At 48.5% G+C, this 282,189-nt stretch overlaps 2 protein-coding genes and 1 long non-coding RNA gene across 5 annotated transcripts; 2 read left to right on the forward strand and 1 right to left on the reverse strand.

Moving 5' to 3' along the window:
* The first annotated feature begins 469 nt into the window (after positions 1-469).
* LOC100346950 (calpain-13) lies at positions 470-138,186 on the forward strand. 3 transcript variants are annotated; one of them, XM_089326590.1, is made up of 26 exons: positions 470-860; positions 52,234-52,327; positions 55,647-55,736; positions 56,028-56,294; positions 78,837-79,068; positions 90,904-90,976; positions 91,802-91,917; positions 97,778-97,914; positions 102,890-103,064; positions 103,731-103,805; positions 108,533-108,618; positions 112,275-112,349; positions 113,701-113,846; positions 115,549-115,691; positions 119,571-119,582; positions 124,230-124,432; positions 125,471-125,507; positions 125,864-125,920; positions 128,950-129,007; positions 129,104-129,162; positions 130,179-130,247; positions 131,595-131,670; positions 133,666-133,794; positions 134,665-134,720; positions 135,280-135,337; positions 137,649-138,186. In XM_089326590.1, exons 2-25 carry the CDS (start codon positions 52,293-52,295, stop codon positions 135,304-135,306), a joined length of 2,433 nt encoding a protein of 810 aa, XP_089182716.1. In that variant the 5' UTR covers positions 470-860; positions 52,234-52,292; the 3' UTR covers positions 135,307-135,337; positions 137,649-138,186. The 3 variants fall into 3 exon arrangements, 1 of the variants encoding a protein (XP_089182716.1); XR_016229505.1 differs by lacking the exons at positions 470-860; positions 52,234-52,327; positions 55,647-55,736; ... (8 more) ...; positions 135,280-135,337; positions 137,649-138,186 and adding an exon at positions 71,290-71,396 and having other exon boundaries at positions 119,571-124,432; positions 125,864-125,922; XR_016229506.1 differs by lacking the exons at positions 470-860; positions 52,234-52,327; positions 55,647-55,736; ... (8 more) ...; positions 135,280-135,337; positions 137,649-138,186 and adding an exon at positions 74,607-74,954 and having other exon boundaries at positions 119,571-124,432; positions 125,864-125,922.
* On the reverse strand, positions 126,536-131,657 carry LOC149128156 (uncharacterized). Its single transcript, XR_016229507.1, has 3 exons — positions 131,565-131,657; positions 130,909-130,997; positions 126,536-126,869 (listed from the first exon to the last, which is right to left on the reverse strand). It is a non-coding gene; the product is annotated as an uncharacterized LOC149128156 (long non-coding RNA).
* Positions 138,187-177,981: 39,795 nt separating the features above from the next.
* On the forward strand, positions 177,982-241,207 carry LOC100344894 (calpain-13). Its single transcript, XM_070069722.2, has 24 exons — positions 177,982-178,188; positions 190,491-190,537; positions 194,669-194,900; positions 199,364-199,436; positions 200,443-200,558; positions 206,689-206,825; positions 209,183-209,357; positions 209,951-210,025; positions 214,339-214,424; positions 218,079-218,153; positions 219,575-219,720; positions 221,423-221,565; positions 225,421-225,432; positions 227,581-227,783; positions 228,822-228,858; positions 229,217-229,273; positions 232,299-232,356; positions 232,453-232,511; positions 233,529-233,597; positions 234,642-234,717; positions 236,580-236,708; positions 237,577-237,632; positions 238,191-238,248; positions 240,665-241,207. The coding sequence occupies exons 3-23, from the start codon at positions 194,703-194,705 to the stop codon at positions 238,215-238,217; spliced, it is 2,007 nt and encodes a 668-aa protein (XP_069925823.2). The 5' UTR covers positions 177,982-178,188; positions 190,491-190,537; positions 194,669-194,702; the 3' UTR covers positions 238,218-238,248; positions 240,665-241,207.
* Positions 241,208-282,189: the final 40,982 nt, after the last annotated feature.

Consider the following 282,189-nt stretch of genomic DNA (forward strand, 5'->3'; position numbering starts at 1 on the left):
GCAAATACTTGTGAAAGTAATCATGTCAGAGACCACATAAATAATCCTACAAGCATACATTGATGAAAATGCCATTGGAACGTAATATTACATTTATTTGCATAGCTTATAGTGTATAGACGCCATGGAAGATGGCAAAAATGGCCTACTTCTCCACCACTGCCACATCCTGATGCCAGCTTTGTAAACCACTCCACTATGACACTGCATCTAAACAGGGAACCTGTTCTGGCTCCACGGTGAGGAGCTGGGCTCCCTGGTCCTGATCCAGGATGGCCTTGAGCAAGTTTCTCTACCAGGATGGCCTAGCCATCTGATGACCTGCAGCTGAGGGCAATCCCATGTGCAGGCAGAGTCAGGGTAGCCAAGCCCGGATCAGCTGAGCCCAGACCCAGGCACTCATGCAATGCATGCTCTGGGGGCCACTGTAGCTTTGAGGGTCTGGGGGACCATCGCTAACATGGTGATGGATGTCTGGGGAAGAGACCTGCCTTGGATAACTTCCTTCGTCCCCACTCTGGGAAGGAAAGTAGGACAGGGGCTACTCCTGGATCCCGTAAATGAGGACCCTGGGGTTTCTAGAGGTCAAGTGGTTGGCCGTTTACCCATAGCTGCCTGTTCCATGCTTCAGGTGGGCAGCCTCTCTGACCCATTTAGCCAACAGTATTAACCTGGAGGCTGAATCCATTGTTCTTTAGATCAAAGAGGCAGCCTTTAGAGGCTGAAGGCACTGAGGGAGAGAAATCTCAGAAGTCTCTGGGCTGGAATGGCCACAGCTTCACATCGGGCTCTGCAGGCGCCCTTCCACTGCCTCACCCTGGAGTCCCTCCTTCTTGCCTCGCGTCAGACCACGCTGAGAGGTAGGGATCCAGCCACTTCTCTCTCTCACATCTCTGAGTGGGCGCCACTCACATACAGTCTTGAAAATACTTCAGGAAAGCGCCTGCCAGGTAGGAAAGCCACTGAGAAGTGATGCCAAAATGATCAAAAGGAGGTTTTTTTGATCTTGCAACATCTTAAAAAAATCAGTCTAGGTCCCTCTTACCTCCCTCCCACCCCAAAGCAGCAACTCGCGCAAGGTCCTTTACAGCCTGAATCTGTTTGCACTGTCAGTGTGACCACTGCTCTCTGCTTTACTTTCTGTTTTCAAAGTCAGACTTGTCTCTCTCTTCCCAGCATATTTTGAATTTTTGCCCCTCTTCACACACCTCCATCTGTTCAAAATCTCCTCCCTTCCCGTTTTTTCTTCTCCTGCTGAGCTCTTATTCTTTCCCATAAAATCCCACTGCTTGAAGAACGCCTTAAAGACTGGCCTGCTTTGTGTGGGTGTTCAGGCGTTCATTGTGTCTGCCTGAGGCTCGGAGGTGTCCAGGGGCCCTGCTGCCAATGCTGAGGCAGCCTGATTCATGGGGCGCCCTTGTGGAAGTCGTGGGAAAATAAACAGTGGACTGTGTCTTACTTTGGATGATGCCCAAGCTAAGTGTGAAACATAATGAGTGCCAAAGAAGTGAGCTTTCTGAGTTCAGAGGGAGAGACAGGATTGTTCCCTTTTAGAAACAGGAGGATCTGAAAAACGAAAAGCAGACCAGACGGAGTCCCTCTAAGTAGATCTTAAACACCTGCTCCCGGGGAGACTTCACGGGTTCTCCCAGGTAGGATTAACTCCAGCGTCCTGCAGCCTGCAAAGGTACTGACCAGTCGCATTGACGGGAAATGCCTCTTTTTTTTCTTTTCATGACTCACATTTATTAGCGTTAGGCAACAATAATTTAAAAGACAGAAAGGGCTCCACATTACAGGAATTTTTATAATTGATCGTTTATACAACAAATGATGGGAACAGCACTGCGCAACACCATCAGCCACCAATCACCCGGCTCCCAGCTCACCTTCACCTCCCGAACATCTCGGCTGCTTTTCCCCTAACAGGAGGCCAGATTCAAGACAGCTGTCACCCACGTTCATGGGAAATGCCTCTTTGAACTGAGCTCGTGAGCGGCAGATGCCCTGCTTTCTTGTCTTTGCGTTTCTACATCTCCCCACCAATCTCCTCACCCCAGACTCCGAGTGCTTATGGTAGAGCCTGGCACATCTTACAAGTTCAATGATGGATCACAGCATAAGGGAAGACTAAAGCAAGATATTGGGCATTAGACTTCCCAATAAGTGAGGGTGCCACTATTAAATTTTTGTTGAATTCCATGAAAAATCTGGGAGAAATGATATATGCCCTAGAGTCAGATGATTCCAGGAACGTCGTTTAATCCCATTGGTCCTTAGTTTACTAATCTGTAGAAACGGAAATACTATACTATGTCATCCTGTTTTTTTTTTTTTTTTTGACAGGCAGAGTGGACAGTGAGAGAGAGAGAGAAATGTCTTCCTTTTGCTGTTAGTTCACCCTCCAATGGCCGCCGCAGCCGGCGCGCTACGGCCGGCACACCACGCTGATCCGAAGGCAGGAGCCAGGTACTTATCCTGGTCTCCCATGGGGTGCAGGGCCCAAGCACTTGGGCCATCCTCCACTGCACTCCCTGGCCACAGCAGAGAGCTGGCCTGGAAGAGGGGCAACCGGGACTAGAACCCGGTGTGCTGGTGCTGCAAGGTGGAGGATTAGCCTATTGAGCCGCGGCGCCGGACCATCCTGTTTTTTTTTTTTGTTTTGTTTTTTGTTTTTAAGATTTATTTATTTATTTGAGAGGCAGAGTTACAGACAGGGCGGGACAGAGAGAGAGGTCTTCCATCTGCTGGTTCACTCCCCAGATGGCTGCAACAGCCATAGCTGGACCAATCTGAAGCCAGGAGCCCTGAGTTTCTTCCAGGTCTCCACATGGGTGCAGGGGCCAAGTACTTGGGCCATCTCTCACTGCTTTCCCAGGCCATTAGCAGGGAGCTGGATCAGAAGTGGAGCAGTTGGGACTCTAACTAGAACCCATATGGGATGCTGGATAGTGGAGGGTTAACCTACTACACCACAGCACTGACCCTGTCTCCTATATTACATTTTAAAAGAGTTTGTTTTCCCAGAATCTATGGCAAATGGGACATACAAATTGGAAAAGCTTTTCCCATAGAATTATGAGCTAGTGCCTATCCCCAACCTGAGAAATTCTATCTGGTCTATATCCAAGAAAAAGAGAATTGGGTTGGGATGGATGAGTACAGGGTGTTCTGGGGGAACTCAGAAGCTGTGGATGATGCAAATCATGGAGTTGACCCCAGAAGAAGGAAACATGGGGAGGTTCCAGCGGGCTCTGCTATCCATAGAGACCTGTGAACACTACTAGGAGGTCACAAGGATGTCACCATGGGTGACTTAGTGACCCTGGCTGCTGCTTTGGGATTCCTTGGCCCACATTTGTGGAGAACACCAGGACGATGGGAGAGTGTGCTCAGGACAGTGCCTGGGGCAGGGCTGGGGAGGAAGACATTACACAGGTGCTTTTATTCTGTACCACCTCATGGGAAAAAGAATCCAAGATGGAGGAATTACTGACTGCTGTGAAGCGGGATGCTAGCAGGTCCCCTCACCTGGTTTGCAGGAGAATTGCTATTTGGTGGCTCCAGCAACCGAAAGCAAGGCCCAGAAGAGATGTTCCATCTCTGGGTCCAACACTAAGTTAGCCACGATCTTCAACAAGTAAAAGAAATATAGACTAGGGCTGTAAATAATGATCAAATCAGTAGATGTCCATTTCATTCATATATGGTAATTTTAAATACTCCATATATTAACTACCACAAATCAGCTAAAAGTGCAATGTGTATGTTTTGGGATCTGACTTATTTCACTAAAATAATGATTTCCATTTATATCTATTTTGTTGCAAAGGTCAGGACTTCATTCTTTTAAATTAATGAATAATTCCATCATGTATATACCAGCATTTTCTTTATCCAGCCATCAGCTGATGAACAGTAAGGCTGATTGCCTATTGTAACTATTGTGAATTGAGCTGCTAGAAACATGGGGGTACAGGTAACTCTTTCATATGCTTACTTCATTTCTTTTGGGTACATTACCAAAAGTGGGCTATCTGGGAAATATGTAAGATCTGTTTTTAGTTTCCTGAGGAATCTCCAAACTGTCTTCCATAATGGTTATATCAGTTTTATGTTCCCACCAACAGTGTACTAAGGTGCCTTTTTCTCTACATCTGCAAAACTTTCTATTTTTTGACTTTTGGATGATAGCCATTGTAACTGGGGTGAGGTGAGATCTCATTGTGTTTTTTATTTGCATTTCCCTGATGGTTAGTGATTCTGAGCATTTTTTCATGTGTGTGTTGGACATTTGTATTTCACCCTTTGAAAAATGCCTGTTCATGTCCTTTGTCATATCCAATCTTAGCTGGATTGTTTAGCTGTTGAATTTTTTGAGTCGTTATATATTCTTCATATTAACTCTTTATCTGATGCATAGTTTGCAAATATATTCTCCCATTCTGTCAGTTGCCTCTTCATTTTGTTGAGCATTTCCTTTGCTGTGGAGAAGATTCTTAGCTTGATGCAGTTCTATTTGTCTATTTTTGTTTTAATTGCCTGTGCTTCTGGGGTCTTATCCAAGAAGTCTTTGCCTATGCCAATGCCTTGCAGAGTTTCCTGTATATTTTCCTCTGTTAATTTGATTTTCAGGTCTTAGGTTTGAGCAGTTGTAGGTTGAGCAGTTGTAGGTTGATTATTGTGTAGGGTGTAAGGTAGGGGGTCTTCATATTTCTTCATGTGGAGATCCAATTTTCCCAACATGTTTGAAGAGGCTGTCCTTTATCCAAGGAGGGATTTTAACTCATTTGTCGAAGATTAGTTGGTTGTAGATTTGTGGATTAACTTCTGGAATTTCTATCTTATTCCATTGGTCCACATGTTTTTTGGAGGACAGTCACTAGGTTGTTTTGTGCCCGCAGCATAGTATGTTCTGAAGTCTGTTATGATGTTTTAAGCTTTGTTTCTATTGTTTAAGATTACTTTTGGTTATTCAGGGTCTTTTGTGTTTCCATATGAATTTTAGGATTTTTTTTCAAAATTTGGGAAAAATGCCTTTATTTTGGGATTGCATTGAATCTGTAAATTGCTTTTGGGTAGTATGGCCACTTTTATTATATTATATTCTTCCAGTACAAAAACATAGGAGATTTACCTTTATTTGGTATCTTCTATTTCTTTCATTAATCTTTTATAATTTTTATTGTAGAGCTCTTTCACATACTTAGTTAAATGTATCCCAAGGTGTTCAATTTTTTTTGTGGCTATTGTGAATGGGATTCATCTTGCAAGTTCTTCCTCATCTAGAGCATTATTGGTATATAAGAATGCTATTTGTGTGTGTGTGTGTGTGTAAGAATTTTATATCCTACAACTTTGTCAAATTTTCTTTGTAGTTCCAATAATTTCTTAACTGAGTCTTTTTGTACTGCTATTTAAAGAATAATGTCATCTATCTATAAACAGGGATAATTTGAGTTCTTCCTTTCTAATTTGTATCCCTTTGATAACTTTTTCTTGCCTAATGGCTCTGGCTAACTGGGCATCCTTATCTGGTTCTGAAACTTAGTGGAAATAATTCGGCTTTTGCCCATTCACAAAGATGCTGGCTGTGGTTTTGCCACATATTACCTTGATTGTGGTAAGGTATGTTCCTTCTATACCCTTTTTCTTCAGGTTTTTAACCATGAAATGATTTTATATTTTGTTGAATGCTTTCTTAGCGTCTATGGAGATAATCAAATGGTATTTTATCCTTCATTTTGTTGATGTGATTGTCATGTTTATTAATTTGCATATGTTGACCTATCCCTGCATCCCTGGGATAAGTCCCACTTGGTCTTGTGGATGATCTTTTTAAAGTGTTGTATTCAATTTCCTAGTATTTTCTTTAGGATTTTTGCATCTATGTTCATCAGGGATACTGGTCTATAGTTCTCTTTATTATGGCATCTTTCTCTGCTTTGGGAATAAGGATAATGCTGACTTCATATAATGAGTTTGAAAGAGATCCTAGTTTTCAATAGTTTAAGAAGTATTTGGGTTATTTCTTCTCTAAAAGTTTGGTAGAATTTAGCAATGAAGCCATCTGGTACTGGACTTCTCTTTTGGGAGGCTCATTATTATGGACTCAATCTCAGCCTTGGTAATAGGTCTATTCAGACTTTCTATGTCTTCATGCCTCAATTTTGGTTAACTCTATGTGTCCAGATATCCATTTCTTCTAGATTTTCCTTTCTGTTCGGTATACACGCGTTTGCTATAGTCACAGCTTTCTGTAGAATCGATCCCTTAATCAGTACATAATGACAATCTTTGTCTCTTTTAGTAGTTTTTGGCTTATTATCTTTCTCTGTTATGTATAGCATGTTTTTAAGTATCATTTGTCAGTCTGGCCAGGTGGTGACAAGTTCTCTGAATTTCTGTTTTGAAAGGTCTTTATTTCACCTTCACTTATAAATGAGAGCTTTTCTGGGTCCAGTATTCTGGGTTGAAACTTTTTTTCTTTTAGGTCTGGAAATACACCTCTCCATTCTGATGAGAAATCTGCTGTCAATATAATTGGAGTTCTTTTAAAAGTAATCTGACATTTCTCTCTTGCACATTTTTGGATCTTTATGTTTTACTTTTGAAACTTTGACATTAATGTGCCATGGTGAAGATCTTTTCTGATCATGTCTAATAGGAGTTCTATGTGCTTCCTGTATTTTGGTATCTACATCTTTTTCCAAATTGGGGAAATTTTCAGCTATTATTTCACTGACTAAGTCTTCTAAGTCATTTTGTTTCTCTTTTCCTTCAGGAACTCCTAAAGCAAATAAATTTTTTGTTTGATTTATCCCATAAATATCAAATACTGTTTTCAGGTTTTCATTTTTTTTCTTTTTATTGTCTATTTCCAAAGATTTGTCTTTTAGCTCAGATATTCTTTATTATGCCTCACTCAGTCTGCTAAGGCTTTCCACTGTATTTTTATTAAAAATACTGAATTCACCATTTCTATTATTGCAGTTTGATTTTTTTTTCGGGATTTTTATTTGAGAGGTAGAATTAGAGACAGAGGGAGAGACATAGAGAAAGATCTTTCATCTGTTGGTTCACTCCCCATATGGCCACAGTGGCCGGGGCTGGGCCAATCTGAAGCCAGGAGCCAGGAGCTTCTTCTGAGTCTCCCACATGGGTGCAGGGGCCCAAGCAACTAGGCCATCTTCCATTGCTTTCTCAGGTCACAGAGAGATGGATAGGAAGAGGAGCAGCTGGGACACAAATCAGTGTCCATAGAGGATGCCGGTGCTGCATGCAGAAGTTAGCCTACTATGCAACAGCGCCCAACCATTGATGGTTCTTTAATATCTCTTTGAGTAGATTTTCTTGTCCATGTCATGTATGAATTTTTTTAACACATTTAATTGCTTCTCTATGTTTTTGGGTAATCTTAGAATCATTCTTCTTAATTCCTTTTCAGGAATTTTGTCAATCTCGTCTTCACAATCTAATATCAGAGTATTACTGTGTTCCTTTTGGAAAATGATATTGTTTTCCTTGTTCATGTTTCTTGTGTTTCTACATTTATTTTTACTCATCTGGGTAAACACTTGTTGGTATCTCCTCTGAAGGTTTCATTTGAAATGTCTTTATGGCTTGTTTGAATGCCTGTACCTTTAGCAGATATCCAGAGATGTGTGCTGGGTGTGGCCAGGGCAGTCTGTCCAGTGTTTGTGGGTGGGGCAAGGGTCCAATGGCACACTCAAGTTGGGTGTGGTAGATCTCCTCTACTGTGAACATAGGGGACGGGATGCTCATGCTGGCTGGTGCATCCAGTCTCATCCCCTTGGCTGCCATGGTGACCCAACTCCCTATGCTAAGCTCACAGTGCCTACACACCCCACCCACTCAGGTGCATGTACCACACAAAGGATCTCTGTGCTCCACAGTGTGAGTGCTGAGCCATACATGATATCTTTCCCCAGCCCCCATGGAGTTCTAAGCTTCTGAAGTCAGACCCAGTGATTGCTCAAAGACCCAACCACATCCCATGCCCTTCTTAGTTTTCTGGCCTATTGAACAGTCATAGGGTGGGTCCAGGGCTCCCACAGTTCCTCTCTACCCTACAAGCCTCCCCATCCCTGGAGAAAGCTGCCCTGTCCCCTGACACATATCAGTCGGTGCTCTGCCTTTGCAAGCTGAGTCGGTGCTTTGACAGGGGAAGGGGAGAGGAGCGGAGAAGTTACTTGCTGGATACCCTGCCCCTGCCAACTCTCCAAGCCACACTTAAATCAGTGGGGACCACAGATTTCTCCCTCAGACCACATCTACCAGTGGTACACAGGCTGCAGGAGCCTCTTCCTGTCTTATTCTGGGAAGATGGTGCTTCCTCCACCCCACTGGTCACTGGGTGCCTTGGTAGGGGGGAAGGGAGGAAGCAATGTGCACTTCTTTCATAGAGTTAAGAGGGTGCCCTGCCCCCCACCGGCTCTTCAGGATGAACTCAAAGTCTGGGGGGGCCACGAGGGTTCTCCCACAGATAAGATCACCAGTGTTATGGTATATAGGGTAAAGCCACCACCTGTAGCGTCAGCATCTCCAGTAGGCACCCGTTCAAGTCCTAGCTTCTACATTTCCAAATCAGCTCCCTGTTAATGAACCTGGGAAAGCAGCAGCAGATGACCCAAGCCCCTGTACCCATGTGGAAAACCTGGAAGAAGCTCCTGGCTTTGGATTTGTCCAGCTCCAGCTGTTGCAGCCATTTGGGGGTGGTGGTGGTGAATCAGTGGATGGAAGATTGTGTGTGTGTGTGTGTGTGTATGTGTGTGTGTCACTCTACCTCTCAACTAAATAAATCTTAAAAAAAAGTGAGGCATGGGATCTCTGGCCACCATTTGAGAGTAGGGCAGGAGTGATGCCTGGGTTGGGTACAGTTACGGGGCGAGGGGCACTCTGACCACAGTCAGTAGGGAGAGGGACAGTGATGCTGGCTGGACTGCTCACAGAGAACCACCTGATTTACTGTCTAGAGTGAGCTCGTGGTATCTGTACACCCACTGACGCACGCATGTGGCATACTCCATAGTGTGAGCCCTGGGGCCTCTGAGGGATCTGGTCCCAGCACTCAGGGAGTTGTGGGTTTCTGCAGTCAGACCAGGCAGGTGCCCAGGAACCCAGTAACAACCCATAGCCTCTCTGCTCCATAGCCTCTGCACAGAACTCCCACAGTCACAGGATGCAGGGATCCATTCCTTGCTCTGGGAGCTGCCCCATCCTTGGCATGAGGTGCCTACCATTCCCAGAGTCAGAGCAGAGCACAGGAAATTGAGTCCGGAGTTTTAGTGGGAGGAGAGCTAGGAAGAAACGTGTCCTCTCTTCATGGATGCCCTGCCCCTGCTGGTTCCCCGGTCTGGACTCAAATCCAGCAGGGGCTGTATAATTCTCTCTCAGTGAAAACTGTCAGTGACGTGGGCCTCAACAGCCTCCTCTCGCCTTGCCCTGGGAATACAGCAATTCCTAGCTGGGCTCTGGTCTCGGGAGTCTCTGGACATGTGCAGCTGGCTACTGCTGTCCTCTGTCCTTGCTACACCACAGAGTCTCTGTTCTGTGTTTCCATTCTCCACTGACAGTTTGTCTCAATCAGTCCCCTGTGAACGAGGACCTTCCTTGGCTCTCCAGCGTCTTTCTGTGGCTGAAATCGGTGCATCTTCCCACTAGTCAGCCATCTTGGCTCTTCCCCAAAAGTTTTTTCATAATACACATTTTCCATGAATGTTTTGAAGAACACCACCCCACCACCACATAAAGCTTGCCACACATTGCCACACATACACATAAAGCTTGCTGTATCTTTCTGTTCTTACCCAGTGAAATCCATGGTATTTCCTCCAAGTCTTCTGGTAGTTTTCCAATGATACTTTATTATGGTCACATAATATGGAGTGTAAACGAACCACAGTCTATCCAGTTTGGGGCCACTGTAAACACTGGGAGCCAATTTAGTAATAGCATATATCTATATGTGTGTTTCTATTTCTTTAGAAACTGTTCCTTTATTTATGTGGGATATAGTTAAAGGTAGGATTGCTAGGTCAAAGTATATATGCATATTCCACTTTGACTATGACCTTGTCTAAATAAGATTGAAGTCGGCGAACTGAAAAGTCTTCCATAGCCTTGGCGACTCATGACAAGAGCCTAGGTTGATTACTGACACCATAAACAAGAGTGTCAATTTGTTAAATCAACAACAGGAGTCACTGTGCACTTACTCCTCATGTAGGATCTCTGTCCTTATTGTGTTGTACGATGTGAATTAATGCTATAACTAATACTCAAACAGTACTTTACACTTTGTTTCTGTGTGGGTGCAAACTGTTGAAATCTTTACTTAATATATACTAAATTTATCTTCTGTATATAAAGATAATTGAAAATGAATCTTGATGTGAATGGAAGGGGAGAGGGAGGGGGAGATGGGAGGATTGTGGGTGGGAGGGAAGTTATGGGGGGGGGAAGCCATTGTAATCCAAAAGTTGTACTTTGGAAATTTATATTTATTAAATAAAAGTTAAAAAAGTTTAAAAAAGAAAAAAGCATATGTGCATAAACTTTGAATATCCATAGGTATTACTTGCTTTCTTCCAACATAGCTGTAACTTCATGATTATCCCAACCAGCAATGTCTGAGAGCACACTTTGGTCCCTACATTCCTGCCAATAATAGATATAATAGTTCTTTTTGATTTTTCCCACTCTGGTGGGCACAAAAAGATCCCTCATTGTTATTTTAATTTGGATTTCTATGACTGTCAGTGACTTGAGCATATTTTGTGTCATTTGCATAAGCCCTCTGCAAAATGTACTTTGATATAATTTTCTCTATTGTGAGTTATTTTTTCATCAATTTATAATTTATCTTTGTAGCACAAAAATTAACCCCTTAACTACTATCTGGATTATAAACTTTTTCTTATAAATCTATTCATCTACTACTTCTATTACATGCATTTTTTTTGCAAAAATACATAAACTGAATTTTTGTTGAGATACAATTCACATATCATAAAATTCCCCATTTTAATTTTGTGCTATTCATTAGTTTTTAGAATATTCACAAGGTTGTGCAATCTTCACCACTAATTCCGGAAAACACACTCATCACCCTAAGGAAACCCTGATACCCCCTTTCCCCAGCCCCAGAAAACTACACATCTGCTTTGTGTCTGTGCATCTGCCTATTCTTGATCTTTCATAGGAATGGAATCATGTACTATGTGACCTTTGGTTTCTGCTGCATTCATGTGGCATAATGCTTTCATGATTCTTTCATGTTGTGTTATGCATCAAAATTTTATTCCTATTAATAGCTGAATCATCTTCCGTTGACTAGAAGCACCATATATTGTTGATTCATTCATTAGTTGATGAGCATCCAGGTGCTTCTACTTTTTGATCTGTTGTGAATTTTGCTGCTGTAAACATTTGTTTACAGCTTTCTGTATAAGCATAAATTATGTTCTTATATACCAAGGAGTAACATTGCTGGATCATGCATAAGTCTATGTTTAACTTTTGATAAACTGCCAAATTAGCCATTTTCCAAGCTGATGCATGATTTTACGTTTCTAAGAGCAGTGAATGAGAGCTCCAGTTTCTTCATGCTTGTCATTGTTCATCTTTTTAACAGTATAGTTGCCATTTTTTAAAAGATTTTTTAAAAATCTATTTGAAAGTCAGAGTTACGGAGGGAGGAGGAAAGAGACAGAGATGAGAGATACCAATCTTCCATCAGCTGTTTCACTCCCCAAATGGCTACAACAACCAGGGCTGGGCCAGGCTCAAGCCAGAAGCCAGGAACTTCTTCCCTGTCTCCCATGTGAATGCAGGGGGCCCAAGCACTTGGGCCATCTTCCGTTGCTTTCCCAGGCTCATTAACAGGGAGCTGGATTGGAAGTGGATCAGTTGGGACTTGAACCATCACCTATATGGGAGGCTGACCTCACAGGCAGAGGCTTAACCTGCTCCACCACAATACCAGCCCCACCATATTTTTATTAGACATTGTCTAATGGGCTTTCTTACAATGAGTTTGCTGTCAGAACATAAGCATTGTTAAAATCATTAAGTAATTCGGGACATGCTCAAGCTGACTTACCTCAAACCATAGAGTTAGAAACATACCAGGGGATTCCAATTCAATTCCATCAAGGTGGCATGTACCAATGCCATCTCACTAGTCCCGGTGATCAATTTCTGTTCACAACTGATCATAATGATAGGACTAAGAACCAAAGGGATCACATAAACAAGAATAGTGTCTGCAAATACTAGCTGATAGAATAAAAAAGGGAGAGAATGATCCAACATGGGAAGTGAGATACACAGCAGACCCATAGAATGGCAGAAGTCCTAAACAGCACTCTGGCCTCAGAATCAGTCCTTAAGGCATGCGGATCTGGCTGAAAAGCCCATGAGAGTATTTCAGGCATGGAAAGCCAAGACACTCTGGAAAAAAAAAAACTAAATGAAAGATCTCCGCGAGTGAGATCCCAGTGGAAAGAACAGGTCATCAAAGAAGGAGGTACCTTACTCTGAAGGGAGGAGAGAACTTCCACTTTGACCATGGCCTTGTCTAAATATGATCAGAGTCAGTGAACTCAGGGGGCTTCCATAGCCTTGGCAGCTCATGACAAGAGCCTAGGGTGATTACTGATGTCATAAACAAGAGTGTCAATTTGTTAGGTCAACAACAGGAGCCACTGTGCACTTACTCCTCATGCAGGATCTTTGTCCTTAGTGTGCTGTACATTAAGATTTAATGCTATAACGAGTACTCAAACAGTATTTTTCACTTTATGTTTCTGTGTGGGAGCAAACTATTGAAATCTTTACTTAATGTATGCTAAACTGATCTTCTGTACATAAAGAGAATCGAAAATGAATCATGATGTGAATGGAAGGGGAGAGGGAGTGGGAAAGGGGAGGGTTGCGGGTGGGAGGGACGTTATGGGGGGGGAAGCCATTGTAATCCATAAGCTGTACTTTGGAAATTTATATTCATTAAATAAAAGTTTAAAAAAATCATTAAGTAAAAGCCAAAATGAGAAAGGAAAAGACTCGCATCAAGATCATTGTCATTGAGCATGTATGTTTGGATATGTTCACCAGTACTAGCCATCTGAGCTGTGGCAACAACGAAAGAACCATTATAAGAATTGAGGAGACTGCTGGTATGGGAGAGGGTTGTTGCAAGCATGCAGGGGTCTCGGATAAACTGAAAACCAATTATTATTGAGATACCACCATTAACATCTCCCTATGGAAATTTGAGACAAGCAAGTATTATCTGACTATCATTGATTCCCCAGGACACAGAGACTATCAAAAACATGAACACAGGCATACCTCAGACTGAGCATGCTGTCCTGACTGTTGCTGTCAGTGTTGGTGAATTCAAAGCTGCTCTTTCCAAGAACGGGCAGATCATGAGCTCGCACTTGTGGCTTACACCGTTGGTGTAAAACAACTAATTGTTGGTGTTAACAAAATGGATACCACTGAGCCACCCTACAACCAGAAGAGATGTGGAGGAAATTGTTAATGATGTTAGCACTTAATTTAGAACATTGGCAACAACCCTAACACAGTAGCATTTGTGCTGATTTCTGGTTGGAATGATGACAACACGCTGGAGCTAAGGACTAATATGCCTTGGTTCAAGAGTTTGAAAGCCACCTGCAAAGATGGCAATGTTGGCAGAACCACATTGCTTGAAACTCTGGATTGCCCCCCTCTCACTAACCTGTCCAGTTGATTAAATTAGTTGCATTGGTGCTGTCCCTGTGGGCCAAGTGGAGACTGGTGTTCTCATACCTTGCATGGTGGGAATCTTTTTGGCTCTAGTCAATGTGACAAGTGAAGGCTGTTGAAATACAAAATGAAACTTTAAATGAAGCGCTCCCTGGAGACAACGTGGGCTTCAATGTCAGGAATATATCCCTTGATGCTTGTGGCAGCATTGTTGGAGACAGCAGCAACAACCCTCCAATAGAAGTGTGTGTGTTGAGAGCTCTTCTGACACTTCTCCTCTGTGTTCTGCTGCAGTTTATGATAAGAGACACTTGCTCTGGGTGTGATCAAAGCAGTTAACAAGAAACTCGCTGGTGCTGGCAAGGTCACCAAGTCTGCCCAGAAAGTTCAGAAGGCTAAAGGAATATTATCTCTAACACCCTCTACCCAGTCTTAATCAGTGGTGGAAGAACGGGCTAAGAACTCTTTGTCTCAGTTGGTCATTTAGATTTAATAGTAAAAGAGGTTTGGGGCCCGTCATCGTGGCATAGCAGGTAAGGCACTGCCTGGGACATCAGCATCCCTTGTGAACATTCGTTTGTTTCCTGACTGCTCTGCTTCCAGTCCAGCTCTTTGATAATGGCCTTAGAAAAGGAACAAAGGATGATCCCAGTATTTGGGATCTTGCCACCCATGTGGGAGACCCAGATGAAGCTTCTGGCTCCTGACTTTGTCCTGGCCTGTTGGAACCATCTAGGGAGTAAATCAGTGGATAGAAGAGCTCTCTCTCTGTTTTGTAACTCTGACTTCCAAAATAAATAAATCTTTAAAAACAGTAAAATATGGGTTAATGATAATAATGAATCATAAAACCCCAGAAAGAATGTTTAGTGGACTGTGTATGCGTGTGTGTGTATTTCAGAAAAAAAAAAAAACAGAAAGATTGAGATTAAAATTATTAGTTACTAAAATCAGTACTTTTTAATGGAAACAACTTGACCTAAAATCTGTCACAGAATTTTGAGACCCATTACAATAAAGTTTAATGAGAATAAACAAACAAGTGACCAAATGATCACTGGGTGTGCCCTGGTATCACATTGTGGTTTTGATTCACATTTCCCTAATGACTAATCATGTTGAGTGTACTTATTGGCCATTTGTATATCTTCATAAAAGATAGCTGTTCAAATCTTTCATCCATGTTAAAATAGTTATTAGTCTTTATTATTGGGTTGTAATAGTACTTTGTTTTATGGATACTAGACTCATCACATGTATGGATGCAAATGTTTCCTCTCTGAATTTTATACTTTCCTTCCTGTGAGTCTCATTTGAAGCACCAAAGTTTATCATTTTTCTTTTTTTTTGACAGGCAGAGTGGACAGTGAGAGAGAGAGACAGAGAGAAAGGTCTTCCTTTTGCCATTGGTTCACCCTCCAATGGCCACCGCGGCCGGTACACCGCGCTGATCCAAAGCCAGGAGCCAGGTGCTTCTCCTGGTCTCCCGTGGGGTGCAGGGGCCAAGAACCAGGGCCATCCTCCACTGCACTCCTGGGCCACAGCAGAGAGCTGTCCTGGAAGAGGGGCAACCGGGACAGAATCCGGCACCTCGACTGGGACTAGAACCCGGTGTACTGGCGTGCAGGCGGAAGATTAGCCTATTGAGCCACGGCGCCAGCCAAAGTTCATCATTTTGATGAAGTATAGTATAGCTATTTTTTGGTTGGCTGTGCTTTTGGTATCATAGTTAAGAAAGTATTTCATCCAGGATCCTGAAGATGTGTATCTGCATTTTTTTCTAAGGAACTTAGAGTTCCAGCTTTTACATTCAGATCTGTGATCCACTGTGAGTAAACTTTTGTGTTCCTGGTATTAGGTGGGATTGCAGCTTCATTCCTTTGCATATGGATGTCCAGTTGGATCATTGGTTGTAACAACATTCTGCTCACACTTTGTTTTCTTGGCACCCTGATTGAAAATCAGTTGACTAAAAACTTCTGGGTTTCTTTCTGGACTGTCAATTATATCCCATGGACCAGAAGTGGTCAAAGCGGGCATCTTGATCTTGTTGCTGATTTCATGATAAAGATTTCAAGCTTTCAATTGTTTTAGATACAGATTCTTATAGATGCCATTTATAAGACTGAGGAGGTTTGCTTCTGTTACCAATTTGTTGCTGGCCTTTATCATTAAAGGATATTGAATTTTTTAAGTGCTTTTTCTGAATCTCTGGAGCTAATCATGTGGATTTTGTCCTTCATTCTATTAATATGACATAATGCATGATTTGATTTTTGTATGTTAAATGACGCTTGCATTCTTAGAGATAGATACCATTAGGTCATGTGTGTTATCTTTTTTCTGTGGTGCTGAATTCAGTTTGATAGCATTTTTGTTGGGAATTTTTGTTTCTACATTCAAAAGGGATACTGGCCTGTCATTTTACTGTGCTGTCTTTCTCCAATTTTGTGTTTGGAACTCATTGGTTTGAATCCCACCCTTGTAGCCAGTTTTCATGCTAGGGGTCTGATGATAATTAACCAGCTCCCCTAGAAGCAACTTCTCTTCCCTTGCCGGTTCACACAAAAGATGAGTCAAAATTTCTTTTGACAATGTTCTTACAAGATGGGAAGCAGGAGGAAGCAGGTGGCATGGGCCAGATACAGTCAAGGGGTCAGATGACCAAGTGACTGAGACAGTCTCCATCTGAGAACCATTTTCAGAGTTTGGGCAAGTCTTCCTTCTTTCCTATACCTGCGCTCAGTCTTGGTGCATGACCAAGAGGTTTCTTTCTTAAAGAGTTTAAGCTATTCGTGTAAGGGTCAGATTTAGTGTAGGTATTATAAAAGTTGCATCTGTGTTGAGGTGGCCTTGTGTCCTGGAAATCCCTGGGCCATGTTGCATCATATGCTTAGTAATATATAGTATCAGTCCTGCAAGATATTTGAGTAGGTCCTATGATCATTTTTAATCTTACAACCACCATATTTCTCTTATAGACAGCTATGTCAGTATTGTCCTCACATAGATCTCAGAATTAAGTGGCCTCTCCTCTTCTATTTTTGGAAAAGTTACAGGATTAATTAAAGAGATAAAGGGTTAATGCTGATTCTTTAACATTTTCTTATTTCACCAATCAAACCTTTTGACCTGGATTTTTCTTTGTGGGAAGGTTTTTAATTGCTAATTCAGTGTCTTTTTACAGTCTATTTGGAGTTTCTATTTCTCTTTGAGTCAGCTTCCATTGTGTGTATATTTCTAGAAATGTTACTTAAACAAAGTTATTTAATTTGTTGTCTGCTGTGGTTTGAATGTGGCTTCTTCTTCAAGGGTTCACGAGTTGGAAGGTTTGTCCTCCTGGTGGTGGTATTGGGAAGTAGAATGGAAACTTTAAGAGGTGTGGCTAATGGGGGATCTGTAGGTCATTGGGGATTAGGGTAGTCATGTGACCTTGGGTTAGTTTGTGTGAGAGAGTCGTTATGAGATGACAAGCCGGCCAGGCCCAAGTCTCTGTGAATCTGTCTGATCTCTCACTTCTGTCTTCATATGTGATCTCTCTCTTTTGTTGTATGCTCCTGCCATGAAGCCGATGGCCATGAGGTGATGCAGCTGGGGAGACGTGTCCTGAGACTATACCATGCTGTTAGAGTTTCAGCCTCCAAAACCATGAACTAAAATAAATTCCTTTTCAAATTGCTCATTCTTAGGAATTTTACTATAGAAATAGATGATATTGGCCTATAATTGTTAATATTCCTTGATTATCCTGTTTGTTTCTCTAAGGTTATATCCCCTTTTCACTCCTCATTTTATTTGTTTCTTTTTATTTTGATCTGTCTGGCTAAAGGGTAATCTATTTTGTTGACTTTTTCCCTGAAGAACCAATTTCTTATTTAATTGATTTTTTTCTGTGTTTTTAAACTGTCTCCATTATTTCTATTCCCATCTTTATTGGTTATTTCCTTCCTTCTGCTCAATTTTCATAGTTTATTCTTCAATTTTTAGTTTCTTAAGGTGTAATTTTAGGTATTGCTTTGAGGTCTTTATTTTTTAATATAGTACTTCATGGTTATACATTTTTTCTATAAGCACTTCTTTTACTGTATCCAATACATTTTAGAAACCTGTTTTCATTTTCATTTTTTCCTTAAAGTATTTCCCTTATTTCTTCTTTGATCTGTTGGTCATATGAATGTGTTGTTTAATTTCCACATATTTGTTTATTTCCTTTGCTTACTGATTTTTATTTCATTCCATTGTGGATGGAAAACATACTTGGGATGATTTAAATCTTTTCGAGTGTGTTGAGACTTGTCCTATGGCCTTACAAATTGTCAATTCTGAAGAATGTTCCACATGCCCTTGATAACAATGTGTACTCTCTTTTGGGTGGAATGTTCTATAGATGCCTACTGGGTTAAGTTGGCGTAGTGTTTAAGTATTCCATTTCCTTGTTGATATTCTATCTGGTTCCTTTGATTATTGAAAGTAGGGTACTGAAGATTCCAACTATTATTAAAATCTCTGATTTTTCCTTTTAATTAATCATGTAATAGGACTACTTTTTAAAATCTGTTCTACCCATATCTGACTTTTGAATGGAGTTTACTAATTCATATTTAATGTTTCATCTATTTGCATTTATTATAATTACAAATGAGATATGATTTACATCTACCTTATGGTTTCCACTTTGTGCATATATTCATCTTTTAAAATAACTTTTATTTCATTATTGTTTCCTTTTATGTTAAATAGATATTTTCTTATGTAATTTTTAGTTCCCTTGCTGATTTTTTTACCAGTTATATTTTTAGTTATTTTCAATATAGTTGCCCTGCTGGCTGCAGATGCTAGTTTGCGGTGTGCCTAGAGGTTGTTGAGTTTTGTGACTACTAGATGAGAGAAAAGGAGATAGAAACAGAATAAGTGAACATGCTGTAACACTTGCGGTTCTTAAAAAATTTGGTCTCCTTTCTTGTATAAATGTACCCTGGATTTCTGCAAGCCTTTGCTTAATTTCCAGAGTTTTGAAAAAGTTAATTCTAACAACTTTGTTGGTTTTCTTGGAAAGTCCTACTGATTTGCACGGATATCTTTTTTAATGCATAAGTTAATTTAAATGTGTATTTTTATATAAAGTGAACTTGTATATAGTCAAACATATCTACACTTGTTTTATTCATCTTGGTTATGTACTTTTCATTAATAAAATCCCCCTTGCCTTAGACACTAACCTTCAAGTATGAGAAATAGAGATATAATTACATATATTAATGATATATTTGTGTATATATAAGTATATAATACATTTATAATAAATGCAAAGGGAGGCATGTATGTATATATACATTTATAATAAATGCAAAGGGAGGCATGTATGTATATATACATATACATATACATGTATGCATACATTTGATTTATTGATGCAATGGTACCTATTTATGTAATTGATATATATTAAAATACTGGTATAATGGATTATTTTGATTCTAGTGTAAAATATGCTCAATCATAATATATTATTATTTAGATTGTATTCAGATTCTATTTGCTTTATTTCATTTAGGATTTTATGCCCATGTGAATAAATGATACTGACATGTGGTTTTCTTTCTTTGTTTTCATCAGTATGGCTATTAGATTTATAAGGGGAGTTTTCTGTTTCTTTATATCCTCTGGAATAGTAAAGTAGCACTGTACTATCTGATCCTAAGAAGTCAAACAACTCAGCTTTGAGGCCTGGTGGTATTTTAATGCTATCTCACTAATTGGGTTTTTGGTTTCTTCTCTAATAATTGATCCAATCAAGATTCCCATTCTTCTGAAACCTATTTTTTGTACGATGTGATTTATTTGGAATTACTGCATTACCACTAGGTTTTAAACATTATTACTATGTGTAAGGATGGCCTGTTTCTCCTTTTTAATTTTTTTTAAAGCTTTATTTATTTATTTGAAAGAGGCAGAGAGAAAGAGAGAGGTCTTCCATCTGCTGGTTTACTTCCTGTGACTGCAATGGCAGGAACTGTGCCAATCTGAAGCCAGGAGCCAGGAGCTTCTTCCAGGTCTCCCACGTGGGTGCAGGGGCCCAAGCACTTGGGCCATCTTCTGCTGCTTTCCCAGCAGAGAGCTGAATCAGAAGTGGAGAAGCTGTAATTCAAACCAGCACCCTTATGGCATGCTGGCACTGCTGGCAGTAGCTTTACCCACTACGCCAAGCACCGGCCCCATCTCCTTTTTAATCTTGTCTTTATGCACTCTTTCATTGCCCTTAATTAGGCTTGTAAGAGGTTTGGCTGTTCAACTCATTTTCTCAAAGGATCAGACTTCTAATTTATTTATCCTATTTTTTAAATTTCTATTTCACTGATTCCAAAGAGAACGTTAAAAGAGATTACTTACTAGCTAGCTACCAATGAAAAATATAAAACCTCATGCAAAAATAATATGAGACACAATAAAAGCAGTACTTAATTATTAAAGAAAGGAAATGAAAAATAAAGGAAGCAAGTGCTCATTTTAAACTAGGAAAAAAGCAGTAAAATAAGCCAAACAATCAGGCAAAATGAATCAACAAAGAGAAAAGTTGAAATGAAAGATATTTCAAAAACCAAGTCTTCTTTGAATATGTCTTTTCTTCCCAACTACAAGGTGAAGACCGAGTTCTTAGCCTAGGGTGTGGCACCAGCAGCCATCCATGTCTTTGTCCCTATCGGCCTTTTACCCGTCAGCTGATACTCTGACTCTCTACATGACCCCCAAACTGTAATTGCCTGTAATTCCCCAAATATACTGTCTTCCTTGCCAGCATTTTATTGCACATACTGCTGCTACTCTTGAGAATGAATCCTGGCTTTTCCCACCTGGAAAACTCCTTTGTTTTTTAACAGATTTCTTTATTTGTTCATTCAAAAGGCAGAGTGAAAGAGAGAGACAGGGAGGGAGAGAGGGATCAATCTGCTGATTGACTGATTGACTTCCCAAGTGTCTGCAAGAGTACTGGCTGAGCCAGGCCAAAGCCTTGAGTCTGGAATTCCATCCAGGACTCCCACATGTCTGGCAGGTGCCCAAGTACTTGGGCGATCCTCTACTGTTTTCCAAGGCACATTAACAGGAAGTTGGATCAGAAGTGGAGCAGCTGGGACTTGAGATGGCATTCAATGTGGGATGGCTACATCACAGGTGCCATCTTACCCCACTGCACCCCAGTCTTGGTCCCACTCTTTTTAATCTTTCAAAACCAATATTTATTTAAGATTGATTTTTTTTTTATTTGAAGGAGAGAATGAGAGAGATACAGACAGACATATTTATGTACCTCTGTAGGGAGTTTCTCTAACTTCTCCACCAGATAAAAGCAATTTTGCTTCCTCAGGATTATGTCTATACCTCCGTGTTCGTTCTTAGTCACTTTTTTCACCGAACTTGTGTCTGTCTCTCATAGAAGACTGTGCGCACTTTGAGGACATGAACTATATCTCGCTTTTCCCTATAATGGCCCCAGATCAGTGCCTGGGATGTATTAGGGGATCAAAATGTCTTCAGGTAATGAGTGACCACAGCCCAGAGCTGTACTGTCCCCAGTTACTCCAAGCCCCTTTTTTTTTGCTAGAATTCTCCCTTAGAAAACAAGCATTGAAAATAACTTTTTTTTTTTTTTTTTGACAGGCAGAGTGGACAGTGAGAGAGACAGAGAGAAAGGTCTTCCTTTGTCGTTGGTTCACCCTCCAGTGGCCGCCGCGGCTGGCGCATTGCAGCCGACGCACCACGCTGATCCGATGGCAGGAGCCAGGTGCTTCTCCTGGTCTCCCATGGGGTGCAGGGCCCAAGTACTTGGGCCATCCTCCACTGCACTCCCTGGCCACAGCAGAGAGCTGGCCTGGAAGAGGGGCAACCGGGACAGAATCCGGTGCCCCGAACCCAGTGTGCTGGCACCGCTAGGTAGAGGATTAGCGCCGGCCTTATCCATTTATTTGATATGGAAGGAGCAGAAGACATTTTGCCGAAGAGTATGACAGGCCAAAAATCCTGAAAAGAGAACCAACGGCAAAAGGAAGACTTTTCTCTCTGTCTCTCTCTCACTGTCCACTCTGCCTGTCAAAAATAAATAAATAAATAAATAAATGGATAAACTCATTGTTCTCAACAGCCACCTTCTTTTTAAAAAGATTTATTTATTTATTTGAAAGGCAGAGGCAGAGAGAGAGAGAGAGAGAGAGGTCTTCCATCCACTGGTTCACGCAGGTGCAGGGGCCCAAGCACTTGAGCCATCTTCTGCTGCTGTCCCAGGCACATTAGCAGGGAGCTGGATTAGAAGTGTGGCAACTGGGACTCAAACCAGTACTCATATGCGATACTGGCACGGCAGGCCAGGGCTTTAACTCTCTGAGCCATAGTGGCCCCAAACAACCTTCTTATCAATGAATTATTAAGCAGCTGCCTCTTTTCCTGCTTTTTGTTGGCGTTCAGACCACATTTCCCCTGTCAAAATCCTTGCTCTTCTTACGTTCTCCCTTGATTCTAGGATATCTTTTTCTTGAGTAGATACTCTGAATTACTTTTTAAAAAAAATTTTATTAAAGACTCATTTTTTATTTATTTGAAAGGCACAATTACAGAGAGGCAGAGAGAGAGAGAGAGAGAGAGAGAGATCTTCCATCTGCTGGTTCACTTCCCAAATGGCCACAACAGCCAAGGTTGGGCCAGGCTGAAGCCAGGAGCCTGGACTTCTTCTGGGTCTCCCACATGGCTGCAGGGGCCCAAGCACTTGGGCCATCTGCTGCTCTCCTAGGCATATTACAGGAGCTGTATCAGAAGCAGAGCAGCCTCATCCTGGACTGGCGCCCACATGGAATGCTGTCATAGCTTAACCTGCTCTCTCCATGTGTTCTGGATTCGTACCCCTCTGCATGACTTTCATTCGTGAGGCTCGGTGTCTCCATTCTTTTTCTAAATGACCTCATGCGCTTCCTTGGTTTCAGTGTGTGCTGCTGGATTGAAGACTCCAGTTCCTAGCCCCTACACTGAGCTTGCCTCATGAATTCCAAGTTGACACTTGAAACTACCAGTTCACCAGATGTCCCACAGGGACCTCAAGTGCAACTGCATGCTGCTGCTTCAGTGCCTTCTCCTTTCTGTGTCCTCTTGCTTCAGGAGTGGATGGGGCTGGCGTCACGGCTCAATAGGCTAATCCTCTACCTTGTGGCGCTGGCACACCAGGTTCTTGTCCCCGTCGGGGCGCTGGATTCTGTCCCAGTTGCCCCTCTTCCAGGCCAGCTCTCTGCTGTGGCCCGGGAGTGCAGTGGAGGATGGCCCAGGTGCTTGGGCCCTGAACCCCATGGAAGACCAGGATAAGCACCTGGCTCCTGCCTTCAGATCAGCGTGGTGCACTGGCTGCAGCGCGCTGGCCGTGGTGGCCACTGGAGGGTGAACCAATGGCAAAGGAAGACCTTTCTCTCTGTCTCTCTCTCTCTCACTGTCCACTCTGCCTGTCAAAAAATAAAAATAAAAAAATTAAAAAAATAAAAGAGTGGATGGGAGGCTGATATTATGGTGTAGCAGGTTAAGCCACAGCTTGCAACACCAGTGTCCTATATCAGAGTGCCAGTTTCAGTCCTGGTTGCTCCATTTCTATTCCCACTCCCTGCTAAAACCCCTTGGAAGACAGTGGAAGATGAACCAAGTACTTGGGCCCCTGCCACCCATGTGGGAGTCTCAGATGAGCTCCTGCCTTTGGCCTGGCCCACCCTCAACCATTGGAGTCCTTTGGGGAGTTAACCAGGACACGGGATATTTCTCTCTCTGTGTGTGTGTTTCTTTCTCTGCCACTCTTCCTTTCAAATTCGTAAGATAAAATTTAAAAATAAAAACAGTAAATATTTCCCAAGCCACTCCACCTGTAAGTGGTATCATCTTCATCTGTCTCTTGCCCACTGCCCATGTTGCCAGATCTTATTTGTGCCTCTGAAATGCCTTTCAAATCTCTCCCTTTGTCTTCCCATGGATTTGGCCCTACTTTCATTCTCCTCTTTTTCTTAGATTTTTGTGATAACATGCTAATAGCTTTCTCAGCATTCAGAGTGTTTCCATCTTATATTTTCTTTACTTGGCATTAGTTCTTGTTTTAGCTCTAAAATAAATCTGGTAATGTTTCCCCAATTAAAAAAAAAAAAAAACTTGGTAACTCTACTACTTAAAAGATAAAATTCAGATTTCCTAACATGGCATTTAAGACCATCCACACTGTGTGGAGTTTATATCGTTTAAGTTCATGTCTCATTTCTTCACTCTTGCACCCCCTTCTGCAGGCACACGGGCATCTCCATTTTGTAAGCCTCTTACTGGTGTTTATGTTGAGCCGTCTGATCTCTGTCTATTACTGCTGTGTCCATGGTGACCACAGATGTGTCTGGCAGGGAACAGGTGACAAACACTTTTCCATTCTTCCTTGTTTTTGCTGTTTTCTTTACTTGGAGATGTTCCTTCCTAATTTTCTTGTCGGGAGTGTCTCTTCACTCATCTCTGAAGACCTAGCCCAAATATCCCTTTCTCTATGAAGACTGACCTATACATATCCTCCCCCAACTTGAATGATTTCCCATCTCTGTACACCTAAAATATTGCCTTCAAAATGTCAGTATGTCAGTTTAACATCTTCTTACTGTGGTATAATTATTTGAATGTCTTATTTCACTAGATTTGAATTCCTAGGGAGGAGGGGAATGAGTCTTCTTCATGTGCAGTTTTTCTTTCTTTTTTTAAGATTTTATTTATTTGAAAGTCAGAGCCATACAGAGAAAGAAGGAGAGGCAGAGAGAGAGACAGAGAGGTCTTCCATCAGCTGATTCACCTCCCAATTGGCTGCAATGGCCAGAGCTGCACTGATCCGAAGCCAGAAACCAGGAACTTCTTCCACATCTCCCATGCTGGTGCAGGGGACCAAGGACTTAGGACATCTTCTACTACTTTCCCAGGATATAGCAGAGAGCTGGATTGCAAGTGGAGCAGCCGGGACCCCAAGTGGTGCCCATATGGGATGCCGGCACTGCAGGTGGTAGGTTTACCTGCTATACCACTGTGCTGGCCCCCTTCATGTGTAGTTTCAAACACTGAACCTCACAGGGCATAGCTAAGTTCTCAATAGCCTAGCTGGAAGAAATTAGGGTCATACTTCTGGCTTTGGATGGTGTAAAATCTGTCTCTAGTTCAGATGGAGCACCTCTTCTACCATGGAAGTCTATTTGGAAGTCACCTGTCATTTGAATCACAGAAGCCTGGTATGTGGGAAAGGAAGGGGAACTAGGTGTCGCAGTTGAAGTGACTCATCCAAGACAATGCAGCAGGGAAAGGAGACAAGGCTAGGGCAAGGTCAGCTGACTCTTTTAGGCCAGCATCTTGTCCATTACCCTCCCTACCCCACCCCATTCTCTGCATCACCTTCAGTTATTTCCGTAGAGGGGAACAGTGGAGAGAAAAATATTAGGGAGTGGGAGGAAATCCCTAAGTCAAGGGGTAATACCATAAGTGTGTGTGTATGTCTGTGTGTGTGTGTGTGTGTCTATGTCTGGATCTTTCTTTGTGATTTTACTTAGGACCCTAGGCTGCACTGAACTCCTGGAGTTAGCAGTGAAGTCCATGACCTTGAAAGAAGCTGTGAGAAGAGAACTCACTGCTCCTGGCTGTTCCCAAGCAATTCACCTTCTAGAAAATGCCAAATACCTACCCAACCAGGGCTCTGGCATACTCGGCCATAGCAGAGTCCAGGGAGCCTTAAATGTCACTGTCAGCAGGAACCTAGATCCCTAAACATGATAGAGAAGAATTAGCCTGAGTCTTCATCTCATTTCATTTCCTTGGTAGACAATATCCCAGAGACAGCTTCTGGCCCCTGTCCTCCACTGGCCCACTGTGGCCCAGACGAGGGAGCAAAGAATAATTCAAAGGGATGTCAACTCTAAGCCATCCTCCAATATCAAATTAAAAACAAAACAAAACTGCTTTACCCTCAATGGACGTGGTTTTATTGTAATTGCTTGGAATTTGAATAGCGTGCCGTAACCATCCTCATAAATTGGACTTCTTTAGATTTATTAAGCTATTTATTGAATGGTGGGTAATAAACATTCAGGATTAACAGCTCTGCAACTGCTCTGTGCCTGTTACATACAGAGTTGCTAAACTCCCATAAAATAATTATGAATCAGTTACCATGCTGACAAACCATAATTGTCAAAAGTTCAGTGCAGACTCGGGGCCTTATTTAAAAGTTTGTTCTGGTTTGCAGCTCTGAATCTCATCTGCCTGACTGCAGGCTCTCTCTTTCCTCTCATTCTGCTTTCTCCCCATCCCTGCTCCCTTCTCCCCTCCCACCCTTCCTTCCCCTTTCCTTTATTTGTAAGACACAGAGGTGGTATGGTCTGCAGGGAAGATCAGGGGTGTGGGTCTGAGACATGCGAGCTCTCCATGGCCTCTGCCGTCCACGGCTTAGGAACACCGGGTGAGTCCCTTCCCTTAGTCTTCACCCTTAGCCACCAGTCTGGAGGGATGTACAGCAACAAGGAGACTTTAATTGAAAGATTTATTTATTTGAAGGGGAGAGTCACACACTCACACACACACACAGAGAGAGAGAGTTTTTTTCAATATCTTTCATCTACTGTTTTACCACCCAAATGATCACAGTGGCTGGAGCTGGTACAAGCCAGAGGCAGGAGATTGGAACTCCACCCAGATCTTCCTTGTGGGTGTCAGGGTCCCAAGCACTTGGGCCATCCTTTGCTGTCTTCCCAGGCACATTAGCAGAGAGCTGGATCTGAAGTGGAGTGGCTGGGACTTGAACCAGTGTGTTGCTATGAAATGCCAGCATTGCAGGTAGCAGCTTAGCTTGCTCTGTCACGATGCCAGTCTCACCAGGAGGCTGCTGACCACTTTGGGCCTCCTTCTCCTGGCCTGCTGGTGCTGCAAGCTGGGTAGACACCAGACCAGCACTCTCATACCCCTCCCCCTACCGAACTGCTCAGCAGGGCTGCCTGGGCCCACCGCCTGCCAACTTGATCACCATGATATCTTATTACCTGGGACCCTGGTATGATTTGGATTTTAATTCAAATGAGATGAATATATTTCTTAACTGTATAAACTGTCCATAACACAAAAATTACCATTTGAACTACTGGAAGTGTGCATTTCAGTGGTGGTAAGTGCATCCAACGTGTTTGGCTGCCATCACCATCATTCATCTTACAAAACATTTTCATCTTACAAAACTGAACCTCTCCGCTCACTAAGTATTCACTCCCTACTTCTTCCTCTCCCTAGTTCCTGGAAAACATCCTTTTGTTTCTGTATCTGTAATTTGGGATACACAGGATATGTAGTATTCCAGTAGTCCTTGAAGTATCTTTCCTAAGTGGAATCATATGGTATGATTTCATATGACTTACATATTTCACTTAGGATGATGTCCTTGAGATTCATCCATGCTAGAACCTGGTCAGGTTTTTCTTCCAATTTTCTGTTGTACACAGAGCCCACATTTTATGCATGCAGTTTTCCATAAGACAGACTTATGCTGCCTCTGCCTTTGGCTGTTGTGAATAATGCTGCTGCAAACATGGCTGTGCACATATCTGCTCTACTCCCTGCTTTAATTCTAATATACTTGTAAGTGGAATTGTTGCATCATAAGATCATTCTCTATTTAATTTTTCAAGGAACTGCCATACTGTTGTCCATAGTGGTGAAAATATTTATATCTTTTCATTAGTTTTAAGGGTGATATATACGCTTTATGGACATTTTGGAAAATATAGAAAAGTCTGTAGGAAACAAATAAGTCATAATACCACCATTTATATTCTGAAATATTCTGGTGCTTGCATCATAGTGTAGTGGGTAAAGCCACTGCCTGCAGTGTCAGCATCCCATATGAGCGCCGGTTAGAGTCCTGGCTGCTCCACTTCTGATCCAGCTCTCTGCTATGGCCTGGGAAGCAGTGGAAGATGGCCCAAGTCCTTGGGCCCCTGCATCCACATGGGAAGACCTGGAGAAGCTCCTGGCTCCTGGGTCCTGGCTTCAGATTGTTCCAGCTGCAGCCATTGCAGCCATTTGGGGAATGAACCAGCAGATGGAAGATTCTCTCTCTCTCTCTCTGCCTCTCTGCTTCTCTGTAGCTCTACCTTTCAAATAAATAAATCTCTAAAAAATTTTTAAAAATGAAATATTCTGTACGATCTTCTTTCTTGTAACAACTACATTTAGTTTTACCTGATTTTTTTTCAAACAATTATTGAGATAGTTTTATTTGTACAATATTTACTTTTTATTTAACTCTGCATTATATACTGAAAACATTTCTCACTATTGTTAAATATTGTGTGCTTGTGAATTGATACACAGTATTCTAGTATATAAATGAGCTATCATTATAGGTTTCAATGTAATTAGCCTGGTCAATAAGTCTCTTTTAAAATTTATACTTACTTAGAATGATCTTTAATTTACAGAAAAGTCAGATGTTAATTATTAATATAAAACTAATCAAATATCTGAATTTCAATTTTTTTAGATTTCCTAAAACTCCGAGCATCTCTCTTGCACCCCTGTCCCTGATCTCTTGAATTAAAAAATACATCATTATTTTCAATTTTAAGAAATACAGAGGAAAACCTAAAAGCAAAGGAAAATAACTTCCAATCTTTTTCTAAGATAATTATAGATTTTGTTTTGTGAATCCTAGTTGGTTGTTATTTGCTTTTTTAATTTTTGCTTAATTGATGTAAAAGTATGTATACATTTGTCTAATTATTATCCAACGGTGTGTGCGTTTGCCATCCTTCAACTGCATGGCTTCCGACTTTGAGCCAGGGGCAAGTATCATCATTCAGGATCGCGGTTCGCGGAAGCAACGTGCTTCCCGCCGTCTGCGGGCGAATGCCCTTTCTGAAATGTCCTCCCTGTCCCTTCTCTGCCCTACCACTTCTGCTCTGAAATCACTGTCCCGTGTCTCCCCTCCTCTTAGAAGCTTTCCCTAGCTGATCTTTTGACAACAACTCACCACCTAATCTCTTCCTAACCTAGGGAGCAGTTAAACATGCACACACACAGAGACACAGAGCAGAAACAGGAGAACATTGCAGAGTGCATTCTACAAATGACCCTGAATGTGAGTCCTGAAATAACAACCTTCCTTCAGTTCGTGTTCTCCACAGCCAAGTTCTCATGGAAGGAACCTCTGCTTATACAGGAGGGCCGTCCTGCAACCACCTGGCATCATCACAGAGGGACACGGGAGGATGTGGAGACGAAGGGAGCCGTGCAGGTTACCAGTGCTAGTTACATGTTCTTTCCCCAGGACCCAACATGATTAAAACACACATTTTAGGGGCTGGCGCTATGGCTCACTTGGTTAATCCTCTGCCTGTGGCGCCCACATCCAATATGGGCGCCGGGTTCTAGTCCCGGTTGCTTCTCTTCCAGTCCAGCTCTCTGCTGTGGCCCGGGAGGGCAGTGGAGGATAGCCCAAGTGCTTGGGCCCTGCACCCATATGGGAGACCAGAAAGAAGCACCTGGCTCCTGGCTTTGGATCAGCGTAGCTCTGGCCATAGCAGCCATTTAGGGGGTGAACCAATGGAATGAAGACCTTTCTCTCTGTCCCCCTCTCTCACTAACTCTATCTGTCAAATAAAAAAGGAAAAAGAAAAAAAAGAGAAAAAACCCATACATTTTAAGAGTCGTTTCAGAAATGGAGTGTTGCCCTTTGGAGAATGTGAACACTAGATCTCTATCATAACGTCAGCAATCACTTCCCAAGCTGCATCCAAATTCAATGCTGCAGCATCTTATAAAATCTCTTCAAATAAAAACTTTCCTTCAAAATGTTTTGCACAAATACAACCCAGGCCTCGGAGTTACCAAGTTTAGACTGGGCCCTTTTAAAAAAAAATCTGCTATTAATGTTGCTACAATCAGCAGGTGGCGAACTCGGAGCGTGCGTAGCCGGGCAGGCTGGGCAGCAGCGTCCAGCGCCGGCTCTCTGGGTGGTAGGCGTCAGCGAACGGCAGCTTCAAGAGACCCTTGAGGTCACAACCGCCGACGACCACTATCACTTCAGCTAGGTCCATGAATCTGGGGCGAGGGTAAGTCCAGTGCCTGCTGGCCCATGCCCACCTCGCGGCCCTGCCTCACCCTGCACGCCACCACGCTGCTCCCGCCCCAGCCCACACTGGACTCTGACACTTGCAGCCTTCCTGCAGCCGGGCAGGGCTTACTGGTTCTCACTGCATTCTTCTGAGCGCCAAGTTACAGAAAGAGCCTTCATAGAGCCCACTCTTACCCAGGACAATCGCCTGACCAAATCCTCGCAGTGATGACCCCCTTGACAGGTGTGCCTGACGCCAGCCTGCACTTCATCGCCATAATCAACCGCTGGCGCTGCTCGCTCCCTCCCACGGCCAGCTCCTACAGCCATCGCCATGGAATCAGAGCAGCAAGGCCCTCTGGCCTCTTACTAACGTCCTCACAACCCCTGCTAGCCACTGGTTTCCTAATGCCTCGGACCGCCACCGAGCGTCTTCTGCGTCCAGGTCCTGCGCTCGGCGTGACACACAGTGCCGAGACATGGCGTCCCTGTCTTCTGCCCCAGGGGGTGCCACGCCATATTCAGGGCCGCCTCTTTCATTTGCCCCATGCGCCCACCTACTGTTGTCCCTCTCTGGTCTGTGAGCTGCAGTTGTGATGGGAGGGCAAAGCGTTTCTCCATGGCTCCCGAGTGCACACAGCATCAGGATTATGGACGGATGGGTGGGCAAGAAGAATGCGCTCCCCAAGTCTCCCCCCGCCACCCCGGGCCGCTGACTCCTCGAGGGCAGAATTCCCAGCACCAAGAGGTGCGACCATGTGAACGGAAGGGTGATGGAGTGCATGGCTGAAATAACGCCAACGGCGAAGGGCAGGGAGGGCAAGGGGCAGCGGCCCTACCTGCGCGGCCGGGCCCGCAGCGAGCCAGTCTCTCTGCCCAGGATGAAGCAGGTGCGGGCCTCGAGCAGCAGAGGGCGGCACTCGCCGTAGGCCTGGAGCTTCTCTTCAGCCTCCACCTTCTCCACGAAGTAGTCGCACGTGCTCCAGCAGGCGCCGCAGCTGCCCATGGCACGCCTGCACGTCGTGGCGCACCCAGCGCACCTCCTCGCTTGTCACGCCCAGCACGGGGTCCGCCAGCAGCGACGCCACCTCATCGGGCGCCAGCTCCAGGAAGTTGGCGTGGTGCGCCACCTTGGCGAAGGTCTGGCGCAGCACGCAGAGGCAGCGCTCGGCCAGCGGCGCGAGCGAGAAGGTGGCGGCCACGCGGCGCAGCACCAGGCTGGGAAAGTAAGCGCTGCCCGCGCTGAGCGCGGCGTGGTGGCACGGGAAGTCGCGGCCGCCGGCACGCAGCACCACGACGGTGAGGGTGCCGCTCCGACGGAACGTGTCGAGGGCCTGCAGCACGTGCTGAGCGTAGCAGGACGCCAGGCACGGGGCCGCGCAGCCAGACGCCGACTCCTCCGGCCCGCGAGGCCCCCGCATCCTTCTGGGGAGAGCGCACAAACAGGGACCCGAAGTCCGCCGTCCTGGGGGCTGGGGAGGGTCTTGAGCCCCGGCCCGCGGCGCCCCGTGTCCACACGCATGCACGTGAGCTGCACTTCCCTCACCTGCTTTTGTCGTGCCGGCCTGCCCGCCCGCTCCAGGGCCTAGCCTCCGCGATGCCTGCCCCCCCCCCCCCCCCTTCTCCTTCACCTGACCAAAGAAAGCGGCCGCAGGGTTCAGTTCTTCGCTAAGGTTTTTCCTATCTGTATCTGTGGGAGGCAGATGGCACATGCTCAAACAGGGAGATTTGAGATGAGTCTCATACAGGAACTACTTACAAAAGCATGGGCAGTATTGCGGGCCTTGAGCAGGGAGGGGGTCGGGCAGTGCTGCGGGGCTGCCCACAGCGCCGGTGTTCGCAGGACGATCTGAAGTGGGACGAGAGGTCGGGGGATTTGGGCTACCTTGCAGAGGCTGTGTGTGTGTGTGTGTGTGTGTGTGTGTGTGTGAGAGAGAGAGAGAGAGAAAGAAAGAAAGAAAGAGACGCTGTACCCTTCCCCTCCCCGCATCGTGCCTCCCGCAGATGTCTCGCAGGTGCTTTCTGATTGCTACTGACCCCACCCTCAACAGCACGGGTTCCTGCTAGGGTAGGTGCTCAGCACCTGCGCAGGGTTGAGTGAGCGTGTTAGGCAAGTGTTTAAATGAGAAGCTTTTCTGTGCTAGGCAGTGAGCAAGGCAGTCATGGGTCCTGCCTTCCTGGAGCTCACAGCTTGGCAGGGGCCCCGTGGGGGAAGTACAGAATTTTAGAGGAGCTCCTAGAGGGGGCAGTAAACCCAGTTGGAGGAGAGGCAGGGCAGGCGTCCCTGGGGGAGGGATCGGATTAGCCAAGCACAGCGTGGTGGTGGTGGGGGGGGGGGGGGAGATGCCTGGAGCAGAGAGCAGCCTGTGCCAAGGCCCCGAGGGAGGAGCCCGAGCTGAGCGGCAGGCTGAGGGCAGCTGGCCTTTCCCTAGCACATTCTCCAGTTTTCCTCAAGGAGGCCCCGCACAGAAACGGAGCGCGGACCTGGGCAGCTCACACCTCGCGCGCCCCCGTCACTGAGCCCACAGGGGTGTGGCGAGTGTGTGACTGTCAAGTGAGATGGATGACCAGTGCTAGGTGCACAGTACACACCCAGAGATTGCTCCCTTCGGTCGCTGGTGTTCAAGTGAGAGGGAGCACACGCGGTGTGCTAGTAGCTTTTGTGTATGTGAATTCGTTTGACCCTCACAACCGGGAGGAATTTTCTTTGCCCCTCCTGCCCCCCCACCCCATTTTTTAAAGAGTTTGTCATGAGGAGTTGCACACAGAGGGAGCCTGCCCTTCCGGGCTTTGCAGCGGGGATCAAGGTGCGGTGTGGGTGGATGCACCTTGTTGGTCACGGTTTCACTGGGGCAGCCTCCTCGCACCCCTCCTGATGGGAGGTGGCTTACTCCAGGGGGCTCAGCTCTGCTCCTCGCCCCTCCCTCTTTCTGATCCCAGCTGCTCTGCTGCCCCTGGAGGCCAGATCCTGCCGGGTGGGCTACCCTAGGCAGCAGCACAAGCAGTGAGACCCCGGTGGACTCAGGAGTTCAGGTGGAGGGGCTGCACTCAGCCCACCAGGCTCCAGGCTCTGCAGGCCTGGCTGCCTCTTGCTGGGGGATGGGGGTGGGGTGGTGTCCCCAGGAGCATCCAGCCAGAGGCCAGCCAGGTGAGGTCAGCAGGGTCATCAGTGCATGCTGGCCGCTCCCCTCCTCTGTCCTTTGCTGGTCCTAGGGACAGCTTCTGTGAGCTGAGACCAGGAGGGCAGGTGTCAGTCAGTGAAGGGGAGGACCCTCCCCACCAAGATCTCCTGCAGGGAGGGAGGGAGTGTGCTCCCAGGAAGTGTGACAGTGCTTTCTCAAGCATTCTGCTGGCTATCCCAGGCACTGTGGACACAGCAGCACCAGGCCTGTGTTCCACCGCGGGGATGCCCAGTGTGGGGGGATGTATGGCAGGTAAGGACTCAACGTAGGGCTCAATCCACAGCCTCCCGTTATGGCTAAGTCTAGGCACCTGCAGCCTAGCGTCAGGATGCAGGCCCAGCCTGTAGAAGTTAACCAGACCATCCCGCCCCCTTGTCTTAGACACACACAGCCAGGACAGCCCTGCCCCAGATGTACCTGGTACTTACCTGGCCACGCCCTCTCCTAGGCGCTCTGCAGCCGCTGCTCTCCCAGGGACTCCCGTCTGTGGTGGCCACACACACCCACTGGCTGCCCAGGCTCTAATGTGCCCAGACTCCTGCTGCAGCTTAGCTGAGGGAGGACAAAGGGCTGGACGCCAGGGAGGTGGGGAGGACGCCTGGCTTTTGTTCCACTCTTGGGTCAGTCCCAGGAGGGAGTAAGGGAGGGAGGCGGTGGGAGTGAAAAAAAAATTGTTGCTACAATCTTCATTTTCCCATAGAATTCTGAAACCCAGAGAAATCCCCTCTATCCTGTAGTCCTTACGCAATTTTATTATCTCAGGAACAGGAAAAGCAATCACAGCTTTAAATTTTGCTGGTCCCGGAAGGATCAGGATCAAACTGTTGGCAGGGCCTGCTATGATGAATCTGGTAGCCAGACTTGGAGGCATGAATTTAAACAGTGAAGGCAACATCAACAACAAAATGCATCTCTCTCTTTTTTAAAAGATTTATTTATGTATTTGAAAAGCAGAGTTACAGAGAAAGAGAAGGAAAGACAGAGAGATCTCCCATCTGCTGATTCACAGCCAAATGGCTGCAACAGCTCAGGCAATGCCAGGAGCTAGGAGTCTCTTCCAGGCCTCCCACATGTGTGCAGGGATCCAGGGACTTGGACCTCTTCCACTGCTTTCCCAGGCATATTAGCAGGGAGCTGAATTGGAAGTGGAGCAGCCAGGACTCGAACAGACGCCCATTATGGGATGCTGTGGCTTAACTTACTGCACCACAGTGCTGGCCCCCAAAATGCATCTCTGCCAACCAAATAAATATCTGTCAGAAATATCTAATATCTGGTGTTTGGGGGCTGCCATTGTGGCACAGAGGGTTAAGCTGTGGCTTGGGATGTCCACATCCTGTATCAGAGTGCTGAGTTGAGTCCCAGCTGTTCCACTTTTGATCCAGCTTCCTGCTAAGGTTTGTGGGAAGGCACAGATGATGACCCAAGTACAGTTTTTGTAAGTCTATTTTGTCTGATATGTTTAGCTGCTTGCTTTTGGTTTCCATTTGCAGAGAATACTTTTCCATCCATTCAACTTTGTCTGCATGTGTCTTTTCTGGAGAAATGTTTCTTGCAGGCAGCATACCATTGGGTCTGCCTTTTTTTAAACTCATTCACTCAGTCTTTAACTTTTTTTTTAAGATTTTATTTGTTTATTTGAGAGGTAGAGTTATAGAGACAGAGAGAAAGGTCTTCCATCTGCTGGTTCACTCTCTAAATGGCTGCAATGTCTGGAGCTGGACCAATCCAAAGCCAGGAGCCAGGAGCTTCTTCCAGGTCGCCCATGTGAGTGCAGGAGCCCAAGCACTTGGGCCATCTTCCTCTGCCTTCCCAGACCATTAGCAGGGAGCAGGATCAGAAGAAGATCAGCCGGCACATGAACCAGTGCCTGTATGGGATGCCGGAGCCAGAGGCAGAGGCTTAGCCTAGTACTCCACAGTCAGTACCAGTCTTTATCTTTTAATTGGGGAATTTACTCGTTAACATTCAAGGCTGTTATTGGAAGTAGACTCAGTCCTGCCATTTTATTGATTTTGTTCTGCTGTCTTAAGTATCTTTTGTCCTTTTGTTCCACAGTGCTGTTCATCTTTGAGGTTGGGTGATTTCCTATAGTGACGAGCTTTCATTCTTCTCTGTTTCTCTTTGGTGCACCTGCTCTTCCAGGGGTTTATGCTTTCTTGTGTTTGCATGGTGGTGGTTATCTTTATTTTGCTTCTTTACATAAGGCTCCCTTCAGCATTTTTTGTGAGGCTTCTCTGGTATTGCTTCTTCCAGTTTTTGATGATGTATCCCAGAGGGCAATGTGCCCTGTGCAGGAAAAGCTGAGTGTCTTGACCCACTGTAAGGCCAGAGTTTGAATTAACTCCTGGATCCTGGAATCCAGGGACTTCTAAGTTGCATACATGGTTTCCTTCAGATTTCTCTGAGCTGCTTCAGGGCGTGTGTCTAGAGTAGGAGAGAAGTGGGGGAAAATCTGATGGGGAAGCCCAAATTCATAAAAACAGATTTTAAAACTCAATACAGCAGTACTATTGAAACCATGGTTACATAAACACATAACACAAAAATTGACCACTCTAATGTAGTTTTTATCCATAACAGGTGTGAAGTGAGATTTTGTGATTATGATTTACATTTCTCTAATGAATTATGATAAGCATCTTACTTTTGTGTGCTTATTTGCTATTTGCATACCTTCTTTGCAGAATAGCCAATTCAGGTCTTTTGCCCATTTTTAAAACAGGAACTCATTTTAATAAAATGTTGTTTATTTACTTGAGCTTCCAATTAAGTCTCACTGGTTAAAAAATGTGAAGAAGTATATTTAAAACTGATTAATAATATATTTCACCCAGCATCTTCTGTGCTGGGGCCCTTCAGCAGGGCTGAGCCAGCTATGAGAGTTCAGTTCTGCTTTACCCACACGTGCCTCCCCTGACAGTAAACACCTATGATTCCACGTTGCTGCCAATCATCAGGGCTGATGTAGTGATGTGGTGATTTGCCAGCTAAGTCACTGTGTTTGACGGTATGTCCACAGAAAAGAATTTCAAGACACTTTCCTGGAGAAAAAGGTATTTGAGGGGAAAAAATGCAATTCCAATCCAGGGGTCCTTGCTGCTTTGTGGGTTACAAGATGCAATGTGCAAGTTACAGAAGGAAAGGATAGGAAAGGAGGGTGACCTGATCTTGTCTCCATGATTGGGCCTGGCCAGACCTCATCTCTGGCAGCCAGGTGTCCTTGAACCTCTTCTTACTGATAAAGAACTCAAATGCTGAATGGAAAGAACTGCAGATAAACCTTGGTGCAAAAGGGGAAATGAACCTTTTCTTGCATTTGACCCATCACTTGCCTGCCTTAAGCTCCTCTCCTGTCTCTTTTGCTAATATCTTCTGTCATAGAGTCAAACCAGTTTAGCTTGATGCCTTAGTTAATGGCACTTGGGAGCTTATTCATGTCCCTGAATGATGCTTGTCTTTGAAAATCAAGGAGGAATAGAGAAACATGTCCAATCCCACTTTCATGTTGACATTCTCACCTGAATTCTTCTCTCCTGGTCTGGAGCATCCTCTTTCCCCAAGCCAGGGAAGCCTCCTGGACACCTGCTCTGCCCAGATTATGCCAAGCACAGTGGCTGGTTCTCAGGTCATTGGCCAATTGCTGAGATTACAATGTTCTCCTAATGATGCAGTTTGTCTATGAGTTTCCCAGTATCAGGGTACAGGCTTGTCAAAAATTAGTGGCATGGATGACTTTGCTTCCTCCAAGAGGGTCAACATTGCAAACCCTTTGCCCAACAAACCCTCTGTGACTTTCTTGGTTGCTGTGGCAAAGCAGCTGAGGCCAAGGGGCTTGAACAATAGGGCCTGCTCCCTCTGACTGTGCTGGGGCAGTAGCTATTCCAGCCTCTCCCAGAGCTTCTGGGAGGAAGCCTGTGGCTGTGTTAACTCCGGTCTACACCTGGCATTCTCCCCTGTGTGTATCTGCCTCCATAGCTAAAGAAGCTGTTCCTTATGACACTCGTCATAGCAGACTAAGGCCTACCCCAGAGGCCTCATCTTAACCTCCACAAAAACCTTATTTCCAGCTAAGGTCCCCTTCGGAGGTTCTGTGAGTTAGATATCTAGCACTGGGGGAAGGCGGGATGCACTCGAGCCTGCCACACTTGCCAGCAGCAGGGACAGGATCTTGGATCTCTGGATTCGGACAGGTCAAGTGCTAGCACTTCAGTAACCTATCTGGGTTCCAACTCTTACCCCGTAAAACATGAAGGGATAGGACAAGGTGAACTCAAGACCCTTCTGGTCTGCAGTCTCTGAGATTTAAAACTGTTCTTTTACATCAAAATATACCCATTTGGTGCCCATTCCCTGTGGTCCTTGCTCTCCACTAAAAATTCTCTCAACAATGGGGTAAACATGTGAAAAACAATAGAACTGAAAGAGCAGGGGCTGTCTGAGGTAGGGGGAGGTTATGAAGACAGATGAGGCTTACTAGGGTCCATGAAACCCCCTTCTCCACTACCCTGGACCTCCACGTGCTATTTACAGTTTCTGATCCCCTAAGACATCCACATGCAGCCGTCTCAGCCCTTTAGCCCCAGCCCTGTGCCTGAGCCACAGTCTCCTCTCTTTATCTCACCAGGGAAGCCACTTATGCAGAACAACCAATGTTGTCCCTGATGATAAAATTATCCTGCAAGGGCTGGGAAATCCACCCCACACAGCAGGCAGCCCTCCACTTGACAGTGCACTGGAAGCCAAGTTCTGCATGGTGATTAGCCCAAATGTCTGGTTTCCAGCTCCACACACAGATGTTCTAAACCTGGCTGAGTGAGATGCACACCCAGCTTCCCAGCCCCCTGAAGGCAGCCATCGTCTGTGGGAGACACCAGCCAGAGGTCTCCTGTGCGTGTCACTCCAGCTGGGAGTGCATTCCCTGCCCCCTTTCTTCCTTACCTCATTCCCTGCTCATTGTAGGAAAGCTCAAAACTACAGAAACATGTAAAGAAGACATTTTTAAAAATCAGCCACAATCTTCCCATACAGAGGAAATTATAGGCATTTTTTTTCTAGAATTTTCCAAACCATTGTATCTAGCATAGCTGAACTCCTGCTGTGTATATTATTTTGGGTCCCTCCTCTCCTTTTCTTTTTCCTGTTTTGCATTTAATATCCTCATGGTGTTTCACCAAGGCTTGGCTGTTGATCAGCCTGCCAGTGCGTGCTGTTGGGGATGCTGGCCACTCTCCTGGTAAAGCAGAAACCTACCAGTGGAGGACTTTCACTCCTGTGGGTATTAGAGGGCAGGTGGGGGCATCTCACTTACTAGTACAACCCTCGTCTCGAATTCTAAACCTTTCTGCCAACCCACTACTTGAAGGAATATTGGCCAAGGCACTTCTTGGTACTTACAGGGAGAGAAGTGACAAACCTGAGATTCTAATCCAGGGCCTACCATCCTCAGGACTCTGTTAGCATCCCATTACCAGGACAAGTAGCGGCAATTATAGAGATGTGGCTCAGTTCTTCCCTAAGAATCCTTTAGGGCCAATGGAGAAGAAGAGCCCAAATGGGCATAGTGCAGCTCAGAGGGCAACTTGCATTCACACCAGCCTCCAGCCTCCTGCATAGAATGGTGTTGAATTTGCATATAAGCTACACACATCCTCCTGGGTATGTTAAATCATCTCTAGGTTATTTACAACACCTAACACAATATAAATGCTATGTAAATAGTTGTTAAACTGTATTGTTGAGGGAATAATTGGAAAAATTCTGTACATGTTCAGTACTGATGCAACTATCATAGGTCTAACTACATAGTACACAATTGAGATATAAATTGAACAAGACTCTGACAAGTGCTAAGGAGAGACTGAGGACCTTTGAATTGGGAGGAGGCTGCAGCAGGGTGTACCCACACATCACTGCTGCCTCTTAGATGAAGCATGGTGCTCCACATGTGGCAAATTCAGGTTTTGCTCCATGGAAACTTCTAGAGATTTTTCTCCAAAAATTCTCAATCCACAGTTGATTGAATCCTCATACACAGAACTCATGGATACTTAGTCAACTCCTGTAACCTGTGTGGGGTACATAGAAAATGAAGGTCTCATCTTCTGTAACTTCTTCATGCTGAGCAGGGTGTCCCATTGGCCCTACCTATGACAGTCTGTCTATAAGGAGTCTGGGGGTGTCCCCAGGTCCTGGCTGCAGGGCTCTAACAGGTGTTGGGTCCTCAGGGCAGAGAAATGTCTGATGTGGCCTCATCTGGAGGAATTTAATGTTGAAGGGGTTAATATCCATGTAACATTACCATTTGGAAATGGATTTGCTGTATTCTGGAGGAGACAAACTGAATTTAAAGTTTAAAAGAGGAGGCCCAAAGTTAGGGCAAGGAGGAGAGAGATTAAGGGCATTACTGTGGGCCGAAGAGAAAATAGAAACTGAGTTTTCCACTCGGGGGTTTGAGAACCTAAGCTTATGGTCTCTGATTTCTTCCTAATCTTAGCCAACCTAATCTCACGCTGTGCTTCATTTCCACAAACCTTCTACAGCATTCTCATTTTTCCCCAGTAAGTTGTCTTATCCTTTCCTTTCTATGACAGAATGATCCAATCTTTCTACTTTATGACAAAAATCTCATATAGATACCTTTCTTCATCCATATAAAAGTCTCCTGTTTATAACTTTCTATTTTTCTATGCTATCTATTAGGTCTTTTAATTTACATTTTTTACATTTTGAAATAATATTTTAGATATCTCTAAATCAAGAGGAAAAGATTTTAGTAAAAGAAAAAATACACAGAATACAATGAATGCTGTATTTTTATCTGAATTTTTTTATTTTCCTAGCCAGCAAATGCAGACTCACTATATGTTAACGATTCTGAACATATTTTTACTTTTTATAAAAACAAATTTAAAACAGCTTATCTATCAAAGATATATTATGTGAACCAACAGGCACAACTTTGGCAGGAGATTCATGACATAACATAGAATTCTATTAAATAAAAATAAATTCTATTATTTTTTCATTCAGCTAAGAGAGTACTGAGGCCATGCTCCATTACCGCCATGGCTTTCCTTTGATTGGTCAGGGTGGTCATGCTCTTCAAGAGTTTGCATTGGCCAAGTGGGGCTTCAGTCAATCTGGGGGCTACATCTGTGCCCTGGGCCTGGGATTCCCTGAAGCAAGACCCTGTGAGATGATACTGATCGTCAGGGTGTTATTCCCTGGAGAAGCGAGTGACTTCATGACTCCAGTGATTGGAATCTTGTAGGGCCAGCTGTCCCATTCCCTCAGTCCAGTGGGCTGCTTTTGTGCTATCAAAAGGCAGAGCAAGGATACCTTAGGCAGAGAGAGGGAGAGAGGGAGGGAGGGAGAGAGGGAAGGAGAGGGGCTAGGAGACTAGACTAGGGCTTGACAGTGTGTAGCTTCCAAGTCCCTGTTGAGGGGTTCAGATTCAAACCCCCTATTCCTTGTTACTCCTCAGACCTGCAGGAGTAGGGGGGCTGCCAATTCTGTCTACTACCTATTGTTAAAGGGATGAAGTGCAGTGTTTTGAGATTGGAGGAGAGGGGGCTTCAAACATTCTCTTTAAGGAAATCTCTGGCTTAGCTGAAGAGGTTTTCTGCATCAGGAGAGGATTTGACCCAGTTGGTGTTTGCACAGCTTTATCTTGCGACTGCATCTCCATTCCACAGCACAGTAAAGCATCCCCTGTACTTCTAATGAAAGCTAGAAATGCCAGTAGCTTCTGCCATTAAGGACTTCCAGTCATGAAGCAGGAATAAAATCATTGATTTAGCCCTAGTGTGGCATCAGACATAGCGCTAACGTGGTGTGCATACCTTGAAGCATGGGGATATGTATCTGCAAGATTCTGTTTTTAAGGAGGTCACAAGTTCCCCTTTGGGCAGCTGTAAGGACATCTACAGCTCTTCCACTTTGGAGAACTGCTTTAACAAGGTCAGCTCTCTGGCCAGAACTGGCAGCACCCAGTGAGCGCTGTGCACTTGGCTGACTACCTGAAAATGAACTGATGGGCTTCCTGGAGTTCATGATGGTTATTTTCAGACACATGAGCCAGCCTTGGGTGACAATGTCCAGATTTTTGAAACTTATGCCATTAGTCATTTTATTTCCTCTCCCAATTTTGAGTCACTGTTCCAAGTCCTATTTTTGCTTCTCAGGTATAAAGAGGTCAGAAGGCTTCCTTAGCACCTCACCGTGGGTGCTGAATATAGATTCTAGCATTAGGTGTGAGAATATCAAGTATCATAACTAGTTAGCATCTGTCTTTTGAAATGGGGCCTCTCTCTAGAGCTTGTGGTTTTAGCAGGGTCTTTTGTAACAGTTCCTATCACACAGGTTATTACACAGAACACTTCCTTCATAAACCCTTGGCTTTATCTAATTTGTTCAGGGTTGACACCAGTGACTCCATCTTGATTTTTATTCCCTCCTCGTGACTCAAGATCTTTGTTGATCAGTCATCCTCTCCCTAGGTTCTGTTTGTCCCCTGTGGCCAGGGTGGCTTTGACCTGATTGTTGATCCAGTCCCAAGTTGGAAAGGAAACATCTGATTCATCTGATTACCGGGAGTCATTGTCAAAAACATTTTCAGCCACATTTGAGCAACAAAGAGGTTTTGGTAGGAGCGGCCCTTAGGCCGACTTCACCTGGAATGCATTGTTAAATTTATTTTTATCTGTTGTGTAGGTGTGAGTCATCCTCCCAAAGTGCCAGGCCAGCATGAGCTTCCTGGGAATGGGACTTTTGTAGACTTCTGACAGGTGATAGACACAAAGGCCCAAAGGAAATGTATAATGAAACCAGTAAGAATATACCAAACAAGTTTGTGTCTTAAAATGAACAGACTTACATTTTTTAAAGATTTATTTATTTATTTGAAAGTCAGAGCTACACAGACAGAGAAGGAGGGGCAGAGAGAGAGAGAGAGAGAGAGATCGATCTTTCATCCACTGGTTCACTCCCCAATTGGCCACAATGGCTGGAGCTGCACCCATCTGAAGACAGGAGCCTGGAGCTTCTTTGGAGTCTTCTTGTGGGGCCCAAGGACTTGGTCCATCTTCTAAAGCTTTCCCAGGCCATAGCAGAGAACTGGATTGGAAGTGGAGCAGCCAGGATTTGAACTGGCACCCATATGAGATGCCGACAACACCATAGTGCAGATTTTAAAAGCGAGTGTATTTTAATTTGTTGATAGTGCTATGTGCAGTTATAAAATATATATTACATATAATATTAAAATACATATGTAATAATATATAATAAAAAACTCAAAGTTAAGAAGTCAGTCCAAGGGCCTGCACTGTGCTACAGTAGGCTAAGCACCTCTATTCATGAAATTATCTTGATAGCTAATGTGGCGGTGCGCAGTCAGCAGTCCCAGCAAGAGACCCAGGTGTATCTCTGCTGGTTCTGGCCTCAGGGCGCCCATCATTTTCATTCTCCAAGCTCCCTAGCCTGCTGTCTCCTTTTCTTCTGGGATTTGCTTATCTACCCTGTTGGAGTTCCTTCAGGGCGGGCTAGAGATGGAGACAGGTCTCCTCAGGACACCCCTTTCTTGCTACTCTACCAGTGACCACACACTTCCTTTGTTGTTGGTTTCCTTGCCTATCACCTTGGGGAGCAGAGAGGAGACATTCCGGGAATGCACAGGAAGAAGCTGCACCTACCTAACCTGGCTCTCCAGAGAGCCTCACAAATGAAACTGTCCCACCATAGCCCCCGGTGGATTTGGGGAGACACTGCCACAAGTGCCTGCTAGGACCTGCTTACCAACCCTTTGTCCTAAGCATCCCACCTCTTCTTACCCAAAGTTCATTCACCTCTGGTGTTGGGCATTTGGACATTTCTGGGCCAGGAGAACAATAACAACAAGATCATTTCCCCATCTGCCCCATGTCCTTTCTTTGTCTTGAAGCTATTCTACACCAACTCAACACTTTCGACCTGCACCTGTCCTCACCCTATCCCATTCTGTACTTTTCAGGAAGAGGGAAGGATGTATTTCTTAAGATATTGTATTTATTTGAAAGTCAGAGTGGAAGGGAGATGGAAAGGGTTAGAGGGAGGGATAGGGAGAGGAAGTTGGGGGAGGGAGGAGAGATCTTTTCTCTCCTTGTTCACTCCCCAAATGGCCAAAATGGCCATGGCTGAGCCAGACTGAAATCAGGAGTCAGGAACCCCATATGGGTCTCCCTTGTGGGTGGCAGGCACCCACATACTTGAGCCAACTTCCACCACTTTCCTAGGCACATTGGAATGGAGCTTGGTTAGAAGGAGAGCAGCCAGGACTTGATCCAGCACTCTGTTATGGAAATGCCAGTGTCTCGAGTGTGGCTTAGCCCGCTGTGCCAGAACTCCAGGCCTAATGAGAGATAATCACAAGGTTCTCTGAGTTACCTAGATCATGGTCACCAGGAGCACAGCTCACTCTAAGTCCCTTTGAAGAACCTTAAAAATCAAACCAAGATGGAGTGACTTAAGCTAACACTATTAAAAACAAGAAGTCACCTTTGCCCCCAATAAAATTAAAGTTTAAAAATTATAGCCCTAAACTTTCCCCCCCAGAGCTAAAATTAGGTGCAGCTATAAAAATAAGGGACCCTATGCTTAGCTAGCTCTGACACTTGCGCCTGGCTGTGCTAAGACCTAACCCAGTTTGTATACCTCCTAATACTCAGATAACGGTATGGGAAGTGGGACGCTGCTCTCCCTCCAGGGGAACGAAGGGAGCGAGACGTTGTCCCTCTCATGGTGAACAAGAGGACACTGACAGGGAAAGGAACTGCTGAAGAAGTAAACAACAAAATGGTGACGAGGTGCATGCCTCCCATGTGATCCCGTAGCTGACTGGGTAGAGGACGCATGCCTTTCACATGATCAGCTCACGGATTGGACTGCTGTGTGCATGGACACTAAAGTGCATTTGATTGGTTGCTGTGGGTATATAAACCGTGTGGCTCTGCTGGGGGTGCTCTCTGGACTCCCGATTTCAGGAGGCCCGTCTGCACAGACGCCGAATAAATCCTCTTGCTTTTGCATCAGCTGGTCTGGACTCTGAGTCTTTGGGGTGTGCCTCTCGACGTGTTAGCATCCTCACTCAGAGGGTCTAACACCTTTCACCCCATCAACATGCATTGGTCTATCTAAAACTTCTTGCCTCAGATTCCCGAGAACTTAGGTGCTAGAGAATGCAATCTAAGGAGGAGCCAGCCCCAAATATCCCACCCTGTGCTGCTGCTGCTGCTGCTTGAACGCATCTCCTGGTTTTCTTAAATGTCTACCCATCAGATACTGGTCTAATTTTCCTGAATAACAGGCATGGTCTACTGAGCACTCCCTGCGTCCCTAACTCAGGAGGAAACAATGTGCCTGTCCTTGCTTTTTTCCATTCTTCAGACAGCTGATGGGCCAGAGGCTGTTGTTATTTCCATTTTGGTACAGAAGAAATAGGCTTAGAGTTAGGCGGCTTGTCCAAATGTCTCCCATAACGAGGTGGTGGGGCCAGGACAGCTTGACTGGCAAATACAAGTGCTTGTATAGCCTCTCTTGAAGATTACATTCAATCTGTCACCCATTGTGCTGAATCTAAGGGCATGAAAGGACTTGTGCCACGAGTGTCCACAGGTGCATCTGCTGGAGGTCAGGTGCCTTGTCCTTCCTGCTTCCTGCAGTGCCTTCTCGGGCCTTCCAATTTTGTTCCAGAGTCTCCCCTGAGGTCTCCCTCTAACTTGCAGGTTATTTCCCTTGGTAAAGTAATTGTTCCAGCTCAAGAGAAATCGGTGATCTTTCTCTCCAGGACTCAAGTAATCTGCTTGATTTTGCAGCGTCACTAGAGCCCATGCAGAGTTATTCAGCACAGCTATGGGCCAGGGATCTGCTAGGAGCTCAGCCTATGAGCACTTATGGTTTATGGCCTGGAAGTGGCTCATGAACCAGTTGGAAAAGGATCAAGTATATGCTAGCCTCAGTGGGAGATTGCATAGTTCAAAGCTCCAGAGAGGATAAGAACCCAGGCTTTGAAGTCAGATTGGACTGGGTTCAGATCTTGGTTGGCCAGTTACCGGTTGTGTGATAATGAGCAAGTTACCTAACCTCTCAAAGCCACAATCACTTGTGGGTAATAGAGGGGAACATGACAGCTCTTTTGTAGGGTTATGAGGAGGAAGCTAAATGATGTGTGTCATATGAAATGCTGACCCATGGCCTAGACATAATACTTCATTAAGAAGTAATAATAGTAGTGGCAATTGCTAAGATTTACAGAACATTTGCTTCTGGTAAGCAATAAGAGTAGCAGAGATTTTGAACAGGACCCTGAAAGGGGTTAGGGTTCCCTTGGGCAGAGCAGGGCAGTGAAAAAGTCTAGTTGAAGGAGTAGCATAACTGAAGTCCTAGAAGCACTGACGTATGTAACGCATCTGTGGATGGTTGAGTTCTTCCATGGTGAGGGCTTGAGCACGCTGTATGGGGGAGATGAGGTCTGAAGGAGAGGTGCTGGCTGGATGGCTTCAGTAAGCACTCGGAGTTCACGTCTCTCCTTCCCAGGGTCCCACCCACTGGGTCCCACCCACCCATGGTTTGCACATGCTTGTACCCCAGAGGTTCTTGTGCTGGAAGCTCAGTCCCCAGCTTGCCAGTGCCAAAAGGTAGTGGATGCTGTAAGAGGTGGGGCTTCATGGACAGGAAGTAGATCACTGGAGGACCCACCCTCATAGGGGATTCATGTCTACCTTGTGGCAATGGATTAGGTATCACAGGACCGGACTGGTAACCCTGAGAGTGGGTTGTTAAAAGGGGAGTTTGGTGTTCTTGGCTCACTCTTTGGCTGCTTTTCTTTTTGAAAATGTGCTCCTTCAGCTCACACCTGCTTATGGCTCCACTGTTATGCAGCTGAGGGGTCCTCGCCAGATGCTGCTGCTCTTGGTACTTTGTAGCCACCAGAACTATGAGCCACACAGACTTCTTTGTAAAGTTCTCAGCCTCGAGCATTTTGCTATAACCACACACAATGGATGAAACCAAGAGGTAACACTGTGTTTTATATATACTATAAAGTATACTAGTATTTTTATACTATAAAAATACTCTGAAAAGGAGAGAAAAGATTTCATATACTGTGGGACTATAAGCTGGGGTAGTCTTTTGGGAGACTATTTTAGCAGTAGGAAACAAAATCCCTTACAACATACATAACCCTTGACCCAGGGATTTCATCTTAAGGAATTTGTCACAGGACATTCATTGGAACCATTTGGAAAGATTCAGGTATAAGAATTTGTGGTGGACACATGCAACCTACCTAAATTGAACCAGAAGACATAGAAAACCTAAACAGACCCATAACTGAGACAGAAATCGAAACAGTGATAAAGGCCCTCCCAACAAAGAAAAACCCAGGACCAGATGGATTCACTGCTGAGTTCTACCAGACATTTAAAGAAGAACTAACTCCAATTCTTCTCAAACTATTCAGAACAATCGAAAAAGAAGGAATCCTCCCAAATTCTTTTTATGAAGCCAGCATCACCTTAATACCTAAGCTGGAAAAAGATGCAGCATTGAAAGAGAATTACAGACCAATATCCCTGATGAACATACATGCAAAAATCCTCAATAAAATTCTGGCCAATAGAATGCAACAACACATCAGAAAGATCATCCACCCAGAGCAAGTGGGATTTATTCCTGGTATGCAGGGATGGTTCAATGTTCACAAAACAATCAAGGTGATACACCACATTAACAGACTGCAGAAGAAAAACCATATGATTATCTCAATAGACGCAGAGAAAGCATTTGATAAAATACAACACCCTTTCATGATGAAAACTCTAAGCAAACTGGGTATGGAAGGACCATTCCTCAATACAATCAAAGCAATTTATGAAAACCCCACGGCCAACATCCTATTGAATGGGGAAAAGCTGGAAGCATTTCCACTGAGATCTGGTACCAGACAGGGATGCCCACTCTCACCACTGCTATTCAATATAGTTCTGGAAGTTTTAGCCAGAGCTATTAGGCAAGAAAAAGAAATGAAAGGGATACAAATTGGGAAGGAAGAACTCAAACTGTCCCTCTTTGCAGATGATATGATTCTTTACTTAGGGGATCCAAAGAACTCTACTAAGAGACTATTGGAACTCATAGAAGAGTTTGGAAAAGTAGCAGGATGTAAAATCAATGCACAAAAATCAATAGCCTTTGTATACACAGGCAATGCCACGGCTGAGGAAGAACTTCTAAGATCAATCCCATTCACAATAGCTACAAAAACAATCAAATACCTTGGAATAAACTTAACCAAGGACGTTAAAGATCTCTACGATGAAAACCTCAAAGAAAGAAATAGAAGAGGATACCAAAAAATGGAAAAATCTTCCATGCTCATAGATTGGAAGAATCAATACCATTGAAATGTCCATTCTCCCAAAAGCAATTTACAGATTCAATGCAATATCAATCAAAATACCGAAGACCTTCTTCTCAGATCTGGAAAAAATGATGCTGAAATTCATATGGAGACACAGGAGACCTCGAATAGCTAAAGCAATCTTGTACAACAAACACAAAGCCGGAGGCATCACAATACCAGATTTCAGGACATACCACAGGGCAGTTGTTATCAAAACAGCATGGTGCTGGTACAGAAACAGATGGATAGGCCAATGGGACAGAATAGAACCACCAGAAATCAGTCCAATCATCTACAGCCAACTTATATTTAATCAAGGATCTAAAACCAATCCCTGGAGCAAGGAAAGTCTATTCAATAAATGGTGCTGGGAAAACTGGATTTCCACATGCAGAATCATGAAGCAAGACCCCTACCTTTCACCTTACACAAAAATTCACTCAACATGGATTAAAAACTTAAATCTATGACCTGACACCATCAAATTATTAGAGAGCATTGGAGAAACTCTGCAAGATATAGGTAACGGCAAAGATGTCCTAGAAAAGACCCTGGAGGCACAGGCAGTCAAAGCCAAAATTAACTATTGGGATTGCATCAAATTGAGAAGCTTCTGTACTGCAAAGGAAACAGTCAGGAAAGTGAAGAGGCACCCGACAGAATGGGAAAAAATATTTGCAAACTATGCAACATATAAAGGGTTAATAACCAGAATCTACAAAGAAATCAAGAAACTCCACAACAACAAAACAAACAACCCACTTAAGAGATGGGCCAAGGACCTCAATAGACATTTTTCAAAAGAGGAAATCCAAATGGCCAACAGACACATGAAAAAATGTTCAAGATCACTAGCAATCAGGGAAATGCAAATCAAAACCACTATGAGGTTTCACTTCACCCCAGTTAGAATGGCTCACATTCAGAAATCTACCAACAATAGATGCTGGCGAGGATATGGGGAACAAGGGACACTAACCTATTGTTGGTGGGAATGCAAACTGGTTAAGCCACTATGGAAGTCAGTTTGGAGATTCCTCAGAAACCTGAATATAACCCTACCATACAACCCAGCCATCCCACTCCTTGGAATTTACCCAAAGGAAATTAAATTGGCAAACAAAAAAGCTGTCTGCACATTAATGCTTATTGCAGCTCAATTCACAATAGCTAAGACCTGGAACCAACCTAAATTCCCATCAACAGTAGACTAGATAAAGAAATTATGGGACATGTACTGTATGGAATACTATACAGCAGTCAAAAACAATGAAACCCGGTCATTTGCAACAAGATGGAGGAATCTGGGAAACATCATGCTGAGTGAATTAAGCCAGTCCCAAAGGGACAAATATCATATGTTCTCCCTGATTGGCGAGAACTAACTGAGCACCAAAAGGGAAACCTGTTGAAGTGAAATGAACACTATGAGAAACAGTGACTTGGTAAGCTCTTGTCCTGACTGTTGATGTACAATGTAATACTTTATCCATTATAGTATTTTTTTTGTTTTATTCTAGTACTATTGGTTGAACTCTGTAATTAATACACAATTATTCTTAGGTGTTTAAATTTTAACTGAAAAGTGATACCTGTTAAATATAAGAGTGGGAATAAGAGAGGGAAGAGATGTACAATTTGGAACATGCTCAGTTGGACTTGCCCCAAATGGTGGAGTTAGAAATGTGCCAGGGGATTCCAATAGAATCCCATCAAGGTGGCCTGTACCAATGCCATCTCACTAGTCCAAGTGATCAATTTCTGTTCACAATTGATCACACTGATAGGTCTAAGAGTCAAAGGGATCACACAAACAAGAATAGTGTCTGCTGGCCGGCGCCACAGCTCACTAGACTAATCCTTTGCCTTACGGCGCCGGCACACTGGGTTCTAGTCCTGGTCAGGGCGCCGGATTCTGTCCCAGTTGCCCCTCTTCCAGGCCAGCTCTCTGCTGTGGCCAGGGAGTGCAGTGGAGGATGGCCCAAGTGCTTGGGCCCTGCACCCCATGGGAGACCAGGATAAGTACCTGGCTCCTGCCATTGGATCAGCGTGGTGCGCCAGCCGCAGCGTGCCAGCCACAGCGGCCATTGGAGGGTGAACCAATGGCAAAGGAAGACCTTTCTCTCTGTCTCTCTCACTCACTGTCCACTCTGCCTGAAAAAAATAAAAACAAAAGTAATAAAAACTAGTGTCTGCTAATATTAACTTATAGAAAAAAAATAAGGGAGAGAACGATTCAACATGGGAAGCGGGATACACAGCAGACTCATAGAATGGCAGATGTCCTAAATAGCACTCTGGCCTCAGAATCAGCCCTTAAGGCATTCGGATCTGGCTGAAGAGCCCATGAGAGTATTTTAGGCATGGAAAGCCAAGACACTCTGGAAAAAAAAAATACCTAAATGAAAGATCTCTGCGATTGAGATCCCAGTGGAAAGAACAGGGCCATCAAGGAAGGAGGTACCTTTCTCTGAAGGGAGGAGCGAACTTCCATTTTGACTATGACCCTGTCGAAATAAGATTGAAGTCAGCGAACCCAAAAGGCTTCCATAGCCTTGGCAACTCCTGACTAGAGCCTAGGGAGATTACTGATGCCATAAACAAGAGTGTCAAATTGTTACGTCAACAACAGGAGTCACTGTGTACTTACTTCTCATGTGGGATCTGTCCTTAATGTGTTGTCCAATGTGAAGTAATGCTATAACTAGTACTGAAACAGTATTTTACACTTTGTGTTTCTGTGTGGGTGCAAACTGATGAAATCTTTACTTAATATATATGAAACCGATCTTCTCTATATAAAGATAATTGAAAATGAATCTCGATGTGAATGGAATGGGAGAGGGAGCAGGAGATAGGAGGGGTGCGAGTGGGAGGGAAATAATGGGGGGGCATTGTAATCCATAAACTGTACTTTGGAAATTTATATTTACTAAATAAAAAAAAAGAATTTGTGGTGGCCAAAAGTTAGAAATAATCTGAATGTCAAAAAATGCTGGATTGGTTAAACAACATTATACACAAGCACATTAAGAATCATAGTGTTGGGGCCGGCGCCGTGGCTCAATAGGCTAATCCTCCACCTTGCGGCGCCGGCACACCGGGTTCTAGTCCCGGTCGGGGCGCCGGATTCTGTCCCGGTTGCCCCTCTTCCAGGCCAGCTCTCTGCTATGGCCAGGGAGTGCAGTGGAGGATGGCCCAGGTGCTTGGGCCCTGCACCCCATGGGAGACCAGGAAAAGCACCTGGCTCCTGGCTCCTGCCATCGGATCAGCGCGGTGCGCCGGCTGCAGCGGCGGCCATTGGAGGGTGAACCAACGGCAAAGGAAGACCTTTCTCTCTCTGTCTCTCTCTCTCACTGTCCACTCTGCCTGTCAAAAAAAAAAAAAAAAAAGAATCATAGTGTTGAAGGCTACAATGATGTGGAAAAATGTTTATGATGTCCTCGTAAGTGAAAAAGGTAGGGTACAAAACAATATCTAGTATAAATCTCCATTTTATTCAAGTAAGGAAGGTAGTGGTGTTCATGTGTATGAAAGAGGGAGATAGAGACAGAGATGGAGAGAGAAATAGGGTGACTCTACCAAAACAGTGAGTTGTTCAGAGATTTGAGGCGCCTACCCTCCCACCCCTGCCTTCAGAGGTGTGTGAGCAATTCACCTGGGAAGAGGGCCCAAGATGCAGTTTTGAAGTGGAAAAACTAGAGCTGGAGATAATAGAGATGGGACAGCCCAGAGACCAGCACCTTGGGCAAGACAGAGCCTTCTTGGAGAAGGTAAAGGCTACTCTAACAGTGATGTCCAGAGCGACACAGAAGATGCCCTGTGCCTTACCCAGAAGGTGCCCTAGGGCTTCCCAGAAATCCTGGGGAGACTGTAGAGAAAAGTTCCAAGAGAGATAGGAATGGAAGTCCTCAGTTGACTTCTCACAGCTGGAATATTGGAGTTACATGTGGATATTTCTGAGAAGAAATAACAAATGAAAACAGCAGTTGTCATCTCTGGGTATAAAATTATAGTTGTTGCTTTCAAAGGAGTTTTAAAATATTCAATGTTTCTGTTTTAAGTGTTTTATAATCAGGAACATCAGTCATTTTAAACCTGGCACTGTGGTGTAACGGGTAATGCTGCTGCCAGCAACACCAGCATCCCGTGTGGGTGCTGGTTCCTGTCCCAGATGCTCCACTTCTGATCCAGCTTGGGCTCCTGCAACCCATATGAGAGACTCAGATGAGGCTCCTGGCTCATGGCTCTGGCCTGGCCCAGCCCTGCAATTGCAGCCATTTGAAGAGGGAACCAGCAGATGGAAGATCTCTCTCTCTCTCTTTCCTCACCCCCTTTGTAACTCCCATTTTCAAAGAATCAAGTAAATAAATCTTTTTTTGTTGGTGTCCTGCAGGCCAGAAGAAGAAATTGGAGAGCAGATGAACCTGAGCCTGACTTGGAAGGCTTATCCCGTCCATATTGCGCTCCGTCACACGAGCTCAAGTTACGGGAGCCTCCAATGCACTCAGACTTTTTTGGCAACCACAAACATCACCTCACTTTGTGGACTTTGCTGTTCCCACCCACAGGGGAATGCAACAGTACATAAACTCTGTGAGATGATTTGTTTAACTATGTAGCCAGCACCTTGTTTGCCTGTTTACCCTGCTGCCACCATGCCAGTTCACATTTTACATGGATGTTTGGTTTCATCCCCTAAGGCTTATGAAGATTAGCCACTTTGAGGACTGTTGACCTTGGGAGGACCACGGAGGACAGGATGCAAAGGGCTGTCCAAGGACCCCCTGGACACAGGTTATATTCTGTTTCTTAACCTGGGTGCCAGTAATTAGAGCTTCACACTGGGAATGCTCAACCAGGCTCTCCATGGGTTTTGTACTTTCTCACCATCCTACCGTGCCAGTACTGCCTCTGCAGCCTCCAGCCTGGCTCCCAGCACCCTCCACTTCTCAGGACTCCTTATTAAAGGTATTGTGTCCCCAGTTTAGGGCCTCAAAGAGCCTTCCATTCCCTTCACAAGAGGAGTTTCCTTGATATTTGGGCTTATTTTTCATGTGTGTCTTCATAGAGCCTGCACCACTGGCTGGCTGTGTCCCCTTGGTTCCTGCCCTACATTCTTTGCCTGGCATGGGTAGTGGCCCAGGAATGGTTAGTAAGGGAATGCTGGGGAGGAGATAGGGCTGGGAGAGGAAGATGAGGAGGCGAGGAAGGGAAGAGAGGGAGGAGGAGGAGTCCGGTCTCAGATCTGCGTGTTTTTGAGGAATGGCTAGAGGCTGGCAAGGCAGGCACTCAGGAGGCATTTACATGAATGAGTGAAGGGGCTCCCAAGGAAGTTGGCCTTCTGAAAATGGCAGACTCACACGGCCAGTAAGAAGGCTTCAAGAACTGCAGCCCTCGTTCATAAGGGGCGGCTGGGGACCTGGATTCTAATATGTGTGCGGTTTTCTTGTGACACATCAGAGCAACGTCACCGTCCTTCCTGTAGGACCCTGAGCAGCAGGGATGGCCTGGGCACCGGCTGAGGGAGGGTGGGGGACAGCCACAGCCCAGTGCTGATGACAATGGTACCTACAACCAGTCAGTGCCCAAGGAGCAACCGCAGCAGCGAAAGCTCAAGTGGCCGTGTAGACACAGGTAGTAGGTGTGGAGGCTTCAGCAGGCCTCAGCCACACAGCTGCCAGTGGATCAATGAAAGAGACAGAGCCTCAGTGGCAAGGAAAGCCACGTGCTGCATCTTGGAGTGGTGGGATGTGAGGGGCTTGGCACGCTCCTGTGACTGCCATGAGATTAACATGAGGTGTGTCCTGGGCTGGAATTCTCTGAAAAACGCAAATCACAGAGAATTGGCTCCTAAAGAGCACACAGGAGGGAGAGCATGAAAGGGCCAAGGTTTCCTCAAAGTAAACGGCCCCCCTGGAGCTGCACAGAGCCCTCTCTACAGACCCCCATTGCTTTTTTGAAAAAGTTTGAGATTTAATGCTATAACTAGTACTCAAACAGTATTTTTCACTTTATGTTTCTGTGTGGGAGCAAACTGTTGAAATCTTTACTTAATGTATGCTAAACTGATCTTCTGTATATAAAGAGAAATGAAAATGAATCTTGATGTGAATGGAAGGGGAGAGGGAGTGGGAAAGGGGAGGGTTGCGGGTGGGAGGGACGTTATGGGCGGAAGCCATTGTAATCCATAAGCTGTACTTTGGAAATTTATATTCATTAAATAAAAGTTAAAAAAAATGAAAAAAAAGTTTTTTTTTTTTATTTACTTGAAGGGCAGAGTTACAGAGAAAGAGAGAAACACAGAAAGTGAGAAATCTTCTATTTGCTGGTTCACCCTCCAAATGAGCTCAATGGCCTGGCTGGACCAGGCTGAAGCCAGGAGCCTGGAACACCATCCAGATCTCCCATGCAGGTGACATGGGCTCAAGTACTTGGCTGGGCCATCTTCCGCTGCTTACTCAGGTGCACTAACAGAGAGTTGGATTGGAAGTGGAGCAAGCGGGATTGGAACCAGCACACTTATTGGATGCCAGTGTTGAAGGTGGCAACTTAACTCACTACAATACCAGCCCCAGTACCAGCCCCGTAAGCCATTATTCTGCACAGTTGTCACCGAAGTGACTCATTTGGGTACCAAACATTCCAATGGGAGATGGTTTCCTTTGAACCTAGTGCTCCCAACGGCTGCTCTAAACAGATAACTTGTCTGCTCTTAGGGGGAAAAAAATCTGCATTAGGAAATGGAAATCCTCCAGATGGTTTTCCTCAAGGCTCCATGTCTAGGTAGGCTCATGGGGGAATGACATTCTACAGAACTCCCCAACCATGTTTTTTGTTCCAAAACTGACTTTCAAAGGCACTATTAGTAAAATAGTTTTGTGCATGTTGTGCAAGTATTTGCTTATTTATTCACTAGCTATATTTATATAATGGTGTCTATGTATTGTTTCCGGTATTTATAGTTGAAAGTTCTAATAGGGTATTCCCAGGGGTCCTCCTTAATAAATATGAGGGAGGGGCCAGTACTGTGGCATAGTGGGCTAAGCCTCTGCCTGCGGTGCCAGCATCCCATATGGCCGCTTGTTTATGTCCCACCTGCTCCACTTCCAATCCATCTCTTTGCTAATGGCCTGAGAAAGCAGTGAAAGATGGCCCAAATGCTTGGGCCCCCATACCCACTTGGGAGACCAATAGCAATCTCCTGGCTCCTGGCTTTAGTCTCGGTCATTGTAGCCATTTAGGGAGTGAACCAGCAGATGGAAGACCTTTGTCTCTCCCTTTGTGTGTAGCTCTGCCTCTCAAATAAATAAATAAAATATTTTCAAAAATATGTGAGAGAGATGGGCAAGCAATGTGATCCTCACTTCACAGAAAAGGAAACCAGGACTCAGAGGGAAGGGAGTCATCCAGGTCATAGAATCAAAACTCACAGAACCGGGGTGAAAACGCACTTCTAGTCAGGCAGGCGGCTCCCTCCTCGTCCACTGTGCAGTCTCCCAGGCTGGTCTCAGCCACACTGTGCAGGGGCACGTGTTCTTCTGTCCCTGCTACTATTCATCTCTTCTACCCAGCACAGTTGGGGATGGATGAGCCCTAAGTGCTTCTACCAGTTCCACATTTCTACTTGCTTTGCTGCCTTTATCCCTGCATCCTTCAGCATAGGGGAAACCAGGTTGGCAGGAAGCGTTTGCTTCCTGTGCTTTATCTCCTTCTGGATCTTCCAGCTGGGAGGCTGTAGAAACCGTCCCCAGATCTTAATATGTCCAAGGAGTAAGGGATTCTGCAACTAGGAGCTGACATTTTGGCACAGTGTATTAAAATGCTGCTTGCCATGCCGTCATCCCATATTGGTGGGCTGGTTCAAGTACTAACTGCTAGTGCACCTGGGAAAGCAGCAGAAGATGGTCTAAGGACCTGGGCTTCTGCCATCCATGGAGGAGACCCAGATGGAGTTCCAGGCTCCTGGCTCTGACCTGCCCCAGCCCCAGCAGTTGTGGCCATTTTGGTGGTGAACCAGCAGATGGAGGATCTCTCTCTCTCCCCTCTGCTCCCCCATCACTCTACCTTTAAAATAAATCCATCATTAAAATGGATACTCTGCTCTCTTCTCTAGGAAGAAGATGCTGGCTCAGGAGAAAGCACCTGATTCATGTGCTAGAGTGGGCACACTCCATGAGAGGCACAGGGCTCAGCGCTTTCCTGGGTGAGGATGGCACATGGAGGCAGGCTGCTACCCTGAGTCTTTTCTCAGCACATCCTGTGTGCTGAGGGAAAACACCAAATCCCTGAAGCGGGAGGAAAGTGAAGAAATGGAAAGATCTAGAACCATTGAAAACCACAAACAAGGCAGCTGAGAAATCAGCAGTTCAAAGTCACAGGGAATGAAGGGGGAATCAAGGGTTATGGGGAGGCTCTGGGGATCTTGCTAATTAAAAAAAAATCAGTATCCTCTCTCTCTCCCTCTGAGAGTTGCTGGTGTCACTGTTTAACTAAGGTGGAGCATTAGCAACCTGGTGTGCCCATATAAGGAAGAGCCAAAGAGGCAGACACTAGCAGCTGCCAGCCCTGCCGGTCTGCTGGCCGTTCTTCCCCCGAGACTGCCGCCCTCACCTGCCGGACCTCTCTCTCTGCCCGTCCTCTCTGCCACTCTCCATCCCGCGGAAGTGCTGCAGCTCAGCCTGTGGGCCTGCTCCGTCCCGAGCCAGCTCCCTGCAGGAAGGCTGCTGTCGGCACCCAGCAGACACACGTGTCTGGGAGTCAGGTACGGACTGAGTGGTGGTCTCCAGGAGCTCGGGGTCAGGACAGTCCTCCAAATGGTGCTGGCCTCCACGTTGCCCCAGAGAGCTTCTTTAGCTCACAGCAGCTGAGGCCCCACCCCCAGAGGGATATGGAAACTGGGGATGTGGAGGTAGATGGTTCAAGGATGGGCTCTATGAAAAACCAAGAGATGAGTTAGTTTTCTAAGAGAAACTCCTGTAAACTATGCAGTTGTGGTAGCCAGGATGTCAGTCATTGAGCTGCCTTTGCTATCTGCTAAAGTGACAACCTGGAGGGCTATGTTGACCGTAAGGGACACCCTGATGGTGGCCATCCTGTGCTCTTGGTTCACTGATGTATGGCCTCTGACATATAGTAGGTGTTTAAGAAATATTTGGTCAAAGGAGTAATGAGTCCCACCCTTTGTTTTCTAATTATTTAGCTTAACAGTTATATGAGAGACATTGAAAAAATGTGAATTAATCACAAAAGGCAGGTCGCTGTCACTTCAGAGGGTCAGGTGGTCCCTACACCCCACCAGCTGTGTCACTGCCTCATTCCTGTGTTTCTGCAGCTGTTGAACCTGCGTGACCTCTGAGATAGGATGCTGTTCTCAGGGAGACAGTTCTAGCTGGATAGCTCGACCCCAAACTAACCAGATTAGAGCAAAGGCAGTGTTTCCCCTCTGCAGTTCCAGCTGGGCTGCCCTGTTTGTCCTGGGTCACACATAGAACACTGCTAATCCCCAAGTGGTGTTCGCTGGGTCTTTAGTCAGCAGATTCTCTGGAGTTCTCCCACCCTGTACCCAGCTTGATGGAACCTCTGTTTTTCTTTGCAGGGGTATGGGACGGGGCAGGTAGCAGCTACAGAAAGCCTTATGTATTTGTATCCTTGCATTGATTGATGAGTATACAGTAATCTACTTATTGTATAATAGGTAAGAGTTACATGTAGCATCAGCTCATTACTCCCAGTTTGTAGATGGAAAGCTGACTTACTGCCAAGTTCATGCCAAATGCAAATGACAGAGCTAGGGTTCTGTTGTGCCTGGTAGTCTGTCTTGTCCCTTGGTTACTTAATTATATTCAAGGATCCACTTGGAAGAATGCCTTAGAAGAAAAGCTGCTAACAAATACAGAAATTAGTGACTCACCTGCCACCCTGAGGGCATGCTTGATGTCAAGCTCTGTGTTAGCAGTGTGGCTTCAGGCATGTTTCTGTGCATCCCTTGGTCCTAGATTCCTCTTCACTAAATGTGATAGTAACAGTATCTGCCTCATCCAGCTATTGAAAAGTTATACAAAAGTATTAGCATTGACTTGCACAAGAAAAGTGCCCAAGAAATTTTAGTTATTGCTGTTGATATTCTTTTAGTCTGGGTTCTCTATAAAACAAAACCCGAGGCAGAGAAGAAGTGCTAGTACACTCACTGATCTGGGTGGGTACAAAACCAAGGCAGTGAGAGAAAAGCACAGAGAATGGGAGCTGTACAAGGTGATGGTCACTCCACAAAAAGACAAGGCCAGCCACCTGGGCCAAAGCAGGGCTCTGGCGGACTAGCTTAACAGCAACATTGTGTCTGTGTCCTTCAATAAGAGGGTGGAGAGGGAATTTATAAACCAGCTCCTCATGTCTCCTATCTCTTCTTGTTCAAGGTTTGACCCCTGGTGAGTTGGCTCTACCACCCTGCTTCCTAGTTTGTGTTATCTGACCTCTTTCGCAATCACCAGTAATTCCGGATCCTAACCCTTGTGGCTTGGCACAAATCTGAGTCCAGATGTGGTCACATCCTTGGCTGGGGGAACCGAGAGTCCCAGAGAAAGGTGTGGCTAAGGGAACTCGAGACAGTGCCTAGATATGTTCAATAAAGACCAAAGTATCATTGTTAATATTCTCTGGACATGGTGCAAAACTCTATTGTTTCCTGGAATCACCTCTTTCCCATGAGAAAGCCAGGAAGAGGTCTTCAAGTGGGCTGGTCCATGCCACCACTGCTCAATCTTTGGAAGAAGTCAGGGTGAGCACATCTCAACCCCTCAAAGCTTAGCCTGGTGAGAAAGCCTAAGACCACACAGATGTTAGAACAGAATCCAGAGAAGACTGTTAATTTCTTACCACCCCTGGAACTCAATTTATTTTCCTTCTTTTTAAGATTTATTTTATTTATTTGAAAGGCAGAGTTGCAGACAGACAGACAGACACACACACACACACAGAGAGAAAGAGAGAGAGAGAGAGAGAGAGATCTTCCATCTGCTGATTCATTCTGTGAATGGCCACAATGGCCGGGGCTGGGCCCAGCCAAAGCCAGGAGCCAAAAGCTTCATTCAGGTCTCCCATGTGGGTGCAGGGGCCCATGCACTTGGGCCATCTTCCACTGCTTTCCCAGGCCATTAGCAGGGAGCTGGATCAGAAACAGAACATCTGAGAATTAAACCAGTGCCCATATGGGATACCGGCATTGCAGGCAGCGGCTTAACCCATTACACTACAATGCCAGCCCCGGGACTCTGTTTCTTGAACAAGTATTTCTAAATCAGGATACCCAGAACATAAATTCTGGGCGTTGTTGCTGGGAACTCATTGATATAAAGTTTCTTTGATCAAATATTTGAACAAATGTTGCCTCCTCCTTTTCCCTCCTTGGAGACTCATGATTCAGATTTGTACATAAAGGCCCTGAGAAGACCAAAACAAAGGAATCGGCTGACCTGAGAGCACCAGCACTTTCCAGAACCACTGGTTGGAAGCACTGATTGGGGTCCTAGTGGCTCTGGGCTGTCTCTCTCTGTCTTGATCCAGAGTTCTCAGGGGACCTTCCTCGATTATGCACTACTTTTTGCTTTGTACAAATCTTTCTGAAAAGGAACAAGATATATATTGTGATATGGTGGGAGGCTGCAGGGTGCATGGAAAGCTCACTAATCTGCAAAGTCAACAACCAGGAAAGCTCAGCCAAGCCTTGCTTCCTTGTCTTCATAATGAAAACAGAGGAATAAGGCACCCCAGGGGAACTCCCAGCCCCTTGTAACCTGGAATGTTCAGATAAAAGGGAGCAAAGAGTGCCCCTTACCCTCCTTACCTCGTCCTGAGGCTGTGGTTCAGACAATGGGTTGCTTCTACATTATTGGACCAAAAGAGGGCCAGGCCTCTGGGGTCAACATCCTTGTCCACCAAATAAGCCCTCAGGGACCTTTGGAACTGAGAGTGTCCATGACCTTGAAAGGAACAGCCCTTCCACCAGCACTGGGCCCTTGGCTGAAGGCTGGGTCAGCCCTGCCGTGCCCACCTCCTCTGCCTGTGGTTCAGGACCTGCCAGGAACTCCCACTCAGCTCAAGGACTAAGCTAGATCCCATCATGCCTATGCACCAAAGACGCACAGAGCCGTTGTCTCCATCATTAATGAGCGCATGTCTGCCTACAGGAGCTGCAGTATCTTCCCCCCAAGGGCACAAGGCAGGAGAGGTCATGGGCTCCCAAGCCATTGGACTGGGGGCCCCAGTCCTCTTAGTCAACCACTCTGTCTTCTCCCCAGTCTTATCTGTAGCCAGGAGCTGCTGCCAACCTGCTGAGCTTCCTCACTAAGCTTCATCTCCCGTAGCCCCAGCTTCCTCTCGGGAACTGAAGAGGCTTTCAGATGGCATTGCCTGTGGGACACATGCAGGCCAGAGGCTTTCTGAATAGGCTGGTTGCTGTGACTGGTGGCCTGGCCTGGGCACCTCGCTATAGCCCAGGGACTGTCTCCCCCTGCACTGCCTTGGAACCCTTGCCTGCTCCCTCAGCCAGGTCACGTTCCCCAAGTGGGCTTAGGACTTGCCATGGCTCACTGACCGCCTCACCTGTTCTGGAATGCAGTCCAGGTAGGGGGAAGGTCGAGGGTTCTCCTGACCACATGCCCGTCTCTCCTCACCCTGCTCTTCTCCACTCCCCTTCTGATTCTCACGCTGCCGCCCCGCCCACACCGGCACGCACATTGACACAATTGTGCTTGAAGTTCATGCTCTCTTGTGCTGCTCTTTCACATAGGTACTACAGAAAAGTTCTTGGTTGTTTGTGTTCTATTTGAGATGCAGAGAGATGGTTGGGGGAGGGGAGGAAGAGAGAAATGGATTGATCCCATCTGCTGCTTCACTCCCCAGATGCCTTCAATGTCTGCCATGCCGGGCTGAAGCAATGAACCAGGAACTTGATGGGGTTCTCCCATGTGGGTGGTAGGGACCCAACTTCTTGGGCCATCACTGCTACCTCCCAGGGTGTGCACTTAGCAGTAAACTGGAATCTGGAATAGAGCCAGGATTGAACCAGGCATTCCAGTATGTGGAAATGGGATATGGGCATCCCATTAGGCAGCTTAACACAGGCCCAGTGCCTGCCCCTAACTCTTATATTTGAAGACTTTCCCCTCCCATGTACACACACTGTCCCGGTTCCCAGAGATGTGACCTTACGTGTTCCATAGAAGCTTTCTTTCAAAAAAAATCTCAGAACAAGAAAGTTGATCTGGGCCTCCCTGGGAGCCACTGTCATGTATCCCTGAGCTCCTGGGGGGGATGGCTCCTTTAGCTGGGCTGCTGGCACTACTGGCTCTCTCTCCTCACCCCTGGCACCCCCAGGCCACAGTGGGAGAAGCCATCGGCAAAACTAGAATCAGACTCCCAGTCCAGGGTTGGACCCTGTCGCTCCCCGTCTTTGTGGAGGAACGACACAGGACCCTGCGCTGTTCTTTCGTCTGCTCGGCCCTCCCCGGGTTTGCTGCTGGTTCTTCCCGGGTTGGCTGCCATCCTTCCACCTCCCTGGAAGGGCGGTTCCCCCTGGCCACTTTCCCCACTTCCGCGGGGGAGCGGCACACCGCCGGCCGGCTCTCTCGGGGGCTGCACGGGTGTTCCTTCAGATAGATGTTCCCCCTTAGATGTTCCTGGTGCATGTTGTCTCTCTCCTCCTTTATAGTCCTCTTCCACCAATCCCAACTCGGCTGCCCACACGCCGAGTATGCTGCTCTCCTCCAATCAGGAGCAGGATCAGCTCCTGGAGGTCATCACTCAAGTTGGCAAGAGGCAGCTGCGTAGAAGCTGTTTTCTCCTCTCCCAGCGCCATATTGTGGGAGAGCAGATGCATAGAATAAGTCTTAATTCCAGTAACTTAGTCTAGTCCAGGTTGCTCCCCACAGATCCCCCTTTCTTTTTATTTTTGGCGTTGATATGTGCCTGTCTTCGGTGCCCCGCGGCACACACTCTGCTCTGCTTGCTAGAGTTGCCCACAGGTGCTTACAAGCCCTATCAATCAGGCAAACCGAATCCGGGTCCTCTCTTCGCCATGTTGTGAGGAGGTTTTTAGGCGCTGATGCATGCCTGTATTCGGTGCCCTGCAGCGCACGCTCTGCTCTGCTAGAACTGCCTGCAGGTGCTTACAAGCCCTATCAGGCAAACTGAATCCAAGCCTTCTCATTGCCGTATTGTGGGGAGACTTATTGGTGTTGATAACATGCCTGTCTTTGGTGACCTGCAGCCGCCTACAGGTGCTTATCGTCTTACTAATAAGGCAGACCGAATCCAAGCCTTCTCATTGCGGTATTGTGGGGAGACTTATTGATGTTAATTCGTGCCTGTCTTCGGTGACCTGCGGCGCATAAGCTGCTAGCTGCCCGCAGGTACTCACCACCTCCCTAATTATGCAGACCGAATCCAAGCTCTCTCATTGCCATGTTGAGGGGAGGCCTTATTTTTCTCTATTTCTCTACCTCCGGGCATTCCTATCTTTCCTATTTTACTTCTATCTGCCAGCATTCCTATTTCTCTCATTTTACTTCTAAACTTCTGTTTCTCTTATCCCTGCGGCTTCCCGGCGCCCGCCCCGAGGCTGCTTCTCGGTGGCTTGTCGCCCCGCGGCGGCTTCCCGGCTCTGCGCCGCTTCAGCCCGCACTTCTCTCATCTGCGCGGCTTCCCGGCGCCTGCCCTGCGGCGGGCTCCCGGCTCTGCGCGGCTCGGCTTCGCGCGCACACTCCGCGGTCTCCATGCCCTTCGCATCCGCACCACGGCCTTGCGCTAGCCCCACGTTCCCTATCTACTCACACCCCGTGCTCTCTCTGCACACGGCGGCTTCCGCAAGTCACACAGCGTAGCTTACGTTTCCGCCACCACCGGTATTCAGTCCAAGTTCCCCGGACTAACCTGGCGAATTCCAACCTGGCGGCCCACGTCTCTGCCTCAGGTTCCAGATTTTCACCTTTTGCTCCCCGGGCTGACTTGAAGAATTCCAAGCTGGCTTACGTCTCCGCCTCGGCCTGCACTCGCGGCTTCATCCTCCCTAACATTTTTCTCTACCTGGTATGTTTCCCTAAGTTTTCTTCCAACAATATTCCTCCCTCATTTCTCCTGGCCTCTCCCCACAGTCCGTATCCAAGTCTAAGTTTCTTATAGGTTTCACTTTCACTTTCAACCTGCAGTCCGTATCTGAGTCTAAGTTTCTTCTTGCTTTCACTTTAAATCCTAACTTCTTTCCCACAGTCCGTATCCGAGTCTATGCCTAGGCTTTCGATAGCTTCTTCCGGCACCTTTTCTGTCCGGCTTTTCCCTAGGCTCTTTGCTAGTCTCTCTCTCCGGTATTTTCCACTTCTTCCCGTTTCTTCCCTCCTAAGTTTCCTATCCAAGTCACGGCACCATTATGTCGCTCCCCCTCTTCATGGAGAAATGACACTAAACCCTGCCTAGGCTTCATATCCGAGTCACGGCACCATTATGTCGCTCCCCCTCTTCATGGAGGAGCGACCCTGAACCCTGCCTAGGCTTCATATCCGAGTCACAGCACCATTATGTCGCTCCCCGTCTTCGTGGAGGAACGACACAGGACCCTGCGCTGTTCTTTCGTCTGCTCGGCCCTCCCCGGGTTTGCTGCTGGTTCTTCCTGGGTTGGCTGCCATCCTTCCACCTCCGTGGAAGGGCGGTTCCCCCTGGCCACTTTCCCCACTTCCGCGGGGGAGCGGCACACCGCCGGCCGGCTCTCTCGGGGGCTGCACGGGTGTTCCTTCAGATAGATGTTCCCCCTTAGATGTTCCTGGTGCATGTTGTCTCTCTCCTCCTTTATAGTCCTCTTCCACCAATCCCAACTCGGCTGCCCACACGCCGAGTATGCTGCTCTCCTCCAATCAGGAGCAGGATCAGCTCCTGGAGGTCATCACTCAAGTTGGCAAGAGGCAGCTGCGTAGAAGCTGTTTTCTCCTCTCCCAGCGCCATATTGTGGGAGAGCAGATGCATAGAATAAGTCTTAATTCCAGTAACTTAGTCTAGTCCAGGTTGCTCCCCATAGACCCGTTGCCAATGTGACCTCCACCCAGCCTGAGATGCCCAGAGTGGCCAGATTGGGATTCCTGAGGTCACAGTCAGAGGCCCAGAGGCCCTGCCATACCTGTCTCTCCCCTGTGCCATGGCCAGAGGCAGTGCTTTGGGGTGGGGATCTTTTGAGAGCTCCACCTGGAAGTCACAGCGATTGTGTTCTGTCTTCCTGCTGTGCGTTGGTAGCCACATCTGAGGGTAGGCACGCGTGGTGATTGTGGCCCATGGGTGCTGGAAGCACATGAGAATGGGTGTCCTCCCTGGCTCTCATCTCTGTATCTTGGCCTCTCCTCCATCCTCTGCCTCAGTGTCTGTCTCCCCTGACTGCTGTCCCTGGCCTGCGCTCTCTGTCTCTCAGCCTCTCTGGTTGAGACTCCCTGTCATCCTGCCTTTCTCTGTGTGGTCCCTCTGTCTTTATCCCAGCCATTGTCTATTTTTCTTTATCTCCCATACAATGAAACCTGAGACAGTAGGCTAAGAGCAAATCCTTTAAAGAACAAATGGATTATCTAAATGAATCCTCAGCTGCAAATAACCTTTTTAAAAAAGAAAGAAAAATGTATGGAAAAAGGACGCCAGGGCCTGTTCTCTCTGGTGAATGCCTTTGGGAAGTGAGAAGCTTGGAGCCTGGGTCCTGCCTGTGGTCTCTGTCTGAATGAGGAACCTGTGTGACACAACAATTTAACTTGATCATGGCAGGCCCCGACCTCCTAAACCTAATCCGATTCCAAGAAAACATGAATCTGCTAAGTGGGAAGCACATCCCTTCTTCATGGGTGAAAAAATAAATCTATGCCCAGAAATATTAACTGTTGGTGTTCCTGAGACACATATAGTTCTAGAACCCAGAAATGTTACTCTGCCGTGTCCAAAGGCTACAACGGACAGTCTGCTCGGGAGCTGTAGAACCTGGGAGGAGTGCTCTGTGCTGGGTGTAGGCTGCAGCAGAAGGTAGACTCAAGACTTGTAGAACCCAGAAAGAGTGTTCTACTGGCTGTGGAGTCCACTGGAGATGTGTGGGGCCCAGAGTGTTCTACCATGTCCATGGACTACAATGGATGGTCTCCCAGAGAGCTTTCTGTGCCTTTAGCATCATCGAGTGATACATCTCACAGACCTTTGAGGAAGCGTAAGGAGAATCCACCTAAATGTCATTAAAAGGAATAAAACGGTCAGTGGGTTCCTGTGTTACTATCTGCCCAACAGTAGCTTTTAGGGTGGGTAAGTCCCTTAGTCTGAGTTCAACACATGAAGCAGTACAGTGGGTAAGTCCAGCCTCTTGTTGTTCCAGGTGGAGAGACGGAGGCTGGAGGCAGGAGCGACTTGTCCACAGCTCAGACACTTTAGTGGAGCAGCACAGATCCCTGCTGCCAGGCAGGTGTTCTCTGTCACCACCCGGGGTGTCCAGGGAGCTCTGAGTCCCCTTAGGCCACGAGTCCCAGAAGGAAGAGGGGAGGGTAGGGTATCCTGACTGTGGAGCCCAGTGGGTAGAGGGTGGGGTGTCCTGACTGTGGAGCCCAGTGGGTAGATGGTGGGGTGTCCTGACTGTGGAGCCCAGTGGGTAGAGGGTGGGGTGTCCTGACTGTGGAGCCCCAGAGGGTAGATGGTGGGGTGTCCTGACTGTGGAGCCCCAGTGGGTAGAGGGTGGGGTGTCTTGACTGTGGAGCCCCAGTGGGTAGATGGTGGGGTGTCCTGACTGTGGAGCCCAGTGGGTAGAGGGTGGGGTACCCTGACTGTGGAGCCCAGTGGGTAGAGGGTGGGGTGTCCTGACTGTGGAGCCCAGTGGGTAGAGGGTGGGGTGCCCTGACTGTGGAGCCCAGTGGGTAGAGGGTGGGGTGTCCTGACTGTGGAGCCCAGTGGGTAGAGGGTGGGGTGCCCTGACTGTGGAGCCCAGTGGGTAGAGGGTGGGGTGTCCTGACTGTGGAGCCCAGTGGGTAGATGGTGGGGTGTCCTGACTGTGGAGCCCAGTGGGTAGAGGGTGGGGTGTCCTGACTGTGGAGCCCCAGTGGGTAGACGGTGAGGTGTCCTGACTGTGGAGCCCAGTGGGTAGAGGGTGGGGTGTCCTGACTGTGGAGCCCAGTGGGTAGAGGGTGGGGTGTCCTGACTGTGGACCCCAGTGGGTAGAGGCGGGGTGTCCTGACTGTGGACCCCAGTGCGTAGAGGCGGGGTGTCCTGACTGTGGACCCCAGTGCGTAGCGTCTGGGTCTCTGCTGCCAAGCTGCCTCTCTCGGGGCAGTTGGCCTCCAGCTGAATCCAGCCACCAGCAGGAGGTGGACGGCTGTGTCCTGAGTGCTTATTTCCTTGGCACCTGCTCTAGGCCTGGGGAGCTTCACAGCTTTCTATAGAAAGTCAGAAACCACGAGAGGGGCTTCTCTCTCTTCTCCCTCTCCTGTGGCCCTTTGTGGCTTCTTTCAGAGGGTGAGGAGCACTCATTCACCCTCCACCTTCTCAGCTTGATTAAGCAGGAAGCAGGTGCCCCTCGGCGGCGAGGATAGTGACATCGCCCTGCTTTCAGGCCAGACCACCAGCCCTGAAGCTGGGGGTAGGACAGCAGTCTACTCCAAACACAGCCCAAGCTTCTCCTGTTTGCTCACGAGCCTCAGTTTCCCCTTCTGCAAGCTGAGCTGTGCATACTCTTCCCCTGAGGGTGGCCTTTCTCAGGGCCGTGAACCTCCTAAAGAGCTTTCAGGCCACAAAGCCTGATTCAGAAGCAGAGACGGTTGCTAAATTCCACCTGTGAAATCTGACACTTCTGTCTGTTCTTACACTCAGACCCTCTCACACAGCTGGGCTTTGGAATTAGCCCTGTGGGAGCCTGCGTGGCGGCATAGCGGATAGAGCCACTGCCTGCAACCCCAGCATCCCGTATTGGTGCTGGTTCGAGTCCTGGCTGCTCCACTTCCAATCCAGCTCCCTGCTAATGCCCTGGAAAAAGCAGTGGAAGATGGCCCAAGTATGTAGGCCCATGCACCCATGTGGGAGACCCAGAAGAAGCTTCTGGCTTCAGCCTGGCCCAGCCTTGACCATTGCAACCATCAGTCTCTCCCTCCACCCCTTCTCTCTGTAGCTCTGACTTTCAAATAAATAAATATGAAATAGGCCTTTCATATTCTCCCAGCTTGGGTTAATTTGTACGTGCACAAAATGCTCTGTCTCTTGCCTCTCTCTCTGCCTACTGCTCCCCTCCTTCTCTCCCATCCATTTCTCCCTCTCTCTTTCTCTTCCCTCTCATCTCTCTCCCCAAAGCACTGAGGTGAAAGTGGTTTTGCTCAAGTTTCTTTACACAAAAGAGCAGTTAAGTGCCTTATTCGCTCCACTCGAGTGGACAAATGCCTCTCCACGTGTTGAGCAGTGTAATTAAACATGCATGCGCGAGAGGGCCAGGGCCTCTTCCCCACCCCCCTTCCCCGCTCCTTGTTGGAAGAGAGAGTGGCAGGCCCAGGCTTCAGGCTCTGATAGTTTTCATTCGAGCTGTGGAATCGTAATGGGTGTTGCAGGAACACTGTGGTGGGAAATGGATCGCTTCTCGTGCAGGGTGTGGGCACCGCTTCAAATGAGTATTTGTTAAGGGGAAGCCATCCCTTGTCGTGTTCTGCTACATTACATCAGATTTATGTCCATTGTTTGGAAAAGCACCAGCCAGGAGAGAGCTGTGTGCATCAGTTCTGGGTGGGGAACGATTGAACGCGGCTTCCTGTCTCTTAGCTGATTGAAAGCAAAATGCAAACAAAATCTCCTATTGTTGCAGGCTGGGCTGAGCACATCCTGCAGGTAGGGCCATCAGGGCAGCCCCTGTACCTGTCTGTGTGGGGTTCATGGAAACTGCTGTTTTGGATCCTGTGCCCAGCAGGAAGTGTCTCAGTGGTCTGGTGGTTGAAAATGTGAGGCTGAAAAAGACCAACCGTCGAGGGAGAGCACAGCAGGTCCAAGGTGCCCAGGCCTGCTGCATTCAGGGGCTGTACGGGGCCACTCTTGACAACCAACCTCCCCTACATGGCTATTTCCACGGAATGGTGCTCTTGTCCAACTTTCCTCAGTAATTCGTGCCCTCAGCAGCTCCTTTGTCTATGTTGTCCAATGGGGCAGCCACTTGCTGCTTGTGGATATTTGCATTGAGATGCAAACAAATGAAAACGGGATAAAAAATTGGATTTCAACTTCTTAGTCACAAGGAGCATGTTGAGAATCAGTAGTCACCTGTGGCCAGTGGCTACTGAAGCGGACGGTGTAGATTTGGATGTTTCTAGGCTCACAGAAAGGTCTTGAATCAAAATCTCTCTCACTCTCTCTTTGGTAAAAGTACAGGCTAAAGTCTGGTTTTCTTCACAGGAGCAAAACCTTGAGGGTCAGATAAATAGGGAGACATAGGGTTACAGAGCCCATTTTGGGACCAGAGATGGTTAAATCCCAGCTATTTCTGACCAAGATTATTCTGGAAAAGCTGCAAGGGTGGGGTCTGATGTAGACCCCTTAGTCTGCCTTCCAGTTAGCATCTCTATGGTGCCAATTCTGCTTCCCAGAAGGGCTTTTCCACCCTCCTTGTACTCCTCAGTGGACAGCCCCCCGCCAGTATGGCACATTTGGCCAGTTAGAAAAAGTCACCACCTCCAGGTGGATAGGAATGCACACCAGGAGAGCCTGCTGGTGAGCGGGGGTGCTTGCCACTGCAGCCAGGTACTGACACTCAAACAGCCATCTCCAGACACCGCGGATGGTGTCAATGTGTCCCTAGAATTGAACACAGAAGACCCCCTGGGGGTCAATCGACAGCAGCTTTGTACAGCAACGTCTCACTGCCAAGGAGACTGTTTGGATCGGGAGGAATCTTAGTTTGCCTCCTTTTCAACAGGAAGTCAAGTAAGGCATACTTACAAAATGGGATTTACCCAGGCAGACCCACTCCTGGGACGTGCACACTTCACTTTCAGATGGGAAGGCAGATTTCCAGTTTCCTCTGTAAAATTCCATCTTCTTTTTTTTTTTTTTTTAAGATTTATTTATTTATTTGAAAGTCAGAGTTACACACACACACACACACACACAGAGGTCTTTCATCCGCTGGTTCACTCCTCAACTGGCCGCAATGGCCAGAGCTGCACCAATCCAAAGCCAGGAGCCAGGAGCCAGGAGCTTCTTCTGAGTCTCCCATGCGGGTGCAGGGGCCCAAGGACCTGGGCCATCTTCCACTGCTTTCTAGGCCACAGCAGAGAGCTGGATCAGAAGTGGAGCAGCCAGGTCTCGAACTGGCGCCCATATGGGATGCCAGCACCTCAGGCCAGGGCATTAACCTGCTGTGCCACACTGCTGGCCCCCATCTTCTTGGTTTTGAGGTCATTTAGAATCTTAATTGTACCATCTGTTGGTTAATGGTTATTCCTGTATTTTTATTATTCAAAATGCTGAAAGACTTGAAAAGGATCTTCATTTTCATTTCAACAACTTCTTCTACAACTGCGATGAAATGTTGAACAGAGCAGGACAAGGAGATCTCTGTGACTGTTACAGTGCAATTGTTCCAGGATAAATCAGAATCATTAATCTATCATCTCTGGGTCAAGTAGAAAATTCTATTCACTGCACTGTCACTTACTATGCTACAGTGCTACAGTGCGCTGCTGTACTACATGTTATACAACTCACCCTGTTTTACCGTCTTACAGGTAGAGGACATAGGAGCTAAATTTAAAAAAAAAAAAGAGAAAAGGAAATGTCTGTATGTATCAGTATTGCTGCAAAGATAGTTTTGTAAAACTTTTTTAAAGCAAATGTTTTACATATTTTTGTCTTTCTCCAAAGTAGGGACTCTATTTAGGGGTGTGAGTAGGGAGGAGAAATGGAGGGAAATTAAATACTTGGCTTTAATGAGATTATTACCTGTTTTTAGAAATATCAGCATTATTTCCCAACAAACACTTAAAAATATCTCTTTGCAATTCCATCACAGAATTTGGCTATGAATACCAGGCTTCTTAAAAATATTATTTAGAACTATAAAAAATTTAAATCAGTGTTTTAGAAAAATGTGAATCACAAATAAATGTTCTATTTTTTAGAAAGTCTCACAATGTTTCTTCTATTAAGTTCCTATAACAATTAACACATGAGAGTAGGTGTTTAGCCCCGCTATTAAGATGCCCTCATCCCATATTGGAGTACCTGGCTTCGTGCCTGGCTCCAGTTCCTGTCTCCAGCTTCCTGCTAATATAATCCTGGGAAGTAGTAGTGATAGCTCAAGTAATTGTGTTCCTGGCTGCTACATGGGACACCTGGATTGTGTTCTTGGCTCCCACCTTTGGCCAACACACTCATCCATTGTGGGCACTTGAGGAGTAAGCCAGCAGACACGGATGCTTGCTCTTTAACAAATAAATAAGTATCTGAAAATAAAGATGAACATTTGGCTCAGCTTCTAAAAGTTAAGCTGATAATTGTTTGTAATACATTTCTATCTGTGTGAAGTGGAGGATATCTGTTCATCAGTAGACACTGTAAAAACAAAGAGGATACACCTGAGTGGGAGAAGATAGTGGTAACACAACCAACAAAAGACAAATGTCCAGGGTAGGGGAAGAATTCCTACAAATCAATAAATAAAAGACAACACAGTGGACAAATGGGTGTAAGATATAAGTATTCATTTCACCAGACAGGGAACGGTGAATGGGGAAGAAACATATTGAAAGATACTCAATCTTCACAGTAATCAGGGAAACAAATTAATACCACAGGGAGTTGCCCTTTCCACTCTCTAGACGGATACAAATAAGAAGCTTGCCAATACCAAGGGTGAATGAGGATTTATTGCAATGGGAGCTCTTACAGCGCTGGTGAGGTTGAAAACTGGCACAAGGACAGGAGATAGCTAGTTGTACAGAAGAGGAAGTGAGTGAAATCTAGCTACTTATTAACCTGATGGGGTTAAAAAAAAAAGAGTTGTTGATGCATAAGTTGATGCATAACTTTAGTTGTAACTGACATACAATAACTGAACATAACCTGTATACCTTGGTGAGGTGTTTTTTTTTTTTTGTTTTTTTTTTTTTTTTTTTTTGGGACAGGCAGAGTTAGACAGTGAGAGAGAGAGACAGAGAGAAAGGTCTTCCTTTTTTTCCATTGGTTCACCCCCCAAATGGCCGCTATAGCTGGTGCACTGCGCTGGTCCGAAGTCAGGAGCCAGGTGCTTCCTCCTGGTCTCCCATGTGGGTGCAGGGTTCAAGGACTTGGGACATCCTCCCCTGCATTCCCGGGCAACAGCAGAGAGCCGGACTGGAAGAGGAGCAACCGGGACAGAACCGGTGCCCCATGCCTTGGTTTTTACACATGTGAAACATCACTATACTCAATATATATTTCTATCACCCCCAAAGGTTTCCTTATAACTCTTTTTAATGCATTGCTCCCTACATCCACATTTGTGAGTAACCACAGAATTTCTGTCATGGTACATTAATTTGCATTTCTAGGATTTTATATAAATGGACAATATGCTGTGTACTGTTTTGATTGGTTTCTCTCGGTATTTTTGTTTTTTGAGATTTATTCATGTTGTGTCTATCAATAATTCATTCCTTTTTATTACTGAGTAGTGCTTTATTTTATGGTTATATTATGTCACAATGTGTATATTCATTCACCTTGTGACAGAGTTTGGGTTGTTTCCAGTTTTTGCTGTTGAGTGGAAGCCTGTGTTGAGCTTTTATCTACACAGCTTTGCATGAACATAGCACTTTCATTTCTCTTGGGTGAATTCTTGGGACTGGAATGGCTGGATCATATGGTATGTGGATGTTTACCTTTTTAGGAAATGTTTAAGACATTTTTAAAGAGAAGTTTAGGAAAACTTATTGCCACTGTTTACTGATATGTCTGTACCATTTTGTGTATCCACCACAATGTTGTGAAGGTTCTGGCTGCTTTATTTTCTCACAATTACTCTCCTCTTTCCAATTTTAGGCTTTCTAAAGTCTATGGTGACTTTTCAGTATGCTATTAATTTCTGTATCACTGGTGACTTATGGTTTGGGACATGTTTTCATGTTGATCATTGCCTGTACTTCCATGTTCTTCAGTAAAGTATCCATTCAGATCTTTTGATTGTTTTCATGGATTATTTTTCACTCATTATTTATCTCTTCTTTACATATTCTGAATACAAGTCCTTTTTTCTGATATATATGCCATGAACATTTTCTCCTGATCCAGATTTTCTTGTTTTCTTAATGATATCTCTTTAACCTTGCTAATGCCTAAGTTAACGTCCCTCTGCTTTTTTTTTTCCTAGTAAGGCTTGTAAATTTTTCTGTGCTTTTTTGTAAAGATTTGTGTTTTTGTTTATTTGCGAGGCAAAGTTGGAGAGAGGGAGAGACATAGAGAGAGATCTTCCATCCTCTGGTTCACTCCCCAAATGGTCCCAATGACCAGGGCTGGGCCAGGCCAAAGCCAGGAACCAGGAGCTTCTTCTAGGTCTCCCTTGTGGGTGCCATAGGCCCAAGGACTTGGGCCATCTTCTGTTGCTTTCCTTGCCTATTAGCAGGGAGCTGGATCGGAAGTGGAGCAGCCACGTCTGTAATTGGTTCCTTTGTGGGGTGCGGGTGTCTCAAGCAGAGGCTTAACCTGCTATGCCAGAATGCCGTCCTCCAAGTTTTTATGTCTTATCAAATACATTTCCACTTGTCTCAATTGTGCAAATGTTTTCTCCAATGTTGTCTTTTGAAATGTAATTTTAAGATTTACCTTTAGGTCTATGGGCCTTTGCACTTGTGTGTATGGTGTGACGTGTAGTCCAGGTTTGTTTACTCTTTTCCATATGGCTAGCCTGTTGATACACTTTTATTGGAAGACTTTTATTTCCCCATGGAGCTGCCTTGGAACCTTTGTATTAGTTCACATAATTGACCATACACGTGTCTGGATTCTGCACACTGCTCCATCAATCTACCTGCCAATTGTTTGCCCTTATTATAGATTTATAACATGTATTAAGGCCCAATTAATTAAGTCTTCCAGTATTTTTATTCTCTTGAAAATTTGGACTATTTTAGGTCCTTTTCATTCAGATGTTTATTATAGCATCAGCTTGTTGATTTCTAATAAAAAGAATATGCTGGAGTTTTGGTTAGTATCATGTTGTGGAAATGCTATGGGTAAATAAATCAGGGGGACTTGTCATCTGCTCATTACTGAATCTTTTAATCAACGACTCTGATATTTCTCTCCATTTATTTAGGTTTCCTTCAGTTTCTTTCATCAAAGATTTGTTGTTTTTTATGTAGAGATCTTTTGTTAGATATGTTCCTATGTCTTTTTTTTCTAAGTGCTACTATTTTCCTGTTGTTTCCTACTGTTTACTGCTATGATTGGAAATACAAGCTGTTTTTGGTATTAACCTTGTATCTGTGACCTTGCTAAGTTTAATTATTATTTGTAGTAGTTGTTTTGAGGATCTCCCACCATCAAGCTGTTAAAGTAGGGGCCACTTTTTCTCCTTTATGATCTTTTGGCCTTTTCTCTTTATTGCATGGGCTAGGACCTTCAGTACTATGGTTAATGTAGTGATAAGGGTGTCACCACCTTCATTCTGACAACAAAGAGAAGAAAATACACTCTTCTATTATTAAGCATGATGTTACCTGTAGGTTTTTCACAGGTTCCCGGCGTCCATTTAAGAGCGTTACCTACTGTTTCTAGTTTTCTCTGAGTTTTTTTGTTTGTTAGTTTTTGTTTTTTAAATCATCAATATATGTCTTTGTAGCCCTTCAATGCAGTGATATGAAAACCAGTCTTCCATTCCTGGGACAAACTTAACTTAGTCATGATAAAATATTTATTTGTTTTCTTACATTATTGCAAAGAGTTCATTTGCTAAAATTTTGTCAAGGGTCTTTGCATCCCTTTGCCTTCATTGGAGAATATTGGTCTGTAATTTTTTTTCAGGGGGTGTATTTCTTTATGAGGTTTTGTTAGTATGGTGCTGAACTGATAAAATAAACTCAGCAGTGTCTGTTTCTCTTCTACTCTATTTTCTGAAGAATGTTATGTGAGATTTGTGTTACTTTGTTTTTGAAAGTATCATACATTTCACCAGTGAGATTTTGTGGGCCTGGGGGTTTCTTTTTGAGAAAACCTTTGATTAGCAAATTGAGATTCTTTGCTGGGTATGGGATCATTCAGAGTTTCTGTTTTTTCTTATACCAACTTTGGTCAGCACATTTATATAGCTCATCAATTTTTTAGCATTGGATTGTATGTGGTATTTTCCTGTTAGTTTTTAATGTCTTCAGGATGCATGATGACAACCATTTTATCAATGATGATAGTGATATTTGCTCTCTCTCTTTAGATCTTTTTGGCTTGACTGGGAGAGTGTGTCAATTTGTTGACAGATTTTTACTTTTCCTGTTTCCTCCATGGTCTATTTTATTAAGTTGTGCCCTTGTATTTCTTATTTGCTTATTATTTTGAGTTTTTTTTAAACCTGACTTATGACATCATCATTCATTCATGAGTTATTTGGGGTTTTCTTAAATATCCTATTGCTATGAAATCCAGCCTGCGCATTTCGTATAGAAGAACAACTGGGAGGAAGGGGGAAGGTGAGGTAATAATGCCCTTACCCTGTGCCCAGGCAGGTGTGATTTAGATTCAGCTGTGCCTATGTTTTCACAACTCTTCATTTTCAGGGTGGGGTAGAGGGAAGAAATGCAAGGAGTTATAGGACAAGATTAGAACCAGAAAAGTAACTAATAATGGGTGTTTTTGCCTAAGGCTTCATAGCTTACATCTCCTGTCTATTTTCTCATTGGGTTTTTGCATCAAGCATCCTTGGTGAAAGAAGAAACTTAGGTGCTCTGTGCTCAGAAAATTCCCTGGGGATCAGAGAGCTATGAAGGGGCAGAATGAGGACTAGAGGCCAGGGATCCTGAAGTCATTTATCTTCTGTGAATCTTTTCTATGTATGACCATTCTCCAACAAAAGGGCTTGCCAGTCCTGTGTGTGAAACCCTGGAAGTGAACTTCAGTTTCTTCACTGAGGACTTCTTCGAGCTTCTTGTGAATCCCCGTAGAGATTGATCAGTATGAAATGTTTCCCAAAACAATTTGGCCACATAAGCTGCTGGTTATGATGCACATCAGAAAGCTACTGCTCCACAGGACACACCCAGGAAGAGCTGCTATGTGACATTCATTCTGACAACACCTGCCAGCAGTGCATTGAGTATCTGTTATGTGCCTGGTTTGGCGCCAGGTACTGGCAGACCAAAAATACTGTGGAGCCCCATTAGCAGGATGTTTGCCTGCAATGACATGAACAGTTCAAAGAGAAAGGGAGAGCCTGGTAGGTGGGAGGTGTGTGTGTATGTGTGTGTGTGTGTGTTGGGGCAGGGTTTGGGGGAGGAGTTGTTGAACAAGCTTCCCCTGCCTACCTTCCCTTTTTTCCACCAAGGTTCGTCTCTCAGTTGATGATGCTGTGGCACAGTGGGTTAAGCCACCGCCTACATTGCCAGCATCCCATGTAAGCACCAGTTCTAGTCCCGGCCGCTGCACTTCCAACCCAGCTCCCTGCTAATGCATCTGGGAGAGCAGCAACAGGTGGCCCAAATGGAAGATGAAAGTAGATGGAAGAAGATGCGTCTGTCTCTCCCTCTACCTCTGCCCACCCCCAACTCTTCCTTTAAATAAATACATCTTTAAAAAAAGATAAAGATGCTCCCCTCAGAGGTGCCCACCTCCTCCAGCATTAGATGTATTCCTGTGACTGGTCCCCACAGCCTTTCTGTTCTCCCTAGGCCTGGGCAGGCCAGTCAAGAGTGGCGAGCAGCAGCAGAGCTGAGGACACAGGTCTGCCCGCCCACTGTGGCCCTGCCCTCTGCCAGCCTCTCTGAGCCTAGCCTGTCCAGGGTATGAGCACATCCTCCTCTTGGGGCTGTTGGGTCTCTGCACATTCTCTCCACACCCAAAATAATTGCATCACATGGATAACTGGTATTAATTGACCGCTGTCCATTTACCTGTCCATGTGATAGGCATCTTACAAGTGTGGCTTCCTCTGCACCTCATAGCACCCCTATGATGTGTGTACCACTACTATCATCTCCACTTCACCAATGAGGAAAGTAAATATTAGAATGGGAGTTCCAGGGGCGGGCACTGTGGTGCAGCGGGTTAAAGCCCTGGCCTGAAGCGCTTGCATCCCATGTGGGCGTCGATTCTAGTTCCGGCTGCTCATGTTCCCATCCAGCTCTCTACTATGGCCTGGGAAAGCAGTAGAAGGTGGCCCAAGTCCTTGGGCCCCTGCATCCATGTGGGAGACCCAGAAGAAGCTCCTGGCTTCAGATCAACCCAGCTCCGACACTTGCGGCCACCTAGGGAATAAACCAGTCGATGGAAGACCTCTCTCTCTGTCTCTAGCTCTCTCTGTAAGTCTTTGAAATAAATAAAATAAATCTTTTTTTTTTAAAAAAGAATGGGAGTTCCTGAAGTCCAGCCAGGTCACTACCCCACCATGAGCAGTGGGGTTCTGCAGGTGGGCTGGGAACCAGTCAATTTTTTTTAAAGATTTATTTATTTATTTATTTGAAAGTCAAAATTTTTTAAAGATTTATTTTTTAATTTGAAAGTCCAACTTACACAAAGAGAGAAGGAGAGAATCCGCTGCCTCACTCCCCAACTGGCTGCAACAGCCAGAGCTGCTCTGATCCGAAGCCAGGATCCAGAAGCTTCTTGGGTTTCCCATGCAGGGTCATACGGGTACAGAGGCCCAAGGACTTGGGCCATCTTCTACTGCTTTCCCAGGCCATAGCAGGCAGTGGCTTTACCTGCTATGCCACAGCCCTGGCCCCCATGTGAACCAGTTTTATGATGCTGATGGAGATGTGAAGCAAGTCTTTAGATGTTCATTTTCTCCATACAAGTAAGGGCTGCTTGCTAGAATCCCCGATTGTGTTATTAAGGGTAACCAGTTTAATTTTCATGAACTAAAATTAGCTCACCACATGAGTTGATCTTATGTGCTAACATTTCACAGAGAGGTGGGAAGTTTGGCAAAGCTGTCCCTGAGCACACACGGAGAGCTGGTAAACCTACAATTTTCACAACTCTTCATTACCAGGTGTTACTGCCTTTGCCTTGAGTTGTCAATTTCTGTCACTGTTTTCTTGCTCTTGAATGATGTCTGGCTGTTATTTCAGCTTTCATCACTGTTTATTTAATTTGTTGTGGACTTAACCCTATTGCGAATGGTGAGGCATATTGGATATTTCGACTTGCTATTTTACAAAAACTATGTTGAAGAAATGTATATATCATGTTAAGTAAAAACCCAATGAAATTGTGTATATTTAACCATTTTTTACCTTAGGTTAAACCATACAAAACTGACTATATTTAACCAAAATTACCTACAAATATGACAGTTACACATTGTTCCATCTACTAGTTCAAATATAAATTATTCATATCCTGTTTGCAAGACAATTGTATGTACAATTCCCCCCAAATTACATTTCATTGGTAATATTCTAATCTGTGAAATCTAAACAATTTGCCACATACAGTCATTTAGCTGTAAGAAAACTGCTAAGTTATTGTAAGTTTGCTTACAATCCTGATTGTAAGCTGATATTCTTTTCCTAAAAATCACTTGCTTAGGTTTGCATCACATTCTTGAACACATGATTCCTTTTCCCATGTGAGATGGGGAGGGGTGAGACACACAGACGCTGGGGTCTTTTGTGCCACCTAAGCAGACTGACGAAGAAGCTGTAAAAGCAGCACCTTGGGGTCTGAGGAGGTTTTCAAGCCCCACAACTGGTAAGCGTGGATTCTGCATCGAGACCCAGGCCAGCTCACAGGTGCAGGATCTGATATATATATTGGCAGACAGTATCATCCTTATGGTGGCCTGAATGAAAAACCTCAGACTTACTCGACTTCTTTTTAGGGAAATTGGGGCATGCACATTCATTGAACGCCGACTGTATGTGTGTTCTTTTAGGTCAAACATCATGGAACACTACAACTAGCCCTGCAAGGGTGGGCTGATCAGTCCACACAGGTAGAGATGTAGCTGTCCAAGCTCTAGGATTAGCTCAGTATTGTAGACTTGATGGACATGGAAAGAAAACTTCAAAACCACGTGACCATTCTCCACTATGTCTTGTTTTTTACTCCTTCCCCCCTCCTTGCCATATTCAGTTTACCAACTAATCCTCTTGGTTCCACCTGAAGTGTCTCTCCCCTCTGCCATGTTCACTCTCCACTCTCTATCATTGTCTGTCCCATGGACAAGAGCAGCAGCCTCCTCACTTCTATCTCTTCTCATCCTCTCCACCTGGCTCCCAACTTGCTCCCTACATCACCACTGGACATCAGATCTGATCCATCTGATCAGACCCTACCTCTTCAGACCCTGCTTGCAGGATGTAAAACCCTTCAGAATCTGACTCTAACCCGTATTGCTGGCCATCTCTTCCAAAGTCCCTGCCATTAGCTCCCCCTGCCCCCTTCCCCACAAAACCAACAAAGCCTCCAGTGACTCTACATTCTGTCCAGTGCTCCAAGACATTTCCAGCCCAACGGCTAGACCTCCGTACACTGACCACTCGGGGTGCCCGTAGGCACTTTGGAAAGATGTCAATCCATCCTGTGCCTGGCAATTTCCTCTTCCTGGAAGGCACAATTCAAAGGTCACTGCCAGTGAGAGAGTCATTCAGAGTGCCATGCAATTCACAGCTCCTCCTCTTTACTCCACCGGACTTTGTACACATTTTCAGTTGAACTCTTCCTGTTGGATGATATATATAGTTGTTGAAATGTCTTCTATCTTTCCCACTTGATAATGAGCCTCTAGGGGATAAAGATCATGTTGTATTTATATTTGGATTGCCAGTATTCCAGAGAACGCCTGGCACAGGTCAATGCTCAACCAGTGTCCATTAAATGTATCAATGGCCTGGTAGGCTCTCAGGTACATCGGAGCACACAGTGAAGCTGTTCAGTACAGCCGACTGAATGCAGATCTGGAGTAAGAATGTTGAATTCTACCTGAGGCTTGCCTACCCACTGGCCACGTCACCAGGAACAGCGTGGATCTGGGTCTCAGTCCTCCCACTTGTAAATGGAGGGAGGGTAGTGGACATCTGAGTACCCTTATAGACTCAGGGCTGATGATCCAAATGACTTGACAGCTCACTCCAGAAAATATCCCTTCTCTCACCAGAAAGAAACCATCTCCGAAGTTTCACAAGGGAGCCATGGCACAAAACTCCAGGCTTGTGGCGGAGTATTCCTTCATCAAGTTCAAGGACCAGGACTTCAGCTCCTTGCGGGATCATTGCTTAAGCAGGCGCCAGCTCTTTGAGGATGAGACATTCCCCGCCACGGCTTCTTCCATAGGCCATAAGTTGCTCCAGGGAAAGAACCTGTCCCGACTGAAGTGGAAGCGGCCACACGTGAGTGAACCCCCAAGAACACACCCAGCTCTGGGACCCTTGGAGCACCTGCCTTGGTGCCTCCCACTAAAGGGAGGAAGGACTCAGAATGAAACTGGCCTGGTCCCTCTGCTACAGTGGTCAGTGCTTGCCCCACCTCTCTTTTATATTCACATGTTTAATCTTGTAGAAGCTTGATCACCTATAAAAGAATTTCAGACATCAGCCATCAAATTAAGGAGATATAGCAGGGCAACGTTCAACCCAGCCTCATTCCCACCCCAGCAGATGTCCACTACTAGTTCTGTCTAGAAGCAAGGGGAGCCTGATTATTTTTTTAGAACAATCTCAATTCTAGGGTGTGAAGCTCCATGGGATATTTCTCAGCTGACTCATCATGGCTATAATCTCCTCAGGATTACAGTTGAGGCAAAAGATTAAGAACCACTGTGAGGGTTCTGAAACCCATTGCTGCTGTTGGTGCTTCTGCAAACTGATGGCAGAACCCAGACCAAGGGAAAACAGGATAATATCCAGTAAGTTAATGAATCTAATATCAGCAGTCATCACTAAACACTGACCAACCCACAAGCACTCTACTGAGATCTTTCAATATGGCCAGAGGAGGTTAAACAGGAAAGGAACTTTCTGGCTGTGGATACGTAGTGGATATCTTCTCCAGGGAAAAGTTGACGGCATCCAGCTGTATGGGAGACAGCCTCTTCCCTGCATCTAGACAGATTTGTAGCTTAGGGGAAGGGAAGCGTTCATGGGGATGAGGTTAGGCTTGAGGAGCTGCTTAAAGGAAGATGTAGGTATTTCAGCCTCCTAGGGTCTTTCTCATTATCCATCCTCAGTAAATCTCCACCAAGGACTTCATTCTTCTGACCTTCACCTCTCAAGGAGAGCTGAGGCAGGAACTCTATTTAAAGAAATTCTGAAGGGTCATTTTTTTCTTTGTTATTTTCAGAAGCTGAGATTCTTTTGGCGAGTATTCTTTTTTTTCACCTCACAAGGTGCTGAGCAATAGATGTGAGACTTTACAAGAATAGTGTTGAGGAATTTATAACATTTCTATTTAGAAAGAGCTGAGAGTTCCTTCTTATCTGATTCTAGCAACATCTCAACTTGTGATGTCTTTGGGGGACAAGGAGACACTGAGGCAAACAGAATCAAAATGATTCACACAGATTCATGCAAGGAACTCAGATAGAGGCAGCCATGGTCACAGGTGTTTTCTCATTACTGACCTTGTCCACAAGTTTACCTGAATTCTGCCAGGGACTCGTTTCTCAGGGTAGACTCCTGACCACACATGCTGTTCTTTTCCTCACGTGGTACTTGAGTGCGTAACAGGGACTCTGCTAGGATTTGGATGAATAAATACATGAGTGAGTGAACAAATGAATGAATGACTCTGAGCCTTTAAATGTGACGTTCCCTTGGGTCTCTTATCACAGCTGGCAACATGCATATTTTAGTAGAACTTTTGAGGACTTTCCGTGTGTCCTCTCTTCCTTTATCTCCTCTGTTTGCTCCCAATTTTATAGGAAGGTGAGTTGAGGCTCAGCCAGGTGATGAGACTTGCCCAGGTGACATGGTTAGGGAAGGGAAGGGTCCAGGATTGAAATTCAGACTCCTGACTCCACATACTGTATTCTTACTCACATGGACATGAATGCATAATAGGGACTCAGCTAGGATTTGGGTGAATGAGTGAAAGAACACTTGAATGAATGACTCCGAGTTGTGAGATGCAACTTTCCAGCTTGTGTGTGCATTAGAGAAAATTTGGGTTGCCCTCTTTTCTAGGTAGGATGGCAGAGGAATAAACAAATGTGTTCAACCCTTCAACATTGTGATGACCTTGACAGCCATAGTTGTAACTGTGGTCACAAACAGCATGAAACAGGAACTAGAGCCGGCCTTGTCCAATCCTTGTCGTGATGGCCAACACTCACAGAGCCTCCAATAGGGCAGGCTTGCTTTTAGAATCTCTGATTTATTGAATCTTTGTGGCAACTCTATGATGCGGTACTTTTACTAACCTCATTTTGCAGATGAGAAGCAGAACCAGAGAGCAGAGCACTGCCTAAAGTCACATAATTAGACAGTGGCAGAACTGGGGTTTGAACCTGGAGTGTGGCTCCAAGACCTTAACTCCAATACCACACTATATATTGCCCATACCCTTCCCGTAAGGCCTCATTGTAAGCTTATGTCAGGGACTGGAATCCTGCTTGCCACTAATATTTTATGCACCAATAAAATACCCAACATCATGTGGGTAACCAGGAATCATTTTGCTCTCTATAAAGTATTTCTCTGTATATTCTGGATTTCTAATTTTTAGGTAAAACAGAACAAGTATTAAAATGGCATCTCTACCTTACATGATTATTTTAAGGTATAAATGAGAATACTACTTAGGACAGTGTCTAGCACATAGTTAGCACTTACTAAACACTAGATGTTGTACTGTGATTAAATTGGGATAATGTCCTCAGAGGCTGTTCCCTGGGATTTTTGGGCTTCAAGAAGCATCTCAGCTTCAGCCAATTTCAAGAAACTCTCAAGAATAAATGTGGGCCAGCACCATGGCTCACTAGGCTAATCCTCCGCCTTGCAGCGCCCGCACACCGGGTTCTAGTCCCAGTCGGGGCACTGGATTCTGTCCTGGTTGCCCCTCTTCCAGGCCAGCTCTCTGCTATGGCCCAGGAGTGCAGTGGAGGATGGCCCAAGTGCTTGGGCCCTGCACCCCATGGGAGACCATGATAAGCACCTGGCTCCTGCCATCGGATCAGCGTGGTGCACCGGCCGCAGTGTGTTGGCCACGGCGGCCATTGGAGGGTGAACCAACGGCAAAGGAAGACCTTTCTCTCTGTCGCTCTCTCACACTGTCCACTCTGCCTGTCCAAAAACAAACAAACAAACAAACAAAAACAAATGTGAGTCACAGCATACCATTTGAGGGAAAAATGGGGTGCTAGCAGGGAGTTTGGAAAATAACCCTCTTGTCATATTCTGCTTCCTATCACTGCTTTCTAGAAAATGCCCCCCTATTTACCTTTTTTTCTTAGTGCCTGTCCAGAGTTTAGTTGGCATTGCTTAAATTTCAACTATATAAGGGCTTCCTGTGCTGTGTCTGCATTCTAGGTTTTTCTAGACAGTAGGGGAACTCTGTAGGTCTAGTCAACTACTAAACCATCAAGGACATCATTGTGCCCTTCTGTATTGATGAAAACTTCTTTCTTCACTGTTCATTGCTACAGCCTCTAGTCACCTGTGACTGTCACACACTTGAAATGCACCTGATAAAACTTAGAGATTGAAGTTTTAATTTGAATAATCACATATGGCTTACAGCTACTATATAGGGCAGAGCAGAATGGTAGATGGAGATCTTCACAACAATCACCAAAGTATGTCATATTGAGGGGCTGAAGTTTCACTTTGGTTCCCATTCTGCAGTGAAAAGCATTTCATTCCTCAGCTGCAGAATGGGCTTGAGGCTGGCATTGTGGCACAGTGGGGTAAGCCACCACCTATGACACCAACCTCCCATGTGGATGCAGGTTTAGAGTCCCGGCTGCTCTACTCCCTGCTAATGCGCCTGGGAAAGCAAAGTAATATGGGCCAAGTGTTTGGGCCTCTGCACCTAAATGGGAAACCCAGAGGAAGCTCCTGGCTTCAGTCTGGTCCAGCGCAGTTCCAGCCATTGTGATCGGATGGAAGTTTCCTCTGTCTCTCCCTCTCCCTCTCTGTAACTCTTCCTTTTAAATAAATAATAAATCTTTTTTTTAAAAAAGGATATACCCATTAAAAGTAAATACATAAGTAAAAATAATAATGAAAAGAATGGGCTCGTGGCCAAAGCACATTGCCTAATGCATGCTCCCAGCTCAGCATATACGCCCCTGTGATGCCTGTGGCCACCCCAGAGCAAAACATCTCCTACACAGACAACAACGGTCATCTTCATACAGCCAGAGCAGTGTCTGAAAGGATCATCTAGGAACCATACTTCCTTCAGAGAAGGAATAGGTAGAAATATGAGTGTAGATGATGAAGATAGACCACAGGACAATAACAGAAGTGACAGTGACCACACCAATAGCATTGCCATCAAGCCAAAGGACTTTGATGCCAACACATTAAAGCCCACTAGTGAAAATGGAAAAGGGAGTGAGGTTGCCCCTTGTCCCTGCCTAAACCGTGGCCATCTTCTGAAAGGGCGGAATGCCAAGGCAGATGCTAAACACACCGTTCCTCAGCCACAAGCAGCAGTCTGCAGGTGTGTACAAGACTTTGAGGGGAATGCAGGGATAGGCGAATGCTGTCACATTGTAAACAACACTCCAGGATGACTGGGGGAGAGCAGCTGGCCTGCTGCCACTCCACAGAGGATATGCTTTTTGTGGTTGTTTAATTTTAAAAATCTTACTAGAGAGAGAGGGAGAAGTCTCCTACTCATGAGTTCACTTCCCAGATGCCTACAAGAGCTCATGCCAAAGCCAAGAGTGGGAGCTCGATCAGGTTTTCCACCTGGATGACAGGGACTCAGCCACTGGAGCACTGCCTGATGCCTCCCCAGGTGCACATTAGCAGGGAGCTGGAGTCAGGGGTAGAGCCATACTCAAACCCAGTCACTCCCAACACGCAACACAGGCGTCCAAGCAGCAGCATCTTAACCACTGCACCCAATTCCTACCCCCAGAGAGAGCATTTCCTTTTCTTTTTTAAAGATTTATTTGTTTATTTGAAAATCAGAGTTACAGAGAGACAGAGAGAGAGACAGAGATCTTCCATCCACTGGTTCCCTCTCAAAATGGCCGCAACAGCCAGGGCAAAGCCAGACCAAAACCAGGAGCCAGGAGCTTCTTTTGGGTCTCTTAAAGGGGTGCAGGGGTCTAAGCGCTCGGGCCATCCTCTGCTGCTTTTCCAGGTGCATCAGCAGGAAGCTGGATCATAAATGGAGCAGCCAGGATTCAAACTGGTGCCCATATGGATGCTAGCACCACAGGCAGCAGCCTTACTCACTACACCACAATGTCAGCCCCCAGAGAGAGGATAATTATTTTCTAAGAACTCAGGAGTTCTGCATCACATAAACATTTTTTTTCCTCATGAAATTCTAAGACTCCATTATCAGAATCAAGTTACCAAAAGTATTTAGTTTGACTATTGCTGTTGGCTTTGACATTACTCAGAGTTCTCCAGAAAAACAGAATCAATAACACATACTCTACTGAGAAATATCTCATTCATATATATAAGGTATATTTATATATTTATAATACAAATTTATATTTACATATAAAACAAACATGTTTATTATTAATAAATAGGTCAACATGCATAGTGATTGTATATACCTATCCTATTACATATCCTAAAACATAGATGTATATATATGTATATCACACACACACACACACACACACACACACACACCCCATTGGGAGTATAGGGATTCATTATGAGGGATTGGCTCATAGAGTTATGAAGGCTGAGAAGTCTCACAGCCCCCAGTCTGCAATGCCTAGGCTCACAAAGCCAGTGGTGTCTGAGTTGGAGACCTGAGAACCAGGAGAGCCGACCACATGGTTCAAGTCCACAGGCAGCAGTCTGGGCTCTCAGTCCAAGCGGGCAGGCAGACAAGAGGCCACTGCTCCTTTCCCCATCTCTTGTTCCGTGTCGGCCCTCACAGTGGGGAAGCTGCCAAGCTGAGTCCTCCAATCCAAACACCAGTCTGGGAGCCCTCTCACAGACGTACCCAGCAGTGCCACTCAGCCAAACAGACCTCCCGTCATCCAGCTGGGTTGGCACACCAAATTAACCCCGCAGCTTCCATCAGTAGCTATGGTGGTGCTAGTGCTCAAAGGCCCAGGCCTTCTCACAGCAGCAGAAACAGTTAAAGCTGAGAAGCTTTTCACTGGCTGTGTGGCCAGAGGCTGAGGGCAGACTCTGGGATCCCACGCCTGCTTCCTGTGTGACCTGGAACGAATCACTCGATGTCTGTGAACCTGCTGCCTCTCTCAGGCTGGGCTCAGAACCACCCGAGGCCCCGGGGTCCATCCTGGACTCTGACTGGCCTGCCAAGTGGAAGCTCTGGGAGGTGAGGCCAGGCTGTCTCCACGTCTGCTGATGCTGAGTCACCGCTAGGGTGGAGGCTGTGCCGCTTGCATGTGGTTCTGCCTGAGTCAGATCTAGGCCCTTATCACACTGACATCACTGCCCTGCAGGGCCTGGCCCTCCTGAGACTTGGGACCTGCCCGGAGAGAGCATCGCTGTCTGTCCACCACTGTGGCCTTTGCTCAGCAAGTCAGCCTGGCAGGCTCAGATGTCCTGGGGGTGATTTCCAGCCCTTCCTGGCTCCCACCTCTGGATTATCTGTGACAACTCTGGAGCCTGGATGGGGAAGGAACAGGCAGCCTGGAGGCCAGGAGACAGGTGCTGGTTTTGTGCCCAGCCTGGTACACAGTATTCCTGTGTTACTCCAGGTACTTGAGGTTGACTATTGCTTTGAGGTTTGAAATACTCAGCATCTAATGTTTATCACATTAGAAAATATGTTCTTAATTAGGTAAAATTTTTATTTTTTTAAAGATTCATTTATTTGAAAGAGTTACAGAGAGGGAGAGACGGAGAAGAGAGAGATATCTTCCCTCTGCTGGTACACTCCCTAGAGGGCCACAGTGGCTGGGGCTGAGCCAGACCAAAGCCAGGAGCTTCATCTGGGCCTCCCATGTGGGTGCAGGAGCCTACATATCTGTTCCATCTTCCACTGCTTTTCCTAGGCCATTAGCAGGCAGCTGGGTTGGAAGTGGAGCAGCCAGGACATAAACCAGAGCCCATATGGAATACTGGCATCACAGGCGGTAGTAGCTTTACCTGCTACAACATAATGCCAGACCCTAAAATTTATATTTTTTAACTTTTATTTTTATCATCTTGGAAAATCACAAAAAGCTGTTGAGTATTTATCAGATGCCTTCATAGCATCTTATTGAAAGGATATAAATTTCCCCCCTTTGGTTCATGTAAATACAACTTCCTGTCATTTGATACCTTGATATGAAACCATACATGTGTTCTTCATTTCTAGAGCAAATCTTATTGGTCAAAATCAGTGTGGAGTGTGTGTGTGTGTGTGTGTGTGTGTGTGTGTTTTCTCTCAGCTTTGGCCTCAAGGCTGTGCTGGCTTCTTTAATGGTAGCAAGATCTTTTTTAACACTGAAACTGTAGGGACCAACATTGTGGCATAGTAGGTTAAGTTACCACCTGTGATGCCAGCATCCCTTGAGTGGTGGTTGGAGACCTGGCTGCTCTGCTTCCAATCTAGCTCCCTGCTAATGCACCTGGGCAAGCAGCAGCAGATGACCCAAGTTCATGGACCCCTGCCAGCCATGTGACAGACCTGGATGGAGTTCCAGGCTCCTGGCTTCGGCCTGGCACAGCCCTAACCATTGTAGTCATTTGGGAAGTGAACCAGCAGATAGAAGATCAATCTCTCTTTCTCCCTGTCTCTTTCCCTCTCACTCTCCCTCACTCTCTGTAACTCTACCTTTTGAATAAAATCTTAAAAAGAAAAAAAAATACTGGAACTATAAATGCTATAGGAATTGTCTCTCCCCTGAAAGACTGAGATAACTCAGCAGGACAATTGCAGAATTCCTAGAAATCTGCCACTGGTGTATTAGGAGAAACTTGGTAACTTTAAAAAACCAGGGGCAGTATTTGGCATAGGTTGGGAAGCCACTTTGGACGGCCACATTCCCCGTAAGAGTGCCAGGGTCCCAGTCCTGGCTCTGCTCCTGATTCTTAATAAAGCACATTCCGGGAGGCAGCAGGTGATGGTTGGGAATTCTAACATTCACAGGGTGGACTTACCTTCGGCCTGGTCCAACCCTGGCTGTTGTGGGAATTTAAAGAGTGAACCAGTGGATGGGAAATCTCTGTATCTGTCTCTTTGCCTTTCAAAATAAATAATTTTAAAATAATAATAATAATGAAATATTACCCCAAGGTGACTGGTTTTTTTTTTCAGGTCATTTAGTAATTTGAGACATTTTCAGCCATTTTAAATTTTGTCAGAAAGTCATCAGTATTTTTAAAATAACTAGCATAGAACTTTAAATCATTTTTATATTTCTTTCTTAAAAATATTTGTTTGGGGCTGGCACTGTGGCGTAGTGGGTAAAGCCACCACCTGCAGCACCGGCATCTCATATGAGCAGTGATTCAAGTCCCAGCTGCTCCGCTTCTGATCCAGCTCTCTGCTGTGGCCTGGGAAAACAGTAGAAGATGGCCCAGGTCCTTGGATCCCTGAACTTGCGTGGGAGACCTGGAAGAAGCTCCTGACTCCTGGCTCCGGATCGGCACAGCTCTGGCCCTTGTGGCCTTCTGGAGGGTGAACCAGTGGAATAGAAGACCTCTCTCTCTGTCTCTACCTCTGCCTTCTCTATAACTCTACCTTTCAAATAAATAAGTAAATCTTTTTTTAAAAAGTATTTGTTTATAAGTGAGACAGAGAGAGATTTCCTATCTGCTGATTCACTCCCCAAGTGCCCACAAGGGCTGGGGCTGGGGAAGGCCAAAGCCAGGAGCTGGGAATTCAACCCAGGTCTCCCACGTGGGCAGTGTTACAGAATATCCCTAAAATTTGTGAAAGGAATTGTTGAACCCCCACAGCTGGGTCTGCTCGCTCAATGCGTAGTAAGCCAATTACTGATGCCAGAGTGGGAAAAGAAAGCAGAGCACAGATCCAGGCAGCTCTTGCTGAATTCCTGGGCTCCCTGGAGAGTCAGAAGTAAGAATTCTTACAGGTTGAAGGCAGGACTGAGAGGAGCACATTCAGCTCATGTCTGGGTGTCGGGTGGTCGGTGGTACTTGTGGCCCTCCTTCGGTCGGTCAGCGATAGTGTGTTCTCAAGGGGACTCTGGTGATGGTAAAGTGGGCTCTGGTCAGTCTACGGGCTGCATCAGGCAGTGGTGACTATTTGCTCAGGGCCTGGAATTCTTGAAAAAGAAGCCCCTGAGACAAGACAGAGCATCCAGATGTTATCCCTAGGGGAGAGCTCTGTGCCCTCCTCTGTCCAGGACCCCGGAACTTACAGAGCTGGCTGCACCGCACCCTCAGTGCAGAGAGCTTAGTCTAGTAGGCAGCTGATTTGCATTCACAAAAGCTGGGCAATGAAACGATGCTAGAGGAGGGAGGCCAGGACCCTGCGAGGGTACTAGGACCTGGTGCTGTCCCCATCTGCATCCAGGGCAGTGGGCAGGGGCTCGGTTTCAGGATCCCAGCAACCTGAGCCATCCCCTGCTGCCTCCCAGCGTCTTCACAGCAGGAGGCCTGGATCAGGAGCTGTACAGAGAACCAAATCCAGGGACTCCAATGTAGGAAACCAATGTCTGAACCGCTAGGCTAAAGGCTCACCACATTTTTAGTTTTCTGAAGCCTCGTGTTAATTTCTGATTTTGTGTGGGTTCCTCTGCCATATTTGGCAAAAGTTGGGTCTACGTAGACACCCTCCCCTGAGCAGAGTAATTTATTTATGTTATTTTCTGGCCTTTTTTCTGGTTGAGTTTAAAATTCGCGAATTGTACTTTTCGTTGCTTCCTTCCTCCTGTTTCATGAGGCTGTGTTGTTGGTGGTGTTTTCTTTCCCATATCTAAGAGTTGGCTGCCTAATTCATGTTTATATTCTATCATGTTTCATAATGACTGTGCCCTAGACTCTGGCTTGGCCTGTGGGGGCAGCCTTTTTCATTCTGCAGGTATTACAAAAGAACAGCATCAATATTTATTGAGCAAGGACTCTGTCAGCTGCTGAGCTAAGCACTGCACTTCCTGCTCCTCATTCCAGGTGGCAGGTCTGGTTCTCCTCCACTGCAGGGCATAGTCGTGGCATCCAGCAGCTGGCCCTTGCCATGGTGGCTCTATCACATGTTTCTCCCACCTGGGTGCACCTGTTCTGTGTTCATGCTCATTTTACATGGAAGGATACTGAGGCTTAGCCAAGCAGAGCACAGAGCTCCAGGCTCAAGGTCATGCAGGGAGAACTGTCATGGCAGAATCCACACTGGTTTGTCTGCCGGGGCTCTCCAAGCGTGCCCACCATGAGGAAGGGCTGCAGCTCCGTGGCAGAGGAATGGAGTGAAACAGTCCTCACTCCTGGTCCCACCCTGGGGCCCCAGCCAGTGAAAGTCCCGTGAGAGGAGGGCTCTGGGTGTCCCTGCTCATGGCAGCAGCCTCCTTTAAAAGATCCAACTCCTTTTCCAGTATGGAAAAAGTGAGATGGAGTGGGGAGTGGGGTGGCACACTTGAGACACTGAGGTGCCAGCATCCCGTATCAGAGTGCTGGGGTTCGAGTGCCATCTCTGTCCCTGCTGCTGCTCCCAGCTTCCACTCGTGAGTCTGAGAAGGCCAACATGGAGTTCTGGGCTCCTGGCATTGGCCTGACAGCCCTGACTATTGGGGAGTGAGCCAGCAGATGGGAGATATTCTCTCTCTCTCTATCTCTCTCTCTCTCTTTTTCTCTCTGCTTTTAAAATAAAAAGAAACAAAACTTCATTTCAAAAGCTCTTAGGGTGCCCCCAAGGTGTTTTAAAACTGGCTCCGTGGCCCCAGCACACTGCCAGACTCACTCAGGCCGGGCCTTCTTCCCTGCTGGCTTGTGTTAGAAGAGACGCGGTTCTGTCCAGCCTTGGCTCTGGCCGGGCGACCCCCACCCTGCAGGCCTGGGCCTGAGCGTGTCCCGCCTGGCATCCGATGGGCTGGTGTCTGTTGGGAAAGCAGGGAAGCAGTGCAGGGGGAGGATGCCCTCAGCTGGGTGAGGTGTATACTTCTGTTTGTCCCGGAGTCTGCACCTCCACCAGGAGACTGGCAGCTCAGGCAGGGCTGGCAGGTGCTCCTGGACACATGACTCTGTATACTGATCACTGTGGAGCCAAAGAATCCATTTACAGCCCTGCCCCGTACCCTGGGAACTTGCTTGTCAATATGAGAAGAAATGACACAGCCAAAATTACCAAGCTGTGCGCCTTGTACCACAGAACTGCAGGCAGAGCTGCACTGAGAGGTAGCTGAGACGAACACCGAGGGCTCCTTGTGCACACAAACCTCGAGGCCTGGCTGTGGCTGGGACGGGAGACAGACCCTGGTACAGTGTGCCTTGAATGTGCATGTGGGCCCCCTGCAGGAACTCTCAGGTCAGCTCAGAGTCCCCCGAATTCTGCCAGACACTGCTGCTCTCTGGAATCCTCCACTCCGCCTCACCCCGCCCTTTCTGTGGCTGGCAGGTGCTTTGTGTGTTGGAGGTCAGGGAAGAATTGGACACTGAGTAAACAGCACTTGGGACAAGGGCCCGGGCACCTTCCGGTCTCAGTCTGAGTTAGCTGCATCTGAGCAGTGGGCAAAGAACTGAGCAATCGCCTGTCCCATATGGCATAAGGCTGGATTTGAACCTGGAGTCTAGAATGCCTAAGCTTTGGTATAAGCTGGTCTGGTACTGTATTATGTTTAGAAATGTCTCCTCTAATACAGATATCCCATTCTGTTTTGTCCATTTGCAACCTCTTAATAAGACGCTGGTTTGCAGAGGACCATTTGCTACAAGAATCTTGAATCCTCATTTATGTTATCCTCACGCAGTGTGTGGGCATCATTGCCTCTGATTCCTGCCTTCCTGGTAGCAGGAAAAGCTGAAGAACAAAGGGAAGGTTCAAACTCTGATTTTCAGTACTCACCTAAGAATTAACCTCAGTCCCTCAAAGACAAAGGGAATGATGTCTTAGGAACCCCCCTGGGACGTAGAGGACGAAGGATGCTATAGTGTTTCTTCCTCTTTCCTAAGCATTTGTCAGCGGGCCCCCCTCACTTCATCCTGGAAGGTGTGAGCAGATTTGACATCCAACAAGGAGAAGCAGGTAAGAAATCAGAATTTTCCTGGGAAGCCACTGTGTCTTGGACCAAGTAGATAGATGCCCATCTGTACACCAGCCCATAATCCCCCATTGGGCTTCTCCTGCCTGGAGAGATGATCTCTCCGTGGGCGTCTTTGTGGCATGAAATGTCATGGCAAGGATTGACTACATGGAAATTGTGTGGGAGGGAAGGGCTCACATGACATCCAAAGAGGAACTCAAGACCACACAGTCCTCAGCGGGGAAGAGGAGAGAAATCCGATGAGGGCTATAGGGTTCCCAGCATGCACAGGGGCTGAGCAATTTGAGCAAAGAAAAATAGAAATCTGGTTACACCACCAGCCGTTTGCCTATCTTGCTCAGAACTGACCCACTGAATCCTTTCCCCAGTGCTATTTCAAAGGGTAGAAAACTATTACAATCTGAATATCCATAATCCAAAAATCCAAAATTCAAAACGCTCTTAAATCCAAACTTTTTGGGGGCTGGCGTGATGCCACCATGGAAAATTCCACACCTGACGTGACGGATTGCAGTAAGATGCAGCTGCACTACAGATGCTGTGTAACATTGCCTTCAGGCTGTGTCTAAGGTACCTCGGGAAGAAAAGGGTGTTTCATGTTTAGACATGAGGCCCATCCCCAGGATATTTTCTTTGGGATATGCAAATGTCCCAACATCCAAAAGCTAGACATTGCTGCTTCCAGGCATTGCAGATACGGGATTGAGAAGGAGCTGTGCAGACCCTGGAGACAGGGACCTGTGAAATCCTGGGGAGGGGCTTCCAGGTGTGGCCAGTCAGCTTCCCGTGGCTCTACCCTTTTCCAGGAGACTGCTGGTTCCTGGCAGCGCTGGGCTCCTTGACCCAGAACCCACAGTGTCTGCAGAAGATCATGCTACACCAGAGCTTTTCTCACCAGTATGCGGGGATTTTCTGCTTCCAGGTACGTGTACCGCTTCCTGCACGACCAGGTTCTCTGTGAGCACAGGGAAGTGGCAAGAGGCAGGGTGAGTCTCATGGCCTGGCAGCTGGAGAGAGGAGTGGGGGAAGTCCCGTCTCTACAAGGGACTGGAGTTTATGGTCTGACAGCGCATGGGCAAGAGGAGAGTCGCAATGTTTTCGTGCAAATAAAGAGAAATGGCAGAAACAATTAGCAAGAGGAAAGAGCTGTTGGTCAAGAACCCTGCAGCCAGCACTGAACATTTGTCTCCAAGTCTATTTCTGTGCCATAGTGTGTTCTGTCGATTACAGGGGCTTTCTATGAAGCTGCAACACCTCACTGGCTGAGTTCCCCTTCGTTATTCATTACTCTTTCCTCAAAAAGATCTTCTTAATTCTTGCACATTTATTCTTTCATGAGCATTAAAAAACCCTTTTGTCTAATTAAAAAGAAGCACCATTATGATGCAGAATAGAAGAGCCTTAAATGTATGTATTAATTTGGAAAAAATTACTGTTTTATTATTTTAATTATTCCTTTCCAGAAACATGGTATATCTTTATATGTATTCAGAAGTAGTTTTATGCCCTTCTATAAAATGTTATAGTTATGTTTTCATATTGGTGCTGTGCCGTTCTTTGTAAATTTATTCTCAAATATTTTATGATTTTGTACCGAATGTGAATGAGGTTTTATGCCTCTCATTTCTAGCTTGATGTTGCTGGAAAATAGAAAAGCTACTACTTATGTATTTAACTCTATCCAGCTACCTTACCATTTTTTTAATTAGTTTTCCTTTTTTTCTTTACTTGATAATATCTGTAAGTAAAGATAATTCTGTCTCTCATTTTAATATTTGTAAAATCTATTTTGTTCCTTTGTCACATGGGAAAGAACCTCAGTATTCTGTTTTTTTTTTTAAAGATTTATTATTTATGTGAAAGACAGTTATGAGAGAGGGAAAGCCAGAGTGAGAGATCTTCCATCTACTGATTCACTCCCCAGAGGCAGCTGCAGCCGGAGCTGGGCCAGGCTGAAGCCAGGAGCCAGGTGCTTCTTCTTCCAGGTTTCCCACATAGGTGGCAGGGTCCCAAGCATGTGGGCCACCTTCTGCTGCTTTTCCCAGGCCATAGCAGGAAGCTGGAATAGAAGAGGAGCAACGAGCACTTGAACCCGTGCCCATGTGGGATGCCGGTCAAGAGGGAAACCCTGCCTTCTCTGGCTTTTAGGAACATACTTTCTTGACATTCTGTTCTTTCCATACACTGTTGGATTCAATGTGCTGGGAGTGCTGTTAGCATTTTTACCTATATCATGCATGAAATTGGTTTCTAAGTGATGTTACATTTATCATGTTTGAATTACACTAATTTTAAAAAATGAACTGATTATGCATGACTTTTTAAATATGAAGTAATTTGAATAACAGTTGCTAATCCCTGATGATCTGTTTTGTGAAAGTAAGATTGACCATTGTTGAAGGCCTACCTACTCTTCAAATGTGATTTCTTTAACTCTCTCAGTGTATTCAGCTATGGGTCTGCCTGAGCCTCGTATTTCTACTTGAATGAGCTCTGGACATTTATGCTTTACAAGAAAAAAACTCCACTGTTTCTTCTGTGTTTCCAAATGTACTGCCATAGAGTTCCACGTACGATTTTCAGAGGGTTCATTCCATCTTGTAATCTATGGCTAAGCCTGCCTTCTCAGTCACAGTGCTAGATGTTCATTTTTCCACTTTTTTTAATCCAACCAATTGATATTACTAATTTTTTTAGCAAATTAACTTTGGTTTTCACTTTTCTTATTTTTTTGAAATTTTTTCTAAATAATTAATTTTATTTTTATTCTCTTATGTTCTCCTGGTTAATTTTATTGTTTGTTTCTTTCCTTAAATTGCACATTTAATATTCTTAGTTTTTTCTCAGTAATATAAGGCTTGTAATTTATCTCTGAGATCTTACCTGTAGCCGTTGGTTTCGATATAAATGACTTCCTTTTATCAATGTTAAGATGTTGTGTTTTAGTTTCATTTTTTTTCTTTCACATGGTGGTTGTTTCTTTTATGTTTATTTCATTCTCAAGTGATTAAGTTTGCAGAGAGTAATATTCCAGTTGCTGGGTTTTCATTTTATTAAAGTATGGTCAGAGAATATAACTTATACAATGTCTGTCTCCGTTTGGGGAAATTATTAAGTTATTTGTATTTGTGGCCGCGTCCAGGACAGCTCCTGTGAGTGGCTCCTGGATGCACAAGAGATGCGGACCATCCACTTGTTCGTCAGTTTCGTGTAGGGAATCAACACGTGTTCTGGCTTGCAGCTGGCATCACCTGCGCTGTCTGTTTTGTCTCAGCCTCATTTGCCTGCTTGCTGTACCAAGTTCTGAAACAGACAAAGCTGCCCCTCATGGCTTTTCTCTGGAGATCCCTGATGCTTCCAGACCTTCCGGCCAGCCTCTGCCTGTGCTCTTCTTTGCTGGTCAGGGGGTTATGATCTTGCCATCTTCTTGTCGGCGTTGTAAAGCTTGCGTAGGGTCCCCACCTGCTGCGCTTACCTTGCTTTTGGCCACGAGTTCATGTTCTCCTGCTGTCATCTTGGCACCTTGCCCTCATACTTCCCTTCCATCCTTGGCTGAGCCTTTCCCGTCGCTGTCATTTTCCCAGTGTGATCAGTGTGTTTCTTATACATAAGTATGTAAGAAGAAACTGAAAAGTCACTAGCCGCCACTGTTTCTTCCCTTTCCTCCTTGTCTTAACACTTTTCCTCTAACGTCTCCTCCATGGAGAGAAGCAAGACCTTCAATCACCTCCTCAGATGACAGGAAGTCTCACTGGCTTGCCCTCGAGAACAGGTCACACTCAGGCGTGCAATTCTGGGATCCCGTTCCTTTTCCTCGGAAGTCTGTAAACGTTGCCCCACTGTCTTGTAGTATCTAACAGTGCAGAAGAGAGATCCAGAGTTACTCTGTTCTCCTGACTTTCAGCATGGGCTTCCTGGCTGTGTGTCTGTAAGAGATACCCTCTCTCTCTCACTCTCTCTCTCTCTCTCTCTCTCTCTCTCTCTCTCTCTCTCTGTGTGTGTGTGTGTGTGTGTGTGTGTGTGTCTTTATGTAGTTCAGGAGATTCTCTAGACTCTGTCTGGATATATGTCTTCTAAAAACTCATCTCATGGGGCCGGTGCTCTGGTGTAGCCCGGTAAAGCTGCTGCCTGCAGTGCTGGCATCCCATATGGGTGCCAGTTTGAGTCCAGCTGCTAATGGCCTGGCAAAAGCAGCAACAGGTGCCCCAAGTGCTTAGGCCGCTGCACCCACATGGAAGACCCAGAAGAAGCTCCTGGCTCTTGGCTTCAATCTGACCCAGCCCTGGCTGTTGCGGCCATTTGGGGAGTGAACCAATGGATAGAAGACCTCTCTCTCTCTCTCTCTCTTTCTCTCTCTCTCTCTCTCTCTCACTCTGCCTTTCAAATAAATAAATAAATCTTTTTTTACAAAAAGAAAGAAAAAGCAAAGAATCTCATCTCACTGGAATTCAGCATTTTCAATCTGAAGACCTGCCTCCTGTTCAGCCAGGTTTCCGTGCCTTTATCCTGGGCTCCCACTTTCATCATGTTCTCACTTCCTGTGTGCCAACATGTGCATCCTGATCTTCCAACAGGTGCCCGGGTGCTGCTGCTGCTGGTCTGAGGACCACACTGCAGGAGCAGCTGAAAGGCTCCAGAGCTGAGCTGTGTCCGAGTCTGTCCCGGGGCTGCCAGCATAGTGGAAGTTAGGGAGGTGGTTGGACAACCTAAGGCCCAGGTGGGACACACTGTCCTCTTCCGCACGTGGTCCTGCAGAAGCGGCTGTGGTGCTGACCTCTGCGACCTCTTCTTGTCCCTGTGTGCTCTGGCCCTGTTTCCAGAAAGGACCCAGTTCCTAGTGCACCTCAAAAGCTCTGTCAAAAATGCTTCTGACAGCCTTATCAGACCCTTGGGTAAAAGATGGCACCAGCATGGTTCTTGGGAGTCTATAGGCATTGTCCAAATGCCAGTCCTCCTCACCCAGAGCCAGGAACCAGGACACATAGGTCAGTAGTTTCATTCTTGGCCACAGTCAGGTCAACTGCACCTTATCTGGAATGGAACTCTTACCTGTGCTCCCTTTGTGTAGACAGAGCAAGCCTGGTCCCCGTTATCAGGGAGGAGAAGAGAGGGGAGGAAACCTTTAGAGGAAAACCCACCGGAAGTGCTCTTTCAAGCCAGGACTCTCTCCCTCTTCCTCTCTCTGTCGCTGTCCCTGTCCCTATCCTCCTCCCTCCCCCACTTTTTTTTTTTTTTTAAATTTCCTTGTGTATACTCTACTAGAATGGCAAAGCACTTTCTACATAAAACATTATCATTTTCCCATTACTTCAAAGCAACCCAATAAATAACTTTACAGTGAAAGGGCCTGAATGAACTCATTCTTGATGGCCAACTGTGCACCAGATAGCATCCTGGGCGCTGAACATCCCAGCTGTTAAAGACACGGGCCCCCTTCTCAACACTGGACTCTCACCCTCACAATCTCAGCCGACTCTGCTGTGGCCCTTGGGCCAGCTCCTACTCTTACAACCAACTGACAGATGCAGAAGCTGAGTCACAGAGAATCAAGCGTCTTGCTCAGCATCTGTTGTTTGGGTGATAAGAGGCAACACCAGAATCCAGCACAGTCCCATCAACGACACCGTCTACTGTATGTTGCTTCAGAATTCAGCAGGAAGTCCAGATGGTTCTTCCAGGACCCCACTTTGTAGGAGCTGTGTCCAGGCTTCCGGGTGATCTCCCTCCCAATGCCGTCCCTGTGACCTCAACCTCCCCTGCCTCCGCACCTGCCCAGAGAATGTTGAGTCCACGGCTCTACTGCGAGCTCCTTCAGAGCAATGGCTCACTAGTGAGGGTGAGATCATCTCCGTGGCTGTCTCCGCTGACAACGCCAGCTCTTCTCTGGAAGTGTGTCCTCAGCCGGACACACAGCCTGGCCTCTGGGGCGTGTGACTGTGTGAAGGTCATGTGCATGAGAGGCCACATCCACCCAGGACTCTGCAGCCCACCTGGCGCAGACTTGCCTTTCTCTTTTCTGATGCCCAGTCCTGAAGCCAGCGCAGGGGAGGCCAATGAAGGGGCACAAGAGGCTGCTTTGTCATGCATTGCCCTCCCGGGCAGTGCCTACCAGGTGACCCACCCCGAGCTGCACTCTAAGGTTGAAAGCAGTCTGCTCCGGTGAGGGGCACCTGCTTCTTCGGTGCTCTTAGTGGTGGCAACGCCATCCAGTCTCGTGTCTCAGCTGTGACAACAGGGCCAGCAGGCGGAAGGTGGCCGCAGGGAGGCTGTCACTCTTACTCTTCCCAAGCTGGCAGCATCATTTTGCCTCCAGCTCCCCACCCCCAAGCCCGCCTGGGGGTGTCTTCCCTAGATGCTTGCTACATGCTTATACTCCGCCTCCTTCCCCAAGTCTCCAGCTATGCATGGCCATCCTGCTCCTCCCCACCCCCTGTGGTTGGCTCGCACTCCCCGTCTGCCCTATGTGTACATCTCGGTGCTCTCGGAGGACATGCCCACGTTAGGCCACAGCGAGTAGCGAAGCCCAACTAGAACCCAAGTCTCTTCTGCCCTGTCTGTACTTTCCTCGGCTACCTTGGCCCAGGGCTCACTCTCTCCCTCTGCCAGAGACCCAGGCATGCCTCTCTTTCTGCCCAGCAGCCTGGATGGCATCTTGTTCTGGGTGAAGCTGGTGTGGTTTTCTTCCAGATGGAGTTGAGGGTGCATCCGTGGTGTTGGGGTGCAGGAGTTGGGGTGCGGGAGCTGCCCCACCTCCACTGAGGCATCTGCCTATCTCTCTCCAGTTCTGGCAGTGTGGCTGCTGGGTGGAAGTGGTGGTGGATGACCGCCTGCCTGTTGTGGACAAGGCCTGCCTCTTCGTGCGTCCTCGCCAAGGCAACCAAGAGTTCTGGCCCTGCCTGCTGGAGAAAGCCTATGCCAAGTAAGTATGGCACCCTCAGCCCAGGCTTCCCACGCCAGCCCTGCTGGCCAGCATCTCAACCTGCCAGGCACTCTCGGCCAGTTGGCCCTGCAGCTCCCCACGGCTCTCCCGAATGTAAGCAGTGCCCCCTCGTGGCATCAAAGCCTTTGCCACCTGGCTGAGCATCCTCTGTGAACAGTTACCACCTCGAGGGTCAGCACTGGGGCCACTGAGAGAGGCCAGAGGCACTGAAGAAAGGGGCAGCACTGCAGTGACCAGATAGAGATGCAGAGACAATGTTATTGCCAGGCTGGCGTATGACTGCAAATGCAATTCAGTTATTTCCTCGTAGTCAAGGTGTATGTGAATACAAAATCCTCCGGGGTTCAAGTCCACTGTATAAAATAGTATAGAGTTGCAATATAACACACATGTCGCCTCTCTCATACTCTACATCATCCCTACATTACTTAAGGGTACCTAATAGAATGGAAATGCTATGAGTAGTTGTTACTCTGTATTGTTCAGGAAACAATCACAAGGAAAAAAATGTCCATGCATGTTCCATATAGAGGGAGTTTAAGAAGCCGTTTTTGATCTGCTGTCAGTTGAAACGGCAGATGCAGAGCCAGCAGATAGGAAGGCGCACCGTGCAGTCTCCTGTTCACGTCGCATGGCAGGGCAGAGCGGTAACCAGTCCCGGCTTTCTGACTCAGACAGAGTGAGGCTGAGGCTGAGTCTGCAGGGAGCACTGGCATGGAGTGAGGCCTGGAAGGGCGGGCACAGTCTCAGCAGAGGCAGAGACGTGTAGCAAGAGGAAGCCTCGGGAATGGGACTGATTCACGCGAAGCCACAGAGTGAGACAAGTCATGCTAGGGCGTGGATTCAGCCGCTACCTGCTGCTGCTGGCGAGCTCCAGGGTTTATAGCATCCCAGGCCACACCTATTGCCTAGACTTCTGAGATTCCTTGTGTTCAACAGATGTCCACTGAGTGCTTACTCACACGCAGCATTGAGCATAGCATTGGGGCAGACACTCCCAGGGGTATGTGTGCACGCATGTATGTGCATGTGTGTACATGTATGTACGTATGTGCACATGAGGGGGGTGGGATAGATGCTGTCATAAAGACCCACGCAGGTGATGAAGAGATGCTGAGCCTTTCCATAGTCAGCAGAGTGCAGATTAAAAGAGGACCGAGGCATCCCGCTTCCCCCAGCAGGACCCCCACCGAGCCAGGGGCCTCATGGCCTCTCCCCAAAGCCCCGAAGCCCTGTGTCTCTGGATTCTGCTGCCCCCTGGCCCAGCCTGTGCTCATTATGGGATTGCCGTACCAGACAGCGAGTCAGACTGGGCAAGCTCAGGTCAGAGCCCCGTGGTTCCAGTAGGCTGTGGCCAGGGCCATGAGGCTAGCGAGCCAGTGGCCTGTGGAAGGGAATGTCTCCCTCAGAGTGGGGCTGGGTGGCAGGCAGGCACTGTGAAGGACCCATCAGGGCAGAGAGATCATGGCCAAGCACCACACAGAGTCACATCCTTGGAGAGAGAGAGTCAGAAGTTGCACAGGTCACTGTTTCCAGCCCCTGCTTTCCCATAAGGAGAAAGCTGAGCCCCCAGACAGTGACAGGGCGCAGGCGTGGGCAGTCAGCCTGAATCCACCAAGCCTCCACTCACTGCCTGGGAACAACACTGACCACGGCTGCAGCCCTGGCGAGGGTGGCCCTGTGCCCCATGGGGTTTTGACGGCACCGCTGGCCACTGTGGTCCCTGTCCCGGAAGTCATAATTTCAAGAGTAAGGGGCCCGAGACTTTCCCTGGGTTCTTTCCTTTGAGGCAACTTGAGTGTCAAGTTCACGCCCACTTCCAGTGTCAGGAAGAGCTGGCCATTGGCTTTGAGAATGAGGCCCTGAGAACAGCCAAGGTCACTGAACCCATGCATGTGTGTGGGGAGGTTAATTGACTCCTAAGCAGCAGACACAGACACGGCCGTTAGCTTTGCAGTGTGGGTTCAGCCTGCATCACTCAGGGCCCTGCTTTTCACTTCTGGAGAGGGGACAGCTTGGTGGTTCACTGGAAAATGAGAAAGCCTCTGGAATAAAAGGATGACGTTGACCCCATTTTGTTAACAACTGACCTAAAGCACTCATTCAGCTTGAAAAGAAATGGAAAAGTAGACATGGCATCCGCATGCCCCAGCCTCAAGGAATCCAGTGAGGGATAAAACCATCCAGCTCTCTGGAAGCTGTCCCCCATCTATCCCAAGAGGGAGTTGCACCACGCAGGGGAGACTCCAATGCAACTCGGGACAGCCCGGCAGAGCCGCACGGGCCTCCAGCTGCCCAGAACCTTACCTTCTTCTGTGAAAGACCCAAGACTCTGGGGCTCAGGGAGGTGAGCCGACTCACCCAGGGTCACGCAGTATTTGATGCCAAGCTGGTCAGGTGCTTTCCCACCATTCCTTGATCAATCTGCCCTACTGAGAAGGGCTTCTTGGTTTGCTTCCTTTGGAACTTGGTGTCTGGCACATGGGGAGACGTGGAGGTCCCATCTGTCCCCCTGCAGGTTTGTACTTTTGCCCCACTGGTGTGGGCAGCACTTGCATGAACACCTGGACCCTACCTGCTCAGTTGTCCTCCTGCTTGGGGAGCGTGGACATGAATTGGCCGAGTCTGTTGAATGTGGGGGGAGAAAAACTTGCATGGGGATTTTTTTAAACCCCCTCCCCCAAGGTTGGAACATTGAGAGGAGAATGGGGATGATGGCCCGGTTGGCTGCACATCCACCTGCCCGGATAATCTGCAGAGCGCAACTGCAGTACTGCATCCTGCTGGCCACCCCTGCCGTGGATCCCAGCACTGCCCCCTGCTGGCCACCCCTGCCCTAGATCCCAGCACTGCCCCCTGCTGGCCACCCCTGCCGTGGATCCCAGCACTGCCCCCTGCTGGCCGCCCCTGCCCTGGAATCCAGCACTGCCCCCTGCTGGCCACCTCTGCCCTGGATCTCTGCACTCCTCCCTCTTCTTCATCATGGCTGGGCCCACACTCCCCACATATCAGGCAGAAGCAGGGGACGAGGACCAGACTCTATCAGAGTTCCCCGCTTCAGGTGCTGTGCTTGCTGTCAGCCAATGGAGCTAAGAGTAGTCACCCGGCTCCCAAAGCACCAGCAGGACAGAGAACTTGTGTTTATACAGCGGAGAGAGTGAGAGCTCCTTGTCCACAGGCCAGCTACTGCCACGATGGGTGTTATGGGAACTGTGGATAGACAGAAGGCGCCAAAGGACATGGGCAGGAAGCCGGTGGGCCATGAGGGGTGGAGGTCATTCCCATTGACTGTGGTCACTGCAGAATTATGTGTGTACAAGACCCTGCAGGAGGCTCAGACCCTAAGGCAGTGTCTATGATGTGGCAACCGGGGATGGTGCCCATGGCTGCCTTTCTAGAGCTGCTCTGGCTGCTGCCAGATAGGGCCTCTGGGTGTGTCCCCAGGAAGGGACTGTCACAGTGAGCAGCAGGTTGTACTGGTAGGCTCTGGAGTGGTTCCAGAACCCCAGTCCTTGTGAACTTCCAGTACCCTCAGCAAAGCTCTCAGGTTTCCAATTTCAGAAACACACACATGGAGAGAGAGAGATTTCCCAAGTACTGGTTCACTCTCCAAATGCACACGTACATGTGTATGTGTGTGAGTGATGGAGCTGAACTGTGGCTGAAGCCAGGGCTGAGAACTCAGCCATAATCTCCCACATGGGTGGCAGGAACCCAATTCCTTGAATCCTCACCCCTGCCCCGGGTGTATATAGCAGGAAGCTGGGTATGGATCCCTGTACTCTGATGTGAAACTCGTGCACCTTAACTGCTAGGCTAAATGCCTACTGCAGCACCATGCATTGAGGACCAGGAACCAGAATCCAGGAGCATCAAGGAAGTGGAGCAGTGAGACCCAGCAGGCCATAAGCGTGGCCAACCAGAGGCTCTGCCATCGGCTGAGTCAGTGCTCCTGCAATCAGAGCCTAGTGCCAGCCATAACCTGAGTCAGAAGGAAGGAGAGACAGGACGCTAAGGTCTGCAATCAGCCCTAAAACAAGTTGGTAGAAATCTGTCATGTGGTACTTGCTGTGGCCATGTCCCTTTGTCCTGTGCAACCTTGGATTTCTTTAATAAAACACTTCTTAGGGCTGCTGCTGTGGTGTAGCAGGCAAAGCTACCGCTCGTGACACACCGGCATCCCATGTGGGTTCTGGTTCATGTCCCAGCTGCTCCTGTTCTAATCCAGCTGCCTGTTAGTGGCCTGGGAAAAGCAGAGGAAGATGGCTCACATGTGTGAGCCCCTGCTACCCACGTGGGAGCTCCTGGCTTTAGTCTGACTCTGCCCTGGCTGTGGCGGCCATCTGGGGAGCGAATCAGCAGATGGAAGATCTCTCTGTCTCTCCCTCTCTGTGTGTAATTTTTACCTTCAAACAAATACGTGAATCTGAAAAATAAAAATCAAAAGGCGGCAGGGCTGGTGACTGGGAGTCCTTGGAGGGCAGAACATACACCCTGCCTGGTGTCTGGCACACAGTCAGAGATTAACACTGCCACCAATCAGAGCAGATGCTCACTGTAATAGCATCCAGTATTGGTGTGCATGATGCTGAGCAAACCCCATGAGGCCGAGCAGCTCACCCAGGTCCCACGGCTAAGCCTGTGGCGAGGCTGGGGCTCGACCCCTGGCCTGTGACTCCAGCACCTGTACTGCCCACCTCCACACAACGCTGTGCTCGTGGGACTGTCTAGTTCTGGAAGGCCAAGGAAGCGAGGCAGGGAGGAAAGTTCTGGTCCCCGCATGGGCAGCAGACTGCTGGAGTCCCAGATGGATGAGCGGAAGGGGTGGCTGTGCTCCTAGTGGATCGGTAGTTCCTCGCCCAGGAAACGTGCAGTCAGTGCAGCCTCCTCCCTCCCCGGAGACGGTCAAAGCGGCAAAAGTAGCCCCCTGTGTAATCCGACTTCCCCCTCCCAGGCTATGTGGATCCTATTCCCACCTGCACTACGGCTACCTCCCTGATGCCCTGGTGGACCTCACGGGAGGAGTAGTCACCAACGTCAACCTGCACTCTTCCCCTTCTGACTTGGTGAGGGCAGTGAAGATGGCCGCCAGGACTGGCTCCCTGATGACCTGTGCCACGCCGAAGGGGGTGAGTCGGCTGCAAAGCCGGGACTTGCTGCTTCCTTGCAACCAGGAGCGGTAGATTCCCAGGTGACTGTTGGGGAGAGGGGTTGTGTGGCCATCTACTGGGGAAGGTGGCTCCTTTGGATTTTGTCTCGAGTTTCCGTGGAGCCCTGGGCTCTCTGATTCTCACTGGCCCCAATGGGAGGGCAAAGAGGCACACCTCTGCGTTATCTGAGTCTGTCTGAGTCACCTGGCTCCCTGTGCATGGGGACCGTTCTCACACTCTTTAAGCACGTGGTCCTTGATTCACATGTTCCTGACCCCAAATGCCACTGGAAACCCAGGATGCACTCAGAACCCAGTTACAGCACAAGGAGGGAGATTCCTGGCCCTTGTAAATGGCCCAGCAGGCACACTCTGTGCAGTGTCTCCCTGATTGCCAGTGGTTGGCCTGGCAAGCAGCACAGGGTCTCAGGTCTCTGTGGGGTCCCTTCAGCCATGGGTGGTCTCCTGGGGCTGGACTTACCTGGAACCTCCACACCCAATGGCCTTCCTACTCCACCTCTCGAGAAGAGAATTCTAGGCACCGGCACCTTCCCCAGTGAGCTGGGGGGACCCAACTGGCTCTGCCCCTCTCTGAATTGAGTGCTTCCACATCTGTGAGAAGCTTACCTTGCTTTCTCCCCTGCAGCCAACAGATGAGGCCCTGGTGATGGAGAATGGGCTGGTGGATCAGCATGCCTACACGGTGACCGGGGCTGAGCAGGTAAGGCCGGCCACAGGCCTGGTGTCTCTGCACTGGACTCGGCTCAGTGTTCTTCTCCCTCTACCCGGGAGCTGGCACAAAGGCCCCCAGCAAAGCTGCCAAGAGCCTTTATCACGTGCAGTCCCGTGGTACCCACCACAGCCAGCCTCGGGTCCCCTGTCTGTCCAGAGTTCCTGGCACCCACGCCCCACCCGCCCGAGGAACATACCTGAGACACTGTCCTTGAGCTGACTCAGGTCAGGATGTCAGCGTGGCTGCAAGATTCAACCCCAGAGAGGAGGAGCTGACTGCCCCACTGGTAGACTCTGGAGGGGAGTTTGCCCTGAAAGGGGTTTCTTTGTAATGTACAAGCAGAACCACTATGGTGAAGCCCACTCCAAATAACAGGCGCTTAAACAAGATAGAGGTCACCGCTCCCTCGGGGACACAGGAGATCCAGGGCTCCTGGGTGGCTCTGCCTTCCTCAGCTCAGAGCTGCCATCTGGGAGTCCAAAACCAGCTCCTCCCAAACCCCTTCTCTCCCAAGTGAGGGAGGAAGAGGCCAGGGCACCCTCGTTTATCCGTGTCGGGGGCACGGACCATTTCCACTCACTGCCCACGAGTCTGGCCGTAGTCCCATGGCCCCACAAAGGCCAGGGGTGTTCTAGCTGGACCACCATGTGCCTAGATAAACCTCTGTCTCTGTGCAAAAGAAGGAGGACATTGCTGAAGGGCACCCTTGCCCCTGAAAGGGAGAACTGACTTGGAACGGACATAAGTCTAAGGAGGTCGGTGCGTGGAGTCGGGCCTGGAAGACCCTGCTGAAGTCCAGCCTCCTCCATCCACTAATGCAGAGGCTGAGGCCTGCCCGGAGAGATGTCTCTCACTGGGATCCAGAGACAGCACCTGTGACACGGCTGGTGCAGCCGCTGCAGCTCCTCACTGCTCATCTCAACGTCCCTATGAGGCTTTCCTGCTAACGCTGCCCATCTCTATTCTTCTAGCACTCTTTACATCTAATGATAATTTGTAAGCCGAGAGAGGCAGGGTCTAACCCCCAGGACACATTTCCCACAGGAGTATGGAGCAAGGAATGCAGAGTGTCAGGTTCTATCTGTCGCTTTCCCATGCTTGCACCACCTCCCTCTGCATCAGTCTCTCTCCCCTGGCCAATGACCTGAGGCCAGTTGCTCCATTGGTGGAGAATGTCCCAATTCATAAAATGGGACAATATCTCCTGTCTCCCTAGTGCCCTCTCTGGGGAGGGGACTACTGTCTCCCAGTAGGCATCTAATCTATACTTGTTGGATCAATGGATGGGAGCACTGGCATGAATGAATGGGTGCATTGCCCTTGGCTGTGAAGGGGACCCTGCTGACCGACCATCCCAGAATGTATGTGAGGAGCTCAAATGTTGTTTCCTGCCAGCGAGGAAGAGCTTCCTCTGAAACACACAGCCCAGAAGAGACCCTGGTCGTGACGTCACCTGACTCCCTGCTTCTGAACTGTGTGCCATTCCCTCTGCCCCTCCAAGGACCTCCCTGAGGTCTCCTTGGTGTCAGCCAGTGCCATCATCACCACTGGCCACATATGGACACGCCTGTCCTGCAGCTCCCCTGTCTCAGACATGGCCACATCTGAGGACAGAGAATAGACTTTATGTCATGTGCCAGTTTTGCTCAGTTGTCAGAGAGCCTGGATTACCAGGTTCACCAGGCTATGGCTCTGCCCCCAGACTGGGGAAAGAGAGCTGTGATCAATGGGAAACACCTGTGTTGGGCTGGGACCAAGGGAGTCATGGTCCCCACACTGTCTACTTGCCACCCTTGGAGAAAACACTTTATAAACATTGAGACAGCCTTTCTGTCTCCTCTGAATACAGGGGAGATGGGGCTTGTGTAGCCAGACGTCTCACTGGAGTGTGAGTGCCTGCAGGGGGTGGCTAGAGGTGGGCAGGGGTGGCTGTGACTGCCGGGCCACAGAGCAGCAATGAAAATGCCCCAGCTGGTGGGGGCCGCTGCTGATCTCATTCACAGCCCATATGCTTCGCGACACGCAGTGACTTGCTTTTAGGACACCCTGAGCGATCTGATGAGCACACCTCTGCTGTGACAAGAGGTGATCAAGACCGCATGTCCCACGTGTTCCATTCCCAGCAGCTGCTGTTCCCCAGCGTGTGCTCTGAGGATGGACAGGCTGGCTGTGTCCTCTGTAGAAACAGGTTTTCTAGGACACTGGACAAGTGTAGATTGCATAGCCCCTTCTTGGAAATTCATGCAGTGTGTTAGCTTCTAAAAGGTTCTGAGAGAGTCTGCATTAACCACACAGGTACTGCTTGGATTTCTCTCTAGGAATAATTGTTAGTGGTCAGCGGAAACTATATTCAAGAGAATATATCTGAGGAACTGCTAGTCTAGGTTTAGATAACTTGGGCTGCCTCTTGGCCTTTTCTGAGAGCTGCCTGGGGATAAGAGTATGGTCAGTAGCCAAGGAAGAAGCACATGAGCCAGCCCATTCTCATCCACAGCAAAGGCCTTGGCCTTGAGGGTGACCCCGGTGCTCCCTGGCCAAGGCCCACATGCTTCTCAGTAGGGTACCATCATGAAGGCATGACATAGTCCTATAAGGGCTGAGAGCGAGGTGGTCGGAGAGCTGACCCACCAGTGCTGAGATTAAATGAGCCTGTGAATGTATCGTGCTTTTTAATCTGCTCATCCTTCCTCCAGGCGGGTCGCAGCCAGGAAGATAAATGAAGCTGGCATTCTTTCTTATGCACCTAACTCAGTCAGCAACTCCCCTGGGCGAGGGGGTGAGTGTTATCTGCATGCCTCATTGAGCCCTGGCCTCAGCCCTTTGAGTCTCTGGCTGATTTTCTTCCCCATGCTAACTGAGCCCCCTCACCATCACTGTGCACAGAGGGTGGCTGTAAAACTCTTTGGGCCACCGGGGGGCAACTGTTTCTCATGTCCCTGTCCCAGGGCTCCATCAGATGCTGGTAGTTAATAATTAACTCTGTGCAAGGCTCAGAGTGCCTGGAGGGGCACAGAGAGGGGTGAGAAGCCTGGGTTTGTGCCACTTAGAGCCAGAGCACCTTCCACTGCAGTGCCAGCCAGAGACAGGGAGCAGAGAAGGACCGCAATGGGCAAGCTCCCGAGCGCTTAAGTTACTGTGTTGCTCCTTTATGGTGATGACCTAGAGTTCGTCCAAGAGCCTAGCCAAGTGGCTCCAGTGTCACATTCAAGGTCAAGGTCACAGGCATACCCACAAATGGATCTTCACCCATATGCAATTCCAGCATTAAGAGCCCAGAGTTGGGGAACAGACAACTGGAATCACAGCTCTGCCCCTGCCACTTGCCCTGTGTCCTTGGGAAAGTGCCTAAGCTCTGATGCACATTGCAAGCTCTGTAAGGGAGGAACAAAGGCCTAACACACTAGTGGGTGGCTGGCTTGGAGCCCCGCTTCCCCACAGGGGTTCTCTTCCAGGTTTATTGTGGTTTTCTGTCTCCCCTGCCTTAGAATCAGCAGGCAAGCTCGGCCCTTCTCTCTCCCCTGCAGGTCTCTGTCGCTCAGACAACATTGACACAAAGCAGTATCACGGCTGTGACTCAGTGGCATTTTAATGCCCTTCCCCGGCTAAGGGCTGCTGGCTCCTGGGATGTGGGCTCAAGGGCCTGCCCTCATTTGCTTGTAGCTTTCTCGTGTGTGGGTAGAATGGAACAAAGGGGCAACCCTGGCCTCTGCAGTGAGTGATGATGAGCTTCCCAGGGGCAGGTAGCAGGGAGAAAAGTTTAGGTCATCGTGGGCCACCTGCTCACAGACAGAGACATCTGGTTAGTGCTGGGATGCAGGATGAGGAGGGCTAGCCTTGGGCTATGGCTCTCAGGCTATCCCACTCTTAATCATATCAGCCTCTTCTACCTTCCCATCTCACTTCAGTGCCATGGAAATGGTGCCATAGCTCCTAATGGGCTGGGAGCCAGGAAATAGGCTGTGTCTATGGAATAGAGATGCTGCCTGTGACAGGGCTTGGCAAGCCCTGGGAACCCATAAAGGTCTCTCCTCTGCAGCCTGAAGCCACATCGCTGCCATTTATCTGCTATTGCCTCTCAGCTCGCCCAGGGTCCTGGGTGTAGTCATAGGGGTGCTGAATTGGCACCTGCCCTTGTGAAGGGCCAACAGAGACAGGGGCAAGTTTCTCCCCTCTCTCATCCCAACACCACGCAGGCATCAGAGACATGGTGATTTGTTTGCTTCCATTTTTCTTGCTCTGGCTGCAGCCAGCTGAGGTCTGAGGTTAAATTCATCCTTGCTTGGCCGGTGCCGCAGCTCACTAGGCTAATCATCTGCCTTGCAGTGCCAGCACACCATGTTCTAGTCCCGGTTGGGGCGCCGGAATCTGTCCCGGTTGTCCCTCTTCCAGGCCAGCTCTCTGCTATAACCCTGGAGTGCAGTGGAGGATGGCCCAAGTGCTTGGGCCCTGCACCCCATGGGAGACCAGGAGAAGCACCTGGCTCCTGCCATCGGATCAGCGCGGTGTGCCGGCCGCAGCGCACCAGCCGCGGCGGCCATTGGAGGGTGAACCAACGGCAAAGGAAGACCTTTCTCTCTGTCTCTCTCTCTCTCTCACTGTCCACTCTGCTGTCAAAAAAAAATTCATCCTTGCTGGTAAAAAGCAGCTGTGCTCAGCTTCCCCTGCTCTGACTTGCACTGGAGAGCCCTGACCGCTTGCTTCTCTGTTCTTTGCAGATCCAGTACAGGGGAAGACAGGAAGGACTCATTCGCCTGTGGAACCCCTGGGGCAAGACGGAGTGGAAAGGGCGCTGGAGTGATGGGTATGGCTTCTGGAAACTTCTCCCCATTCTTCCCTGAGAGGCCAGTGTGGAGGGGGCACCCTGCCCACGTGGGCACATCTCTCTTGCTGACTGTGGGTTTTACCACAGACCTGTCTGGTTCACACCTGGTGTGGCTGTCACTCTAACTCAAGCTCCCATGGTGCGATTCACTGAGTACATATTAAACACCTATTGTGTTCTCTGTATTAAGTGCTCTGAGTTGGGGGGACGAGTGCTGTGGGATATATACAGTTGACAAGAGCCAGTGTCTCTCCTCCAGTTGGCCATGGTCTGGAGCTATGAACCCACATACCTAGAATTAGCACAGAGGGCTGGAGGCAGGGCAGGAGCCAAGCCCCCATTTGGCCAGAGAGATGGAGAAAAAGAACGTCATCTTTTGATGGGATCCCATGGGATTCTGGTTTGGAGGAGGCTGCATCATCAAGATGGAGAAGGCTTCCTATGTAGGGGGAGGTGGGGAAACGGAGGCAGGGGTCTGGACGACCTTCTGCTCAGTGGACTCCAATCCTCAGTCCTGCCTGCTGACCTGGACTGCCGCTGTCCTGGGTGCTGGAATAGCGCCTTGCTCACTGTGGGAGTGGATGCTCTCAGTGCCCTGAAGTAGGCCCCAGCGGGGGCCAGCAGAGTGGTCTCAGCATTCCCCCAAGAGCCAGGCTGGCCCTTCACCATTGCCATGGGGGTTGACTCCTGGTCCCCCAGCTGCTTGCTGACCGAGAAGGAGAAGTGGTCCCGGGAAAGACAGAGGCGCAGCACCAGGCTACTTGTTCTTCCCAGCATTCCCTGGGGCCCAGCCCCATGGTGTGGCTCTGCAGGTCTGTGTAGACCAATAGAAAGAGCCATGGTTCAGTGGCCACCAGCAGCATTGCCGGGAGGGGAACGTGATTGGAAAGGAAATGAAATGCATCCAAAACAATAGGAGGACTGGGCCCAGCAGGAGAGAAAATCAATACAGTGAGGACAGTGAGTTCCAGAAGGAGACGCAGAGCCAACCAGGGCTCCAGGCCCAGGTCCAGGCTGCCCAGACTCTGGCTGGCCTGATGCTCTCAGATAAGCTGTGCAGTGGTCGCTGATTCCAGGTGAGCCTGAGCAGCTGGTGTGTGCCTGGCACATGTGGGCGCTCTGCACGTGTGAGATGAACGCAGGACTGGGTTGAGGGAGAAAGAAGCGAAGGGAAGCAAAGCAGAGTGATGTGTACAGTAGCCCTGGATGTGACCTCAGGTGCCCCTGAAGAGTAGATCCAGGCTCTTGCCCATCCCTGCCCCGAGAAGGGGAATGAACTTGTAAACTCCAAACTAAGGCAGCTTGGTCACCCCTCTTCCCTCTGATACTTCTATTCCTCCCCCTTCCCTAGGGAAATCATAACAGCCTCTATCCTTGTCCAGTTCTCATTCCCATTCCTTACCCCAAGCTGCCCAGTACAGCCTGAGGTTGAATTCCTGATGTGGGGTTGGCTGGGGGGTGGGAATGGAGAGAGGGCGAAAGGCAGTGACATTCCCTGGGGGAGGTGTGGAGGAGGCACAAACCCACCTGAGCTGATGGTTCACTCATGTCTCCAACTAAGCATCAAGTCCTCTGTGAACCTAGCAGAGGCACTAGGGAGTGGGCAAGGAGAACCCTGGGTGCCCCTGGGTGGGAAGGGATGTGCAGGCCAGGGCACAGCCAGGCCAGCCTGATGAAGAGGAAGGTAAGAGAAGGAGTATGGGGAGCTGGGCTTGGGGTGCCTGATGCCTGCATGGGAACTTGGATTTGTACCCTACAGGAGTGGGCATTGACGGGGGGCTTCTGAGCGAGGGAGACATGTGTGCAGGCCAGGGCTTGGACGATGGATGCAGGAGCGGCAGCAGCACCAAGTCTGTAGGTCACTGCCTGGTTGAGTGGCGAGGGCCACCCACTTCCACCAGAAGCCAGGCTGGAAGGCAGCCACGGGGCCAGCAAATCACTGTCTGCACTGTCTGCAGGTGGGCGATTTCTTCCCTGCTTTGTAGGAGCGGAGATGGATGGAGCGCCCGGATGGTCTTGTGCCAGCCGTAATTGAAATTTCACTCACACACACTTAAAGGCAAACTTGCATGAATCAATAGCATATTGATTTACACTACATTTATTTTCCCTTACACACTGCAGAAAATGTAATTATCCCTTAATTATGAAATTGCCATTTTACAATAACACATCTGACTGCCTCAGCCTGCAGCCGGAAGCCGGAGTGGTGGCCCCTGCCTTGTCATCCTGGTGGGGAGGTGGCCTGGGTTCTCCATGCAAGCCCTTTCAGGAGCAGGAGCTCATTAAATTTTTTATGCCGCTGGGCTGTTGCCCGTGAGCATGACTCCACTCTGAAAAGCGGGCAGACAGAGGGGCAGCTCCTCCCTTCTGCCTGTTGTGGGTCTCCTCGTCTGCAGACCTTAGGACTAGCTTCTGGAATAGCGGGAGTATTCAGAAAGTGTCTAGAAAATGCACATTATTACACAGTTCTTTTACTTCATGTTTCCCATGACCTTTTAGAATTATCCCTCATACCTCATTCCAGCATTAAGCAGAGAAGAAGGCAAACAAAAGCTCACTTGCCTGCTGTCAAACGCACGTGTTAAACACCTGCGATGGGATGGTGGCCAAGAGAGCCCACTGACCTCATGGCACTAGGAGCTCAGTGGGGGACAGCATCAAAGAAACCAGCAGCAGGGTGCATTTTGCCAAGATAGGAGTGGTGCAGTGGGCTATGGGAGCTCAAAGGCACCGTACCAATCCTGTGTAGGGAGGATGTAGGTGGCACAGGGCCAAGAAAGTCATCCTAGGGGAAGTGTCCTCTAAGAGGAAAGATGAGGAAGAGACAATGGGCTCCACAGCTGAGAGAAGGAACGTTCCAGGTGGAGGAAGCATCATGGTGAAAGCCGAGATGGTGGGAAAGGAGGGATTTCTAAGGAAATGAATTCAGCCATTATCACTGGAGTACAGAATCCAGGGTGGGAAGAGGAGAGGAAGTGGGAGATGGTCCAGGGAGACCTGGAAGGTAGGAAGAAACCAAGGCTCTCCTTCAGGGGCTTGAATGTACCCTGAGAGTGGGGGAATGACATCCCATGACTAAACTTTAGAAAGATCCTGTTGCTGTCGGTGCAAGGAATGGATAAGAAAGTGGCCAAGACTGAGTTCAGGGAGGCCAGTCAGAAGTCCAGCAGGGAGATGAGCGTAGTCTGAACTAGGGTAACCCCAGGAGGGCTGGAAATTAGTGGATGACTTTGAGAGCAGTTGAGGAGGTGGAATCAACCAGTGACTAACGTGTGGTGACTGTCTGGACGTGGGAGACAGGAGTGAGAGTTACCCCCTGCTACTCCCACTCAGGCAGTAGGAGGAGGAAGTGGATGGGTGTGGTCTGAGACATGTGTCTTGAAGTATCTACAGAGAAGTGGGGCAGACTGTAGAGCCATCCAGAGTTCACCGGTGAGGATCAGGCTGGGGACAGGTGTTTGGAAGTCATCAGCATACAGGGAACGACTAACTCCTGTCCCCAGGTAGATGACACTCTCCACCTGCTCCCCGGGACTAGTGGTGACCTGTGCAAAGAAGCCCTGCTGCGCAACACCTGGATGAGATCAAATGCTCTGTGTAGGTCACACTAATGATTGTCTCTCTATGCTCAGGTCTCAAGAGTGGCAGGAGATCCATAATCAGTGGAAAAGCCAGCTATATGAAGACAAGGAAGATGGCGAGTTTTGGTATTTACCCTTCTTTACTACATAAAAATCCCTGCTTTAGAAGGATGGACAGTACCTGCAAAGACACAATTTTGGATGGAGATTTCCATGTCCTTTCCTTGTGTGTGAAGGTTATTTTGGGTATGAAACACTGTACTTCCAGGACATTTTAATGGTCAAAAGGAATATTGGTACCAAAGGTTTCCTAGCAACTAGGAGGCATGGTTGTCACACCTCTGTCTACTGTGCCAACATGTTACCACCGTGGCACTCCCCAGTCTCCCTGGTGTGATATGCCAAACAGCAGCAGGAGGCCACTGCCCAGCTCTGGCTCTGAGTACAGGGGTAGACATCAGCATCACCACCCAGAAGTCAGGCAGGGATGGATGGTCTAAAACCACATTCTTGGCCAGTGGCTCATTTCTACTTAGAGGATAAGATAGACATGTATTTTAATAAATCTTTTTTAAAGATTTATTCATTTATTTGAAAAGCAGAGTTACAGAGAAACAGAGTCGGAGAGGGAGAGGGAGAGGGAGAGCGAGAGGTCTTCCATCTGTTCATTCATTCCCCAGATGGCCACAATGGCCGGAGCTGCGTTAACCCAATGCCAGGAGCCAGGAGCTGCTTCTGGGTCTCCCACATGGATGCAGGGGTCCAAGGACTTGGGCCATCTTCCACTGTTTTCCCAGGCCATAACAGAGAACTGTATTGCAAATGGAGTAGCCAGAACTCAAACCAGTGCCCATATGGGATACCGGCACTGCAGGCAGAAGCTTAGCCTGCCATGCCACAGTGCTGGTCCCAAGTTGGACATTTCTTAGAGGACTTGTTTGGTTTATTTATTGTGAATATATGAAAAGGAGCCCAGATCTGAGTAATTAAGACTCAGAGGGACAAATGTGAGTTAGAAGGAAAGATATTCTCAGTATCCCTGGTGTAACCACAGAATGAGGTGGGGTTTTCAGTGTGGAATGAGCTTTATTCTGAGAAAGACCTCAACAGTGACTTTGGCAAGAGGCTCTAGAGAAAGGCAATGCTTGCAGCAGCATGTGAGGCCTGTAGCAAAGAGAACCTGGCAGTCGCTGTGGCCTGGAGAGGGCTGGCAATTGGCTCAAGGGGTTGAGGAGATGGTAGTGCCAAGAGACGTGCAGAATTGAGGGTTTGACCCTGCCCTTGTCCTGCCAGCCACTGAACAGAAGGGTTCTTGGAGGGGAGTGAGCCTGCGTCAGACTCAGGGCTTCAGGTAGGACAGAGGTAAGTCAATGGCTACTTCAGCTGGCACAGAAAAGGTACAGTAAAGGGGTGGAATCCACCCCTGGGACACACCAGTGATCATTTGCTGATACTAATGTGTATCTGTTTTTAACAGGATGTCATGTCAAGATTTCCAGGAGAACTTCACCTGCTTATATGTATGCAGCCAATTTCCAATCACCCTGGACCAAGGAAATATGTCCCATGAAAGATGGTCTCAAATGATATTTAAGAATCAAGTGATTCTAGGAAACACTGCAGGTATTCCTGGTGTTGGTGGTCATTCTGCTAGCATGGAAGCTGTCAGCCCTGGCCTTGGCCTGGCTTCAGCTCTCTTTGGGCCTTGATTCTGAATAGACCATCACCCTGGAGCTGAAAGGAGGGGGATTTTACAGCCCCTGCTTCTCCAAGGAAAGTGACTGCTGATGGGGAGTGGGTAGCAGAAGCTCCAGTGAGCATCCTCTGGCCCATCATGGTCTGCCTCTGTCCATATCACCTCTCCTGGGAGAGGAGCAGGCTCTCTACTTATCGGTGAATGTTCAGGCAGTGGACAGAGCTGAGGAAAGAACACAGGACAGAAGTGAGAATCTAGATTAAACCATTATCATTGCCATGTGTTAGCTTTGAGATCCTGGGGTACATTTGACCTCTGGGTCCTCAGCACCCCAGCTGTTAGCAGTGGAACTAGAAATCCCCATGAGCCCTCTTGAACCCACACGCACCACCCGCCCACCAGCGAGAGGATGTGTGAGTCCCTGTGCCCTGTTTTGGTTGGTGAGCTCACAGAGGTAGGTCCCTTTGAGTCTATCCCTCGGCTCCTCTGAGATGAATCTTATTGCTCTTGAGTCTGGGAGGGTCACATTCCCTCACTCTATATCCTGCTCGCTGTTTGTGACATTGATACGTGAAACAGCTCCCTGTAGAGACAAATATGAGTGTGCCTATCTACCCTTGATAAAAGAAGCTGTAAATATATTTGTGTGTGTGTGCGTGTGTATGTGCATGCCTGCATAGGTGTGTGTGTTGGCACTGAGACACACGCATTCTCTTTAATGGCTGCCTTGTGACAATGGTTTGCTTGAATGATTCCATAGTCAGGGTGACCTTTTCCACCTCCAGCTGTAGTGCTCACTGTGCTGCTCACAACCTCATCACCAGGCGGTCATTCTTAGGTGGCTAAGTTACTAATTCACCTGCCTGAGCTGCACCTGTCTGCCTGTGAGACCCAAGTCCCCTTCCATGGATGTACTGCATGTCATCAAACTAACCAAAGTTACATATTGTGGCCATTTTTAGCAATAGCTGACAAGGGAGAGAAGAAAGGAAGCCTTGATCAAGTACCTGTTAGGTGCAGTTTAACGCCTCCCCTTACTCGAGGGGAGCAGGAAGCCCATGGCCATGTCCTCGGCAGCTTCCCATTCCCCTGTCAGAGCTTTCCAGGTTGAGACCTGGACCCTCTGATGTGTGTTTTCTCATCTCTGTCTTATCTTCATTCCTCCATGCATTTGAATCTAATGGTGTCCACAATGGTTCTCTCTCTTGCTCTGGCAGCCATGAGCATGCTTGGGCAGAAGAGAACCCTAGCCTGCCACCTGCTATTTGATCTTCCCCTGTCTCTATTGGTGCTTGAGTGATTGATGCCATTTCAAGGCTCTGGTGGTTACCCCTAATGCCTTAACACCCAAGGGCTCTCTCATTCCCCTTATTATTAGAAAAATAGGCCTTGGCTTTACAGGTTGAGAAATGTTTTTGCCAAGCTGGGACTATACTCTACCACCCTGTATTTGAGGCTTAGAAAATAAACCTGTACCCCAACAAGTAACTGTAAAGACCAGACCCAGGCCTTAGGTCTCCAAATCCAGAGCTTATAATCCAACCCCACAGGAATCTTGAACTTGGTGATCGACCCAACTGGGAGCCCCAGGAGTGGAGCTGAGATCAGTAACATCTCTTTCCCATATAGGAGGACCTCAGAGGGACACTCGCTATCTGTTTTCTGTGCAAGAGGACATGGGAGGCAGCAATGTCGTCGTGTCCCTCACTGTCAGGCCACAAAGTTTGAAGGCAGAAGATGACCAGTTTCCTCTACACTTCCAGGTCTTCAAGGTAAGGCAGCCTGCCTGCCTCAGGGCTTTCACTGGGGACATTTCTCCCAGCTGGGGAGAGCCTCCTGCCAGGCTGGGAGATTTGAATGCATCACATCATGGAAATTAAGCTCACAGTGGCCATCATATTCATCTGGTCTAACTCTACATTTGCAAGATAACCTAGGAGCTGAGGGAGATTAGATGTTCCTGTGTTGATGATGGGACTCACACCTTCCTGGGCCACTTGCATCACTTCCTGTTTTGCAGAAGCTAATACCTGTTGCTCAGAAAGGAGTCTGGTCCAAGCCCGGTTACTGAAGCACTGCAGATTCCTGGGCCCACCGTAGGCCTCGTGAAGCAGAATCTCCAAGGACAGAGCGTGAAAATCTGCACTCTCAAGAGTTCCCTGGGGCTGGTTATGCTCAGTAAAGTTTGAGAATCATTGACTTCTCTAATCATTGATTAGCAAATCCTGGACATAAATGAAAAGGGTGCATTTTTCTCTTATGTGTCGACCAAAATGCAGCCATAGCTGGGATGTGACCTGTGAGCAGCTGTTCGGCCATTTGCCCAAGTCCAGGTCTTTCTCTCTTTGTGGACCCCCAACCAACTTCTTAGCTGCAGAGGTGCTGTCTGCCCCTCAGCACGCCAGCACATACAGCGTGTGAGTAGAAGACATAGGAATCTGCTTTGTACAACATCATTTAAAAGGGGAACAAGCTGCAAAAGGAAATTTGATGCCTCTGCTTCCTCCTTCTGCCCCAAACAATTCAGCACACCCAAAGGAAGGGGAATTGGTTCTCAAGTCATTCTCTGCACTAATGTGGGTCATTGAAAAGCTGCCACCACTAAATGCTAGGATTTCCTCTGTAAGTAAGGCCCAGGGAGGAGATGACATAGAGTTCATAGCAGAGCTGGGGGTGGAGCCCAGATGTCCACCATGCCTTTGTCCAGCACTCCAGTTGCCGTTGTTAGTGCCAGGGATGCCTGAGTCCCATCACCAGACCAGACTACTGATGACAGCATCTGGGAATGACTTCAATCCTGCTCACTGGGAGTAAGGCAGAATTTGGGTCCCAGCTCATTTAGGGGCAGGCAGGATCCCTGGGTACTCTACTCCTGGCTGAACAGTTGGTTGCACTGATGAGAAGGCCTCACAGCAATAGTGCACTTCAAAGTTACTAGCATGATCACATTCATGGTCTCAAAACCCGGGTAGCCACACTGTTGGAGATGCAGAAGCTAAAGTTCAGGGAGTGAGAATGAGCTAGCCAAAGTGCTACTCGGAGCTAATGGGGAGGTTTGATCCCAAGACCTGTGATCCCAGGTCCAGGGCTCTACGCTGGTCTTAGGCCCTTGCTTTTCTCTTGATGCCCAGGGCCCCAAGGGAAACCAAGATCCTGTCTCAGGAAAAGGGAGAGAGTGGCACTGGGTGGTAAGAATTCAGTGGAACTTGTTGGGGTTCAGCACAGTACCTTTAGGGTGTCCCAAACCTACTGAGGCTATCAAAGGACATCTCCCAAGAATGTTTTCTAGACTTTAAAAAAAAAGATATTATTTGAGAGTCAAAGTTACACAGAGAGAAGGAGAGTTGGGGAGGGGCAGGGAGAGAGAATGGTCTCCCATCCACTGGTTCTCTCCCCAAATGGCCACAACAGCAGAGCTGTCTTAAACTCAGGAGCCAGGAGATTCTTCCAGGTCTCCCATGCAGGTGCAGGTGCCCAAGAACTTGGCCATCCTCCACTTCTTTCCTAGGCACATTAGCAGGGAGCTGTATTGGAAGTAGGGCATCTGGGACTTGAACTGGCACCCATACAGGATGCGGGTGTGGTAGGCAGAGGCTTACCCTCTATGCCACAGTGCCAGGCCTGGACATTTTCATCACACTCTGGCACCAGAACACCCTTCCACAGTGGGGGAACTGGAGAGAACCAGGGTCCATCCTCTACTGCGGTAGCCAAGGAGACCAGGAATTCCCTTTACCAGACTTTGGATGCCAAAGGTGTAGACTTGTGACCCAGGTTGGTCCAGTTACGTGCTCCCCCATCGCCACCATGACCTACCTGCCCCCAACCCACCCACACTCTGCCACGCAGAGCTTTTCCTCTTGAAGAATTAAATGGAAGAGATGGGAACAGACTAGAATTCTGAGCCTCACAGCAGCAAAGTAGGGCAGTCCCTACGGTGGTGTCCATCCATGTAGCCAGCTCACCTGGTGCCTGCCCACCTTCCAAGCTGTGCTGTTCAGATTCCCATGGACATGAGAAGCTACACTCTTCCAAGAAATGCTTTCTGGCCCATGCCAGCTCGGTTGTTTATGGTGTTCTCAGTCAAGAATCCCTCCTGATTCAGATGCCTGCTAAGAGGATCCTCATCCCCATGTCCCTCACCTCTCAGCTCTGTGCAGATAAAAGTTTGGACCAAAAGCAAGGATTTGGGAAGGGCAGGGAAGACATTGAGGCACTTGGTCCTCCCACCCAGGATGGAATAAGCCAGGGCTCCAGGTAAACCCAGTAACAATAGGTCAGCTGAGTCTCCCATTTCTGACATGAGTCAGAAGCCCAGAGAGGGTCCCAGGATGGCTCTGATGCACAGTCCCTGGGTCTGCTATTTACGTGATCATCTGTGAGTCCAGGTCTCTGAGCTGGACAACACAACATGTTTTGTTGGAAGACTTTACAGTTCAAGAGCCCTAGCCAGGAGGTAATCACACTCACTTTTAAGATGCTAGCAAGACCTCTTCTCGACTTTTCAGCTAGATTTGCATTATTTCTCACTTGCCCAGCTTGCAACACCAGGATTTCAGATCTTGACTTAAATAACAAAGACAGCTCCAGAAACACTTGGGTTGCAGCAGGCCCTGTACGTAGCAGCAGCCAAGCTCTCAGGAGTCCCTCGAGGTCTCAGGGTGTTTGTGGCACAGGGCAGATGCAGTGAAAAGAGCACTGTAGCCCTGGCATGAGCCTGTGGCTCCCTGCTTACTATGGGGCCTCTGCTCTGCCTTACACCAACATGCCGAACATATGTGGTATAAGAACACGGAGGGAGAAGACAGGAGGTGGAAAGGGACAGGGATGGACAAGCCATGTAATCCTCACCCCAAATCTCCTCCCCTATTCTGGGATTTCCAGACTCCTCTTTCGTCCCCCCTGGCCTCCAGAGAAGAATGTGCAAACCAAGTCAGTCCACATGGGTGGGCCCCAGGATCAACAGTGGAAAAGAACCAAATCCCAGTGTCATGGCAGTAGGACTGAGTGACAAAATTACATGGCTTGATGTGTGTTCCAGTGACAAAGTCACATGGCTTGTTGTGTGTCCCCAACTCCACTGAGCTTCACTTTCCATTTCCATATCCATAGACCTGGATCCTAGGGTCTGCTGGCAGGATTTTTGTGAATGGCATGTCCTATACAAGTGCTTCACAAAATGCAGAGTGGCTTGGAATCAGTGCTTCCTTTGACTACACAGAAAGACTGGCATTTGGCCATTTCCCCATAGACATGCATGCGTTCCTGGCTGCTGGGCATCCTAGAACAAATACCCATATCTTACATTAGTCTGATGGGAAGACGTTGCCTTCTCACTGGAGCTCCCAAAGTTGGGGAGTTTACACTGGGTCCAAGTTCTGTCTTGTCTGCAGGCCCCGTGAGTGCTATCAGCGTTGTTAGGAGCGGTAGGCATGCCTCAGATATTTCCCCTCCTGGTCTCCAACTTGCTGCTGCCTGCAGCTGAATCGGCTTCCTTTCTTACAACTCTGCACAGCGGGTCAGTAATCATCCTCATTCCATCCAGGAGTATCAGGGAACAGGCTGACACAGGAGGAGAAGAGATCCAGGGCCACTTGACTTTCTGTTTCAGTGCAGGTCCCTGAACCTGTCTTTCTTCCTCTCGTCCACAGGTGGACTCTCAGGTATGGCTCGCCGGCACCCTCCCTGGGCTTCCCATGCCTTGGCTGCTGTCCGTTGGTAAAGTGCTCTTCCTGTTCCGGCACCCAGGGCCTTCATGCAATCAGTGGCTGCAAATGCAGCCTTGCTTTGTCTCACATCAGATATTTAGGATCCCCAGACAGGTCAGCTCGGTGGGAAAACACTGAGCTGCCCTGGTCTGAAGGTTGGATCCCCTGAGCTGCTCCCTAGTTTAGCATTCAAGAGGGGCTGGACCCATTTGCAAGCATTTGCCACTGGTAGAGGGGTGAGCTTGATGCATCCAATCCCATCTCACCAAAGACGAGAGCAGCACAAAGTGGGTGCCTCAGGAGCATCCTTTGCCCCCTGCATTAGTCAGCCCCACAAAGCCGCCACCCACAGAATGCGTGTGCTCCAAAGGCAGCCTCAGGGAATGTCCTCCAACTCCACTCACAAGCAAATCTCCCCCTCCGAAATGGGTGACCTGGCTCAGTGTCAGTGAAGAGCGACTTAGAACTATTAGGAAGGACCAGAAGGTCAGACAGATTCGGCAAAGTCCGTGCTCACAGCACTCAGCTCTGTCCGTGTAGAGGAGCCGTGTGGTGCCCTCACTGCCAAGTGGGCAGGTGTAGTGGAGGCACATCTGCCTGGCTACTGAAGACAGGTGTGGGGAGCAGGATGTGGCCACAGTCAGCTGAGCATGGCTGCGGCATTTCCAGCCCTTCCCGACAGAGGTCAGAGCAGGGAGTCTCAGTGCAGGGGACAGTCGGAAGTTCAGGCAGAGAGCTGATAACAAGGAGGCCTGCCTGGGAGCTGTGTCCCAGCTGCAGGCAGGGCTTAGGATCCTGCTCTAGCCCTGGGTGCCCCAGCCCAAGAAGGGAAATATCTGGAAGGGTTTTGAGGGGAGCAGTCAGGTGTGTGGAGTGGTCAGCACCCCATTCCCAGCTCTGGAGGACAGTGTGGAGACTTGGACCAGGAAGGCACATGCCCATCCCTAGAACAACATAAACAGGTCTGTGCACAACTAGTCCTGTGTTAACTTGATGTGTGGGGGAGTGTCGCTCCCCCTCTTCATGGAGGAACGACACAGGACCCTGCGCTGTTCTTTCGTCTGCTCGGCCCTCCCCGGGTTTGCTGCTGGTTCTTCCCGGGTTGGCTACTATCCCTTCCACCTCCGTGGAAGGGCAGTTCCCCCTGGCCGCATTCCCCACTTCCGCAGGGGAGCGGCACACCGCCGGCCGGCTCTTTCGGGGGCTGCACGGGTTCCCTTAGATGTTCCCCATAGATGTTCCTGGTGCATGCCGTCTCTCTTCTCCTTTATAGTCCTCCTCTGCCAATCCCAACTCGGCTGCCCACACGCCGAGCACGCTGCTCTCCAATCAGGAGCAAGTCCTACAGTTTATTGGCTGAACTGGAGGCAGCTGTGTAGAAGCCTCTTTCTTCTCTCCCAGCGCCATATTGTGGGAGAGCAGATGCATAGAATAAGTCTTAATTCCAGTAACTCAGTCTAGTCCGGATTGCTCCCCACAGATCCCCCTTTCTTTTTATTTTTGGCGTTGATACGCGCCTGTCTTCGGTGTCCCGCAGCACACACTCTGCTCTACTTGCTAGAGTTGCCACAGGTTCTTACAATCAGGCAAACCGAATCCGGGTCCTCTCTTCGCCATGTTGTGAGGAGGTTTTTAGGCGCTGATGCGTGCCTGTGTTCGGTGCCCTGCAGCGCATGCTCTGGTCGAGCCTGCAGGGGCTTACAAGCCCTGTCAGGCAAACCGAATCCAAGCCTTCTCATTGCCATATTGTGGGGGAGACTTATTAGTGTTGGTTCTTGCCTATCTTCGGTGACCTGCAGCTCATACTCTGGTCGAGCTGCCTGCTGGTGCTTATCGCCTAATCAGGCAGACCGAATCCAAGCCTCCTAATTGTATTGTGGGGAGGCCTTACTGATGTTAATTCGTGCCTGTCTTCGGTGACCTGCGGCGCATAAGCTGCTAGCCGCCGCAGGTGCTCATCGCCTCACTTATCGGGCAGACCGAATCCAAGCTTTCTAATTGCCATGTTGTGGGGAGGCCTTTCTATTTCTCTATTTCTCTATCTCCGGGCATTCCTATTTCTCCCATTTTACTTCTATCTTCCAGCATTCCTATTTCTCTTTTACTTCTAAACTTCTGTTTCTCTTATCCCCGCAGCTTCCCGGCGCCCGCCCCGAGACTGCTTCTCGGCGGCTTCCCGGCTCTGAGCCGCTTCAGCCCGCGCTTCTCCGATCTGCGCGGCTTCCCGGCTTTGCGCGGCTTCCCGGCGCCTCGCCCCGCGGCAGCTTCATGGCTCTGCGCGGCTTCCTGGCGCCTCGCCCCGCCGGCGGGTTCCCGGCTCTGCGCGCACGCTCCGCAGTCTCCACGCACTTCGCGCCCGCACCACGGCCTCGCGCCAATGCCCCGTGCTCTCTCTGCACGCGGCGGCTTCCGCGAATGTTTCCGCCACCACCGGCATTCAGTCCAAGTTCCCCGGACTAACCTGGCGAATCCTGGCGGCCCACGTCTCTGCCTCTGGTTCCAGATCTTCGCCTCTTGCTCCCCAGGGTGACTTGAAGAATTCCGAGATGGCTTGGCCTGCACTCGCGGCTTCATCCTCCCTAACATTTTTCTCTACCCGGTGTGTTTCCCTAAGTTTTCTTCCAACAATATTCCTCCCTCATTTCTCCTGGCCTCTCCCCACAGTCCGTATCCAAGTCTAAGTTTCTTATAGGTTTCACTTTCACTTTCAACCTGCAGTCCGTATCTGAGTCTAAGTTTCTTCTTGCTTTCACTTTAAATCCTAACTTCTTTCCCACAGTCCGTATCCGAGTCCAAGCCTCCTCCAGGTTTCACTTTCGCTTTCAATCCTAACTTCTTTCCCACAGTCCGTATCCAAGTCTATGCCTAGGCTTTCAATAGCTTCTTCCGGCACCTTTCTCGTCTGGCTTTCCCCTAGGCTCTTCGCTAGTCTCTCTCTCCGGTATTTTCCTGCTTCTTGCCGTTTCTTCCCTCCTAGGTTTCCTATCCGTCCTAAGTTTCCTATCCGAGTCACGGCACCATTATGTCGCTCCCCCTCTTCGTGGAGGAACGACACAGGACCCTGCGCTGTTCTTTCGTCTGCTCGGCCCTCCCCGGGTTTGCTGCTGGTTCTTCCCGGGTTGGCTACTATCCCTTCCACCTCCGTGGAAGGGCAGTTCCCCCTGGCCGCATTCCCCACTTCCGCAGGGGAGCGGCACACCGCCGGCCGGCTCTTTCGGGGGCTGCACGGGTTCCCTTAGATGTTCCCCATAGATGTTCCTGGTGCATGCCGTCTCTCTTCTCCTTTATAGTCCTCCTCTGCCAATCCCAACTCGGCTGCCCACACGCCGAGCACGCTGCTCTCCAATCAGGAGCAAGTCCTACAGTTTATTGGCTGAACTGGAGGCAGCTGTGTAGAAGCCTCTTTCTTCTCTCCCAGCGCCATATTGTGGGAGAGCAGATGCATAGAATAAGTCTTAATTCCAGTAACTCAGTCTAGTCCGGATTGCTCCCCACAGGGGAGGGGTCCCCTGAGCCCTGGACCAAGGCCTCCCCTCTCTCCCCACACTCTATTTCTCACTGTCACTGGGGACCCTGGACAGGGCTGTGAGTGTCCAGTGGTGGGAGGAGGGCAGTAAGCAGGGCCATCTTCGCCTTCTGGATGGTGGGCTGTGCGCTGCCTCCCCGCACCCTCATGCACGATCAACCCAGGGACTCCTGGCATGGCTCACCCTCTGGGAAGGGCTCATGGGTGCCAACACTGCTTTTTTCAGGAGGGTCCAAGTGAGTCAGGTTCCTGAACCCGCTGGGGACTGTAGGTTCCATCAGCAGGATGGCCTTGGAGGAGCTACTGAACCCCCTGCTGTGCACCTGGGGGACTGGCTCCTGGCTCACCTGGGAGATGGCCCTGTCCCTGCCGTGTACACAGCAGCTCTCTCCTTCCCCCTTCAAGCAGAGCTCGTAAATAATCATTTCATGCTGTGTAACCATTCTAGATGGATTCTTCAGGCTAGACTATAGTAGGGAAAATTTGTTTAGTAAGGGATTTTTATTATGTAATATGACTGTGACATCTGGTAATGGGAACTGCATTATATTTATTGTTTTATCTCTAAGAAAAATATTGAAATAAAAAGAAAGTCATCAGGGCCTATTATTTTCCAATGAGAAGGAATCTCAGGGCCCCACTGCAGGTGAACCAGAGGAAGTGAAAAGAATCCTACTGTGCCACGCTATCACAGGCTGGGGTGTTTTGTGACAGGTTCAGAAGAGAAGGGAAAGACCCAAGGGGAAAAGAAAGAACCTCGGTACTAGACAAGGCCACCAGTTTTCCTGGAAGTCATCTCTCTCTCTAAGCTGAGAAAGGAAACCCAGAAGCCAATATGATCTCAGGCTCACACAGATGAAACTGTGTGTTCTACTTCTCTGCATTCATTGTCGAGGGGCCACCCAAACAGAGCAGCCTCAACTGTGCTGTGTGAGAGTTCAGACAAAGATGGCCTCCATTGTCAGTGTCTTTGGTGCTGTTCTGGTGAACAGAGAAGGATCTAGAAGGTGGAAGAGGGAGGGATCCTTTCCTGGTGGCTGGAGAGCGTTTTCTCACGATGATCCCGTGTCTTCCAGTTCCGGGAGTTCCGGGAGAGATTGCCGCCCACCTTTTTTTCCCCATTCAGAAACGCTGTCCAGGGTGTAGACTGTGAAACCAAGTGTAACCTGACAAGGTTCCTCCATCTGAACCCTGGGACCTACATCGTGGTCCCCTCCACACATCGAGAAGAAGCCGAGTTCCTGCTCCGAATCTTCCTGAAAGTGCCGGATGGTGACAGGTACAGGGCTTGCGGCATCCTGCATGTTTGCTTCTGCTTTGTTGTCTGAGGTTCATAGTGCCGGGCTGCGCTGTGCCCTCTGTGTCGCGCTAGTGTGTGCTGTGTCCAAGGGGGACACGGTGAGGGCCTCGCTATTGAGAGCCTATTGAGAGACACTGTAAAGGGGGGTGACAAGGCCTAGGAACGAATGACCCCACCACCAGTAGGGGGCGCTGCTACTGGATGCAATACTTCCTGCAGAGGCAGCAGATTGGAGGGGACTGCTTCCAGCGAGAGGGGGAGAACACTGCTCCTTGGATGAAACAGCACTTGAACTACTCCCCACAGGACAGTGAAAGTTAATGGCTTAAAGGGGAGGGCCACGCAGGTGTAAGAAAAAGCCCAAACAGGATGGAAGGGGGTGAGCATGGGGCTTTTTGAAGAGTTGAGTGGTGGCAGCCACGCGTATGGGACAGTGGTTTGTGGCACGTGTGTCAAGTTGTCTAGAGTTGGGGGTATTTCAGGGAGACATATCAGGGAGACACTGAAAGGTGGGCTTTAAAGATGGATGACCCCAGTCATGAAGGGTCCTGAATGCAAAGTCATTGTGTCAAAAGTGGGATCGAGAAGAACTCGCTCTGCTGGGCACCTCGTCCCCTCCTGGGGCTGAGGAAGACACCACCACGGCCATGCTGGGCATTATAATAGCATGGGTGAGGCCTGCAGGCAGCACACTGCCAGTTGGTGGTGGAACGTAAGACACAGCTTCTCTGCCCTGGTGGCATTGGAGGTTACTGTGCCGAGTGTATCTGGTTGTGAAAGACACCATTCACCAGTGACTGGAAGACCAGACCACAGTCACTCCCAAGGCTGCACACAAGGCCACAGTGCTTGACTGCCTGTGAACTGCCATAGCGGTCCACGTCCCAGCCAGCAGTGCTAAAGACTCCACTCAAGTCCTTGGCAGAGATACCTAGTGTCCTTGGCTGCTCTCCATAGGCAGGTGTCCTTTGGATAGTGAGCTGGCCATTTCCATCACATATTCCCCTGTTTTTCCAGGAAGTTCGGCAGTGATTTCAACCTCAAGGCACTGAAGGTAGGTGTGCAGCAAAGTTTGGCTAGTGAGTGTCACTGCCCACATCCCATCTCCAGGAGATCCTGTCTCCTTCACTGCCTTACCCGTGACCGTGAAAACAGAGACACCATAATGGGCAAAAGAGGGCTTGAAGGGGAAGAGACTAGACAGGAGAGGGGTTAGGGGAGGAGACCAGGCCCCCAGGGCCAGGCTGGACACAATAGCCTTCCTTCTACAACCTTCCATTGATTTTTCATGCCCCTAAGGGGTTCTCCACTTGTCTGACCTCTATCTCTGATCTAGGTAGAGTGGTTGTGTCCTTGTTGGTGGCCTCTTTCCCCACAAGCTTAATGTTGACTGTTTTCCCTTTGGTCCAGGAAAGTCTACCAGAGGATGCCTCCCCAGAAGTTGTTTTCCACAGATACACTCAGCAGGTACAGTGTCTAGTGCTGAGGGCCTTTTGGAGGATTGGGGAGGGAGGGAGGGAGCTGAGGAAGGAAGACTTCTCCCAGGCCCTCATCAGAATTCAGGGAGGAAAAGCAAGGTGACAGATCATTCTATAAGCCCCTCTCTCTCCCTGGATTGGCTCCAGAACGTCTCTAACTGCCAAGCTCCGTAGAGAAGTGGCGTCCTCATTGGGATGGCATCCATATGGAACTTAGAGCTTGGGAAGGGAGGGGATAATTATAGGAGGTATATATGAAGTGTGTTGCCTTTTGAATCTTTAAACAAGCAGCTGGCGCTGTCCCTTGAAATCCTTCCTTCTCCCACTTGGCCACCTCTATACCAACCTGGCATCGCTCTTCCTCGGTGCTGGCCAGCTGCAGAGAGCACCAATGGCATGCTTCCTGCCAAGCCACCTATGTGCACACGGGATTTGCCTAATGGTTTAATAAACTGTTATAAAGAACTCCCTGACTTGTCAGGTTAAAAGCAGGTGCCAAGGGCTCTGCATGATGGGCCTTTACCGTCGTTAATCATGTTGGCATGGGAAGTGGAAAGCGATACAGATGACCACGTGCACCTGCTACCTTGGTGCAGCCAGAGGCCAAGGACAAGAATGCATTTTCATTCCCAGTGCTAAATGGGTAGTGGTAACCTGGAGGCAGCCTGGCCCCAGCAAGGAGGCAAAAGGAGAAATGAAAAGTGTGACCAGACATAGAAGGGGCCAGTGCAAAGTACAATAACTTTGGACCCCTGGGATCCAGACCTATTTTGAAAGATGGAGTCCAGGCATGGACTCAGGCACTTTGATGCACAGCAAGGCAAGACAGGATGACTGTCTCCAGCCCATGAGCTTTGGAAGGCAGAGATGACATCATATGCTTTGCTTGTCCCCAACTCCGAACACTGTCCTTTGCCAGAAGAGGTGCTCAATCATTTCTGTGGAATTGAATTAAGACAGATTGGCTCTCCCAGAGCGGGTGCCCAAGCCAAGGTTAGCTTCCCAGCGACAGTCAGCAGGGCCTCATTAGAATGCCTGAGTCCTTGTTTCCTTCAGGGCAGGTGGGAAATTCTCACACGTGGTCCATGCACCTGCACCTCTAAAATAAGCTACCATTTGTCATGTGATGACATGGTAAAGATTCCCTAATCACAGCTCTTCTACCCAGTAGCCAAACACCTCCTCACAGATGGTGACTGGGAGCCCCCGTGGGGCCTTTGTAGGAATGAGAAGATGCAGGTGCAGCACTGTGCCAAGGGACACACCTGGAAGTAGATGCCAGCCCTCCTTTTTAGCCCATGGTGGGGACGGTCTTGAACTGGTCCTACTTGGCTTCATTCTGCATAACCTGTAGGCTATCCTCAGAGGCTGTGTCCTCCACAGCAAGGTTAAAGCAAAAATATTCATCCATGCATTCACAATGTCCTCTCCCCTAATCTCTTATATGAGTTTAACTTATGAACTAATACTACAGTGTGTTCTTACCACTCCTCCTACTTCTTCTATTAGCCATAGTGTGGTGTAACACTCCAATCAGGTTCTGCCTGTGGGCAAGGAAGCACACACTGGGATTCTTGGACAGGCTAGGTCCTTTCTTCTACCCATCATTTAATTGCAAAGCACTAAGGACACTGAGAGTACTATGCCAAGCACTTGTTAAAAGATTTACTTATTTATTTGACAGGGGAAGAGGAGAGAAGAGGTGGGGGGAGAGAGGAAGAGAATGACTTCCATTTGCTGGTTAATGCCCCAGATGGCTACAGTGAAGCCTGGGTCTCCCCGTGGGTGTCAGGGGCCTAAACATCTGCTGCTGCTTTCCCAGGCACATGAGCAGGGAGCTGGATCAGAAAAGGAGCAGCTAGGATGACTACTGGCACTTCAACATGGGATGCCAACCTTGCAAGCTGCAGCTTAACCTCCTGTGCCACAACGTTAAGCTTTGGGAATACCCAAGCACTGGCTCTTGGGTGTCATACATTTTGGTGGTACAGGCAAACGTGCAGTTCTTTGGGAATTATTCAAGCAGCTATCATCTCCATTCTCTATCTCCATTTCAACTCATCACCCCTCATTTCCTCCAATACTGTGGTTGGTTACTACGTGTAGGGTCCAGGTCAGAGTGATCCTGAGGGATCTGGCTTAGAGCTGAAGGCCCCCCAAAGGAAAGATGATGGGGCTGCTTTGAGTCCAGTTGGAAGTGGCGAGGGCAACCCTAAGAGTGGGAAGGGACAGTGCGTCTGTCGCCTTTGAGGTGCTGGCTCTCATGAAAACTCCCAGGAGGCACCTTACCCTCCCTCACCCACTCTACAAGACCACCAATGCCAGCTCCCTAGGCAAAGGCTTCCCCAGGTGACAGTGTCACATCCTCCTCTCAGCTCTTGCCAGGAGGTGAGAAAGGGCCACAGGAGGATGTAGCACAACCTTGCCTCTAGAACATCATTGAAGACGCTGCCCATCGAGCTGTTCACAGCCCCCAACAAAAATTCGAGTGCAGCTAACTCCTGCAGAGCTCAGGCCAGGAGAGGTTTCTCTCTCCCGCAGCCTCAGTTGCTTCCTGAGTTTAATCCAAGGAAAACCATGCCAGCTCCCTCTTTGCTTCAGCTGCTGGGAAGACCAGTAATGTGCTCAGGTGCAGCCGCCTCCCACAGCCTAGAGGTCTGGTATTTTTCACTCCGTGCCCACCGAGGTACACACCGTAGTTGTATGTTCTCAGTGTGTTTCTGGAGGCAGAGGGGAAGCACACAACAGCCCTTATCCAGAGGGGCTCCCAGCACCTGGGACAGCGAGGAGGAAGCACCCACTGCTTGCAGTCCAGGGGTGAATGGAGAGAGAAAAGCAAGGTGCCAAATGTTGGGGGTGGCCAGCACCACAGGTGTTCAGGGGAAGGTTTTGAAACAAAGCCTGCCGGGCCCGAGGTGGGTGGGAAGTGAGTGTTTAGAGAGTGCTCTACTGTCAGGCAGGTGTGCCTGCTGGGTCCCAGCTGTGCTGATGCCCATTGTCCTCTCTTGATTGCACCAGGGGATAGACATGGACGCTACCAGGCTGCAGAGCCTTCTCAACCAGGAGCTCCTGTCAGGTATGGTCATCCCAAGGACCTTCTGCTCCCAGCCTGACCCCACCGTCCCCCTGCCCCCTCAGACCAGCATTTCCAGCCTTCCTGTTCTCTCTCCAGGACCTGCGGGGGACACATTCTCCTTGGATGAGTGCCGCAGCATTGTGGCTCTGATGGATGTATCCTTTGCCATTCAGAGCCTATGCATTCTAAGAGCTTCCCCAGGGGCCCAATTAGGGCTCACCCAGGAGCTGGGGTTTTGTGGATTCTCTGCTAGCTCCTTAACCCTCTGGACCAACCACAGCCCCTGCACCCATTTATGCTAATACACTGCATTGGCAGGTGCAGGAAGTGGCTACAAGCGGCAGGACCAAGCACCAAGGTCCAGGCTACTGACTCTGGTCCCAAGCTGTGCTCTCCAATGAGCTGTTCTGCCCCTGCCCTCCCCGTCTCCCAGGCAGGAGAGACGGGCTCTGCACATGGCTCTCTCCACACCCTGCTGGCCTGTGTGCTGTCTCCTGGGAGAGACAGATCACCCAGCTAGCACACTGTTAACAAGGCTTGATTGGCAACACAAGGGCGGCCACTGTAGAACAAGAGGCTTCTAGATATAATGATAAATCAGGCCCTGTCTCCGCTGGTTGTGGTGGGAGTGCTCGGAGACACACAGCAGTCTCCTGGCCTGGGCAGCCAAAAACCTGGGGCCGGACCCAAGCAAAGCAAATGGGTCTTTGCCAGCCTCCCTTCCTGTTTCTCAGAGCTCTTCATCGATTGTCGTTGAACCCATCTTACGGGGTGGCCAGGGCTGGCTTTACCCTGGAGAGTGTTCCCTGCACACACCTCTCACTGCAGCTTCCGGAGTGACAACCCCCATGCTCCCTGGCCGGGGACCCCACCCCGACCGGTGAAGGCCGTCTCCTGGGCTCCTGTCTTCCCCAGATGCCAGCGACGTTGGCTTCCCTTTCTCAAGGCTTCCTTTTCCCTCCAGCTGTTAATCTTTCTCTAGAAAACCTGTCTAACCCATTTGCTCCCAGAATCAGAGGGAGCTCGCTGGCATGGGGCCATGCCCTGGTGATGCCACACGCAGGGGGTTATTGCTGATGGATGGAATGCTTGGGCTTCAGCCTCCTTGGCAGTACCAGAGGCCCCTCTGCTCTTTGCACGCTGGACCGGTTAACCCTTAACTCCCCATCAGCTGAAAGTGAACGGGCGACTCGACCAAGAGGAGTTTGCGAGACTGTGGCGGCGCCTTGTCCACTACCAGGTGCGAGCAGGTTCTCCATGACTGACAGTCTTGTTCCTTCCAGTTCAGCAAACGTTTTCTGGGGTCACAGACCTGCACTGGGATTAAGTGGTGCTAACAGAGGGACTCTCGCCCCTGCCCTCGCAGAGAGCTCCCATTTTGTTTGAGGAGGTATGCTGGCAGCAGGAGAGGGCGCAGGCACTGCCCGATGAATTGGCAGGATGATGGGGGAGAGCCAGGTCACTGGGGACTCTGTCTGGGCCTGCCGGTCAGCTGTGCCTTCCTCATGTATCCCATGATCCTCTATGGCATCCCCATCCCATTCCCTCCAGCCCCGCTGCTAGAGGGCCCATACTTCTCGGGACGAGGTCCAAGTTCACTGAAGTAGCATCTGCCACCCTCTGGCTTGGGCCTCACTTCTGGGCCCAGGCAAAGCCCCATTTAACCTGATCTACCCTGCCCTTCAGCTGGTGTCTGCAAGACGGCCTGTGCTGCCCTTGCCCTCTGCCCACCCTTCCCCGCTCTCCCCCGACTATGAACCTGGCAGGTCCCACCCTCCCCCACCGCAAGAGTCCAGCCTCAAAACACACACACACACACACACACACACACACCTGTCCTGTTAGGGTCACCATCCCTCACTCCCCCCCACAATCAGGCTAAGCCACAGGTGTCATCTTACTGTGCTGTGCAAACAAAGAATTCATCTCATGATAAAAGCACTGCCTGTTCATCACGGAAAGCGGAAGACAAATGGATGGGCAAAAATACCTGTGAAACAGAAAATATAATCTTACCAGACAGAAAGAAAATGTTAGCATCTAGGAATTTTTCCCTGTAATTTGTATACCCATGCAAGTGTATAATCCTTGCGATAAGGACCAAAGTAGGCATCGTCATTTGCCCTGTGCTTCTGATTAGGAAACTGGGGTCTCGAAAGGGCTGCAGTGTGCCCAAGGCTGCACAGCTGTGGGCAGTGGAGCTGGGGTTTCCATCAGCGCAGTTTTGTTATAAAGTCTGCTGTTTATCGTGACACCGTGTGAACTTTTCAGAGAGCCCCACACCTCCCTCGAAGTTAGCAAATTGCCCTTGGTGTCAGGGGCCATGTCAGGGTTGGAGAGGGGGAGTGGATTGGGGAGCAGCTGGGGAGCCGAGGAGCTGCAGTCCCGGGCATGGCCAGGTGTAGCCACTCCTGCCTTCCCCAGCCAGCTGCTCTGCTGCCCCGCCTGCCTCTGAGCTGGCTCCACCCCAGTCTTGGTGAGCAGCCTCCCCCACCCCTAGGGGGGATGGAGAGATTTCTGGGAACTGCCCCAGTGCTGGACACCTCTCGGTGCTCACATGAGCTTCTTGCTTCGTTTTCCGTTTTAGTGTGTTTTCCAGAAACTCCAACAGAGCTCTGGATTTCTCCTGAGCTCAGACCTGTGGAAGGCCATAGAGAATACAGGTAAGACGGGGCCCTTTCAGCTGTGAGACAGGGGGCATGGGGGTGGCGTGTGTGATGTGCACGCTGGTAGCTGCTGTAGGCAAGGCGGGCGTAGTCATTCTGGGAAGTCAGAGAGGTGATCCTGTCACTCTCCCCCTCCCCCGTTCACTCGGCCTCGGTGGGCCTCTGTGACTTGGGCATCACCCCTCCTGCCCCACCCGAGTCTTCATGAGCCAGTCACTTTCCCCAGCGACCTTTCTCCCAGTACAGCTCTGACCGTGAGAAAAGAGCCCTGGGTGATTGATACCCTACCAGGAATGAATGGAGCTGGCCTTGCAGAAGCTCACATCTCAGGACCTGGGCCATGGGGGTTAAATACCCAGAAGCAGGTTTATGATCTCTCTTCCCTCTCTTCACTGAGGGCTTAGGCTAAATTAAACCACATGGCATCTGTCTGCTTCAAGGAGGGGAAGCTTCCAGGCCTGGGATGATGACAATAAAGCCAGAGGGTGCACAGGTGCTTCATAGTTCACCAAGAACTCCTCATCACGTCATCCCGCCTGATTGTCAGAAACCTGGGCAGGGCAGGGACCACCACCTGTAAAACCATGGCCCCCAGGTTAGCACTGGGAGACAGTCTCCATAATTCTCTCTCCGGTGACACCTGGCCAGGACGTGGGCTAGGAGGACAGGGCAGCTGGTGCCCACGTAAGCACCGACCCGCCCTCCAATCTGTCATAACCGGGGAGACTGTGCTCGAAGCTGAGCGTGCTGCGGTATCCTCTGCAGGGCTTGTTAAAACACACGTGGCTGAGCCTCGCGCAGCGTTTCTGAGGCACAAGCCTGGAGGGACTGAGCAGCTGCTTTCCCAACAAGCTCCCCGGTGATGCTCCTGCCTCTGTCCTGGGAACCATACGTTGAGAACCGCTGAAGAGTCAGAGCAAAGTCTGTAGCAGAGACCTCGCTAATGGCTCCAGAATAATAAAAAGGAGAAAAAGAGAAGTTCAAGTTGAGCTGAAAAGGCATCAGGGCCAGGCAGGTCATGGTCTCGTAAGAGGGGTGACCTCTGAAGGTGGCCAGTGGGAGAGTGTGCGTGCTCTGCCTACAGGCATCCAAGTTCACGTCTTTCTGAGTCTGCTGGCAAGACCAGTCCTGCCTCCAGCAGGCTCATCCCCTGGTGGGTAGTGTGACTTCCAGGGTCACCTGAGCTGCAGGCCCCACCACTGGCCAGTCTTCTGGAAGTGCGAGGTAGCCGGGCCAGAGTGAGCCAGGTGCTGATCTCCTGCCCACCAGAGGGAGCATCGTCTGAGCCTTGGCTCCACTCCGAGGCCCAGCCCTTCTCTGGCGGAGCAGCGCAGGACTGAATCTCCCTCCTCCCGGGCCCTCTTCCACCCCTCCCAGCAGCTTCCCTCATACAGACCTGGAGACTGCCATGGTTGGGGGTAGGGGGAGGCCAGGCAGAGGCAGGGCTGGAAGCGAGCCCCACCACCCTGACAACTTGCAAACAGCATGGGAATGATCTGAGTGCTCTGAGGGCTGCTGTGTCCCCAGAAGAGGGGTTGGTTGGAGGGCGGGTCGGTGCTTACATGGGCACCAGCTGCCCTGTCTTCCTAGCCCGCATCCCGGCCAGGTATCACTGGAGGGAGAAGTATGGAGACTGTCTCCCAGTGCTAACCTGGGGGCCATGGTGGTTTCAGACAATCAGGCGGGATGACGTGATGAGGAGTTCTTGGTGAACTATGAAGCACCTGTGCACCCTCTGGCTTTATTATCATCATCCCAGGCCTAGAAGCTTCTCCTCCTTGAAGCAGACATGCCGTGTGCTTTAATTTAGCCCTAAGCCCTAAGTCTGGTCTCAGGCCGACTCCAGAACTGTGTCCCTGGGGCCTGGCAGCCACCGGGGAGAAGAGACACTGAGCAGGAGAGGGGAGAGAGGCTGCTGGGTACCCAAACCTCACGAGGCAGAGGGCCACCCCCAAGGCTCCCCCGACTCACCAGCTCACCCTGGGGCCCCAGACTTCCTCACAGGGGTCTCCATCAGCGGGGAGCTGCTGCATCTCATGACTCTGCGGTACAGTGACAGCTCTGGCAGCATCAGCTTCCCCAGCCTGGTCTGCTTTCTGATGCGCCTGGAAACCATGTCAAGTAAGTGTCCCTGACACCCTGGGTGTCCAAAGAATACAGCAGAGGGCCAGGGGAGGGCACCCCATCCCAGCCCTGGACAGGGCCTCAGGAGAGGGTGGGCTTGGTCCAGTGTCAGCAGTGGCGTTCCCAGCCTGGCGACTGTCCCCGTGGGCCCCCGGCACCTTCCTCTTGCCGGGGCCTCTCTTTCCTCTCTCAGAGGTCGGTGTGGCTCCCTGTGTGCCCTTGGCGGGTTGTGTTTCTAGCCTCACTTGCTCTCTCCTTGGGCAGGGAAGGCTCTGGCCTCTGCTGAGGAACCTCCCACACAAGTGACCAGGTGGGGGTGGCAGGTCTTCCGCAGGCTCAGCGCTCACCCCCATGGTGGAGGCAGAGGGTTGACATCTTCGAGCAGCCTGAGCTCCTGTGTTAAATGAAAGCTGCTGTGAAGCCCAGGCCATGGTGCAGCTCAACATGGAGCTGTTGGGACTGAGCAGAAGGGGGAGGGGCTCAAAGTGCTTGCAAGTCCTTTTTCTTCTGATCCCTCCCAGCTGGGAGGCGCCTCTGCAAACCTAAGCTGTGGGTGGGCACTTGGGCCCCAGCCTTGCTCTCAGCGAGTCCTCAGTGGACAAGGGAGCTCCCCACGCTGCACTCGGGCCAGCATACACAGAGCTGAAGGTGTGGTCACGCAGCAGCAAGGGCCAGAGCAGCCCTGGGGGGAGGAGAAGAGTCCCAGCTGCCCCACGTGCAGAGGGAACAGGAGGGAGGAGAGGGCAGGAGCCAGCGGCGCGCTGCAGAGCAGGGCTGCTGCACGTAAGGTCACATGGCCACAGTCTCCACCTGAGCCCTGCCCGACTCCCTCCTCGTTCAGCTGACGCCTCTCCTGCTTTGTCCTAGAGACTTTCCGTAACCTCTCCAAGGATAGAAAAGGACTGTACCTGACAGAAATGGAGGTGAGCTATCTCCCCAGCCCCAGGGATGGACCGCAGGCCCCCGGGGCCACCTCTGTGGATCGGACTCCTGGGGTAGTTTTCTCCCTGAGGATAAGGGATCATCCATGAGCAGCAGCCAGGCTGCTGGCCCCCGGCCTCCAATTACTGCCTTTATATATTGCCAGCTGCCAGGCTGCTGGAGGATCTTGGCAGAGTGATTTTATTTTTTTTCCAATAGCTTAATAAAGCAGAGGATTATGTGGGTGTCATAAATCCAAGGGGAAACTCAGGAACGGCCACAGAGCTCACTGTACATTAAACTGACTCCCATTGAATTGTAGAACCTCCCAACTGGCCAGCTGGTCAACCTCCAATGTACCTATCAGTACCTGGCTTCTCAGAGAGGAGCAGAAGATATATGTGACAGGGGTGCTGAGACCTCCTGCTTGGGTTGAAATTAGCTAGAAAGGGGTGAGGAGACTATACTGAGATCTCCCAAGGGAGGAGGGTGGCATTCCCTACTCTGGGCTACGCTAACAAGATGAAGGACTTGGTTGTAACGACAATGCTTATTTCCCAGTGGCTGAACCTGGTCATGTACAATTGAGGCGAGGAGGAGAGAAGACCGCATGGTCCAGGTAAGACATGGTAGTGTTGGAATCCTCTCCTCCTCCTAGGGACCATGGCCCTTCTCCTCCCTCACTGGGAAGGCTGAAACCTTATCTGTGTGAGCCAGCACTCAGCTGCTCAGGGCTCTTGAATTTCAAGGCCAGTGCTGCAAATGTCTGTGTCGTGAAGACCAGGGGGCATTCATGGAAGGAAGCAGCCTGAAAGTAATGAGTGGGGGTTTAGAAGTCTTACCTGAAGCTCCAAAGACAAAGGGGCATCACTCATGCCAGGCCAGGCAGGAGAGGCAGTGCAGGTAGAACGGTGTGCAGCAGTAGAGACAGATCATGTGGAGGGGAGCTCCAGGTCTGGTCCCACCTCCACCACTGCCTCACCGTACAGTGGACCGACCACATCCATCTGTAGTAGTCTGTGTTCATACCTCTTGTATGTGTGTACTGAAGAATTAGCACGCTCTCTCATTTTCTCCACATTGGTTTGCCTGGGATACACCCTACAATTACGTAGTCCACACTGCTCCCCTGCAGTAGTAGAAGCCCCAACAGACTCTTCTAGGCTCCTCTGTGACTGGGGAGCCCAGTAGTGCATGCTCTCCCCTGTTGGACATCTCCAGATGTTGAAGGTTCCTTGTGGGACAACACCTGCTTCCGGAGAACACTCTACCCATGCCTCTAGCTCCACCCTCAGGACCACCGTAGAATCACAGGCCAGATGTGCCAGGCCTTCAGATACTGAGGATGTCTGCTGCCTCCCCAAAAGCCTTCCTTCCCCAGTTGTCCCTGTTGGTTATCACTTGGGACCTGCTGGTGACCTTATGTCTGCAACAGTGTCTCTGTGATGTGTACCCTCTCCACACAGCAGACCTGCGATCTATAACCTCTGAAAAGCGAATGTATTTCTAAACATTTATTGGCCTTCCAAGCATGTATTTTTTTTTTTAAGATTCATTAACCTATTTGTTAGAGTGACAGGGATGGGGGGACAGAGAGATAAAGAGATCGTCCATCTGTGGGTTCACTCCCCCAATGCCCACAGCAGCCAAGGCTGAGCTGGCACACCTTTCCATCTTCCACGCGGATGGCAGGGACCCAAGCACTTGGACCATGATCCACTGCTTTTCCAGGCACTTTTTCAGGGAGCGGGATTTGGAAGCAGAGCCACCAGGACTCACACCAGCACTCCCGAAGTAATACATGGGCGTCGCAAGCTGTGCCGCTGTGCTGGTCCCCCAGTCATGTGCTTGGAATCTGGAGACAGACACCGTCTCCATGAGGAGATAATATTTTAGTGTAGACACTTCCTGATAGATTCGTGGTGCTTCCTGTTAGTAAACATCACAGAGATCATGGTTAATTCAAGTCCATTCTGTTTTCTTAGATTCCTCTTTTAGTCTTTCTTTGCTACAGGATATTTAACCACCTCCAAGTTTTTGTGCCTATTAAAATCTGCATGATTTGTAGAATCAAGAATGACTCCTCAATTATATCTTTAAGCTAAGTTGGCACACAGGTCCCGAAAGTGTGAACTTTTGCAATGGCTGGACTCTCTCTCATCAGCTCTTTCTCTATATGGGAGGCCAGTCCCTTGTTGATGAATTTTTCCACCTTTTCTGTTTTGAAGGCTGCATAAGGAGGAAGTAGAAGATACAAGCTATGGGTGTTTTGGTTCCCTCCCAGTGCTGCCCCCCGTACCCTCCTTAATCACCAGGCTCTGGCTCTATCCTATTAAAGCACAGGCTTTCCTTCTGGGCTCATGGTCGCTCAGCAGAATTGGAAGCAGGGGGGTGAGGAACTTCCACCTCCCCATCCGCAAGCTCACCTTCCCCTATAACCAGGCCCCCTTGCCCGTGGTGTCAGAGAGCAGGTCCCCCCTCCTCACCTTCACCTATAACCAGGCCCCCTTGCCTGTGGTGTCAGAGAGCAGGTCCCCCCTCCTCACCTTCACCTATAACCAGGCCCCCTTGCCTGTGGTGTCAGAGAGCAGGCCCCCCTCCTCACTTTCATCTATAACCAGGCCCCCTTGCCTGTGGTGTCAGAGAGCAGGCCCCCCTCCTCACCTTCATCTATAACCAGGCCCCCTTGCCTGTGGTGTCAGAGAGCAGGTCCCCCCCTCCCTCTCCCTCTCTCCCTCCCTCTCCCCCCTCTCCCCCACCTCCTTCCCCCTCCTTCTTTCCCTCTCATCCCCCTTCCTCCCCCCTCCCCCCCACTCACATTTGCACTGGTTATCAGTCTGAGTTTCCTATACCCCCTCATAGCCCTGAAATCAATTCTGGCAGCCAGGGTGTAAATTTAAAACTCCAAATGCAATCTTTCCATTTCACAGGTTAAAACCCTTCAATGTCTCCCCATTGCTAGGTATGAAAAATCTGGAGTCTTCCGTGTGGACCGCAAGATTGAGCAGCATCTCCCACCTGCCTGCCCGTTGGCCTGCACCTGCGCCCCTCCGCCGTGCTCCCCTCCCACCACAGAAGTCTGTCTTTATTTCCATCTGTTTTCCATGCTTTGCCCAGCCTCGGGTCCTTGACCCTACTCTGCTCTGAATCATACCATGTAAACATTAATATACTCTTCTTGCCCCACATTAAAAACTATGATGATTCATTTTTAAAAAGATATTATTGCATAACCCCAAATCACAAGTAGTTACTCCTTTGTTCTCCTAGAAGTTTTATGGTTTAGCTCTTCTCCCTAGGTCTGTGATTTATTTTGAGGTGACTTTTGTTCATGGTATAAAGCAGGGGTCTGACATCATGGTTTTGCATTCAGATAATCAGCTGTTACAGCACCACTTGTTGAAAAAAATTATTTTCCCCCATTGTATTGCCTTGGCATTCGTTTAAAAAAATAAAAGCGTCCTAATGTAAGGATTTTGTCTGTCCTTATTCTGGTACACATGCATTGTTTTCTCTGGTTTTCTAGTAACTTTCAGATTCCTTTATTTTTCCAGTTTATTTTGGCTTTCTGGGTTCTAAGCATTCACATACATGTATCATTTTTTAGGATCAACTAGTCACTTACTGCAAAAAACTGTGTTGGCGGGGCTGAGATTTTGATAGAGATCACATTAAATTTATAAAGTAACCTAGGAAACATTGATGGCTTCACACCGTGATAGTCCTTTGATCCATGAACATGGGATGTTTCTCCACTTTTTTTTTTTTAAAGCTCTAGTTTTTGATAATGTTTCTGATTTTCAGTGTAGAATCTTGTACTTCATTCTTGAATTTACTCTCAAGGATTATATTATTTTTATGCTATTATAAATGGAATTATTTCCTTAATTTCATTTCCTGATTATTCATTGCTAGTGTTTAAAAATAAAATAGATTTTTGTCTATTGATCTGATATACTGTAACATTACTAAGCTCATTGATTAGTTCAAATATTGTACTGGATTCCTTAGAATTTCATATATACAAACTCATGTCATATGTAAATGGATATAATTTTATTTCATATTTTCCAATTTGAATTCCTTTTACTCTTTCTCTGCCCTTATTATCCTAAGTATGATGTCAACTGAGAGTTTTTCCTAGATAGCATTTATCAGATTGAGGACATTCTCTTCTATTTGTAGTTGGCAGAGTTAACACACTTCAAATTACTGTTTGATGTCTGTATCCCCGACTAGACTGTGAGCTTATGAGTCCCTTTCTTGTTGATATCTCCTTAGTAAAAAATCAAAGTTCCTTCATAGAGAAATTATTCCATAAAACATTTCCCAAATGACTGAATTAAATTATTTATTCAGCTTTGTATCTTCTTCTGTTTTGTTCTCATCCTAACTTTTACAAATATTATTTTATACCCAAGTCTCCCCAGTATTTTAGCTGTTTCTCTATTTTCTTCCCTCTTGGGGTACTGGGAAGCAGATGGCTAAGATTATCTTGTTACTCTCTGTAACCTGTCAGAATCTCTGTTCTCTGATGAAGACCACTATCTGACCTGTTCAGCCTCATATTTGTGAGACCTGCTTTGCTGTGCTTGGTGCACATGTAAGCTCTGCTGGTTCACAGTCAGACTACTTTCTTCCAGGATTTCCATCCCTCTCAGCCAGCAGAGAGGCTTGCACTGTTGGCCAGCACTCAATGCAAAGAATTCCCTCTCCTCATTTTTGGTCCTTTGCCCAAGAAAATGTCACTGGAACAAACTAAGGCTTGTCTTAGGAGCTAAGGGAGTCGTGTTACTGGGGTTATTGGAACCGTATCACTAGTCTACTTTGCTTCTGGGTCATTCCCTACAAACTAGGAAGAAAGGTCTTTGACCAGCCCTTGGACTCGCTGGGCAAGTTGGGGTATGCGTCCATTGTGAGAAGACTTCTCTCTGGGTCTCATCCTCAACCCATCTTCTCCTCTCTGACTTGGTAGCTTGGGAAATGGGTAGGTGCAACTAGGCTGAACAACCCATCCTCTCCTCCCATTGAATTCCATTGCTTCCTGAACAAAGCACCATTGCCACTTTGAAGGCAATACTGATGTTAAAACATCAAGATCATAATTTTTAAAATGCTAATACTCAGTGCATTGGTATGTGCTCCTCAGACATTTGAAGCTGTGCTGGTCTGTATTGAGTAGAGTCTAGAGGTTTAATGTACTGCCAGTTCCATACTGTTGAGAGGTGGGCTGATGTCATCCACGACCACGGTTACGTACTGTTCATGCAGCAGTGGAGCACCTTACTCCAGCAGAATTCATGGTTTAACAACTTCCCACGACACAGAAATAAAGTCTCTTGAGGAAAGGACCACCTTCTAACCTACATGAAGGTAAAATGTGGGCCACAGTGGCCTTGATCTTGCTGATCACCAACAGTAGATTTTTCTAGAGTGCACCTGCCTCTGTCCCAATACATCCATCTCTCCCACTCTTTGGACCAGAGAAATTCTTTGAGACTCTTGAGTCAAATTTGGGTTGAAGACTGACACCAAGGGGCAGACAAGACTGTCAGAAGTTTGAGTCAAACTGCTGTGCAGGTTGAGGGCTGGAGTCTGGATTTTCCACTGGCAGTGTGAAAACCCCCAACCCCATTAGCAAACACAGAGCTGGTGGTTACAGGTGAGGCCAGGGTGTCCAGCCTTCTGGGGCTGGTGATGGAACAGAAGGGTAATCAACTGAGAGAATGACACTTACACTCTAAGGACGTAAATCAGGAAGGGAACAGCTGGAAACCAGGAAAGTCATGGCCCAACAGTAGAGGCAGGAGAGGAATGTGAGGAGCAGGCTGTTCCGAGGGGTGATAGCTGGGAAAATGGAACCAATCATTTATCAGTTTGCTTAATGATAGGAAAAATACTGCTCATAAGGGTTTTCAAATTCTGATGCAGAGTGTTGGAAAAATTATTAAGATAATGAAAGACTATGCAGGCAAAAAAATGAGGTAATTTTTAACTGTGGAAGAACAAAGAATTATGAAAGAAAGGCAGTGTGATCTTACACTATTTCTTCACTCAGCGAACAGTACATACATAATTGTAACAAAATAAAAATTAATATTGATTTAACAAAAATGTGATACAAGTACATTAGGAGAATGGAGCAAGAAAAGATACAGATAGGAAACTAGGTGAAGAGCACCCTAGCCCCATCTTCCATCATAAAAATCAATAGGCATTGAAAATCGACATGTCAAATATTAGCTGTGTAAGCATCTTATTTAGAAAAAAATGGAGGCAGCACATCAGAAGACAGTTTGGGGAGAGAAATTTAGAGCAGGAATGGGAGAGAGGAGTTCTATTTTACCTTCATGCCTTGTAATACTATCTGAGTTTTTCAATTATGTACATTAGACCAACATTTTAGGAAGTAATAAGTAAACTAGCAAATAGCCAGAGACAAGATTTTATGACTCAGGAGGGAGGGAAGGAGGGAGAGAGGAAACAAGAGCCAGGGCTGCTTTTGTACACCAGGGACAGGGAAGTCAGCTGATTATAGTTACAGAAAGGTGGCATCTGTATGAGAGACGTCACCCTAACCCAGCCCCATGCACCTGAGAAAAGCCACGCCAGGGTGGAAGTCCACAGGCAGCGCCTTGCAGCCTGGCTCAGGCAGAGGAGCCATTGCTGTTACAGCTGCCCCTGGCCTGGCCCCTGACCCTGGCCTGGGGTAAGGGAGGAGTGCCTGCTCCCGACTTTCCCTCCATGCTGCTGCTGGCCCTCAAGGTGCACAATTGCCTGTGGCTTGGGCTCGGGCTGGAGCCAGGGCAGAGCCGCTGGGGAGATGTCCTCCAAGGAATCCTGAGGAAGGGGGTGGGGACGTTCCCACTTCCTGGGGGACCTCTGGGGTGGTGGCGCCGGTCAGCCTTGCAGTAGGAGTGCAGAAGTCTGTGCTCGCTGTGCTGCAGGATTGTCCAGAGCGGCCTCGATGGTCCCTCAAAGGAAGGAAGTAAGTTTCTCACTCACCCTGTGCTTTCTGCACGGGAATGTCCTGTCTGTCTCCAGGACGCACCCACAGTGAGCTCTGGAGAAGCTGGCTCCTACTCCAGGGGTGTCCGTGGTCCCCGGTGGCTGTGAGGCCGCTAAACCAGCCCCATAAAGCAGTGACCTTCCAGGGCTGTGGGCCTCGCCTTTGGCCAGGTCCAGCTCTGGCAAGCCCAAGGCCGCCTGGCAGGTCACCTGAGCACTTCGGGACAACAGCCTGGACTCCCTAGACAATGACACAGGAAATAGCCCTCTGTGTGTGAGAAAGAAGGGGAGAAGCTCCAGTCATCCCCCCCATCAGTTATATGCATTTCTTGGGAGAGCCAGAATGAGCCAGTTTGCCCCTGGGGAGCTGTGGGTGACACATGACTGGGGCCGTTAGCAGATAATCACACTCTCATCAGCAAGTAACACAGCAGTCTTAGCACCCACCCCCTGGTGGACATGTGGTGCACCCTTGCCCTGGAAAGGATGCCATCCTGTCATTTGCAACAGCAGAGGTGGACCTGGGGACATCGTGCTGAGTGGAGTGAACCGAGCTCAAAAAGACCGGTACTGCATGATGTCACTCATCTGTGGCAACTAAAACAGCTGATCTCATAGCAGCTGAGAGTAGAATGGGGGTCAGCAGAGGCTGGGCAGCCGGGGGAGGGGGAGGAGTGGGTGAAGACGGTCAGCGGCACTAAGTTACCGAGAGACAGGGGCAGGAACTGCTGCTGTGCTGTCACACAGTGGGCGACTGTTGCGAACAACAGTGCGTTATGTGGTTCAAAAAGCTAGAAGAAAAGATACTGAATGTTTTTGCAACAAGGAAATGATAAATGTTTGCGACATGAGATATGCTTGCCCTGATTTGAACATTATACAATGTCTGTATGCACTGAAACATCTGTGATATCCCATAAATATGTATAATTGTTATGTCAATTACCTTTTTTTATTTAAAAAAAGAAATCACTCTCCCCAGTGTCTGAATCCTGATTGTTTCACAGCCAAGTGGCTAAACAAGACATGTTTTCCATGGAGGCCTCCCCGTGACAAGAGAGGTCTGAGTGTGGCTCAGCAATACAGCGGGGGAGGGGAAGGCAGCCAGCAAGGCAGGTGGCGCTCGGCCCCCGTCAGCCACGCAGTGGTCAGCAGGCTCTGGAGGTCATGGCCCCGGCGGGCAGAAGAGGTTCCTGAGAATGAGCAGGTCAGACCCGACTCAGGAGACTTCACAATTTTGGAGGTGATTTCTGGAAGCATCTGCCAAGTGGGGGAATCCTTGCAAATGTGTGGGCCAAAAGGGCAGGACCATGGGTAGCTTCCTGTGTGCCACATTCTGAGCAGAGGGCGTCAGGGGGTGTCGCGGGGCGCACAGCCACACCAGGAACAAGGTCAGTGTTCTGAAGTGGATCGTCTGGTGTGTGCACAGCAAGCACGGCCATCCAACCGGCAGCCACTGGGGCGGCAGCCAAGTGTGCGTCATCCCATCCTCGCAGAGCCGAGTCCCTCTTGTTTGGCTTTGAAATGGCCAGAGGGTCAGACTCCCAGCAAAGCCTGGACCAGGCCGCTTTGTCTCCCGGTCCCCTGCTTGGCGAGCCAGGATACGTGACCACGCTCCTTCTGGGGCCTGGGCTACCAGCAGGCAAGAAAGGGCTCAGGTCAGTGGCAAGCGGCCCAGGGATTGGGCCAGGCCCCGTCTGTGCCGGTTGAATCTGCATCCATGGGGCAGAGCAGTTCCCTGCTTCCCAGAGCCTCCCTCGTGAAGTGCATCTGGGACTCTCTCCTGCCCAGGGGAGAGCCCAGGCCCCCAGCCCCTGCCACACTGCAGAGCTCTGGAATGGAGTACGAGGGGTGCAGGGGGCCTAATGGCAGTAGCCAGCCCAGAGGAAAGAGCAAAGTGGAGGGACAGGAGGAAAGGCCAGCAGATGGCGCTAGAGTGGGAAGAGGAAGAAAACAGAGACAGACCAGAGGAATGTGGCCTGGAATGAAGTTGACAGAAAGGGAGAGATGGAGAACAAAAGATCAAAAGAGAAGGAAGCAGAAGAGCCTCAGTGGGTGCTGCTGGGAGTGTTGGCGACGGCACCCAGGCTGTGAAATCCATGCCCCATGGAAATGCTGACTTGTCCAGCTCCTCTAACCTCAACCCTCTGGGCCTGCAGCTCTCAATTTTATTGTGCACCTGAAATGAAATGATTTAAGACATCCTCAGGGGCTGGCGCTGTGGCGTGATGGATCAAGCTGCTGCCTGCAGTGCCGGCATCCCATAAGGGTGTCAGTTCCTGTCCCAGCTGCTCCGCTTCTGATCCAGCTTCCTGCTAATGACTTGGGAAAAGCTTCAGAGGATGGCCCAAGTATTTGGGCCTCTACCATCCACGTGGGAGACCTGGGTGAAGCTCCTGGCCCTTGGCTTTGGACTGGTCTAGCCCTGGCCATTGCAGCCTTTTGCAGAATGAACGAGTGGATGGAAGATCTCTCTCTCTCTCCCCCCGCCTCTCTCACTCTGACTTTCAAATAAAATAAATCTTTTTCAAAAAATCTTCACGAGTTCTAGTTCAGAAAGCCAGTCTGGGAATTTGCCTTCCTACAAGCTCCCAGAACAGGCGTGTGCCTCAGTGAAATTCTGGGGATCACTGCTCCTGCATCCCCGTGGAAAAGGGCAGTTTGGGCTGAAGCATCCAGGATAACTTGGAAAGACACAATGAAGTCCAGGGTAAGGCCTGCCCCTTGGAGGCCTCGCCACACCCCAAATCCCTTCCTTCCTTGCAGCTCCCGAAGAACCAATGTCCTGGCTGGTTTTCCCCTCTAAACAAGCTACTAAACAAGTTAATTGAGCAATAATCCTAGAAGAATCCATCACTCTGATAAGGTTGATTAACCAAGCCCCGAGTGCTGAACATCCCAGCAGAAGGGTCGATGCCGAGCTCGGCCGCGGGACACAGCTGTCAGAGAAGATGGGTGTACGGGGGCTAGTGGCCCAGCTTTGTACCAGTGCAGCATGGAGGAGGGCAAGGGGGCCTGTTTTGGGACCACATTGCCTGGGGCATCTCTAACAAGATTCTGCACTGTTCTTTCTGAGAGCACCAAGTTCCCGCAGAGGGTATCTAGAGCTCTGAGCCACTCTGGACGGTGGGCGGAGGGCCTACCCAGGATGACACATCTTTCTCTTCTGCACTACGGCTCTTTCGTTACACACCACTCCATTTCCTAAAAGGATTTACTTTCTTCAGCCCCTGGACAAGCTTCCCTTGGACCAAGGAGAATGCGATAAAACACTGCCCCCTGGTGGTCACCACTGTTGCAGCTTCAGATCATTCACCTTTCAAAGGTTTGGCCAGTGTGGAGCCTCTTGTCAGCCCAGCCCGAGTTCCTACCGTTGGAGCCCTCCTGTCTGTGTGACTGACTCCTCACCTCACTTCTGCCAGTGTTTGAATAAAGAATGCAAGCACTCTGGACCAAGAGGAAGCAAACAGTCCCCCGGCTGTGGTCCCCACACACCATGTCGTGTCATCCTAGGTGATTAAGAGTTTCCAGCTGTGTTCAGCCACAGCGTCTCCACCAATGCAGAGAGAATGGACTGAGCACGTGTAGTATAATGATAGGACTGGACAGAGCCCTGAGCAAGGACCCTGGCTTCTACGCTTCAAGTCCTGTTTCTGCCTCCAGCCGGCTGTGTGTCCTCAGGGGAAGTGACTTCTGCGGCTGGGCTGCCATCTCTAAAAATGAAAGGCCTGGACTGATGCATCTCTCAGATCACAAAGTTGGGAAGCCAGGTCCTAACAGATTCTGATCTAATCTCAGCCAACATGGGGGTGGGCAGCAATGAGGAGCCAGAAAGAGCCCCCAGCAATGCAGCAACTGGAAACCCACACTCCTGGGGCCGCTGGCTAACAGAGCTCTCTTCCCGCAGCCTGGGAGGTGCTGCTTCTCTCTGAAGTTTCTGACAAATGTAATGTATTGGCGAGAGCCAACACTGACATGGCCCGAGGGAGGACACAGTGCATGGTGCAAATCACAGTGGTGCGACACTGCCACCCAGTGGCCATCTCCACTAATCACAGCCCAGCCCTGCCCCAACACTGCAGACCAGAAGCCTACAGCAAGTCCGGTCCTCCTGTGGTTAAACTGGCAACACCAAATCAACCCCGAGTGTGATCGCAGCCCTGCCGCTGCTTCTCCGTCTCACCCTGGTCAGCTGCTTCCATTGTCACTGGGCCTGAGCCACTCTCTCCTCCTCTAACTCCAGACATGACTTCCATGGTCAGAGGTTCTAGGCCCGCATGGAAGCAGGAGATCCCTACGACATAGAGGGTTCAGCACAGGGGCCAGGGGTGCCACCCACAGGGTCGTCCATCCCTGTCCACACAGCCAGGAAGCAGGACCCCAGGGTTCAGCCACTGACCACAGCCATTCTATGCCAAGGTCTGCATCCAACCCAACGGTGGCCAAGGTGGGGGAGGAGAAAGAGAGGCAGGCAGACAGAAGCCTGCTTTGCTAGTTTCTTGTTGAGGGCAGTGTGGTCAGCAGGTTTTGCCATTTTGGGTACCAGGCTCTTACCTACGCGTGGGGTCCATAGTGTTCACGTGGATCTGAAGAACAGTGCAGATGGGTTCCCTTAACTAAGCTTACTCTCTATGCAAAGCATGGACAGGGGATGTGAACTGAGGCTCCAGAACCTTCCCCAGGGCCCAGGGACTGAGCTCGGTGAAGGACAGAGTCGAGTGTGTGTCGAGTGTGTTGGGACTTTCCTGAGCCCCCCGGTATTCTTCTCCTGGGAGAGCTGGGCTCCCGCCTCTTGGCCATGTTCCCGATCACCAGCGTTTGTTGTTTACTCACTCATCTCACAGTGCCGCTTTCAGCACTGCAAGATTCCTGCAGAAACCTTGGTGCCTTCCCACTTGCAAACTGCAGAGACGCCCGAGGCAACCGTGTGGATTTCCTCCACTCTCACCCCTCCGAGCCTTCCCCAAGCCATTGCTCAAGAAGAGTCACGGGTAAGACCCAGATCCCTTGAGGAGCCAAGTCATTCGTTCACACTGGGATGCGATTTCTGGGGTTGCCATGGTTTCAGGTGGTGCATGGTGATTTCCCTTGTCACTGAATAATGTATGCAAACAGACTCGTCCAGAGGTGGGGAAAAGGAGAACAGCCAATTTTAAACATGATGTATTAAGATCTAGTAGAGAAACAAGTAATCACACTAGCCAGTTAAACATGGACAGTGCAATAGAGGGACAGGCATTTAGGTTGGCTGTTAACCTGCAGGCCAGGACACATGCATTCCACAGTGGAGGACCAGGGTTCAATTCCCAGCTCCAGTTCCAGCTCCCGACTCCAGCTTCCTGCTAATGTGGATCCTTGGAGGTAATGGTGATGGCTCAAGTAACAGGGCTCCTGCCACCCATAAGAGACCTAGACTGAGTTTCTGGCTCCTGGCTTCAGTGCTCTCACTGTTGTAGGCTGTCTGGGGACTGAACCAGCTAATGGTGGTGTTCATGCTCACTGCCTCTCTCTCCTGCCTCCCTCCATCACTCTCTCCTGCCTCCCTCAATCACTCTCTCCCGCCTCCCTCCCTCTCCCTCTCCCTCTCCCTCTCCCTAAAATAACCCTTTAAAAAGCAGGAAGTGTCCCATAAGGAATTATAAACTGGTAAGATGTGTTTACGTTCTAAAAGGAGCAAGAGAGGACTCCACAGACTACAGGAATAGTACACACAGCACGCAGCTGTCACCACAGTAGCTGAGGGTGCTACCCCAGGGAAGTACTGAGAACTTAACAAGATATAGATCTTGTTGGAACAAGTATAGCTGCAGGCCATTGGATAGTGGAGCAGCCCATGGAGGTGCCATGGATTGGAGCTCGGGCCCAAGGGGCCCCTTGCTTGGTGCCAGTGACACCCATTGGAGAGGGCAACCTACATGCTCCTCTGTCTCATCATAGGGAGAGAAAGGGAACTAGGGAGCCAGGGGAGGGGCTCTTTCTTGGGTTGACCTTTAGCACCCTCTACTGTTGAGTGCTAATCTTGCACTGGTGGGCACAGACGCTGTGTTTGCACAGGGTTCAGGTCCAGTATTATGAAATGATGCACAGAAGACCTGAGTAGTAACAAGAGCATGGGCTCCATGCCAGCTCGGTGCCAGGCTGTACATTGTGTTCCTCTCGCATCCCATAATCTCATCTATTATCCTTTGAACTGGATGAAGACACTTGACATTAGAAGTAACGTGAGAAGACAGGAAACCACTGTGTGGCTGAGCTGGTCTGTGGGTGGCTCCTGGGGCCTGGTGTGGGCTTCCACAGCAGGCTCATGCTGCTTTGCTCAGCAGAGGACTGAGGACGGTAAGATTTCATTCTCTCCCTCTCCAGCCCCACATCACTGCTTTTAATTACTAATTTAATTTTTATTAAAACAAAGGGAACAGATTTCATGTGGTTCATAGACAGAATTCTAAGAAATAATGATACTTCCTTCCCTCTCTGCATCCCTCCTGCTTGCTACCTTGCTTTTGAATTTTTGCAATAACATTGTATTTTTATTTATTTATTTTTTGATAGGCAGAGTGGACAGTGAGAGAGAGAGAGACAGAGAAAAGGTCTTCCTTTACTGTTGGTTCACCCCTCAATGGCGGCTGCAGCCAGCACACTGCACTGATCCGAAGGCAGGAGCCAGGTGTTTCTCCTGGTCTCCCATGTGGGAGCAGAGCCCAAGCACTTCGGCCATCCTCCACTGCACTCCCGGGCCACAGCAGAGAGCTGGACTGGAAGAGGGGCAACCGGGACAGAATCTTGCACCCTGACCAGGACTAGAACCTGGTGTGCCGGCGCCGCAGGCAGAGGATTAGCCTATTGAGCCGCAGCGCCGGCTGCAATAACATTTTAAATTTACTTCATAGGCTTAACTCAGTAAGTAAAGGGTTCAACAAGTAAAAAGTAAGAAGACCACTATTCAGCAGGAGTATAGACAAGGACTATAAACAGCAATCAAACCCCAAAATGTGAATTTCACTCATATGAATTAAATTTTTTGTACTGTATATGTTGACTGTCACAAATTAGAGAAAACGTGATATTTGTCATTGTGGGTCTGACGTATTTCACAAAGCATAATGGTCTCCAGATGCATCCAGCTTCTTGAAAAAGACAGGATTTTCCTTTTTATGGCTGTGTCGTGTCCTGTTGTGTGTATATAGCACAATTTGTTTTACCCAGTCGTCACTTGGTAGACATCCAGGCAGACTCCATAAACTAGCTGTTGTGAATTGAGCTGCCATAAACACAGGGGATGGGTGACTGTTTCCTTTGAGTATATTCCCAGGAGTGGGATGGCTGGATCATATGATAGATCTATCGTTAGGTCTCTGAGGAATCTCCGTATTGTCTCCCATAATGATTGTACCAATTCACATTCCCACCAACAGCGTATTAAGGTACCTTTTTCCCCACATCCTCACCAGCATTTGTTTCTTTTTGACTTTTGGATGATAGCCATTCTAACTGGGGTGAGGTGACTTCTCATCATCGTTTTGCTGATATCTAGTGATCCTGAGCATTTTTCCTACGTGTGTTGGCCATTTGTATTTCATCCTTCAAAAAATGTATGTTTATGTCCTCTGCCTGTTTCTTAACTGGATTGTTTATTTTGTTGTTAAGTCTCTTGAGTGTCTAATATCTTCTGCATATTAATACTTTATCAGATGCTTAGTTAACAAATGTTTTTCCAATGCTGTCAGTTACCTCTTTGTTGAATGTCTCCTTTGCTGTGCAGAAGCTTCTTAGCTTGATGTAATCCCATTTGTCCATTTTTGCTTTTATTGCCTGTACATTTGGGGTCTCATTCAAGAAGTCTTTGCCTATGTCAATGTCTTTTAAAATAGTAATTTAAAAGCTTTAGATCCTTGATTTTTGTAAAGGGGTTAAGGTAGGGGTCTTGTTTCATACTTCATGCAGAGATCCAATTTTCCCATTTGTTGAAGAGACTATCCTTTCTCCAGGGAGTAGTGATTTTAACTCCTTAGTTGCTTGTAGATGTGTGTATTAGTTCCTAGGATGTGTACTCTGTTCCATTGGTCCACATGTCTATTTTTGTGCCAGTATCAGGTTCTTTTGATTATAACAGTCCTATAGCATGTCTTGAAATCTGACATTGTGATGTCTCCTGCTTTGTTTTTATTGTTTAAGATCACTTTGGCTATTTGGAATTTTTTGTGTTTCCATGTGAATTTAGGGTCATTCTGTTCTAGATATGAGAAGAATTTTCTTGGTATTTTGATTGGGAGCACATTTAATCTATAAATCCCTTCGGGTAGCGTGGACATTTTGGTGATGCTAATTCTTCTCATTCACAAATGCGGAAGATTTTCCCATTTTTTGTGTCTTGCATTTCTTTCCTTAATGTTTTCTAATTTTCATTGTAGAAATTTCTCACATTCGTCATTAAATTTATCGAAGATATTTAATATTTTTGTAGCTATTTTGAATGGAACTGTCTTTATAAGTTCTCTCTCAACCATTGAATTGTTGTTCCTTTATGAATTATGGTAGTTGCCTAGTTGAGATTTTGGTTTCTCTGTATATAGGATCATGTCATCTCCAAATAGGGATTTTTTACTTCCTCCTTTCCAATTTATATCTCTTTGATTTTGATTTTTTCTTGCCCAATGACTCTGCTTAAACTTCCAGAACTATATTGAATAATAATCATGAGAGTAGGTATTCTTGTCTAGTCCAGGATTCAGTGGAAATGCCTCCAGCTGTTTCCCTACAATATGATGGTGGCTGTGAGTTTGTCATATATTGCCTTGACTGTGTTGTGTTGAGGTATGTTCCTTCTGTGCCCAGTTTTTAAAGGTTTTTTTTACATGATTTATGTTGTGTTTTATCAAATACTTTTTTTTGACAGGCAGAGTGGACATTGAGAGAGAGAGAGACAAAGAGAAAGGTCTTCCTTTTCCATTGGCTCACCTTTCAATGGCTGCTGCAGTTGGCATGCTGCAGCCAGCACACCACACTAATCCGAAGCCAGGAGCCAGATGGTTCTCCTGGTCTCCCATGCGGGTGCAGGGCCCGAGGACTTGGGCCATCCTCCACTGTACTCCCGGGCCACAGCAGAGAGCTGGACTGGAAGAGGAGCAACCGGGACAGAATCCAGTGCCTCGACTGGGACTAGAACCCAGTGTGCCGGCACCACAGGCAGAGAATTAGCCTATTGAGCCATTGTCTTCAAATACTTTCTGTGCATCTATTGAGATTATCATATGATCTCTATTCTTCATTTTGTTAATATGATGTATCACATTTATTGATTTGTGTGTGTTGAACCATCCCCACATTCCTAGGATAAATTCTAGTTGGTTTGGATGAGTGATCTTTTTTATGTGTTGTTGAATTCTATTAGCTAGTATTTTGTTAAGGATTTTTACTCCTTTGTTTATCAGGAATATTGACCTATAGTTATCTTTTTTGTTGTATCTTTTACTGGTTTTGGAATTAAGGTAATGCTGACCTTATAGAAAGAATTTAGGAGGGTTTTCTCTCTTTCAATTTTTTTTGAATAGTTTAAGAAGAATTGGAATCAGTGCTTCATAAAAGTTTGGTAGAATTCAGCCGTGAAAAACAGGAAGTTCTGGTTGTTTTTCTTTGATGGGAAGCTCTTTATTACTGATTCAATCTCAGCCTTGGTTATTGCTCTATTCAGGTTTTCTGTGTCTTCATTCCTCAATTTTGGTAAATTGTATGTGTCCAGAAATCTATCCAATTCTTCTAGATTTTCCAATTTTATGGCAGATAGCTGTTTGTAATACTTCATGATGATTCTTTTTATTTCTGGGTATCAGATGTAACGTCTCCTTTTTCATCTCTGATTTTATTAACTTGAGTCTAGTCCCTTATTTGTTAGTTGGGCCAAGGGTTTATCAATTTTATTTATTTTTTTTTAAAACTAGCTCTGCATTTCACTGATTTTCAATGTTTTTGCTACTTCATTTTTGTTTATTTCTACTTTGAATTGTATTCTTTCTTTCCTCATACTGATTTTGGCTTTGGTTTGTTCTTTTTCTAGGTCCTTAATAGGCATTTCCAATTTCTTTATGTAGGCACTGATTGCTATAAGCTTTCTTCTTAACACTGCTTCGGCTGCATCCCATAAGTGTTGGTGTGTTGTGTTGTCATTTTCATTCATTTCAAGAATTTTTTGTTTTCCCCTGTGATTTATTTTATGCCCCACTGTTCCTTCAGCAACGTGTTCTGTCTCCAGGGGTTTGCATATTTGTAGAGTTTCTTATGTTGTTCATTTCAGCTTCATTCCATTGTGGTCAGAAACATACATGGTATGTCTTTATTTTCTTTAATTTGCCAAGACTTGTTTTATGGCCTAGTACATGGCCTGTGCTACAGAATATTTCATACACTGGTGAAAAGAAAGCACTTTCTGCAGCTGTGGGGGAGATGTTCTGTAGATATCTGTTAGCTCCATTTGGTCAATAATGCAGATTAGTTCTGTTGTTTCTTTGTCTATTTTTTCATCTGCATGATCTCTCCATGGTTGAAACTGGTATATACAGTTTTATTTTATTGGAGCATAAGTCTCCATTAACATTTGTTTTAAATAGCTGGGTGCCCTAGCATTGATTCATATACATTTATTATAATCACATCTTCTTATTGAATTGATCCTTACTAATTATATAATTGCCTTATTTGTCTTTTTAAGCAGTTTTGTCTTAAAGTCTACTTTGTCTAACATGAGAATAGCTACACCTGCTCAATTTTATTTCCATTTTCCATTTTTTATTTTTAAGGAATCTCTGTTTTCATCCTTTCCCTTTCAGTCTGTGTTTATTAGTGAGGTATGCTTCTTATAATCAGAATATAGATGGATTTTGTTCTTTTTTAACTTTTATTTAGTAAATATAAATTTCCAAAGTACAGTTTATGGATTACAATGGCTTTCCCATCCCCATAATTTCCCTCCCACTCGCACCCCTCCCATCTCCCACTCCTACTCCCTCTCCCATTCCATTCACATCAAGATTCATTTTCTTTTCTTTTTTTTTATCTTTTATTTAATGAATATAAATTTCCAAAGTACGACTCATGGGTTACAATGGCTTCCCCCCCCATACCGTCCCTCCCACCCACAACCCTCCCCTTTCCCACTCCCTCTCCCCTTCCATTCACATCAAGATTCATTTTCGATTATCTTAATATACAGAAGATCAGCTTAGTATACCTTAAGTAAGTATTTCAACAGTTTGCTCCCACACAGAAACATAAAGTGAAAAATAATAGATGATTTTTTTTAAATGATGATGAAATCAGATCAGACCTATTGTCATGTTTAATCCCAGTGAGAGTCAAGTTGGGAATTGATAATTTCTTTCTTTCTTTCTTTTTTTTTTTTTTACAGAAGATCAGTTTAGTGTACATTAAGTAAAGATTTCAGTCGTTTGCACCCCCATAGAAACACAAAGTGAAATATACTGTTTGAGTACTCGTTATAGCATTAAGCCTCAGTGTACAGCACGTTAAGGACAGAGATCTTACATGAGGAGTAAGTGCACAGTGACTCCTGTTGTTGACTTTACCAATTGACACTCCTGTTTATGGCATCAGTAATCTCCCTATGCACCAGTTATGAGTTTCCAAGGCTATGGAAGCCCCTTGAGTTCTCCGACTCTTATCTTGTTTAGACAAGGTCATAGTCAAAGTGGAGGTTCTCTCCTCCCTTCAGAGAAAGGCACCTCCCTCTTTGAAGACCTGTTCTTTCCACTGGGATCTCACTCACAGAGATCTTTTTGCCAGAGTGTCTTGGCTTTCCATGCCTGAAATACTCTCATGGGCTTTTCAGCCAGATCCGAGTGCCTTTAGGGCTGATTCTGAGGCCAGATTGCTATTTAGGACATCCGCCATTCTATGAGTCTGCTAAGTATCTCACTTCCCATGTTGGATCACTCTCCCCTTTATTTATTCTATCAGTTGGTGTTAGCAGATACTAGACTTCTTTATGTGCTCCCTTTGACTCTTAGAATGCAAACTGGTCAAGCCACTATGGAAATCAGTCTGGAGATTCCTCAGAAACCTGAATATAACCCTACCATTCGACCCAGCCATCCCACTCCTTGGAATTTACCCAAAGGAGTTTAAATTGATAAACAAAAAAGCGGTCTGCACCCTAATGTTTATTGCAGCACAATTCACAATAGCCAAGACCTGGATCCAACCTAAATGCCCATCAACGGTAGACTGGATAAAGAAATTATGGGATATGTATTCTTTAGAGTACTATACCGCAGTAAGAAACAACGAAATCCAGTCATTTGCAACAAAATGGAGGAATCTGGAACACATCATGCTGAGTGAAGTAAGCCAGTCCCAAAGGGACAAATACCATATGTTCTCCCTGATCGGTGACAACTGACTGAGCACCAAAAAGGAAACCTCCTGAAGTGAAATGGACACTATGAGAAATGGTGACTTGATCAGCATAGCCCTGACTGCTAATGGACAACTTAATACATTATCCCTCATAGTATTTTTTTTTGTCTGTTCTACTTAATATGACTGGTTTAATTCTGTAATTATCACACAGTTATTCTTAAGTGTTGAAAATTAACTAAATTTGTGATCCCTGTTAAACATAAGAGTGGGAATAAGAGAGGGAAGAGATGTATAATTTGGGGCATGCTCGGGCTGACTTGCCCCAATTGGTAGAGTTGGAAACATACCAGGGGATTCCAATTCAATCCCATCAAGGTGGCATGTGCCAATGCCATCTCACTACTCCAAGTGATCAATTTCAGTTCACAATTGATCATAATGAAAGGACTAAGAGTCAAAGATTCATTTTCAATTATCTTTATACACAGAAGTTCGATTTAGTATATATTAAGTAAAGATTTCATCAGTTTGCACCCACACAGAAACACAAAGTGTAAAATACTGTTTCAGTACTAGTTACAGCATTATTTCACATTGGACAACACATTAAGGACAGATCCCACATGAGAAGTAAGTACACAGTGACTCCTGTTGTTGACATAACAATTTGACACTCTTGTTTATGGCATCAGTAATCACCCTAGGCTCTTGTCATGAGTCGCCAAGGCTGTGGAAGCCTTTTGGGTTCGCCAATTTTGTTCTTATTCCGACAGGGACATAGTCAAAGTGGAAGTTCGCTCCTCCCTTCAGAGAAAGGTACCTCCTTCTTTGATGGCCCCATTCTTTCCACTGAGATCTCACTCACAGAGATTTTTCATTTAGGTCTTCTTTTTTTTCCAGAGTGTCTTGGCTTTCCATGCCTGAAATATTCTGATGGGCTCTTCAGCCAGATCCGAATGCCTTAAGGGCTGATTCTGAGGCCAGAGTGCTATTTAGGACATCTGCCATTCTATGAGTCTGCTGTGTATCCCGCTTCCCATGTTGGATCGTTCTCTCCCTTTTTTATTCTATCAGTTAGTATTAGCAGACACTATTCTGGTTTGTGTGATTCCTTTGACTCTTAGACCTATCAGTGTGATGAATTGTGAACTGAAATTGATCACTTGGACTAGTGAGATGGCATTGGTACATGCCATCTTCATGGGATTGTATTGGAATCCCCTGGCATGGGTTTTGTTCTTTAATCTATCCATTAAGCCAGTCTACATCTTTTGAGGATTGAGTCTATTTATATTCAAGGTTGTTATTGATAAGTAATAACTTGGTCCTGCCATTTTCCATGAATATTCCTATTGTTTGTTTTGGATCTCCTTTGTTCTCTTACTACGGGGTTCTCTGCCTTCGTATTCTTTCATCATGCTGATTATGTTTCTCTGTTTCTGTATGTAGTAGCACATCCTTAAGTATCATTTGTAAGGCTGGCTGAGTGATGACAAAGTCTTCAATTTTTTTCCTCACCTTGGAAGGTTTTTATTTCACTTTCATTTTTAAAAGACAGCTTTCCTGGGTAAAGTATTCTGAGTTGACAGCTTTTTCTTTTAGTATTTGGGATACAGTTTTCCATTCTCTCCTGGACTATGGGGTTTTTGTTGAGAAATCTGCTATCAGTCTAATGGAGATCCTTTAAAGGTATCTGGCATTTCTCTCTTTCACATTTTACAATATTCTCTTAACGTTCTACTTTTGAAAGATTTCTACAATGTGTCATGGTGAATACTTTTCTGCTCATGCCTATTTGGGGTTCTATGTGTTCCCTGTATTTGGATGTCCATATCTTTCTACAAATTGGGGGAATTTTCTGCTGTTATTTCCCTGAATACATTTTCTAAGCCATTCTACTTTCCATACCTTCAGGAACTGCTAGGACACAAATATTTGGTCACATTAGTGTATTAGATGGATCATGACACCATTTTCAGTTTCTTCTAAGTTTTTCTTTTTTTTTTTTTTTTGTCTGAGATACTTCAAAAACTTTTCTTCTAGATAGTGTATTATTTTTTCTGCCTCACTGAATCTGTTAAGGCTTTCCACTTTCTTATTTGACATATTGAATTCATTTCCAATATCTTGGTTTAATTTTTATTCAATATTTCTATCTCCCTGCAGAATTTCTCATCCATGTCATGTGCAGATTTCCTTATTTCATGGAACTGCTTCTTTGTGTTTTTGAGTAATCTTAGAATCACTCTTTTGAACTTCTTTTCAGGCATTTCATCCACCTCCCATTATTTCATTTCATAGCCCAATACTAATGCATTATTGTGTTCCTTTCAGGGACTCATATTGTCTTCCTTGTTCATTTGCTTGTGTTTCTACCTTGATTTTTACACATCTGGGAGCTCATTTGTGCATGTCACCTCTGAAGGCTGTGTTCTTGGAATTGTGCCTCTGTAGCTGGGACGAATGCCTATGGCTCACAGCAGATATTCAGGGTTGTGTGCTGGTAGGGCCAGGGATCTTTGGCCTGCATTTGTGGCTGGAGCACGAGTCCAGAATGACACCCAAGTTGGGTATGGCAGGTCTTCTCTATCATCAGTGGTGTGTGGGGGGGGCATGTTGATGTTGGCTAGTGTGTTCACAGCCTCAGCCCTTCTCTGTGCCAAGGTGAACCAGGGACTTACTGCCCTGAGTGAGCTCACAGTGCCTGTGCACACTGCCCATTCAGGTGCATGAACTGAACATAGCCCCTGTGCCCCATAGCATGAGCACTGCACCCTCTTCAGGGTCCCTCTGTAGCACACAGGGAATTCTGACTGGGCAAGGACCCAGAAACCAAGTTATACCCATGCCTTTCTCAGTCCCAAGGCTTATGCAGAATTCACAGTCCCAGGATTCTCACAGCCACAGGGTCCTGGGGATCCCTTCTCTGCCCTGTGACCTTCCCTGTCCCTGGACCAAGCCCCCTGACAGAAGTAGGTTGGAGCTCCACCTCGGCAAACTGAGTCTGGCAAATGGCTGGGGGCAGGGGAGGGAAGAAAGGTGGCCTCCCTTCATGGAGCTAAATGGATGCCCTGTCACCCGCCAGCTCCCAGCGCTGGACTCAAAGCCAGTGGGGGCTGCAGCATCCTCCCTTGGACAGAATCCCAGTGGTGCAGGCTGGGCACCGCCCTCCCACTTGCCTTGGGAAGGTGGGTTTCCTGGCCAGCTGCAGGAATCACTGGTAGCATGCTGCTGGCTGCTGAATTTCTGTCCACTGCCTGCCCTTCTCCATGGAGTCTCTGCTGTTCTGTAGATTGTCTGCTGAAAATGTCTCTCCAACGGTGCCCTGAGGAGCTGCTCCTTTTGTTTTGCTGGTATCTACCAGTGACTAAAATCGGTGTGTCTTCTCCCTCCTCCTCAGGCATCTTGGACCACCTGTCTGGATTCGTCCTCCTCTGTTAAGCTATACAACCCTTCCCAGCCTTTGTTCTTAGACTCTCCAGCCTGGAGAGACAGTGAGGCAGATGCCCCGTGGGCATCTAGGGTAGTGATTCCCAAACCAAAGTCTCCGTGGAAGCCTTGTTAAATCATTTCCTGGGCCTGCTTCTGGAGATTCCAGTTTAGTACATTTGGGGATGGAGCACCCTGGAGTCTGCATGTTAGCACCACCCTCAGAAGTCTCTGATAGACTCCATCAGAGGAGCATCCATTCCCACTGAGCTGGCAGTGGACGGTGAGGAGCTGCCCACCTTTGGTGGGGTGCAGGAGTGAGGCTTCAGGCTAACTCCTTTCAGCTCCAGCTCCGCATGGGGAGGTCAGTCCTGACACCTGGCTTCCCAAACACAAATCTAGTAGGTGCATGGATCTGCTTTATAGCTGATGAGGTTGTGGTGGGTCCAGTAGAGGCTTGCTAGGGCTCTACATGTCCAACTGGAAGATTGGAGATCTGGGCCTTGAGACCCATGGCCTCTTGTCTCAAGGCCTTTTTTAAAGATTTTTTTTATTTATTTGAAAGGCAGAGTTACAGATAGGCAAAGGCAGAGGGAGAGGGAGAGAGAGAGAGGAGGAGAGAGAGAGAGAGGTCTTTGATATGCTGGTTCACCCCCCAGATGGCCGCAGTGGCCAGTGCTGCACCGACCCAAAGCCAGGAGCCAGGAGCTTCTTCCATGTCTCCCATGTGGGTGCAGGGGCCCAAGGACTTGGGCCATCTTCCATTGCTTTCCCAGGCCATAGCAGAGAGCTGGATGGGAAGAGGAGCAGCCTGGACTTGAACCAGTGCCCATTCAGGATGCTGGCACTACAGGCATTGGCGTTAGCCACTATGCCACAGCGCCGGCCCCATCTCACAGCCTCTTTAGGCACTTTCTGGACAGGTGATATTTCAGAGCCAGAGCATGCCAGAGGTCTTCCCATCTGGCTTAGGAGCAAGAGCCACCAGTTTTTTTTTTTTTTTTTTTTTAAGCTTTTATTTAATGTATATAATTTTCCAAAGTACGACTTATGGATTACAATGGCTTCCCCCCCATACCGTCCCTCCCACCCACAACCCTCCCCTTTCCCACTCCCTCTCCCCTTCCATTCACATCAAGATTCATTTTCGATTATCTTAATATACAGAAGATCAGCTTAGTATACATTAAGTATGGATTTCAACAGTTTGCTCCCACACAGAAACATAAAGTGTAAAATAATAGATGATTTTTTTTAAATGATGATGAAATCAGAGCAGACCTATTGTCATGTTTAATCCCAGTGAGAGTCAAGTTGGGAATTGATAATTTCTTTTTTTCTTTTTTTTTTTTTTTACAGAAGATCAGTTTAGCATGCATTAAGTAAAGATTTCAACAGTTTGCACCCCCATAGAAACACAAAGTGAAATATATTGTTTGAGTACTCGTTATAGCATTAAATCTCAATGCACAGCACATTAAGGATAGAGATCCTACATGAGGAGTAAGTGCACAGTGACTCCTGTTGTTGACTTTACCAATTGACACTCCTGTCTATGGCATCAGTAATCTCCCTATGCTCCAGTCATGAGTTTCCAAGGCTATGGAAGCCCTCTGAGTTCTCCGACTCTTATCTTGTTTAGACAAGACAAGGTCATAGTCAAAGTGGAGGTTCTCTCCTCCCTTCAGAGAAAGCTACCTCCTTCTTTGATGACCTGTTCTTTCCACTGGGATCTCACTCGCAGAGATCTTTTGCCAGAGTGTCTTGGCTTTCCATGCCTGAAATACTCTCATGAGCTCTTCAGCCAGCTCTGAATGCCTTTAGGGCTGATTCTGAGGCCAGAGTGCTATTTAGGACATCTGCCATTCTATGAGTCTGCTGAGTATCTCACTTCCCATGTTGGATCACTCTCCCCTTTATTTACTCCATCAGTTAGCATTAGGAGGTACTAGACTTGTCTATGTGCTCCCTTAGACTCCCAGTCCCTTCACCATGACCAACTGTGAACTGAAACTGATCACCTGGAACAGTGAGATGGCATTGGTACATGCCACCTCGATGGGATTGAATTGGAATCCCCTGGTATGCTTCCAACTCCACCACTTGGGGCAAGTCAGCCTGAGCATGTCCCAAATTATACATCTCTTCCCTCTCCCATTCCCACCACCATGTTCAACAGGGATCACATTTCAGTTAATTTTCAACACTTAAGAATAACTGTGCATCAATTACAGATCTAAACCAGTCATATTAAGTAGAACAGATAAAAAAACTACTAAGAGGGATAATGTATTAAGTTGTTCATTAACATTCAGGGCCATGCTGATCAAGCCACCATTTCCCATAGTGTCCACCTCACTCCAACAGGTTTCCCTCTTGGTGTTCAGTCAGTCGTCACCGATCAGGGAGAACATATGGTATTTGAGCACCTGTTGTGTGACGATGATTATGCTTTGTTAGCTCAGTCTTTAAACCCCTGTGTAAGGATTAGCCCCACAACCAAAGCACCAGATGAAGAGATCGAGGCTCTGGCCCAAGGCTGTGCAGACATAAGGAGTGGAGTGTGGGTTGACCATGTGCTTTGCCCTGGCACAGGTGAACTTGGGAGAGAGGAACAGCCTGACCCAAGCAGGCTACCTGCTCAGGGAGAATCAGACCAGTCCCAAGAGGGGCTGAGCATTTCCTGCCCTGGGAAGCTGACTGAGGCAGGGAGATCTCGCTCAATGCTGCCTGCCAGGATGGTCAGAGCTAGGCAGGAGATGCCGGAAGTGTCCCAGCACAGAGAAGAGGGTGCTGATCCCAGGCCCCAGCCCTACGCAGACACCTGGGGGTGACAGTGAGCGAGGCTGGGGGAACATGGTGACCCAGATCCATGGGGTCATAGTCATCATCACCCTATCAAGATTATGATATCTGATCAACTTCAATGTAAAATAGCCTCAGGAATGAGGAAATTTGGAAATGTCTCAAACGCCAGCCTGTTTAACCCCGTCCACTTTCCCACGTCATGCTGCTCAACCAGGGCATTGTGCAAGAAAGCTGGTGGGTGCCAGACTCATGAGTGCGAAGCAGAAGTTAGACACATCTGTGGTCCCCACAAGAGTACAAGGCCCCCAGGGGGATGCTCTGCCTTGCTCAGGCGTGTCTCCAGAGACCAGCTTGTGCAGGTCATATCGCAGGCTATCAGGGGGAAGCCCTATGGCCCGTTGCAGATTCAGGCAGAGGCAAGCTCAGATCCTTGCCACCTCCTGCTGTGTGAGCTTGACCTTCACCTCTGGGCCAAGCTGCCATTCTCTGTAAAATGCACATTTAAATATGTTGCATCTTGGTGCAGACATTCGGCCGAGCAGTAAAGGCACCTGTGAGAACACCTGTATTCGATAGCTCAATGCCTGAGTCCCTGCTCCACTTCCAATTCCAGCTTCCTGCAAACATGCGCCCTAGGAGGCAGCTGGGGATGGCAAAGTCACTGAGTCCCTGCCACCCAGGTGGAGGTTCACATGGAGTTCCTGGATCCAGGGTTTCCCCGACACAGCCTTGGCTATTGTGGGCATTTGGGAATGAACCAGCAGATGAGAGTGTGCTCGCTCGCTCTCTCTCTCTCTCTCTCTTGCTCGCTCTCTCTCTTGCTCTCTCTCACTCTCTCTAGTAAATTTGTTAATTAACTAATTGACATGCAGAAGTTTTAAAACACTGACTCTTGTCAGAACCCACAGAATGAGCAACACCCAGAGTGAACCACAGTATAAACCATGCATTTTGAGGGATGGTGATGTGCCCATGAAAATTCATCGACTGCAGCAGAGGCCCCACTCTGTCAGGGGAGGGGGGTGGTGGAAGGGGCTGTGGAAACAGGGTGGAGTATAAGGGAACACTCTGCATATGCACCTCAATGTTGCTATGCTATGTGCCTGGGGAACATCTTCCCTCTCTGTGTCTGTCTCCCCAGACCTGATTCCCGCCTCCTCCTTTCACGGAATACTTTGCTGAGCCAACTTTAAGCTAGATGATCTCCAAGACTCTTCCCCTTGGGATATGATTTCTAAACAAAGGAGTTTAAATAAACTGGAAGAAATATAAAAGGAACACACTGTTACAGTACAAAGTTGAGCACAGAAGTGTGTCCTCATCCTGGCTCCCAGCACTGGTGCGTCCCTCCCGAGCCTTGCCTTTGGAATCTGTATATCTGTAGGTTCTGGGAACGTAAGTGCCTCTTTGCAAAGTGCTTGGTTATCTTTAAAGACCTCACCCCAGTATCTGTTCAGGGCCAGTCGATCTCCATTCTCAAGCAAAGGAAGGTCCATATGAAGCCAGGAGCCACACAGGAGCTTCCTCCTTGGCAGCTCTCCCTGTGCCCACCTCCATGCTAGGCCCCGCCCCTAACCCCCCCTGTAGGAGGATGCATTTGAGGAAGTGGAACAGGTGTGAGCCCTGGCTCTGCTGTGCACTTGCTGTGTGACCCGGGACGTTCCCTAACACAGCTGAATTTTCTCCTCTTTCTACATCGGCCCGACAGGGTTGTTGTAAGGAGTAAGCAAAATAGCACAAGTGGTGTCTCTGGCCACACAGATGTGTAAGAAGTCACCAGGAATCTCACCCATGAATGAAAAAACCATGTGAAATATTGGGTCCATGCCTAGGTCAGAATCCTCCAGGCACTGTCCTCTCCTGCTGGTTGCCTCTCAAAGCGGCCACCAGGTGGCAGCCACGGGCCGCGCAACTAGAGCCTTGGCCGTCACCCTGGAATGCTGGGGCTGCCAGGACCCGCAGGGACAGCGAACCACAGGGCTAGGTGAACAGGAAGCACTTAACACAACCACCTTATTTTAATCCTGAGGACCTTGTAGGAAGCTGTAGAGGAAGACAGGTGGGCTGGGGTGGGGAGAGGAACCCCTGTGGGATTGAGCAACAGTCAAGCCCAGTCCCTGTCTTCGGTCAGTGGGGCTCCTGCCCTGTTCCGGGGCCTCTTGAGCCCTCAGGACACAGAGGAGCACATGCAGCCCGTGCAGGGAGGGGCCAGATTGCCTTCCCACAGAGCCCAGGCTCCTGGGAGTGGCCCATCAGCCCCAGCCCCAGCTCTGCGTGAGGCTCAGCCTGGGTTCTCGGGAAGGGCACTGGGGACCCTGGGGGGAGCATGCAGCCCATGTCTCATGCTCTCCTTCAGCCTTATCCGGCCAGGCGTCTTCTGATCCCCAAGTAATCTCTGCCACCGGCAGCCTCAGTGATTTGTGGAATCCTTGGTTTTTCCCCCTCTTGCTCGGCTCCTGAGCAATTGCATCTGCTGCTCGGTGGCTTCTATTCCCATCATCCCAAATGTCCCCGGGGAGCCTCTATGGCTGCATGTCAGACGTGTGTCCCTGCTGGGGCCGCTCAGGCCTGTGGGACCGGGACAGAGCCTGGCCAAGCCCCAAGCTGGGCCCACTGCTCCTCTCTCCTCTTTTTCTCCGTCCTGTGAGTTTGGCTAACTGGCAGGCCAGGGAGGAGCCTTGGGTCTGGGGGGGGGGAACGCTGGCCAGAGCAGGGGATCCCCCAGCCTCTGCCCTTCCACACGGATTGCCTCTCACCTGTGCACAGTGACAACCTCCGTCTCCTCCTGTGTTAAATGGGGTAACAGGGATCCTATGTCACGGGGGTGCTGAGGGTTTACCAAGCCAGACAGGCAAGGGGTTTACAGCAGCCCCGGTGCATCACGGGCAATTAGGGTTCACTGGCTGTGGGTGGCCGGGAGTCTCCACCTGCGCCTCCAAGCCTCGGCGACTGCTTCTGCCCCCTCTGTCCCACCCCTGGAGGGTGGGCCCAGGAGGGAGAGCAGTTCCTCCCAGAGCCTTGAGAGACACGTGGGGGGTGGGGGACAGCTCCTCAGCAGGGTGTGCCCCTGCAGGCAATGCACCTTCTGGGGGCTCCCTGCTCATCCCCACTCCTGGCCAGGGAGGAAGGTGTCCCGAGACTGTAGCTGTCGGAAGGGGTGCTGTGTCGAAGGCAGAATGAGGCATGGCCACCACTGCGTGTGTGACTCCGTCTCTCCAGAGATGTGAGAGTAGAGGCCAGGGAGGAAGGCGCTCAGGAGCAGGTCTGCCCCAACCCCCAGCCAGGACAGAGAGGGCCCCACGGTGTGTCCAGGAAGGAGGGCTATCAGGTTAGCAAGGATCCACACGTTCCAAAATGTTCTGTGTGGGCAAAGGCGTAGGAATCAGGCACTGGTGTGCGTTGTGGGGGAAAGATAGCCCCTGTGGAGGGCACATTGGCAACATCTGTAACACAAGTGCCTGCATGTCAGGTCCATAAGTTCTGTGAGTGAAGGACTTCATGCTACAGGTTATCTCTGCAGAAGGGGAGCGACCTTGCAGCTCTGGTTGTAAGCAGTTTCAGGGCAGGAGACAGCCTGGATGTCGGTCACAGAGGATGGTTACACAAATAGTAGCCCATGCAGGGAGACCCTCCACAGGCATTAGAATGAGAAACTCCTGATCCTGATCAGAAAATGTCTCCAAAACCTATATAGCTACTTCAACAAGTTCATGGGATGAATGGAATTGAAAGTTTATCTTGGTGTAAAATTGTTGAAATGATACATACAAGAGGTCTTCAAATAATTCACAAAAACTATATGATGTTGGTGGTGGAGCCAAGATGGGGAAATAGTGAGGGCGTGCACCGATAGTCCGGGAAAAGATAGTTTAATAAAAGTGGAGTTACTGTAGCCTCAGGAAAAGCTCAGGAAAAAATTGCAGAGGAAACTCTTCTGGATCTAGTGGATGTGACACAGAGGACCTACGGGGAGAGCAAGGTCACCCTCCACGTGGAAGTGGAGCTACGGGAGCTGAGCGCCGCAGAAGCCGAGCCGCAGAGTCTGCGTGCCAGCGCTGGAAGGGGAGGTGAGATTAAAACCCTGGTAACCCGAGACATTGGCGGGGAAAGGCAGAAAGAGCCTACAGGGAACAAGGCCTGAAGCCCCACTGGGGAAAGTTCACCAGGCTGACTGGAGGAGAGAAAATAAAACAAATAAATAAGGGGAACTGGCATGGACATTAGCCTCTCTCCACTCACCTTACAAAGCTGAGCAAGACAAAGAGCAGGCGCCATTTTACAAATGTAAAGCGGCTCCCACCATTAGCCAAGCAGAAAAACCTGACTCTGGTGGGGAGAAATAACAGGAGGTTAAAACCTAGTGAAAGTGTGGAGCTAATGAACTGAGACTGTGAAAATCTGAGGAGAGGCGAGAGAACTCACCGAGTACACAAACTTGGTAACCGAGGCAACCTGGTGAGAGACTGCAGAGAAATTTGAGACCACACTGAGGGCTGCATAAACTCTTGTGTGGTCCCAGGGGTAAGCAGACGAATACCCACAAGGGCCAGATTTCATACATCAACTACCCTCAATTCCACTCAGCTGTGTGGAATTACTTCCCAACTGAGTAAAAAAAAAAAAAAATAGAGAGAGTGAGCAAGCGAGAGACCAATCTGGGTGAGTCACCTTTGGCACACCCTTAACCCTGAAGAACCAAACAGAGCTCTCGGGCCACATCCATCACAGCCTCTAAGGATCCATCAAAAGAAGACAGTCCGCTTAATCCAGAGTCACAGTATAACAAGAAAAAACACCACACCGAAGAAACCAAAGAATATCTCCAATATGCCCAACAACCGAGAAACTGAGATGCAGAAACTGAGGTAACAAGAACAAGGAAGACACTATGACGCCCCCAAACGAAATAGACACCCCAACTCAAGATTATGAAGATGATGAGATAGAAGAAATGCAAGAAGCGGATCTCAAAAAATTGATAAGAACATTAAAAAGTTCTCAAAAACAAATTCTTGAACTACAGAAATCCTTAATGGACAAGATAGAAAATCTCTCACACAAAAATGAAATATTAAGGAGGAATCAAAATGAAATGAAACAACTAGTAGAACAGGAAACTGTGATAGTGACGAGAAATCATAATGAAATGAAGAATTCAATAGATCAAATGGCAAACACATTAGAGAGCCTTGAAAACAGAATGGGTGAAGCAGAAGAGAGAATATCGGATTTAGAAGACAGAGAACAGGAAAATATACAGTCAAACCAAAGAAAAGAAGAGGAAATTAGAAATCTAAAAAACATTGTTGGGAATCTTCAGGATACTATTAAAAAAACCAACATTCGGGTTCTAGGAGTTCCTGAAGGCATGGAGAGGGAGAAAGGATTAGAACGCCTTTTTAGTGAGATACTAGCAGAAAATTTCCCAGGTTTGGAGAAGGACAGAGACATCCTAGTACAGGAAGCTCATAGAACCCCTAATAAACATGACCAAAAGAGAGCCTCACCACGACACGTTGTAATTAAACTCACTACAGTGAAACACAAAGAAAAGATCCTAAAATGTGCAAGAGAGAAATGTCAGATTACTCTCAGAGGATCTCCAATCAGACTCACAGCTGACTTCTCATCAGAAACCCTACAAGCTAGGAGGGAATGGCAAGATATAGCCCAGGTACTAAGAGAGAAAAACTGCCATCCCAGAATATTATATCCTGCAAAGCTTTCATTTGTGAATGAAGGTGAAATAAAGAGCTTTCACAACAAACAGAAAGAATTTGTCGCCACTCGTCCAGCCCTGCAAAAGATGCTTAAAGATGTGTTGCACACAGAAACACAGAAATACGGTCATCAATATGAAAGAAGGTAAACGAAGGAAACCTCACAGCAAAAAATCACAGGAAGTTCAAAGCATATATTACAAAATATCTTTGGCAAATGGCAGGGCAAAGTTACTACTTATCAATAGTCACATTGAACGTTAATGGCCTGAACTGTCCAGTTAAAAGACACCGACTGGCTGATTGGGTTAAGGAACAAATCCCATCTATTTGCTGCTTACAAGAAACACATCTTTCCAACAAAGATGCATACAGACTGAAAGTGAAAGGCTGGAAAAAAGATGTACCATGCCAACAGAAATGAAAAAAGAGCGGGCGTAACCATCTTAATATCGGACAACATAAACTTTACCACAAAAACTGTTAGGAGAGACAAAGAGGGGCACTATATAATGATTAAGGGATCAATTCAACAGGAAGATATAATGATTATCAATGTATATGCACCTAATTACAGGGCACTGGTTTATTTAAAAGATTTGTTAAGGGACTTAAAGGGAGACTTAGACCCCAATACAATAGTACTGGGGGACTTCAATACTCCACTCTCAGAAATAGACAGATCAACAGGACAGAAGATCAACAAGGAGACAGTAGATTTAAGCAATACTATAGCCCAAATGGATCTAACAGATATCTACAGAACTTTTCATCCTACAGATAAAGCATTTACATTCGTCTCAGCAGTACCTGGAACCTTCTCTAGGATTGACCACATACTAGGCCATAAAGCAAGTCTCAGCAAATTCAAAAGAATTAGAAGCATATGATGCAGCTTCTCAGACCATAAAGGAATGAAGTTGGAAATTAACAACTCAGGAATCCCTAGAGCATATGCAAACACATGGAGATTGAACAACATGCACCTGAATGAACAATGGGTCATAGAAGAAATTAAAAGAGAAATCAAAAATGTTCTGGAAGTAAATGAGGATAACAGCACAACATACCAAAACTTATGGGATACAGCAAAAGCAGTGTTAAGAGGAAAGTTTATATCAATAGGTGTCTACAACAAGAAATTGGAAAGGCACCAAATAGATGAGCTTTCAATGCATCTCAAGGATCTAGAAAATCTGCAGCAAACCAGACCCAAATCTAGTAGGAGAAGAGAAATAATTAAAATCAGAGAAGAAATCAACAGGATTGAATAAAAAAAATTATAAAAAATCAGCCAAATGAGGAGCTGGTTTTTTGAAAAAATAAACAAAATGACACCCCATTGGCCCAACTAACTAAAAAAAAGAAAATATGGGGAGCAACTGAGACTAGACTAAGTTACTGGAATTAAGACTTATTCTATGCATCTGCTCTCCCACAATATTGCACTGAGAGAGGGAGCAAACAACCTCTATGCAGCTGCCTCTCGCCAATTTGACTGATAAGCTGCAGGAGCTGATCCTGCTCCTGACTGGAGGAGAGCAGTGTGCTCGGCGTGTGGGCAGCAGAGTTGGGATTGGTGGAAGAGGACTATAAAGGAGGAGAGAAACAACATGCACCAGGAACATCTGAAGGAACATCTGAGGAACCCCTGAGAGCCGGCCGGCGCTGTGCCGCTCCTCCGCGGAAGCGGGGAAAGCGGCGGGGGTGCTGCCCCTCCACGGAGGGGAAGAGCCGAGCAGAAAGAACAGCGCAGGGTCCAGTGTGGTTCCTCCGCGAATGGGGGAATGACAGAAAAGACCCAAATCAATAAAATCAGAGGTGAAAAAGGAAATGTAACAACAGACACCACAGAAATAAAAAGAATCATCAGAAATTACTACAAGGACTTGTATGCCAGCAAACAGGGAAACCTATCAGAAATGGATAGATTCCTGGACACATGCAACCTACCTAAATTGAACCAGGAAGACATCGAAAACCTAAACAGACCCATAACTGAGACAGAAATTGAAACAGTAATAAAGGCCCTCCCAACAAAGAAAAGCCCAGGACCAGATGGATTCACTGCTGAATTCTACCAGACATTTAAAGAAGAACTAACTCCAATTCTTCTCAAGCTATTCAGAACAATCAAAAAAGAGGGAATCCTCCCAAATTCTTTCTATGAAGCCAGTATCACTTTAATTCCTAAGCCGGAAAAAGATGCAGCATTGAAAGAGAATTACAGACCAATATCCCTGATGAACATAGACGCAAAAATCCTCAATAAAATTCTGGCCAATAGAATGCAACAACACATCAGAAAGATCATCCACCCGGACCAAGTGGGATTTATCCCTGGTATGCAGGGATGGTTCAACATTCGCAAATCAATTAATGTGATACACCACATTAACAGACTGCAGAAGAAAAACCATATGATTATCTCAATAGATGCCGAGAAAGCATTTGATAAAATACAACACCCTTTCATGATGAAAACTCTAAGCAAACTGGGTATGGAAGGAACATTCCTCAATACAATCAAAGCAATTTATGAAAACCCCACGGCCAACACCCTATTGAATGGGGAAAAGTTGGAAGCATTTCCACTGAGATCTGGTACCAGACAGGGATGCCCACTCTCACCACTGCTATTCAATATAGTTCTCGAGGTTTTAGCCAGAGCTATTAGGCAAGAAAAAGAAATGAAAGGGATACAAATTGGGAAGGAAGAACTCAAACTATCCCTCTTTGCAGATGATATGATTCTTTACTTAGGGGATCCAAAGAACTCCACTAAGAGACTATTGGAACTCATAGAAGAGTTTGGAAAAGTAGCAGGATATAAAATCAATGCACAAAAATCAACAGCCTTTGTATACACAGGCAATGCCACGGCTGAGGAAGAACTTCTAAGATCAATCCCATTCACAATAGCTACAAAAACAATCAAATATCTTGGAATAAACCACACCAAGGACGTTAAAGATCTCTACGATGAAAATTACAAAATCTTAAAGAAAGAAATAGAAGAGGATACCAAAAAATGGAAAAATCTTCCATGCTCATGGATTGGAAGAATTAATATCATCAAAATGTCCATTCTCCCAAAAGCAATTTATAGATTCCATGCAATACCAATCAAGATACCAAAGACCTTCTTCTCAGATCTGGAAAAAATGATGCTGAAATTCATATGGAGACACAGGAGACTTCAAATAGTTAAAGCAATCTTGTACAACAAAAACAAAGCTGGAGGCATCACAAGACCAGATTTCAGCACATACTACAGGGCAGTTGTTATCAAAACAGCATGGTACTGGTATAGAAACACATGGATAGACCAATGGAACAGAATAGAAACACCAGAAATCAATCCAAACATCTACAGCCAACTTATGTTTGATCAAGGATCTAAAACCAATCCCTGGAGCAAGGAAAGTCTATTCAATAAATGGTGCTGGGAAAACTGGATTTCCACATGCAGAATCATGAAGCAAGACCCCTACCTTTCACCTTACATAAAAATTCACTCAACATGGATTAAAGACTTAAATCTACGACCTGACACCATCAAATTATTAGAGAGCATTGGAAAAACCCTGCAAGATATAGGTACTGGCAAAGAGTTCTTGGAAAACACCCCAGAAGCACAGGCAGTCAAAGCCAAAATTAACTATTGGGATTGCATCAAATTGAGAAGTTTCTGTGGGAGACCCAGAAGAAGCTCCTGGCTCCTGACTTCGGATCAGCGCAGCTCTGACCATTGTGGCCATCTGGGGAGTGAACTATTGGATGAAAGGCCTCTCTTTCTCTCTCTCTCTCTCTCTCTCTTTCTCCCTCTCCCTCTCCCTCTCCTTTTCCCTTGCCTTCTCCCTCACCCCCTCTCTCCCTGCCTCTGCCTCTGCCTTTCTGTAACTCTGCCTTTCAAATACATAAATAAATATTTTTAAAAAAACCTATATAATGAAAAAACTATGCATGCAAATCAAAAAAATGCACCAAAATAAATGTATAACTTAATTTCATTTCCAGGAAATTTTTGAAGTACCCTCATGTGTTGCTAATTGAAAAAAGGGTAAGGTGACAGAAGAGTGTGGGAGGCATGCTGTTGTTTGTGTAAAAATAAGTGGGGAGGATACGAAGGGATTTTCTTGTAATTGTGCAAAAGATTTCTAGAAGGATGACATAACTAGTAGCACTGGCATCCTGCATAGAGAACGGTGTGTTAGGAGAATGGAGAGGAGAGGCATTCAGATAGTTTACTGTGCAGCCTTTTGAATTTTGAGTCATTTGATAGCACAAGCTACTCAAAACTTAAATTTAAAAATCTTTAAGAGCAACAATTAAAAAGAAAACTGTTCCATGAAATGATTTTTCCTCCTCATAGCATGATTGATATTCTCAATGAATCAAAAACGTCAGGACAAAAAAGAAAAATCCATTTTAAAGATTAGTTAAAATTGCTTCACAAAATAAGCTTGCAGACTTTTCAACTTCGAGTCATCGGGACTTCTGCCTCCTGCTCAGGGCACAGAAAGCCACCAAGAGCATGGACCCTGGGGGGGGAAAGACAAGCCAAATAATCTCCAGGATGACAACTTGTCTTGAACTTACCAGAGAACTGGGACTGCCAGCAACCAGCTAAGGCGAAATCTGAGAAAAACAGGCATCTCCAAAGAGAGACTGAGCACAAGCACTTTCTTACATGCTACGTTCCATACAAGCTGGACAGATTCCAGACCAGATTTTTAACTAATCACTACGGGCCACATATGGGGTCCACATGGTTGTACGGGAGCTGCAGACTGATCGAAATGCACCTACAGTCTCCTCTCCGTGCACCATGCTGGGTGCTCACAAGACAAATTGAGCGATGTTGGGTGCCTGAACAAATCTGTCCCCTCAGGTCTGGCCCAGGGAGCAAAGCTGCGGGAAAAGCACAAAGTTCTAGAAAGATCCTTCTCCCTGTATCCTCTATGGAAAAAGATGTAAATTCCTGGAAAAGAGGAATTACAGCCCAGGTTTATAAGGGGCGGCTGGGGACCCGGATTCTAATATGTGTGCGGTTTTCTTGTGACAATCACAGCAAGATCACCGTCCCTCCTGTAAGACCCTGAGCAGCAGGGGTGGCCTGGGCACAGGCTGAGGGAGGGTCGGGGACAGCCACAGCCCAGTGCTGATGACAATGGTACCTACACCCAGTCAGTGCCCAAGGCTCAACAAGTGGCCGTGTAGACAAGGTGGTTGGCATGGAGGCTTCGGCAGGTCTCAGCCACACAGCTGGCAGCGGATCAGTGAAGGACACAGAGCCTCAGTGGCAGGGGAAGCTACATGCTGCATCTGGGAGTGGTGGGATGTGAGGGGCATGGCCCGTTCCCGTGACTGCCATGCCATTAACGTGAGGTGTGTCCAGCTTTATGACCCTGGGCCTGATTTCTCTGGAAAACGCAAATCACTGAGAGTTGACCCCTAAAGTACACAGGAGGAAGAGCATGAAAAGTCCAAGGTTTCCTCCAATAAACGGCCCCCCTGGAGCTGAGCAGAGCCCTCTCTACAGACCCCCATTGCTTTTTACAAGTTTTTCTTTTTTTCTTTTTAATTTACTTGAAGGACAGAGTTAAAGAGAAAGAGAGGGGGACAGAAAGTGAGAAATCTTCTATTTGCTGGTCACCCTCCAAATGACTGCAATGGCCTGGCTGGACTAGGCTGAAGCCAGGAGCCTGGAACTCCATCCAGATCTCCCATGCAGGTGGCATGTGTTCAGGAACTTGATTGGGCCATCTTCGGCTGCTTCCTCAGCTGCATTAGCCGAGAGTTGAGTTGGAAATGCAGCCCTGGTTCATAAGGGGTGGCTGGGGACCCGGATTCTAATATGTGTACAGTTTTCTTGTGACACATCAGAGCAAGGTCACCGTCCTTCCTGTAGGACCCTGAGCAGCAGGGGTGGCCTGAGCACCGGCTGAGGGAGGGTTGTGGACAGCCACAGCCCAGTGCTGATGACAATGTTACCTACACCCAGTCAGTGCCCAAGGCGCAGCAAGTGGCCATGTAGACACAGGTGGTAGGCATGGAGGCTTCAGCAGGCCTCAGCCACACAGCTGGCAGCGGATCAGTGAAGGACACAGAGCCTCAGTGCAGGGGAAGCTGTGTGCTGCATCTGGGAGTGTTTGGATGTGAGGGCCATGGCCTGTTCCCGTGACTGCCATGCCATTAATGTGAGGTGTGTCCGGCTTTATGACCCTGGGCCTGATTCTCTGGAAAACGCAAATCACTGAGAGTTGACCCCTAAAGTGCACAGGAGGGAGAGCATGAACAGGCCAAGCTTTCCTCCAATAAACGGCCCCCTGGAGCTGCGCAGAGCCCTCTCTAAAGACCCCCTTTGCTTTTTTTTTTTTTTTTTTTGACAGAGTGGACAGTGAGAGAGAGAGACAGAGAGAAAGGTCTTCCTTTGCCGTTGGTTCACCCTCCAATGGCCGCCGCAGCTAGCGCACTGTGGCCATCGCACCGTGCTGATCCTTAGGCAGGAGCCAGGTGCTTCTCCTGGTCTCCCATGCGTTGCAGGGCCCAAGCACTTGGGCCATCCTTCACTGCGCTCCCTGGCCACAGCAAAGAGCTGGACTGTAAGAGGGGCAACCGGGACAGAATCTGGTGCCCTGACCGGGACTAGAACCCAGTGTGCCAGCACCCCAAGGCGGATGATTAGCCGAGTGAGCCACGGCGCCGGCCTCCCCATTGCATTTTTTTTTTTTTTGACAGGCAGAGTGGACAGTAAGAGAGAGAGACACAGAGAAAGGTCCCACTGTTTTTTACAAAAGTTTTTCTTTTTTTTTTTTTAAATTTACTTGAAGGGCAGAGTTAAAGAGAAAGAGAGGGGGACAGAAAGTGAGAACTCTTCCATTTGCTGGTCACCCTTCAAATGACCGCAATGGCCTGGCTGGACCAGGCTGAAGCCAGGAGCCTGGAACTCCATCCAGATCTCCCATGCAGGTGGCTCGGGCTCAAGTACTTAGTTGGGCCATCTTCAGCTGCTTCCTCAGATGCATTAGCAAAGAGTTGAGTTGGAACTGCTGCCCTGGTTCATAAGGGGCAGCTGGGGACCTAGATTCTAATATGTGTGCGGTTTTCTTCTGACACATCAGAGCAAGGTCACCGTCCTTCCTGTAGGACCCTGAGCAGCAGGGGTGGCCTGGGCACAGGCTGAGGGAGGGTCGGGGACAGCCAAAGCCCAGTGCCGAAGACAATGGTACCTACACCCAGTCAGTGCCCAAGGCTCAACAAGTGGCCGTGTAGACAAGGTGGTTGGCATGGAGGCTTCGGCAGGTCTCAGCCACACAGCTGGCAGCGGATCAGTGAAGGACACAGAGCCTCAGTGCAGGGGAAGCTATGTGCTGCATCTGGGAGTGTTTGGATGTGAGGGCCATGGCCCGTTCCCGTGACTGCCATGCCATTAACGTGAGGTGTGTCCAGCTTTATGACCCTGAGCCTGAATTCTCTGGAAAACACAAATCACTGAGAGTTGACCCCTAAAGTGCACAGGAGGTAGAGCATGAAAAGTCCAAGGTTTCCTCCAATAAACGGCCCCCCTGGAGCTGAGCAGAGCCCTCTCTACAGACCCCCATTGCTTTTTACAAGTTTTTCTTTTTTTCTTTTTAATTTACTTGAAGGGCAGAGTTAAAGAGAAAGAGAGGGGGACAGAAAGTGAGAAATCTTCTATTTGCTGGTTACCCTCCAAATGACCGCAATGGCCTGGCTGGACCAGGCTGAAACCAGGAGCCTGGAACTCCATCCAGATCTCCAATGCAGGTGGCACGGGCTCAAGTACCTGGTTGGGCCATCTTCGGCTGCTTCCTCAGCTGCATTAAGAGAGTGGAGTTGGAATTGCAGCCCTGGTTCATAAGGGGCTGCTGGGGATCCAGATTCTAATATGTGTGCGGTTTTCTCAGAGCAACATCACCCTCCTTCCTGTAGGACCCTGAGCAGCAGGGGTGGCCTGGGCACCGGCTGAGGGAGAGTCGAGGACAGCCACAGCCCAGTGCTGATGACAATGGTACCTACACCCAGTCAGTGCCCAAGGAGCAACTGAGGCATACAAGGCTCAAGTGGCCGTGTAGACACAGGTGGTAGGCATGGATGCTTCGGCAGGCCTCAGCCACACAGCTGGCAGCGGATCAGTGAAGGACACAGAGCCTCAGTGGCAGGGGAAGCTGTGTGCTGCATCTGGGAGTGGTGGGATGTGAGGGGCATGGCCCGTTCCCGTGACTGCCATGCCATTAACGTGAGGTGTGTCCAGCTTTATGACCCTGGGCCTGATTTCTCTGGAAAATGCAAATCACTGAGAGTTGACCCCTAAAGTGCACAGGAGGGAGAGCATGAACAGGCCAAGGTTTCCTCCAATAAACGGCCCCCTGGAGCTGCGCAGAGCCCTCTCTACAGACCCCCATTGCTTTTTACAAGTTTTTATTTCTTTCTTTTTAATTTACTTGAAGGGTTGAGTTAAAGAGAAGGAGAGGGGGACAGAAAGTGAGAAATGTTCTGTTTGCTAGTCACCCTGCAAATGACCACAATGGCCTGGCTGGACCAGGCTGAAGCCAGGAGCCTGGAACTCCATCCAGATCTCCCATGCAGGTGGCTTGGGCTCAAGTACTTGGTTGGGCCATCTTCGGCTGCTTCCTCAGCTGCATTAGCCGAGAGTTGAGTTGGAAATGCAGCCCTGGTTCATAAGGGGTGGCTGGGGACCCGGATTCTAATATGTGTACGGTTTTCTTGTGACACATCAGAGCAAGGTCACCGTCCTTCCTGTAGGACCCTGAGCAGCAGGGGTGGCCTCGGCACTGGCTGAGGGAGGGTCAAGGACAGCCACAGCCCAGTGGTGATGACAATGGTACCTACACCCAGTCAGTGCGCAAGGCTCAACATGTAGCCATGTAGACAAGGTGGTTGCCATGGAGGCTTCAGCAGGCCTCAGCCACACAGCTCCCAGCGGATCAGTGAAGGACACAGAGCCTCAGTGGAGGGGAAGCTGTGTGCTGCATCTGGGAGTGTTTGGATGTGAGGGCCATGGCCTGTTCCCGTGACTGCCATGCCATTAACGTGAGGTGTGTCCGGCTTTATGACCCTGGGCCTGTTTCTCTGGAAAACGCAAATCACTGAGAGTTGACCCCTAAAGTGCACAGGAGGGAGAGCATGAAAAGTCCAAGGTTTCCTCCAATAAACGGCCCCCCTGGAGCTGAGCAGAGCCCTCTCTACAGACCCCCATTGCTTTATTATTATTGTTATTATTATTTTCACAGGCAGAGTGGACAGTGAGAGAGAGAGAAAGAGAGAAAGGTCTTCCTTTGCTGTTGGTTCACCATCCAATGGCCGCCACGGATGCCGCGCTGAAGCCAGCACACCACGGTGATCCAAAGGCAGGAGCCAGGTATTTCTCCAGGTCTCCCATGGGGTGCAGGGCCCAACACTTGGGCCATCCTCCACTGCACTCCCCGGCCACAGCAGAGAGCTGGCCGGGAAGAGGGGCAACCGGGAAAGAATCTGGCGCCCCGACTGGGACTAGAACCCGGTGTGCTGGCGCCACTAGGCGGAGGATTAGGCTATTGAGCTGCGGCGCCGGCCCCCCATTGCTTTTTACAAAAGTTTTTTTTAATTACCTGAAGGGCAGAGTTAAAGAGAAAGAGTGGGGGACAGAAAGTGAGAAATCTTCTACTTGCTGGTCACCCTCCAAATGACCACAATGGCCTGGCTGGACCAGGCTGAAGCCAGGAGCCTGGAACTCCATCCAGATCTCCCATGCAGGTGGCTCGGGCTCAAGTACTTGGTTGGGCCATCTTCGGCTGCTTCCTCAGGTGCATTAGCAGAGAGTTTGGTTGGAAGTGATGCAACCAGAATGCAACCAGCACCGTTATTGGATGCCACTGTTGAAAGCGAAAGCTTTACTCACTACAGCACCAGCCCTATAAGCCATTATTCTGCACAGTTGTCCCCCACGTGAGCAATTTGGGTACCAAATTCTCCAATGGGTAGATGGTTTCTTTTGAACTCACTGCTCCCAATGACTGCTCTAAACAGATATCTTGTCTGCTATTAGGGGAGAAAAATCTGCATTAGGAAGTGGAAATCCTTCAGATGGTTTTCCTCGAGGCCCCATGTCTAGGTAGGCTCATGGGGGAATGGCATTCTACAGAACTCCCCAACCATGTTTTTTGTTCCAAAACTGACTTTCAAAGGCACTATTAGTAAAATAATTTTGTGCATGTTGCGCAAGTATTTGCTTATTTATTCATTAGCTATATTTATATAATGGGGTCTATGTATTGTTTCCGGTATTTTTAGTTGAAAGTTCTAATAGGGTATTCCCAGGGGTCCCCCTTAATGAACATGAGGGAGGGGCCAGTACTGTGGCATAGTGGGCTAAGCCTCTTCCTGTGGTGCCAGCATCCCATATGGCTGCTTGTTTATGTCCCACCTGCTCCACTTCCAATCCAGCTCTTTGCTAATGGCCTGAGAAAGCAGTGAAAGATGGCCAAGGTGCTTGGTTCCCCGTACCCATATGGGAGACCCATAGCAATCTCCTGGCTCCTGGCTTTAGTCCCAGTCCTTGTGGCCATTTAGGGAGTGAACCAGCAGATGGAAGACCTTTGTCTCTCCCTTTGTCTGTAGCTATGCCTCTCAAATAAATAAAATCTTTTTCCAATTATGTGAGAGAGATGAGCAAGCAGTGTGATCCTCACTTCACAGATAAGGAAACCAGGACTCAGAGGGAAGGGACTTGTCCAGGTCATAGAATCAAAACTCATAGACCTCAGGTGAAAACACGCTTCTAGTCAGGCAGGCGGCTCCCCCCGGCCCAGCGTGCCATCTCCCAGGCTGGTCACAACCACACTGTGCAGGGGCACACGTTCATCTGTCCTTGTTACTATTCATCTCTTCTACCCCAGCACAGTGTGGGGATGGATGCGTCCTAAATATTCCCACCAGTTCAACATTTCTCCTTGCTTTGCTGCCTTTACCCTGCTTCCTTCAGCATAGGGGAAACCAGGTTGGCAGGAAGCATTTGCTGCCTGTTTATCTCTTTCTTCTGGATCTGCCAGCTGAGAGGCTGTACAAACTTTCCCTAGATCTTACTATGTCCAAGGAGTAAGGGATTCTGCAACTAGGAGCTGACATTTTGGCACAGTGGGTTAAACAGCTGCATGCCAAGCTGTCAGCCCATATTGGTGGGCTGGTTCAAGTACTAACTTCTCTGCTTCCAATCCAGCTTCCTGCTAGTGCACCTGGAAAAGCAGCAGAAGATGGTCTAAGGACCTGGGCTTCTGCCATCCATGGAGGAGACCCAGATGGTGTTCCAGGCTCCTGGCTCTGACCTGCCCCAGCCCCAGCAGTTGTGGCCATTTTGGGGGTGAACCAGCAGATGGAGGATCTCTCTCTCTCCCCTCTGCTCCCCCCATCACTCTACCTTTAAAATAAATCGATCATTAAAATGGATACTCTGCTCTCTTCTCTAGGAAGAAGATGCTGGCTCAGGAGAAAGCACCTGATTCATGTGCTAGAGTGGGCACACTCGATGAGAGGCACAGGGCTCAGAGCTTTCCTGGGTGAGGATGGCACATGGAGGCAGGCTGCTACCCTGAGTCTTTTCTCAGCACATCCTGTGTGCTGAGGGAAAACACCAAATCCCTGAAGCGGGAGGAAAGTGAAGAAATGGAAAGATCTGGAACCATTGAAAACCACAAACAAGGCAGCCAAGAAATCAGCAGTTCAAGGTCACAGGGGGTGAAGGGGGAATCAGGGGTTATGGGGAGGCTCTGGGGATCTTGCTAATAAAAAAAATCAGTACCTCTCTCTCTCCCTCTGAGAGTTGCTGGCATCACTGTTTAACTAAGGTGGAGCATTAGCACCTGGTGTGCCCATATAAGGAAGAGCCGAAGAGGCAGACACCAGCAGCTGCCAGCCCTGCCGGTCTGCTGGCCGTTCTTCCCCTGAGACTGCCGCCCTCACCTGCCGGACCTCTCTCTCTGCCTGTCCTCTCTGCCACTCTCCATCCCGCGGAAGTGCTGCAGCTCAGCCTGTGGGCCTGCTCCGTCCCGAGCCAGCTCCCTGCAGGAAGGCTGCTGTCGGCACCCAGCAGACACACGTGTCTGGGAGTCAGGTACGGACTGAGTGGTGGTCTCCAGGAGCTCGGGGTCAGGACAGTCCTCCAAATGGTGCTGGCCTCCAAGTTGCTCCTGAGAGCTTCTTTAGCTCACAGCAGCTGAGGCCCCACCCTCAGTGGGATGTGGAAACTGGGGATGTGGAGGCAGATGGTCCAAGGATGGGCTCTAGGAAAAACCAAGAGATGAGTTAGTTTTCTAAGAGAAGCTCCTGTAAACTATGCAGTTGTGGTAGCCTGGATGTCAGTCATTGAGCTGCCTTTGCTATCTGCTCAAAGTGACAACCTGGAGGGCTATGTTGACCGTAAGGGACACCCTGATGGTGGCCATCCTGTGCTCTTGGTTCACTGATGTATGGCCTCTGACATATAGTAGGTGTTTAAGAAATATTTGGTCAAAGGAATAATGAGTCCAGCCCGTTGTTTTCTAATTATTTAGCTTAACAGTTATATGAGAGACATTGAAAAATGTGAGTTTATCACAAAAGGCAGGTCGCTGTCACTTCAGAGGGTCAGGTGGTCCCTACACCCCACCAGCTGTGTCACTGTCTCATTCCTGTGTTTCTGCAGCTGTTGAACCTGCGTGACCTCTGAGATAGGATGCTGTTCTCAGGGAGACAGTTCTAGCTGGATAGCTCGACCCCAAACTAACCAGATTAGAGCAAAGGCAGTGTTTCCCCTCTGTAGTTCCAGCTGGGCTGCCCTGTTTGTCCTGGGTCACACACAGAACACTGCTAACCCCCAAGTGGGGTTTGCTGGGTCTTTAGTCAGCAGATTCTCTGGAGCTCTCCCACCCTGTACCCAGCTTGACGGAACCTCTGTTTTACTTTGCAGGGGTATGGGACGGGGGCAGGTAGCAGCTGCAGAAAGCCTTATGTATTTGTATCCTTGCATTGATTGATGAGTATACAGTAATCTACTTATTGTATAATAGGTAAGAGTTACATGTAGCATCAGCTCATTACCCCCAGTTTGTAGATGGAAAGCTGACTTACTGCCAAGTTCATGCCAGATGCAAATGACAGAGCTAGGGTTCTGTTGTGCCTGGTAGTCTGTCTTGTCCCTTGGTTACTTAATTATATTCAAGGATCCACTTGGAAGAATGCCTTAGCAGAAAAGCTGCTAACAAATACAGAAATTAGTGACTCACCTGCCACCCTGAGGGCATGCTTGATGTCAAGCTCTGTGTTAGCAGTGTGGCTTCAGGCATGTTTCTGAGCATCCCTTGGTCCTAGATTGTTAATATCATTGTTAATATCATTGTTAATATTCTCTGGACATGGTGCAAAACTCTATTGTTTCCTGGAATCACCTCTTTCCCATGAGAAAGCCAGGAAGAGGTCTTCAAGTGGGCTGGTCCATGCCACCACTGCTCACTCTTGGGAAGAAGTCAGGGTGAGCACATCTCAACCCCTCAAAGCTTAGCCTGGTGAGAAAGCCTAAGAACACACAGATGTTAGAACAGAATCCAGAGAAGACTGTTAATTTCTTACCACCCCTGGAACTCAATTTATTTTCCTTCTTTTTAAGATTTATTTTATTTATTTGAAAGGCAGAGTTGCAGACAGACAGACAGACACACACACACAGAGAGAGAGAAAGAGAGAGAGAGAGAGAGAGATCTTCCATCTTCTGATTCACTCTGTGAATGGCCACAATGGCCAGGGCTGGGCCCAGCCAGGAGCCAAAAGTTTCATTCAGGTCTCCCATGTGGGTGCAGGGGCCCATGCACTTGGGCCATCTTCCACTGCTTTCCCAGGCCATTAGCAGAGAGCTGGATCAGAAATAGAACATCCGAGAATTAAACCAGTGCCCATATGGGATACCGGCATTGCAGGCAGCGGCTTAACCCATTACACTACAATGCCAGCCCCGGGACTCTGTTTCTTGAACAAGTATTTCTAAATCAGGACACCCAGAACATGAATTCTCGGCGTTGTTGCTGGGAACTCATTGATATAAAGTTTCTTTGATCAAATATTTGAACAGATGTTGCCTCCTCCTTTTCCCTCCTTGGAGACTCATGATTCAGATTTGTACATAAAGGCCCTGAGAAGACCAAAACAAAGGCATCGGCTGACCTGAGAGCACCAGCACTTTCCAGAACCACTGGTTGGAAGCACTGATTGGGGTCCTAGTGGCTCTGGGCTGTCTCTCTCTGTCTTGATCCCGAGTTCTCAGGGGACCTTCCCGGATTATGCACTACTTTTTGCTTTGCACAAACCTTTCTGAAAAGGAACAAGATATATATTGTGATATGGTGGGAGGCTGCAGGGTACATGGAAAGCTCACTAATCTGCAAAGTCAACAAACAGGAAAGCTCAGCCAAGCCTTGCTTCCTTGTCTTCATAATGAAAACAGAGGAATAAGGCACCCCAGGGGAACTCCCAGCCCCTTGTAACCTGGGATGTTCAGATAAAAGGGAGCAAAGAGTGCCCCTTACCCTCCTTACCTCGTCCTGAGTCTGTGGTTCAGACAATGGGTTGCTTCTACATTACTGGACCAAAAGAGGGCCAGGCCTCTGGCGTCAACATCCTTGTCCACCAAATAAGCCCTCAGGGACCTTTGGAACTGAGAGTGTCCATGACCTTGAAAGGAACAGCCCTTCCACCAGCACTGGGCCCTTGGCTGAAGGCTGGGTCAGCCCTGCCGTGCCCACCTCCTCTGCCTGTGGTTCAGGACCTGCCAGGAACTCCCACTCAGCTCAAGGACTAAGCTAGATCCCATCATGCCTATGCACCAAAGACGCACAGAGCCGTTGTCTCCATCATTTATGAGCGCATGTCTGCCTACAGGAGCTGCAGTATCTTCCCACCAAGGGCACAAGGCAGGAGAGGTCATGGGCTCCCAAGCCATTGGACTGGGGGCCCCAGTCCTCTTAGTCAACCACTCTGTCTGCTCCCCAGTCTAATCTGTAGCCAGGAGCTGCTGCCAACCTGCTGAGCTTCCTCACTAAGCTTCATCTCCCGTAGCCCCAGCTTCCTCGCGGGAACTGAAGAGGCTTTCAGATGGCATTGCCTGTGGGACACATGCAGGCCAGAGGCTTTCTGAATAGGCTGGTTGCTGTGACCGGTGGCCTGGCCTGGGCACCTCGCTATAGCCCAGGGACTGTCTCCCCCTGCACTGCCTTGGAACCCTTGCCTGCTCCCTCAGCCAGGTCACGTTCCCCAAGTGGGCTTAGGACTTGCTATGGCTCACTGACCGCCTCACCTGTTCTGGAATGCAGTCCAGGTAGGGGGAAGGTCAGAGGGTTCTCGTGACCCAGTGCCCGTCTCTCCTCACCCTGCTCTTCTCTGCTACCCTTCTGATTCTCACGCTGCCGCCCCGCCCACACCGGCACGCACATTGACACAATTGTGCTTGAAGTTCATGCTCTTTTGTGCTGCTCTTTCACATAGGTACTACAGAAAAGTTCTTGGTTGTTTGTGTTCTATTTGAGATGCAGAGAGATGGTTGGGGGAGGGGAGGAAGAGAGAAATGGATTGATCCCATCTGCTGCTTCACTCCCCAGATGCCTTCAATGTCTGCTGTGCAGGCTGAGGCAATGAACCAGGAACTTGATGGGGTTCTCCCATGTGGGTGGTAGGGACCCAACTTCTTGGGTCATCACTGCTGCCTCCCAGGGTGTGCACTTAGCAGGAGGCTGGAATCTGAAATAGAGCCAGGATTGAACCAGGCACTCCAATATGTGGTAATGGGATACAGGCATCCCATAGGCAGCTTAACACAGGCCCAGTGCCTGCCCCTAACTCTTATATTTGAAGACTTTCCCCTCCCGTGTACACACACTGTCCCGGTTCCCAGAGATATGACCTTACGTGTTCCATAGAAGCTTTCTTTCAAAAAAAATCTCAGAACAAGGAAGTTGATCTGGGCCTCCCTGGGAGCCACTGTCAGGTATCCCTGAGCTCCTGGGGGAGATGGCTGCTGGGCTGCTGGCACTACTGGCTCTCTCTCCCACCCCTGGCACATCCAGGCCACAGTAGGAAGAGCCATCAGCAAAGTTGGAACCAGGCTCCCTGTCCAAGGTTGGATTCCTTGCCTCTGTGACCTCCACCCAGCCTGAGATGCCCAAAGTGACCAGACTGGGATGCCTGAGGTCATGGCCAGAGGCCCAGTGCTGGCCCTGCCATACTTGTCTCTCCCCTGTGCCATGGCCAGAGGCAGCGCTCTGGGGTGGGATCTTTTGAGAGCTCCACCTGGAAGTCACAGCGATTGTGTTCTGTCTTCCTGCTGTGCGTTGGTGGCCACATCTGATGGTAGGCACGCGTGGTGATTGTGGCCCATGGGGTGCTGGAAGCGCATGAGAATGGGTATCCTCCCTGGCTCTCATCATTTCTGCATCTTGGCCTCTCCTCCGTCCTCTGCCTCAGTCTCTGTCTCCACTGACTGCTGTCCCTGGCTTGCTCTCTCTGTCTCTCGGCCTCTCTGGTTGAGACTCCCTGCCATCTTGCCTTTCTCTGTGTGGTCCCTCTGTCTTTATCCCAGCCATTGTCTATTTTTCTTTGTCTCCCATACAATGAAACCTGACACAGTAGGCTAAGAGCGAATCCTTAAGAACAAATGGACTATCTAAATGAATCCTCAGCTGCAAATAACCTTTTTAAAAAAGAAAGAAAAATGTAAGGAAAAAGGACGCCAGGGCCTGTTCTCTCTGGTGAATGCCTTTGGGAAGTGAGCAGCTTGGAGCCTGGGTCCTGCCTGTGGTCTCTATCTGAACGAGGGACCTGTGCGACCCAACAATTTAACTTGATCATGGCAGGCCCCAAGCTCCTAAACCTAATCCGATTCCAAGAAAACATGAATCTGCTTAGTGGGAAGCACATCCCTTCTTCATGGGTGAAAAAATAAATCTATGCCCAGAAATATTAACTGTTGGTGCTCCTGAGACACATATAGTTCTAGAACCCAGAAATGTTACTCTGCCGTGTCCAAAGGCTACAGCAGACAGTCTGCTAGAGAGCTATAGAACCTGGGAAGAGTGCTCTGTGTTGGGTGTAGGCTGCAGCGGAAGGTAGACTCAAGACAGTTTCCTCTGTGAAATTCCATCTTCTTGGTTTTTTTTTTTTAGATTTATTTATTTATTTGAAAGTCAGAGTTACACACACACACAGAGAGAGAGAGAGAGAGGTGTTTCATCTGCTGGTTCACTCCCCAGCTGGCCGCAGTGGCCAGAGCTGCACCAATCCAAAGCCAGGAGCCAGGACCTTCTTCCGAGTCTCCCATGTGGGTGCAGGGGCCCAAGGACTTGGGGCATCTTCCACTGCTTCCTAGGCCACAGCAGAGAGCTGGATCGGAAATGGAGCAGCCAGGTCTTGAACCGGCACCCATATGGGATGCCGGCGCTTCAGGCCAGGGCATTAACCTGCTGTGCCACACTGCTGGCCCCCATTTTCTTGGTTTTGAGATCATTTGGAATCTTAATTCTGCCATCTGTTGGTTAAAGGTTATTCTTGTATTTTTATTATTCAAAATGCTGAAAGACTTGAAAAGGATCTTCATTTTCATTTCAATATCTTCTTCCACAAGTAAGATGAAATGTTGAACAGAGCAGGACAAGGAGAGCTCTGTGACTGTTACAGTGCAATGGTTCCAGGATAAGTCAGAATCATTAATCTATCATCTCTGGGTCAAGTAGAAAATTCTACTCACTGCACTATACTTACTATGCTACAGTGCACTGCTGTACTACATGTTATACAACCCATCCCGTTTTACCATCTTACAGGTAGAGGGCATGGGAGCTAAAATTAAAAAAAAGAAAGAAAGAAAGAAAAGGAAATATCTGTGTGTATCAGTATTGCTGCAAAGATAGTTTTGTAAAACTTTTTAAAAGCAAATGTTTTACATATTTTTGTCTTTCTCCAAAGTAGGGACTCTATTTAGGGGTGTGAGTAGGGAGGAGAAGTGGAGGGAAATTAAATACTTGGCTTTAATGAGATTATTACCTGTTTTTAGAAATACCAGCATTATTTCCTAACAAACACTTAAAAATATCTCTTTGCAGTTCCATCACAAAATTTGGCTATGAATACCAAGCTTCTTAAAAATATTATTTAGAACTATAAAAAATTTAAATCAGTGTTTTAGAAAAATGTGAATCACAAATAAATGTTCTATTTTTTAGAAAGACTCACAATGTTTCTTTTATTAAGTAAATTGTGTTCCTGGCTGCTACATGGGACACCTGGATTGTGTTCTTGGCTCCCACCTTTGGCCAAAACACTCATCCATTGTGGGCACTTGAGGAGTGAGCCAGCAGACACGGATGCTTGCTCTTTAAGAAATAAATAAATATCTGAAAACAAAGATGAACATTTGGCTCAGCTTCTAAAAGTTAAACTGATAATTGCTTGTAATACATTTCTATCTGTGTGAAGTGGAGGATATCTGTTCATCAGTAGACACTGTAAAAATGAACAGGATAAACCTGAGTGGGAGAAGATACTGGTAACACAACCAATGAAAGACAAATGTCCAGTGTAGGGGAAGAATTCCTACAAATCAATAAATAAAAGACAACACAGGGGACAAATGGGTGTAAGATATAAGTATTCATTTCACCAGACAGGGAACGGTGAATGGGGAAGAAACATATTGAAAGATACTCAATCTTCACAGTAATCAGGGAAACAATTTAAGACCATAGGGGGTTGCCCTTTCCACTCTCTAGACGGATACAAATAAGAAGCTTGCCAATACCAAGGGTGAATGAGGATTTATTGCAATGGGACCTCTTACAGCACTGGTGAGGTTAAAAACTGGCACAGCCTTGGAAATATTAAATGTTGGCATACTTGGCGAGGCAGAGTCTGTGTGTACCCTAAACCTGGAAATTCCACTCCTGGGAATGTGACCTAGAAAACAGCAGGTGTGCCCAAGAACATTTACAGCATGCTTTTTCAATAAAACACAGGAGAAGATTATTAAACATCCAAGGACTGGCGATAGTTAGTTGTACAGAAGAGGAAGTGAGTGAAATCTAGCTATTATTAACCTGGTGGGGTTAAAAAAAAGAGTTGCTGATGCATAAGTTGTATATTTAACTTTTAGGCAACTTTAGTTGTAACTGACTTACAATAACTGAACATAACCTGTACACCTTGGTGAGTTTTTACACATGTGAAACATCACCATACTCAATAAATATTTCTATCACCCCCAAAGGTTTTCTTACAACTCTTTTTAATGCATTGCTCCCTACATCCCCATTTGTGAGTAACCACAGAATTTCTGTCATGGTACATTAATTTGCATTTCTAGGATTTTATATAAATGGACAATATGCTGTGTACTGTTTTGATTGGTTTCTCTCGGTATTTTTGTGGGTTTTTTTTGAGATTTATTCATGTTGTGTCTATCAATAATTCATTCCTTTTTATTACTGAGTAGTGCTTTATTTTATGGTTATATTATGTCACAATGTGTATATTCATTCACCTTGTGACAGAGTTTGGGTTGTTTCCAGTTTTTGCTGTTAAGTGGAAGCCTGTGTTGAGCTTTTATCTACACAGCTTTGCATGAACATAGCACTTTCATTTCTCTTGGGTGAATTCTTGGGACTGGAATGGCTGGATCATATGGTATGTGGATGTTTACCTTTTTAGGAAATGTTTAAGACATTTTTAAAGAGAAGTTTAGGAAAACTTATTGCCACTGTTTACTGATGGGTCTGTACCATTTTGTGTATCCACCACAATGTTGTGAAGGTTCTGGCTGCTTTATTTTCTCACAATTACTCTCATCTTTCCAATTTTAGTCTTTCTAAAGTCTATAATGACTTCTCAGTATGCTATTAATTTCTGTATCACTGGTGACTTATGATTTGGGACATGTTTTCATGTTGATCATTGCCTGTACTTACATGTTCTTCGGTAAAGTATCCATTCAGATCTTTTGATCATTCTCATGGATTATTTTTCACTCATTATTTATCTCTTCTTTACATATTCTGAATACAAGTCCTTTTTTCTGATATATGTGCCATGAACATTTTCTCCTGATCCAGATTTTCTTGTTTTCTTAATGGTATCTCTTTAAGCTTGCTAAACCTAAGTTACCTTTCCTCCACTTTTTTTTTTCCTAGTAAGGCTTATAAATTTTTCTGTGCCTTTTTTGTAAAGATTTATGTTTTTGTTTATTTGTGAGGCAGAGTTGGAGAGAGAGAGAGAAACATAGAGAGAGATCTTCCATCCTCTGGTTCACTCTCCAAATGGTCCCAATGACCAGGGCTGGGCCAGGCCAAAGCCAGGAACCAGGAGCTTCTTCTAGGTCTCCCTTGTGGGTGCCAGGGGCCCAAGGACTTGGGCCATCTTCTGTTCTTTCCTTGCCTATTAGCAGGGAGCTGGATCGGAAGTGGAGCAGCCACGTCTGTAATTGGTTCCTTTGTGGGGTGCGGGTGTCTCAAGCAGAGGCTTAACCTGCTATGCCAGAATGCCGGCCCCCAAGCTTTTATGTCTTATCAAATACATTTCCACTTGTCTCAATTGAGCAAATGTTTTCTCCAATGTTGTCTTTTGAAATGTAATTTTAAGATTTACCTTTAGGTCTATGGTCCTTTGCACTTGTGTGTATGGTGTGATGTGTAGTCTAGGTTTGTTTACTCTTTTCCATATGGCGAGCCTGTTGATACACTTTTATTGGAAGACTTTTATTTCCCCATTGAGCTGCCTTTGTATTAGCTCACATAATTGACCATACACGTGTCTGCATTCTGCACTCTGCTCCATCAATCTACCTGTCCATCTGTTTGCCCTTATTATAGATTTATAACATGTATTAAAGCCCAATTAATTAAGTCTTCCAGTATTTTTCTTCTCTTGAAAATTTGGACTATTTTAGATCCTTTTCATTCAGATGTTTATTATAGCATCAGCTTGTTGATTTCTAATAAAAAGAATATGCTGGAGTTTTGGTTAGTATCATGTTGTGGAAATGCTATGGGTAATCGGGGGGGACTTGTCATCTGGTCATTACTGAATCTTTTAATCAACGACTCTGATATTTCTCTCCATTTATTTAGGTTTCCTTCAGTTTCTTTCGTCAAAGATTTGTTTGTTTTTTTTTTTGTAGAGATCTTTTGCTAGATATGTTCCTATGTCGTTTTTTTCTAGGTGCTACTATTTTCCTGTTGTTTCCTACTGTTTACTGCTATGGTAGGAAATACAAGCTGTTTTGGGTATTAACCTTGTATCTGTGACCTTGCTAAGTTTAATTATTATTTGCAGTAGTTGTTTTGAGGATCTCCCACCATCAAGATGTTAAAGTAGGGGCCACTTTTTCTCCTTCCTGATCTTTTGGCCTTTTCTCTTTATTGCATGGGCTAGGACCTTCAGTACTGTGGTTAATGTAGTGACAAGGGTATCAGGGTATTGCCACCTTCATTCTGACCACAAAGAGAAGAAAATACACTCTTCCGTTATTAAGTATGATGTTACCTGTAGGTTCTTTACAGGTGCCCTGCGTACATTTAAGAGCGTTACCTACTGTTTCTAGTTTTCTCTGAGTTTTTTTTGGTTTGTTTTTGTGTTTTAAATCATAGATATATGTCTTTGTAGCCCTTCAACGTGGTGAATTGCAAACCAGTCTTCCATTCCTGTGACAAACTTAACTTAGTCATGATAAAATATCTATTTGTTTTCTTACATTATTGGATTTCACTTGCTAAAATTTTGTCAAGGGTCCTTGCATCCCTTTGCATTCATTGGAGAATATTGGTCTGTAATTTTTTTTCAGGGGCTGAATTTCTTTATGAGGTTTTGTTAGTATGGTGCTGAACTGATAAAATAAACTCAGCAGTGTCTGTTTCTCTTCTACTCTATTTTCTGAAGACTTTTATGTGAGATCAGTGTTACTTTGTCCTTGAAAGTATCATACATTTCACCAGTGAGATTTTGTGGGCCTGGGGGTTTCTTTGTGAGAAAACCTTTGATTAGCAAATTGAGTTTCTTTGTGGATATAGGATTATTCAGAGTTTCTGTTTCTTCTTATACCAACTTTGGTCAGCACATTTATATAGCTCATCAATTTTTTAGCATTGGATTGTATGTAGTATTTTCCTGTTAGTCTTTAATGTCTTCAGGATGCATGATGACAACCGTTTTATCAATGATGATAGTGATATTTTCTCTCTCTCTCTTTCTTGACAGGCAGAGTTAGACAGTAGAGAGAGACCGAGACAGAGAGAAAGGTCTTCCTTTTTCCGTTGGTTCACCCCACAAATGGCCGCCACGGCTGGCGCGCTGCAGCCAGTGCGCTGCACTGATCCAAAGCCAGGAGCCAGGTGCTTCCAACTGGTCTCCCATGCGGGTGCAGGGCCCAAGCACCTGAGCCATCCTCCACTGCCCTCCTGGGCCACAGCAGAGAGCTGGACTGGAAGAGGAGCAACCAGGACTAGAACCCAGCGCCCATATCAGATGCCAGCGCCGCAGGCAGAGGATTAACTAAGTGAGCCACAGTGCCAGCCCTATTTGCTCTCTCTCTTTAGATCTTTTTGGCTTGACTGGGAGAGTGTGTCAATTTGTTGACAGATTTTTACTTTTCCTGTTTCCTCCATGGTCTATTTTATTAAGTTGTGCCCTTGTATTTGTTATTTGCTTTTATTTTGAGTTTTTTTTTTTAAATCTGACTTATGACATCATCGTTCACTCATGAGTTATTTGGGGTTTTCTTAAATATCCTATTGCTATGAAGTCCAGCCTGTGCATTTCGTGTAGAAGAACAACTGGGAGGAAGGGGGAAGGTGAGGTAAAACGCCCTTACCCTGTGCCCAGGCAGGTGTGATTTAGATTCAGCTGTGTCTGTTCTCACAACTCTTCATTTTCACAGTGTAGGAGGGAGAAATGCAAGGAAGCATAGGACAAGATTAGAACCAGAAAAGTAACTAATAATGGGTGTTCTTGCCTAAGGCTCATAGCTTACATCTCCTGTCTATTTTCTCATTGGGTTTTTGCATCAAGCATCCTTGGCGAAAGAAGAAACTTAGGTGCTCGGTGCTCAGGAAATTCCCTGGGGTCAGAGAGCTATGAAGGGGCAGAATGAGGACTGGAGGCCGGGGATCCTGAAGTCATTTAACTTCTGTGAATCTTTTCTATGTATGTAACCATTCTCCAACAAAAGGGCTTGCCAGTCCTGTGTGTGAAACCCTGAAAGTGAACTTCAGTTTCTTCACTGAGGACTTCTTCGAGCTTCTTGTGAATCCCCGTAGAGATTGATCAGTATGAAATGTTTCCCAGAACAATTCGGCCACATAAGCTGCTGGTTATGATGCACATCAGAAAGCTACTGCTCCACAGGACACACCCAGGAAGAACTGCTATGTGACATTCATTCTGACAACACCTGCCAGCAGTGCATTGAGTATCTGTTATGTGCCTGGTTTGGCGCCAGGTACTGGCAGACCAAAAATACTGTGGAGCCCCATTAGCGGGCCTTGGTATTACCTGAGACATCTCGGTCAGTCAGGAGCCCTCATCCCCTTTCTACTGTGAATCCAAGACATGTCTGCTCACCCAGCACTGTCAAGCTCTCCTCTGTCATTGTCCTGGTGTCCAGTGGCATCCAGCACCTGTTGCCGGAGGTCCTTATTGATACACCCAGCTCCCGTTTGATCTACATTCTCCCTCAACTAGGCAGCCAGGCCTGAGAGAGGCACTGGGCCAGCCCGGGGCCAGTCAATGCTGTGGCCTGAATTATTCTGTTGCCAGCTTCACAAGGGGCCTTGACCCCGGGGGGACTGTCTGTGAAACCAGGTCTCTAGAAGTTACCTAAGGTTAAAGAGTGGAGCCTAATCTGATAGGACTGTGGCCTTATAAGAACACGAGGTGTGGAGGGACCTCTCTCTGTCCCTCCCTTCCACCCATTCCTCTTTCTTCCCTTCCAACCCCATCCCATGCTGCGTGAGGACACGAGCCAGGGAGGGGGCTCTCACCAGCACCTGCTGTGCCAGCTTCCTCATTCCCAGAAGTGTGAGAAAATGAGCTCTGTGGTTTAAGCTTAACGTGCAGGGGTTTTTGGTACCCAGGCTGAGCAGACAGTCAGCTCGGCAGGGGTTACTGCGAGGACCTGGGCTTCACTTTGTGTCATAGATGCTGAGGTGAGCAGAAGAGGCCTCCATCCCCGGCAGCACCTCCCGCCTGCCTCTGGAGCTGGAGACAGGAGCACACACACTCTCCCAGGGAGAGCTTTATGCCAGCTATGTTCACCATCTTGCTAGCCACTCCAGTGCCATTTTTCTTGCTAACCCCAAAAGTTACCCCAACAGCAGAAAACTTAATACCAGGCCTTTAATCTCTCTCTTTCAGTCACTTCAGGCGGCTGTCTTCTGCCTTTGGCTGTCTTGGCTTGTGAGGTAAGTGTAAAGTAGAAAAAAGGGGAAGAAACCAGTGTGACGAGTGAGAACACTTTGGGGGGTCCCTCCTGGGGCACACAAGAGGGACCTGTTGGCATGTTCTATACGCCCATCCTGAGAAAGTGAGGCTTCAGGCTGTTCCCCAGCAATGACATGAGCAGTTCAAAGAGAAAGGGAAAGCCTGGTAGGTGGGAGGTGTGTGTGAGTGTGTGTGTGTGTGTGTGTGTGTGTGTGAGTTGGGGCTGGGTTGGGGGGAGGGGTTGCCGAGCAAGCTTCCCCTGCCTGCCTTCCCTTTTATTCACCAAGGTTCATCCCTCAGTTGATGATGCTGTGGCACAGCAGGTTAAGTCACCGCCTACAATGCCAGCATCCCACATAAGCACCAGTTCTAGTCCTGGCTGTTGCACTTCCAACCCAGCTCCCTCCTAATGCATCTGGGAGAGCAGCAGCAGGTGTCCCAAATGGAAGATGAAAGGAGATTGAAGATACGTCTGTCTCTCTCCCTCTATCTCTGTCTCTCCCCCACCCCAACTCTGCCTTTCAAATAAATAAATCTTTAAAAAAAGATAAAGATTCTCCCCTCAGAGGTGCCCAGCTCCTCCAGCATTAGATGTATTCCTGTGAGTGGTCCCCACAGCCTTTCTGTTCCCCCTGGGCCTGGGCAGGCCAGTCATGAGTGGTGAGCAGCAGCAGAGCTGAGGACACAGGTCTGGCCGCCCACTGTGGCCCTCCCCTCTGCCAGCCTCTCTGAGCCTAGCCTGTCCTGGGTATGAGCACATCCTCCTCTTGGGGCTGTTGGGTCTCTGCACATTCTCTCCACACCCAAAATAATTGCATCACATGGATAACTGTATTAACTGACCACTGTCCATTTACCTATCCATGTGATAGGCATCTTACAAGTGTGGCTTCCTCTGCACCTCATAGCACCCCTATGATGTGTGTACCACTACTATCATCTCCACTTCACCAATGAGGAAAGTAAATATTAGAATGGGAGTTCCAGGGGCGGGCACTTGGTGCAGTGGGTTAAAGCCCTGGCCTGAAGCACTGGCATCCCATTTGGGTGCTGGTTCTAATCCCGGCTGCTCCTCTTCCAATCCAGCTCTCTACTATGGCCTGGGAAAGCAGTAGAAGATGGCCCAAGTCCTTGGGCCCCTGCATCCATGTGGGAGACCCAGAAGAAGCTCCTGGCTTTGGATCAGCCCATTTCTGACCCTTGCAGCCAGCCACCTGGGGAATGAACCAGCCGATGGAAGACCTCTCTGTCTCTACCTCTCTCTGTAACTCTCACTTTCAAATAAATAAAATAAATATTTTTTAAAAAAAGAATGGGAGTTCCTGAAGTCCAGCCAGATCACTACCCAGCATGAGCAGTGGGGTTCTGCAGGTGGGCTGGGAGCCAGTTGATTTTTTTTTTAAGATTTATTTATTTATTTGAAAGTCAAAGTTTTTTAAATACTTATTTATTAATTTGAAAGTCAAAGTTACACAGAGAAGGAGGGTCAGAGAGGGAGAGAGAATTCGCTGGTTCACTCTCCAATTGGCTGCAACAGCCAGAGCTGCTCTGATCCGAAGTCAGGAGCCAGGAGCTTCTTCTGGGTCTCCCACGTCGGGGTGCACATGGGTACAAGGGCCCAAGGACTTGGGCCATCTTCTACTGCTTTCCCAGGCCATAGCAGAGAGCTGGATCAGAAGTGGAGCAGCCAGGACTCAAACAGGTGCCCATATGGGATGCCGGTACTGCTGACCGTGGCTTTACCTGCTATGCCATAGCCCCAGCCCCCATGGGACCCAATTTTATGATGCTTATGGAGATGTGAAGCAAGTCTTTAGATGTTCATTTTCTCCATACAAGTAAGGGCTGCTTGCTGGAATCCCAGATTGTGTTATTAAGGGTAACCAGTTTAATTTTCATGAACTAAAATTAGCTCACCACATGAGTTGATCTTATGTGCTAATATTTCACAGAGAGGTGGGAAGTTTGGCAAAGCTGTCCCTGAGCACACACGGAGAGCTGGTAAACCCACAATTTTCACAACTCTTCATTACCAGGTGTTACTGCCTTTGCCTTGAGTTGTCAATTTCTGTCACTGTTTTCTTGCTCTTGAGTGATGCCTGGCTGTTATTTCAGCTTCATCACTGTTTATTTAATTTGTTGTGGGCTTAACCCTATTGCGAATGGTGAGGCATATTGGATATTTTGACTTGTTATTTTACAAAACCTATGTTGAAGAAATGTATATATCATGTTAAGTAAAAACCAAATGAAATTGTGTATATTTAACCATTTTTTACCTTAGGTTAAACCATACAAAACTGACTATATTTAACCAAAATTACCTACAAATATGACAATTACACATTGTTCCATCTACTAGTTCAAATATAAATTATTCATATCCTGTTTGCAAGACAATTGTATGTACATTTCCCTCCAAATTACATTTCATTGGTAATATTCTAATCTGTGAAATCTAAACAATTTGCCACATACAGTCATTTAGCTGTAAGAAAATTACTAAGTTATTGTAAGTTTGCTTACAATCACTTGCTTAGGTTCACGTCACATTCTTGATCACATGATTCCTTTTCCCATGTGAGATGGGGAGGGGTGGGACACACAGACGCTGGGGTCTTTTGTGCCACCTAAGCAGACTGATGGAGAAGCTGTAAAAGCAGCACCTTGGGGTCTGAGGAGGTTTTTCAAGCCCCACAACTGGTAAGCGTGGATTCTGCATCGAGACCCAGGCCAGCGCACAGGTACAGGATCTGATATATATATTGGCAGACAGTATCATCCTTATGGTGGCCTGAATGAAAAACCTCAGACTTACTCGACTTCTTTTTAGGGAAATTGGGGCATGCACATTCATTGAACGCCGACTGTATGTGTGTTCTTTTAGGTCAAACCTCATGGAACACTACAACTAGCCCTGCAAGGGTGGGCTGATCAGTCCACACAGGTAGAGATGTAGCTGTCCAAGCTCTAGGATTAGCTCAGTATTGTAGACTTGATGGACATGGAAAGCAAACTTCAAAACCACGTGACCGTTCTCCACCATGTCTTGTTTTTTACTCCTTCCCCCCTCCTTGCCATATTCAATTTACCAACTAATCCTCTTGGTTCCACCTGAAGTCTCTCTCCCCTCTGCCATGTTCACTCTCCACTCTCTATCATTGTCTGTCCCATGGACAAGAGCAGCAGCCTCCTCACTTCTATCTCTTCTCATCCTCTCCACCTGGCTCCCAACTTGCTCCCTACATCACCACTGGACATCAGATCTAATCCATCTGATCAGACCCTACCTCTTCAGACCCTGCTTGCAGGATGTAAAACCCTTCAGAATCTGACTCTAACCCATATTGCTGGCCATCTCTTCCAAAGTCCCTGCCATTAGCTCCCCCTGCCCCCTGCCCCACAAAACCAACAAAGCCTCCAGTGACTCTACATTCTGTCCAGTGCTCCAAGACATTTCCAGCCCAACTGCTGGACCTCCGTACGCTGACCACTCGGGGTGCCCGTAGGCACTTTGGAAAGAAGTCAATCCATCCTGTGCCTGGAAATTTCCTCTTCCTGGAAGGCACAATTCAAAGGTCACTGCCAGTGAGAGAGTCATTCAGAGTGCCATGCAATTCACAGCTCCTCCTCTTTACTCCACCGGACTTTGTACACATTTTCAGTTGAACTCTTCCTGTTGGATGATATATATAGTTATTGAAATGTCTTCCATCTTTCCCACTTGATAATGAGCCTCTAGGGGATAAAGATCATGTTGTATTTATATTTGGATTGCCAGTATTCCAGAGAACGCCTGGCACAGGTCAATGCTCAACCAGTGTCCATTAAATGTGTCAATGGCCCGGTAGGCTCTCAGGTACATTGGAGCGCACGGTGAAGCTGTTCAGTACAGCAGACTGAATGCAGATCTGGAGTAAGAATGTTGAATTCTACCTGAGGCTTGCCTACCCACTGGCCACGTCACCAGGAACAGCGTGGATCTGGGTCTCAGTCCTCCCACTTGTAAATGGAGGGGAGGGTAGTGGACATCTGAGTACCCTTATAGACTCAGGGCTGATGATCCAAATGACTTGACAGCTCACTCCAGAAAATATTCCTTCTCTCACCAGAAAGAAACCATCTCCGAAGTTTCACAAGGGAGTCATGGCACAAAACTGCAGGCCTGTGGCAGAGTCTTCCTTCATCAAGTTCAAGGAGCAGGACTTCAGCTCCTTGCGGGATCATTGCTTAAGCAGGCGCCAGCTCTTTGAGGATGAGACATTCCCCGCCATGGCTTCTTCCATAGGCCAGAAGTTGCTCCAGGGAAAGAACCTGTCCCAAGTGGAGTGGAAGCGGCCACACGTGAGTGAACCCCCAAGAACACACCCAGCTCTGGGACCCTTGGAGCACCTGCCTTGGTGCCTCCCACTAAAAGGAGGAAGGACTCAGAATGAAACTGGCCTGGTCCCTCTGCTACAGTGGTCAGTGGTGTATGCACTCGGGGGGATGGGGAGACTAATGAAAACAGGACCTGGGAACCTTGAGCTGTACGTAACCCAGTTCTAACAAACTACATCATTATGTTGAGTGAGCACATCACTAGGTTAAAATGCCTCAGTTTTCTCACCAGAAAAATGGGAAACCCCAGTTATGAATATTATAGTAGTTGGTCTATAGGTATAGTAGTTGGTCTACAGAGTCTCTTCCACCTCCGTTATTGGGTCCATTTATCAGTCTGCCATCCTTTATTCTCTTCAGATATCAATAACTGTATGTCCTTTTCTGTATCCCTATCTGAATTTCCTCCCAGGGAATATATCATGTCAGTCATTCATACTGTAGGATGAATTTCAGTTCTTGCCCTGCCTCTCTTTTATATTTACATGTTTAATCTTATAGAAAATTGATCACCTATAAAAGAATTTCAGACATCAGCCATCAAACTAAGGAGATATAGCAGAGCAATGTTTAAACCAGCCTCATTCCCGCCCCAGCAGATGTCCACTACTAGTTCTGCCTTGCAGCAAGGGGAGCCCTGATGATTTTTCTAGAACAATCTCAATTTTAGGGTGTGAAACTCCATGGGATATTTCTCATGGTCATACTCTCCTCGGGATTAATGTTGAGGCAAAAGATCTGGATTAGAACCATTGTGAGGGTTCTGAAACCCATTGCTGCTGTTGGTGCTTCTGCAAACTGATGGCACAACCCAGACCAAGGGAAAACAGGATAATATCTAGTAAGTTAATGAATCTAATATCAGTAGCCATCACTAAACACTGAATACCCACCAAGCATTCTACTGGGCTCTTTCAATATGGCCAGGGGAGTTTAAACAGAAAAGGAACTTTCTGGCTGTGGATACGTAGTGGATATCTGCCACAGGGAAACGTTGACGGCATCCAGCTGTACGGGAGACAGCCTCTTCCCTGCATCTAGACAGATTTGTAGCTTAGGGGAAGGGAAGCGTCCATGGGGATGAGGTTAGGCTTGAGGAGCTGCTTAAAGGAAGATGTGGGTATTTCAGCCTCCTAGGGTCTTTCTCATTATCCATCCTCAGTAAATCTCCACCAACAACTTCATTCTTCTGACCTTCACCTGTCAGGGAGAGCTGAGGCAGGCACCACACATGCTGTTCTTTACCTCACGTGGTACTTGAGTGCGTAACAGGGACTCTGCTAGGATTTGGATGAATGAATACACGAGTGAGTGAACAAATGAATGAATGACTCTGAGCCCTTAAATGTGACGTTCCCTTGGCTCAGAGCTGGCAACATGCATATTTTCCTAGAACTTTTGAGGACTTTCCGTGTGTCCTCTCTTCCTTTATCTCCTCTGTTTGCTCCCAATTTTATAGGAAGGTGAGTTGAGGCTCAGCCAGGTGATGAGACTTGCCCAGGTGACATGGTTAGGGAAGGGAAGGGTCCAGGATTGAAATTCAGACTCCTGACTCCACATACAATATTCTTACTCACATGGACATGAATGCATAATGGGAACTCAGCTAGGATTTGGGTGAATGAGTGATAGAACACTTGAATGAATGACTCTGAGTTGTGAGATGCAACTTTCCATCTTGTATGTGCATTAGAGAAAACTCGGGTTGCCCTCTTTTCTAGGCAGGATGGCAGAGGAATAAACCAATGTGTTCAACCCTTCAACATTGTAATGACCTTGACAGCCATAGTTGTAACTGTGGTCACAAACAGCCCGAGACAGGAACCAGAGCCAGGTTTTCCACAAGGCTGACAGGGACTCAGCCACTGGAGCACTGCCTGTTGCCTCCCCAGGTGCACATTAGCAGGGAGCTGGAGTCAGGGGTAGAGCCATACTCAAACCCAGTCACTCCCAACATGCAACACAGGCATCCAAGCAGCAGCATCTTAACCACTTCACCCAGTACCTAACCCCAGAGAGAGCATTTCCTTTTCTTTTTTTAAGATTTATTTATTTATTTGAAAGTCAGAGTTAGAGAGAGAGACAGAGAGAGATTCTTCCATCCATTCTTCCATCCACTGATTCCCTCTCTCTCTCTCACTCTCTCTCTCTTTTTTTTTTTTTTTTTTTTTTTTGGACAGGCAGAGTTATACAGTGAGAGAGAGAGACCGAATGAAAGGTCTTCCTTCCGCTGGTCCACCCCCAACAGGGCCGCTGCCTAATTCGTGTTTATATTCTATCATGTTCAATAATGACTGCGCCCTAGACTCTGCCTTGGCCTGTGGGGGCAGCCTTTTTCATTCTGCAGGTATTACAAAAGAACTGCATCAATATTTATTGAGCAAGGACTCTGTCAGCTGCTGAGCTAAGCACTGCACTTCCTGCTCCTCATTCCAGGTGGCAGGTCTGGTTCTCCTCCACTGCAGGGCATAGTCGTGGCATCCAGCAGCTGGCCCTTGCCATGGTGGCTCTATCACGTGTTTCTCCCACCTGGGTGCACCTGTTCTGTGTTCATGCTCATTTTACATGGAAGGATACTGAGGCTTAGCCAAGCAGAGCAGAGAGCTCGAGGCTCAAGGTCATGCAGGGAGAACTGTCATGGCAGAATCCACACCGGTTTGTCTGTCGGGGCTCTCCAAGCATGCCCACCACGAGGAAGGGCTGCAGCTCCGTGGCAGAGGAATGGAGTGAAACAGTCCTCACTCCTGGTCCCGCCGTGGGGCCCCAGCCTGTGAAAGTCCCATGAGAGGAGGGCTCTGGGTGTCCCTGCTCATGGCAGCAGCCTCCTTTAAAAGATCCAACTCCTTTTCCAGTATGGAAAAAGTGCGATGGAGTGGAGGGTGGGGTGGCACACTTGAGACACTGAGGTGCCAGCATCCCGTATCAGAGTGCTGGGGTTCGAGTGCCGTCTCTGCCCCTGCTGCTGCTCCCAGTTTCCACTGGTGAGTCTGAGAAGGCCAACATGGAGTTCTGGCTCCTGGCTGTGGCCTGACAGCCCTGACTATTGGGGAGTGAACCAGCAGATGGGAGATTCCCTCTCTCTCTCTCTCTCTCTCTCTCTATTTCTCTCTGCCTTTAAAATAAAAATAAACAAATCTTCATTTCAAAAGCTCTTAGGGTGCCCCCAAGGTGTTTTAAAATTGGCTCCGTGGCCCCAGCACACTGCCAGACTCAGGCAGGGCCTTCTTCCCTGCTGGCTTGTGTTAGAGGAGATGCGGTTCTGTCCAGCCTTGGCTCTGGCCGGGTGACCCCCACCCTGCAGGCCTGGGCCTGAGCGTGTCCCGCCTGGCATCCGACGGGCTGGTGTCTGTTGGGAAAGCAGGGAAGCAGTGCAGGGGGAGGATGCCCTCAGCTGGGTGAGGTGTACACTTCTGTTTGTCCTGGAGTCTGCACCTCCACCAGGAGACTGGCAGCTCAGGCAGGGCTGGCAGGTGCTCCTGGACACATGACTCTGTATGCTGATCACTGTGGAGCCAAAGAACCCATTTACAGCCCTGCCCCGTACCCTGGGAACTTGCTTGTCAATATGAGAAGAAATGACACAGCCAAAATTACCAAGCTGTGCGCCTTGTACCACAGAACTGCAGGCAGAGCTGCACTGAGAGGTAGCTGAGACGAACACCGAGGGCTCCTTGTGCACACAAACCTCGAGGCCTGGCTGTGGCTGGGACGGGAGACAGACCCTGGCACAGTGTGCCTTCAGTGTGCATGTGGGCCCCCTGCAGGAACTCTCAGGTCAGCTCAGAGTCCCTCAAATTCTGCCAGACACTGCTGCTCTCTGGAATCCTCCACCCTGCCTCACCCCGCCCTTTCTGTGGCTGGCAGGTGCTTTGTGTGTTGGAGGTCAGGGAAGAATTGGACACTGAGTAAACAGCACATGGGACAAGGGCCCAGGCACCTTCCGGTCTCAGTCTGAGTTAGCCGCATCTGAGCAGTGGGCAAGAACTGAGCAATCGCATGTCCCATGTGGCATAAGGCCATAAGGCTGGATTTGAACCTGGAGTCCAGAATGCCTAAGCTTCGGTGTGAGCTGGTCTGGTACTGTATTATGTTTAGAAATGTCTCCTCTAATACAGATATCCCATTCTGTTTTGTCCATTTGCAACCTCTTAATAAAACGCTGGTTTGCGGAAGGCTATTTGCTACAAGAATCTTGAATCCTCATTTATGTTATCCTCAAGCAGTTTGTGTGGGCATCATTGCCTCTGATTCCTGCCTTCCTGGTAGCAGGAAAAGCTGAAGAACAAAGGGAAGGTTCAAACTCCGATTTTCAGTACTCACCTAAGATTTAACCTCGGTCCTTCAAAGACAAAGGGAATGATGTCTTAGGAACCCCCCTGGGACATAGAGGACAAAGGATGCTATAGTGTTTCTTCCTCTTTCCTAAGGATTTGTCAGTGGGCCCCCCTCACTTCATCCTGGAAGGTGTGAGCAGATTTGACATCCAACAAGGAAAAGCAGGTAAGAAATCAGCTTTTTCTGGGAAGCCACTGTGTCTTGGACCAAGTAGATAGATGCCCATCTGTACACCAGCCCATAATCCCCCATCTGGGCTTCTCCTGCCTGGAGAGATGATCTCTCCATGGGCGTCTTTGTGGCATGAAATGTCATGGCAAGGATTGACTGCATGGAAAGTGTGGGAGGGAAGGGCTCACATGACATCCAAAGAGGAACTCAAGACCACACAGTCCTCAGCGGGGAAGAGGAGAGAAATCCGGTGAGGGCTATAGGGTTCCCAGCATGCACAGGGGCTGAGCAAATATGAGCAGAGAAAAATAGAAATCTGGTTACTGCAATTGCACGGAACACTCTTGTCCCTGATGTTGGCAGCCAAACTCACTATGATGTTAGCCCTGGGTGCCTATGGCCAAAAGAGAATCAGGATTATGTCGGCTCCTCAGCTTCACCCCAGGTTTGGCTGGGGCATCTTCGCCCCATCTTCACTCACTGTCAGCTACCACCACTGCCACGAACACCACCAGCCCTTTGCCTATCTTGCTCAGAACTGACCCACTGAATCCTTCCCCCAGTGCTCTCTCAAAGGGTAGGAAACCATTACAATCTGTACAGCCATAATCCAAAACTCCAAAATTCAAAACGCTCTAAAATCCAAACTTTTTGGGGGCTGGCATGATGCCACCGTGGAAAATTCCACACCTGACGTGATGGATTGCAGTAAGATGCAGCTGCACTACAGATGCTGTGTCACATTGCCTTCAGGCTGTGTCTAAGGTAACCTGGGAAGAAAAGGGTGTTTCATGTTTAGACATGAGGCCATCCCCAGGATATTTTCTTTGGGATATTCAAATGTCCCAACATCCAAAAGCTAGACATTTCTGCTTCCAGGCATTGCAGATACGGGATTGAGAAGGAGCTGTGCAGACCCTGGAGACAGGGACCTGTGAAATACTGGGTAGGGGCTTCTAGGTGTGGCCAGTCAGCTTCCCGTGGCTCTACCCTTTTCCAGGAGACTGCTGGTTCCTGGCAGCGCTGGGCTCCTTGACCCAGAACCCACAGTGTCTGGAGAAGATCATGAAACACCAGAGCTTTTCTCACCAGTATGCGGGGATTTTCCGCTTCCAGGTACGTGTACCACTTCCTGTACGACCAGGTTCTCTGTGAGCACAGGGAAGTGGCAAGAGGCAGGGTGAGTCTCATGGCCTGGCAGCTGGAGAGAGGAGTGGGGGAAGTCCCGTCTCTACAAGGGACTGGCGTTTATGGTCTGACAGCGCATGGGAAAGAGGAGAGTCACAATGTTTTTGTGCAAATAAAGAGAAATGGCAGAAACAATTAGCAAGAGGAAAGAGCTGTCGGTCAAGAATCCTGCAGCCAGCACTGAACATTTGTCTCCAAGTCTATTTCTGTGCCATGGCGTGTTCTGTTGATAACAGGGGCTTTCTATGAAGCTGCAACACCTCACTGGCTGAGTTCCCCTTCGTTATTCATTACTCTTTCCTCAAAAAGATCTTCCTAATTCTTGCACATTTATTCTTTCATGAGCATTAAAAAACCCTTTAGTCTAATTAAAAAGAAGCACCATTATGATGCAGAATAGAAGAGCCTTAAATGTATGTATTAATTTGGAAAAAATTACTGTTTTATTATTTTAATTATTCCTTTCCAGAAACATGGTATATCTCTATATGTATTCAGAAGTAGTTTTATGCCCTTCTATAAAATGTTGCGGTTATGTTTTCATATTGGTGCTGTGCCGTTCTTTGTAAATTTATTCTCAAATATTTTATGATTTTGTACCGAATGTGAATGAGGTTTTATTCCTCTCATTTCTAGCTTGATGTTGCTGGAAAATAGAAAAGCTACTACTTATGTATTTAACTCTATCCAGCTACCTTACCAATTTTTTTATTAGTTTTCCTTTTTTTCTTTACCTGATAATATCTGTAAGTAAAGATAATTCTGTCTCTCATTTTAATATTTGTAAAACCTATTTTGTTCCTTTGTCTGTCACATGGGAAAGAACCTCAGTATTCTGGTTTTTTTTTTAAGATTTATTATTTATTTGAAAGACAGTTATGAGAGAGGGAAAGCCAGAGTGAGAGATCTTCCATCTACTGATTCACTCCCCAGAGGCAGCTGCAGCCGGAGCTGGGCCAGGCTGAAGCCAGGAGCCAGGTGCTTCTTCTTCCAGGTTTCCCACATAGGTGGCCGGGTCCCAAGCAAGTGGGCCACCTTCTGCTGCTTTTCCCAGGCCACAGCAGGGAGTTGGATCAGAAGTGGAGCAAATTGAGCACTTGAACCCGTGCCCATGTGGGATGCCGGTCAAGAGGGAAACCCTGCCTTCTCTGGCTTTTAGGAACATACTTTCTTGACATTCTGTTCTTTCCATACACTGTTGGATTCAATGTGCTGGAAGTGCTGTTAGCATTTTTACCTATATCATGCATGAAATTGGTTTCTAAGTGATGTTACATTTATCATGTTTGAATTACACTAATTTTAAAAAATGAACTGATTATGCATGACTTTTTAAATATGAAGTAATTTGAATAACAGTTGCTAATCCCTGATGATCTGTTTTGTGAAAGTAAGATTGACCATTGTTGAAGGCCTCCCTACTCTTCAAATGTGATTTCTTTAACTCTCTCAGTGTATTCAGCTATGGGTCTGCCTGAACCTCGTATTTCTACTTGAATGAGGTCTGGAAATTTATGCTTTACAAGAAAAAAACTCCACTGTTTCTTCTGTATTTCCAAATGTACTGCCATAGAGTTCCACGTACGATTTTCAGAGGGTTCATTCCATCTTGTAATCTATGGCTAAGCCTGCCTTCTCAGTCACAGTGCTAGATGTTCATTTTTCCAGTTTTCTTAATCCAACCAATTGATATAACTAATTATTTTAGCAAATTAACTTTGGGTTTTCATTTTTCTTATTTTTTTGAAATTTTTTCTAAATAATTAAATTAAATTTAATTTTATTTTTTATTTATTTATTTTTTGACAGGCAGATTTAGACAGTGAGAGAGAGAGACAGAAAGAAAGGTCTTCCTTCCATTGGTTCACCCCCAAATGGCTGCTACGGCCAGCGCGCTGCACCAATCCGAAGCCAGGAGCCAGGTGCTACCTCCTGATCTCCCATGCGGGTGCAGGGCCCAAGCACCTGGGCCATCCTCCACTGCCTTCCTGGGCCACAGCAGAGAGCTGGACTGGAAGAGGGGCAACTGGGACAGAATCCGGCGCCCTGACCCGGTGTGCGTGTGCCGCAGGCGAAGGATTAGCCTAGTGAGCCATGGCACCGGCCAAATTTAATTTTTATTCTTTTATGTTCTCCTGGTTAATTTTATTGTTCGTTTTGTTTCTTTCCTGAAGTTACACATTTAATATCCTTAGTTTTTTCTCAGTAATGTAAGGCTCATAATTTATCTCTGAGATCTTACCTGTAGCTATCGGTTTCAATATAAATGACTTCCTTTTATCAATGTTAAGATGTTGTGTTCTTAGTTTCATTTTTTTCTTTCACATGGTGGTTTTTATTAATGTTTATTTTATTCTCAAGTGATTAAGTTTGCAGAGAGTAATATTCCAGTTGCTGGGATTTCATTTTATTAAATTATGGTCAGAGAATATAATTTATACAATGTCTATCTCCGTTTGGGAAAATTACTAAGTTATTTGTATTTGTGGCCGCGTCCAGGACAGCTCCTGTGAGTGGCTCCTGGATGCACAAGAGATGCGGACCATCCACTCATTCGTCAGTTTCGTGTAGGGAATCAACACCTGTTCTGACTTGCAGTTGGCATCACCTGCGCTGTCTGTTTTGTCTCAGCCTCATTTGCCTGCTTGCTGTACCAAGTTCTGAAACAAAGCTGCCCCTCATGGCTTTTCTCTGGAGATCCCTGATGCTTCCAGACCTTCAGGCCGGCCTCTGCCTGTGCTCTTCTTTGCTGGTCATGGGGTTATAATCTTGCCATCTTCTTGTCGGCGTCGTAAAGCTTGCGTAGGGTCCCCACCTGCTGCGCTTACCTTGCTTTTGGCCACGAGTTCATGTTCTCCTGCTGTCATCTTGGCACCTCGCCCTCATACTTCCCTTCCATCCTTGGCTGACCCTTTGCCATTGCTGTCATTTTCCCAGTGTGATGAGTATGTCTCTTATATATATAAGTACGTAAGAAGAAACTGAAAAGTCACTAGCCGCCACTGTTTCTTCCCTTTCCTCCTTGTCTTAACACTTTTCCTCTAACGTCTCCTCCATGGAGAGAAGCAAGACCTTCAATCACCTCCTCAGATGACAGGAAGTCTCACAGGCTCGCCCTCGAGAACAGGTCACACTCAGACGTGCAATTCTGGGATCCCGTTCCTTTTCCTCGGAAGTCTGTAAGCGTTGCCCCACTGTCTTGTAGTATCTAACAGTGCAGAAGAGAGATCCAGAGTTACTCTGTTCTCCTGACTTTCAGCACGGGCTTCCTGGCTGCTTGTCTGTAAGAGATGCTCACTCGCTCATTTGCTCGCTATCATGTTTGTGTGTGTGTGTGTGTGTGTGTCTGTCTGTCTGTCTGTCTGTCTTTATGGAGTTCAGGAAATTCTCAAGACTCTATCTGGATATATGCCTTCTAGAAACTCATCTCATGGGGCCAGTGTGTGGTGCAGCAACTAAAGCTGCTGCCTGCAGAGCTGGCATCCCATATGGGTGCCAGTTTGAGTCCCAGCTGCTCCACTTCAATCCAGCTTGCTGCTAATGGCCTGGCAAAAGCAGCAACAGATGCCCCAAGTGCTTAGGCCACTGCACCCACATGGGAGACCTGGAAGAAGCACCTGGCTTCAACCTGGCCCAGCCCTGCCTTTCAAATAAATAAATAAATCTTTATTTACAAAAAGAAAGAAAAAGCAAAGAAACTCATCTCACTGGAATTCAGCATTTTCAATCTGAAGTCCTGCCTCCTGCTCAGCCAGATTTCCGTGCCTTTATCCTGGGCTCCCACCTTCATCATGTTCTTGCTTCCTGTGTGCCAACATGTGTATCCTGATCTTCCAACAGGTGCCCAGGTGCTGCTGCTGCTGCTGGTCCGAGGACCACACCACAGGAGCAGCTGAAAGGCTCCAGGGCTGAGCTGTTTCTGAGTCTGTCCTGGGGCTGCCAGCATAGAGGGAGTTAGGGAGGTGGTTGGACAACCTAAGGCCCAGGTGGGACACACTGTGCTCTTCCGCACGTGGTTCTGCAGAAGCGGCTGTGGTGCTGACCTCTGCAACCTCTTCCTGTCCCTGTGTGCTCTGGCCCTGCTTCCAGAAAGGACCCATTTCCTAGAGTACCTCAAAAGGTCTGTCAACAAAGCTCTGGCTTCCTTATCAGACCCTTGGCTATTGCAAAGATGGCACCAGCATGGTTCTTGGGAGTCTACAGGCGTTGTCCAAATGCCAGTCCTCCTCACCCAGAGCCAGGAACCAGGACACATAGGTCAGTAGTCTCATTCTTGGCCACAGTCAGGTCAACTGCACCTTATCTGGAATGGAACTCTTACCTGTGCTCCCTTTGTGTAGACAGAGCAAGCCTGGTCCCTGTTATCTGGGAGGAGAAGAGAGGGGAGGAAACTTTTAGAAGAAAACCCACCGGAAGTGCTCTTTCAAGCCAGGACTCTCTCCCTCTTCCTCTCTCTGTCGCTGTCCCTGTCCCTATCCTCCTCCCTCCCCTACTTTTTTTTAAATTTCCTTGTGTATATTCTACTAGAATGGCAAAGCACTTTCTACATAAAACATTATCATTTTCCCATTACTTCAAAGCAATCCAATAAATGACTTTACAGTAAAAGGGCCTGAATGAACTCATTCTTGATGGCCAACTGTGCACCAGATAGCATCCTGGGCGCTGAACATCCCAGCTGTTAAAGACACAGGCCCCCTTCTCAACACTGGACTCTCACCCTCACAATCTCAGCCGACTCTGCTGTGGCCCTTAGGCCAGCTCCTACTCTTACAACCAACTGACAGATGCAGAAGCTGAGTCACAGAGAATCAAGCGTCTTGCTCAGCATCTGTTGTTTGGGTGATAAGAGGCAACACCAGAATCCAGCACAGTCCCATCAACGACACCGTCTACTGTACGTTGCTTCAGAATTCAGCAGGAAGTCCAGATGATTTTTCCAGGACCCCACTTTGTAGGAGCTGTGTCCAGGCTTCCGGGTGTTCTCCCTCCCAATGCCGTCCCTGTGACCTCAACCTCCCCTACCTCCGCACCTGCCCAGAGAATGTTGAGTCCATGGCTCTACTGCGAGCTCCTTCAGAGCAATGGCTCACTAGTGAGGGTGAGATCATCTCCGTGGCTGTCTCCGCTGACAACGCCAGCTCTTCTCTGGAAGTGTGTCCTCAGCTGGACACACAGCCTGGCCTCTGGGGCGTGTGACTGTGCGAAGGTCATGTGCATGAGAGGCCACATCCACCCAGGACTCTGCAGCCTACCTGGCGCAGACTTGCCTTTCTCTTTTCTGATGCCCAGTCCTGAAGCCAGCGCAGGGGAGGACAATGAAGGGGCACAAGAGGCTGCTTTGTCATGCATTGCCCTCCCAGGTAGTACCCCCGGGTGACCCACCCAGAGTTGCACTCTAAAGTTGAAAGCAGTCTGCTCTGGTGAGGGGCACCTGCTTCATCGGTGCTCTTAGTGGTGGCAACCCCATCCAGTCTCGTGTCTCAGCTGTGACAACAGGGCCAGCAGGCAGAAGGTGGGCCACAGGGGGGCTGTCGCTCTTATTCTTCCCAAGCCGGCAGTGTCGTTTTGCTTCCAGCCCCCCACCCCCATGCCCGCACAGTCCCCATGGCCTGGGGTGTCTTCCCTAGATGCTTGCTACGTGCTTATACTCCACCTCCTCCCTCAAGTCTCCAGCTCCTCATGGCCATCCTGCTCCTTCCTGCCCCCTGTGGTAGGCTCGCACTCCCCGTCTGCCCTATGTTGCATCTCGGTGCTCTCGGAGGACATGCCCACGTTAGGCCACAGCGAGTAGTGAAGCCGAACTAGAACCCAAGTCTCTTCTGCCCTGCCTGTACTTTCCTCGGCTACCTTGGCACAGGGCTCACTCTTTCCCTCTGCCAGAGACCCAGGCATGCCTGTCTTCTGCTCAGCAGCCTGGATAACATCTTGTTCTGGGTGAAGCTGGTGTGGTTTTCTTCCAGATGGAGTTGAGGGTACATCCGTGGTGTTGGAGTGCAGGAGTTGGGGTGTGGGAGCTGCCCCACCTCCACTGAGGCATCTGCCTGTCTCTCTCCAGTTCTGGCAGGATGGCCGCTTGGTGGAAGTGGTGGTGGATGACCGCCTGCCTGTTGTGGACAACGCCTACCTCTTCGTGCGTCCTCGCCAAGGCAACCAAGAGTTCTGGCCCTGCCTGCTGGAGAAAGCCTATGCCAAGTAAGTATGGCACCCTCAGCCCAGACTTCCCACGCCGACCCTGCTGGCCAGCATCTCAACCTGCCAGGCACTCTCGGCCAGTTGGCCCTGCAGCTCCCCACGGCTCTCCCGAATGTAAGCAGTGCCCCCTCGTGGCGTCAAAGCCTTTGCCACCTGGCTGAGCATCCTCTGTGAACAGTTACCACCTCGAGGGTCAGCACTGGGGCCACTGAGAGAGGCCAGAGGCACTGAAGAAAGGGGCAGCACTGCAGTGACCAGATAGAGATGCAGAGACAATGTTACTGGTGTAGGTAGCACCCACATGAACACCTGAACCCTACCTGCTCAGTTGTCCTCCTGCTTAGGGAGTGTGGGCATGAATTGGCCAAGTCTGTTGAATATAGGGGAGAGAAAAGCTTATGTGGGGATTTTTTTAAACCCCCTCCCCCAAGGTTGGAACATCGAGAGGAAAATGGGGATGATGGCCAGGTTGGCCGCACATCCACCCGCCCAGATAATCTGCAGAGTGCATCTGCTGCACTGCCCCCTGCTGGCCACCCCGGCCATGGATCCCAGCACTGCCCCCTGCTGGCCACCCCTGCCCTAGATCCCAGCACTGCCCCCTGCTGGCTGGCCCTGCCCTGGATCTCTTCACTCCTCCCTCTTCTCCACCATGGTTGGGCCCCCGCTGCCCACAAATCAGGCTGAAGCAGGGCACAAGGACCAGGCTCTCAGAATTCCCCCCTTCAGGTGGCAAGGGATGGTGACAGCAAGACAAGCACAGCTCTCTCTGCTGTGCTTGCTGTCAGCCACAGGGGCTAAGAGTAGTCACCTGGCTCCCAAAGCGCCAGCAGGACAGAACTCATGTTTATACAGCGGAGGGAGTGAGATCTCCTTGTCCACAAGCCAGCTACCTCCACGATGGGTGTTATGGGAACTGTGGATAGACAGAAGGCTCCAAAGGACACAGGCAGGGAGCTAGTGGACCATGGAGGGTGGAGGCAGAGAGAGAAAGAGATTTCCCATGTACTGGTTCACTCCCCAAATGCGTGTGTATGTGTATGAGTGATTGAGGCTGAATGGTAGCTGAAGCCAGGAGCTGAGAACTCAGCCCTAACCTCCCACATGGGTGGCAGGAAGCCAATTACTTCAGTCATCACCCCACGTCAGGGTGTGCATAGCTGGAAGCTGGGTGTGGATCCCTGTACTCTGATGTGGAACTCGTGTACCTAAAGTGCTAGGCTAAATGCCTACTGCAGCACTATGGATTGAGGACCAGGAACCAGAATCCAGGAGCATCAAGGAAGTGGAGCAGTGAGACCCAGCAGGGCATAAGCATGGCCAACCAGAGGCTCTGCTGTTGGCTGAGTCAGTGCTCCTGCAATCAGAGCCTAGTGCCGGCCATAACCTGAGTCAGAAGGAAGGAGAGACAGGACGCTAAGGTCTGCAACCAGCCCTAAAACAAGTTGGTAGAAATCTGTCATGTGGTACTTGCTGTGGCCACAACCCTTTGTCCTGTGCACCCTGGCTTTCTTTAATAAAACACTTCCTAGGGCTGCTGCTGTGGTGTAGCAGGTAAAGCTACCGCTCATGACACACCAGCATCCCATGTGGGCTCTGGTTCATGTCCCAACTGCTCCTGTTCTGATCCAGCTGCCTGTTAGTGGCCTGGGAAAAGCAGAGGAAGATGGCTCACATGTGTGAGCCCCTGCCACCCACGTGGGAGCTCCTGGCTTTAGTCTGACTCCGCCCTGACTGTGGCGGCCATCTGGGGAGCGAATCAGCAGATGGAAGATCTCTCTGTCTCTCCCTCTCTGTGTGTAATTTTTACCTTCAAACAAATACGTGAATCTGAAAAATAAAAATCAAAAGGTGGCAGGGCTGGTGACTGGGAGTCCTTGGAGGGCAGAACATACACCCTGCCTGGTGTCTGGCACACAGTCAGAGATTAACACTGCCACCAATCAGAGCAGATGCTCACTGTAATAGCATCCAGTATTGGTGTGCATGATGCTGAGCAAACCCCATGAGGCCGAGCAGCTCACCCAGGTCCCACGGCTAAGCCTGTGGCGAGGCTGGGGCTCGACCCCTGGCCTGTGACTCCAGCACCTGTACTGCCCACCTCCACACAACGCTGTGCTCGTGGGACTGTCTAGTTCCGGAAGGCCAAGGAAGCGAGGCAGGGAGGAAAGTTCTGGTCCCCGCACGGGCAGCAGACTGCTGGAGTCCCAGCTGGATGAGTGGCAGGGGTGGCTGTGCTCCTAGTGGATCGGTAGTTCCTTGCCTGGGAAACGTGCAGTCAGTGCAGCCCCTCCCTCCCCGGAGACGGTCAGAGCGGCAAAAGCAGGCCCCTGTGTAATCCAACTTCCTCCTCCCAGGCTACGTGGATCCTATTCCCACCTGCACTACGGCTACCTCTCTGATGCCCTGGAGGACCTCATGGGAGGATTAGTCACCAACATCAACCTTCACTCTTCCCCTTCTGAGCTGGTGAGGGCAGTGAAGATGGCCACCAGGGCAGGCTCCCTGATGACCTGCGCCACGCCAGAGGGGGTGAGTTGGCTGCAAAGCCAGGACCTGCTGCTTCCTTGCAACCAGGAGTGGTAGATTCCCAGGTGACCGTGGAGCCCTGGGCTCTCTGATTCTTGCTGGCCCCAATGGAAGGGTAAGAGGCGCACCTCTGCATTATCTGAGTCTGTCTGATCGCCTGGCTCCCTGTGCACGGGGACCGTTCTCACACTCTTTAAACATGTGGGCCTTGATTCACGTGATCCTGATCCCAAATGCCACTGGAAATCCAGGATGCACTCAGAACCCAGTTACAGCACAAGGAGGGAGATTCCTGGCCCCTGTAAATGGCCCAGCAGGCACACTGTGCAGTGTCTCCCTGATGGCCAGTGGTAGGCCTAGCAAGCAGCGCAGGGTCTCAGGTCTCTGTGGGGTCCCTTCAGCCATGGGTGGTCTCCTGGGACTGGACCTACCTGGAACCTCCACACCCAAGGGCCTTCCTACTCCACCTCTCGAGAAGAGAATTCTAGGCACCGACACCTTCCCCAGTGAGCTGGGGGGACCCAGCTGGCTCTGCCCCTCTCTGAATTGAGGGCTTCCATGTCTGTGAGAAATTTACCTTGCTTTCTCCCCTGCAGCCAACAGGTCATGCCCCGGTGATGGAGAACGGACTGGTGGCTGAGCATGCCTACACGGTGACCGGGGCTGAGCAGGTAAGGCCGGCCACAGGCCTGGTGTCTCTGCACTGGGCTCGGCTCAGTGTTCTTTTCCCACTACCCGGGAGCAAGCACAAAGGCCCCCAGCAAAGCTGCCAAGAGCCTTTATCACGTGCACTCCCGTGGTACCCACCACAGCCAGCCCTGGGTCCCCTGTCTGTCCAGAGTTCCTGGCACCCACGCCCCACCCGCCCGAGGAACGTACCTGAGACACACTGTCCTTGAGCTGACTCAGGTAAGGATGTCAGCGTGGCTGCAAGATTCAACCCCAGAGAGGAGGAGCTGACTGCCCCACTAGTGGACTCTGGAGGGGAGTTTGCCCTGAAAGGGGTTTCTTTGTAATGTACAAGCCGAACCACTATGGTGAAGCCCACTCCAAATAACAGGCGCTTAAACAAGATAGAGGTCACAGCTCTCTCATGGGCACAGGCGATCCAGGGCTCCTGGGTGGCTCTGCCTTCCTCAGCTCAGAGCTGCCATCTGGGAGTCCAAAACCAGCTCCTCCCAAACCCCTTCTCTCCCAAGTGCGGGAGAAAGAGGCCAGGGCACCCTCATTCATCCGTGTCGGGGGCACGGAACATTTCCTCTCACTGCCCACGAGTCTGGCCGTAGTCCCATGGCCCCACCAAGGCCAGGATGTTCTAGCTGGACCACCATGTGCCCAGATAAACCTCTGTCTCTGTGCAAAAGAAGGAGGACATTGCTGGAGGGCACCCTTGGCCCTGGAAGGGAGAACTGACTTGAAACAGACATAAGTCTAAGGAGGTCGGTGGGTGGAGTCGGGCCTGGAAGACCCTGCTGAAGTCCAGCCTCCTCCATCCACTAATGCAGAGGCTGAGGCCTGCCCGGAGAGATGTCTCTCACTGGGATCCAGAGACAGCACCTGTGACACGGCTGGTGCAGCCGCTGCAGCTCCTCACTTCTCATCTCAACGTCCCTATGAGGCTTTCCTGCTAACGCCGCCCATCTCTATTCTTCTAGCACTCTTTACATCTAATGATAATTTGTAAGCAGAGAGAGGCAGGGTCTAACCCCCAGGACACATTTCCCACAGGAGTATGGAACAAGGAATGTAGAGTGTCAGGTTGTATCTGTCGCTTTCCCATGCTTGCACCACCTCCCTCTGCATCAGTCTCTCTCCCCTGGCCAATGACCTGAGGCCAGTTGCTCCATTGGTGGAGAATGTCCCAATTCCTAAAATGGGACAATATCTCCTGTCTCCCTAGTGCCCTCTCTGGGGTAGGGGACTACTGTCTCCCACTAGGCATCTAATCTATACTTGTTGGATCAATGGATGGGAGCACTGGCATGAATGAATGGGTGCATTGCCCTTGGCTGTGAAGGGGACCCTGCTGACTGACCATCCCAGAACGTATGTGAGGAGCTCAAATGTTGTTTCCTGCCAGTGAGGAAGAGCTTCCCCTGATACACACAGCCCAGAAGAGACCCTGGTCGTGACGTCACCTGATTCTCTGCTTCTGAACTGTGCACCAGGGCCTTCCCTGAGGTCTCCTTGGTGTCAGGCAATGCCATCATCACCACTGGCCACATATGGACACGCCTGTCCCCGCAGCTCCCCTGTCCCAGACATGGCCACGTCTTGGGACAGAGAATAGACTTTATGTCGTGTGCCAGTTTTGCTCAGTTTTCAGCCCTGCCTGGATTACCAGGTTCACCAGATTATGGCTCTGCCTCAAAACTGGCGAAATAGAGCTGTGATCAATGGGAAATACCTGTGTTGGGCTGGGACCAAGGAAGTCGTGGTCCCCACACTGTCTACTTGCCACCCTTGGAGAAAACACTTTATAAACATTGAGACAGCCTTTCTGTCTCCTCTGAATACAGGGGAGATGGGCTTGTGTAGCCAGACGTCTCACTGGAGTGTGAGTGCCTGCAGGGGGTGGCTAGAGGTGGGCAGGGGTGGCTGTGACTGCCGGGCCACAGAGCAGCAATGAAAATGCCTCAGCTGGTGGGGGCCGCTGCCGATCTCATTTACAGCCCGTATGCTTCGCAACACGCAGTGACTTGCTTTTAGGACACCCTGAGCGATCTGATGAGCACACCTCTGCTGTGACAAGAGGTGATCAAGACCGCATGTCCCACGTGTTCCATTCCCAGCAGCTGCCGTTCCCCAGCGTGTGCTCTGAGGATGGACAGGCTGGCTGTGTCCTCTGTAGAAACAGGTTTCCAAGGACACTGGACAAGTGTAGATTGCATAGCCCCTTCTTGGAAATTCATGGAGTGTGTTAGCTTCTAAAAGGTTCTGAGAGAGTCTGCATTAACCACACAGGGACTGCTTGGATTTCTCTCTAGGAATAATTGTTAGTGGTCAGCGGAAACTATATTCAAGAGAATGTATCTGAGGAACCGCTAGTCTAGGTTTAGATAACTTGGGCTGCCTCTTGGCCTTTTCTGAGAGCTGCCTGGGGATAAGAGTATGGTCAGTAGCCAGGGAAGAAGCACATGAGCCAGCCCATTCTCATCCACAGCAAAGGCCTTGGCCTTGAGGGTGACCCCGGTGCTCCCTGGCCAAGGCCCACATGCTTCTCAGTAGGGTACCATCATGAAGGCATGACATAGTCCTACAAGGGCTGAGAGCGAGGAGGTCGGAGAGCTGACCCACCAGTGCTGAGATTAAATGAGCCTGTGAATGAATTGTGCTTTGTAATCTGCTCATCCTTCCTCCAGGCGGGTCACAGCCAGGAAGATAAATGAAGCTGGCATTCTTTCTTATGCACCTAACTCAGTCAGCAACTCCCCTGGGCGAGGGGGTGAGTGTTATCTGCATTCCTCATTGAGCCCTGGCCTCAGCCCCTTTGAGTCTCTGGCTGATTTTCTTCCCCATGCTAACTGAGCCCCCTCACCATCCACTGTGCACAGAGGGTGGCTGTAAAACTCTTTGGGACACCGGGGGCAACTGTTTCTCATGTCCCTGTCCCAGGGCTCCATCAGATGCTGGTAGTTAATAATTAACTCTGTGCAAGGCTCAGAGTGCCTGGAGGGGCACAGAGAGGGGTGAGAAGCCTGGGTTTGTGCCACTTAGAGCCAGAGCACCACAATGGACAAGCTCTGGAGCGCTTAAGCGACCGCTCCTTTATGGCAATGACCTATTGTTCATCCAAGAGCCTAGCCCAGTGGCTCCAGTGTCATATTCAAGGTCAAGGTCACAGGCATACCCAGGAATGGATCTTCACCCATATGCAATTCCAGCATTAAGAGCCCAGAGTTGGGGAACAGACAACTGGAATCACAGCTCTGCCCCTGCCACTTGCCCTGTGTCCTTGGGAAAGTGCCTAAGCTCTGATGCACATTGCCAGCTCTGCAAGGGAGGAACAAAGGACCTAACACACTAGTGGGTGGCTGGCTTGGAGCCCTGCTTCCCCACAGGGGTTCTCTTCCACATTGATTGTGGTTTTCTGTCTCCCCTGCCTTAGAATCAGCAGGCAAGCTCGGCCCTTCTCTCTCCCCTGCAGGTCTCTGTTGCTCAGACAACATTGACACAAAGCAGTATCACGGCTGTGACTCAGTGGCATTTTAATGCCCTTGCCGGGCTGAGGGCTGCTGGCTCCTGGGACGTGGGCTCAAGGGCCTGCCCTCGTTTGCTTGTAGCTTTCCCGTGTGTGGGTAGAATGGAACAAAGGGGCAACCCTGGCCTCTGCAGTGAGTGATGATGAGCTTCCCAGGGGCAGGTAGCAGGGAGAAAAGTTTAGGTCATCGTGGGCCACCTGCTCACAGACAGAGACATCTGGTTAGTGCTGGGATGCAGGATGAGGAGGGCTAGCCTTGGGCTATAGCTGTCGGGCTATCCCACTCTTAATCATATCAGCCTCTTCTACCTTCCCATCTCACTCCAGTGCCATGGAAATGGTGCCATAGCTCCTAATGGGCTGGGAGCCAGGAAACAGGCTGTGTCTATGGAATAGAGATGCTGCCTGTGACAGGGCTTGGCAGGCCCTGGGAACCCATAAAGGTCTCTCCTCTGCAGCCTGAAGCAACATCGCTGCCATTTATCTGCTATTGCCTCTCAGCTCGCCCAGGGTCTTGGATGCAGTCATAGGGGTGCTGAAGTGGCACCTGCCCTTGCGAAGGGCCAACAGAGACAGGGGAAAGTTTCTCCCCTCTCTCATCCCAACACCACGCAGGCATCAGAGACATGGTGGTTTGTTTGCTTCCATTTTTCTTGCTCTGGCTGCAGCCAGCTGAGGTCTGAGGTTAAATTCATCCTTGCTGGTAAAAAGCAGCTGTGCTCGGCTTCCTCTGCTCTGATTGCACTGGAGAGCCCTGACCGCTTGCTTCTCTGTTCTTTGCAGATCCAGTACAGGGGAAGACAGGAAGGACTCATTCGCCTGTGGAACCCCTGGGGCAAGACGGAGTGGAAAGGGCGCTGGAGTGATGGGTATGGCTTCTGGAAACTTCTCCCCATTCTTCCCTGAGAGGCCAGTGTGGAGGGGGCACCCTGCCTACGTGGGCACATCTCTCTTGCTGACTGTGGGTTTTACCACAGACCTGTCTGGTTCACACCTGGTGTGGCTGTCACTCTAACTCAAGCTCCCATGGTGCCATTCACTGAGTGCCTATTAGACACCTATTGTGTTCTCTCTATTCAGTGCCCTGAGTTGAGGGGACAGGTGCTGTGGGATATATACAGTTGACAAAAGCCAGTGTCTCTCCTCCAGTTGGCCACGGTCTGGAGCTATGAACCCACATACCTAGAATTAGCACAGAGGGCTGGAGGCAGTGCAGGAGCCAAGCCCACATTTGGCCAGAGAGATGGAGAAAAGGAACGTCATCTTTTGATGGGATCCCATGGGATTCTGGTTTGGAGGAGGCTGCATCATCAAGATGGAGAAGGCTTCCTATGTAGGGGGAGGTGGGGAAACGGAGGCAGGGGTCTGGACGACCTTCTGCTGAGTGGACTCCGATCCTCAGTCCTGCCTGCTGACCTGGACTGCCGCTGTCCTGGGTGCTGGAATAGTGCCTTGCTCACTGTGGGAGTGGATGCTCTCAGTGCCCTTAAGTAGGCCCCAGCGGGGGCCAGCAGAGTGGTCCCAGCGTTCCCCCAAGAGCCAGGCTGGCCCTTCACCATTGCCATGGGGGTTGACTCCTGGTCCCCCACCTGCTTGCTGACCGAGAAGGAGAAGTGGTCCCGGGAAAGACAGAGGGGCAGCACCAGGCTACTTATTCTTCCCAGCATTCCATGGGGCCCAACCCCATGGTGTGGCTCTGCAGGTCTGTGTAGACCAATAGAAAGAGCCACGGTTCAGTGGCCACCAGCAGCATTGCTGGGGAGGGGAACGTGATTGAAAAGGAAATGAAATGCATCCAAAACAATAGGAGGACTGGGCCCAGCAGGAGAGAAAATCAATACAGTGAGGACAGTGAGTTCCAGAAGGAGACGCAGAGCCAACCAGGGCTCCAGGCCCAGGTCCAGGCTGCCCAGACTCTGGCTGGCCTGATGCTCTCAGATAAGCTGTGCAGTGGTCGCTGATTCCAGGTGAGCCCGAGCAGCTGGTGTGTGCCTGGCACATGTGGGCGCTCTGCACGTGTGAGATGAATGCAGGACTGGGTTGAGGGAGAAAGAAGCGAAGGGAAGCAAAGCAGAGTGATGGGTACAGTAGCCCTGGCTGTGGCCTCAGGTGCCCCTGAAGAGTAGATCCAGGCTCCTGCCCATCCCTGCCCTGAGAAGTAGAATGAACTTGTAAACTCCAAACTAAGGCAGCTTGGTCACCCCTCTTCCCTCTGATCCTTCTTTCCTTCCCCTTCCCTAGGGAAATCATAACAGCCTCTATCCTTGTCCAGTTCTCATTCCCATTCCTTACCCCAAGCCGCCCAGTACAGCCTGAGGTTGAATTCCTGATGTGGTGTTGGCTGGGGGGCAGGAATGGAGAGAGGACGAAAAGTAGTGACATTCCCTGGGGGAGAGGGGAGGAGGCACAAACCCACCTGAGCTGATGGTTCACTCATGTCTCCAACTAAGCATCAAGTCCTTTGTGAACCTAGCAGAGGCACTAGGGAGTGGGCAAGGAGAATGCTGGGTTTCCCTGGGTGGGAGGGGACGTGCAGGCCAGGACACAGCCAGGCTAGCCTGATGAAGAGGAAGGTAAGAGAAGGAGTATGGGGAGCTGGGCTTGGGGTGCCCTATGCCTGCATGGGAAATTGGATTTGTACCCTACAGGAGTGGGCATTGATGGGGGGGCTTCTGAGCGGGGGAGATGTGTGTGCAGGCCAGGGCTTGGACGATGGATGCAGGAGTGGCAGCAGCACCAAGTCTGTAGGTCACTGCCTGGTTGAGTGGCGAGGGACACCCACTTCCACTAGAAGCCAGGCTGGAAGGCAGCCACGGGGCCGTCAAATCACTGTCTGCACTGTCTGCAGGTGGGCGATTTCGTCCCTGCTTTTTAGGAGTGGAGATGGATGAAGTGCCCGGATGGTCTTGTGCCAGCCGTAATTGAAATTTCACTCACACACACTTAAAGGCAAACTTGCATGAATCAATAGCATATTGATTTACACTACATTTATTTTCCCTTACACACTGCAGAAATGTAATTATCCCTTAATTATGAAATTGCCATTTTACAATAACATATCTGACTGCCTCAGCCTGCAGCCGGAAGCCGGAGTGGTGGCCCCTGCTTGTCATCCTGGTGGGGATGTGACCCGGGTTCTCCATGCAAGCCCTTTCAGGAGAAGGAGCTCATTAAATTTTTTATGCCGCTGGACTGTTGCCCGTGAGCATGACTCCACTCTGAAAAGCGGGCAGACGGAGGTGCAGCTCCTCCCTTTTGCCTGTTGAGGGTCTCCTCGTCTGCAGACCCTAGGACTAGCTTCTGGAATAGCGGGGGTATTCAGAAAGTGTCTGGAAAATGCACATTATTACACAGTTCTTTTACTTTCATTTTTCCCATGACCTTTTAGAATTATCCCTCGTACCTTGTTCCAGCATTAAGCAGAGAAGAAGGCAAACAAAATCTCACTTGCCTGCTGTGTCAAACGCACATGTTAAACACCTGGGATGAGATGGTGGCCAAGAGAGCCCACTGACCTCATGGCACTGGGAGCTCAGTGGGGGACAGCATCAAAGAAACCAGCAGCAGGGTGCATTTTGCCAAGATAGGAGTGGTGCAGTGGGCTATGGGAGCTCAAAGGCACCGTACCAACCCTGTGTAGGGAGCATGTAGGTGGCACAGGGCCAAGAAAGTCATCCTAGGGGAAGTGTCCTCTAAGAGGAAAGATGAGGAAGAGACAATGGGCTCCACAGCTGAGAGAAGGAACGTTCCAGGTGGAGGAAGCATCATGGTGAAAGCCGAGATGGTGGGAAAGGAGGGATTTCTAAGGAAATGAATTCAGCCATTATCACTGGAGTACAGAATCCAGGGTGGGAAGAGGAGAGGAAGTGGGAGATGGTCCAGGGAGACCTGGAAGGTAGGAAGAAACCAAGGCTCTCCTTCAGGAGCTGGAATGTACCCTGAGAGCAGGGGAATGACATCCCATGACTAAACTTTAGAAAGATCCTGTTGCTGTCGGTGCAAGGAGTGGATAAGAAAGTGGCCAAGACTGAGTTCAGGGAGGCCAGTCGGAAGTCCAGCAGGGAGATGAGCGTAGTCTGAACTAGGGTAACCCCAGGAGGGCTGGAAATTAGTGGATGGCTTTGAGAGCAGTTGAGGAGGTGGAATCAACCAGTGACTAACGTGTGGTGACTGTCTGGATGTGGGAGACAGGAGTGAGAGTTACCCCCTGCTACTCCCACTCAGGCAGTAGGAGGAGGAAGTGGATGAGTGTGGTCTGAGACAAGTGTCTTGAAGTATCTACAGAGAAGTAGGGCAGACTGTAGAGCCATCCAGAGTTCACCGGTGAGGATCAGGCTGGGGACAGGTGTTTGGAAGTCATCAGCATACAGGGAACGACTGACTCCTGTCCCCAGGTAGATGACACTCTCCACCTGCTCCCCGACTAGTGGTGGCCTGTGCGAAGCACCCTGCTGGGCAACACCTGGATGAGATCAAACGCTCTGCATAGGTCAAACTAATGATTGTCTCTCTATGCTCAGGTCTCAAGAGTGGCAGGAAATCCATAATCAGTGGAAAAGCCAGCTACATGAGGACAAAGAAGATGGCGAGTTTTGGTATTTACCCTTCTTTACTACATAAAAATCCCTGCTTTAGAAGGATGGACAGTACCTACAAACACACAATTTTGGATGGAGATTTCCATGTCCTTTCCTTGTGTGTGAAGGTTATTTTGGGTATGAAATACTGTACCTCCAGGGACATTTTAATGGTCAAAAGGAATATTGGTACCAAAGGTTTCCTAGCAACTAGGAGGCATGGTTGTCACACCTCTGTCTACTGTGCCAACGTGTTACCACCCTGGCACTCTGCAGTCTCCCTGGTGTGATATGCCAAACAGCAGCAGGAGGCCACTGCCCAGCTCTGGCTCTGAGTACAGGGGTAGACATCAGCATCACCACCCAGAAGTCAGGCAGGGATGGACGGTCTAAAACCACATTCTTGGCCAGCGGCTCATTTCTTTACTTAGAGGATAAGATGGAAATTTTTTTAATAAATCTTTTTAAAAGATTTATTCATTTATTTGAAAGGCAGACAGGGAGAGAGAGAAAGGGAGAGAGGGAGGGTGCGGGAGAGGGAGCAGGAGCTGGAGAGGGAGAGGGAGAGGGAACGGGAGCGGGAGCTGGAGAGGGAGAGGGAGAGGGAGAGGGAGAGGTCTTCCATCTGCTCCTTCACTTCCTAGATGGCCACAATGGCCGGAGCTGCATTAATCCAAAGCCAGGAGCCAGGAGCTGCTTCTGGGTCTCCCACATGGATACAGGGACCCAAGGATTTGGGCCATCTTCCACTACTTTCCCAGGCCATAGCAGAGAACTGTATTGGAAATGGAGTAGCCAGAACGCAAACCAGTGCCCATATGGGATTCCGGCACTGCAGGCAGAAGCTTAGCCTGCCATGCCACAGGGCTGGTCCCAAGATGGACATTTCTTAGAGGGCTTGTTTGGTTTATTTATTGTGAATATGTGAAAAGGAGCCCGGATCTGAGTAATTAAAACTCAGAGGGACAAATGTGAGTTAGAAGGAGATATTCTCAGTATCCCTGGTGTAACCACAGAACGAGGTGGGGTTTTCAGTGTGGAATGAGCTTTATTCTGAGAAAGACCTCAACAGTGACTTTGGCAAGAGGCTCCAGAGAAAGGCAATGCTTGCAGCAGCATGTGAGGCCTGTAGCAAAGAGAACCTGGCAGTCGCTGTGGCCTGGAGAGGGCTGGGAATTGGCTCAAGGGGTTGAGGAGATGGTAGTGCCAAGAGACGTGCAGAATTGAGGGTTTGACCCTGCCCTTGTCCTGCTGGCCACTGAACAGAAGGGTTCTTGGAGGGGAGTGAGCCTGCGTCAGACTCAGGGCTTCAGGTAGGACAGAGGTAAGTCAATGGCTACTTCAGCTGGCACAGAAAAGGTACAGTAAAGGGGTGGAATCCACCCTGGGGACACACCAGTGGTCCTTTGCTGATCCTGGTGTGTATCTGTTGTTAACAGGATGTCATGTCAAGATTTCCAGGAGAACTTCACCTGCTTATATGTATGCAACCAATTTCCAATCATCCTGCACGAAGGATTTATGTCCCATGAGAGATGGTCTCCAAAGATATTGAAGAATCAAGTGACTCTAGGAAACACTGCAGGTATTCCTGGTGTTGGTGGTCATTCTGCTAGCATGGAAGCTATCAGCCCTGGCCTTGGCCTGGCTTCAGCTCTCTTTGGGCCTTGATTCTGGATAGACCATCACCCTGGAGCTGAAAGGAGGGGGATTTTACAGCCACTGCTTCTCCAAGGAAAGTGACTGCTGATGGGGAGTGGGTAGCAGAAGCTCCAGTGAGCATCCTCTGGCCCATCATGGTCTGCCTCTGTCCATATCACCTCTCCTGGGAGAGGAGCAGGCTCTCTGCTTATCGGTGAATGTTCAGGCAGTGGACAGAGCTGAGGAAAGAACACAGGACAGAAGTGAGAATCTAGATTAAACCATTATCATTGCCATGTGTTAGCTTTGAGATCCTGGGGTACATTTGACCTCTGGGTCCTCAGCACCCCGGCTGTTAGCAGTGGAACTAGAAATCCCCGTGAGCCCTCTTGAACCCACACGCACCACCCACCCACCGGCGAGAGGATGTGTGAGTCCCTGTGCCCTGTTTTGGTTGGTGAGCCCACAGAGGTAGGTCCCTTTGAGTCTATCCCTCAGCTCCTCTGAGATGAATCTTATTGCTCTTGAGTCTGGGAGAGTCACATTCCCTCACTCTATATCCTGCTCGCTGTTTGTGACATTGATACGTGAAACAGCTCCCTGTAGAGACAAATATGAGTGTGCCTATCTACCCTTCATAAAAGAAGCTGTAAATATATTTGTGTGTGTGTGCGTGTGTATGTGCATGCCTGCATAGGTGTGTGTGTTGGCACTGAGACACTTGCATTCTCTTTAATGGCTGCCTTGTGACAATGGTTTGCTTGAATGATTCCATAGTCGGGGTGATCTTTTCCACCTCCAGCTGTAGTGCTCACTGTGCTGCTCACAACCTCATCACCAGGCGGTCATTCTTAGGTGGCTAAGTTACTAATTCACCTGCCTGAGCTGCACCTGTCTGCCTGTGAGACCCAAGTCCCCTTCCACGGATGTACTGCATGTAGTTGAACTAACCAAAGTTACACATTGTGGCCATTTTTAGCAATAGCTGACAAGGGAGAGAAGAAAGGAAGCCTTGATCAAGTACCTGTTAGGTGCAGTTTAACGCCTCCCCTTACTCGAGGGGAGCAGGAAGCCCGTGGCCATGTCCTCGGCAGCTCCCCATTCCCCTGTCAGAGCTTCCCAGGTTGAGACCTGGACCCTCTGATGTGTGTTCGCTCATCTCTGTCTTATCTTCATTCCTCCATGCATTTGAATCTAATGGTGTCCACAATGGTCCTCTCTCTTGCTCTGGCTGCCGTGAGCGTGCTTGGGCAGAAGAGAGCCCTAGCCTAGCACCTGCCGTTTGCTCTTCCTCTGTCTCTATTGGTGCTTGAGTGATTGTTGCCATTTCAAGGCTCTGGTGGTTACCCCTAATGCCTTAACACCCAAGGGCTCCGTCATTCCACTTATTATTAGAAAAATAGGCCTTGACTTTACAGGTTGAGAAATGTTTTTGTCATGCTGGGACTATACTCTACCACCCTGTATTTGAGGCTTAGAAAATAAACTTGTACCCCAACAAGTAACTGTAAAGACCAGACCCAGGCCTTAGGTCTCCAAATCCAGAGCTTATAATCCAACCCCACAGGAATCTTGAACTTGATGATCGACCCAACTGGGAGCCCCAGGAGTGGAGCTGAGATCAGTAACATCTCTTTCCCATATAGGAGGACCTCAGAGGGACACTCACTATCTGTTTTCTGTGCAAGAGGACATGGGAGGCAGCAATGTCATCGTGTCCCTCACCGTCAGGCCACAAAGTTTGAAGGCAGAAGATGACCACTTTCCTCCACACTTCCAGGTCTTCAAGGTAAGACAGCCTGCTGCAGGGCTTTCACTGGGGACATTTCTCCCAACTGGGGAGAGCCTCTGCCAGGCTGGGAGATTTGAATGCATCACATCATGGAAATTAAGCTCACCGTGGCCATCATATTCATCTGGTCCAACTCTACATTTGCAAGATAACCTAGGAGCTGAGGGAGATTAGATGTTCCCGTGTTGATGATGGGACTCACACCTTCCTGGGCCACTTGCATCACTTCCTGTTTTGCAGAAGCTAATACCTGTTGCTCAGAAAGGAGTCTGGTCCAAGCCCGGTTACTGCAGCACTGCAGATTCCTGGGCCCACCGTAGGCCTCGTGAAGCAGAATCTCCAAGGACAGAGCGTGAAAATCTGCACTCTCAAGAGTTCCCTGGGGCTGGTTATGCTCAGTAAAGTTTGAGAATCATTGACTTCTCTAATCATTGATTAGCAAATCCTGGACATAAATGAAAAGGGTGCATTTTTCTCTTATGTGTCGACCAAAATGCAGCCATAGCTGGGATGTGGCCTGTGAGCAGGTGTTTGGCCATTTGCCCAAGTCCAGGTCTTTCTCTCTTTGTGGACCCCCAACCAACTTCTTAGCTGCAGAGGTGCCGTCTGCCCCTCAGCACGCCAGCACATACAGCGTGTGAGTAGAAGACACAGGAATCTGCTTTGTACAACATCATTTAAAAGGGGAAAAAGCTGCAAAATGAAATTTGATGCCTCTGCTTCCTCCTTCTGCCCCAAACAATTCAGCACACCCAAAGGAAGGGGAATTGGTTCTCAAGTCATTCTCTGCACTAATGTGGGTCATTTAAAAGCTGCCACCACCAAACGAAGGATTTCCTCTACTCATGTTGAAGAAAGTAAGGCCCAGGGAGGAGATGACATAGAGTTCATAGCAGAGCTGGGGGTGGAGCCCAGATGTCCACCATGCCTTTGTCCAGCACTCCAGTTGCCGTTGTGAGTGCCAGGGATGCCTGAGTCCCATCACCAGACCAGACTACTGATGACAGCATCTGGGAATGACTTCAATCTTGCTCATTGGGAGTAAGGCAGAATTTGGGCCCCAGCTCATTTAGGGGCAGGCAGGATCCCTGGGTACTCTGCTCCTGGCTGAACCGTTGGTTGCACTGATGAGAAGGTCTCACAGCAATAGTATGCTTCAAAGTTACAAGCGTGATCACATTCATGGTCTCAAAACCCGGGTAGCCCCACTTGTGGAGATGCAGAAGCTAAAGTTCAGGGAGTGAGAATGAGCTAGCCAAAGTGCTACTCGGAGCTAATGGGGAGGTTTGATCCCAAGACCTGTGATCCCAGGTCCAGGGCTCTACGCTGGTCTTAGGCCCTTGCCTTTCTCTTGATGCCCAGGGCCCCAAGGGAAACCAAGATCCTGTCTCAGGAAAAGGGAGAGAGTGGCACTGGGTGGTAAGAATTCAGTGGAACTTGTTGGGGTTCAGCACAGTACCTTGAGGGTGTCCCAAACCTACTGAGGCTATCAAAGGACATCTCCCAAGAATGTTTTCTAGACTTTAAAAAAAAAGATATTATTTGAGAGTCAAAGTTACACAGAGAGAAGGAGAGTTGGGGAGGGGCAGGGAGAGAGAATGGTCTCCCATCCACTGGTTCTCTCCCCAAATGGCCACAACAGCAGAGCTGTCTTTAACTCAGGAGCCAGGAGATTCTTCCAGGTCTCCCATGCAGGTGCAGGTGCCCAAGAACTTGGCCATCCTCCACTTCTTTCCTAGGCACATTAGCAGGGAGCTGGATTGGAAGTAGGGCATCTGGGACTTGAACTGGCACCCATACAGGATGCTGGTGTGGTAGGCAGAGGCTTACCCTCTATGCCACAGTGCCAGGCCTGGACATTTTCATCGCACTCTGGCACCAGAACACCCTTCCACAGTGGGGGAACTGGAGAGAACCAGGGTCCATCCTCCACTGCGGTAGCCAAGGAGACCAGGAATTCCCTTTACCAGACTTTGGATGCCAAAGGTGTAGACTTGTGATCCAGGTTGGTCCAGTTAGGTGCTCCCCCATCGCCACCATGACCTACCTGCCCCCAATCCACCCATACACACTCTGCCACTCGGAGTTTTCCTCTTGAAGAATTAAATGGAAGAGATGGGAACAGACTAGAATTCTGAGCCTCACAGCAGCAAAGTAGGGCAGTCCCTACGGTGGTGTCCATCCATGTAGCCAGCTCACCTGGTGCCTGCCCACCTTCCAAGCTGTGCTGTTCAGATTCCAATGGACATGAGAAGCTACACTCTTCCAAGAAATGCTTTCTGGCCCATGCCAGCTGGGTTGTTTATGGTGTTCTCAGCCAAGAATCCCTCCTGATTCAGATGCCTGCTAAGAGGATCCTCATCCCCATGTCCCTCACCTCTCAGCTCTGTGCAGATAAAAGTTTGGACCAAAAGCAAGGATTTGGGAAGGGCAGGGAAGACATTGAGGCACTTGGTCCTCCCACCCAGGATGGAATAAGCCAGGGCTCCAGGTAAACCCAGTAACAATAGGTCAGCTGAGTCTCCCATTTCTGACATGAGTCAGAAGCCCAGAGAGGGTCCCAGGACGGCTCTGATGCACAGCCCCTGGGTCTGCTATTTACATGATCATCTGTGAGTCCAGGTCTCTGAGCTGGACAACACAACATGTTTTGTCAGAGGGCTTTACAGTTCAGGAGCCCTAGCCAGGAGGTAATCACACTCACTTTTAAGATGCTAGCAAGACCTCTTCTCGACTTTTCAGCTAGATTTGCATTATTTCTCACTTGCCCAGCTTGCAACACCAGGATTTCAGATCTTCACTTAAACAACAGACAGCTCCAGAAACACTTGGGTTGCAGCAGGCCCTGTATGTAGCAGCAGCCAAGCTCTCAGGAGTCCCTCGAGCTCTCATGGTGTTTGTGGCACAGGGCAGACCCAGTGAAAACAGCACTGTAGCCCTGGCATGGGCCTGTGGCTCCCTGCTTACTATGGGGCCTCTGCTCTGCTTTACACCAACATGCGGAACATGTGTGGTGTAAGAACAGGGAGGGAGAAGAGAGGAGGTGGAAAGGGACAGGGGTGGACAAGCCATGCAATCCTCACCCCAAATCTCCACCCCTATTCTGGGACTCTCCAGCCTCCTCTCATGTCACCCTCGGCCTCCAGAGAAGAACATGCAAACCAAGTCAGTCCACATGGGTGGGCCTCAGGATCAACAGTGGAAAAGAACCAAATCCCAGTGTCATGGCAGCAGGACTGAGTGACAAAGTCACATGGCTTGTTGTGTGTCCCCAACTCCACTGAGCTTCACTTTCCATATCCATATCCATAGACCTGGATCCTAGGGTCTGCTGGCAGGAATTTTGTGAATGGCATGTCCCATACAAGTGCTTCACAAAATGCAGAGTGGCTTGGATTCGGTGCTTCCTTTGACTACACAGAAAGACCGGCATTTGGCCATTTCCCCATAGACATGCAGAGGTTCCTGACTGCTGGGCATCCTAGAACAAATACCCATATCTTACAGTGGTCTGATGGGAAGACAGTTCCCTTCTCACTGGAGCTCCCAAAGTTGGGGAGTTTACACTGGGTCCAAGTTCTGTCTTGTCTGCAGGCCCCGTGAGTGCTATCAGCGTTGTTAGGAGCGGTAGGCATGCCTCAGATACTTCCCCTCCTGGTCTCCAACTTGCTGCTGCCTGCAGCTGAATCGGCTTCCTTTCTTACAACTCTGCACAGCGGGTCAGTAATCATCCTCATTCCGTCCAGGGGTACCAGGGAACAGGCTGACACAGGAGGTGAAGAGATCCAGGGCCACTTGACTTTCTGTTTCAGTGCAGGTCCCTGAACCTGTCTTTCTTCCTCTCGTCCACAGGTGGACTCTCAGGTATGGCTCACCGGCACCCTCCCTGGGCTTCCCATGCCTTGGCCGCTGTCCGTTGGTAAAGTGCTCTTCCTGTTCCGGCACCCAGGGCCTTCATGCAATCAGTGGCTGCAAATGCAGCCTTGCTTTGTCTCGCATCAGATACTTGGGCTCCCCAGAGAGGTCAGCTCGGTGGGAAAACACTGAGCTGCCCTGGTCTGAAGGTTGGATCCCCTGAGCTGCTCCCTTGTTTAGCATTCAAGAGGGGCTGGACCCATTTGCAAGCATTTGCCACTGGTAGAGGGGTGAGCTTGATGCATCCAATCCCATCTCACCAAAGACAAGAGCAGCACAAAGTGGGTGCCTCAGGAGCATCCTTTGCCCCCTGCGTTAGTCAGCCCCACAAAGCCACCACCCACAGAATGCGTGCGCTCCAAAGGCAGCCTCAGGGAATGTCCTCCAACTCCACTCACAAGCAAATCCCCCCCTCCGAAATGGGTGACCTGGCTCAGTGTCAGTGAAAAGCAACTTAGAACTATTAGGAAGGACCAGAAGGTCAGACAGATTCGGCAAAGTCCGTGCTCACAGCACTCAGCTCTGTCCGTGTAGAGGAGCCATGTGGTGCCCTCACTGCCAAGTGGGCAGGTGTAGTGGAGGCACATCTGCCTGGCTACTGAAGACAGGTGTAGGGAGCAGGATGTGGCCACGGTCAGCTGAGCATGGCTGCGGCATTTCCAGCCCTTCCCGACAGAGGTCAGAGCAGGGAGTCTCAGTGCAGGGGAAAGTCGGAAGTTCAGGCAGAGAGCTGATAACAAGGAGGCCTGCCTGGGAACTGTGTCCCAGCTGCAGGCAGGGGTTAGGATCCTGCTCTGGCCCTGGGTGCCCCAGCCCCGGAAGGGAAATATCTGGCAGGGCTTTGAGAGGAGCAGTCAGGTGTGAGGAGTGATCAGCACCCCATTCCCAGCTCTGGAGGACAGTGTGGAGACTTGGACCAGGAAGGCACATGCCCATCCCTAGAACAACATAAACAGGTCTGTGCACAACTAGTCCTGTGTTAACTTGATGTGTGGGGAAGGGGACCCCTGAGCCCTGGACCAAGGCCTCCCCTCTCTCCCCACACTCTATTTCTCACTGTCACTGGGGACCCGGGACAGGGCTGTGAGTGTCCAGTGGTGGAAAGAGGGCAGTAAGCAGGGCCATCTTCGCCTTCTGGATGGTGGGCCATGCGCTGCCTCCCCCCACCCTCACACACGATCAACCCAGGGACTCCTGGCATGGCTCACCCTCTGGGAAAGGGCTCGTGGGTGCCAACACTGCTTTTGTCAGGAGGGTCCAAGTGAGTCAGGTTCCTGAACCCACTGGGGACTGCAGGTTCCATCAGCTGGATAGCCTTGGAGGAGCTGCTGAACCCCCCACTGTTCACCTGGGGGACTGGCTCCTGGCTCACCTGGGAGACGGCCCTGTCCTTGCCGTGTACACAGCAGCTCTCTCCTTCCCCCTTCAAGCAGAGCTCGTAAATAATCATTTCATGCTGTGTAACCATTCTAGATGGATTCTTCAGGCTAGACTATAGTAGGGAAAATTTGTTTAGTAAGGGATTTTTATTATGTAATATGACTGTGACATCCAAAAATGGGAACTGCATTATATTTATTGTTTTATCTCTAAGAAAAATATTGAAATAAAAGGAAAGTCATCAGGGCCTATTATTTTCCAATGAGAAGGAATCTCAGGGCCCCACTGCAGGTGAACCAGAGGAAGTAAAAAGAATCCTACTGTGCCACGCTATCACAGGCTGGGGTGTATTGGGCCAGGTTCAGAAGAGAAGGGCAAGACCCAAGGGGAAAAGAAAGAACCTCGGTACTACACAAGGCCATCAGTTTTCCTGGAAATCATCTCTCTAAGCTGAGAAAGGAAACCCAGAAGCCAATGTGGTCTCAGGCTCAGCAAGACAAAACTGTGTGTTCTACTTCTCTGCATTCATTGTCGAGGGGCCACCCAAACAGAGCAGCCTCAACTGTGCTGTGTAAGAGTTCAGACAAAGATGGCCTCTATTGTCACTGTCTTTGGTGCTGTTCTGGTGAACAGAGAAGGATCTAGAAGGTGGAGGAGGGAGGGATCCTTTCCTGGTGGCTGGAGAGCGTTTTCTCACGATGATCCTGTGTCTTCCAGTTCCAGGAGTTCCGGGAGAGATTGCCGCCCAATTTTTTTTCCCAATTCAGAAATGCTGTCCAGGGTGTAGACTGCGAAACCAAGTGTAACCTGACAAAGATCTTCCATCTGAACCCTGGGACCTATGTCGTGGTCCCCTCCACACATCGAGAAGAAGCCGAGTTCCTGCTCCGAATCTTCCTGAAAGTGCCGAATGGTGACAGGTACAGGGCTTGCGGCATCCTGCATGTTTGCTTCTGCTTTGTTGTCTGAGGTTCATCGTGCCGTGCTGCGCTGTGCCCTCTGTGTCGCGCTAGTGTGTGCTGTGTCCAAGGGGGACACGGTGAGGGCCTCGCTATTGAGAGCCTATTGAGAGACACTGTAAAGGGGGGTGACAAGGCCTAGGAGCGAATGACCCTACCACCAGAAGGAGGCGCTGCTACTGGATGCAATACTTCCTGCAGAGGCAGCAGATTGGAGGGGACTGCTTCCAGCGAGAGGGGGAGAACACTGCCCCTTGAGGAAACAGCACTTGAGCTACTCCCCACAGGACAGTGAAAGTTAATGGCTTAAAGGGGAAGGCCACGCAGGTGGAAGAAAAAGCCCAAACAGGATGGAAGGGGGTGAGCATGGGGCTTTTTGAAGAGTTGAGTGGTGGCAGCCACGTGTATGGGAAAGTGGTTTGTGAGCACGTGTGTCAAGTTGTCTAGAGTTGTGGGTATATCAGGGAAACATATCAGGGAGACACTGAAAGGTGGGCTTTAAAGATGGATGACCCCAGTCATGAAGGGTCCTGAATGCAAAGTCATTGGGTCAAAAGTGGGATTGAGAGGAACTCGCTCTGCTGGGCACCTCGTCCCCTCTTGGGGCTGAGGAAGACACCACCACAGCCATGCTGGGCATTATAATAGCATGGGTGAGGCCTGCAGGCAGCACACTGCCAGTTGGTGGTGGAACGTAAGACACAGCTTCTCTGCCCTGATGGCATTGGAGGTTACTGTGCTGAGTGTATCTGATTGTGAAAGACACCATTCACCATTGACTGGAAGACCAGACCACAGTCACTCCCAAGGCTGCACACAAGGCCACAGTGCTTGACTGCCTGTGAACTGCCATAGCGGTCCACGTCCCAGCCAGCAGTGCTGAAGACTCCACTCAAGTCCTTGGCACAGATATCCAGTGTCCTTGGCTGCTCTCCATAGGCAGGTGTCCTTTGAATAGTGAGCTGGCCATTTCCATCACATATTCCCCTGTTTTTCCAGGAAGGTCGGCAGTGATTTCAACCTCAAGGCACTGAAGGTAGGTGTGCAGCAAAGTTTGGCTAGTGAGTGTCACTGCCCACATCCCATCTCCAGGAGATTCTGTCTCCTTCACTGCCTTACCCGTGACCATGAAAACAGAGACACCATAATGGGCAAAAGGGGGCTTGAAGGGGAATGGACGAGACAGAGCAGAGGGGTTAGGGGAGGAGACCAGGCCCCCAGGGCCAGGCTGGACACAATAGCCTTCCTTCTACAACCTTCCATTGATTTTTCATGCCCCTAAGGGGTTCTCCACTTGTCTGACCTCTATCTCTGATCTAGGCGGGGTGGTTGTGTCCTTGTTGGTGGCCTCTTTCCCCACAAGCTTAATGTTGACCATTTTCCCTTTGGTCCAGGGAAGTCTTCCGGAGGATGCCTCCCCAGAAGTTGTTTTCCACAGATACACTCAGCAGGTACAGTGTCTAGTGCTGAGGGCCTTTTGGAGGAATGGGGAGGGAGGGAGAGAGCTGAGGAAGGAAGACTTCTCCCAGGCCCTCATGAGAATTCAGGGAGGAAAAGCAAGGTGACAGATCATTCTATCAGCCCCTCTCTCTCCCTGGATTGGCTCCAGAACGTCTCCAACTGCCAAGCTCCGTAGAGAAGTGGCGTCCTCATTGGGATGGCATCCATATGGAACTTAGAGCTTGGGAAGGGAGGGGATAATTATAGGAGGTATATATGAAGTGTGTTGCCTTTTGAATCTTTAAACAAGCAGCTGGCGCTGTCCCTTGAAATCCTTCCTTCTCCCACTTGGCCACCTCTATACCAACCTGGCATCACTCTTCCTCAGTGCTGGCCAGCGGCAGAGAGCACCAATGGCACGCTTCCTGCCAAGCCACCTATGTGCACACGGGATTTGCCTAATGGTTTAGTAAACTGTTATAAAGAACTCCCTGACTTGTCAGGTTAAAAGCAGCTGCCAAGGGCTCTGCATGATGGGCCTTTACCGTCGTTAATCATGTTGGCATGGGAAGTGGAAAGCGATACAGATGACCACATGCACCTGCTGCCTTGGTGCAGCCAGAGGCCAAGGACAAGAATGCATTTTCATTCCCAGTGCTAAATGGGTAGTGGTAACCTGGAGGCAGCCTGGCCCCAGCAAGGAGGCAAAAGGAGAAATGAAAAGTGTGACCAGACATAGAGGGGGCCAGTGCAAAGTACAATGACTTTGGACCCCTGGGATCCAGACTTATTTTGAAAGATGGAGTCCAGACATGGACTCAGGCACTTTCCTTGATGCACAGCAAGGCAAGACAGGATGACTGTCTCCAGCCCATGAGCTTCGGAAGGCAGAGATGACATCATATGCATTCCTTGTCCCCAGCTCCGAACACTGTCCTTGGCCAGAAGAGGTGCTCAATCATTTCTGTGGAATTGAATTAAGACAGATTGGCTCCCCCAGAGCAGGTGCCCAAGCCAAGGTTAGCTTCCCAGAGACGGTCAGCAGGGCCTCATTAGAATGCCTGAGTCCTTGTTTCCTTCAGGGCAGGTGGGAAATTCTCACACGTGGCCCGTGCACCTGCACCTCTAAAATAAGCTACCATTTGTCATGTGATGACATGGTACAGATTCCCTAATCACAGCTCTCCTACCCAGTAGCCAAACACCTCCTCACAGATGGTGACTGGGAGCCCCCGTGGGGCCTTTGTAGGAATGAGAAGACGCAGGTGCAGCACTGTGCCAAGGGACACAGCTGGAAGTAGATGCCAGCCCTCCTTTTCAGCCCATGGTGGGGACGGTCTTGAACTGGTCCTACTTGGCTTCATTCTGCAAAACCTGTAGGCTATCCTCAGAGGCTGTGTCCTCCACAGCAAGTTTAAAGCAAAAATATTCATCCATGCATTCACAATCCCCTAATCTCTTATATGAGTTTAACTTATGAACTAATACTACAGTGTGTTCTTACCACTCCTCCTACTTCTTCCATTAGCCAGAGTGTGGTGTAACACTCCAACCAGCTTCTGCCTGAGGGCAAGGAAGCACACACTGGGATTCTTGGACAGGCTAGGTCCTTTCTTCTACCCATCATTTAATTGCAAAGCACTAAGGACACTGAGAGTACTATGCCAAGCACTTGTTAAAAGATTTACTTATTTATTTGACAGGGGGAGAGGGAGAGAAGAGGTGGGGGGAGAGAGGAAGAGAATGACTTCCATTTGCTGGTTAACTCCCCAGATGGCTACAGTGAAGCCTGGGTCTCCCCGTGGGTGTCAGGGGCCTAAACATCTGCTGCTGCTTCCCAGGCACATGAGCAGGGAGCTGGATCAGAAAAGGAGCAGCTAGGATGACTACTGGCACTTCAACATGGGATGCCAACCTTGCAAGCTGCAGCTTAACCTCCTGTGCCACAACGTTAAGCTTTGGGAATACCCAAGCACTGGCCCTTGGGTGTCATACATTTTGGTGGTACAGGCAAACATGCAGTTCTTTGGGAATTATTCAAGCAGCTATCATCTCCATTCTCTATCTCCATTTCAACTCATCACCCCTCATTTCCTCCAATACTGTGGTTGGTTACTACGTGTAGGGTCCGGGTCAGAGTGATCCTGAGGGATCTGGCTTAGAGCTGAAGGGCCCCCAAAGGAAAGATGATGGGGCTGCTTTGTGTCAGTTGGAAGTGGCGAGGGCAACCCTAAGAGTGGGAAGGGACAGTGCGTCTGTTGCCTTTGAGGTGCTGGCTCTCATGAAAACTCCCAGGAGGCACCTTACCCTCCCTCACCCACTCTACAAGACCACCAATGCCAGCTCCCTAGGCAAAGGCTTCCCCAGGTGACAGTGTCACATCCTCCTCTCAGCTCTTGCCAGGAGGTGAGAAAGGGCCACAGGAGGACGTAGCACAACCTTGCCTCTAGAACATCATTGAAGACGCTGCCCATCGAGCTGTTCACGGCCCCCAACAAAAATTCGAGTGCAGTTAACTCCTGCAGAGCTCAGGCCAGGAGAGGTTTCTCTCCCCCGCAGCCTCAGTTGCTTCCTGAGTTTAATCCAAGGAAAACCATGCCAGCTCCCTCTTTGCTTCAGCTGCTGGGAAGACCAGTAATGTGCTCAGGTGCAGCCGCCTCCCACAGCCTAGATGTCTGGTATTTTTTACTCCGTGCCCACCGAGGTACACACCGTAGTCGTATGTTCTCAGTGTGTTTCTGGAGGCAGAGGGGAAGCACACAACAGCCCTTATCCAGAAGGGCTCCCAGCACCTGGGACAGCGAGGAGGAAGCACCCACTGCTTGCAGTCCAGGGGTGAATGGAGAGAGAAAAGCAAGGTGCCAAATGTCGGGGGTGGCCAGCACCACAGGTGTTCAGGGGAAGGCTTTGAGACAAAGCCTGCCGGGCCCGAGGTGGGTGGGAAGTGAGTGTTTAGAGAGTGCTCTACTGTCAGGCAGGTGTGCCTGCTGGGTCCCAGCTGTGCTGATGCCCATGGTCCTCTCTCAATTGCACCAGGGGCTGGACGTGGACGCTACCAGGCTGCAGAGCCTTCTCAACCAGGAGCTCCTGTCAGGTATGGTCATCCCAAGGACCTTCTGCTCCCAGCCTGACCCCACCATCCCCCTGCCCCCTCAGACCAGCATTTCCAGCCTTCCTGTTCTCTCTCCAGGACCTGCGGGGGACACATTCTCCTTGGATGAGTGCCGCAGCATTGTGGCTCTGATGGATGTATCCTTTGCCATTCAGAGCCTATGCATTCTGAGAGCTTCCCCAGGGGCCTAATTAGGGCTCACCCAGGAGCTGGGGTCTTGTGGATTCTCTGCTAGCTCATTAACCCTCTGGACCAACCACAGCCCCTGTACCCATTTCTGCTAATACACTGCATTGGCAGGTGCAGGAAGTGGCTACAAGCGGCAGGACCAAGCATCAAGGTCCGGGCTTGTGCTCTCCAATGAGCTGTTTGGCCCCTGCCCTCCCCGTCTCCCAGGCAGGAGAGACGGGCTCTGCACATGGCTCTCCCCGCACCCCACTGGCCCATGTGCTGTCTCCTGGGAGAGACAGATCACCTAGCTAGCACACTGTTAACAAGGCTTGATTGGCAACGCAAGGGTGGCCACTGTAGAACAAGAAGCTTCTCGATGAAATGATAAATCAGGTCCTGTCTCCGCTGGCTGTGGTGGGAGTGCTCGGAGACACACAGCAGTCTCCTGGCCTGGGCAGCCAACAGCCTGGGGCCGGACCCAAGCAAAGCAAATGGGGCTTTGCTAGCCTCCCTCCTCCCCACTTGCCAGCTTCCCTTCTTGTTTCTCAGAGGACTTCATCTGTTGTCGTTGAACCCATCTTACGGGGTGACCAGGGCTGGCTTTACCCTGGAGAGTGTTCCCTGCACACACCTCTCACTGTGGCTTCCGGAGTGACAACCCCCATGCTCCATGGCGGGGACCCCACCCCGACCGGTGAAGGCCGTCTCCTGGGCTCCTGTCTTCAGATGCCAGCGACATTGGCCTCCCTTTCTCAAGGCTTCCTTCTCCCTCCAGCTGTTCATCTTTCTCTAGAAAACCAGTCTAAGCCTGTTTGCTCCCAGAATCAGAGGGAGCTCGCTGGCATGGGGCCATGCCCTGGTGACGCCACACGCAGGGGGTTATTGCTGATGGATGGAATGCTTGGGCTTCAGCCTCCTTGGCAGTACCAGAGGCCCCTCTGCTGTTTGCACGCTGGACCGGTTAACCCTTAACTCTCCATCAGCTGAAAGTGAACGGGTGGCTCGACCTAGAGGAGTTTACGAGACTGTGGCAGCGCCTCATCCACTACCAGGTGCGAGCAGGTTCTCCATGACTGACAGTCCTGTTCCTTCCAGTTCAGCAAACGTTTGCTGGGGTCACAGACCTGCACTGGGATTAAGTGGTGCAAACAGAGGGACTCTCGCCCCTGCCCTCGCAGACAGCTCCCATTTTGTTTGAGGAGGTGTGCCGGCAGCACGAGAGGGCGCAGGCACTGCCCAATGAAGTGGCAGGATGATGGAGGAGAGCCAGGTCACTGGGGACTCTGGCCTGCCAGTCAGCTGCACCTAGACCCTGACCTGGGGCTGTTCAGCTTCTGCAAGGGCTGTCAAGTCTGCCCTCCCCACCTTTAGATTTCAGGTCCTCCAGGGCCGAGCTCCCTCAGATTCACCTTCTCCCACTGGCTTCCATGGGTGGAAGGCCCATGCAACAGCAAGCTGGTTCGCAGACCACCTTCTGCACTGCGTGTGCACCGGGGATGGGGAGGCGGTTCTAGTCTGCTTTGAGTAGGGACGACACAGCGCTCACTCCTGTGCAAGCCCTGCTCCTAAGCACTTTCTAGAGATTTGCTCCTTTAGTCCTTGCAATAAGGCTGAAGTAGGCATCATCATTTGCCCTGTGCTTCTGATTAGGAAACTGGTGTCTCAAAAGGGCTACAGTGTGCCCAAGGCTGCACAGCTGTGAGCAGTGGAGCTGGGGTTTCCATCGGAGCAGTTTGGTTATAAAATCTGCTGTTTATTGCGACACCGTGTGAACTTTTCAGAGAGCCCACACCTCCCTTGAAGTCAGCAAATTGCCCTTGGTGTCAGGGGTCATGTCAGGGTTGGAGAGGGGAAGTGGATTGGGGAGCAGCTGGGGAGCCGAGGAGCTGCAGTCCTGGGCATGGCCAGGTGTAGCCACTCCTGCCTTCCCCAGCCAGCTGCTCAGCTGCCCCGCCTGCCTCTGAGCTGGCTCCACCCCAGTCTTGGTGAGCAGCCTCCCCCACCCCTAGGGGGGATGGAGAGATTTCTGGGAACTGCCCCAGTGCTGGACACCTCTCAGTGCTCACATGAGCTTCTTGCTTCGTTTTCCGTTTCAGCGTGTGTTCCAGAAACTCCAACAGAGCTCTGGATTTCTCCTGAGCTCAGACCTGAGGAAGGCCATAGAGAATACAGGTAAGGCGGGGCCCTTTCAGCTGTGAGACAGGGGACATGGGGGTGGCGTGTGTGATGCGCACGCTGGTAGCTGCTGTAGGCAAGGCGGGCGTAGTCATTCTGGGAAGTCAGGAGAGAGGTGATCCTGCAACTCTCCCCCTCCCCCGTTCACTCGGCCTCGGTGGGCCTCTGTGACTTGGGCATCACCCCTCCTGCCCCCACCCGAGTCCTCATGAGCCAGTCACTTTCCCCAGCGACGTTTCTCCCAGTACAGCTCTGACCGTGAGAAAAGAGCCCTGGGGGATTGATACCCTACCAGGAATGAAAGGAGCTGGCCTTGCAGAAGCTCACATCTCAGGACCTGGGCCATGGGGGTTAAATACCCAGAAGCAGGTTCATGATCTGTCTTCCCTCTCTGATTGTCAGAAACCTGGGCAGGGCAGGGACCACCACCTGTAAAACCATGGCCCCCAGGTTAGCACTGGGAGGTAGTCTCCATAATTCTCTCTCTGGTGACACCTGGCCAGGACGTGTGCTAGGAGGACAGGGCAGCTGGTGCCCACATAAGCACCGACCCGCCCTCCAACCTGTCATAACCGGGGAGTCTGTGCTCGAAGCTGAGCGTGCTGCGGTATCCCCTGCAGGGCTTGTTAAAACACACGTGGCTGAGCCTCGCGCAGCGTTTCTGAGGCACAAGCCTGGAGGGACTGAGCAGCTGCTTTCCCAACAAGCTCCCCGGTGATGCTCCTGCCTCTGTCCTGGGAACCATACGTTGAGAACCGCTGAAGAGTCAGAGCAAAGTCTGTAGCAGAGACCTCACTAATGGCTCCAGAATAATAAAAAGGAGAAAAAGAGAAGTTCAAGTTCAGCTGAAAAGGCTTCAGGGCCAGGCAGGTCATGGTCTCGTAAGAGGGGTGACCTCTGAAGGTGGCCAGTGGGAGAGTGTGCGTGCTCTGCATACAGGCATCCAAGTTCGCGTCTTTCTGACTCTGCTGGCAAGACCAGTCCTGCCTCCAGCAGGCTCAGCCCCTGGTGGGTAGTGTGACTTCCAGGGTCACCTGAGCTGCAGGCCCCACCACTGGCCAGTCTTCTGGAAGTGCGAGTTAGCCAGGCCAGAGTGAGCCAGGTGCTGATCTCCTGCCCACCAGAGGGAGCATCCTCTGAGCCTTGGCTCCACTCCGAGGCCCAGCCCTTCTCTGGCGGAGCAGCGCAGGACTGAATCTCCCTCCTCCCGGGCCCTCTTCCACCTCCCCCCATCCCCCCACCAGCAGCTTCCCTCATACAGACCTGGAGACTGCCATGGTTGGGGGTAGGGGGAGGCCGGGCAGAGGCAGGGCTGGAAGCGAGCCCCACCGCCCTGACAACTTGCACACAGCATGGGAATGATCTGAGTGCTCTGAGGGCTGCTTTGTCCCCAGAAGAGGGGTTGGTTGGAGGGCGGGTTGGTGCTTATGTGGGGACCAGCTGCCCTGTCTTCCTAGCCCGCATCCCGGCCAGGTGTCATTGGAGGGAGAATTATGGAGACTGTCTCCCAGAGTTAACCTGGGGGCCATGGTGGTTTCAGACAATCAGGCGGGATGACGTGATGAGGAGTTCTTGGTGAGCTATGAAGCACCTGTGCACCCTCTGGCTTTATTATCATCATCCCAGGCCTGGAAGCTTCACCTCCTTGAAGCAGATATGCCGTGTGCTTTAATTTAGCCCTAAGCCCTAAGTCTGGTCTCTGGCCGACTCCAGAACTGTGTCCATGGGGCCTGGCAGCCACCGGGGAGAAGAGACACCGAGCAGGAGAGGGGAGAGAGGCTGCTGGGTACCCAAACCTCACGAGGCAGAGGGCCACCCCCAAGGCTCCCCCGACTCACCAGCTCACCCTGGGGCCCCAGACTTCCTCACAGGGGTCTCCATCAGCGGGAAGCTGCTGCATCTCATGACTCTGCGGTACAGTGACAGCTCTGGTAGCATCAGCTTCCCCAGCCTGGTCTGCTTTCTGATGCGCCTGGAAACCATGGCAAGTAAGTGTCCCTGACACCCTGGGTGACCAAAGAATACAGCAGAGGGCTGGGGGGGCACCTCGTCTCAGCCCTGGACAGGGCCTCAGGAGGGGGTGAGCTTGGTCCAGTGTCAGCAGTGGCGTTCCCAGCCTGGCGACTGTCGCCGTGGGCCCCCGGCACTTCCCCTTGCCCAGACCTCTCTTTCCTCTCTCAGAGGTCGGTGTGGCTCCCTGTGTGCCCTTGGCGGGTTGTGTTGCTAGCCGCACCTGCTCTCTCCTTGGGCAGGGAAGGCTCTGGCCTCTGCTGAGGAACCTCCCACACTAGTGACCAGGTGGGGGTGGGAGGTCTTTCCCCAGGCTCAGCGCTCACCCCCACGGTGGAGGCAGAGGGTTGACATCTTCGAGCAGCCTGAGCTCCTGTGTTAAATGAAAGCTGCTGTGAAGCCCAGGCCATGGTGCAGCTCAACATGGAGCTGTTGGCACTGAGCGGGAGGGGGAGGGGCTCAAAGTGCTTGCAAGTCCTTTTTCTTCTGATCCCTCCCAGCTGGGAGGTGCCTCTGCAAACCTAAGCTGTGGGTGGGCACTTGGGCCCCAGCCTTGCTCTCAGCGAGTCCTCAGTGGACAAGGGAGCTCCCCACGCTGCACTCGGGCCAGCATACACAGAGCTGAAGGTGTGGTCACACAGCAGCAAGGGCCAGAGCAGCCCTGGGGGGAGGAGAAGAGTCCCAGCTGCCCCACGTGCAGAGGGAACAGGAGGGAGGAGAGGGCAGGAGCCAGCGGCGTGCTGCAGAGCAGGGCTGCTGCACGTAAGGTCACATGGCCACAGTCTCCACCTGAGCCCTGCCATACTCCCTCCTCGTTCAGCTGACGCCTCTCCTGCTTTGTCCTAGAGACTTTCCGTAACCTCTCCAAGGATAGAACAGGACTGTACCTGACAGAAATGGAGGTGAGCTGTCTCCCCAGCCCCAGGGACGGACCGCAGCCCCTGGGGCCACCTCTGCGGATCGGACTCCTGGGGTAGTTTTCTCCCTGAGGATAAGGGATCATCCATGAGCAGCAGCCAGGCTGCTGGCCCCCGGCCTCCAATTACTGCCTTTATATATTGCCAGCTGCCAGGCTGCTGGAGGACCTTGGCAGAGAGATTTTATTTTTTTTCCAATAGCTTAATAAAGCAGAGGATTGTGTGGGAGTCATAAATCCAAGGGGAAACTCAGGAACAGCCACGGAGCTCACTGTACATTAAACTGACTCCCATTGAATTGTTGAACCTCCCAACTGGCCAGCTGGTCGACCTCCAATGTACCTATCAGTACCTGGCTTCTCAGAGAGGAGCAGAAGATGTATGTGACAGGGGTGCTGAGACCTCCTGCTTGGGTTGAAATTAGCTAGAAAGGGGTGAGGGGACTGGACTGAGATCTCCCAAGGGAGGAGGGTGGCATTCCCTACTCTGGGCTAGGCTAACGAGATGAAGGACTTGGTTGTAACGACAATGCTTATTTCCCAGTGGCTGAACCTGGTCATGTACAATTGAGGTGAGGAGGAGAGAAGACCGCATGGTCCAGGTAAGACATGGTAGTGTTGGAATCCTCTCCTCCTCCTAGGGACCATGGCCCTTCTCCTCCCTCACTGGGAAGGCTGAAACCTTATCTGTGTGAGCCAGTGCTCAGCTGCTCAGGACTCTTGAATTTCAAGGCCAGTGCTGCAGATGTCTGTGTCGTGAAGACCAGGGGGCATTCATGGAAGGAAGCAGCCTGAAAGTAATGAGTGGGGGTTTAGAAGTCTTACCTGAAGCTCCAAAGACAAAGGGGCATCACTTATGCCAGACCAGGCAGGAGAGGCAGTGCAGGTAGAACGGTGTGCAGCAGTAGAGACAGATCATGTGGAGGGGAGCGCCAGGTCTGGTCCCACCTCCACCACTGCCTCACCGTACAGTGGACCGACCACATCCATCTGTACTCGTCTGTGTTCATACCTCTGGTATGAGTGTACTGAAGAAATAGCACACTCTCTCATTTTCTCCACATTGGTTTGTGTGGGATACACCCTACAATTACGTAGTCCACACTGCTCCCCTGCAGTAGTAGAAGCCCCAACAGACTCTTCTAGGCTCCTCTGTGACTGGGGAGCCCAGTAGTGCATGCTCTCCCCTGTTGGACATCTCCAGATGTTGAAGGTTCCTTGTGGGACAACACCTGCTTCCAGAGAACACTCTACCCATGCCTCTAGCTCCACACTCAGGACCACCGTAGAATCACAGACCAGATGTGCCAGGCCTTCAGATACTGAGGATGTCTGCTGCCTCCCCGAAAGCCTTCCTTCCCCAGTTGCCCTGTTGGTTCTCACTTGGGACCTGCTGGTGACCTTACGACTGCAACAGTGTTTCTTTGATGAGTACCCTCTCCACACAGCAGTCCTGCGATCTATAACCTCTGAAACGTGAATGTATTTCTAAACATTTGTTGACCCTCCCAAGCATGTATTTTTTTTTTTAAGATTCATTAACCTATTTGTTAGAGTGACGGGGCGGGGGGACAGAGATGGAAAGAGATCGTCCATCTGTGGGTTCACTCCCCCAATGCCCACAGCAGCCAATGCTGAGCTGGCACACCTTTCCATCTTCCACGCAGATGGTAGGGACCCAAGCACTTGGACCGTGATCCACTGCTTTTCCAGGCACTTTTTCAGGGAGCTGGATTTGGAAGCAGAGCCACCAGGACTCACACCAGCACTCCCGAAGTAATACATGGGCGTCGCAAGCTGTGCCGCTGTGCTGGTCCCCCAGTCATGTGCTTGGAATCTGGAGACAGACACCGTCTCCGTGAGGAGATAATATTTTAGTGTAAACACTTCCTGATAGATTCGTGGTGCTTCCTGTTAGTAAACATCATAGAGATCATGGTTAATTCAAGTGCATTCTATTTTCTTAGATTCCTCTTTTAGTCCTTCTTTGCAACAGGATATTTAACCACCTCTAAGTTTTTGTGCCTATTAAAATCTGCATGATTTGTAGAATCAAGAATGACTCCTCAATTATATCTTTAAGCTAAGTTGGCACACAGGTCCCGAAAGTGTGAACTTTTGCAATGGCTGGACTCTCTCTCATCAGCTTTTTCTCTATATGGGAGGCCAGTTCCCTGTTGATGAATTTTTCCACCTTTTCTGTTTTGAAGGCTGCATAAGGAGGAAGTAGAAGATACAAGCTATGGGTGTTTTGGTCCCCTCCCAGTGCTGCCCCCGGTGCCCTCCTTAATCACCAGGCTCTGGCTCTATCCTATTAAAGCACAGGCTTTCCTTCTGGGCTCATGGTCGCTCAGCAGAATTGGAAGCAGGGGGGTGAGGAACTTCCACCTCCCCATCCACAAGCTCACCTTCCCCTGTAACCAGGCCCCCTTGCCTGTGGTGTCAGAGAGCAGGCCCCCCCTCACCATCACCTATAACCAGGCCCCCTTGCCCTGTGGTGTCAGAGAGCAGGCCCCCCTCCTCACCTTCATCTATAACCAGGCCCCCTTGCCCTGTGGTGTCAGAGAGCAGGCCCCCCTCCTCATCTTCATCTATAACCAGGCCCCCTTGCCTGTGGTGTCAGAGAGCAGGCCCCCCTCCTCACCTTCATCTATAACCAGGCCCCCTTGCCTGTGGTGTCAGAGAGCAGGCCCCCCTCCTCACCTTCATCTATAACCAGGCCCCCTTGCCTGTGGTGTCAGAGAGCAGGCCCCCCTCCTCACCTTCATCTATAACCAGGCCAGCTTGCCCTGTGGTGTCAGAGAGCAGGTCCCCCCCTCCCTCTGCCCCTCTCTCTCCCTCTCCCCCTCTCCCTCCCTCTTCCCCTCCTTCTTTCCCCCTCCTCCCCCTTCCTCCCCCCCCCTCACATTTCCACTGGTTATCAGTCTGAGTTTCCTATACCCCCTCATAACCCTGAAATCAATTCTGGCAGCCAGGGTGTAAATTTAAAACTCCAAATGCAATCTTTCCATTTCACAGGTTAAAACCCTTCAATGTCTCCCCGTTGCTTATATGAAAAATCTGGAGTCTTCCGTGTGGACCGCAAGATTGAGCAGCATCTCCCACCTGCCTGCCCGTTGGCCTGCACCTGCGCCCCTCCGCCACACTCCCCTCCCACCACAGGAGTGTGTCTTTATTTCCATCTGTTTTCCATGCTTTGCCCAGCCTCGGGTCCTTGACCCACTCTGCTCTGCTTCACTGAATCATACCATGTAAACATTAATATACTCTTCTTGCCCCACATTAAAAACTATGATGATTGATTTTTAAAAAGATATTATTGCATAACCCCAAATCACAAGTAGTTACTCCTTTGTTCTACTAGAAGTTTTATGGTTTAGCTCTTATCCCTAGGTCTGTGATTTATTTTGAGGTGGCTTTTGTTCATGGTATAAGGCAGGGGTCTGACATCATGGTTTTGCATTCAGATAATCAGCTGTTCCAGCACCACTTGTTGAAAAAAATTATTTTCCCCCATTGTATTGCCTTGGCATTTGTTTAAAAAAATAAATGTGTCCTAATATCTGTCCTTATTCTGGTACACATGCGTTGTTTTCTCTGTTTTTCTAGTAGCTTTCAGATTCGTTTATTTTTCCAGTTTTTTTTTTCTTTTTATAAAAATGTTATTTTTGTTTATTTGAAAAGCAAAGGGAGGATATGAGAGAGAGAGAGAGCAGTAGAAGAACTCCATCCTGGTCTCCCACATGGGCAGCAGAGGCCCTAATACTTTTTTAATCTTTTATTTAATGAATATAAATTTCCAAAGTACGACTCATGGGTTACAATGGCTTCCCCCCCCATACCGTCCCTCCCACCCACAACCCTCCCCTTTCCCACTCCCTCTCCCCTTCCATTCACATCAAGATTCATTTTCGATTATCTTAATATACAGAAGATCAGCTTAGTATACCTTAAGTAAGGATTTCAACAGTTTGCTCCCACACAGTTTATTTTGGCTTTCTGGGTTCCATGCATTCACATACATGTATCATTTCTTAGGATCAACTTCTCACTTACTGCAAAAAAACTGTGTTGGTGGGCTGAGATTTTGATAGAGATCACATTAAATTTATAAAGTAACCTGGGAAACATTGATGGCTTCACACCGTGAAAGTCCTTTGATCCATGAACATGGGATGTTTCTCCACTTTTTTTTTTTTAAAAAGTTCTAGTTTTTGATAATGTTTCTGATTTTCAGTGTAGAATCTTGTACTTCATTCTTGAATTTACTCTCAAGGATTATATTATTTTTATGCTATTATAAATGGAATTTTTCCTTAATTTCATTTCCTGGTTATTCATTGCTAGTGTTTAGAAATAAAATAGATTTTTGTCTATTGATCTGACATCCTGTAACATTACTAAGCTCATTGATTAGTTCAAATATTGTACTGGATTCCTTAGAATTTCATCTATACAAACTCATGTCATCTGTAAATAGATATAATTTTTCATATTTTCCAATTTGAATTCCTTTTACTCTTTCTCTGCCCTTATTATCCTGAGTATGATGTCAACTGAGAGTTTTTCCTAGATAGCATTTATCAGATTCAGGACATTCTCTTCTATTTGTAGTTGGCTGAGTTAACACACTTCAAATTACTGTTTGATGTCTGTATCCCCGGCTAGACTGTGAGCTTATGAGTCCCTTTCTTGTTGATATCTCCTTAGTAAAAAATCAACGTGCCTTCATAGAGAAATTATTCCATAAAACCATTTCCCAAATGACTGAATTAAATCATTTATTCAGCTTTGTATCTTCTTCTGTTTTGTTCTCATCCTAACTCTTACAAATATTATTTTATACCCAAGTCTCCCCAGTATTTTAGCTGTTTCTCTATTTTCTTCCCTCTTGGGGTACTGGGAAGCAGATGGCTAAGATTATCTTGTTACTCTCTGTAACCTGTCAGAATCTCTGTTCTCTGATGAAGACCACTATCTGACCTGTTCAGCCTCATAGTTGTGAGACCTGCTTTGCTGTGCTTGGTGCACATGTAAGCTCTGCTGGTTCACAGTCAGACTCCTTTCTTCCAGGATTTCCATCCCTCTCAGGCAGCAACGAGGCTTGCACTGTTGGCCAGCACTCAATGCAAAGAATTCCCTCTCCTCATTTTTGGTTCTCTGTCCAAGAAAATGTCACTGGAACAAACTAAGGCTTGTCTTAGGAGCTAAGGGAGTCGTGTTACTGGGGTTATTGGAACCGTATCACTAGTCTACTTTGCTTCTGGCTCATTCCCTACAAACTAGGAAGAAAGGTCTTTGACCTGCCCTTGGACTCGCTGGGCAAGTTGGGGTATGCGTCCATTGTGAGAAGACTTCTCTCTGGGTCTCATCCTCAACCCATCTTCTCCTCTCTGACTTGTTAGCTTGGGAAATGGGTAGGTGCAACTAGGCTGAACAACCCATCCTCTCCTCCCATTGAATTCCATTGCTTCCTGAACAAAGCACCATTGCCACTTTGAAGGCAATACTGATGTTAAAACATCAAGATCGTAATTTTTAAAATGCTAATACTCAGTGCATTGGTATGTGCTCCTCAGACATTTGAAGCTGTGCTGGTCTGTATTGATTAGAGTCTAGAGGTTTAATGTACTGCCAGTTCCATACTGTTGAGAGGTGGGCTGATGTCATCCACGACCACGGTTACGTACTGTTCATGCAGCAGTGGAGCACCTTACTCCAACAGAATTCATGGTTTAGCAACTTCCCACGACACAGAAATAAAGTCTCTTGAGGAAAGGACCACCTTCTAACCTACATGAAGGTAAAATGTGGGCCACAGTGGCCTTGATCTTGCTGATCACCAACAGTAGATTTTTCTAGAGTGCACCTGCCTCTGTCCCAATACATCCATCTCTCCCACTCTTTGGACCAGAGAAATTCTTTGAGACTCTTGAGTCAAATTTGGGTTGAAGACTGACACCATGGGGCAGACAAGACTGTCAGAAGTTTGAGTCAAACTCTCCTATGCAGGTTGAGTTGAGGGCTGGAGTCTGGATTTTCCATTGGCAATGTGAAAACCCCCAACCCCATTCACAAACACAGAGCTGGTGGTTACAGGCGAGGCCAGGGTGTCCAGCCTTCAGGGGCTGGTGATGGAACAGAAGGGTAACCAACTGAGAGAATGACACTTACACTCTAAGGACGTAAATCAGGAAGGGAACAGCTGGAAACCAGGAAAGTCATGGCCCAACAGAAGAGGCAGGAGAGGAATGTGAGGAGCAGGCTGTTCCGAGGGGTGATATCTGGGAAAATGGAACCAATCATTTATCAGTTTGCTTAATGATAGGAAAAATACTGCTCATGAGGGTTTTGAAATTCTGTTGCAGAGTGTTGAAAGAATTATTAAGATAATGAAAGACTATGCGGGCAAAAAAATGAGGTAATTTTTAACTGTGGAAGAACAAAGAATTATGAAAGAAAGGCAGTGTGATCTTACACTATTTCTTCACTCAGCGAACAGTACATACATAATTGTAACAAAATAAAAATTAATATTGATTTAACAAAAATGTGATACAAGTACATTAGGAGAATGGAGCAAGAAAAGATACAGATAGGAAACTAGGTGAAGAGCACCCTAGCCCCATCTTCCATCATAAAAATCAATAGGCATTGAAAATCGACATGTCAAATATTAGCTGTGTAAGCATTTTATTTAGAAAAAAATGGAGGCAGCACATCAGAAGACAGTTTGGGGAGAGAAATTTAGAGCAGGAATGGGAGAGAGGAGTTCTGTTTTACCTTCATGCCTTGTAATACTATCTGAGTTTTTCAATGATGTACATTAGACCAACATTTTAGGAAGTAATAAGTAAACTAGCAAATAGCCAGAGACAAGATTTTATGACTCAGGAGGGAGGGAGGGAGGGAGAGAGGAAACAAGAGCCAGGGCTGCTGTTGTACACCAGGGACAGGGAAGTCAGCAGATTATAGTTACAGAAAGGTAGCATCTGTATGAGAGACGTCACCTAACCCAGCCCCATGCACCTGAGAAAAGCCATGCCAGGGTGGAAGTCCGCAGGCAGCGCCTTGCAGCCTGGCTCAGGCAGAGGAGCCGTTGTTGTTACAGCTGCCCCTGGCCTGGCCCCTGACCCTGGCCTGGGGTAAGGGAGGAGTGCCTGCTCCCGACTTTCCCTCCATGCTGCTGCTGGCCCTCAAGGTGCATGAATTGCCTGTGGCTTGGGCTCAGGCTGGAGCCAGGGCAGAGCCACTGGGGAGATGTCCTCCAAGGAATCCTGAGGAAGGGGGTGGGGCCATTCCCACTCCCTGGGGGACCTCTGGCGTGGTGGCACCGGTCAGCCTTGCAGTAGGCGTGCAGAAGGCTGTGCTCGCTGTGCTGCGGGATTGTCCAGAGTGGCCTCGGTGGTCCCTCAAAGGAAGGAAGTTTCTCACTCACCCTGTGCCTTCTGCACGGGAATGTCCCTGTCTGTCTCCAGGACGCACCCACAGTGAGCGCTGGAGAAGCTGGCTCCTACTCCAGGGGTGTCCGTGGTCCCCGGTGGCTGTGAGGCCGCTAAACCAGCCCCATAAAGCAGTGACCTTCCAGGGCTGTGGGCCTCGCCTTTGGCCAGGTCCGGCTCTGGCAAGCCCAAGGCCGCCTGGCAGGTCACCTGAGCACTTCGAGACAACAGCCTGGACTCCCTAGACAATGACACAGGAAATAGCCCTCTGTGTGTGAGAAAGGAGGGGAGAAGCTCCAGTCACCCCCCATCAGTTATATCCATTTCTTGGGAGAGCCAGAATGAGCCAGTTTGCCCTTGGGGAGCTGTGGGTGACACATGACTGGGGCCGTTAGCAGATAATCACACTCTCATCAGCAAGTAACACAGCAGTCTTAGCACCCACCCCCTGGTGGACATGTGGTGCACCCTTGCACTGGAAAGGATGCCATCCTGTCATTTGCAACAGCAGAGGTGGACCTGCGGACATCGTGCTGAGTGGAGTGAACCGAGCTCAAAAAGACCGGTACTGCATGATGTCACTCATCTGTGGCAACTAAAAAAGCTGATCTCATAGCAGCTGAGAGTAGAATGGGGGTCAGCAGAGGCTGGGCAGCCAGGGGAGGGGGAGGAGAGGGTGAAGACGGTCAGCGGCACTAAGTTACCGCGAGACAGGGGCAGGAACTGCTGCTGTGCTGTCACACCGTGGGCAACTGTTGCGAACAACAGTGCGTTATGTGGTTCAAAAAGCTAGAAGAAAAGATACTGAATGTTTTTGCAACAAGGAAATGATAAATGTTTGCGACATGAGTTATGCTTTCCCTGATTTAAACATTATACAATGTCTGTATGCACTGAAACATCTGTGATATCCCATAAATATGTATAATTGTTATGTCAATTACCTTTTTTTATTTTAAAAAGAAATCACTCTCCCCAGTGTCTGAATCCTGATTGTTTCACAGCCAAGTGGCTAAACAAGACATGTTTTCCATGGAAGCCTCTCTGTGACAAGAGAGGTCTGAGTGTGGCTCAGCAATACAGCGGGGGAGGGGAAGGCAGCCAGCAAGGCAGGTGGCGCTCGGCCCCCTTCAGCCACGCAGTGGTCAGCAGGCTCTGAAGGTCATGGCCCGGCGGGCAGAAGAGGTTCCTGAGAATGAGCAGGTCAGACCCGACTCGGGAGACTTCGCAATTTTGGAGGTGATTTCTGGAAGCATCTGCCGAGTGGGGGAATCCTTGCAAATGTGTGGGCCAAAAGGGCAGGACCATGGGGACCTTCCTGTGTGCCACTCTCTGAGCAGAGGGCGTCAGGGGGTGTCGCGGGGCGCACAGCCACACCAGGAACAAGGTCAGTGTTCTGAAGTGGATCGTCTGGTGTGCGCACAGCAAGCACGGCCATCCAACCGGCAGCCACTGGGGCGGCAGCCAAGTGTGCATCATCCCATCCTCGCAGAGCCGAGTCCCTCTTGTTTGGCTTTGAAATGGCCAGAGGGTCAGACTCCCAGCAAAGCCTGGACCAGGCCGCTTTGTCTCCCGGTCCCCTGCTTGGCGAGCCAGGATGTGTGACCACGCTCCTTCTGGGGCCTGGGCTACCAGCAGGCAAGAAAGGTCTCAGGTCAGTGGCAAGCGGCCCAGGGATTGGGCCAGGCCCCGTCTGTGCCGGTTGAATCCGCATCTATGGGGCAGAGCAGTTCCCTGCTTCCCAGAGCCTCCCTCGTGAAATGCATCTGGGACTGTCTCCTGCCCAGGGGAGAGCCCAGGCCCCCAGCCCCTGCCACACTGCAGAGCTCTGGGATGGAGTGTGAGAGGTGCAGGGGGCCTAATGTCAGCCAGCCCAGAGGAAAGAGCAAAGTGGAGGGACAGGAGGAAAGGCCAGCAGATGGCGCTAGAGTGGGAGGAGGAAGAAGACAGACACAGACCAGTGGGATGTGGCCTGGAATGACGTTGACAGAAAGGGAGAGATGGAGAACAAAAGATCAAAAGAGAAGGAAGCAGAAGAGCCTCCGTGGGTGCTGCTGGGAGTGTCGGCGACGGCACCCAGGCTGTGAAATCCACGCCCCATGGAAATGTTGACTTGTCCAGCTCCTCTAACCTCAACCCTCTGGGCCTGCAGCTCTCAATTTTATTGTGCACCTGAAATGAAATGATTTAAGACATCCTCAGGGGCCGGTGCTGTGGCGTGATGGATCAAGCTGCTGCCTGCAGCGCTGGCATCCCATAAGGGTGTCAGTTCCTGTCCCAGCTGCTCCGCTTCTGATCCAGCTTCCTGCTAATGACTTGGGAAAAGCTTCAGAGGATGGCCCAAGTATTTGGGCCTCTACCATCCACGTGGGAGACCTGGGTGAAGCTCCTGGCATGTGGCTTTGGGCTGGTCTAGCCCTGGCCATTGCAGCCTTTTGCAGAATGAACGAGTGGATAGAAGATCTCTCTCTCTCTCTCCCTCTCTCTCTCACTCTGACTTTCAAATAAAATAAATCTTTTTCAAAAAATCTTCACGAGTTCTAGTTCAGAAAGCCAGTCTGGGAATTTGCCTTCCTACAAGCTCCCAGAACAGGCGTGTGCCTCAGTGAAATTCTGGGGATCACTGCTCCTGCATCCCCGTGGATAAGGGCAGTTTGGGCTGAAGCATCCAGGATAACTTGGAAAGACACAGTGAAGTCCAGGGTAAGGCCTGCCCCTTGGAGGCCTCGCCACACCCCAAATCCCTTCCTTCCTTGCAGCTCCCAAAGAACCAATGTCCTGGCTGGTTTTCCCCTCTAAACAAGCTACTAAACAAGCTAATTGAGCAATAATCCTAGAAGAATCCATCACTCTGACAAGGTTGATTAACCAAGCCCCGAGTGCTGAACATCCCAGCAGAAGGGTCGATGCCGAGCTCGGCCGCGGGACACAGCTGTCAGAGAAGATGGGTGTACAGGGGGCTAGTGGCCCAGCTTTGTACCAGTGCAGGACGGAGGAGGGCAAGGGGGCCTGTTTTGGGACCACATTGCCTGGGGCATCTCTAACAACATTCTGGACTGTTCTTTCTGAGAGCACCAAGTTCCCACAGAGGGTATCTAGAGCTCTGAGCCACTCTGGACGGTCGGCGGAGGGCCAACCCAGACTGACACGTCTTTCTCTTCTGCACTACGGCTCTTACGTTACACACCACTCCATTTCCTAAAAGGATTTACTTTCTTCAGCCCCTGGACAAGCTTCCCTTGGACCAAGGAGAATGCGATAAAACACTGCCCCCTGGTGGTCACCACTGTTGCAGCTTCAGATCATTCACCTTCCAAAGGTTTGGCCAGTGTGGCGCCTCTTGTCAGCCCAGCCCGAGTTCCCACCATTGGAGCCCTCCTGTCTGTGTGACTGACTCCTCACCTCACTTCTGCCAGTGTTTGAATAAAGAGTGCAAGCACCCTGGTCCAAGAGGAAGCAAACAGTCCCCCGGCTGTGGTCCCCACACACCATGTGGTGTCATCCTAGGTGATTAAGAGTTTCCAGCTGTGTTCAGCCACAGCGTCTCCACCAATGCAGAGAGAATGGACTGAGCATGTGTAGTATAATGATAGGACTGGACAGAGCACTGAGCAAGGACCTTGGCTTCTACGTTTCAAGTCCTGTTTCTGCCTCCAGCCGGCTGTGTGTCCTCAGGGGAAGTGACCTTCTGCAGCTGTGCTGCCATATCTAAAAATGAAAGGCCTGGACTGATGCATCTCTCAGATCACAAAGTTGGGAAGCCAGGTCCTAACAGATTCTGATCTAATCTCAGCCAACATGGGGTGGGGGCAGCAATGAGGAGCCAGAAAGAGCCCCCAGCAATGCAGCAACTGGGAACCCACACTCCTGGGGCCGCCGGCTAACAGAGCTCTCTTCCCTCAGCCTGGGAGGTGCTGCTTCTCTCTGAAGTTTCTGACAAATGTATTGGCTAGAGCCAGCACTGACATGGCCGGAGGGAGGACACAGGGTATGGTGCAAATCACAGTGGTGCGACACTGCCACCCAGTGGCCATCTCCACTAATCACAGCCCAGCCCTGCCCCAACACTGTAGACCAGAAGCCTACAGCAAGTCCGGTCCTCCTGTGGTTAAACTGGCAACACCAAATCAACCCCGAGTGCGATCGCAGCCCTGCCACTGCTTCTCCGTCTCACCCTGGTCAGCTGCTTCCATTGTCACTGGGCCTGAGCCACTGTCTCCTCCTCTAACTCCAGACATGACTTCCATGGTCAGAGGTTCTAGGCCCGCATGGAAGCAGGAGATCCCTACGACACAGAGGGTTCAGCACAGGGGCCAGGGGTGCCACCCACAGGGTCGTCCATCCCTGTCCACACAGCCAGGAAGCAGGACCCCAGGGTTCAGCCATTCTATGCCAAGGTCTGCATCCAACCCAGCGGTGGCCAAGGTGGGGGAGGAGAAAGAGAGGCAGGCAGACAGAAGCCTGCTTTGCTAGTTTCTTGTTGAGGGCAGTGTGGTCACAGGTTTTGCCATTTTGGGTACCAGGGTCTTACCTACGCGTGGGGTCCGTAGTGTTCAGGTGGATCTGAAGAACAGTGCAGATGGGTTCCCTTAACTAAGCTTACTCTCTATGCAGAGCATGGACAGGGGGTGTGAACTGAGGCTCCAGAACCTTCCCCAGGGCCCAGGGACTGAGCTTGGTGGAGGACAGAGTCGAGTGTGTGTCGAGTGTGTTGGGACTTTCCTGAGCCCCCCGGTATTCTTCTCCTGGGAGAGCTGGGCTCCCGCCTCTTGGCCATGTTTCCGATCACCAGCGTTTGTTGTTTACTCACTCGTCTCACAGTGCCGCTTTCAGCACTGCAAGATTCCTGCAGAAACCTTGGTGCCTTCCCACTTGCAAACTGCAGAGACGCCCGAGGCAACTGTGTGGATTTCCTCCACTCTCACCCCTCCGAGCCTTCCCCAAGCCATCGCTCAAGAAGAGTCACAGGTAAGACCCGGATCCCTTGAGGAGCCAAGTCATTCGTTCACACTGGGATGCAGTTTCTGGAGCTGCCATGGTTTCAGGTGGTGCATGGTGATTTCCCTTGTCACTGAATAATGTATGCAAACAGACTCGTCCAGAGGTGGGGAAAAGGAGAACAGCCATTTTTAAACACGATGTATTAAGATCTAGTAGAGAAACAAGTAATCACACTAGCCAGTTAAACATAGACAGTGCAATAGAGGGACAGGCATTTAGGTCGGCTGTTAACCTGCAGGCCAGGACACATGCATTCCACAGTGGAGGACCAGGGTTCAATTCCCAGCTCCAGTTCCAGCTCCCAACACCAGCTTCCTGCTAATGTGGATCCTTGGAGCTAAGGGTGATGGCTCAAGTAACAGGGCTCCTGCCACCCATAAGAGACCTAGACTGAGTTGCTGGCTCCTGGCTTCAGTGCTCTCACTGTTGTAGGCTGTCTGGGGACTGAACCAGCTAATGGTGGTGTTCATGCTCACTGCCTCTCTCTCCTGCCTCCCTCCATCACTCTCTCCTGCCTCCCTCCATCACTCTCTCCCGCCTCCCTCCCTTTCCCTCTCCCTCTCCCTCTCCTTCTCCCTCTCCCTCAAATAACCCTTTAAAAAGCAGGAAGTGTCACATAAGGAATTATAAACTGGTTAGATGTGTTTACGTTCTAAAAGGAGCAAGAGAGGACTCCACAGACTACAGGAATAGTACACTCAGCACGCAGCTGTCACCACAGTAGCTGAGGGTGCTACCACGGGAAGTACTGAGAACTTAACAAGATATAGATCTTGTTGGAACAAGTATAGCTGCAGGCCATTGGATAGTGGAGCAGCCCATGGAGGTGCCATGGATTGGAGCTAGGGCCCAAGGGGCCGCTTGCTGGGTGCCAGTGACACCCATTGGAGAGGGCAACCTACATGCTCCTCTGTCTCATCATAGGGAGAGAAAGGGAACTAGGGAGCCAGGGGAGGGGCTCTTTCTTGGGTTGGCCTTTAGCACCCTCTACTGTTGAGTGCTAATCTTGCACTGGTGGGCACAGACGCTGTGTTTGCACAGGGTTCAGGTCCAGTATTATGAAATGATACACAGAAGACCTGAGTAGTAAGAGCATGGGCTCCATGCCAGCTCGGTGCCAGGCTGTATGTTGTGTTCCTCTCACATCCCATAATCTCATCTATTATCCTTTGAACTGGATGAAGACACTTGACATTAGAAGTAACGTGAGAAGACAGGAAACCACTGTGTGGCTGAGCTGGTCTGTGGGTAGCTCCTGGGGCCTGGTGTGGGCTTCCACAGCAGGCTCAGGCTGCTTTGCTCTGCAGAGGACTGAGGACGGGAAGATTTCATTCTCTCCCTCTCCAGCCCCACATCGCTGCTTTTAATTACTAATTTAATTTTTATTAAAAAAAAGGGAACAGATTTCATGTGGTTCATAGACAGAATTCTAAGAAATAATGATACTTCCTTCCCTCTCTGCATCCCTCCTGCTTGCTACCTTGCTTTTGAATTTTTGCAATAACATTGTATTTTTTATTTATTTATTTTTTGATAGGCAGAGTGGACAGTGAGAGAGAGAGAGACAGAGAAAAGGTCTTCCTTTACCGTTGGTTCACCCCTCAATGGCCGCTGCAGCCAGCGTACTGCACTGATCCGAAGGCAGGAGCCAGGTGCTTCTCCTGGTCTCCCATGTGGGAGCAGGGCCCAAGCACTTGGGCCATCCTCCACTGCACTCCCGGGCCACAGCAGAGAGCTGGACTGGAAGAGGGGCAACCGAGACAGAATCTGGTGCCCTGACCAGGACTAGAACCTGGTGTGCCGGTGCCGCAGGCAGAGGATTAGCCTATTGAGCCGCAGCACCAGCCGCGATAACATTTTAAATTTACTTCATAAGCTTAACTCAGTAAGTAAAGGGTTCAACAAGTAAAAAGTAAGAAGACCACTATTCAGCAGGAGTATAGACAAGGACTATAAACAGCAATCAAACCCCAAAATGTGAATTTCACTCATATGAATTAAATTTTTTGTACTGAATATGTTGACTGTCACAAACCAGAGAAAACATGATATTTGTCATTGTGGGTCTGACGTATTTCACTAAGCATAATGGTCTCCAGCTGCATCCAATTTCTTGAAAAAGACAGGATTTTCTTTTTTATGGCTGTGTAGTGTCCTGTTGTGTGTATATAGCACAATTTGCTTTACCCAGTCATCACTTGGTAGACATCCAGGCAGACTCCATAAACTAGCTGCTGTGAATTGAGCTGCCATAAACACAGGGGATGGGTGACTGTTTCCTTTGAGTATATTCCCAGGAGTGGGATGGCTGAATCATATGATAGATCTATCGTTAGGTCTCTGAGGAATCTCCGTATTGTCTTCCATAATGATTGTACCAATTCACATTCCCACCAACAGCATATTAAGGTACCTTTTTCCCCACATCCTCACCAGCATTTGTTTCTTTTTGACTTTTGGATGATAGCCATTCTAACTGGGGTGAGGTGACTTCTCATCATCGTTTTGCTGATATCTAGTGATCCTGAGCATTTTTCCTACGTGTGTTGGCCATTTGTATTTCATCCTTCAAAAAATGTATGTTTATGTCCTCTGCCTGTTTCTTAACTGGATTGTTTATTTTGTTGTTAAGTCTCTTGAGTGTCTAATATCTTCTGGATATTAATACTTTATCAGATGCTTAGTTAACAAATGTTTTTTCCAATGCTGTCAGTTACCTCTTTGTTGAATGTCTCCTTTGCTGTGCAGAAGCTTCTTAGCTTGATGTAATCCCATTTGTCCATTTTTGCTTTTATTGCCTGTACATTTGGGGTCTCATTCAAGAAGTCTTTGCCTATGTCAATGTCTTTTAAAATAGTAATTTAAAAGCTTTAGATCCTTGATTTTTGTAAGGGGTTAAGGTAGGGGTCTTGTTTCATACTTCATGCAGAGATCCAATTTTCCCATTTGTAGAAGAGACTATCCTTTCTCCAAGGAGTAGTGATTTTAACTCCTTAGTTGCTTGTACATGTGTGTATTAGTTCCTAGGATGTATACTCTGTTCCACTGGTCCACATGTCTATTTTTGTGCCAGTATCAGGTTCTTTTGATTATAACAGTCCTATAGCATGTCTTGAAATCTGACATTGTGATGTCTCCTGCTTTGTTTTTATTGTTTAAGATCACTTTGGCTATTTGGGATTTCTTGTGTTTCCATGTGAATTTAGGGTCATTCTGTTCTAGATATGAGAAGAATTTTCTTGGTATTTTGATTGGGAGCACATTGAAGCTATAAATCCCTTCGGGTAGCATGGACATTTTGGTGATGCTAATTCTTCTCATCCACAAATGTGGAAGATTTTTCCATTTTTTGTGTCTTGCATTTCTTTCCTTAATGTTTTCTAATTTTCATTGTAGAAATGTTTCACATTCGTCATTAAATTTATCCAGGATATTTAATGTGTTTGTAGCTATTTTGAATGGAACTGACTTTATAAGTTCTCTTTCAACCATTGAATTGTTATTCTTTTATGAATTCCATTAGTTGCCTAGTGGAGATATTGCTTTCCCTGTATATAGGATCATGTCATCTCCAAATAGGGGTATTTTTACTTCCTCCTTTCCAATTTACATTTCTTTGATTTTTTCTTCCCCAATGACTCTGGCTAAAACTTCCAGAACTATATTGAATAATAATCATGCGAGTAGGTATTCTTGCCTAGTCCAGGATTCAGTGGAAATGCCTCCAGCTGTTTCCCTACAATATGATGGCGGCTATGAGTTTGTCATATATTGCCTTGACTGTGTTGTGTTGAGGTATGTTCCTTCTGTGCCCAATTTTTGAAGGTTTTTTTACATGATGTATGTTGTGTTTTATCAATTTTTTTTGACAGGCAGAGTGGACATTGAGAGAGAGAGAGAGACAAAGAGAAAGGTCTTCCTTTTCCATTGGCTCACCCCTCAATGGCTGCTGCAGCTGGCGTGCTGCAGCCAGCACACCACACTGATCCAAAGCCAGGAGCCAGATGCTTCTCCTGGTCTCCCATGCGGGTGCAGGGCCCAAGGACTTGGGCCATCCTCCACTGTACTCCCGGGCCACAGCAGAGAGCTGGACTGGAAGAGGAGCAACCAGGACAGAATCCAGTGCCTCGACTGGGACTAGAACCCAGTGTGCCGGCACCACAGGCGGAGAATTAGCCTATTGAGCCATGGTGCCGGCCTTCAAATACTTTCTGTGCATCTATTGAGATTATCATGACCTCTATTCTTCATTTTGTTAATGTGATGTATCACACTTATTGATTTGTGTGTGTTGAACCATCCCCGCATTCCTAGGATAAATTCTAGTTGGTTTGGATGAGTGATCTTTTTGATGTGTTGAATTCTATTAGCTAGTATTTTGTTAAGGATTTTTACTCCTTTGTTTACCAGGAATATTGACCTATAGTTATCTTTTTTGTTGTATCTTTTACTGGTTTTAGAATTAAGGTAATGCTGACCTTATAGAAAGAATTTAGGAGGGTTTTCTCTCTTTCAATTTTTTGTGAATAGTTTAAGAAGAATTAGAATCAGTGCTTCATCAAAGTTTGGTAGAATTCAGCCATGAATAACAGGAAGTCCTGGTATTTTTCTTTGATGGGAAGCTCTTTATTACTGATTCAATCTCAGCTTTGGTTATTGCTCTATTCAGGTTTTCTGTGTCTTCATTCCTCAATTTTGGTAAATTGTATGTGTCCAGAAATCTATCCAATTCTTCTAGATTTTCCAATTTTATGGCAGATAGCTGTTTGTAATACTCCATGATGATTCTTTTTATTTCTGGGTATCAGATGTAACATCTCCTTTTTCATCTCTGATTTTATTAACTTGAGTCTACTCCCTTTTTTGTTAGTTGGGCCAAGGGTTTATCAATTTTATTTATTTATTTTTTTAAAACTAGCTCTGCATTTCACTGATTTTCAATATTTTTGCTACTTCATTTTTGTTTATTTCTACTTTGAATTGTATTCTTTCTTTCCTCATACTGATTTTGCCTTTGGTTTGTTCTTTTTTCTAGGTCCTTAATAGGCATTTCCAATTTCTTTATGTAGGCACTGATTGCTATAAGCTTTCTTCTTAACACTGCTTCGGCTGCATCCCATAAGTGTTGGTGTGTTGTGTTGTCATTTTCATTCATTTCAAGAATTTTTTGTTTTCGCCTGTGATTTATTTTATGACCCACTGTTCCTTCAGCAACGTGTTCTGTCTCCAGGGGTTTGCATACTTATAGAGTTTCTTATGTTGTTCATTTCAGCTTCATTCAATTGTGGTCAGAAACATACATGGTATGACTTAGTTTTTTCAATTTGCCAAGACTTCTTCTATGGCCTAGTACATGGCCTGTGCTACAGAATATTTCATACACTGGTGAAAAGAAAGCACTTTCTGCCCCTGTGGGGTGAGATGTACTGTATATATCTATTAGCTCCATTTGGTCAGTAATGTAGATTAGTTCTGTTGTTTCTTTGTCGATTTTTTATCTGCATGATCTCTCCATGGTTGAAAGTGGTGTATACAGTTTTATTGTATTGGAGCATATGTCTCCATTAACATTTGTTTTAAATAGCTGGGTGCCCTAGCATTGATTCATATACATTTATTATAATCACATCTTCCTATTGAATTGATCCTTACTAATTATATAATTGCCTTATTTGTCTTTTTAAACAGTTTTGTCTTAAAGTCTACTTTGTCTAATATGAGAATAGCTACACCTGCTCAATTTTATTTCCATTTTCCATTTTTTATTTCTAAAGAATCTCTGTTTTCATCCTTTCCCTTTCAGTCTGTGTTTATTAGTGAGGTATGTTTCTTATAATCAGAATATAGATGGATTTTGTTCTTTTTTTAACTTTTATTTAGTAAATATAAATTTCCAAAGTACAGTTTTGGATTACAATGGCTTTCCCTCCCCCATAATTTCCCTCCCACTCTCACCCTTCCCATCTCCCACTCCCTCTCCCATTCCATTCACATCAAGATTCATTTTCAATTATCTTTATATACAGAAGTTCGATTTAGTACATATTAAGTAAAGATTTCAAGAGTTTGCACCCACACAGAAACACAAAGTGTAAAATACTGTTTCAGTACTAGTTGTAGCATTATTTCACATTGGACAACACATTAAGGACAGATCCCACATGAGAAGTAAGTACACAGTGACTCCTGTTGTTGGCTTAACAATTTGACATTCTTGTTTATGGCATCAGTAATCTCCCTAGGCTCTAGTCATGAGTTGCCAAGGCTATGGAAGCCTTTTGAGTTCGCTGACTTCGATCTTATTCCAACAGGGTCATAGTCAAAGTGAAAGTTCGCTCCTCCCTTCAGAGAAAGGTACCTCCTTCTTTGATGGCCCCGTTCTTTCCACTGGGATCTCACTCACAGAGATCTTTCATTTAGGTCTTCTTTTTTTTTTTCCAGAGTGTCTTGGCTTTACATGCCTAAAATACTCTCATGGGATCTTCAGCCAGATCTGAATGACTTAAGGGCTGATTCTGAGGCCAGAGTGCTATTTAGGACATCTGCCATTCTATGAGTCTGCTGTGTATCCTGCTTCCCATGTTGGATTGTTCTCTCCCTTTTTGATTCTATCAGTTAGTATTAGCAGACACTAGTCTTGTTTGTGTGATCCCTTTGACTCTTAGACCTATCAGTGTGACCAATTGTGAACTGAAATTGATCACTTGGACTAGTGAGATGGCATTGGTACATGCCATCTTGATGGGATTGTACTGGAATCCCCTGACACGGGTTTTGGTCTTTAATCTATCCATTAAGCCAGTCTACATCTTTTGAGGATTTAGTCTATTTATATTCAAGGTTGTTATTGATAAGTAATAACTTGGTCCTGCCATTTTCCATGAATATTCCTATTGTTTGTTTTGGATCTCCTTTGTTCTCTTACTACGGGGTTTTCTGCCTTTGTATTTTTTCATCATGCTGATTATGTTTCTCTGTTTCTGTATGTAGTAGCACATCCTTAAGTATCATTTGTAAGGCTGGCTGAGTGATGACAAAGTCTTCAATTTTTTTCCTCACCTCGGAAGGTTTTTATTTCACCTTCATTTTTAAAAGACAGCTTTCCTGGGTAAAGTATTCTGAGTTGACAGCTTTTTCTTTTAGTATTTGGGATACAGTTTTCCATTCTCTCCTGGACTATGGGGTTTTTGTTGAGAAATCTGCTATCAGTCTAATGGAGATCCTTTAAAGGTATCTGGCATTTCTCTCTTTCACATTTTACAATATTCTCTTAACGTTCTACTTTTGAAAGATTTCTACAATGTGTCATGGTGAATATTTTTCTGCTCATGCCTATTTGGGGTTCTATGTGTTCCCTGTATTTGGATGTCCATATCTTTCTACAAATTGGGGGAATTTTCTGCTGTTATTTCCCTGAATACATTTTCTAAGCCATTCTACTTTCCATACCTTCAGGAACTGCTATGACACAAATATTTGGTCACATTAGGGTATTCCATGGATCATGACACCATTTTTAGTTTCTTCTAAGTTTTTCCTTTTTTTCTGTCTGAGATACTTCAAAAACTTTTCTTCTAGATAGTGTAGTATTTTTTCTGCCTCACTGAATCTGTTAAGGCTTTCCATTTTCTTATTTGACATATTGAATTCATTTCCCATATCTTGGTTTAATTTGTATTCAATATTTCTATCTCCCTGCAGAATTTCTCATCCATGTCATGTGCAGATTTCCTTATTTCATGGAACTGCTTCTTTGTGTTTTTGAGTAATCTTAGAATCACTCTTTTGAACTTCTTTTCAGGCATTTCATCCACCTCCCATTATTTCATTTCATAGCCCAATACTAATGCATTATTGTGTTCCTTTCAGGGACTCATATTGTCTTCCTTGTTCATTTGCTTGTGTTTCTACCTTGATTTTTACACATCTGGGAGCTCATTTGTTCATGTCACCTCTGAAGGCTGTGTTCTTGGAATTGTGCCTCTGTAGCTGGGACGAATGCCTATGGCTCACAGCAGATATTCAGGGTTGTGTGCTGGTAGGGCCAGGGATCTTTGGCCAGCATTTGTGGCTGGAGCACGAGTCCAGAATAACACCCAAGTTGGGTATGGCAGGCCTTCTCTATCATCAGTGGCATGGGAGGGGGGGGGCATGTTGATGTTGGCTAGTGTGTTCACAGCCTCAGCCCTTCTCTGTGCCAAGGTGAACCAGGGACTTACTGCCCTGAGTGAGCTCACAGTGCCTGTGCACACTGCCCATTCAGGTGCATGAACTGAACGTAGCCCCTGTGCCCCATAGCATGAGCACTGCACCCTCTTCAGGGTCCCTCTGTAGCACACAGGGAATTCTGACTGGGCAAGGACCCAGAAACCAAGTTATACCCATGCCTTTCTCAGTCCCAAGGCTTATGCAGAATTCACACTCCCAGGATTCTCACAGCCACAGGGTCCTGGGGATCCCTTCTCTGCCCTGTGACCTTCCCCGTCCCTGGACCAAGCCTCCTGACAGAAGTAGGTTGGAGCTCCACCTCGGCAAACTGAGTCTGGCAAATGGCTGGGGGCAGGGGAGGGAAGAAAGGTGGCCTCCCTTCATGGAGCTAAATGGATGCCCTGTCACCCGCCAGCTCCCAGCGCTGGACTCAAAGCCAGTGGGGGCTGCAGCATCCTCCCTTGGACAGAATCCCAGTGGTGCAGGCTGGGCACCGCCCTGCCGCTTGCCTTGGGAAGGTGGGTTTCCTGGCCAGCTGCAGGAATCACTGGTAGCATGCTGCTGGCTGCTGAATTTCTGTCCACTGCCCGCCCTTCTCCATGGAGTCTCTGCTGTTCTGTAGATTGTCTGCTGAAAATGTCTCTCCAACGGTGCCCTGAGGAGCTGCTCCTTTTGTTTTGCTGGTATCTACCAGTGACTAAAATCGGTGTGTCTTCTCCCTCCTCCTCAGGCATCTTGGACCACCTGTCTGGATTCGTCCTCCTCTGTTAAGCTATACAACCCTTCCCAGACTTTGTTCTTAGACTCTCCAGCCTGGAGAGACAGTGAGGCAGATGCCCCGTGGGCATCTAGGGTAGTGATTCCCAAACCTAAGTCTCCGTGGAAGCCTTGTTAAATCATTTCCTAGGCCTGCTTCTGGAGATTCCAGTTTAGTACATTTGGGGATGGAGCACCCTGGAGTCTGCATGTTAGCACAACCCTCAGAAGTCTCTGATAGACTCCATCAGAGGAGCATCCATTCCCACTGAGCTGGCAGTGGACGGTGAGGAGCTGCCCACCTTTGGTGGGGTGCAGGAGTGAGGCTTCAGGCTAACTCCTTTCAGCTCCAGCTCCGCATGGGGAGGTCAGTCCTGACACCTGGCTTCCCAAAGACAAATCTAGTAGGTGCATGGGTCTGCTTTACAGCTGATGAGGTTGTGGTGGGTCCAGTAGAGGCTTGCTAGGGCTCTACATGTCCAACTGGAAGATTGGAGATCTGGGCCTTGAGACCCATGGCCTCTTGTCTCAAGGCCTTTTTTAAAGATTTTTTTTTATTTATTTGAAAGGCAGAGTTACAGATAGGCAAAGGCAGAGGGAGAGGGAGGGAGAGAGAGGAGAAGAGAGAGAGAGAGGTCTTTGATATGCTGGTTCACCCCCCAGATGGCCGCAGTGGCCAGTGCTGCACCGACCCAAAGCCAGGAGCCAGGAGCTTCTTCCATGTCTCCCATGTGGGTGCAGGGGCCCAAGGACTTGGGCCATCTTCCATTGCTTTCCCAGGCCATAGCAGAGAGCTGGATGGGAAGAGGAGCAGCCTGGACTTGAACCAGTGCCCATTCAGGATGCTGGCACTACAGGCATTGGCGTTAGCCACTATGCCACAGCGCCGGCCCCATCTCACAGCCTCTTTAGGCACTTTCTGGACAGGTGATATTTCAGAGCCAGAGCGTGCCAGAGGTCTTCCCATCTGGCTTAGGAGCAAGAGCCACCAGTTTTGAGCACCTGTTGTGTGACGACGATTATGCTTTGTTAGCTCAGTCTTTAAACCCCTGTGTAAGGATTAGCCCCACAACCAAAGCACCAGATGAAGAGATCGAGGCTCTGGCCCAAGGCCGTGCAGACATAAGGAGTGGAGTGTGGGTTGACTGTGTGCTTTGCCCTGGCACAGGTGAACTTGGGAGAGAGGAACAGCCTGACCCAAGCAGGCTACCTGCTCAGGGAGAATCAGACCAGTCCCAAGAGGGGCTGAGCATTTCCTGCCCTGGGAAGCTGACTGAGGCAGGGAGATCTCGCTCAATGCTGCCTGCCAGGATGGTCAGAGCTAGGCAGGAGATGCCGGAAGTGTCCCAGCACAGAGAAGAGGGTGCTGATCCCAGGCCCCAGCCCTACGCAGACACCTGGGGGTGACAGTGAGTGAGGCTGGGGGAACATGGTGACCCAGATCCATGGGGTCATAGTCACCATCACCCTATCAAGATTATGATATCTGATCAACTTCAATGTAAAATAGCCTCAGGAATGGGGAAATTTGGAAATGTCTCAAACGCCAGCCTGTTTAACCCCGTCCACTTTCCCACGTCATGCTGCTCAATCAGCGCATTGTGCAAGAAAGCTGGTGGGTGCCAGACTCATGAGTGCAAAGCAGAAGTTAGACGCATCTGTGGTCCCTACAAGAGTACAAGGCCCCCAGGGGGATGCTCTGCCTTGCTCAGGCGTGTCTCCAGAGACCAGCTTGTGCAGGTCATATCGCAGGCTATCAGGGGGAAGCCCTGTGGCCCGCTGCAGATTCAGGCAGAGGCAAGCTCAGATCCTTGCCACCTCCTGCTGTGTGATCTTGACCTTCACCTCTGGGCCAAGCTGCCATTCTCTGTAAAATGCACATTTAAATACATTGCGTCTTGGTGCAGACATTCGGCCGAGCAGTGAAGGCACCTGTGAGAACACCTGTATTCGATAGCTGAATGCCTGAGTCCCTGCTCCACTTCCAATTCCAGCTTCCTGCAAACATGTGCCCTAGGAGGCAGCTGAGGATAGCAAATCATTGAGTCCCTGCCACCCAGGTGGAGGTGCACATGGAGTTCCTGGATCCAGGGTTTCCCCGGCACAGCCTTGGCTATTGTGGGCATTTGGGAATGAACCAGCAGATGAGAGTGTGCTCGCTCTCTCTCTCGCTCTCTCTCTCTCTCTTGTTCGCTCTTTCTCTTGCTCTCTCTCTCTCTAGTAAATTTGTTAATTAACTAATTGACTTGTAGAAGTTTTAAAACACCGACTCTTGTCAGAACCCACAGAATGAGCAACACCCAGAGTGAACCACAGTATAAACCATGCATTTTGAGGGATGGTGATGTGCCCATGAAAATTCATCGACTGCAGCAGAGGCCCCACTCTGTCAGGGGAGGGGGGTGGTGGAAGGGGCTGTGGAAACAGGGTGGAGTATAAGGGAACACTCTGCATATGCACCTCAATGTTGCTATGCTATGTGCCTGGGGAACATCTTCCCTCTCTGTGTCTGTCTCCCCAGACCTGATTCCTGCCTCCTCCTTTCACGGAATACTTTGCTGAGCCAACTTTAAGCTAGATGATCTCCAAGATTCTTCCCCTTGGGATATGATTTCTAAACAAAGGAGTTTAAATAAACTGGAAGAAATATAAAAGGAACACACTGTCAAAGTACAAAGTTGAGCACAGAAGTGTGTCCTCGTCCCGGCTCCCAGCACTGGTGCGTCCCTCCCGAGCCTTGCCTTCGGAATCTGTGTATCTGTAGGTTCTGGGAACGTAAGTGCTTCTTTGCAAAGTGCTTGGTTATCTTTAAAGACCTCACCCCAGTATCTGTTCAGGGTCAGTCGATCTCCATTCTCAAGCAAAGGAAGGTCCATATGAAGCCAGGAGCCACACAGGAGCTTCCTCCTTGGCAGCTCTCCCTGTGCCCACCTCCATGCTAGGCCCCGCCCCTAACCCCCCCTGTAGGAGGATGCATTTGAGGAAGTGGAACAGGTGTGAGCCCTGGCTCTGCTGTGCACTTGCTGTGTGACCCGGGACGTTCCCTAACACAGCTGAATTTTCTCCTCTTTCTACATCGGCCCGACAGGGTTGTTGTAAGGAGTAAGCAAAATAGCACAAGTAGTGTCTCTGGCCACACATATGTGTAAGAAGTCACCAGGAATCTCACCCATGAATGAGAAAACCATGTGAAATATTGGGTCCATATCTAGGTCAGAATCCTCCAGGCACTGTCGTCTCGTGCTGGTTGCCTCTCAAAGCAGCCACCAGGTGGCAGCCACGGGCTGCGCAACTAGAGCCTTGGCTGTCACCCTGGAATGCTGGGGCTGGCAGGACCCGCAGGGACAGCGAACCACAGGGCTAGGTGAACAGGAAGCACTTAACACACCCACCTTATTTTAATCCTGAGGACCTTGTAGGAAGCCGTAGAGGAAGACAGGTGAGCTGGGGTGGGGAGAGGAACCCCTGTGGGATTGAGCAACAGTCAAGCCCAGTCCCTGTCTTCGGTCAGGTCAGTGGGGCTCCTGCCCTGTTCCGGGCCTCTTGAGTCCTCAGGACACAGAGGAGCACATGCAGCCCGTGCAGGGAGGGGCCAGAATGCCTTCCCACAGAGCCCAGGCTCCTGGGAGTGGCCCATCAGCCCCAGCCCCAGCTCTGCGTGAGGCCCAGCCTGGGCTCTCGGGAAGGGCACCTGGGACCCCGGGGGAGCATGCAGCCCATGTCTCATGCTCTCCTTCTGCCTTATCCGGCCAGGCGTCTTCTGATCCCCAAGTAATCTCTGCCACCGGCAGCCTCAGTGATTTGTGGAATCCTCGGTTAATCCCCCTCTTGCTTGGCTCCTGAGCAATTGCATCTGCTGCTCGGTGGCTTCTATTCCGATCATCCCAAATGTCCCCGGGGAGCCTCTATGGCTGCATGTCAGACGTGTGTCCCTGCTGGGGCCGCTCAGGCCTGTGGGACTGGGACAGAGCCTGGCCAAGCCCCAAGCTGGGCCCACTGCTCCTCTCTCCTCTTTTTCTCCGTCCTGTGAGTCTGGCTTGCAGGCAGGCCAGGGAGGAGCCTTGGGTCTGGGGGGGCACGCTGGCCAGAGCAGGGGATCCCCCAGCCTCTGCCCTTCCACACGGATTGCCTCTCACCTGTGCACAGTGACTACCTCCGTCTCCTCCTCTGTTAAATGGGGTAACAGGGATCCTATGTCACGGGGGTGCTGAGGGTTTACCAAGCCAGACAGGCAAGGGGTTTGCAGCAGCCCCGGTGCATCACGGGCAATTAGGGTTCACTGGCTGTGGGTGGCCGGAAGTCTCCACCTGCGCCTCCAAGCCTCGGCGACTGCTTCTGCCCCCTCTGTCCCACCCCTGGAGGGTGGGCCCAGGAGGGAGAGCAGTTCCTCCCAGAGCCTTGAGAGACACGTGGGGGGTGGGGGACAGCTCCTCAGCAGGGTGTGCCCTTGCAGGCAATGCACCTTCTGGGGGCTCCCTGCTCATCCCCACTCCTGGCCAGGGAGGAAGGTGTCCCGAGACTGTAGCTGTCGGAAGGGGTGCTGTGTCGAAGGCAGAATGAGGCATGGCCACCACTGCGTGTGTGGCTCCGTCTCTCCAGAGATGTGAGAGTAGAGGCCAGGGAGGAAGGCGCTCAGGAGCAGGTCTGCCCCAACCCCCAGCCAGGACAGAGAGGGCCCCACAGTGCGTCCAGGAAGGAAGGCTATCAGGTTAGCAAGGATCCACATGTTCCAAAATGTTCTGTGTGGGCAAAGGCGTAGGAAACAGGCACTGGTGTGCATTGTAGGGGGCAAGATAGCCCCTGTGGAGGGCACGTTGGCAACATCTGTAACACAAGTGCCTGCATGTCAGGCCCATAAGTTCTGTGAGTGAAGGACTTCATGCTACAGGTTATCTCTGCAGAAGGGGAGCGACCTTGCAGCTCTGGTTGTAAGCAGTTTCAGGGCAGGAGACAGCCTGGATGTCGGTCACAGAGGATGGTTACACAAATAGTAGCCCATGCAGGGAGACCCTCCACAGGCATTAGAATGAGAAACTCCTGATCCTGATCAGAAAATGTCTCCAAAACCTATATAGCTACTTCAACAAGTTCATGGGATGAATGGAATTGAAAGTTTATCTTGGTGTAAAATTGTTGAAATGATACATACAAGAGGTCTTCAAATAATTCACAAAAACTATATGATGTTGGTGGTGGAGCCAAGATGGCGAAATAGTGAGGGCGTGCACCGATAGTCCGGGAAAAGATAGTTTAATAAAAGTGGAGTTACTGTAGCCTCAGGAAAAGCTCAGGAAAAAATTGCAGAGGAAACTCTTCTGGATCTAGTGGATGTGACACAGAGGACCTACGGGGAGAGCAAGGTCACCCTCCACGTGGAAGTGGAGCTACGGGAGCCGAGCGCCGCAGAAGCCGAGCCGCAGAGTCTGCGTGCCAGCGCTGGAAGGGGAGGTGAGATTAAAACCCTGGTAACCCGAGACATTGGCAGGGAAAGGCAGAAAGAGCCTACAGGGAACGAGGCCTGAAGCCCCACTGGGGAAAGTTCACCAGGCTGACTGGAGGAGAGAAAAAAAAAACAAATAAATAAGGGGAACTGGCATGGACATTAGCCTCTCTCTCCACTCACCTTACAAAGCCAAGCAAGACAAAGAGCGGGTGCCATTTTACATATGTAAAGCGGCTCCCACCATTAGCCAAGCAGAAAAACCTGACTCTGGTGGGGAGAAATAACAGGAGGTTAAAACCTAGTGAAAGTGTGGAGCTAATGAACTGAGACTGTGAAAATCTGAGGAGAGGCGAGAGAACTCACCGAGTACACAAACTTGGTAACCGAGGCAACCTTGTGAGAGACTGCGGAGAAATTTGAGACCACACTGAGGGCTGCATAAACTCTTTGTGTGGTCCCAGGGGTAAGCAGACGAATACCCACAAGGGCCAGATTTCATACATCAACTACCCTCAATTCCACTCAGCTGTGTGGAATTACTTCCCAACTGAGTCAAAAAAAAAAAAAAATAGAGAGAGAGAGTGAGCAAGCGAGAGACCAATCTGGGTGAGTCACCTTTGGCACACCCTTATCCCTGAAGAACCAAACAGGGCTCTCTGGCCACATCCATCACAGCCTCTAAGGATCCATCAAAAGAAGACAGTCCACTTAATCTAGAGTCACAGTATAACAAGAAAAAACACCACACCGAAGAAACCAAAGAATATCTCCAATATGCCCAACAACCGAGAAACTGAGATGCAGAAACTGAGGTAACAAGAACAAGGAAGACACTATGACGCCCCCAAATGAAATAGACACCCCAACTCAAGATTATGAAGATGATGAGATAGAAGAAATGCAAGAAGCGGATCTCAAAAAATTGATAAGAACATTAAAAAGTTCTCAAAAACAAATTCTTGAACTACAGAAATCCTTAATGAACAAGATAGAAAATCTCTCACACAAAAATGAAATATTAAGGAGGAATCAAAATGAAATGAAACAACTAGTAGTACAGGAAACTGTGATAGTGACGAGAAATCATAATGAAATGAAGAATTCAATAGATCAAATGGCAACCACATTAGAGAGCCTTGAAAACAGAATGGGTGAAGCAGAAGAGAGAATATCAGACTTAGAAGACAGAGAACAGGAAAATATACAGTCAAACCAAAGAAAAGAAGAGGAAATTAGAAATCTAAAAAACATTGTTGGGAATCTTCAGGATACTATTAAAAAACCCAACATTCGGGTTCTAGGAGTTCCTGAAGGCATGGAGAGGGAGAAAGGATTAGAACGCCTTTTTAGTGAGATACTAGCAGAAAATTTCCCAGGTTTGGAGAAGGACAGAGACATCCTAGTACAGGAAGCTCATAGAACCCCTAATAAACATGACCAAAAGAGAGCCTCACCACGACACGTTGTAATTAAACTCACCGCACTGAAACACAAAGAAAAGATCCTAAAATGTGCCAGAGAGAAATGTCAGATTACTCTCAGAGGATCTCCAATCAGACTCACAGCTGACTTCTCATCAGAAACCCTACATGCTAGGAGGGAATGGCAAGATATAGCCCAGGTACTAAGAGAGAAAAACTGCCATCCCAGAATATTATATCCTGCAAAGCTTTCATTTGTGAATGAAGGTGAAATAAAGACCTTTCACAACAAACAGAAAGAATTTGTCGCCACTCGTCCAGCCCTGCAAAAGATGCTTAAAGATGTGTTGCACACAGAAACACAGAAACACGGTCATCAATATGAAAGAAGGTAAACGAAGGAAACCTCACAGCAAAAAATCACAGGAAGTTCAAAGCATATATTAGAAAATAAAAAAAGCATATATTAGAACAATGGTAGGGGAAAGTTACTACTTATCAATAGTCACATTGAACGTTAATGGCCTGAACTGTCCAGTTAAAAGACACTGACTGGCTGATTGGGTTAAGGAACAAATCCCATCTATTTGCTGCTTACAAGAAACACATCTTTCCAACAAAGATGCATACAGACTGAAAGTGAAAGGTTGGAAAAAAGATGTACCATGCCAACAGAAATGAAAAAAGAGCGGGCGTAACCATCTTAATATCGGACAACATAAACTTTACCACAAAAACTGTTAGGAGAGACAAAGAGGGGCACTATATAATGATTAAGGGATCAATTCAACAGGAAGATATAATGATTATCAATGTATATGCACCTAATTACAGGGCACTGGTTTATTTAAAAGATTTGTTAAGGGACTTAAAGGGAGACTTAGACCCCAATACAATAGTACTGGGGGACTTCAATACTCCACTCTCAGAAATAGACAGATCAACAGGACAGAAGATCAACAAGGAGACAGTAGATTTAAACAATACTATAGCCCAAATGGATCTAACAGATATCTACAGAACTTTTCATCCTACAGATAAAGCATTTACATTCTTCTCAGCATACCTGGAACCTTCTCTAGGATTGACCACATGCTAGGCCATAAAGCAAGTCTCAGCAAATTCAAAAGAATTAGAATCATATGATGCAGCTTCTCAGACCATAAAGGAATGAAGTTGGAAATTAACAACTCAGGAATCCCTAGAGCATATGCAAACACATGGAGATTGAACAACATGCTCCTGAATGAACAATGGGTCATAGAAGAAATTAAAAGAGAAATCAAAAATTTTCTGGAAGTAAATGAGGATAACAGCACAACATACCAAAACTTATGGGATACAGCAAAAGCAGTGTTAAGAGGAAAGTTTATATCAATAGGTGTCTACATCAAGAAATTGGAAAGGCACCAAATAGATGAGCTTTCAATGCATCTCAAGGATCTAGAAAATCTGCAGCAAACCAGACCCAAATCTAGTAGGAGAAGAGAAATAATTAAAATCAGAGAAGAAATCAACAGGATTGAATCCAAAAAAAAATTACAAAAAATCAGCCAAATGAGGAGCTGGTTTTTTGAAAACATAAACAAAATGACACCCCATTGGCCCAACTAACTAAAAAAAGAAAATATGGGGAGCAACTGAGACTAGACTAAGTTACTGGAATTAAGACTTATTCTATGCATCTGCTCTCCCACAATATGGCACTGAGAGAGGGAGCAAACAACCACTATGCAGCTGCCTCTCGCCAATTTGACTGATAAGCTGCAGGAGCTGATCCTGCTCCTGACTGGAGGAGAGCAGTGTGCTCGGCGTGTGGGTAGCAGAGTTGGGATTGGTGGAAGAGGACTATAAAGGAGGAGAGAAACAACATGCACCAGGAACATCTGAAGGAACATCTGAGGAACCCCTGAGAGCCGGCCGGCGGTGTGCCGCTCCTCCGCAGAAGCGGGGAAAGCGATGGGGGTGCTGCCCCTCCATGGAGGGGAAGAGCCGAGCAGAAAGAATAGCGCAGGGTCCAGTGTCGTTCCTCCGCGAATGGGGGAGCGACAGAAAAGACCCAAATCAATAAAATCAGAGATGAAAAAGGAAATGTAACAACAGACACCACAGAAATAAAAAGAATCATCAGAAATTACTACAAGGACTTGTATGCCAGCAAACAGGGAAACCTATCAGAAATGGATAGATTCCTGGACACATGCAACAAAGAAAAGCCCAGGACCAGATGGATTCACTGCTGAATTCTACCAGACATTTAAAGAAGAACTAACTCCAATTCTTCTCAAGCTATTCAGAACAATCGAAAAAGAGGAAATCCTCCCAAATTCTTTCTATGAAGCCAGCAACACTTTAATTCCTAAGCCGGAAAAAGATGCAGCATTGAAAGAGAATTACAGACCAATATCCCTGATGAACATAGACGCAAAAAACCTCAATAAAATTCTGGACAATAGAATGCAACAACACATCAGAAAGATCATCCACCCAGACCAAGTGGGATTTATCCCTGGTATGCAGGGATGGTTCAACATTCGCAAATCAATCAATGTGATACACCACATTAACAGACTGCAGAAGAAAAACCATATGATTATCTCACTAGACACAGAGAAAGCATTTGATAAAATACAACACCCTTTCATGATGAAAACTCTAAGCAAACTGTGTATGGAAGGAACATTCCTCAATACAATCAAAGCAATTTATGAAAACCCCACGGCCAACACCCTATTGAATGGGAAAAGTTGGAAGCATTTCCACTGAGATCTGGTACCAGACAGGGATGCCCACTCTCACCACTGCTATTCAATATAGTTCTCGAGGTTTTAGCCAGAGCTATTAGGCAAGAAAAAGAAATGAAAGGGATACAAATTGGGAAGGAAGAACTCAAACTGTCCCTCTTTGCAGATGATATGATTCTTTACTTAGGGGATCCAAAGAACTCCACTAAGAGACTATTGGAACTCATAGAAGAGTTTGGCAAAGTAGCAGGATATAAAATCAATGCACAAAAATCAACAGCCTTTGTATACACAGGCAATGCCACGGCTGAGGAAGAACTTCTAAGATCAATCCCATTCACAATAGCTACTAAAACAATCAAATATCTTGGAATAAACTTAACCAAGGACGTTAAAGATCTCTACCATGAAAATTACAAAATCTTAAAGAAAGAAATAGAAGAGGATACCAAAAAATGGAAAAATCTTCCATGCTCATGAATTGGAAGAATTAATATCATCAAAATGTCCATTCTCCCAAAAGCAATTTATACATTCAATGCAATCCCAATCAAGATACCAAAGACCTTCTTCTCAGATCTGGAAAAAATGATGCTGAAATTCATATGGAGACACAGGAGACTTTGAATAGTTAAAGCAATCTTGTACAACAAAAACAAAGCTGGAGGCATCACAAGACCAGATTTCAGGACATACTACAGGGCAGTTGTTATCAAAACAGCATGGTACTGGTATAGAAACACATGGATAGACCAATGGAACAGAATAGAAACACCAGAAATCAATCCAAACATCTACAGCCAACTTATGTTTGATCAAGGATCTAAAACCCATCCCTGGAGCAAGGAAAGTCTATTCAATAAATGGTGCTGGGAAAACTGGATTTCCACATGCAGAATCATGAAGCAAGACCCCTACCTTTCACCTTACACAAAAATTCACTCAACATGGATTAAAGACTTAAATCTACGACCTGACACCATCAAATTATTAGAGAGCATTGGAAAAACCCTGCAAGATATAGGTACTGGCAAAGAGTTCTTGGAAAACACCCCAGAAGCACAGGCAGTCAAAGCCAAAATTAACTATTGGGATTGCATCAAATTGAGAAGTTTCTGTGGGAGACCCAGAAGAAGCTCCTGGCTCCTGACTTCGGATCAGCGCAGCTCTGACCATTGTGGCCATCTGGGGAGTGAACTAGTGGATGAAAGGCCTCTCTCTCTCTCTCTCTCTCTCCCACCTCCCTCTCCCTCTCCCTCATCCCCTTTCTCCCTGCCTCTGCCTCTGCCTTTCTGTAACTCTGCCTTCCAAATACATAAATAAATCTTTTTTAAAAAACCTATATAATGAAAAAAACTATGCATGCAAATCAAAAAATGCACCAAAATAAATGTATAACTTAATTTCATTTCCATGAAATTTTTGAAGTACCCTCATGTGTTGCTAGTTGAAAAAAGGGTAAGGTGACAGAAGAGTGTGGGAGGCATGCTGTTGTTTGTGTAAAAATAAGTGGGGAGGATACGAAGGGATTTTCTTGTAATTGTGCTAAAGATTTCTAGAAGGATGACATAACTAGTAGCACTGGCATCCTGCATAGAGAACGGTGTGTTAGGAGAATGGAGAGGAGAGGCATTCAAATAGTTTACTGTGCAGCCTTTTGAATTTTGAGTCATTTGATAGCACAAGCTACTCAAAACTTAAATTTAAAAATGCTTAAGAGCAACAATTAAAAAGAAAACTGTTCCATGAAATGATTTTTCCTCCTCATAGCATGATTGATATTCTCAATGAATCAAAAACGTCAGGACAAAAAAGAAAAATCCATTTTAAAGATTAGATAAAATTGCTTCACAAAATAAGCTTGCAGACTTTTCAACTTCGAGTCATCGGGACTTCTGCCTCCTGCTCAGGGCACAGAAATCCACCAAGAGCATGGACCCTGGGGGGGAAAGACAAGCCAAATAATCTCCAGGATGACAACTTGTCTTGAACTTACCAGAGAACTGGGACTGCCAGCAACCAGCTAAGGCGAAATCTGAGAAAAACAGGCATCTCCAAAGAGAGACTGAGCACAAGCACTTTCTTACATGCTACGTTCCATACAAGCTGGACAGATTCCAGACCAGATTTTTAACTAATCACTTCGGGCCACATATGGGGTCCACATGGTTGTACGGGAGCTGCAGACTGACCAGAAATGCACCTAAAGTCTCCTCTCCATGCACCATGCTGGGTGCTCACAAGACAAAGTGAGCGATGTTGGGTGCCTGAACAAATCTGTCCCCTCAGGTCTGGGCCAGGGAGCAAAGCTGCAGGAAAAGCACCAAGTTCTAGAAAGATCCTTCTCCCTGTATCCTCTATGGAAAAAGATGTAAATTCCTGGAAAAGAGGAACTGCAGTCCAAGTTCATAAGGGGTGACTGGGGACCCGGATCCTAATATGTGTACAGTTTTCTTGTGACACATCAGAGCAAGGTCACCGTCCTTCCTGTAGGACCCTGAGCAGCAGGGGTGGCCTGGACACCGGCTGAGGGAGGGTCGGGGACAGCCACAGCCCAGTGCTGAAGACAATGGTACCTACACCCAATCAGTGCCCAAGGTGCAACAAGTAGCCATGTAGAAACAGGTGGTTGGCATGGAGGCTTCAGCAGGCCTCAGCCACACAGCTCCCAGCAGATCAGTGAAGGACACAGAGCCTCAGTGGGAGGGGAAGATACGTGCTGCATCTGGGAGTGTTTGGATATGAGGGGCATGGCCCGTTCCCGTGACTGCCATGCCATTAATGTGAGGTGTGGCCGCCTTTATGACCCTGAGCCTGATTTCTCTGGAAAACACAAATCATTGAGAGTTGACCCCTAAAGTGCACAGGAGGAAGAGCATGAAAAGGCCAAGGTTTCCTCCAATAAACGGCCCCCTGGAGCTGCGCAGAGCCCTCTCTACAGACCCCCATTGCTTTTTTTTTTTTTTTTTTTTTTTTTTTTTTTGACAGGCAGAGTAGACAGTGAGAGAGAGAGACAGAGAGAAAGGTCTTCCTTTGCCGTTGGTTCACCCTCCAATGGCCGCCGCGGCTGGCGCACTGTGGCCAGTACACCGTGCTGAACCGAAGGCAGGAGGCAGGTGCTTCACTTGATCTCCCATGGGGTACAGGGCCCAAGGACTTGGGCCATCCTCCACTGCACTCCCTGGCCACAGCAGAGAGCTGGTCTGGGAGAGGGGCAACCGGGACAGAATCCGGTGCCCTGACTGGGACCTGAACCCGGTGTGCCGGCACCCCAAGGCAGACGATTAGCCAAGTGAGCCGCAACGCTGGCCTCCCCATTGCATTTTTTTTTTTTTGACAGGCAGAGTGGACAGTGAATGAGAGAGACAGTGAGAAAGGTCCCACTGCTTTTTACAAAAGTTTTTCTTTTATTTTTAAATTTACTTGAAGGGCAGATTTAAAGAGATGGAGAGGGGGACAGAAAATGAGAACTCTTCTATTTGCTGGTCACCCTCCAAATGACCGCAATGGCCTGGCTGGACCAGGCTGAAGCCAGGAGCCTGGAACTCCATCCAGATCTCCCACGCAGGTGGCTCGGGCTCAAGTACTTGGTTGGGCCATCTTCGGCTGCTTCCTCAGGTGCATTAGCAGAGAGTTGAGTTGGAACTGCAGCCCTGGTTCATAAGGGGCGGCTGGGGTCCCGGATTCTTATATCTGTGTGGTTTTCTTGTGACACATCATAGCAAGGTCACCGTCCTTTTTGTATGACCCTGAGCAGCAGGGGAGTCCTGGACGCAGGCTGAGGGAGGGTCGAGGACAGCCACAGCCCAGTGCTGAAGACAATGCTACACCCAATCAGTGCCCAAGGCACAACAAGTAGCCGTGTAGACACAGGTGGTAGGCATGGAGGCTTCAGCAGGCCTCAGCCACACAGCTCCCAGCAGATCAGTGAAGGACACAGAGCCTCAGTGGCAGGGGAAGCTACGTGTTGCATCTGGGAGTGTTTGGATATGAGGGGCATGGCCCGTTCCCGTGACTGCCATGCCATTAATGTGAGGTGTGTCTGGCTTTATGACCCTGAGCCTGATTTCTCTGGAAAACACAAATCACTGATAGTTGACCCCTAAAGTGCACAGGAGGGAGAGCATGAAAAGGCCAAGGTTTCCTCCAATAAACGGCCCCCTGGAGCTGCGCAGAGCCCTCTCTACAGACCCCCATTGCTTTTTACAAAAGTTTTCCTTTTTTCTTTTTAATTGACTTGAAGGGCAGAGTTAAAGAGATGGAGAGGGGGACAGAAAGTGAGAACTCTTCTATTTGCTGGTCACCCTCCAAATGACCGCAATGGCCTGGCTGGACCAGGCTAAAGCCAGTACTCTGGAACTCCATCCAGATCTCCCATGCAGGTGGCTCGGGCTCAAGTACTTGGTTGGGCCATCTTCGGCTGCTTCCTCAGGTGTATTAGCAGAGTTGAGTTGGAAATGCAGCCCTGGTTCATAAGGGGCGGCTGGGGTCCCAGATTCTAATATGTGTGAAGTTTTCTAGTGACACATCAGAGCAAGGTCACCATCCTTCCTGTAGGACCCTGAGCAGCAGGGGTGGCCTGGGCACAGTCTGAGGGAGGGTCGGGGACAGCCACAGCCCAGTGCTGAAGACAATGGTACCTACACCCAATCAGTGCCCAAGGGGCAACAAGTGGCCTTGTAGACACAGGTGGTAGGCATGGAGGCTTCAGCAGGCCTCAGCCACACAGCTGGCAGCGGATCAGTGAAGGACACAGAGCCTCAGTGGTAGAGGAAGCTGCGTGCTGCATCTGGGAGTGGTGGGATGTGAGGGCCATGGCCCGTTCCCGTGACTGCCATGCCATTAATGTGAGGTGTGTCTGGCTTTATGACCCTGGGGCTGATTCTCTGGAAAACACAAATCATTGAGAGTTGACCCCTAAAGTGCACAGGAGGAAGAGCATGAAAAGGCCAAGGTTTCCTCCAATAAACGGCCCCCTGGAGCCGCGCAGAACCCTCTCTAAAGACCCCCATTGATTTTTTATTATTATTATTTGTTTTTACAGGCAGAGTGGACAGTGAGAGAGAGAGAGAGAGAGAGAGTGAGAGAGAAAGTTCTTCCTTTGCTGTTGGTTCACCATCCAATGTCCGGGGCGGACGCCGTACTGCAGCCGGCACACCGCGCTGATCCGAAGGCAGGAGCCAGGTGCTTCTTCTGTTCTCCCAAGGAGTACAGGGCACAAGCACTTGGGCCATCGTCCACTGCCACAGCAGAGAGCTGGCCTGGAAGAGGGGCAACCGGGACAGAATCTGGCACCCTGACAGGAACTAGAACCTGGTGTGCTATCGCCACTCGGCAGAGGATTAGCCTATTGAGTTGCGGGGCAGGCCCCCCATTGCTTTTTACAAAAGTTTTTTTTTTTTAATTACCTGAAGGGCAGAGTTAAAGAGATGAAGAGGGTGACAGAAAGGGAGAACTCTTGTATTTGCTGGTCACTCTCCAATTGACTGCAATGGCCTGGCTGGACCAGGCTGAAGCCAGGAGCCTGGAACTCCATCCAGATCTCCCATGCAGGTGGCTCGGGCTCAAGTACTTGGTTGGGCCATCTTCGGCTGCTTCCTCAGGTGCATTAGTAAAGAGCTTGGTTGGAAGTGATGCAACCAGAATGCAACCAGCACCGTTATTGGATGCCACTGTTGAAAGCAAAGCTTTACTCACTACAGCACCAGCCCTACAAACCATTATTCTGCACAGTTGTCCCCCACGTGAGCAATTTGGGTACTAAATACTCCAATGGGTAGATGGTTTCTTTTGAACTCAGTGCTCCCAATGACTGCTCTAGACAGATAACTTGTCTGCTATTAAGGGAAAAAAACCTCATTAGGAAGTGGAAATCCTCCAGATGGTTTTCCTCGAGGCTCCATGTCTATGTAGGCTCATGGGGGAATGGCATTCTACAGAACTCCCCAACCATGTTTTTTGTTCCAAAACTGACTTTCAAAGGCACTATTAGTAAAATAATTTTGTGCATGTTGCACAAGTATTTGCTTATTTATTCATTAGCTATATTTATATAATGGTGTCTATGTATTGTTTCCGGTATTTTTAGTTGAAAGTTCTAATAGGGTATTCCCAGGGGTCCCCCTTAATGAACATGAGGGAGGGGCCAGTACTGTGGCATAGTGGGCTAAGCCTCTTCCTGTGGTGCCAGCATCCCATATGGCTGCTTGTTTATGTCCCACCTGCTCCACTTCCAATCCAGCTCTTTGCTAATGGCCTGAGAAAGCAGTGAAAGATGGCCCAGGTGCTTGGTTCCCTGTACCCACATGGGAGACCCATAGCAATCTCCTGGCTCCTGGCTTTAGTCCCAGTCATTGTGGCCATTTAGGGAGTGAACCAGCAGATGGAAGACCTTTGTCTCTCCCTTTGTCTGTAGCTATGCCTCTCAAATAAATAAAATCTTTTTCCAATTATGTGAGAGAGATGAGCAAGCAGTGTGATCCTCATGTCACAGAAAAGGAAACTAGGACTCAGAGGGAATGGATTTGTCCAGGTCATAGAAACAAAACTCATAGACATCAGGTGAAAACGCGCTTCTAGTCAGGCAGGCGGCTCCCCCCGACCCAGTGTGCCATTTCCCTGGCTGGTCACAGCCACACTGTGCAGCGGCACGCGTTCTTCTGTCCTTGTTATTATTCATCTCTTCTACCCAGCACAGTGTGGGGATGGATGCGTCCTAAATATTCCCACCAGTTCAACATTTCTCCTTGCTTTGCTGCCTTTATCCCTGCGTCCTTCAGCATAGGGGAAACCAGGTTGGCAGGAAGCATTTGCTGCCTGTTTATCTCTTTCTTCTGGATCTGCCAGCTGGGAGGCTGTACAAACTTTCCCTAGATCTTACTATGTCCAAGGAGAAAGGGATTCTGCAACTAGGAGCTGACATTTTGGCACAGTGGGTTAAACAGCTGCATGCCAAGCTATCAGCCCATATTGGTGGGCTGGTTCAAGTACTAACTTCTCTGCTTCCAATCCAGCTTCCTGCTAGTGCACCTGAAAAAGCAGCAGAAGATGGTCTAAGGACCTGGGCTTCTGCCATCCATGGAGGAGACCCAGATGGTGTTCCAGGCTCCTGGCTCTGGCCTGCCCCAGCCCCAGCAGTTGTGGCCATTTTGGGGGTGAACCAGCAGATGGAGGATCTCTCTCTCTCCCCTCTGCTCCCCCCATCACTCTACCTTTAAAATAAATCGATCATTAAAATGGATATTCTGCTCTCTTCTCTAGGAAGAAGATGCTGGCTCAGGAGAAAGCACCTGATTCATGTGCTAGAGTGGGCACACTCGATGAGAGGCACAGGGCTCAGCGCTTTCCTGGGTGAGGATGGCACATGGAGGCAGGCTGCTACCCTGAGTCTTTTCTCAGCACATCCTGTGTGCTGAGGAAAAACACCAAATCCCTGAAGCAGGAGGAAAGTGAAGAAATGGAAAGATCTGGAACCATTGAAAACCACAAACAAGGCAGCTGAGAAATCAGCAGTTCAAGGTCACAGGGGGTGAAGGGGGAATCAGGGGTTATGGGGAGGCTCTGGGGATCTTGCTAATAAAAAAATCAGTATCCTCTCTCTCTCCCTCTGAGAGTTGCTGGCATCACTGTTTAACTAAGGTGGAGCATTAGCACCTGGTGTGCCCATATAAGGAAGAGCCGAAGAGGCAGACACCAGCAGCTGCCAGCCCTGCCGGTCTGCTGGCAATTCTTCCCCCGAGACTGCCGCGCTCATCTGCTGGACCTCTCTCTCTGCCCATCCTCTCTGCCACTCTCCATCCCGCGGAAGTGCTGCAGCTCAGCCTGTGGGCCTGCTCCGTCCCGAGCCAGCTCCCTGCAGGAAGGCTGCTGTCGGCACCCAGCAGACACACGTGTCTGGGAGTCAGGTACGGACTGAGTGGTGGTCTCCAGGAGCTCGGGGTCAGGACAGTCCTCCAAATGGTGCTGGCCTCCAAGTTGCTCCTGAGAGCTTCTTTAGCTCACAGCAGCTGAGGCCCCACCCTCAGAGGGATATGGAAACTGGGGATGTGGAGGCAGATGGTCCAAGGATGGGCTCTAGGAAAAACCAAGAGATGAGTTAGTTTTCTAAGAGAAGCTCCTGTAAACTATGCAGTTGTGGTAGCCTGGATGTCAGTCATTGAGCTGCCTTTGCTATCTGCTCAAAGTGACAACCTGGAGGGCTATGTTGACCGTAAGGGACACCCTGATGGTGGCCATCCTGTGCTCTTGGTTCACTGATGTATGGCCTCTGACATATAGTAGGTGTTTAAGAAATAAGTGCTCAAAGGAGTAATGAGTCCCGTCCTTTGTTTTCTAATTATTTAGCTTAACAGTTATATGAGAGACATTGAAAAATGTGAGTTAATCACAAGAGGCAGGTCGCTGTCACTTCAGAGGGTCAGGTGGTCCCTACACCCCACCAGCTGTGTCACTGTCTCATTCCTGTGTTTCTGCAGCTGTTGAACCTGCGTGACCTCTGAGATAGGATGCTGTTCTCAGGGAGACAGTTCTAGCCCGTTAGCTCGACCCCAAACTAACCAGATTAGAGCAATGGCAGTGTTTCCCCTCTGTAGTTCCAGCTGGGCTGCCCTGTTTGTCTTGGGTCACACACAGAACACTGCTAACCCCCAAGTGGGGTTTGCTGGGTCTTTAGTCAGCAGATTCTCTGGAGCTCTCCCACCCTGTACCCAGCTTGACAGAACCTCTGTTTTTCTTTGCAGGGGTATGGGACGGGGGCAGGTAGCAGCTGCAGAAAGCCTTATGTATTTGTATCCTTGCATTGATTGATGAGTATACAGTAATCTACTTATTGTATAATAGGTAAGAGTTACATGTAGCATCAGCTCATTACCCCCAGTTTGTAGATGGAAAGCTGACTTACTGCCAAGTTCGTGCCAGATGCAAATGACAGAGCTAGGGTTCTGTTGTGCCTGGTACTCTGTCTTGTCCCTTGGTTACTTAATTATATTCAAGGATCCACTTGGAAGAATGCCTTAGCAGAAAAGCTGCTAAGAAATACAGAAATTAGTGACTCACCTGCCACCCTGAGGGCATGCTTGATGTCAAGCTCTGTGTTAGCAGTGTGGCTTCAGGCATGTTTCTGTGCATCCCTTGGTCCTAGATTCCTCTTCACTAAATGTGATAGTAACAGTATCTGCCTCATCCAGCTATTGAAAAGTTATGTAAAAGTATTAGCAGTGACTTGCACAAGAAAAGTGCCCAAGAAATTTTAGTTATTGCTGTTGATATTATTTTAGTCTGGGTTCTCTACAAAACAAAACCCGAGGCAGAGCAGAAGTGCTAGTACACTCACTGATCTGGGTGGGTACAAAACCAAGGCAGTGAGAGAAAAGCACAGAGAATGGGAGCTGTACAAGGTGATGGTCACTCCACAAAAAGACAAGGCCAGCCACCTGGGCCAAAGCAGGGCTCTGGTGGACTAGCTTAACAGCAACATTGTGTCTGTGTCCTTCAATAAGAGGGTGGAGAGGGAATTTATAAACCAGCTCCTCGTGTCTCCTAGCTCTTCTTGTTCAAGGTTTGACCCATGGGGAGTTGGCTCTTCCACCCTGCTTCCTAGCTTGTGTTATCTGACCCCTTTGGCAGCCACCAGGAATTCTGGATCCTAGCCCTTGAGGCTTGGCACGAACCTGAATCCACATGTGGTCACTTCCTTGGCTGGGGGAACCGAGAGTCCCAGAGAAAGGTGTGGCTAAGGGAACTCGAGACAGTGCCTAGATATGTTCAATAAAGACCAAAGTATCATTGTTAATATTCTCTGGACATGGTGCAAAACTCTATCGATTCCTGGGATCACCTCTTTCCCATGAGAAAGCCAGGAAGAGGTCTTCAAGTGGGCTGGTCCATGCCACCACTGCTCAATCTTTGGAAGAAGTCAGGGTGAGCACATCTCAACCCCTCAAAGCTTAGCCTGGTGAGAAAGCCTAAGACCACACAGATGTTAGAACAGAATCCAGAGAAGACGGTTAATTTCTTACCACCCCTGGAACTCAATTTATTTTCCTTCTTTTTAAGATTTATTTCATTTATTTGAAAGGCAGAGTTGCAGACAGACAGACAGACACACACACACACAGAGAGAGAGAGAGAGAGAGAGAGAGAGAGAGAGATCTTCCATCTTCTGATTCACTCTGTGAATGGCCACAATGGCCAGGGCTGGGCCCAGCCAGGAGCCAAAAGCTTCATTCAGGTCTCCCATGTGGGTGCAGGGGCCCATGCACTTGGGCCATCTTCCACTGCTTTCCCAGGCCATTAGCAGAGAGCTGGATCAGAAATAGAACATCCGAGAATTGAACCAGTGCCCATATGGGATACCGGCATTGCAGGCAGCGGCTTAACCCATTACACTACAATGCCAGCCCCGGGACTCTGTTTCTTGAACAAGTATTTCTAAATCAGGATACCCAGAACATAAATTCTGGGTGTTGTTGCTGGGAACTCATTGATATAAAGTTTCTTTGATCAAATATTTGAACAGATGTTGCCTCCTCCTTTTCCCTCCTTGGAGACTCATGATTCAGATTTGTACATAAAGGCCCTGAGAAGACCAAAACAAAGGAATCGGCTGACCTGAGAGCACCAGCACTTTCCAGAACCACTGGTTGGAAGCACTGATTGGGGTCCTAGTGGCTCTGGGCTGTCTCTCTCTGTCTTGATCCCGGGTTCTCAGGGGAACTTCCCGGATTATGCACTACTTTTTGCTTTGCACAAACCTTTCTGAAAAGGAACAAGATATATATTGTGATATGGTGGGAGGCTGCAGGGTACATGGAAAGCTCACTAATCTGCAAAGTCAACAACCAGGAAAGCTCAGCCAAGCCTTGCTTCCTTGTCTTCATAATGAAAACAGAGGAATAAGGCACCCCAGGGGAACTCCCAGCCCCTTGTAACCTGGGATGTTCAGATAAAAGGGAGCAAAGAGTGCCCCTTACCCTCCTTACCTCGTCCTGAGGCTGTGGCTCAGACAATGGGTTGCTTCTACATTACTGGACCAAAAGAGGGCCAGGCCTCTGGGGTCAACATCCTTGTCCACCAAATAAGCCCTCAGGGACCTTTGGAACTGAGAGTGTCCATGACCTTGAAAGGAACAGCCCTTCCACCAGCACTGGGCCCTTGGCTGAAGGCTGGGTCAGCCCTGCCGTGCCCATCTCCTCTGCCTGTGGTTCAGGACCTGCCAGGAACTCCCACTCAGCTCAAGGACTAAGCTAGATCCCATCATGCCTATGCACCAAAGACGCACAGAGCCGTTGTCTCCATCATTAATGAGTGCATGTCTGCCTACAGGAGCTGCAGTATCTTCCCCCCAAGGGCACGAGGCAGGAGAGGTCATGGGCTCCCAAGCCATTGGACTGGGGGCCCCAGTCCTCTTAGTCAACCACTCTGTCTTCTCCCCAGTCTTATCTGTAGCCAGGAGCTGCTGCCAACCTGCTGAGCTTCCTCACTAAGCTTCATCTCCCGTAGCCCCAGCTTCCTCTCGGGAACTGAAGAGGCTTTCAGATGGCATTGCCTGTGGGACACACGCAGGCCAGAGGCTTTCTGAATAGGCTGGTTGCTGTGACCGGTGGCCTGGCCTGGGCACCTCGCTATAGCCCAGGGACTGTCTCCCCCTGCACTGCCTTGGAACCCTTGCCTGCTCCCTCAGCCAGGTCACGTTCCCCAAGTGGGCTTAGGACTTGCTATGGCTCACTGACCGCCTCACCTGTTCTGGAATGCAGTCCAGGTAGGGGGAAGGTCAGAGGGTTCTCGTGACCCAGTGCCCGTCTCTCCTCACCCTGCTCTTCTCTGCTCCCCTTCTGATTCTCACGCTGCCGCCCCGCCCACACCGGCACACACATTGACACAATTGTGCTTGAAGTTCATGCTCTTTTGTGCTGCTCTTTCACATAGGTACTACAGAAAAGTTCTTGGTTGTTTGTGTTCTATTTGAGATGCAGAGAGATGGTTGGGGGAGGGGAGGAAGAGAGAAATGGATTGATCCCATCTGCTGCTTCACTCCCCAGATGCCTTCAATGTCTGCTGTGCAGGCTGAGGCAATGAACCAGGAACTTGATGGGGTTCTTCCATGTGGGTGGTAGGGACCCAACTTCTTGGGTCATCACTGCTGCCTCCCAGGGTGTGCACTTAGCAGGAGGCTGGAATCTGAAATAGAGCCAGGATTGAACCAGGCACTCCAATATGTGGTAATGGGATACAGGCATCCCATAGGCAGCTTAACACAGGCCCAGTGCCTGCCCCTAACTCTTATATTTGAAGACTTTCTCATCCCGTGTACACACACTGTCCCGGTTCCCAGAGATATGACCTTACGTGTTCCATAGAAGCTTTCTTTCAAAAAAAATCTCAGAACAAGGAAGTTGATCTGGGCCTCCCTGGGAGCCACTGTCAGGTATCCCTGAGCTCCTGGGGGAGATGGCTGCTGGGCTGCTGGCACTACTGGCTCTCTCTCCCACCCCTGGCACATCCAGGCCACAGTAGGAAGAGCCATCAGCAAAGTTGGAACCAGGCTCCCTGTCCAAGGTTGGATTCCTTGCCTCTGTGACCTCCACCCAGCCTGAGATGCCCAAAGTGACCAGACTGGGATGCCTGAGGTCATGGCCAGAGGCCCAGTGCTGGCCCTGCCATACTTGTCTCTCCCCTGTGCCATGGCCAGAGGCAGCGCTCTGGGGTGGGGATCTTTTGAGAGCTCTACCTGGAAGTCACAGCGATTGTGTTCTGTCTTCCTGCTGTGCGTTGGTGGCCACATCTGATGGTAGGCATGCGTGGTGATTGTGGCCCATGGGGTGCTGGAAGCGCATGAGAATGGGTATCCTCCCTGGCTCTCATCATTTCTGCATCTTGGCCTCTCCTCCGTCCTCTGCCTCAGTCTCTGTCTCCACTGACTGCTGTCCCTGGCTTGCTCTCTCTGTCTCTCGGCCTCTCTGGTTGAGACTCCCTGCCATCTTGCCTTTCTCTGTGTGGTCCCTCTGTCTTTATCCCAGCCATTGTCTATTTTTCTTTATCTCCCATACAATGAAACCTGACACAGTAGGCTAAGAGCGAATCCTTAAGAACAAATGGATTATCTAAATGAATCCTCAGCTGCAAATAACCTTTTTAAAAAAGAAAGAAAAATGTAAGGAAAAAGGACGCCAGGGCCTGTTCTCTCTGGTGAATGCCTTTGGGAAGTGAGCAGCTTGGAGCCTGGGTCCTGCCTGTGGTCTGTCTGAATGAGGGACCTGTGTGACCCAACAATTTAACTTGATCATGGCAGGCCCCAACCTCCTAAACCTAATCCGATTCCAAGAAAACATGAATCTGCTTAGTGGGAAGCACATCCCTTCTTCATGGGTGAAAAAATAAATCTATGCCCAGAAATATTAACTGTTGGTGTTCCTGAGACACATATAGTTCTAGAACCCAGAAATGTTACTCTGCCGTGTCCAAAGGCTACAGCAGACAGTCTGCTAGAGAGCTATAGAACCTGGGAAGAGTGCTCTGTGCTGGGTGTAGG

This window comes from Oryctolagus cuniculus, chromosome 2, assembly GCF_051225735.1.
Source record: "Oryctolagus cuniculus isolate XC-2025 breed Fujian yellow rabbit chromosome 2, ASM5122573v1, whole genome shotgun sequence".
Lineage (NCBI taxonomy): Eukaryota > Metazoa > Chordata > Mammalia > Lagomorpha > Leporidae > Oryctolagus > Oryctolagus cuniculus.

What these genes read in the sequence shown, in the direction of transcription:
- LOC100344894 (XM_070069722.2), top strand. Translation starts at nt 194,703, where the DNA reads ATGGCACAAAACTGCAGGCCTGTGGCAGAGTCTTCCTTCATCAAGTTC. An exon ending in CGGTGACCGGGGCTGAGCAG is followed by an intron (nt 210,026 to 214,338) that starts GTAAGGCCGGCC and finishes TGTTCTTTGCAG; the next exon opens with ATCCAGTACAGGGGAAGACA. An exon ending in GCATTGTGGCTCTGATGGAT is followed by an intron (nt 232,512 to 233,528) that starts GTATCCTTTGCC and finishes ACTCTCCATCAG; the next exon opens with CTGAAAGTGAACGGGTGGCT.
- LOC100346950 (XM_089326590.1), top strand. Translation starts at nt 52,293, where the DNA reads ATGCAAAGGGCTGTCCAAGGACCCCCTGGACACAG. An exon ending in AGGGCTCAGCGCTTTCCTGG is followed by an intron (nt 55,737 to 56,027) that starts GTGAGGATGGCA and finishes TGTTTAACTAAG; the next exon opens with GTGGAGCATTAGCAACCTGG. An exon ending in CACACGTGTCTGGGAGTCAG is followed by an intron (nt 56,295 to 78,836) that starts GTACGGACTGAG and finishes TTCTCTCACCAG; the next exon opens with AAAGAAACCATCTCCGAAGT.